We start from the raw sequence: 288,358 nt of genomic DNA on the forward strand, positions 1-288,358 counted from the left end.
ACATACTCTCTTATCAACTTTCAAATATGTAATACGATGTTATTAACTATAGGCATCATGTTGTCTACACCACCCATGATCTATTTATTTTATAACTGGAAGTTTGTACCTTTTGACCCCCATCACCCATTTTGCCCATCCATAACCCCCCTCCCCCACATCAGGCAACTACTAACTTGTTCTCTGTATCTCTGAGCTCATTTTTTTGTTTTCTGATTTTTTTAATTTTGTTTTGTTTTAGATTCTACATTTAAGTGAGATCATATGTATTAGCCTTTCTTTAATTTATTTCATTTAGCATAATGTCATCAAGGTCTGTTTCTGTTGTCACAAAGAGCAAGATTTTCTTCTTTTCTATAGCTGAATAATATTCCTCTGTGTGTGTGTGTGTGTGTGTGTGTGTGTGTGTGTATTTATTTACCACATTTTCTTTATCAATTCATCCATCAGTGGACACTTAGGTTACTTCTATGTCTTGGCTATTGTAAATAATGCTGCAACTAACATGGGGGTTCATATACCTTTCTAAGTTAGTGTTTTTGTTTTCTTTGGATAAATACTCAGATGTGGAACTGCTGGATCATATGGTAGTTCTAATTTTAATATTTTGATGAACATTCAAACTGTTTTCCATAGTGGTTGCACCAATTTATATTCCCCCCAATAGTGCACAAGGATTTCCTTTTCTCCACATCCTGGCCAACACTTGTTATTATTTGTTTTTTTGATCACAGACATTCTAACAGGTGTAAGGAGATAGTTCTTTGTGGTTTTGATTTTCATTTCCTTGATGATTAATGGTGTTGGGTGGACTTCCTTGGTGGCATAGTGGTTAAGAATCCACCTGCCAATGCAGGGGACACGGCTTCGAGCCCTTGCCCATGAAGATCCCACATGATGCAGAGCAACTAAGCCCGTGCGCCGCAACTACTGCCTGCGCTCTAGAGCCCACAAGCCACAACTACTGGAGTCTGCACACCAAGAGCCCGTACTCTGCAACAAGAGAAGCCACCACAGTGAGAAGCCCACATACCGCAATGAAGAGTAGCCCCCGCTTGCCACAACTAGAGAAAGCCCACGTGCAGCAACGAAGACCCAATGCAGCCAATAAGTAAATAAATAAATAAATTTATTAAACAAAATTTTAAAAAGTGGTGTTGGACAACTTTCCATGTATCTGTTGGCTATCTGTATATTCTCTTTGGAAAATGAGTATTAAATTATCCCCCCATTTTTTAACTGGATTTTTTTTTTTGTATTTAGTTGTATGAGTTGTACAAGTTGTATATATTTTAGATACTAAACTTTTATCAGATATATGATCTGCAAATTTTCATTAAGTAGGTTGCCTTTTCATTTTGTTGATGTTTCATTTCTGTTCAGAAACTTTTTAATTTGATGGAGTCCCGCTTGTTGATTTTTGCTTCAAATCCAAAAAGTCATCATCAAGACCAATGTCAAGGATCTTGCCACCTATATTTTTTTCTAGGAGTTTTATGGTTTCAGGTCTTATGTAAAAATCTTAAATTCATTTTGCGTTAGTTTTGGGGTATGGTGTAAGATTCTGCTCCACTTTCATTTCTTTTGCATATGGCTGTACGGTTTTCCCAACACCATTTATGGAAGAGGCTGTTTTCCCTCCCCATTGTATATTCTTGACTCCTTTCTCGTAAATTAATTGATTGTATATGTGTGGGTTTATTTCTGTTTTTATCTGTTCTGTTCCATTGATCTATGTGTCTGTTTTTAATGCCAATACCATATTGTTTTGATTACTATAGCTTTGTAGTAAAATTTGAAATCTGGGAGAATGATGCCACCAGCTTTGGTTTTCTTTCTCAAGATTGCTTTGGCTACTTGAGGTCTTTTGTGGTTCCATACAAATTTTAGGATTGTTCTATTTCTGTGAAAAACACTATTGGAATTTTTAATGGGAATTACACTGAATCCATAGATTACTTTGGGTAGTATGGACATTTTGACAGTAATAGTTCTTCTAATACATAAGCACAGTATATCTTTCCATTTATTTGTGTCTTCTTCATTCATTAATGTCTTAAAATTTTCAGTATAAAGACCTTTTACTTTCTTGGGTAAAGTTATTTCTAGGTTTTTTTGTTTTTTTTTTAATGCATTTGCAAATGAGTCTTTTTCTTAAATTCTCTGACAGTTTGTTATTAGTGTATAGAAACATGACATTTTTATATTGATTTTGTATCCTGAATCTTTAATGAATTTGTTTATAAGAGTTTTTGGTGATGTTTTTAGGGTTTTCTATATATAATATCATGCCAACTAAAAATAATGACCATTTTACTTCTTCCTTTCCAATTTGGATGATTTTAATTATTTTTCCTTGCCTAATTGCTCTACCTAGACTTCCAATACTGTGTTGAATAAAATTGGTGAGAGTGGGTGCTCTTGTTTAGTTCCTGATCATACAGGGAAGGCATTCAGCTTTTCACAATTAAGTATGATGTTAGCTGTTGTATGTATATAGCCTTTATTATGTTGAGATACATTCCCTCTACACCCACTTTGTTGAGACTTTTTGTCATAAATGGATGTTGAATTTTGTCCAGTGCTTTACTGCACCTATTAGAGATGATCATATAACTTTTATTCTTCATTTTGTTAATGTGGTGTACACATTGATTTGCAGATGTTGAAACATCCTTGTATCTCTGAGTAAACCCCACTTTATCATGGTGTGTGATTCTTTTAATGCATTGTTAAATTTTGAGTGCTAATATTTTATTGAATTTTTTCACATCTATGTTCATCAGATATACTGGCCTCTAATATTGTGTCCTTATGGTGACCTTGTCTTGTTTTGGTATCAGGGTAATGCCAGCCTTGTAAAATGAGTTTGAAAGTGTTCCCTTCTATTTTTTTGGAAGAGTTTCAGAAGAATTGGCTTTAATTCTTTGAATGGTTGGTAAAACTCACCAGAAAAGCCATCTGGTCCTGGGCTTTTTTTCTTTGGGAGGTTTTTGATTCCTGACTCAATCATGTTGCTAGTAATTAGTCTGTTCAGATTTTCTATTTCTTCATGATTCAGTTTTGGTAGGTTGTATGTTTCTAGATATTTATCCATTTCTTCTAGGTTATTCAGTTTGCTATTGTGTAATTGCTATAATAGTTTCTTATGATTCTTTATATTTCTGTGGTATCAGTTTTAATACCTCCTCTTTCATATCTAATCTTATTTCCTTGATTCTTCTCTTTTTTCTTGTTGAATCTAGCTAAAACTTGTCAATTTGTTTATCTTTTCAAAAACCCAGCTCTTAATGTCATTGATTATTTCTATAGTCATTTTAATCTCTATCAGTTTTTTCCACTCTGATTTTTGCTATTTCCTTCCTTTTATTAACTTTGGGATTTTCTTATTCTTTTTTTATTTGCTTGAGGTTTAAAAAAGGGTTGTTTGACATTTTTTTTGTTTCTCAACTTAGGCATTTATTGCTATGAAGTTGCCTCTTAGAACTGCTTTTGCTTTATCACTGCTTTGGGGATGTTGTAGTTCCATTTTGGTTTGTTTCAAGATAATTTTTTAATTTCTCTTTTGATTTTATCTTTGACCCACTGGTTGTTCAGTAGCATGTTGCTTAATTTCCACATACTTGTAAATTTTCCAATATTCTTCTTGTAAGTGATTTCTAGTTTACCAATGTGATCTGAAAAGATGCATGATATAATTTCAGTCTTCTTAAATTTTTAATTTGTTTTGTGGCTTGACATATGGACTGTCCTGTGGAGTATTCCAAGTGTACTTAGAGTGTGCATTCTGTTGTTTTTGGATGAAATATTCTGTATGTTTCTATTAAGTCCATCTTGTCCAACATATTGCTTAAGGCCAATATTTCCTGTTGACTTTCAGTCTGGATGATCTATCCATTGATGTAAGTGGGGTATTATAGTTCCCTACTATTGTTGTATTATGGTCTATTTCTCCCTTTAGATCTGTTAATATTTGCTTTATATATTTAGGTCTTCTATTTTGGGTAAATAAATATTTACAAATGTTGTATCCTCTTGTGTGTTGACCCCTTTATCATTATGTAATGCCCTTCTTTGTCTTTTGTTACAGTCTGTTTTAAAGTCTGTTTTGTCTGATATAAGTATAGCTACCCCAGCTTCCTTTTGGTTTCCATTTGCATGAAACATCTTTTTTTCCTTCTCTTCACTTTTGGTCTGTTTGTCCTTAATTATGAAGTGAGTCTTGTTGGCAGCATATATAGGGGTCTTGTTTTTTATCCATTCAGCCACTCTGTCTTCTGATTGGCGTATTTAGTCCATTTATATTTACAGTAATTATTGATAGATATGTACCTATCACCATTTTGTTAATTGTTTCCTGGCTTTTTTATGGTTCCTCTGTTCTTTTTTCTCTTGCTCTCTTCCTTTGCAGTTTGATGGCTTTCTTTAGTGGTATGCTTAAATTTCTTTCTGTTTCTCTTTTGTGTATCTCCTTTAGGTTTTTACTTTGTGGTTACCATGAGACTTACATAAAACAACTTATATTCATAACAGTCTACTTTAAGTTGATTAAAAAGTTTGAATGCATTCTAAAACTCTACATTTTTACCCATCCCACAATATTGCATGTTTTTGATGTCATAACTTACTACTTTTTATTTTCTCCATTCATTGACAAATTATTGTAATTATAGTTATTTTTACTAATTTTCTCTTTTACCTTTCATACTAGCTTTGGAAGTGATTAATATATCACCTTTACAAGATTAGATTATTCTGAATTTTACTATATGTTTACCTTTACTGGGAGATTTATTTGTTCATATTTTTTCCTGTTACTACTTGGTGCCCTTTAGTTTCAGCTTAAAGAAGTCTTTTACATTTCTTGTAAGCCAGTTTAGGGGTGATTAATGCTTTTACCTTTTGTTTGTCTAGAAAACACTTTATATCTCCAATTCTGAATGACAATTTTACTGGGTAGAGTATTCTTGGTTAGCAGTTGTTTTTTTCTTTCAGCAATTTGAATATATTGTGCCACTCTCTGCTGGCCTTCAAAGGTTCTGCTGGATAACCTGCTAATAGTCTTATGGGTGTAATAAGTTGTTTTTCTCTAGCTGCTTTCAAGGTTCTCTCCTTGTTTTTAACTTTTGACAGTCTAATTATAATGTGTTTGGTGTGGGTGCCTTTGGGTTCATCTTATTTGGAACTCTCTTGCCTTCCTGGATCTGGATGTCAGTTTTCTTCTCCAGGTTAAAAAAAGTTTTCAGCCATTATTTCTTCACATACATTTTCTGCCCTTTTCTCTCTCTTCTTCTTCGGGAACCCCTATATTACAAATGTTGCTCCACCTGATGTTGTGTCATAGTCCCTTAAGCTACCTTCACTTTTTTTCATTCTTTTTTCTTTTTGCTGGTCTGATAGGGTGAGGTCCACTGCCCTGTGTTCATGTACACTGATCTTTTCTTTTGCTTCATCTAGTCTGATAGTGCATATTTCAGTTCAGTTATTGTATTCTTCGTCTCCATGGGTTTTTTTGGTACATTCTCTTTGTTGAAGTTCTCATTTTGTTCATCCTTACTTTTCCTGAGCTCATTGAACATCTTTATGACTATTATTTGGAACTCTTTATCAGGTAAATCACATTACCAAATCTCCATTTCATTAAGAACTTTTTCTGGGGTTTTATCTTGTTTTTTCCTTTGGAACATATTCCTCTGTTCTTCATTTTGCTTGGCTCTCTGAGTTGGTTTCTATGGATTAGATAAAATAACCACCTCTCCCAGTCTTGATGGAGTGGCCTCATATAGGAGATGAATTTTGTTCAACCCTATCCTAGCATTTGGTTATTTCTCAAACTTCTATAATTGTCCAAGCAGACTTGTTTATTCTTAATGGCTCCTGGTAGTTCACTGTATGCCAAAACATGTCAGTGTCCCAAAGGAGAGGTTCTTACTTAGCACCTAGATTCAGGCTGATTGAAAGCCAGACCCTCAGGCAGCAGATTTTAAAGAATGCAAATATATACAGTCCTGTGGGATCTCAAATGTAAGTACCACTGGCTACCAGAGTCAGGCTATCTAGAGTTAAGCCCTGGGTGGCAGCTGCAAAAAATTGGAGTGCCACACATGGGTATAAGTCCCTTTCTGAGAGATACCAGTGAGTTGAGAGAGAGGCAAAGGTGACGTCCACTGGCTTTCATTCCCTGAGAACACCTCAGTAAGCCTCTAGGTGTGTGCTGAACCAGAAGCCTGCCCCTCAGACCAAAGATCCAAAAAGAGCAAATGGGCTTCTTTCGTAGAAGCATTGCAAGTATTTTTTAGTCTGCAGTCTGCACTTTGCCTGTTGGTGGTAGCTGACAAATAACTTTTTCTCCATGTTACAATCCTGTGGGACCCAGGAATGCAAGCTTCGCTGGCCACAGAGCCAGGTGATCAAGAGGCATCCCCTCAGCAGCAGCCACAAAAACTGGGATACCAGATGTAAAAACTGGGGTACCAGAGACATGTACACTCTCCCCTCCAGGAGATACTGGGTCTCTGGAGTGTAGCAGAGAGAGAGTGTGTGAAGATAGCACCCACCTTCCAAAGTATGGAGGGGATCATAGTTGGCCATTAGATGTGTGTTTAATTCTAGCCTGCCCCTCAGACCACAGCTTTGAAGATAAGCTAATAAGCCTCTTTATAGAGACTGGGCACCTCAATCTATTGCTTCTCTGCTTTACCCTGGGGGCAGGAAGGGGTTAAGAACTCTTTCTCTGTTTGTTACTGTCCTGTGGGATTCACAAGCATTAGTGCCACTGACCAACAGAGTCAAGTGATCTAGAGTTGTCCCATGGGTGGCAACCACAAAAATCAGGTCACCAGATGTTTGTACAAGCTCCTTTCTAGGATATACTGGCAATCTGGAACAAGGCAGAGGGAGATCACAAAGATGGTGCCAATCATCATCCATCCCCAGAGAGTAGTTCAGCAGGCCCCTACATGTGTGTTCAATTAGATGCCTGCCCCTCTGGTCAGTGCTTTAAGATAAGCACATAAGCCTCTTTCACAGAAAGTCTGGGTGCTTTTCAGTCAGCTCCCTCTGCAATGGGCTCTCCTTGTGCGCAAACTCTAAAAATTGTTTCTCAGCTCACTGTAACCTTGTGATTTCAAGCCCTGTTGCCTTTCAAAGATAGATGTTTTGGGGCTCATCTCTCAGGTGCAGATCTTAAAAGTTGGGGTACCTGATATGAGGTTCAAACCCTTCACTCTTCAGAGAGAAGCTTGGGTTTATGAGTTCCCTTCTGATTGTGAATCACTGAGCTGAAGGGGGGTTTATAGCAAGATTGTGTCTCAGCTTCCCTACCTGCTTTGATGTGGATTTTCTTCTTGTTCACCCAATGTGTAGGAGTCAGTTAGTTTTGGGTCTCTTTCAAAGGAAATTGTATATTCAGAGTGTGTGTGGGAGGAGGTGAGTTCAGGAGTTCCTACATCACCATCTTGACCTGAAACTTGAATGCTTATATTAATTTGCTGTGAATGCTTATATTAACACTGCTCCATTGTCTAAGTGTAAGTGAATTATACATGGGCATTCTTTCACTCTGTATATCTTTATCGAATGCTCACTTGGTGTCATTCTTTGTTCTCATTGAGGATGCATCAGTGAACAAAAAAACAATATTTCCATTGTCATGGATTGTACTGTGAGAAAGAAAACACACAGTAAACATAAAGACCATCACCTGATAGAGATTATCTGGCAGAAAATTATATAAAATGATGAAAGAGTGTGACAGCTTTAGACTGGATGGCTGGAGAGTATCTTTCTAACATATGAGTACTAAGAATGAACCAATATTGCAAATATTGGATACAATTTTCAAGGTAGATGGAGAAAGAACTTAATTCAAAAAATGAAAGAAAAAAATCAGCGTGGCTGGAACAGGTTGGGAGCAGCAGCATGGCTAAGTTAGCAGAGGGAGCCTAGACTTGGGCCAGTAGGGCTTCATGAGATAGACAAAATGTGAAAATTTTCCTCTATGTAAGATGTCAAGGGTTTTACGCAAGGGAATGATGTTGTGGCACGTATGTTTAAAAAAAACACCACTCTGGTTTCTAGGAGGAAAATGGATTATAGGCTAAGGATGTAAGGAGAAAGTGCACCTAAGAGGCTATTGCAGTGTCCAAAAACATTAATGCATTGCCATGAGCGGCCTCTTCCTGTCTACTCTAGCCAGGTCTCATCAATGCTGTAAGGATTCTGGGGAATAAATTTGTCTTTAGAAGATTTTCATTTATATACCACCATGCATAAATAGATTTTCAGATCACTTTCTGCTGTTATGGTTGTCAACAGCTGGGGCCTGGTACAGAGTGTGCATTACATATAGTTGGTGATCAAATGTGCCTATTGCCAGGCTACATGACAATGATCTCGTTGTTGTTGACAGTTGGAAATACTATCATTTCTTCTTCATCCTCCTCCTTCTCTTTCTTCTTCATATGACCATAGAAGAAAAAAAAATAATGAGTAAAATAGATATACCTCAAAGTCAGGACTTCTAAGTTTCAGGTTCAGTCCAGTTACAGAATAATGTGAATATAAATTGTAAAGAGCTATGATTGAGCTATATACAGCACAGCCAGATGGTCAGATTAAGGCCATATAGCAAAATAATTTAAATTCAGTTGAATTTAATTTATTTAAATAAAAATTTTAAATTATTTATAGTATTTATTTAAAATAATAATAAATAATATATTATTTGTTTAAAATTAAAAATACAGAGGTGTGACAGGCATCTAATATAACATGGAAAAGATAATGATCCAAAACTTTTAAAACTTTTACTTACATTTTGTTATAGACAAGCATTTGCTTTCTATGTAGTGGTGCTGACACTGAGGGAAATTTCTGGTGGAGGCATTTTAATTATCTTTATGGGTTTTTTTTTTTAAGTTAATAAAGAGAGCAGAAGCAAAGATATTCCTAGGAGACTTAAGTATCATAAATATGTCTATAATTGTTAATACTAGTTGATCCTCTGTTATATTAAAAGCAAAAAAGCAAAGACATCACAAATTAAAAGGTAATTAGGGTCATTTAGTCCATCCCTCTGATTGATAAGAAACAGCTCTTCATATAAATAATTTTCATCATGTATATTTTTCTCCTTTTCTTAATATTCACAGAAAATTCATTAAAGAATGACTGAATACCCACTCTAAAGCAAGGACCAAAAAAAATAAATGACTTCTGCCTTTGAAAAGCTGACAGTGAAGGAGTTAGAAGCTTCAACACATTATTTCAATATAATATGCTTAGAAACCTATTTCTATACTAAACCAACAAACAAAAAACAAAAAAACTTTGCCTTCTGTATTTTCTATAACCCATAGAAAACAGACCTCTGGTTCCCCTCTAATACCTTTACTCTTCTAAGGTCACTTAATTTCCTTTTGCAAAAGTTATTCATGACTTTCTACATGCTAGAAAAAAAAAGTTTTAAGTCTGTATTTTCCTTACTCCTTCAGTGCATATTATTGAGTTTTTTAACGTTTGTACATAATCCTTCCATGTTTTCTTCTTGGTTAGTTTTTGGTCTCCTTTTTCTCTCCCTACCTATCCTTGGGCTTTGAAATTGACCCTCTGCTCATTTTATTCTATTTTCTGTTCCTAGGTGATCTGGTTCATGAAGACCTGCCTGTGGAGGTCTCCAACGTCCTCATCTCCAGCCTCTCTTCAAATAAAATAGCCAATATAATATGAGTGAGTAAAATAAGAATTTTGTTTAAAGGTTTAATGTTTTCAAAGTATTTATCTTTAACTCAAAGGCATAATACAAAATATAAGAATTACTAGCATCAAGTATATTATTTTAACTTGCACTTTACTTTCCTAAGAGGCAGAAATTGAATTTGGTATATACTTAGTAGACTGCTCATAACATGATAAAAATTAATATTGAGTCTAATCCTATGAGAGGAGAGTGTTAGGAAAATATGCTCTATTAGAAGTAAACCTCTCATCTTAGTAAATTACCATCGTCTGGGACATTAAAAATGTTAAACTGCAGTCTGCCTTCCTGTATTCTGGAAGGAGTAATTTACTTTGAATGAACAAAAATTTACTTTCAAAATAGAACTTTGTTCTTCTGACAACTGTGCCTTATATCAGCTAGCAAAAGGGTAGTATCAATGGCATTCTCTTTGGGAAAATCCTGTGTATTTGCTTAAAAGGTAATGATAGTATATATATTTTTAAGTTAAGGAATTTAGGGAAAAGCCCTCAAAAGAAGATGGGGAAATAGAAAATTTGGTGATTATTATGTTTGTCTGTGTCTTCACCTGGACATCACTCCATATTCAGACCTAGATAAACCATTTAGAATGTGTAAGCGGGCTTCGTTTCACTTTGACTATTTCTCAGTTTATTCACTAAGTTTTCAAACATTTTTGGATACCTGTTATTAGCCATAATCAGAGTTCAACATCAAATACCATGACAAAGTGACAGAGGCCCAGCACTGGGAATGCTGACCGTTAGCACAGAGGCTGAATACTGGCGATCAGTGAGCAACATCTGACATGCAGATGTGTTTGTTTGGTCTGCTTAGGTCATTCCCACTGCTCTTTATTGTTTCTCATTCCTGTCTGGGCCGCGTACCATTGTGTTTACAATCTCTAATCATGTTTGTTCAGCTTTGTGGCTTGGCTGAAACATAACCAGCAGGAAAAAATGGGGAGAGAGAAATAAACTGTCATGAAATAGTTATCAGCCCAAATACTAATGTGGAAGGACATGATAAACTTGGATTTGATTTAATAGGGCATTCTTTATCCAATGACTTATCCAATGGGTAAACCTGAGAGAGAAGGTATGGGCTTTTCAGTTGTTGCATTTAAAGTGATGAAAATGAATGAAATCATCTAGGTGGTGGTAGACTTGTTTTTTTGTTTTGTTTCTAATCCACAAATCCTTTGTTTTAAATACATTTAGAGACTGTATATAATGTGATAAAAGTGGAGTTACCATGATTGAGGTGTATATGGGAGTATGTGCACTCTATATGTAGAGTCTGGAAACCACAGGAAGAGCAAACAGTCAAGAATGAAGCTCTAAAGGACACCTACATTTGAGTGTCAAAAATAAAGAAGAACCAGTGGGAGAAAGTCTGAAAGTGAATGGTCAGTGTAATAGAAGGAAAACCAGAAATTAGCATAGAGGGGAGTTTTGAAAAGAAGGCATTTGATTTGGCAAAGACATTTAGAATAGAAATTTAGACCTTTGCAATTAGTTATTTATACGCTAAATAAAAAGAGAAAACTAAGTGAGGTGGAAAGAAATCAGAGAGCAGTATTTCTAGGAGTAAAGGGAGTTGAGAAAGTAGAATTTTGTTGTAGAGAAGAATGTAACTGTAACAGCTTGAACTAAAAGTAGAGTCAAAGAAGTTTTTATTTGTTGTTTGATTTTAGCACATTTACAGTTTGAAGGAAAGGAAAAACATCTGGAGAATTAAAGCAACAGAAGAAAGGGTGACAATGGGCATAACAAGATCCTGGATTACATGAGAAGTTGAGGGATAAATAAACAAAAGGAGGGATTCACACTTTTAGAAAGGACAGATATTCATGCATTTATGAAAGGAGGAAATGATGGATAATTTGAAGATCAGAGAAGTTCACAATGGATAGCTTTTATTTTCCTTGTGATACAGAGCACAAGGAGTTTGTTAGAATGAAGTAAGTACAGATGAGTAGAAAAACTGAAAAGAATAGTTAAATTTTGAAAAAGCAGATGAGAAAAGCCCAAAAGCATATTAGCCAGGATCAAGTAAAACCAAAATTGCTGTACTGTGTTGAGGGTCTAGTTATTGTTATAAACCATGTCATTTTTACTGGTGTCTACTTGAACCATTAGCGTCATTCTCTTGATTATATATTTTCTCATTGGTAAAGTAGTAATAACAATTCTGATTTTTAAAGATATTTCAAGTGCCTTGGGGTGATATATCAATGCAGAAGTTATAATTCTATTCAGATCAAAATCATAGTCTGTAATTAAATGTTTTAAGATCAATTTTAGATCATTTTCACCAACAGTTCATATTTGGAATCCACAGATAAAATAGGATGAATCCAAAATGTAGTCATATTCTGGCTCAGCTGTGAAAACTTTGGATCAATTTCATTTGACATTTGGGATAGATCCACCTTGAAAAAATAGCTGTACAAAGATTTGGATTTATATGAAAAAACAACACTTTATCATGTCTTGATTTTACGGTCAATAGCTTCTTAATCTCTACCTGTTACACAATCCAAGATTGTCACTATTTTTAGACATTGAGTTTCAAAAAAAGTTAGTGTAATATATCTTTCCATTCATGATACTGACCATTCTGGGATTATTATTTAAAAGCCTATAAATACTCATTTTTAGGTCTCTTAGCAAATTATGATTATATACTGCAAGGTTAAAAATTATACATTTTACAATTATTCATCATAGTCATAAAAATGAGCTCAACTTCATATACAATGATGCTACTGCAGATCTACTAGAAGATTATTGGTGGTGTATGTACTATAAATTACTTTTCCAGGTCTATATATACATGGTCTGAGCTGATTCAGTCTCTTGCTGCTTCTAATGAGTCTGTAGCACATATTGGCAAAGGATCTAGATTATGAGTAGCATCCATTATCATGAGGAGGATTTTCTTTTTAATTCAAAACTAACTGGCCCTTATATGATCTATATGACCTTGGCATCACTAGAACAGTCTTTAACCATCTGAGCATATTGCTTTAGGCTACAATTTTTAATGTCTTTCTTACAGGAAATTCCTCAATCCTTATTTTAAATGCTCTAAATTTCATAAGGTTATTTTATAGGCTTTTCTGATTTACTCCTTTTTATGGTCCTCCAAACAGAATAGCTGAGATTATTTAACCTCTACATATATCCTAATTTCTACAGCAGCCAGCTTCTGGAACATATCAAAGGAGCAATTCAAAATATTCTGAGTCACCCCCTAAATCAGCCCTTTCCCCAAATCATACTTGAGTTTTCTGCCAGCCACCAATCTTATGGAGATGCCTAATCACCCCAAACTCCAGTCCTCTCAGAGGCTGAATTACTGGTCTGACTATATTCCCAATTTCACCATTACTAGTATAACAAAAGAAAGTAAAATAGGACATTAACTAACTAAAAACAAGGTTTTCCCAAGGTTTTAAGCCAGAGTTCTGAAGCTATGGACTGGTGGGTATTGATAGAAATAAAGGTGAGCATAAGTAAAATAAGAATGATAGAAGGAACAGAAGATCATAGAGTATGAAAGAGAATAGCAGTCCAATAAGAAGCTTGCTCTATTATAATAATGGAGTATGTCAAAGAATAAATAATGAGAGTACACTGAAAGAATGAATAATGGTCCAGCACCCAAAATTACCACATTATATTGGTTTGCTCTTGATCATCCTTGTATTGTCTAAAGATGCACATATATAAATTTAGTTTTTCCAGTTTTATTGAGATACGAAAAACAATACTATATAAATGTATGGTGTATAGCATAATGATTTAACTTATGTATATTGTGAAATGATTACCATAATAAGCTTAGTTAACATCCATCATTATCATATAAATACAAAAAAAAAAAGAAAATTGATTGTTTTCTTCCTTGTGATGAGAACTTTGAGGATTTTACTCTCTGCACTTTCAAATTTACCGTATAGCAGTGTTAACTATAGTCATCCTGTTGTACATTACATCCCTAGTATTTATTTATAACTCAAGTTTGTACTTTTTGATCACCTTCCTCCAATTCCCCTCCCCCAACTCCCCACCTTTGGTAAACACAAATCTGATATCTTTTTCTACGTATTTATTTGTCCTGGCAGGGGTTTTTGTTTGTTTCTTTAGATTCCACTTATAAGTGAGATCATACAGTATTTGTCTCTCTCTGACTTATTTTCTTTAGCATAATGCCCTCAAGGTCCATCCAGGTTGTTGTAAACAGCAGGATTTCCTTTTTTATGGCTGAATAATAAATTTATTATTAATAAATAATAAATTTATTATTATTAATTATTTATATACACACACATACACAATTTTGTGTATGTGTGTGTATATATAAATTTTACCTATATACCCCATCTTCTACTACTTTATCCATTCATCCATCAATGGACACTTAGCTTCTTTCCATGTCTTGGCTATTGTAAATAATGCTGCTATGAACATAGGGGCACAGGTATCTTTTCAAGTTAGTGTTTTCATTTCCTTTTGATAAATACCCAGAAGTGGAATTGCTGGGTCATATGGAAATTCTATTTTTAATTATTTGAGGAACTTCCATACTGTTTTCCTCAGTGGCTATACAAATATACATTCCCACCCACAGTGCACAAGGGTTCCCTTGTTTCCACATCCTCCCCAGTATTTGTTATCTCTTGTCTTTTTGATGCTACCCATTCTGACAGGTGTGAGGTGATATTGTGGTTTCGAAGATTAGTGATGTTGATCACATTTTAGTGTACCTGTTGACGATTTATCTTCTTTGGGAAAAAAGTGTATTCATGTCTTTTGCCCATTTTTCAATTGGATTATTTATTTTCTTGCTATTGAGTTGTATGAGTTTTTATATATTTTGGATAGTAACCTCTTCTCTGATATATGGTTTGCAAATATATTTTTACATTCTGAAGATTGTCTTTTTATTTTGTTGATCATTTCTCTTGCTATGTAGAAGCTTTTTAGTTTCATGTAGTCCCACTTGTTTTTTGTTTTTGTTTCTGGTTTTTTTTTTATTTAATTGTTTGTGCAATTAAATTAGGTGTCACATCCAAAGAACCATTGCCAACACTCATGTTAAAAAGCTCTTTTCCTCTTTTTTTCTAGGAATTTTATGGTGTCTGGTCTTACATTTAAGTCTTTAATTCATTTTGAGTTTATTTTTGTAAGTGGTGTAAAATAAGTGTCTAATTTCATTCTACTACATGTGCATATCCAATTTCCTCAGCACAATTTATTGAAAAGACTCTTTTTGTCTGTTGAGTAGTCTTGGCTTCCTTGTCAAATATTAGTTGACCATATATGCAGGGTTTATTTCTGGGCTCTCAATTCTGTTCCCTTAGTCTATGTGTCTGTGTTTATGCCAGTATGATACTGTTTTGATTATTATAGCTTTATAATATAGTTCAAAATCAGGAAGTATGATGCCTCTAACTTTGTTCTTCTTTCTCAGGATTGATTTGGCTATTTGGGTTCTTTTCTGGTTCCACACACATTTTAGGAATTTTTTTCTACTTCTGTAAAAAATGCCATTGGAATCTTGATCAAGATTGCATTGACTCTATAAACAGCTTTGCGTAGTATGGGCATTTTAACAATATTCATTCTACAAATTCATAAACACAGGATACCTCTCCATTTACTTGTATCTTTAATTTGTTTCATCAGTGTCTTGTAGTTTTCAGAGTAGAAAACTTTCACTTCCTTGGTTAAATTTATTCCTAAGGATTTTATTGTTTTTGATGTTATTGTAAATAGAGTTGCTTTCATTCTTTTTCAGATAAATTGTTGTTAGTTTATAGAAACTGTTGTGGTTTTGTATGTTAATTTCATATCCTGCAACTTTTCTAAATTTGTTGATTACATCTAATAGTTTTTTGGTGGAGTCTTTAGGATATTCTATACAAAATCAATCATCTTCAAATACAGCCAGTTCTACTTCCTTTCCAGTTCTGATGCCTTTCATTTCTTTTCCTTACCTGATTTTTCTGGTTGAACTACCGGCACTATGTTGAATAGGAGTGGTGAGAGTGGGCATCCTTGTCTTCTACCTGAACTTAATAAGGTTTTAAACTTTTACCACTGAATATAATGTTAGCTGTGAGCCTGTCACATATGGCCTTTATTATGTTGTGGTACATTCCTTCTATACCTAATTTGTTAAGAGTTTTTACAATGAACAAATGTTGAATTTTGTCAAATGCTTTTTCTGTGTCAACTGAGATGATCATATGATTTTTAAATTTCATTTTATTAATGTGATGTATGACATTGTATGATTTGCATATGTTGCACCATCCTTGCATCATAGGAATCAATCTTACTTTATCATGGTGAATGATCCTTTTAATATGTTGCTTAATTCTGTTTGCTAGTATTTTATTGAGAATTTCTGCATCTATATTCATCAAGGATATTGTTTTGCAGTTTTTTTTGTTTGTTTTTTTTTTCTTTTAGTATCCGTCTCTGACTTTGGTATCAGGGTAATAGTGGCCTTGTAAAGTGAGCTTGGGAGTGTTCCCTCCTTTTTGATTTTTTAGAAGGATTTGGTCCTGGACTTTCCTTTCTTGGATGATTTTTGATTACTGATTCAATATCCTTAAGAGTAATTAGTCTATTCACATTTTCTATATCTTTCTAATCAGTCTTGGTGGATTGTAAGTTTCTAAGAATTTTTCCACTTCATCTAGGTTGTTGAATTTGTTCACATATAGTTGTTCATAGTAGCCTCTTATAATCTTTTGTATTTCTGTGGTGTCAGTTGCAATGTCTCATTTTTCATACATAATTTTGTTGATTTGGGTCTTCCTTTTGCACCTGGTTAATCTAGCTAAGGGATGGTAAATCTTATTTACCTTATCCAAGAACCAATTGTTAGTTTGGTTAACCTTTTCTGTTGTCTTCTGCTATTTCATTTATTTATGCCCTAATCTTTATAACTTTCTTCTGTCTGCTAACTTTGGGCTTAATGTTTTTTCTTCTAGTTTCTTGAGGCTAGAAACTAGGGTTAGGTTATTTATTTGAGATCTTTCTTGTTTCTTAATGTAGGCTTTTATCATTATGAACTTCTCTCTTAGAACAGAATTTGCTACATCCCATTAGTTTTGGTATGTTGTGTTTCCATGTTTGTTTTTCCAAGATAAGTTTTTATTTACCCTTTAATTTCTTCTTTGACCTATTGGTTGTTAACAAAGGTGTTTTTAATTTCCATGTATTCATGATTTTTCCAGTTTTCCTTCTGTTATTGGTATCTAGTTTTATACCATTGTGGTCAGAGAAGATCCTTGGTATGATTTCAATCTTCTTGAATTTGACAAGACTTGTTTTGTGGCCTAATATACGGTCCATCCTAGAAAATGTTTCAAGTGTGCATCAGAAGAATGTGTATTCTGCTGTTGTCAGATATAATGTTTTATGTTTTTTTTGTTAGGTCCATTTTGGTGTATAGTGTGGTTAAAGTCTGCTGTTTCCTTATTGATTCCCTGTCTGGATAATCTATCCATTGTTGAGAGTGGGGTATTAAAGTCCCCAACTATTACTGTACTGCTATTTATTTCTTATTTTAGCTCTGTTAGGTTTTGCTTTTTTAGGTGCTCTAATATTGGGTGCATAACTATTTATAATTGTTATATCTTCTTGATGGTTCAGATTCTCTATCATTATATAATGACCTTCTTTTTCTCATTTTACCATTTTTAAAGTCTATTTTGTCTGATATAAGTACAGCTAGCCCTCCCCCCTTTTTTTGGTTACCATTTGCTTGAAATATCTTTTCATTCCTTTATTCTCAGTCTATATGTGTCTTCAAGGCTAAAGTGAATCTTTTGTACATAGCATAGTGTTGGATTTTTAAAAATCCATTTAGCTATTCTATGTTTTCTGATTGGATAATTTAATATATTTACATTTATAGTAGTTATTGATAGGTAAGTGCTTAATATTGTCATTTTGTTCATTGTTTCTGGCTATTTTGGAGATTCATTGTTCCTCATATCTTACTCTTTTTGTGTGTTTTAATGATTTTTGGTATCAACATGCTTTGACTTCTTTACCATGTTTGTGTATATACTACAGGCTTTTCCTTTGTGGTTACCATGAGGCATACATAAAATATCTTAAAATTATAATACCCTATTTCAACTGACAGCAACTTAAGTTGAATAGCATTTCTAAACTCTACACTTTTACTCCTCCCCCCATCACATTTTTGGTTATTGTTGTTAACAGTTTACGTATTTTATATTGTGTATCCAATACAGATTACTGTAGTTATCATTATTTTTTATTACTTTTGTTTTTTAAATTAAAACTAAAGTTGTAAATTAGTTACACACAACCATTACCATATTAAAAAATCTAATTTTGACTATATATTTGCCATTACCAGTGAGTTTTATGCTACATTCTTATGTTTTTATGATATTAATTAACATCCTTATGCTTCCATTTTGAAAATTCCCTTTAGCATTTTTTGTAGGGTTAGTCTAGTAGTGATAAACACACTCATCTTTTTTTGTTTGAAAAAGTCTTTATCTCTCCTTCATTTTTGAAGGACTGCTTTGCCAGTTATAGAATTTTTAATTGACAGATTTTTTTCCTTCAATATATCATTCCACTTTCTCCTGGTCTGAAAGTTTCTGATGAGAAATCCACCTATAGTCTGATTGGGTTCCCTCTTGCTGCTTTCAAAGTTCTTTCTTTGTCTTTGACTTTTAACAATTGCTTATAATGTGTTTTGGTCTAGCCCTAATCCGATTCAACCTATTTGGAATCCTTTGGGCTCCATGAATCTGGATGTCCACTCCTCTTTGGGAAGTTTTTAGCTATTATTGCTTTAAATATACTAGCTGTCCTTTTCTCATGCTCTTCTCCATCTGGAACTTCCATAATGCAGATATTGTTTCTTTTGATTGTGTCCCTTAAGTCTCATTGGCTTTCTTTACTCTTTTCTTTTTCTCTACTTTCTGGATAATTTCAAACTGTGTTGTCTTCTAAGTCATTAATCCTTCTGTATGGTGAAGTCTGCTTTTGAAGTTTTCTATTGAATTTCTCAGTTCAGCCATTATTTATTTTAGCTCTAGTATTTCTTTCTTTGGTGGGGGATGATTTATATTTTATTGTTGAACTTATTTTGTTCATGAATTCTTTCCCTAATTTCACTGAGTTATCTGTCTGTGTTCTTGTAGTTCACTACATTTCTTTAACAGAATTATTCAGAATTCTTTGTCTGATGGTTAATAGAGCTCTGTTTTTTTAGGGTTAGTTATTGAAGCTTTATTAGTTTACTTTTGTGGTGCCATGTTTATCTGACTTCCCTTGATCCTTAATTTCGTACATTGGTATCTGTGCACTTGAGTAAGTGGTTAAGTGGTCTCCTCTTCCAGACTTTACAGTTTTGCTTTAACAGAGACAGTTCTTCAACAGTCAACTCAGTTTGGGTTTCTAGGTGTGTCCACTGGTAATGTTCTTAGGCAGGTAAGCTTGATATTAGGGCCTATTTTGGGGTGAGGCCACCATCCAAGCTCTGAGGTCAGAGGTGAAGTGTGTGCCACTGGCTGAGAACAGTTAGGTGGGACTGCTGGAGTGGTTCCCCTCCTTAGCAAGGCTATAGGGTAGGATTCACAGTTGCTTGAGTTCTCTGGTCAGGCTTACTAGATGGTCAGACTAAATACTGTACTCATTAGTAGGTGGGGCTACATATTAGCTTTCCTGCCTTGTCAGGGCAGAACAGTCCCTAGGGCCTACATGGACCACTGTTTAGGGACACAAATCATGCAAGACTATGCACAAAATTCCCTGGCCAGATGGGGCTTTTGGTTTTGCTCTGCACACAGGGAAAGCCATGGGTTGTGCTGTTTACAGTGCCACTGTAAGCAGGACTGCTGGATGAGCTATACAGCTTCCCCTGTGCTCTGGTTAGGTTCCTTGGTTGAGTGAACTGAGTGCAGTATTCAGCAATGGACAGGGCTATAAATTAGTGTCCCTGCCCAGGTGGAGATGGAAAACCATCTCCAAGTTTGACAAGGCTCTTTGTCAGTGGTCTTGACTCAAGCTAATCAATGCTTCAAGTTCACTGGCTGAACAGTGCCACTAGCTTTGCTCTGTGGACAATCAGCTCTGCCTGTGGTACTCTCTGCTCAAATGTTACTGGGCTACACATCTTCCAGGTGTTGTTGCCAGCCTTCCTGGTTGGGTGGGGCCAGGAACTACAGTCAGCCATGGGCCTATCTATGATTCAGCTCCCTTGTGTTGGCAGGAGCAGACCAGGCTCCATGGTTAAAACAAGACTCTTCACTTAAGGACACAAATCAAGTACACCTGCACCCTGCTGAGTTCCCTGGTCAGACCATGTCATTGTCTTGACTCTACAGATGAGCAAATCAGCTGGCTGGTAATACTACTTGGGTGCTGCAAAGAGGAACTTTGTTTGCCTAGATCAAAAAGCTACTGGTTGCAAGACCCTCCCCACTTTTTTCTCACAATCCAATTCCCAGTGGTCAAGCACTGCAGATTCCCCTGCAATCTTCATGAAGTGAGACTGGAGTGGGGGCTCCCAAGAAGTGACCCACAATGCTAGGGGAGCTGGATGTCCACCTTGGGCTCCCTTTTCCCACTGGAGAAACCATTGTCTCAGAGGAGACCTCTCGGTGTGGTGCTGCACCATACTGGGTAAAGGGCAATGCAATCAGTGTATAGCTGCTCCTTTTACCCTTCTCATGCAGTCTGTTTTGGTCTCTATTGTGAAGCTGGGTGGGGGGCGGGGGTTCAGCTTCCTTCCATGTTCTAGGATTTTTTCAATAGTGTCTTGTCCATGAATTGTAGTTAGTTGTGATTCTTGTGAGAGAGCATGTCAGGAATGCCCTATGTTACCATCTTGGTGACACCACTCTCACACATTTAGAATAGGAGTTTTTGGACAGAATTTTGGTTTTGATACATAATCCACAAATATAGTATGTGTTATATTTTCTCCATTTTAATTAAATTAATCAGTCCTCTCCCAATAAATACATCAGAAGAACTTGTAAATCAGCACTTAGGAACTTGCTTGTTCTGTTCTGCTGTGTGTTCCATGGGTTAAGGGAAATTAATGTTCACTCTTCAACAACTTTTATTTAGTGTCTAGTATGAGCCCTTGTACTAGGTATAAGTGTGTAGTATTGAATAACACAAAATGACTGTCATGGGAATTATAGTCTGAACATTTATTAAGCATTCTATCTCATGTTAAGGATTAGAAGGGAAACAAAACAAAAGAAAAAATAATGTTTATAAATTTTAATGAGTTCCATGAAGACAGTAAAAATTCTTGGGAAAGAGAGTAAATTGAGTGGCAGGAATCAAAAATCTTTTGAAGAAAATTTGTAGAAATCTTCAAGGTGAAATCTTGGGGTTGGAGTGGGGAATGTATTCCTGTCAAAGGAAACAAAACATTGAGGCAGTTACCTGAAGTGGGAAAGGGCTTGTTACATTAAAGGAAGTTTAAAAAATTCAGGATGGTTTTAGGACACAGTTTCACGTCCAGATAGTTACATTAAAAAGCAGACAGTGACCTGAATTTTATGGGTCATGCCAGTGGGTTTGGGAAGCAATCAAAGAATAGAAAAAAAATTTTTTAAATGGCATAATGTAAACTACTTTCTATAAGATTACTAAAAGTGTTGTGTAAATCATGGAGTAGAATCTGTAAATCTCAGAAATAACCAGAAGTCAACAAATAGCATGATACGCTAACTGTAAAACTAAAATAAAAGGCATGATTAAACAAATTATTTTTAGGGATATACAATACATGAATAAAAACATTTTGAAAATCAAAGCAAATTAAGGATACATCTAATATTTAGAATAATGGTAACCTCTGAAAGGAGGCAGGATGTAGGATAAATACAACAGTTTTGGTAACATTCTAGCGCTTAATTTTAGTGCCAGTTCAAAGTGTTTATTATATTATTTTGATTTCTAAGTTTCTAAATTACTATTAGCTTTTAAATATGTCAAAGTTTATTTTTAAAATAGAGGTTAAGAAACTACTTAGGAGATCTGTTAATTTGGTCTTGACTAGATGGAGTAGGTGAGAGAGGGGAATGGGTCAAGGATGGCTTCTAGGTATGTGGCTCTATTAACAGGAAGAAGGGTGTTGCCTGTTCCTGAGATTGAGAAGATTAGAGGAGGTCTGGGAAAGACAAAATGTTTGGTTTTGAACATTTTGAACTTGAGAGACACATCTTAGAAGAGATGTGAAGCAGGCGGTTGGGCTTAGAAATTTTTCACTCAGAAAGAGATCTGAAGATATACATTTGGAAGCCATCAGTTTATAGAATGGATCTGAGGTCATAGGAATAGATGTAAGAGAGAGAGAGCAAGAGGAGGAAGAGGGAGAAAAGATGGAGAAAAGAACTCCAGCTTTAGAAATCCTTTGAGGAGCTGAATTTGAAAAAGGAGAGTAAAGGGGTGACCCTAAATGTTAGGGGGATTATCAAGAAGGTATCATTTCAAGTATTCCAAGGGAAAATATTGTCTTAAGAAGGAAGAACTGTTTAACTGTTGAATGTTCATGATAAATCTAATAATGTGATAAAAGAAATATTTCTACTTCATTTTGCAATACTGAAATAAAGACTCTACAATGAGCAGCTTTTTTTGGTACAAAAAGAACAGATTTCAGATTGGAATGAGTTGAAGAATAAATGGAACGTAAGAATATAGAAGCTGAACTATAAAAGGGTCTGGAGAGCTAGGATAGTAACTGGAATTATTTTGCTTTTATTGTAGTTTTTATTGTCTTAAGACCAGAGATTCTAAATATGTAATGAAACAGGTTGATAATGCCAATGAAAGATGGATAGTCAGTAGTTGTAGTTCCTGGGAAGCTAACAGAGGATATACATCTTATTGACCTTTGAAAGAAAGAGAAAAAGTTTATCCAGAGTACAAAGAAAAATGAAGGAGAATTGAGATTTATGTGAGTGTGACTAAATTTGTAGTCTTTGAAGCAAATTTTATCATTGTGGGGATATTTTCTTTTCAGTGAACTAAAGGTAAAATTTGCTGAGGGTAAGGGAAGAAAAGGAAAACAGAAGCTTTGAATCAGTAGGTAAGGCACTGTGGATTAGAGAGGAAGAATAAGCTAAATATAGAACTTGCAGCATTGCTGCATGACCTTAAGTAACTTCAGAGCTTTGTGGTTATTCTCAATCCATCTGGCTTTGATTCTTCTCCAGTAATCTCAAATAATAACATCACACATCACACCAAAATAATCTCCTCTTCCTCATCTATCAATTTCTATTAGCATTATCATCATTATCCAAGTCACCCAAATTCCAAACCCTAGAGACACTGCTATCTTCATTTACTGACAACAAACCAGTCCTCAAGTATAATTGTACCTCAGCAATATGCATGTCTTTTATCTATCTTTTTCCTTACACAGGTACCACACTAGCTTAGAATCTTATTACTTCTTACCTAGACTAATCTCCCAAATTCCATTTAATCCATCCAGATACTGTACTTATATTATACTGTCTAAAATGCAGACTGAGTAAATTTCATTTATTTACTAAAAGTCTTCAAAGATTCTCATGGTATTCTACATCACCTATAACCCCTCAATCTTATATACCTGGATCTTCGTGATATGATTCAACTCTGTTTTCCAGTCTCCTCTTATATTTTTTCAGTGTTTATACCCCATGATTCTGCCAAGTAAATGTATCTCTTATTACCTATCATTTCCTACATTGTTATTAAGTCATTTTTCATTAAGCTCCAGGTTTTATATCTGTAATACTCCTACCTTCTAAGCTAATTTTATTCATCTGTATTTTAAGCCAGTCTCAAATCCCATCTTCATTATTGTGTATTTTCTCTTCTACCCTTCTTCTCTTCCTTTCCCCCAGTTTCCTATGGTCTTCATTTATGCTTTTGCATATGTGTGGTAATTGTCAGAATCTGCTCAACAGAAGTAGATGACATGGATTCAAATGTATACTTTTTTATTTCTAAAAATTTGATCATGGGTGATAGCTTAAGACTGTGAACTTTAGTTTCTTTAAAAAAAAAAAGCATAGGTATTATATTACTCTGAAGATACAATGAAACAACATATGAAAACAATAGAATATTAGATCTCCTCAATCCTCATTTCCCTTCCATTTATTTTTAATATTCTTTCCATTTATTTTTAATATTCTATCACCTAAAACAGTAGCTTTCATAAAATATCTATTCTATTAATATTTGCCAACCTAACCTGAATATGTTAAAAGTTGTGTTTAATAATCAACTTTAATAATCTTTAAAAACGTTAATGCAGTTATATAGTAAGTCATGCACATATCACTGGGAATTGTTTTCAGGGAATTTTTTTCACAATAACCAACTGAAATCTAGATAATAAAGTAATGAATTGGTGTTTGTTTGTTTTCATTTTTTTGCTTGTTTTTTTTTGAGATAGGAAGTTGAGGCACTATCCACAAAAAAAATAACAAGTTGGAATGCCACTATGAGAATAAAGAAAAGGAATGTAATAAATGAAAGGAAGGTTGGAGGAGAGGGCAAAGTAAGACAGATTTTGTCTCAAAACTTTAGCCTTGGGCCAATCCTGAAGAAAATAAATTTGTAGAAGAAATACCATGGTTCAAGAACTGAAGTTACAGGATAAAACAACCTTTTATTAGGTCCCATTATTTCCCCTTAGGAGAAGTAATTGACTGAGATCAGCTAAGTACTAAAATATGTATATATTGAAAACAGAAACCACACATATGTGATACTCAACTCCTATTTCATAATTTTCACAAACATTTGAAATGTATTAAAGTATTTCCTAATTACCAATTACAAAATGAAAAGCTTTTTTTTTTTTTTTTTGGAAATCACATAGGCATATTTATGTCAGCAGGAACCTCTTGATGGCAACAAAGCTTTGTAATTCATAGACGCCTATTTTTATTCTACATTTTAGCTTGGTTACCAGAAATATTTCTAATTCCATATTAAGTACAAAACTATTATATAATCAATTTGTTACCTCAAGGTTGGATTATGGATTTGAATTTTTGTGAAGTTTTAAACTGATACTGCAAATGAAATATACATGCTTAGTGGAAATAATATTTGCTGCATTTGTTGTTTACCATTCCAAAATCATGCAAAAACACAGTGTTCCATCTGCCATGGAAAGTAAAGGCACCTTGCAAGAGATCCAAGATGCTGTAAATGTAGGAACAGGAAGAATAATAGCCTCTAAAAACCCAGGAAAAATCCTTGATATGCAATTTTATCATAGTGTCAGTAGTTGGTTTCTAAACTCAAGTTAATGCAGGCAGTATTCCATTTAGGTTCAGCAAGTCTCAAATGTTTGAAAATCACACATTAGAATATGGAGTAGATTTTTTCCTTATGAAACCATATTAGAAGTGGTAGTAAGTTTCTTTTGGCCCCCCTACTCCTGAGTTTAATGAAACCAAACACCCCTCCCTCCCTCCCTCCCTCCCTCTCTCTCTCTCTCTCCCTCTTTCTCTCTCTCTCTCTCTTTCTCCCTCTTTCTCCCTCTTTCTCCCTCTCCACAGAGGAAAGGTTGGAGGAAGATAGGCAGACAGACGGCAGGCAGGCAGGCAGACAGGCGACCCTTGAACAGCACAAGGTTTGAAATGCATGGGTCAACTTACACGCAGTTTTTTTTCAATAAATACGCAGTTGGCGCTCCATATGGGCACTTCCACATCCATAGATTCAACTAACCCAGGATCTCAAACTTTATACATCCAATCCACGGTTGGTAGAATACTTAGATGCAGGATCTGCAGATATAAAGGGCCAATTATGGGACATGAACATCCATAGATTTTGATATCCATGGCAGGTCTTGGAACCAATTCCCCTCTGATACCAAAGGATGACCTGTATATAGATAGATAGATAGATAGATAGATAGATAGATAGATAGATAGATACATAGATAGAGATAGATATATAGATATAGATTATATACATATTATCATTTCACATATGTATATACACACATATATAAACCATTATATATAATATATATATTATAAAATATTTTTATAAAATATAATGGTATAATAATAATTATAGTAATTTATAGCTCTCTTTATTTTTTATTTCACATATCTGTGTCTAGGATTAGCAGCATTTGTTGTTCAAAATTCCTGCCATGTTGCCCCTGTTTTTTGGTTAGGGGAGCTTGACACTGAGCCAGGGACTAGAAGTCCACTAAACTTGGCATTCAACGTACAAGGAATTAATTCTTTGCATGCCCAGATATTTATATTCAGTTACATGGCTAACATATATTGATATCCTTGAAACGGAACATCAGCTTAAGGAAGGACAAACAGAAGAAACATGTTAATTTCTCTGTTAGATCTTCATTAAGACGATGAAGGAGCTAATAATGATGTCTGTCCGTGAACCTGATCGTTAGGTCTCTTTAGCGTTCAGTATGGTCTATGGGCCTTTCCTCAGGATGGAGTGGGAAGGATGGTTCTGTGAGTTTGTGCATTTCCAAAATTTTGCCCTTTTCTTGGTTGCCTTAATCTTTTTTTTTTTTTTAATTAATTAATTAATTTATTTTTGGCTGTGTTGGGTCTTCGTTTCTGTGCGAGGGCTTTCTCTAGTTGCAGCAAGCGGGGGCCACTCTTCATCGCAGTGCACGGGCCTCTCACTATCGCGGCCTCTCTTGTTGCGGAGCACAGGCTCCAGACGCGCAGGCTCAGTAGTTGTGGCTCATGGGCCTAGTTGCTTCGCGGCATGTGGGATCTTCCCAGACAAGGGCTCGAACCCGTGTCCCCTGCATTAGCAGGCAGATTCTCAACCACTGAGCCACCAGGGAAGCCCGGTTGCCTTAATCTTTACTTCCTCATTCAGCATCTTACTTACTAAATCTTCCATTATCCCCAGATGCATCATGAGGGTTCAGAGATTGATGTTATACTTTTTTCTTTCTTCATATGCATTATCTTAGTGGAATCTTACTCATTTTAAGTAGCTCCCACATTATGCAGCAAATAGATAGATACATAGGCTTCTAGATTTTCACATCTGATGCCAAGGTTTTATGAAAGCTTGGACTTTTCATGTTGTAATTTTACACACTGGTGTTACCTCCCAGTTTTATAACCTCTGCTCCAGTGAAGGGTATAAAACTATTTGAACATAGTTACTTAGTTTTCCCTATATTCCTGTTGCCATAATTTCTATAAGGGTAGGGGCTCTGTGCTACTGGCCTTTGGATCTGTAACGTCTAATACCGTATCTGGCACCAAGTGATTGTTTAAAGTATAAACATGCATAAGGAAACATTTTTAAAAACAAAATATTTGTACTATAAATTAGTAAGCAAATGCAAGGTCTTTGGTAAAATCTGTGCTCTGTGTTTCTGATGAATTTGGATTTTGACTGAAATCAATAAGAAAAACCAATGAGATATTATAAGATTTAAAAATATTTTAAATTGCTACCCTGGAGTTGCATGTGGTAAAAGAAACTGACAAGAGTATCCTTTATGGTCCTTAAAAAGTGAAAACCAGAAATGAATTCACAAATGATGAAAATTAAATTAAAAAATTGCTACATAACCTATGTAGATATAATAGGCATAATTCACCTCCTTGCTCAAGTATTCTTACATGACCAGATTTTGCTCCGATACTTTACTTTTCTTAATAAGCCCACTGTTAACCTGTTTAGGGATCAGAGAAGAGGCGATGGGAATAAATAGTGAGTCTTCATTTTTGTAATACTGCCCAAAAGACCTTAATCAACAACTATTGATTTTAAGTCTAGAGGGAGGTCAGCCACAGTCGTGTACATTAATATTTATTAAAAGTGGTAGGTGAGGTATAATAAAAATTAGATTTTCTATTTATCTACATTTAGATGGCAAGGAAATTAAAGCTGTAACAGCCCCAATAATTGATTTCAGTTATTTTCTTTACTTTAGCTTGGCAGGCTTCAGGTGCTGACTTGTGAGTGAATTCAGAGGTGATGTTTACAAGAATCAGACCTGAGAACAGAGGGCTCCAATACTTTTCCACAAAATCAGAGTTAAGGGACAAGCAGTTATCTACATAGCAGTAGAAATGCAATCTTAGATTCTCTCTAATCTGGTCTTTTTTTTTCCCTTCTCCCATAGGGGATATGAAACTTACAGAAGACTAGTAAGGGTGATGAAAGGGAACTCAGTATGACCCCACACGTTTAGGAATCTTATATAACTTAAAGATGGAGAAATCAACTGAGAGCAATACATTCAAATCAACAAAGGCTGATTTTATATATTGAATTGGATGTTTGCAAAATTATATAAAGAGAGGGAAAGTAGGAAGGAAGAAAAGACAGATGAAGGCATTTTATGTATTTCACTTTTTATATTTAAATTATTCTCTCCTACATTTTTAACATCTCAGTATTGATGGGCTTGGTTATTGCTAGGATTAGGGAGGTAGAAGGTATAGTGAAAATGGTGGTATGGAGAAAGCTATAGGGTGTCATTTACTGGGCAATCCCATGGTGAGGTTCCATGGGTATTGTGGCAATACTGGGGCAACCTGCAAAGCCATGCATTTAAGAGTTTTGCTCATTCTTATATTCTAGAGATTAGGCAGAAATTCAACTTTGTCCCTGTCATTTGTAATTTTTACCCATAGAGATCACTGTAGGGGATTATTTTCCCAGAAAGCACAAGGCAGTAGAAACCTAGAGTGCATGGCAGCACAAGAAATTATAGCAGAAAGGAGATTAGCACTTACAGACAGGTCAAAGTAGACTCACGGTCCCATATAATTTGCCTTACTATTAATTTGCATTTATATAGTTACTTATGTTCTCTTAAAGCATTTTCACATGTCATTAGAAATACACAACAATTATCTTCAAGCTATAGGTTGCTGAATGATGTCATATCTCTTATGATAGCCTCCCTAACACAGTGACAGTCATATTTCAAGCAACCGCTGCCAGTGGCTATTCAGTGATCTTCAGGGAAACTGTAAATAAAAGAGAAAGAATTTCAAGATCAGGAGAGAATAAGGATAGGGGACCTGGCTTACCCTTGAGAAATCCTGATAGAGCAGACAGCAAATCCAGCTATAGGACATGACAAATTTGAAATGATCAAGATTATCACCAATCAGAAGAGGCGCAGCATGAATATTCAAACCCAGATATCCAGATGCCTCATCATCAGTCATGTGTCTTTAAACAAGAGTGTTTATGGTCGAAGCTGGCCAGCAGTTTAACCACATCCATTTTTCTTATTCCTAGGTACATAGCTAGACCACAATCTTTGATTCATTAGTAAATAGGTGACTGTAAAGCACACATACCATTTTTTTGTAGTAGTATGTGAACAAGAAATGTCAGTCATGTTTGAGCCACTATATACTTTCCATGGGTTTCCAAGAGCAGCTAGAATCATCTTGATTTATACCATAGCCCAACGGCATGAAGTCATCCAAAGGTCAACCAGTGGACCTCAGTCACTCTAGTCTCTTTTCTGAAAAATGATCTTATCATCTCCCCTTCCTGTTATTGGCTTCATTTCAATGGTTTCCGCCGCTTGGTCCCTTGAAGTTAACAGAAGAGTTTAGATTCCACAGTTTAACCCCTGGTGTACCCTAGGACAAGGCTTGCATAAAACTCTCCATTTCTGTGGCTGTCTGCTACTAGATACTGTATAGTGTCCTTGCTTAGCTCAGTTCTGGGGCCTGGACCCTACCAAGTACTGGCCCTTTCCCTACTGAGTGCCCTGGACAATTTTTTCTTCATGAAGATATTATAGATTCTGCCACTGAGAAGTTAGAACAGAAGATTTTACGGTTTCTCATTGATGAGTCACTATGCATGACACTGAGAGCTGAAAATCAAAAGCCAGAGCTATGCAAGTCAAAGTCCAACCCCTGCTAGGAAGAAAAAGAGGAGATGTACCAGCACATTTGTCAGCACCCAGGTCAAAAAACTTGGTGTTTAGAAGTTCAGAAAGTACTGATAATGCTCTGTATTTTCATATGCTTATATGAAAATATTATTTAAAATATTTTAAAGTTATAGTATGTGTGTACATGTTTTTGGGGTTATTTTGTTTCATTGAAGTATAGTTGATTTACAATATTGTGTTAATTTCAGGTATACAGCAAAGTGATTCAGTTATTTTTTCAGGTTATATTTCTTTATAGATAATAATAAGATATTGAATATAATTCCCTGTGCTATATAGTAAATCCTTGTTGCTTATCTATTTTATGTATACTAGTTTATATCTGTTAATCCCATACTCTTAATGTGTCCCATTCTCCCTCACTCCCCACTTTGGTAACCATAAGTTTATTTTCTATGTCTGTGAGTCTGTTTCTGCTTTGTATGTAGATTCATTTGTATTTTTTAGATTTCACCTAAAAGTACTATCGTGTAGTACTTGTCTTTCTCTGTCTGACTTATTTCACTAAATATAATATTCTCTAGGTCCATTCATATTGAGCATCTTTTTCATGTGCCTCTTGGCCTTCTGTACATCTTCTTTGGAAAAATGTCTGTTTAGGTCTTCTGTCCATTTTTTGATTGGGGTGTTTGTTTTTTCAGGATTGAGTTGTATGAGCTATTTATATACATTAATTAACCTCTTATCTGTAGCATTGTTTGCAAATATTTTCTCCCATTCCATAGGCTGTTTTTTTATTTTGTTGATGGTTTCCTTTGCTGTGCAAAAGCTTTTAAGTTTGATTAGGTTCCATTTGTTTATTTTTCCTTTTATTTCTTTTGCCTTGGAAGACTCACCTATGAAAATATTGCTATGATTTGTCACAGAATGTTTTGCCTGTGTTCTCTTCTAGGAGTTTTATGGTGCCATTTAGGTCTTTAAACCATTTTGAGTTTTTTTATATGGTGTGAGGGAGTGTTCTAATTTCACTGATTTACATGTAGCATCCAGCTTTCCCAACACCACTTGTTGAGGAGACTGTCCTTTCTCCATTGTATATTCTTGCTTCCTGTGTCATAGATTAATTGACCATAGGTGTTGGGGTTTTCTTCTGGGCTCTCTATTCTGTTCCACTGATCATTTGTTTATTTTGAGAAGTTACTGGCCCAGTTCAGACCAAAAGCTCCTGCTCACAGCTGCAAGACTAATTCCAGACTTTGTAACAAGTGGATATAAGTCTGTGAAAGCCTTGGTTAGTAATTATTCAGGAATTAAGAGGACGTGATCCCACAGATTGAGAGAGAAGCATCTACAGGTGAAAATGGGTGGAACAAGTAGGCTGACAATGATTTTGGATAAATAGCCAATTTAATAAATGCTGTTGTCTGGATGAATGACCCAATCTGTGGTTTGTAGTGCCTCAAGTTACATTTTCTGTAGGTGACGTGAAAAGAGGAGGAAAAATCCTGTTTAACAAATAGATAAATTTATCAATCTTCATTTCAACATTCACTGTGTATAGCCAAGCATTTTGGGTCTCTTCAGTACATTATACAGGTTCATGAAACTGAAGTACTCTTAGTTGATTTTTTTTTTTAAATTAACTGCAGGGGTCATGCTAAGTTCTCTCTTAACACTCTTTTCTCATTCAATAACGCTCCAGGGAAGAAGATTGCAAGACTTCAGACTTCATTTCTAACAGCACATAGACAACACTCATCTTCTCACTGTGTTTCATTCAAATACCAATTCCACAAGCTTTTAATTTTCTTGGTTCTGTTTAGTACATTTAAATGTAGATACAGCATAGTAGAATTATCATAGCCCAATTTGTATTACTCATTAACAAATAATATTTATTAAGCCTCTTTAAAATAGTTTATATCTATGGTAACCTTGGTCTTTCATGTTTTCTATTCTAAATTATTACTTTCAATTATTCCTCTTTATTGTTATAGCTTTAGAATTTTAAAAACGCCTTTTTAATGTTAAAAGTATTAACAACACTGCTCTAAATATATACGGTATATAACTAAGTAAAAGCATACAAAATGTGAAATGTATTTTGTTAACATCTCAAATGTGTTATGCTTTCATCTATTTTCAAGGGCACTTTTTAAATTGCCACTGGTAAAAATATAATAAGTAGGAAATGCTCAATTAAAACTATCAGAGCAAACTAGTTGAAACGTTGTATTAACACTTTAGAAAAAAATTGAACTTCTGCATGCAAACCATGTTATTTTACACTTCAGGTTACTAATGAGTGCACTGATATGCTCAAAGGAAACATTATTAAATAATTGATATTCAACAGCAACAACAAAAATTTGAGCAAAACTGGAAATTAAATTAGGTCATGATCATTAAAGCTAATACACAGCACTGTATAATCCCTGTTTATCAGTATTATGATCTATTTCCTTTAATTTCTCCCCAAAAAAAGGAAGACCTCTGCACATATAATTCTATTTTTTAAGTGTATTGCTTTCTTAAAAATTGCAAAATAAATACATTCTGATGGAATATATTTTTTAAAAATATTGAAGAGAGTAAATTTCTCTATCAGCCCCAAATTAACTCTTCAAAAAAAGAAAAACTAGTGTATATAGATTCTTATGTATTCTCCTAGATCTTTTCCTATACACGTATAGATAATAAATTCTTATACTTCTGTGTGTGCACATGTAATTTTATGTGATCACACTATAAATCTTGTTTTGTAATGTGATTTTTTCCACTAAATATATTACTAGTAAAATTATCTATATGAGTAGTATGTATTTTGTTATTCTGTATTTCAATATATAATTATTTATTCATTTTCCATTTAATTGCTATTTGAGTTTTCTCTAATGTTTCCCCATGCCCATCATACATGCTGCAATGAATATTCTTGACAAATTGTGTATTTTGAGACAAAATTCTTAAATATATCAATTAAATAATATACGCATTTTTATTAAATATACATAACATTGTGTAAATTTAAGGTGTTCAACATATTAATTTGATGACATTTATATATCGTATATGATTGCCACTGTGGTGATTATTAGCATGTTTGTCACATCACATAACCATATTTCTTTTTAATGGTCAGAAAAATTAAGTTCTAGTCTCTTAGAAAGTTTGGCAATTATAAAACAATATTGTTGTCTATATTCACTATACTGTGCACTAGAGCTCTAGGGCTTATTTACTATTTGTTGCAGATTTGTACCCTTAAAAAACATTTGTTCTATCCTCCCATCCCCTGGTTACTACCATTTTACTCTCCATTTTTACCAGTTTGGCTTGTTTATATTTCACATATAAGTGATACCATACATTTCTCTTCTCTGTCCCACTTATCTCACTTAAAATAATGTGATCAAGGTCCATCCATGTTGTCACAAATGAGGAATGTCCTTCTTTCCCATGGCTGATAATACTCGTTGTAGTTATATCACATCTTCTTTATGCATTCATCCTTTGATTAATAGGTATTTCCATATCTTGGCTATTGTGAATAATGCTGCAATAAAAACATGGGAATGCATATATCTCTTCAATATCCTGTTTTCACTTACTTTAGGTGTATACCAAACAAGCACAATTTGCTGGATCACATGGTGGATCAATTTTTTATTTTTCTAAGAACCTCCACAATTTTTTCCATAGTGGCTGAACTAATTTACATTCTCACCAACAGTGTACAGGTGTTCCCTTTTCTCCACATCCTCACCAATGATTGTTACTTCTTGTCTTTTTTATAATATTCATTCTGACAGGTGTGTGGTGATATCTTACTGTGGTTTTGATTTGTATTTCCCTGATGATTAGTAATATTGAACATCTTTTCACTTACCTGTTGGTTATTTGGATGTCACCTTTGGAGAAATCTCTCTTTAATTCTTCTGCCTATTTTTTAATCTGTTTAATTTTTGTTGTTGTTACTGAGTTGTATGAGTTCCTTATATATTTTGGATATTAACCCTTTATCTGATATACGGTTTGCAAATATTTTCTCCCATTCTGTAAGTTGCCTTTTCATTTTGTTAAGTGTTTCTTTTGCTGTGCAGAAGCTTTAAGTTTGATATAGTCCCATTTGTTGATTTTTGCTTTTATTGTTTGTGCTTTTGTGTCATATACAAAAAATCACTGCCTTGACCAATGTCAAGGAACTTAATGCCTATGTTTTCTTCTAGGAGTTTAATGGTATCTGGCCTCATGTGTAAGTCTTTGATCTATTTGGATTAAATTTTGTGAGTGGTGTAAGATAGGAGTTCAGTTTTATTGTTCTGCTTGTGTTTATCCAGTTTTCCCAATACCATTTGTTGAAGAGACTATTTTTCCTCTAATGGGTGTTCTTGTCTCCCTTGTCCAATATTAGTTGACCTTGTATACAGGGATCTAATTCTGGACCCTCTCTTCTGTTCCACTTGTCTGTGTCTATTTTTGCCAGTACCATACTGTTACTATTACTATAGATTTTTAGTATATTTTGAAATCAAGAAATATGATACCTCTGGTTTTGTTCTTCTTTCTCATGATTGCTTTAGCAATTTGAGTTCTTCTGTGGTTTTATAAAATTTTAAAATTGCTTTTTTCTATTTCTGTGAATAATGACGTTGAAATTTTGATGGGGTTTCTGTTGAATCTATACCTGACTTTGGGTTGTACGGATATGTTGACAGTATTCTTCCAATCCATGAACATGGGATGTCTTTCCATTTGTTTATGTCTTCTACAGTATCTTTCAACAAGTATTGTAGTTTTCATTGTACAGATCTTTCACTTCCTTGGTTAAATTTATCCCTAAGCATTTTATTGTTTTTGGTGCAAGTGTAAACAGGATAGTTTATTTCTGTTTCAGATGTTTCATTATTAGTGTACAGAAATGCAATTGATTTCTGTATATTGATCTTATATCCTGCAACTTTACTGAAATTGTTGATTAGCTCCGATAGTGTTTTGGTTTACTCTTTGGGATTTGTGTATACAAAATCATATCATCTGCAAATAGTGAGTTTTACTTCTTCCTTTCCAATTTGGATGATTTTATTTCTTATTCTTGCCTTACTGCTCTAGCTAGGATTTCCAAAACTATACTGAATAATAGTGGTGAGAGTGGGTATTCTTGTCTTGTTCCTAATCTTAGAGGAAAAGCTTTCAATTTTTCTCCACTGAGTGTAATGTTTGTTGTGGCTTTGTCATATATGTCCTTTATTATGCTGAGGTATCTTCCTTCTATGCCCAATCTGATGAGATTTTTTTATCATGAAAGGATGTTATATTTTGTCAAATGCTTTTTTGCATCTATTGTGATAATTGTGATTATTTGATTTTTATATCTCATTCTATAAATGTAATGTATTACATTAATTTATTTGAATATGTTGAAACATTCTTGCATCCCAGGGGTAAATTCCACTTGACCACATGTGTATAATCCTTTGAAAGTGTTTTTGAATTCAGTTTCTAACATTTTGTTGAGAATTTTTGCATCTGTATTCATCGGGGATATTGGTCTATAGTTTTCTTCTCTTATAATGTCCTTATCTGACATTGTTTTCAGGATAATGCTGGCCTTCTAGAATGAGTATGGAAGTGTTCCCTCCTCTTCAGTTTTTGGAAGAGTTTGAGAAAAATTCGTGTTAATTCTTAAATGTCTAGTAGAATTTACCAGTGAAGCCATGTGGTCCTGGGGCTTTCTGTGTTGGGAGTTTTTTGATTACCAATTCAGTCTCTTAACTTATTATGACCTGTTCAGATTTTTATTTCTTCCTGATTCAGTCTTTGTAGGTTGTGTGTTTCTAGGAGTTTATCTTTTTTCTAGATTATCTAATTTGTTGACATATAATTGTTCATAGTCATCTTTTGTGATCCTATGCATTTCTGTAGTATCAGTTGTAATGTCTCCTCTTTAATTTCTAATTTTAAGTAGTCTCTTTTTTTATTCTTAGTCTAAAGCTTGTAGACACTGCTTATCTTTAAAAAAGAAAACAGCTTTAGTTTCCCTGCTTCTTTCTAGTGTTTTTCTATTTTATTTATTTCCACTTTGATCTTTGTTATTTCCTTCTGCTAACTTTGGGCTGAATTTGTTCTTTTTTCTAGTTCCCTGCAGTGTAAAGTTGGGCTGTTTATTTGGGATCTTTCTAATATCTTAACATATACATTTATCACTATAAAGGTAGGGTTGTGGTTTTTTTTAGATCTTTATTACATAATATAGGCATTTATATTTTCCTCTATGAACTGCTTCTGCAGCATCCCATAGGATTTGATAATTTCCATTTTTTTTGTTTTCAGATAATTTTTCAGTTTCCTTTTGATTTCTTCTTTGACTCAATTGTTATTCAGAAGTATGTTGCTTAGATTCTACATATTTATATTATAGAGTTTCCAGCTTTCCTCTTGTTGATTTCTAGTTTCATACCGTAAGGTCAGAAAAGATAGTTGGTATGATTTCAATCTTCTTAATTTGCTAAGATTTGTTTTTGGTGTCCGTCATATGATCTATCCTGGAGAATGTTCCATGTGCACTTGAGAAGAATGTTTATTCTGGTGCTGATGGATGGAATATTCTATGTGTGTCTGTTAAGTCCATTTGGTCTAAAGTATGGTTCAATTCCAATGTTTCCTTGTTGATTTTTTGTGGGGATGATTTATCTGTTGCTGACAGTGGGGATTGAAGACCCCTACTATTATTGTGTTGTTTATTTCTCCTTTCAGATCTGTTAGTTTTGCTTAATATATTTAGATGCTCTGATATTGGGTGCATATATATTTATGATTGTTAAATCTTCTTGATTTCTTGGTCCCTTTATCATTGTATAATGCCATTTTTTGCCCTTGTTACCATTTTTGGCTTGATATCTATTTCATCCAATGTAAGTATGACTATCCCACTTTTTAAAAAATTTCTACTTGAATGAAATTTCTTCTTCCATCCCCTCATGTTGAGCCTATGTGTGTCTTTAAAACTGAAATGAGTGTCCTTAGGCAGCATATTATTGGGTCTTCCCTTTTTAATCCAGCCAGCTACTCTGTGCCTTGTGGTTGGTAAATTTAATCTATTTACATTTGGAGTGATTATTGATATGTAAGGACTTACAAATTAATCCAAGGCAAAAGATAAGATGGAATTAGTATCTCCATTGTTTCTTTTTCCCTCTGTTTCTGACAACGTTTATAAATTTGTGTTTTCCATGGTGCATGTCCAGTCTTCCCTTTTTTGATGTTTTGTGAATCTCTTCTAGATTTTTGCTTTGAGGTTACCATGAGGCTCTCTTAAAACATCTCACAGATAAAGCAGTCCATTTTATGCAGATAGCAACTTATCATTGTTTGCCTATAAAGGCTTCACACTTATACTCCTCCCCTTTTATATTTTTGATGTTACTATTTACCTCTTTTTATGCTGTGTATATGTTAACAAATTATAGTGGCTATAGTTACTTTGAATACTCCTTTCTTTTAAATGTTATACTACAGTTAAGTGGTTAAATCACTATTCTAATATGGAGTTACAGTTTTCGAATTTCTTTTTACCTGTACCAGAGTGTTGTGTAGTTTAAAATAATTGTGTGTTACCAATTAGCATATTTTCATTTCACCTTGAAGAACTCCTCTCAGCATTTCTTGCAAGGTAAGGTCTAGTGGTAAGCTCCCTCAAATTTTTATTTGTCTGACAAAGCCTTTACTTCCCCATCATATCTGAAGGATAACTCTGCCAGATAAAAATTGCCAGCCAAGAATACTTTATCTTTCCATACTTTGAATATGTCATTCTGCACTCTCCCAGCCTGCAGAGTTTCTACTGAGAAGTCTACTGTTAATGTAATGGTGGTTCCTTGGTGGCTCCTTTGTAAGTTACTCATTTTCCCCACCTGGCTGCCATTAAGTCTTTATTGATTTCTGACAGTTTTGTTATAGTGTGACTTGGAAAAGGTCGTTTTGCAATGAGATAATAGGGTGTTCTATTAGCTTCTTGGACTTGTATGTCAAATTCCTTTCCCAGGTTTGGGAAGTTCTCAACTATTATTTCCTTAAATAAACGTTATGCTGCCTTCTTCCTCTCTTCTCCTTCTAGTACACCAATTATTTTATATTTTCTTCTCTGATTGAATCTGATTGCTCTTGTAGGGTTTCTTTATTTTTTTAAAAAAAAGTAGTTCTCTCCCCTCTTGTAAATTAACTATTTCTATATTCCTATTCTCCAAGTCACTTTTTCTTTCTTTAATCTGCTCTGCCCAGTTACCAATGCTTTCTATTGTATTCTTCATCTTATTCATTGAATTGTTCAGCTCCAAAATTTGTTGGTTCTTTTTTATAATTTTGATGTCTTTGGTAAAGAAATCCTTATTTTCATTGACTTTATTCTTGAGTTCATTGAATTGCCTGAGTTTTCTTATAGCTTGTTGAATTTTTTCACAATAGCTATTTTTAATTCTTTATCAGTTAGATTACAATATTCCATTCCTTCCAGTTCCATTTCTGGAGAATATAATTTTCTTTTTGTGATACCATATTTCCTTGATTTTTTCCCCAAAGTATTTGAATATATCCATTTCTGCTTTCACATTTGAAGTAGAAGACTCCCTTTTAAGTTATCGTTTTATTTATTTTTTAATTGAAATATGGTTGATGTACAATAGTACATAAGTTACAGGTGTACAATATAGTGATTCACAATTTTTAAGGTTATACTCCATTTATAGTTATAAAATATTGGCTACATTCCCTGTGCTGTACAAAATATCCTTGTAGTTTATTTAATATATAATAGTTTGTACCTCTTAATCTCCAACCCCTATATTGCCCCTCCCTTTTTCTCTCTCCCTACACTTGTAACCACTAGTTTGTTCTGTATATCTGTGAGTCTGCTTTTTTGTTATACTCACTAGTTTGTTGTATTTTTTAGTCCACATAAAAATGATACAGTATTTGTCTTTCTCTGTCTGACTTATTTCTCTTAGCATAATACCCTCCAAATCCATCCATGCTACTGCAAATGGCAAAATTTCATTCTTTTTTATGACTGAGTAGTACTCTATTGTACATATATACCACATCTTCTTTACCCATTCATCTGCTGATGGACACTTAGGTTGCTTCCATATCTTGGTAACTGTAAATAATGCTACTGTGAACATTGGAGTGCATGTATCTTTTCAAATTAGTGTTTTAAGGTTTTCCAGATATATACTCAGGAGTGGAATTGCTGAGTCATATGGTAGTTCTATTTTTAGTTTTTTGAGAAGCCTCCATAATGTGTCCCACAGTGGCTGCACTAATTTACATTCCCAACAACAGTGTATGAGTGTCCCCTTTTCTCCACATCCTCTCCAACATTTGTTATTTGTGTTCTTTTTGATGATAGACATTCTGAGAGTTGAGGTGATATCTGTAGTTTTAATTTGCATTTCCCTGATGATTAGTGATATTGAGAATTTTTTTTATGTGCCTGTTGGCCATCTGCATTTCCTTTTTGGAAAAATGTCTATTCAGTTCTTTTGCCCATTTTTTGATTGGGTTGTTTGTTTTTTTGATGTTGAGTTATATGAGCTATTTATGTATGTTGGATATTAACCCCTTACTGCTAATATCATTTGCAAATATTTTTCCATTCAGTAGATTGTCTTTTCATTTTGTCGATGGTTTCCTTTGTTGTGAAAAGACTTTTAGGTACCATTTGTTTATTTTTGCTTTTATTTCCTTTGCTTTACTAGACAGATCCAAAACAAGTATCGCTACAATTTATGTCAAAGAATGTTCTGCCTATGTTTTCCTCTAGGAGTTTTATGTTATTCGGTCTTACATTTACTTCTTTAATCCATTTTGAACTTATTTTTGTATATGGCATTAAAGAATGTTCTAATTTCATTCTTTTACATGTAGTTGTCCAGTTTTCCCAGCCCCACTTATTGAAGAGACTGTGTTTCCTCCTTTGTATATTCTTGCCTCCATTGTTGTAGATTAATTGATCATAGGTGCGTGGGTTCATTTCTGGGCTTTCTATGCTGTTCCACTGATCTATATTTCTGTTTTTGTGCCAGTACCACACTCTTTTGATTGTTGTAGCTTTATAGTATAGTCTTAAGTCAGGGAGCATGATTCCTCCAGCTCTGTTCTTTTTTCTCAAGGTTATTTTTGTCAGGGTCTTTTGTGTTTCCGTACAAATTTTAAAATTATTTCTTCTAGTTCTGTGAAACATGACCTGGGTATTTTGATACGGGTTGCATTGAATATGTAGAATGCCTTGGGTAGTATGTTATTTTAACATTATTAATTCTTCCAATCCAAGAACATTGTATATCTACCTTTCCATTTATTTATGTCATCTTCAGTTTCTTTCTTCAATACCTTATAGCTTTCCAAATTCTAGTTTATTTTTAATTTGTATCTTACAATTCAATAGACTACTAGAAAAAATTTTTTTTATTTGTCTGACAAAGTATTTGAATATATCCATTTCTGCTTTCACATTTGAAGTAGAAGACTCCCTTTTAAGTTATGGTTTTATTTTTTAATTGAAATATGGTTGAAGTACAATATTACATAAGTTACAGGTGTACAATATAGTGACATGGGCTATAACAGTTAAGTTATACCGGGACATGGGCTTAGCAATTAAGGATTTGGTGGTACCCACAACCTGGTAGGGAAATCCTCAACTAGGGTACACCTGAAGGTCTGTGAGTGGACGTCCTGCTGAAGTCTTTTATTTCTTTCATTTCTTTTTTTAAAATTTGTATTTTATATTGGAGTATAGTTGATTAACAATGTTGTGGTAGTTTCAGGTATACAGCAAAGTGATTCAGTTATACATATACATGTATCTCTTCTTTTTCAAATTATTTTCCCCTTTAGGTTATTAGAGAATATTGAACAGAGTTTCCTGTGCTATACATTAGGTCCTTGTTGGTTACTTATTTTAAATATAGTAGTGTGACTATGTCAATCCAAACTCCCAATTTATCCCTCTCCACAACTTTTTCCCTTTGGTACCCACATATTTGTTTTCTATGTCTGAGTCCATTTCTGTTTTGTAAATAAGTTCATTTGTATCATTTTTTTGGATTCCACATATAAGTGATATCATATGATATTTGTCTTTCTCTGTCTGACTTCCTTCACTTAGTATGATAATCTCCAGGTCCATCCATGTTGCTACAATGGCATTCTTTATTCTTTTCAATGGCTGAGTAATATTTCATTGTATATATGTACCACATCTTCTTTATCCATTCCTCTATCATTGGACATTTAGGTTGCTTCCATGTCTTGGCTATGGTAAACAGCACTGCCATGAACATTGGGGTGCATGTATCCTTTTGAACCATGGTTTTCTCTGGATATATGCCCAAGAGTGGGAATGCTGGATCATATGGTAACTCTATTTTTAGTTTCTTAAGGAATTCCAGACTGTTTTCCATAGTGGCTATACCAATTTACATTCCCACCAACAGTGTAGGAGGGTTCCCTTTTCTCCACACCCTCTCCAGCATTTATTGTTTGTAGACTTTTTGATGATGGCCATTCTGACTGGTGTGAGATGATATCTCATTGTAGTTTTGATTTGCATTTCTCTAATTAGTGATGTTGAGTATCTTTTCATGTGCCTCTTGGCCATCTGTATGTCTTCTTTGGAGAAATGTCTATTTAGGTCTTCTGCCCATTTTCTGATTGGATTGTTTGTTTTTTTGATATTGAGCCACATGAGCTGTTTGTAGATTTTGGAGATTAATCCCTTGTCAGTGGCATTGTTTTCAAATATTTTCTCCCATTCTGTGGGTTGTCATTTTGTTTAAAGTTTCCTTTGCAGTGCAAAAGCTTTTGAGTTTAATTAGGACCCATTTTTTATTTTTGTTTTGATTTCCATTACTTTAGGAGATGGATTCAAAAAGATATTGCTGTAATTTATGTCAAAGAGTGTTCTGCCTATGTTTTCCTCTAAGAGTTTTATAGTATCCACTCTTACATTTAGGTCTTTAATCCATTTTGAATTTATTTTTGTGTATCGTATTAAAGAGTGTTCTAATTTCATTATTTTACATATAGCTGTCCAGTTTTCCTAGTAGCATTTATTCAAGAGACTGTCTTTTCTCCATTGTATAGTCTTGCCTCCTTTGTCATAGATTAATTGACCATAAGTGTGTGGGTTTATTTCTGGGCTTTCTATCCTGTTCCATTGATCTATATTTCTGTTTTTGTGCCAGTACCATACTGTCTTGATTACTGTAGCTTTGTAGTATAGTCTGAAGTCAAGGAGCCTGAGTCCTCCAGCTCTGTTTTTCTTTCGCAAGATTGCTTTGGCTATTCAGGGTCTTTCATGTCTGCATACAAATTGTAAAATTTTTTGTCCTAATTCTGTGAAAAATGCCATTGATAATTTGATAGGTAATACGATAGGGATTGCATTGAATCTGTAGATTGCCTTGGGCAGTATAGTCATTTTGACAATATTGGTTCTGCCAATCCAAGAGCATGGTATATCTCTCTGTTTCATCTTGAATTGCTTTCATCAGTGTGTTATAATTTTCTGAGTACAGGTATTTTGCCTCCTTCGGTAGGTTTATTCCTAAGTATTTTATTCTTTTTTGATGTGATGGTAAATGGGATTGTTTCTTTAATTTCTCTTTCTGATCTTTCATTGTTAGTGTAGAGAAATGCAACAGATTTCTCAGAACCTCCTGCTGATGTCTTAAAACTGACAGCAAGAATCTTATTCTTGACAGCCTGCTTCCCTTTTTGCTCCCTCCTCCTAGTCAGAGAGGTCCTGCCTCAGACTTCTGAGAACTGTGTCCCTCCATCTGCAACCTGCACAAATGGAACAGCCAAGCAGTCACTCGCCACCTTTGTTTTCCTCCTCCTCTGTGGGAGAGGTTTCTGCTTTCCACAACCTTTGCCAACGAGGTCACCACAGACGCCACCAAAAGCCTAGCACCTTGCAGTGTCACTCTATGCAGGGACTGCCTTGGTGAATTTTTGCCTCTCCTCTACCTCTAAACTTGATGTGTATGAAAGTAAGGGACAATCCTACCCAAGCCCCAACCTATGCTTTTTCAAGGTTCTTTTGAAGTCACAGAATTGTCTGTGGGGAACTGCATCTCAGGATTTGAAGAAGGCAAGATAATGAGTTGCCTATGGAAGACTAGAAAATAAACAGCAAGTCAAAACAAGACTGGTAACATGTCTGATTCAGGAATGATCACCTAGTCTCTCAAATATATGAGAAGGAGATGGCTTTAAGAATGAGTGTTCTAAACTACATTCAGTGTCAAAATATATTTATAGTTAAGTGTAATAGAAAGTAAATATTTATATTTCAATTTTTTGAAATATAATTATAATCAATTAAGTATATACCTACTACCCTATTTGCCTGGCACTGTTCTAGGGACTGCTGATATGGAATTTCCATTTCTTGGATCTTATACTTTAAAGGAGGAGAAATACATAAAAGTTACTAAACCAACTAACCCTCAAAATAATTTCAGAAAGTGATAAATAAGTGAGGAAAACAGATTGTACAAGGTGAGAAAAAGAGACAGCCAATGGAACAGGACTACTTTCTTTAGATTAGAGGATGATGAAAGATCTGAGAGAATAATATTTGATATGAGACATGAAAGGAGAAGGGAAACCAAAGGAGGATTGTTCCCTCTGCCTGAGACAAATACTCCAAGAGATTTAAGCTGGAATGAATTTGTTATGTTCAACCAAAAGAAGAGGAAATAAGGGAGGCTCTAATGTAGTGAAAAACAGAGAAGTATAAAATGAGGGCAAAAAATAGATTGGTAGTTAATTGATATTGTAAAGGACTGGTTATCAAACTTAAGCAAATATGGAGAATTTAAAACATAAACACACAACCAGATTGCTGTGGTACCATTCTAGATCTTCTAATTCAGTAGGTCTGGTGTGGGGCCCCAAATTTTCATTTTTTAAAATTTTTATTGAAATATAGTTGATTTACAATGTTGTATTAGTTTCAGGTGTACAGCAAAGTGATTCAGTTATATATTATATACATATATACACATGTAAATATATATCTTCTTTTTCAGATTCCTTTTCCTTATAGGTTATTACAAGATTTTGAGTATAGTTCCCTGTGCTATACAGTAAGTCCTTGCTGGTTATCTATTTTATATATAGTAGTGTGTATATTTTAATCCCAAACTCCTAATTTATCCCCACCTTCCCTTTTGGTAACCACACATTTGTTTTCTATGTCTGAGTCCATTTATGTTTTGTAAATAAGTTCATTTGTATCATTTTTTTCGGATTCCACATATAAGTGATATCATATGATATTTGTCTTTGTTTGACTTCCTTCACTTAGTATGATAATCTCCAGGTCCATCCATGTTGCTGCAATGGCATTCTTTTTTATGGCTGAGTAATATTTCATTGTATATATGTACCACATCTTCTTTATCTATTCATCTGTTGATGGACACAGGTTGCTGCTATGAACATTGGGGTGTATGTATCTTTTCAAATTAGAGTTTTCTTCAGTCTAGTAGGGGGATCACTGGATCATATGGTAACCCTATTTTTAGTTTCTTAAGGAATTCCATACTGTTCTCCATAGTGGCTGCACCAATTTACATTCCCACCAACAATGTAGGAGGGCTCCTTTTTCTCCATACTCTCTCCAGTATTTACTATTTGTAGACTTTTTGATGATGGCCATTCTGGTGAGTGGAAGTGATTCTCCATTGTAGTTTTGATTTGCATCTTTCTAACAGGGATGTTGAGCATCTTTTCATATGTCTGTTGCCCATCTGTATGTTTTTTGGAGAAATGTATATTTAGATCTTCTGCACATTTTTTGATTGATTGGGTTGATTTTTTTTTTTGATGTTGAACTGTATGAACTGTTTGTGTATTTTAGAAATTAATCCCTTGTTGGTTGCATTGTTTGCAGATATTGTCTCCCATTCCATACTTTTTTTTTGGGGGGGGGGTTTGTTTATGGTTTCCTTTGCTGTGCAAAAGCTTTTAAGTTTAATTATATCCAATTTGTTTGTTTTTATTTCCATTACTCTAGGAGATGGTGCTAAAAAATATTGCTACTATTTATGTCAAAGAATGTTCTGAATATGTTTTCCTCTAGGAGTTTGAGTATCCATTCTTACATGTAGGTCTTTAATCCATTTTGAGTTTATTTTTGTATATGGTGTTAGAGAGTGTTCTAATTTCATTCTTTTACATGAATCTGTCCAGTTTTCCCAAAACCACTTGTTGAAGAGACTGCCTTTCCTCCATTTTATATTCTTGCTTTCTTTCTTGTAGATTAATTGACAAGTGTGTGAGTTTATTCTGGGAAAATTCTGCAAATTTTCATTCCTAATGAGTTCCCAGGTAATGCTGATGCTTCTGGTCTGAAGACCCACCTGGTGGACTAATGGTTTAGATATTTGAACACAGGACAGGAAATTTGCATTTACCATATTGTTCCTAAGTAAGTGTAATGGAAAGCCAGTAGGTAACTTGGAGCAATAGCCCCTGAATGAAGAATAAATTGGAGGAAGGGATTAAAGAATGAATGTATATTATATGCTCAACCTATTTTTATCTTTGGCTCTAAAACCTGTCTCCTGTAGACAGCATAGAGTTAGATCCTGTGTTTTCTTCTTCTTTTTTTTTTTAATAGCAGTCTGACAATGTCTGTCTTTTGATTGGATTGTTTTATCCATTTATATTTAATGTTTTTATTGATATGGTTGGATTTAGGTCTGCCATTGTGCTTCTTTGTTCTATATGTCTCATTATTAATTTGTTCCTCTATTCTTCCTTTACTAATTTCTATTAAGTGGATATTTTCTAGTATAACATTTTAATTTCCTTAATAATTTTTAACTGTGTTTTTTGAGTTATTTTCTTAGGAGTTGCTTTAGGGTCTAGAAAGCATAGAATACTAAATTAGATTAGATGACAGAAACTGCTAATAGAAAATAATGCTCCAAAATATAAGTAGTTTAACACAATGGAAGTTATTTTTTGCTCCCATATCTCAATATGATTTTTATCTGGCAACTCAATGCAGTGATTCAGGGACATAGATTTCTTCCACCTCTTGGCTCTTCTATTTCTAGGTCTTCCTAATCCTTGATTTTAGCCAATGGATAGGAAAAGATAGGTTAAGCAAAGTCCACTTGCCTCTAAGCCACCTGAGCTCAGAAGTAATGTTGCTCATTTTAATACATAACCCACTGAAATAACTTATCACATTCCTTCCCATTCTGCTGATACAAGAAATTTTAAAATGTAGTACCTGATTGGGCAGCCAAAGCAACAACTCTGCATGGCAGAAGTGGTGCCTAAATCTTTCTGGTGGACTGCAAGTGGTTCCTGCTATGTGAGGAGACATGTTAGGAAACTACCTTTGATTATCTAGGCTAGAGATTTTAGACTAAGATTGTACTGGGAGAGGTAGAGAAAGGATAGATTCAGAATATGTTATGGAGATAGAATCAATAAATTTGCTAGTGTAAATAATAGTAACGTTATTTACAAATATGCAAAAAAGGTTTGAGAAAGAAAGAATGAATTAGTTTTGATACATTAATTCTGAGGTGCTAATTAGATATCCAAATGAAAGCATAAAGCAGGTATTAGGTTATATGTATTTTGAGTTCAATGAAGAGGTAGAGTCTAGATATATACACTTGGAAGTCACTGGCATAGAGATTATATATTTAAAGCCATAAGCAAGATTTTCTAGGGGAAATGTACATATTAAAAAGAGAAGTCAGGTCCAGATCTGAGTCCCAGTGGCTCACCAATATTTTTAGAGGACAGAGAAGGTTGAGCAGCAAGAGAGGCTAAGAGGCAGCTGACAGTGTAGTAAAGGGAACACCTTAAATATGTATTGTCATGAAACCCAAGAGAAGACAGCATTACTAGAAGAAGAGTGATGAACTGTGCCAAATATTTCTGACTTTTCAAATAAGAGAAACAAACGTTACCAAGGTCATTTGTGACTTTGAAAGCAATAGTTTCAAGTACTATCATTTCACTTGGTCCAGATGTTGTAATTGCTTTAACAAATAGAATGTGTGTGGGGGTGGGGGAGTGATGCTATATGTCTTCCAAAGATAAGTCACAAAAGAATACATGGTTTCTTCATGGCTATCTTTCTGTCAGGACACTCGTAATGTGAAGAATCCTAAACCATCCCACTTGCAAAGATTACTTAGAGAAGACCATGTGGAGAGAAACAAGACCCCCAGATGACAGTCATTATATTATAGTTGCCAGATATATAAGTGAACTAGCCTTCAGATGATTCCAGCCCCCAACCTTCATGCCTTCTACCTGAGAACCCATTCATTAGGGAGGAGTAACAGGCCATCCCTGCAGTACTTCTTCCAAAGTCATGACCCTACCTTGAGACCACTAATGGTTGCTCAGCCATTGGTCATTGCTGCAGTGGACCCCACTCCCAAGCAACAACTCAATGAGTAACTGTCAGTGGGCCCATCCAACCAACAGTAGGCAAAGTGGTCATCAGGTGGAGAGTGAGGTAAGAGGCAGATCCCAGCATGCTCCCAGGGGCCCTCCCTGCCTAGGGCCAGCACAGCAGGTGACCTGGGGAGGCCCAGGGAACAGGCTGGGGGCTGTGTCCTGCAGGGTTCCAGAGCCCTCGCCAAGGCCAGGCCCAGGCCTTGAGGCAGCGGTGAACCTCTCTCCCATCCCCATCTCTGTGACCTAATGGCAGTGGCAGTCTGCATAGGACGCAGGTTGTGAGACCTGGCCCCCTCCATTTGGGTGGCCTGAGGGTCAGTTGGGTCCTGGGTGACTGGCTCCCTCAGTGATGACAGCTGGGCAGGTCTGGGGACCTGGCCCTGAGGGAGCCACCAACTGAGATCTGCCTCTTCAGCCAGGCCTGGGCACAGGCAGGAGGACCCAGACTGGGTGTTGGACAAATGTTCCAGGGCAGGGTAACTGGTCCCCCTTCTCCTAGCCCGGCCTGGACCTTGGAGGGTGAGAGTTGTGCCTTGGGACCTTCCCCTTTCTTGTCAGAACAGAGAGTAACATTTGTCTGGTGGAGATTTATAGGAACATTGTTACCTGACCTCAAGAACAAAGGCTCTGACACCAAGAAGTTTGCAACAACTAACCATACCCCTCCCTCACCTTTCCTATAAGAAGGCACTGCTGAAAGCTTTCAGGGAGTTTGGGGTTTTTAAGGCACAAGCCATCCATCTCCTTGCATAGCCCTGCAATAAACTTTGCTCTGTTCCAAACGCCAATGTTTTGCCATTGTTTGGCCTCACGGACTTGTGCTTCAGTAACAGTTTTATCAATCTTCTTACCAACTTATTTTTTCAAAGATGAAAAAATGTAAAGTTGCCATAACTACAAATATTGACTACAATGATATTTTCTAGATTATGTGTTTCAGTTCTCTTATGAAACTTGTAAAATGAAAGATGGGACATCTACTATAATTAAAAGGTGAGCAAGTAAAACACATACTTTCCATAAGGTATAAAATATCCTTAATGAAGAGGGAAGATCTCAATACAACGTACTCTATGTATGATGCCTCAAAGTACTTAGACTTGCAAGACATTACATCAAATGTTTAACAAAAGTTCAATTCCAAGAGACTTTTTTCCCTTTTGATAACAAACTTATTATACTCTAAAAATCAAACTGCAAGATAAATAAGCACATTTTGAAGCACATGATTGATAGTATATTTGATTTGTGTTTAAACACCATCTATATTTTTAAATGGCCTAATTATTTTATTTTGATGCCTACTGTACTTAGTACAGCTAATAATAATATTGCTTCAAACAATTTTAATTCACAATAAAAATATGATTATTTTCATAATGCACTTCCATTACATATTTATATCAAAGGATAGAGTCATTAATAGATTTTTTTTTCCCACAGCTACAGAGTTAATCAACATAGTTCAGAAGTGAAGTCAAAACTCATGATTTCCATCTCTAAGTGATATCATGGAAACCCTACAAATTGTATCATTGGTCTCATCTTTACCATTGGTCTCATCTTTACCACCTATGAGCTTTGATTGTTACAGTTGTCATTTTAAACTAATATTACGGGAAATGTCAGATAATATATATAAATCAGGTCCTCCCATCATATGAAAAGCACCAGAGTAGGAAGCAAATTCTATTTTTTATTTCTCCTATGGGCATAGAGAATTTCATTGTCTAATATATATATATATATATTATATATATATATATATATATTATATATATATATATATATATATATATATATATATATTAATGTTTTCAGGTTGACCCTAGAAACTTCCAGTTGAAACCTGAATTTTGATATTTTTTTGCTATATTTTGCTAATAATGCTAACATTATTCAAATTCACCTTTGGGTAAGCTGGTCTGAGGTAATTATATTTTTCTATATGTAAGGACTACAGACTGTAATGAAATAATCCCTTGCAGCCAAAACCATTTCTTAATATGAGCAAAGTTAATTTCAGAAATGACCTCGAAGATCTAGACAAATTACAAAATATTGATTTATCAGAAAAAATTGGTATCAGACTAGCTGAGACAGATTTGCATCATTTAAAGATGTCACTCAGGATTTCCCTAAAAGTCAAATAATTGAGGAATAATATAGAGGACTTCCTCTACCATCAGACACATGGGTCTTTGGTTTTCTGCCTCCCACAGTTTATAAAGGAACTAAATTTGTTTAAAGTTAGTTATTAAAAACAACTTGTTATACAGTGGTTATTGACCTAGTTTTATGAAAACAACTGTTTTGTCTTCTTTCTCTCCAAAGGTGTTTTACTGAATTTTATTTATATATTTGGATTGTCTTCCAATCAGTGATTTTCTTTTCCTTTGTTGTAAACATCAATGCTGCAGGGAGAGAAACCCGGAAGTCAAATGGAATTAATGGAATTTGATGTTCATCTTTTCATTTATCAGTTGAATCTAGTTATCCATACTTTTAGAGCATATAGCTAATATTTTATATGTATAATGCATATACATCTATGTGTAAAATGTGTATTTTGTGTATAATTACACTTAAATACTCTAGGTAACAATACAGATATTACACAACTGCAAATGGAATTACATCTGATGATGTGAGCAGCAGAAGGGAGAAACTAAGTGCTACAATGAGAAGGATGGAAGAAAATTTGCACCAGAAATGAGAAAGATAGATAGTCATTGAAGAGAAACAGAACAATAAGGGGCAAAACATTTACTTAGTTACTGTGCTTAGTGAAGAATTGATTTTCTATTCTACCACTACATTTCCAGCATGAGCATTTTCCCTTGCATTAAGTGTAGTTCAATAAATTTTCTTTAAATGATTGATTTTCCTTTTCTAATTCCATTCCTGAAAAGTCATAGACCACAATAATAGCTTCAGGAAGGTTCTGAGCTTAATTTGATCAGATCTAAGTGGAACTTCAATGCATTATCTCATACTCTGAATCTACTTTACTTTATTGTAGTTTATACCTCCTTATTACTGTAGCTCTCCAAATTCAAATTTTCAGGATTTGGGGAGATTATTGCTGAGCATAGCATCTTTTACCCTAGATAAACGGATATTGGAAAATAATAAGCATCAAGAAATATCAAGACAGAGGGGAGCCAAAGGAGGATGGAGAGGAGGAAAAGATTGCTGTAGCTCTCAGTTGAAAGCAGTCATCAAAAAGTAGATAATTGCCAAGGAAAAGAGGAGAAGAGGAGAACCTAGTTATAGGTTTACTATGGGAAAATGATGAATATGGTAAGAGAAAGAGGAATAATAATAAAGCAGCATATTCTCCACCATAATGATTGGTTCAGGGGAAGGGTTTGCAAAGGCCAGAGGAGGATTTAGTTGAGAAAGAATGGAAGATAAGAGGAAAAGTGAAAAGAACAGAGAGGTGAGATAGAATTAAGGAAGCTATTTTTCATAATAACACCTTTAAGAATGTTCTAAGGTAATGTACAGAATGAATGAATATGTCTATCCATAATAATAGGAATGTTTAGATCTCTTATGGATTATAAACTCCTTGGTGGCAAAGACCTTAACAAACCTTTTAATCAGCATGAAGTACAATTATATGCACCTTGTGCATATAAGAGATCGGGTGGCATGAGATATCTGCAGTAACATAGATTATGTGCAAGCAGAAGAGGATTGATGGCTGTCAATATGTAAAGTGATTGATAAAGATGAATCCGTGACTTCTTTAGGAAGACAACAGGGTGCTGTAACCACAAACACCTCCTTTTGGTTTCCTAAAAATTGCACTCCATCACTGTTTCCTTTGCACTGTGCTTTTTGCATATGTAAACTCATATTCATATAGTCCGTGTGAAAGCCAAATCTCGTCACCATTCATTGAATTCAAATGTTTGTTAAAGGAAAAATTGTGGTGATTTAACATGAATTTAAATTTGGTCATGATTACAAGCAGAAAAAAAGCACTCTGCTTTAAAATCTAGAGATAACCGAAAGACATGGCAGCCAGGTCAACAGTAGTCATTTGATTGATAGACATCACAGGCTGGTAGATGTTAAGATCACCTCAGTCAGGAAGAAAAATAAGGGAACAGTGATGTTTAGGAAGGAAATGGTATCACTAATAAGTAGGTTTAAGCCAGGCAAAGCAGCATGGTGGCATGACAATGTGGAAGATATTTTGATACATGTACATGATAGAGAGAGTATGTGTTATTGTCAATTTGATATAGAATCCTAGAATCTATGCAAAGAAGAGACTCTTTCTCTAAGTCCTATTCCCTCCCGATAAAGAAAAATCTTCTGCAAAAATATCTATTATTGGACAGTTCCATTATTGGGGAGATTTTGTAACTTTAAGCTAAAAACACTGCATTTTTAAGATTTTACTTTAGTTATTCCTTTTAATGGTTCATGTAATAAAATTACTTTCTTCAAATAGCAGAAATGTATAATTTTGATAGAGTAATATTTCATTAATCCATCTCTTTTCCCAACACTGTATCCCTAGCTGTAAATCAATCACATTACATTGCTTTTCATCCTTCACCATAGGATTTGACATGCTTTAGTTTGAAATATTTTTTCTCAAGTTATATAGGATGAAATTCTTTCAAGGAAACACCCTTGCTTTACGCACTATGCAAACAAACAAACAAAAAACCCTTTAAATTTTACTTCCTGAGAAGGTTTAGGCATCTATCATTAATTAATGCTAAATAAAGAGCATAGTATTTAGTTTTTCACTGTGGGCTTTTGGTAGTTTCAATTTGAGTTTACAAGTATCAGACTCACCCAAACTTCAGTGTAAGTGCAAAATGTAAATAATCTTAGTATTTTCTGCTATATATGTTTTGTTGATATATATTTCACATAAATATACATATTTATATATTTTTATTTCCACATCAAGAATTAACTGTGCATCCATGTACAATGCTTGGTGTCAGTCTATTTATCTCTTGTAAAAATAAAATACAGTGTGTGTGTGTGTGAAAAAAAAAGAATTAACTGCATATATTCAATATCTTCACCTACTTCATTGTACCATAAAATAAAGGAAAATTAAATCTTTGAGTAAAATTAATTCATAAGTTTAGAAGGTTGCTTATATGGTATCCATATAGAATAAAGTGTTTATACTCCTATGACAAAGAAAATAACTTTAACATGTAAACCAGAGAAACTCTGACAAACCAGGATAAGGTTATAAGGTATAACCTTATAAGGTATAAGGTTTTCAAAGGAGAGTCAGCACAGATTAATTGTTTTGTAGCACTCCATTAAAAAATTACCTCGAATGACTTCACTTAATCATCATGTCACTTACAGTTGATTGACCTTGGGCAAGTCACATAGCCTCTTTGGATCTCAATCTCCTTGTCTCTAAAATTAAGAGGCTAAGTTTGACAGACTCCAGTGTCTTTCACTGTCCCCGAAGTGTCTACATTTTAGGGTCTGAAAATGTACTGATAAGTTTTATATGAAAAACTCAGCAAATGATAATAAATTTCATATATACTTAGTACTCCACAGACATGTGAATGCCTTTTTAACAATAATAAAAAATTTCAATGATAGATACTATTTTATAAAGCATTATTTCAAAAGACAGTAACAGTATAAGAGAAAGAATAAGATCCAGGATGAAATAAAAAGTTATATTAAGAAAATATTAGTAGACTTTGGCTAAAATATGTTCAGATATCTTCACCTTAACCTTGAACAGGTATTTTATTATTACTAAACTTTAATAAAAGCAAACTTCTTTGACTTCTTCAAGAATAGACATGCATTTACTTTATCTGGATTACTTCTTACAGTGACAATGCACAAAAGAAGCTCAATAATTTCTTTTTGAATGTATAATATACATTTTATTAGAACTCATATTGTGCACCCTTGCTACCCATTAGAAAGTAATATATAATATAGCATGGTGTTTAAGAGTATGAATTTTAGAGCCACAGTAACTGACTCTGAACCCCGGCTCGGATACTTGCAAGTTGTATGGCTTAGGGAAGTGACATGAGCTCTTTGTGACTCAGTTTCTTCACACAGCTTTTATGAAGGTAAATGTGGGGTGTATATGCAAAGAGCATAGAACAGTGCCTGGCACAGAGTAAGTACTATAAAAGTGCTAGCTGTTTTGACATTATGTCTTTTTTTTTTTTTTACTTTTTAAAAATTTTTCTTATTTTATAAATATAGAGGGATATATTCAGTTAGAATTTTTCATGCCTAATAACCTTACATATTTAGGCTGTGGACTTCACTAGTCATGCTAAGGCCTTTTTGTTTTAACAAGAATAGCTGGGATAAAAGCAAATTTACATTTAACCAAGCATATATCATAAAATGTGCCTATTACTTCATTTCAAATAAGAGAAGGAAGAGCAGAATATATTCCTCAAAACTCTGTTTACAATAAACGAAAACTTTATAACAAGATGTAAAGCCTCCATGTTTCAGATGTGGAATAAAGCATTTAATCCACCTATGGAACAAATATTCATTAAATGCCTATGTACATGACACTGAACATCCTTTTCTATAAATATGAAACTGTCCCTGCCCTTAAGGAGTTTACAGTCTATAGAAAAGATATGATTTATTAAATGCACTTATACTCCAAGGCAACAAGAAACTCAATAATATTTAAAGAGAGGTCATGGGGAGAGATCTCAAGAAAAGCACCATACAGCACATAAGAGAGGTGGCATTTGGAGTAGGGCAATGCAAGATGGATGAGAGAGAAGATGAACATTGCAGGCAAAAGGAATAGTCTAAGGCAAGGCAGAGAAAAAACAGGTGATGTGAAGGCAAAAACAATTAGATGGTATTGTATTCTCATGAGTGAGAGTGAAGTAAATTCACAAATATGTTTAAATAATTCTCTTACCAAGGAAAATTTAACTATAATTAATGAATTTCTACTTTTTTCTCTTATTGAAAATACTAACTCATATTACACTTTACTAGAATCAGTAAAGTAATAAGTGTTACTTAATACAGAGAGAAAAAAAAGACATGAAATAAAACCCTTTGGCTTAGACTCTTTCCAGTTTAAAAAGTATTGATGTCTTTGGAGTTAATTGTCTCATAAAAAAATAAATACATTCTCAGCAAGAGTAAAGAAAGCTCTATATTCAGGTTAAAGTAAAGGAAAGATCAAATACAGAGAAGAAAAGTTTAAATAAGTTTAGAAACCATTTTCTAACTATGTGATGCAGTACAGTTCTTTGCAGTAGTATGAAATTACTTTTAGAAAAGTAACTTAATCAGTTTTGTTTCATGTTTAAAACCTTCCATTACTAATAGTAGAATAAGAATCAATGTAAGAGCGTATGCCTTGAATTCAAAGGATATTTTTTTTCTTTTTAGGATATTCTCTTACTGCTAAGCAATCTAATAAAACATAGCATCTGAAAAAATATATCAAAGCATTTTTAATCTTTTGTAAGGAAGGAAAGAAGGGCTGAGAGGAGGCAGGGTGGAAGTGAGAGGAAGAAGAGAAAGGGAAAGAGAGTTAGGAAGTAAGAGGTGAAGGTGAGAGAAGAGAGAGTTTTCCTAATAATTTAACATTTTTATATCTGGAACAAAAATATTCTCCTTGAAAGATTACTTGCTCCAGTGGTTTTAATGGGCATTTTAGAGGTGGCCTTGTTCTCTTACTAAAATTCAAGGCCACTGAGAAAAACATATCTTTTCCCATGAAAATAAGCAATTTCATGAACCTTCTAGAGAGCATATGGTCACCACTAATCTCGTGACTTAATCCTCTCCTTTGGGCCTCTTATTCTGTTTCAGGTTATCTATCCTTGCCTCCAGGTAGGACTGCAACTAAGCCATGTAAGACAGATGGGTTTCTAGCTAGTCAAGATATGCAGAGAAGTCATTTTCACAGCCTCTTAACATTCATCAAAATAACCAGCCCCAGAATTTAGGAGAAATAGCATAATGTTCCAAGCAGGCAAAACTTACTAGTAAAGAAACACAAATTAAATACTTTGCATACTATGTAAGGCTCTTTACAGGTCCAGACCTAGGCTTTCTTTTGTTATGAATGTCTTTTTTATCATCTTTTTAAAGCCTTAAAGTCATAGTGGTGATTTCTTCTCCCCAATCATTTCGATCCTCAAAAGATTTGAAAATTGTATTTTCTAAATAACAATGTGAAATTTTCCAAAGGGAAAAGGCAGCTGTCACAAAATAAAATTTAAATAAAATGAAAAATCCAAGCTGCTTAACTGACTTTTAAGACTTCCCATCGTTTTGCCTTTTCGTGGCATCAGGGTTTACAGCTAATTTAATATTTTTATCCTTCACAATTTCCCATCAACATTCACAACTTCTCCCTGTGCACCAAACATAAAGACCCTCTCCCAGACTTTGTAGGCATACATGCTGCACATCACACAGTATACCCACCCATTCCTTATCAACATGCCTAAATCTAACGGCATCCATAAATGTCTCACTAAAAATGACTCCTACAAAATGATGCCTCCTTCTACAGACTGAAACAATGATAGCAGTATTTATTAAACTCTATCATTATTTATTATTTACTAGTTAACATAGTTCAAGAAGTGTGAGAATTATGATGCACAAACTCACCTGTTCCGAGAGACATTCAATGAGCTAAGTATTATTATCCTTAATTTAAAAATTGAAAAAATAAACCTAACATGAATAGTGATAATAACATTTACCAGCAATTTATTTGGCTTTTACTGTGTCTTAGGCACTGTTCTAAAATAATTCATTTTCCTCTTTCTATTATAGTAAGCTGTTATCTAATGAAATAAATTAGTGATGAACAAACATTTTCAAAGTAGTGTTTGATTTTTCATTGTTTGGTTTGACATTGTTAAAAATTCTCTATAATTTCAGGACACTTACCAGATCATGAGGACAATGAAATTTTCTCCTCAAACTTGGAACAGTTCTCTGTGAAAGAGGAACAGTATGGAGTACTGATTCATATTTAGAACTATGTACTGAATTATTAATAATTATTAATAGAATATTAATATAATATTGAAACTTCTAAACAATGAAAGAAGAATGCTGATCTTGGTGGTAAACAATGTCATGATTCAAGATAGTCACTGAGGAAAAAAAATAAATAAAAAGGGTGGGACATAATGGATATGTTTATGGCATAGATTGTGATGATGGTTTCATGGATATATCCTTCTCTTCTAACTCATCAGATTGTATACATTAAAAATATACAACTTTTTGTACATCAATCGTACTTCAAAGTTGCTTAAAAAAAGATAGCTGTCAAAGAGTCTCATAATCTCTGTACCTGACTAAATTACTATATTATTTCTGAACAATATATGTATATTTATTATACACACACAGTTCCCAATTTTCCACGTGGAGTTACTGTTTAAAATGTTTAATCTAGCTAAATGACAAATCAATCCAGTTTTTAAAGTTATACATTCATTATGGTAAATATGATTAAACTAATGGACCTGTAAGACACTGCCTGTCTCCTGTTCAATTTCAGAATAATATTAATTAGTTCATTACAGTTTAGTAAATTCTTATCAATTATATTAATGTTTTCAGTTTTTTTAAATTTAATTTTTAATACAGCAGGTTCTTATTAGTTATCGATTTTATACATATTAGTGTATACATGTCAATTCCAATCTCCCAATTCATCCCCCCCACCACTTTCCCCCCTTGGTGTCCATACGTTTGTCCTCTATATCTGTGTCTCTATTTCTGCCTTGCAAACCAGTTCATCTGTACCATTTTTCTAGATTCCACATATATGCGTTAATATTCGATATTTGTTTTTACTTTTTCTGACTTACTTCACTCTGTATGACAGTCTCTAGGTCCATCCACGTCTCTACAAATGACCCAATTTTGTTCCTTTTTATGGCTGAGTAATATTCCATTGTAGGTTTTCACAGTTCTATAGTAAAAACTGATGATTGATAATACAATAAAGAGAATAAGTAATTACCTCTATGGAGAGAAAAAGTCTATTGGTCTTTCTTGTCTTTGTTCAAAAGTTGATGTGTAATATTTTCAATCTTACTCCCTATTTCAATTAACACCTAAAATTAAATCTATAGGTCTATAATTTAAAAATATCAATAAAATCAGGGTAAATAACAACAAAAAGCTGACACTTAGTGACATCAGAATTTTTAACCATAGGTAAAAGGTTTATATTCCTGCCACTGCTATGAAATTTTCTACAGATTTCAGAATAAGTGGAATTTTAGATACAAAAATAAAAAATGTGTTCAAGTGTCGGTTTAACTTGATGTATATTTTGAAAAAAAGTACAAGAATTCTTCATGTCCTAGTTTGTTCAGATAGATTTTGAACAGATTCTTTTTCAAAACACTGGTACTATCTTCATAAAGGAAACAATACAGATTGTATAAAAATGTTTCTAACATTAAGGTTTTTACTTATGTAAGTAAAATGTTTTGCAATTTGAAAATGATTTTTTCTTCATACTTGCTATTATAATACTTAAATGGTGCATGATAACCAATTTTGCCTCATTACTAATTGCCTTCTTAATAAATTTGATTGAGACAATAAATAGAAATCTACCTCATTTGATTAGGAAATATTTTAAGAGTGATTTTATATAGGTATTTTTTCTCCCCCCAAAATATCTTACCAAATCAAAGAAGGACTCTTTCTTTTATCTAAGCATTGAGTAAATAATGTAAGCTAACATTATATTGAAGAAAAAGTTTTTCTCTCTTTTTAGTCCCTGCTAAGAATTCTATATTAAATAGAAATGCCTCACTCTAGGGATGGATGGATTTCTGCTGAATATGATGCATTTTCTTCCGTGGAAATTGTTTTGGGATTCTTTAAGATAAAAGATCTATATAAAAGTTATTATTATCGGTTACCTGTCTTGGTTCCTTGATTCCTATATTGGCTATTTCCCAAAGGTAATTTTCATTAAACCTTACACCGTAACACTTCTGGACCTTCACCTCTTTGTGTTTGCTTCAGTCGGTGCTCTCAGCCTCAGAAATGTACAGGGAAAGAGAGATCTTTCTTTGATTGATTCAGGGAAGCAGGTGCAAAATTTTGTGACCTGACTTTTTTCCTGCAAGTCTTCTCTTTCAAGTCCCTTAATCTGATATGAAGGACATGGTAGTCTCTAATCACACTCTAATCTCTATTGGTCTAAATCCAAATAATTTCCTTCCACACCCTGCCTGGTTGAGACTTAAATCCCTTATTATTCAACGATCCTATTTTTAAACTCTGCCTGGGAAAGCAGTGGTGGCTTTTGATGCTAATCCTATTCAGTCCACTGACTCTATCCCCTTCAGGGAAATGGCCAAGGATTTTAAGGGGGAAAATATATAGCCAGCCCCATAATAAGAGAAAGAGGAAAGCTAAGTTAGAATTTTCAAAATTACACAGGATAATAAAAATAGAGCCTTTATATTAAAACCCAAGTATATTTATTCTGATGAGCTATCTATTCATTCGATTGGAAATAACTAGTTAAATCCTTTAGCCACAGTTTTTCATGGCCTGGGAGTTCATAGCTACACAACTGTAGGATTAGCATTTGATTTTATACTTAAGGCAACAGCACTGGCAAGTCCTCAGTCAGACCCTTCAAATGAAAATTGAACCTGACCATATTCCATATTCAAATTCTAAATAAATATGTTAATTGATATGATAGATAACCCTTAAGTTGTTCTTTCTTGACTTTCTGTTTAGATTTTTTAAATGGCCCAAAAATAATAAATTAAAAAGAAAAACATACAGCAGAGAATGCTGTGGATTGGGTGTCAGACCTTTGATCTGAGTGTGGTCTGAATTGCAGAACTGCACAACAGGCAGAGAACTGAATCTCTTAGAGAACCCCTATATCTGTTCAGAAGACCAGGAAAAGGGGATTTTGAGATCCCAGGGGTGAGGGAAAAATCCTTTCTTTTCCTTTCTATTTTTCTTCTCTCACCTCTGCTCTCAGATCAGCCCTAGTTATGGAGCTGTACTGCTATGGTGCTGATGATGGCATAGGCTCCTACCCTAAAGAGAGAAAACACTTATCTTTAGCCAAAGGAACCCCTGTGTTCTGAATCACCACTATTTTATTCTCTTATTATTTGACACCTCACCCCAAGGAGGGACCCAGTCGTGTGGAACTGTGTGATAGCACAAGGGCTAAAATTCTGAGAGAAATTATTTTTCCACCCAGAGGAGCTGGGAAACGAGGACCCTGGGAACTGGAATTTGTGGAGGGAGCACTGAAGAAGAGAGAGCTGGAGAAGCAGGTTCCCTAATCCTGTGTATGATGGTCCAATACATGAGCCTGAGCCTACTTCCAAGGTCGACACCCAGTTAGACAGGGTAAGGGATTTGAGAATAGAGCTGTGATATAAACCACCAAATATTTTAGTCCCAGATGAACTCCTGCGTGGCTCATGCACTGGCAGGCATAAACCACATAGCAGAATTTATATGTACACTGACATTGGAGCTACTGCCCACAGAGGATGAAATAGAATTTGCTTCTGAACCTAATCATTTTAACTGTCTTTTAAATAACAACAAGGATTTGACTAGGGCTCATGATCCCCCAACATAATATTCCAAATGTCCATAGTACAATCCAAAATAATAACATGCCAAAGTTGGGGATGAGGGGACAAAGGAAAAATTGACTAATCATCAAGGAAAAAGACAAAATGTCAACCCAAGATTGCCATGACAATGAGATTATCACACAAAGATCTTATAAGAACTCTTAAGACATAAGCTATGAAGTAAACACTCCTGAATGGAAAGTAGAAGTTCATAGCGGAAAAACAGAAATAATAGAAAAGATCTAAATGAAAATTTTAGAAATTAAATATAAGATATCTGAATTTTTAAAAATGCTAGATGGCTTCAATAGCAGAATAAAGATGACAGAAAAATGAATCAGTGAAACTGAACATAGAGCAGTAGAAATTTTCTAATAGGAACAGTAGAGAGAAAAAGATTTAAAAATCAATGAATTAGCCCCTCCCTTCCTACTCAATATTGTGCTGGAAGTTCTAGACAGTACAGCAAGGAAATAAAGAAAATTAACAAAATAGAAGTTGGAAAAAGTAAAATAAAACTGTCTCTATTAACAAACAATTTATAATTGTCTATGAATTCTCATGGAATCTACACAAAACACTCCTATAACTGATAGGTGAGTTTAGCAAGCTGGCAGGATACAAGATTAATAGTACAAAAATCCGTTGTTTTTTCTAAATAGTAGCACTGAACACTTGGAAATCAAAATTTACAAGAGCACATACACAAAATCTAACACAATATGGCCTGAATCTGTTTGATAAAAACTCTAAAACATGGATGAAAGAAATCAAAGAAGACCAAATAAATAGAGAGATATACTAAGTTCATAATTGGAAGACTTAAGAGTATTATATCAATACTCCTCCTATAGATCAATGTAATCCAAATCAAAATTCCAGAATTTTTTGTATATATTAAAAAGATTTTTCTAAAATTTATATAAAGAAGAATAAAAGAGTTGAACTCACACTATACAATTTCAAGACTTATTATAAAGCTACAGTAATCAAGAAAGTGTGGTATTGCTGAAGAATGTACATATCAATAGAACAGAATGGTGAGTTCAGAAATAGACCCACCATATATGAATAATTGATTTTCAACAAAGGTAAAATGGTAATTTAAGGTGAAAGGATAGTCTTTTCAACAAATGGTACTAGAAAAATTGGATATCCATGGATAAATAATTGAATCTTTACCTGTATCTCATACTTTTTGCAGAAATTACCTCAAAATAAACCATAGATGTATATGTAAAACCTAAACTTTTAGGAGTAAACATAGGAGAAAATCATTGTGGCCACATTTTAGGCAAAATGTTCTTAGATATAAACCAAAGTAAACTTCATCAAATTGTACTTCATCAAAATAAGCAAATAAACAAATTTTAAAAATAAGCAACATCACCAAAGCTGAGAGTAAAAATATAGGTGAAGATGCAGAGCAACTAAAACTATCATACATTGCTGGGGGGAAGGCAAAATAGTACAGCCTCTTTAGAAAGGAGCTTAGTAATTTCTTATAAAGCTAAACATATACAAACTATATGGCCAGTAATCTTGACCATAGTTATCTACCCAAGAAAACTGAAAACCTACTTGTGAATGTTTATAGCAGTTTTATTTGTAATTGCAAAAAAGTGGATACAACCCAGTTTTTCTTCAACTGGTTAAAAAAACAAACAAAAAAAACTGTGGCACAACTATATGATGAAACACTACTCAACAATAAAAAAGGAATAAACTACTGATACGTGCAACAACATAGACAAACCACAAATGCACAATAAGTGAAATACGCTAGACTAAAAAGACTACAAACTGTATGATTCCATTTTTATGCTGTTCTGGAAAAGGCATGACTATGAGAATGGAGAACAGTTCTATGGTCATTAGGAATGAAGAACAGGGGGAGTGACCAACTTTAAAAAAGCAATACTAGGAAATATTTTGTGTTGATGGAACTGTTGATGGTATCTTTATTATAGTGGTGGTTAAATGATTCTATGCCTTTATCAAGACATACAACTGTACACAAAAATGAGTGAATTTTACAGTAGGTAAATATTAAAAAGTATATTTTCTTAACTGTAGTGTCTGTTCTTCCTAGTTTTCTAGCTGTGTCCTCTTTTCCATTTGTTTATTGAAAAAGTAAGTAATTTGCCAAATACTAGAAAATAGATAAACATTTAAAAAACAAAATATATGTTTGCCTTCATGAAGCTTACTTTCTAGTGGGAGGAAACTCACAATGGGCATGGTTATTAAGCAAAATATAGAATGTGTTATTTGATAAGAGTTAGGAGAAATATAAAGCAGGGTAAGGAATTAACAAGTGTTAAAATGGTTGTATCATTTCTTAGAATGGTAGGGAAGATATCACTGGCAAAAGAAAACCTCACTGAAAAAGTAATATTTTAATTAATATTGAATCATCATGAATTCTACATCAGTTGCATTTTGCAGACAACTGAGGAACGATGAGAAAAACAAATTATGTTTATATATATCATCCATGATAACAATGTAGAAAAATTAGAGAAAGGGTAGTGAAAACTACCTAAATTTTATCCATAAGACTTACTATGTCTTCAAGAATCAGCCTAAAAAAAACCTTTAATATTCATAGCCACACTTTGTGCTAAATTGCTCTGAAAATCCTCAGATGGTCACACCTCTTGTTATTAGGAAGCAGTGGTGTAGAAAGAAACAAGGTGTTTCAATAAAATATATGGACAGTTTAATTGCTGATACATTTACAAGTATGGGAAATAATGTGATATTTTTATATTATTGCATGATAATTCTGGAAGTTAGCACTAGTGATATTTGACAGTCGTACTAAATATATATGGGCAAGAAAAAGCATAAATTCAAAATGGCAGAATCAGGTCTTATTTTGAAGCAGCAGAAGTCTTATTTAAAGTGTTCCTGAAAAAATGGAAGGTATCAAGGTATAAAGGCATTGGAAACATGATTCCCAATTGAAATACCAATGTAAAAACACATAGAAAATAATCATTAATTTCTTTTAAATGAATATAATTCGATGGTGGTAATTTCAAGCAGTTATTTATTTAAGCTATAGATACTTAGTAATACTATTTTTAATACTCTATCATAATAATTTTCATTGTAAATAAGGTATGTTATTAAATGTTCATGCATTTTTTTGAAAGGCTTAAAATGGTCTTGATATTTGATTTTCAAATTATAAAACCCTTTTGGCTTGTGTATTATAGCATAACAGGAAACCTAGGCAGGATAGAGCTCTTTATAAACTATTTGTATCTCTTCTTATTTTCAATTTTATAAAATATACTTCCATTAAGTGTATATCTTATAAATTATGCTAAGATTAAAGTGTGAAAATATAGTTCACCCCACCCTTAAAAATATAGTGGCGTCTCTTTATAGAGAATCAATACTGCACTTAGTCTTGTATCATAATAGCAGTTAAGTGTAGGAACTTTACAGTTTAACTGCCTTAAGGATGTTTCTGGCTTTTCCATTTCTATTCTCTAAATTTTTCCTCATTTTAATTTTTTGTCTTTCTCTGTGGAGATAAATTTAATCTTTTATTATTTGTGCTTGTATGTGCTTGAATGGAGGCCCATAAACCCTTTGCTCTTTTGTACTGCTGTTTCTTTGAAAACTATTACTTACAATTCTAGGAATTTTTTGCCTTTTCCCCCATTCCTTTACTATTATAATCTAAAAAGGAAAAATGGTCTGAGAAGAAGCTTTGAATATTGGAACTTCTGTACTTGAATACAGGGTTTTTGTCCACCATGCCCCAGAATAATAGCCAGGCTTCATCTAGTGTAGAATAGAAGATCCCAGAGCCCAGTAGCTCTGATCCTCACAGGGCTAACCGTTTCTCAGTATCTACAGATGCAGACATAAGGCAAAGGATACATTAAGGTTAATGATGCCCTGTTTACATCTTACAGATTTGTAAATTATATTACAAATTCTAAATTGATTCTCATAAAAACCCAAGAAGTAAGTATTGCGGATAGTCATTTTCCTTATATTACCACTCAGGATGCTAAAGCTCAGAGAACTTAGGTAGCGTGCCAGAAATCACCCAGCAAGGAAGTTAGTGTCCTAGAACTGAAACCTGGACCTTTAATCTCCCTCACTTCAGCGCAGTGCTTTTTTGCAAAGCACTACATTTAAAATAAAATATACTGAATGAGATTCTATCAGACTCCACCATAACATAATTCTTGTTCTGATGTTCATGGCAAGGGCACTAAACTTGACTTTATTATTTTATTTATTATATATGAACTTACCAAATCATATGTATAATCTGATAATTAAAACAGGTGAAATAACTGGGCTACCAGTAGTTGTTTTGGGTCAAAATAACAAGCACATCAGATTAATCAATGTAAATTTAATATTCTATCATAAGGGTGTAGACCATAATACTTGTAAGTTTGACTGTATATATATATATATATATATATATATATATATATATATATCCCTTACTTAGTTAATTTAAAATACTATATTCACTTCCCTGACTCACACATCAACTTCGATATAAAGTTGTTTCAAAGGGCACAAAAATCACCCAGATATCAATTTAGCTTCATCATTTTTTGACTGCACTTTTTCTCAACATCTATAGTTTCATTTTCTTTCCTACACATTGAGCCATAATATATACTTGTATTACTGATCTCTAGGTATCAATATATTATGTTCCTAAACAAGTATTAAATTATTTAAGAAGAGAAACAATGTTTTACAATTTCTTTTACATACCTCAAATACATGCTAATTGATTGATTTAAAATAGACACAGCAGCATACACACACAGCTATATGCACAAATTTCATTTGCCTTAATTCACTATTCAGTTATTGAACACAACTTCTCTTATTTATGTTTATATATCTAAATGTTTTCTGCATTTATTTTTTAGATGTATTGTCATAACTTTAAATAACCAATCAATAGAAAAAGAAAACAAAATTAAGGCAACAAATTTCTCTATATTTAAATCAGGGTGCACTCATATTTGAGGATGTGTGGTAATATAACTAGTTGACTTTTTACATCCCCATTACAGTGAACTCCAATTTTAAAAGCTACTTCTCCACATAAAGTTCATGTTATAGACAAATACCAATTAAATTTTTCCTACATATGTTTCACATCTTTTTACTGTCATTTGCTTTATTACAGTCTGCACTCACTTTTTATGATTGCCATTATTCTGTTGTTACTCAATAAAGGTGTTGGTCTTATTAATTTTATGATATTCTTCATTGAGAGAATTAATTTACAAACACACAGAAATGCACACTGAAACATTCTGTTACCAGTATTGTGGCACTTAACATAAGAAAATTGAATGCCTTTAACAAAAAAATTATTTGTATCTCAAGAGTGGATAATAAAATAATTTTTACTATGCTAATAGAAATCACAGAAGAGTTAAGTAGTTAGAGGACTAAATTTTATATGGAGGTTTTAATTTAAGTCCCATGTTAATTATTAATCACCTGTAATATTAAGTAAGTCATACTCTGGCTGAGCTCCTTTATTGGTAAAATGAGTATAAGTTGGAAAAAGACAGATTAATTAAAATTAGTTTAGGGTAACTGCCTAATTATTTGTGAGAAAATAAACCTGAACACCAAACTTATTCCTTAAGCTAAAATAAATTCTATGTCCTTAAGGCTTTAAATGTACAATAAAAACCATTACAAAATACCAAAATTAAAAGTTATTTTATTTTAGTTGTTTATTTCAGAATTGGGGAAATTCTTTACAATCATAACAGAGAACTCAAAAGCCACATAGAAAAAAATGTAGTTGATAAATTTTAGACTATATAAATTTTAACAAAATATAAATAATTATAAAGGACAAGAATAAATTGGATAAAATATACAGAAAATAACATGAGAGCTAAATGTCTAATGTCCTTAATATGCCAAAACCTGTTAAAATCAATAAAATTTTTAAAACAATAAAAATGAATGCAAGATTAATAGAAGTCTAGAGAGAGAAAGAAAAGTATGTTTAAAAGATGCTTTTCTGATTTCTGGCTATGAATCATATGACAAAAATCTTGCCCACTAAAAGCATCTGGAAATTGAAGATAAAATTATTACAGAATTATACTTTAGTTCATAAGAAGAGGAGGAAGGAGAGGGAAGAGATGGGGGAGGTGGAAAGAGGAAATAGAAAAAGAAAACAGAAAAGTAGAATGTTAAGAATGTAAGCAGATATTGTCATTACCCAGGGAAATATAGGTCGACCTAGGTAAACTAGAGAATTAGCTTTTAACTTCACAGGGATAGAGGAATAAGCTGTAAGTCTGCAAAAGATGAAGAATTAGAAATGTGGCCAACCCTTGAAGAGCTTCCAAGTCAGTGAATGGTTGGATTAAAAAGAAAATATACCCAGAGGGGAAGGGAGATACCGAGGAACCCTGTTTCTTTTTGTTGGAAACTTAAAGACCTGTGATTTTGTCAATGCGACTCACAGAGAGGGGATAAAACCTTATAATAATTTGCATTGCCTGGAAATTCTCAAGCTAAGAAATCAGTGTAAAATTCTGTTCTAGTCAGGTGGTGATGATTAATTAATGTGTCACCTTGACTAGGCATCCAAATATCTTGGCACCCAGATATCTGAACAACTTTCACAGATGACTCTGTGAAGGTATTTTTTGAGTGAGGTTAACATTTAAATCTTTGAGTAAGGCAGATTGCCTGCCATGATGTGAGTGAGCCTTATCCATTCAGTTGAAGACCTCTAGAAAAAGACTGACATCCCTTAAAGAAGAAGGAAATCTGCCAGTAGACTGCCTTAGGTCTTGAACTGCAACTCTTCCCAGAGTCTCCAGCCTGCTGGCCTACCCTGCATATTTTGGACTTGCCAGTTTCCACAATCGCATGAGCCAATTCCTTAAAATAAAACTCTCTATATATGCACATCTTACTGGTTCTCTTTCTCTGGAGAACCCTGAGTAACAGAGCAGGTGATATATTCGGAAGTAGTACTACAAGAAACAATTACAACATCACTCTGAAGGGAAGAACCATAATCTAGGCCAGAGATACTCACAGGAAAACAAAACAACCAAAAACAAAACAAAAAAATGTCCTCTAAAAACTCAGCACAAACACATAAAAGAGAAAACACTAGTTTAAAAAAATCCACTATGAGACACAAAAAAATGTCACTTTCAGAGTAATATACTCTATGTAATATCATAGTAATTTGAAACAGAAATAAGATAGGTATACTTAATATTATTACAGTCATGAAAGAATAACCGAATGATTAGGAAGGTAAAAACTATCAGGCAGATTTGAGACAGACCAAAATACAATTAAAAATGAAAATATATAGACAGTGAAACTTTTTTAAAAAACTCATAACTTCTATAAATTAGAAGTAGTTGAAGACAGGATTGGAGAACTGGGTCATTGTACTCATTAGCTAGAATGCAACACAGAGAGATAAAAAGTATGACAGAGTAGTAAAAAGACATTGAGGCTAAAATGAGATAATCTAACATACACTTGAGTTCTCAAAGGAAAGTATGAAAGAGAAGTAAATTTGAAGATTCCACGTGGATACACACATCCCTTATATGCACCGTGTGTTCTTTGTCACCTCATAGCGAAACTACATAATAATAAAACAGAAAATAGTATTGAAGCCACTAGAGAGGAAGATGGCTTACTTGCAAAGGAACCTCACTTAGACTCAAACTTGAATTCTCAATCACAGCATTCAAAGAAGATGACAAAGGATAACATCTTCAACGTGTTGAATGAAAGCATATATAAATCCAGATGGCTATACTCTGGCAAATTACTACTCAAACCTGAAGTTGAAAGTTCTAATGGAAACTGAATAAAGTTTACTGTTTCTGGATCCTGACCTATTATTCAGCTGGTATTCATCAGAACAGCCACAAGAATTGTTAAAACATTGAAATAATTCCATCAGCTGGAAAACAGATGATGCTGTAAGTCTTGTGATTGCCTCGCTGAATGACAGAATGGAACATGAGAAACAATCATTAAGCATTTAGTTAAAAATAAGGCAAGAAGTACATAAAATAGGGATAATTATACCAACTAATATTTAGATTACAAAAAGAAGATGGAATTAAAATCCTGGGCAAAAGTAACCTGTGAGATGGAAGGAAATATATTTTAAGTAATAGAATTGGTCCATAATAAAATAATTGAAAATCTCAATAGTCACACACCATTAAGAAAATCAAATCATTAGCTAAAATTCTTCCACCTTCCTAACCCACATTTGAAAAATACATTTCAAAAATATCTAGGTCCATAAACAAGATGAAAAGACAACCCTCAGAACGGGAGAAACTATTTGCAAATGAAGCAACTGACAAAGGATTAATCTCCAAAATATACAAGCAACACATGCAGCTCAATATCAAAAAAACAAACAACCCAATCCAAAAGTGGGCAGAAGACCTAAATAGACATTTCTCCAAAGAAGATATACAGATTGCCAACAAACACATGAAAGGATGCTCAACATCACTAATCATTAGAGAAATGCAAATCAAAACTACAATGAGGTATCACCTCACACCAGTCAGAATGGCCATCATCAAAAAATCTACAAACAATAAATGCTGGAGAGGGTGTGGAGAAAAGGGAACACTCTTGCACTGTTGGTGGGAATGTAAATGGATACATCCACTATGGAGAACAGTATGGAGGTTCCTTAAAACACTAAAAATAGAACTACCATACGACCCAGCAATCCCACTACTGGGCTTATACCCTGAGAAAACCATAATTCAAAAAGAGTCATGTACCACAATGTTCATTGCAGCTCTATTTACAGTAGCCAGGACATGGAATCAACCTAAGTGTCCATCGACAGATGAATGGATAAAGAAGATGTGGCACATATATACAACGGAATATTACTCAGCCATAAAAAGAAACAAAATTGGGTTATTTGTAGTGAAGTGGATGGACCTAGAGACTGTCATACAGACTGAATTAAGTCAGAAAGAGGAAAACAAATACCGTATGCTAACATATATATGGAATCTAAAGAAAGAAAAAAGTAGCTCTGAAGAAACTAGGGGCCAGAAAGGAATAAAGATGCAGACGTAGAGAATGGACTTGAGGACACGGGTGGGGGCAAGGGTAAACTGGGACGAAGTGAGACAGTGGCATGAACTTATATATACTACCAAATGTAAAATAGACAGCTACTGGGAGGCTGCCGCATAGCACAGGGAGATCAGCTTGGTGCTTTGTGACTACCTGGAGGGGTGGGATGGAGATGGTGGGGGGAGACATAGGAAGAGGGAGGTATGGGGATGTGTGTGTATGTATAGTTGATTCACTTTGTTGTAAGGCAGAAACTAGCACACCATTGTAAAGCAATTATGCTCCAATAAAGATGTTAAATAAGTAAATACAAGGTTGTAAAAAATATATATATAGGTCCAGCTATTTTATAAGAAAGTATCTTAAAGTCTTTTAGAAATAGATATTTGTCTTATTCAAACTATTTGCATTAGGGGAAAAAGGAAAAATATGCCAAATAATTGTAACTTTGATATTAAACTAGATAAGGACATACGAGAAAAATTACAGGTGACTTTCTCTTAAAATATAAGTGTAAAAGTTATAAAAAATAATTTTAAATAAATAAAATATCAGCAAATCATCACTAAGTCAAAATTATTTAAGGAATATAAGATTTTACATTTAAAATCTTTAAGAGAAAAAGAACTAACATCTCAATAGATAAGATGTTCATCATCTTCATAATAATAAATATACTTAAATGAATTATCATTGTTTATATCTAGTGTTGATAAGAACTTGGAAGAGGAATAAATTGCTACATTCTTTGTGGCTATTATTTAGTAAAAACTATAAAATAGTGCATATTCTTCGACTAAGCAATCCTTCCTCTAATTGTCTATATTGAAGGAATAATTCAAGCACTAATCAGCTTCTGTGGATAAGGATGTTCACTTTGCATTATCCATAATAGCAAAAGCTGGAAACAACCTAAATCAAAAAAGTGGTTATTTAAATAAATTATGATTTAGTAATACAATAGCATATTATGTACTTGTGGAATGAGACAGATCTCTAAGGACCAGCATGGAGTATGCCCATGATATATTATTGAGTGAAAAAGTAAGTAACAGAACCATATGAATCGTGTAAAGCAGTATGTGGTTTTAAAAAATCTATCTGTTTATGTATTCATAGAAAAACATCTAGAAGGATAGACACAAATCTATTTATAGTGGCAATCTCTGGGACATGGAATTGAAGTAGTTTTAATGTGAATTTGTTTATTCTGCCTTACAGACCTTTGCATTGTGGCACTTTAACCACCAATATTACTTTTAAAATAATATTAGAATAAATGATCACTAAATGATTAACTTTTATACCTGGGAAATTGATCACCAACCTTGAACTCTGTTTCCCTCGTATTCGTTTATGAAAACCTCACCTCTACAAAACATAGGCAGAATGCTCTATGACATACATCACAGCAAGATCCTTTTCGACCCACCTCTTAGGGAAATGGAAATAAAAACAAAAATAAACAAATGGGACCTAATGAAACTTAAAAGCTTTTTCACAGCAAAGAAAACCATTAAAAAGACAAAAAGACAACCCTCAGAATGGGAAAAAATATTTGCAAACGAAGTAACAAAGGATTAATCTCCAAAATATACAAGCAGCTCATGCAGCTCAATATCAAAAAAACAAACAACCCAATCCAAAAATGGGCAGAAGACTTAGATAGACATTTCTCCAAAGAAAATATACAGATTGCCAACAAACACATGAAAAGATGCTCGACATCACTGATCACTGGAGAGATGCAAATCAAAGCTACAATGAGGTATCACCTCGCACGGGTCAGAATGGCCATCATCAAAAAATCTACAAACAATAAATGCTGGAGAGGGTGTGGAAAAAAGGGAGCCTTCTTGCACTGTTGGTGGGAATGCAAATGGATACAGCCACTATGGAGAACAGTATGGCAGTTCCTTAAAACACTAAAAATAGAACTACCATACGACCCAGCAATCCCACTACTGGGCATATACCCTGAGAAAACCATAATTCAAAAAGAGTCACGTACCACAATGTTCATTGCAGCTCTATTTACAATAGCCAGGACATTGAAGCAACTTAAGTGTCCATCAACAGATGAATGGATAAAGAAGATGTGGCACATATATACAATGGAATATTACTCAGCCGCAAAAAGAAACGAAATTGAGTTATTTGTAGTGAGGTGGATGGACCTAGAGTCTGTCATACAGAATGAAGCAAGTCAGAAAGAGAAAAACAAATACCGTATACTAACACATATATATGGAATCTAAAAAAAGAAAAAAAAATGGTTCTGAAGAACCTAGGGGCAGGACAGAAATAAAGATGCAGACGTAGAGAATGGACTTGAGGACACGGGTGGGGGAAGGGTAAGCTGGGACGAAGTGAGAGAGTAACACTGACATATACACACTACCAAATGTAAAATGGATAGCTAGTGGGAAGCAGCTGCATAGCACAGGGAGATCAGCTGGTGCTTTGTGACCACCTAGAGGGGTGCGATAGGGAGGGTGGGAGGGAGACGCAAGAGGGAGGGGATATGGGGATATACGTATGCATATAGCTGATTCACTTTGTTATACAGCAGAAACACAACATTGTAAAGCAATTATACTCCAATAAAAATGTTAAAAAAAAAAAAAAAAAACCTCACCTCTAGGTAATACAACTCCCTGCTTATTCCACACTTGTACCATATAGCTGAACATGGCTAGATAGAAACAGCCAATCATGGTGGCCAGTCTCTCTTCAAGTTCATAATCACAAACATCAAGCATGCTCTTTAGTGATGCCAAGTAATCAAAATGCATTTCCCTAAATTCAGTCAATACCCCATGCTCCCAGAAAGCTGTTTTCTTTCCTCTTTTTCTTCAGACCTTTAACTCTATCTCCCCAGTCCTTCCTCCTGGCTGATGACCTTGCTTTCTATTTGAACAAGAAAAAAGGAGCAATCAGGAAGGAATTTCCACCAACTGTAACCAAACTCCCTAACCCGTGTTCCTTCCCTTCTACTACTATGGATGACTTATGTGCTAAAAATCAATCTTCCTCATATGCATTGTGTTTTGTTCTTTCTCATCTACACAGGAACACAGCTTCAGCATTTCTCTTACTAAATTATTTCTAGTACCATATCAGTAGTAACTCCTCCCATCTTCAAAAAAAAAATCAAAATACAAATTTCTTGGATCCATATCCTCTCCTGACAATAGCTCATTTCCCTGCCCTATTTTACAGCAAACCTTTTAATGTTTTGGTCCCTGAGTGCTTCTCTATTTCCCTCCCTCCATTTTCCCTTGAGCTCACTCCCTCCATTCAGCCTGTTGCCACTAACACATTACTCAAGATTACTCTTATCAAAGTCAGCTATCAATGATGAATCCTCATTTCTCATCTGACTTGGCATATCTTGACATACTCTTGACTTTGCTTCCATATTATCCTCCTAGTATCATCCTACCGTACTGGCTAGTTCTTCCCACTAGCTTTCTTGATATCCTTTTCCATTCTCCTGTTTTGCTCATTCGAAGAGCCTTAGGGATTAGTCCTTGCTCCTCTTTTCTTCTCTGTCTTCGCTCATTTCCTTGGTTATCTCATTCAGTCCCACTAACTTAAGACCCATTTCCATGCTGACAATCCCAGATATACATTCCTAGTTCAGATCTCTCTTCTGAACTCCATATTAAATGCTCCAGTTATCAATATCTTTTTTAGAAGTCCCATAGTCTTCTCACACTTGCCCTTCCACATTCTCCTCCTCCACTCTTTAATTAAGTGATTAAGCTAGAACCCTGTGGTCACACCCCACAGCCAGTCTGTCAGAAAATACTATTCTCTACTTTTAAGCATGCTCAGAAACTGACCATTTCACAATGTCTCCACCATGACTACCCTAGCTCACACCATCATTATTATTTATCTGGATTTTTGCAATAGCTTCCAACTTATATTTCTGTTCCTCTTTTCTCCCCTACTGCTTATCTCAACACAGTTCAGAGTGTTCTTTAAAAATAAGTCAGATCATATTATTTCTTTGTCCCAAACCCTCCAATTGTTTCCCAATTCACTTATAGTAAAAGTGAAGGTTCTTACAATGACCTAGGGGGCCCTACATGATATGTTTTTCTTTTTATTACTTTTCTGACCTCATCACCTTCTATCCTCCCCCTCATTCAGTTCATGCCCTGATACTTATTGAACACACTAGACAAATTCCCTCCTGAGTGCCTTTGTGCTTGCTTTTTCTTCTGCCTGGAATATTTTTCCACTACATAGACACATAAATGCTTGCTTTCTTATCCATCCCAGCACTTTGTAAAAATTCTACAAAATTCTACCTTCTGATTGACAACTTCCTTGACAACCTTATTTAACATTGTAAATCTGTTCCTCACCCTAGTATTTCCTAGTTCCCTCCTCTGCTTTATCTTTCTCCAAAGCACTTATCACCATGAGAAATATATTAGATTTATTTATTTGCATACTTATTTACTATAATATGCCTTTCATAATATTATGAAATTTTAAAATTTATTATTATATGGTCCCCCATCTAGAACATGATTGGAAACAGGTTTTCAATAAATATTTCTTGAATGAATGGATGAATTGTCCAGTTCTATCCGACTCAAATTTTTTGAAATGCATTAAAGGACAGAAAACTAGGAGATTGAGAAAATCAACCTAAAGAAAAATACAAACCCATTTCCTAAAATATGCAATAAAATAATCTCAGTTATCATAAAAAGTTATGTTTACCTATTAAAATCAGTCATTTAAAGTCCAAAGCGTAAATATTCTCAGTCAATGGCAAATAGGCTAATTTTATCATTAAGACTAGATACTTTTGCTGAGGGCTTCTTAATTATATTTAGTTCACTATTTAATGATAGTTGCAACATGAATTTGTACAATATCTTATAAAACAAAATATAAGTATTTCAGTATAATCAATTTTAATCTAATTTATGTGTTTGTCATTGGCAGGAACACAAAAATGTGTAAAAACTGAAGAAAACCTCCTACCTGTGCAGTAAATATTCCTATCAGCATCTAACTGCAATGCTATAACTTAAAAAAATATTAGACATTTTCTTATTTTTAGTTAGTTATCTAGATATATGGTCCTGTAGAGAAGGTTGTAGCTTGGTCAGAAACCTTTTCATACCTCTGCAGGTATAGCTTTCTATCAGAAAGTCACAAAGCAAATTATTACGTGGTAGACAGGGAGAGAGTCGGTATTAAAGTAACCTATATAACTGGGTTTAACCCATGATTTTGTAAACTTATTTGAGTATCTAACCCTTTTTTCGTAAAACACAAATTAATATACTAAGGAATTAAAAGGCCATAAAGCACACATGGATATATTGTTGATTTGTTTGGTACACTGAGCCTTTGTAATCATTTTTTTTTTCCTCAACTGGGTACGGCTTTTGAGAAACAAATCTTTGAGAAAATTGTTTTGGTTGAATGTATAATCAGTATCATATTCAGAAAATGATCTTTGTAATATTTAGCATTTTATCATGGATATTGTGAATTTTTCAGTAACACGTTATTTAATAACATATGTAAGTTTCTAAATAACATCTAAAACCAAATAAGTTTAATATATCATTTCTGAATGGATGTATATCTAATTAAATTCATGCTCACACATACATGCAGAAAAAGAATATGTCAACTTACTCTTATTTAGCAAGTCAATATAAGAACTACTAATACAGTTTTCCAGACATCTTTTTTATAAACAAATAATATAAATATAATCAAATATAATTAGCTGACTAATATCACAGAGGGTGGAGCTGATAACAGACTTTTTAAATACTAGGTGAGATTCAGATATTTGAAAAAAGAGCTACTACTAAGTTATTACATACAAAAGCAGAAATGAAGAAAACTCAAACTATGGCTACCGAACTGTGTTAGCATAGAAAAAAACAAGTGCTCCTGGTCATGTATATTCAAGTGAACACTGTGAATATTTTTTTCTCAGGGTAGTACCCCAGGCAGGCCAAGGACCTATTCAAACTTCACTGCTCTGCTGAACATGCTCAGTGGTGGGGCAGTTTCATTTTTGAGGATAATTTAGTAATAAAATTTTGAGGATTATAACATAATGGAATTGATTTGCTTATACAACTCTAAGTCATTTTTAAGGCAATTCCAAAGAAGATATCAAAAAATGGTTTGAATAACAATATTTTAACTGTGTTTTCTTTCCCACAGTAAAGAAGGATATTTAAATTGTTATGTTTCTCAACCCAAAACCTCCTGAGTTTAGAATCATACTTCTTACACACACGTACAACATCTATCTACACTCACAGGAGCTTCTCTTTTTAAAACCTGAAGTTTACTTTGTAAATCCCTAGAGACTTTAAATGATTCCCTATTAACCTTTTAGATATCACAGTAACATTCTAATGTGGCAACAGCAACAATTCTCAAACAGGACCATCTGTAAACTAAATTCAGAGAATTCACAGGTTCTGTATCATGTTTAAAAACATGTCATTTTGACAGCACCTAAAACACTCAATATATCTGAACTATCTGAATAACCTGCCCTATAACCAAGAACTGACAAAGGAATTCATTGGTTGAGTTTGTTTTTAAAATCACATTGACACCACTTTAAACTATTTTAATTTTCAGGTCAACAAATTAAAGAATAATGGTGACTCCATATGATAAAGATCCACTTACCTGAAGAAAATGAAAACACTAATTCAAAAAGATACACGTCCCCATGTTCATTGCAGCAATATTTACAATAGCCAAGCTATGAAAACAACTTAAATGTTCATTGATGGATGAATGGATAAAGAAAATGTAGTGTGTGTGTGTGTGTGTGTGTGTGTGTATATATATATATATATATATATATATATATATATATATATATATATATATACACACACACACACCACAATGGAATATTATATTCAGCCATAAAAAAGAATGAAATCTTGCCATTTGTGACAACATGGATAGATCTGGAGGACACAATTATGCTAAGTGAAATAAGTCAGAGAAAGACAAATACCGTATGATCTCATTTATATGTGGAATCTAAAAAGAAAAAGATCCATTCTTGCCTTGAAATAACAAATATCATTATGCAGTACACTAGCAAAGGTTTTGTAGTAGTTTAAATTAGTGTAGAACATGTTGAACTTAAAAGAACATGCTCAGAGAAGCCAAGTTTTTATTTATGTTTGACACATTAATTAAGTAAATTATATTACTCATCGTATGAAATTTATGTTGATTATTAGCATTTAAGTTGCTTATATGAATTTACATCTGTGTGGATCTTATAAATGTATAAGAGCTATAAGCTTGAGAAATTTATCACTAGATTCATACTTGCATATATTTAAGTAGTAACATTACAATAAATATAAAATTAAACAGAAAAGAAGTGATTTGTCCACAATGTAAGACTCCTGAGAATGACCTTTCTTTTCAAATGAATCTCTACATTACTTAAGAACAACGTCATGCAACAATCAATCTAACTTTAGAGGTACACCGTCCAATAAAGTGATCACTCCACCATGCGTCTGATGGGCACAGAAATGTGACTTGTCTGCATTGAGATGTGCTGTAAATATAGATAACATTCTGAACTTTAATGACATTTTTTAATGCAAAATATTTCATTGATAATTTTACACTAATTCCATGTTGAAATGATAATATCTTTGAAATATCAGGTGAATAAAACATATTAGTAAAACTGATATTACCATTTCTTTTTACTTTTTGAATATGGCTTCTAGAAAACTTAACATTATATATGTGGCCTGCATTACATTTCTATTGGGTGATTTACAAGGTTACCTGCTGTCTTGTACCATGTGCACACTTACTCTGGACACTTCTAGGTTATCTTGAACATACCACTGCTTTTTATACCTCTGTATTTTTGCACATATTACTTCTTTTTGGATTGTCCTTCATACCTTTCTGTTCTTAAAGAATTCCTAATAATTGTTCACTACTTAATTCAAAGGCTAATACCTCTGAAACCTTCTCTGATTTTTCCAAGTTAGATTTTTTTCCTCTTCCGAGCTCCTCTAGCCCTTGAGTGTCTATGTTTTAGGAACCATCACACATTACAACTGTTTTTCATCATACTTGTTTCCCTGTGAGATCTTGATGGCCAGGGTATTGTTTTAACTAGCATTTTGTTCACAATCTTTAGGCCAGCGTCCAGTGAATGTTCAGTACACCATGAATGTTCAGTAGGTATTTGTTGAATGAATTATTAAATGAATGAAAGATGAATAATTATATTTGCAGCTGAAAGTGTATACTTTACATGCCTGTATAACTAATTCAGATGTCAATTGGCTTATCTTTGCCCTACTGATCTATGAAAGGTAGACTAAACCCGAAGAAGTTTAAAATACTCTTCATTAGAGCTGTGAATCTATCACTGAAGTTCCTGAGATCTTGCTTTGTATAATTTATTTCACTTATAGATTGCCTCTCCTTCCTATGGACGGTATTTGTACTCCTCACTTTATCCAACCACACATGGAATTAGGTCATTTTCTAAATTTCCAAACACACTCAAAGGTCACACAAAGAACTGTGTTTGTAATAGATCTTGTTTAGGACTTCCATTGGTAAAAGGAGTTTAGATTACAAAAATAAGGCAATTTCAAAAGCAATATCAGACATAACTACTTAAAAAGCCTTTCCTAGGTGCTCCAACACTAGAATATTTTTTGTCTTTTCACCACTAAGAATCCCAATCACACATCATTTTTTCGGCTTCTCCTATTTCTTCCCTCTAAAACTCTTTTCCTCTCCTTCTCCCTCTTGAATGTCCAAGAAGTCTTGTCCTTATACATTATTACAAACTCATTTCTCCAGACCTTACTTTCAGACTCATCTGCAGATGTATTCTGCAGCTATGAAGAGAATCAGAAGAATAAAAAGATCTTTTATTTACTCATAATCATCATTTATTATGTGTTTGTGTTGGAAAATATCATTTTATCCTCAACAACACATAAAACATATCATGGCAAATATCATTACCTTTCTTCTATTGGATTTAGAACCATTGAAATAAATCCAATATTTGTGAAGATAAACATCTAGAAAAATATTGTAATTTTTATATTATTTTTCTGGATTCTAAAACTAAATTGCTATATTCAGTTTAATATGTTTTGTGGGATAAATGTGAATTACCCCAGATTTGGATTTTTGCATTAGTCTGAAATATATTTAAAGGTTTTTTTTTACTAACTATCAAATATATTACTAAATGGTACGCAAGTTCTAGTATGTTAATCAGCAACAGGATAAAATAAGAACTATCTTCATAAAGTAATTGACATCAAAAATTCTAGAACCACAAAACATAAGTAAGTCTGCTGGTTTACCATAAAATAATCAAGAGCTTAAAAAAAAAAAAAAAAACAAACCCACAAATATTTTGATTAAATCCATCTAGTGCTAAGTACATATTTAGAACAGATAAATATAAAAAATGTATTCAGAGCAATTTCAGTATTTATTATTCTATTAAAAAGTAATTGTTTGAAAAAAGGCTCAGTTTTATTTTACTTTTGTATTTATTTATTTTTTGGCCACGCCCCCTGGCATGTGGGATCTTAGTTCCCCGACCAAGGATAGAACCCACAACCCCTGCATTGGAAGCATGGAGTCTTAGCCATTGGACTGCCGGGGAAGTCCCCAAAAGTACTGTTTTAAAGAGCAATTTGCCCTCCCACTCCAGGCATTCTGTTCAGCATCCGCATCACCTCAATTTTATTTTAAGGTGTGTGTTTCACTAATGCCATTCAATAGTGATGTGGGTCTAAACTAAGTCAAGAGCAGTAACCAAGGTGTTAAGAAGGAAAAAAAAAAGTTTCAAGATATATTTAGAAGGTAGAGTCAATAAGGTATAAAATGAATTGGATGTGTTAGCCAAAGGAGTAATATAGGATGAGTCTCAACTTTTGAAATTCATGCAAATAAAAGACATTGATAGACAAGAGGCAGGAAACTAGAGATTCTTCTTGGTGATCTCTATTTTATGTGAAAATTAGAAAGTAATTGAGAGCTAAAAATAATAGAACTTGAAGAAAAGAATGTGAAATCAGAGTTGATCTGCTAGATTGCAGAGAGAATGAAGGGATAAAGGTCCAGGATGTTTCCATATAGCTAAAGAAGAAGTGTGCATTAAGTTTTTATATCTAAATTTATTTATCCTGACAGAAAACACAAGTTTCCTGGATCAGAACACAGACTGATTATTTACTCACACGGCAATCTTAGCACTAATTTTCTATGCCTTAATTCCCCAAGGGGGAATGCAGTGAGAGTCAGATATATTCTTCTTGTCAATACCACAGGAGAGCATCTCTGAAATTACGAGTCCTGGAGATTATCGAGGACAGCTGGCACATTTACCTCTTCTCCTCTCTGAAGAGAGAATGACCTTTGGTTTGGAATGCAAAGGCACCCTGTCTGGGGAAAGGAGGTAAAGGTTCCTAGAGGTATTCTCACTTGATATGTAAATAAGTGGTCCAGGGGAGTTGTCTCTAAATCTCTCTGAAAGTCTTGTAGGGGAAGCAAAATTTTGTATCTATCCACTTAGGGTGTCTGGCTGAGCTTGAGAATTAAGTTGACATAAGACAGATTAATAGGAAAAAAGCATATGTATTTTATTTTTACATATACATGGAAGCCTTCACAGGAAAATGAATGCCCAAACAGTGCTTAGGTCTAAGTACTTAGATACTAGGTTGAACAAAGAGAAGTAATGGTGAAACAGCAAAATATTTGGGGAGGCTAAAGGAAGATAAGGGTTATCTTAACAAAGTGTGTTTTTACAGATTCTTCTCAGCCTCAACCCCCCTTTCCTGGTGATAAGCATGTTCTTTTCCTCCAGGTTCAGGAAGAGCATCTTTCACAGGGGAATTTCATCTCTCATTTCAAGAAGAAAAGTGGAGGTCAGATGCTTTTTTTGGGCACCTGCTGTTTTCTAAGTACCTTTAGCTCAAAAAAGTCAATATGCCAAATTGGCATATTTCGGGGTGGCATGTTCTGAACCCTTTCATTCTGTTCTTAATTTTCAAGATTTGTTTTCCTTTCAAATATTCCTCTAACCGTGGGTCCAGCAATCTTTGTTCCAAAAGCTCCGTTGATGCAGAAACACGAAAATATTCAAAATACTGTTTCAGTGCAGTGGTAATGTGGCCCCTATGTCAAGATGAATGATTCAGTTTCTGTACCAGGTTGTTCAAGCAGAGCACAATGACTGAGGATGCGGACTGAGGGAGCTAGATGGGTTAACCCCACAGACTCCCTAATATCTCTCAAGAACAGAAATCAAAGATTTTCAGTCCTTAAAGATGTGTTGGAATACCCTAGTATAAAGGAGATTAGCATATGCAGAGGGCATGAGTTACAAAGAAGGAGGGCACTTTATAAGCAGGCAAGAAATAATAGTTGAAAGCCCAAAGACTTTTGACTCCCCCCTCCACTTTTGAATCAATTTCACTGGAAGATAAGTAGCCTTCCTTTAAAAGGACCAAAATAAAGAATGCTATAGGGAGAGCTGGGTTTGAGTTGAAGCAAAATGAGGCTGCATATGTTCTGTGATGGGGCTGAGTAAATACTGTTCACCACAAAACCAGCATTTCAGAGACTTCAGGAGAAAGGAAAGAGAAGAACCATCTTTAGGACAAGAAGTCAAGGTAGATAAAGGGAAAAACTCATGTTTTCTGTACTCTACTACACTTCACTTCTGACACCAAATGCATGGTTTTCTCCACACCAAGCAATTCTCCAATTCTGGATGAACACTAACTGGGTGTCCCCAGTTCTGACACTGTTTGGAGCTGGTGAAGACTCCACGGGTTAAGGGCTCAGTACCATCAGACTGCCCCACCCCACCTTCAGACACTGATCACAATTTTCAGGTTGCTCTCTGTATTTCTGATCAAGCAGTTATAAATCGGAGGTTCCCACAACCCCCGCCTCAGGTTCTGTAGTTTGCTAGAATGGCTCACTGAACTCAGGAAAGCACTTTACTATTACTGATTTATAACCAAGAATATATTACAGGATAAAAATGAACAGGCAGATACAGAGATACACAGGATAAGGTATGTAGGAAGGGGTGGCATGCACTTATACCCTCCCTGGGCAAGCCACCCTTCCCACACCTCCATGTGCTTCCCAACCCAGAAGCTCTCTAAACCCCTGTGGTTAAGGTTTTTTACGGAGGCTTCATTACCTAGGCACGACTGATTAAATCATTGCCCATTAGTGATCAACTCAACCTCCAGCCACTCTCCTCGCTCTGGAGCTTGGGGGTTGGGCTGAAAGTTCCAACTCTGATAACACGAATTGGTTCCCCTGGCAATCCGCCCCTCAGACTTAGGGGCTTTCCAAGAGTCACCGCATTAACATAAACTGAGGTGCCCTTCATCTGAGTTGGCATTTGTTATGAATAACAGAAGATGCTCATTTCATTTCTATTGCTCTGGAGCTGTTTCAGGAACTGGGGATGAAAACCAAATATTATGACAAAATATACTCCTATTGCTCTTAGGAAATTAGGAAACTACACTTAGGAATCACTTAGGAAATTACAAGGCTTTTAGCAACTCTGGCCAGGAGCCTGGACAAAGAAGGAAACTATATATATTATATATATATATATATATATATATATATATATATATATATATATATATATATCTGTGATTATATAACAATTTTACAGTAGAGAAAGTTTCAAGCAATTCGATGATGAAGTTGAAGAAGGGTCAATGAATTAAAGATGTTTTTTAAAGAGATTGAAGACCATAGGAATATTTGATCTTAATTCCTTAGGATAAGGCTCTTTTAAAAAATTTATTTATCTTCTGAAATCAACATAGTACTTGAGTTAATTTTCATTAAGTAGTAATTGGCAATGCCTGTTATTTCTTCAACACCCTAATTCATTTGTAACTAAGTTTGAATTTTATTGTTCACAAAAGATGAAATAATGGTAGAAGTTTGGTTTGAAGACATTGTTGAAAGCATCTCCACGTAGTGATCTGTATGTGGCAGGGCACACATAAAGAAAGTTCTGAGGGAAGCCTTGCCCTGCATGCCTGTGACCTAGATTATGAGGAACAGGGAGGTCTCCTCAGATCAGCCTTAAATAGATATTAACAAAAAATAAAGGAAGCTAGAGAGAAACCACTACCACTTATTCCCTCTTCCTATTTCTCCCTCACTTATCTTCACTTGCTCTTTCTTCCCCTTTATTTTTTGCTTCTTACCCATTACTCTTCACCCTGCTTTTTTCCTCCTTATATCATCACACTTCCACCCTTTTTCCTCTCTTCTTCTGTCCCTCCTACTTTTCCTTTTTTTTTTTTTTTTGCTTTTTCCTTCTTAGTCTCTTTGTTTCCTCTGACCCAACTTTCTCCCTTCTCATTTTTCATTCATTAAACATTTTCTCTTTTCATTCTCCCTTCTAGGATACTGCTGGCCACTTTCCACAAAGGAAGACAGTGTCCTGTTTTTTCAGCTTGCCGTGTTCCAGTGAGTAATATGCCCCTTAGAGGTTGTCTATGTTCAACTTTTAAAATTAGGAGTTTGGGATTAACCTATACACACTACTATATATAAAATAGGTAATCAACAAGGACCTACTGTATAGCACAGGGAACTCTACTCAATATTCTGTAATAACCTTTATGGGAAAAGAATCTGATATTGTATATGTATAACTGAATCATTTGCTGTACAGCTGAAACTAAAACAACATTGTAAATCAACTGTATTCCAATAAAAATAAATAAATAAATAAATAAATAAATAAATAAATAAATAAATAAAATCTGTGTCTTCAACAACTGCTGATTGGCTTTAAATCATGCGACGCTAGTTTGAGATATTAGTCAGTAGGTAGAAGAACACTAAACTGTTATGACCTGGCTTATGATTTATTACTGAGACCCAGCTTAAGGGAAATGCAATGCAAGTGTCAGTGTTAGAACATTAATAGTGATATCTGCATTTTTCTGAGAAGGCAAGGACATTTGGGAGTTATGATTCCTCTAGAGTGCTTATCTGTGACTCATATTAGTTCTACTTTTGAGGACCCAATTTCTGACAATAATGTGCATCCTTGAAACACATCCTTTTTCATTAATAGCCTTACCTATACTTTAACACATACTGCAGAATGGACAGCTATATAAATTTATAAATGGACAGCTATAAATTTAAGTTTATTCAGAATATGACCCAACAAAACAGTGTAATAATAATCACTGAAACATGAAACACCACAAAGTATATATCAACATGCAATAAAATATTCAATACCCTTCCTCAAAAATCTTGTGGAAAATTAAACATTTATTGGTTTGTATTCTTTTAATGTTTACTTGAGAAAAAGAACCCAAGAGGGAATTCGCTTAAAAAATAAAATTTATTTTTACTCAATTTTGGGTTTTAAATTTGGGTTATTAAAATTTGGCACGTCTTGTTCTATACTTGTATATTTGGTTATTTTTATTTTAGAATTCCTTTCTTAAGTTAATCAAGAAATAGGATGCCCCCAATCTTTCGTTATAAAAACAGGACATGTGAAATTAGAGGGAAAAAAAAGAAGTTTGGCAAAGTATTTTAACTTCTTTCAGGGTCATTTCAGTTCAATCTTTGGGCAAAGATTCAGGCCAGTTCTTATTTTACCCAAACTAGTGCATTCCTAATCATAATGCCATCAACCAGCTGTGTTGATTCACTTGTATCTAGTACATGCTTTTATTGTGCTGCAGAGGAAAAGAAGATCATTTCATTTGTACTCAGGCAAGGGTATTTTTCATCAAAAACAACATAATACAGTCTCTTATTTTTGCCATGTTCCATACAGTATTTGTGAATGATCTCACAAAAAATTTATGTTTTTTTAAGCTAGTCTATGACTTATTTTAAAAACATTTTGCCTTTCATGGATATGAAAATAGAGGTACTTAATCTAGTATTTATTATATAATCATTTATAATACAGAGTTAGCAGCCTCTATATAAAGTCAATAGTTAATGGAATATGCTAAAAGATGCCCCAAACCACATTAGATGTTAATATAATGTTGTCTGTCCTGTTATTTTTATTAATGTACATTCAAGAAAAGTTAACATAAATGTGGGGATTGACAATGCCTCTATATATCATATTTGTTCACATATATAAATACACGCACACAGGGACATTATTCGGCATTAGTTTAGTATCAATTTGTTACCACATTATTATAAAGGGAAGTCACTTTTAAATTCACTTCAAAAATAAATTCAGCTGACTTTATGTCTTTATTTTTTAATGAATCAAAGTATAGTGAGCCTGATAACTGCTAATATCCTAGAATATTTTTCATCAGTATGTTATTTTAAGATACACCTTCTAAAATATGTATGGTCATGGACAAATTACCTGCTCAATTAAGTGTTCCATATAACTATCATGTAATCTTAGTTATTATTAAATTCTGATTAAATGTAATAAAGTTATATTTTTCAGGTACTCCAAGATTGAAAATTAGGTAAAACATATCTAAAAATAAATGCAAATATGTTTATACACAGAGGATTCTCTTGCTCTGATCTAAATGATCTGGAAAACCTATTAAGTTAGAACATATAATTTAAAGTAAATTCAAAAGTCTTCTCTATTATATTTGTAACAAGTTATTTTAATTACCTTGATGTTAAACTACACTCGACAAACTATTTCCTCTAGAATTGTTTTGCTTGAATACATTTCTGAAACATTGAGAACATACATCTTATTTTTATAACAAAAGCATGCATGCCTGGCTGGTAAGCAAATGATACATATTGGAATAATGTATAGTGCAGCATTTTAGTATCAAAATAACACTATTTCTACATGATGTGATTGGGACTCAGTAGCTGAGAAGAACATAAAATAATAAAGAGTAAAACAATGTATCCTGTTACTGAACAGTTTCAATTGATGGTCTAATAAAATTACCAGTCTCATTTTTGTAAGTATCATCCTATTAAATAAATCAATATGAAGAAAATGCTTTTGTTGGTGCTTGTATATAATTCCAATTCCCTTTCTCTTGTGTTTCTTCAAGTCTCTGTCCTAGAAATTTGTGGTCAGTGAAGGGCAATTCCAGTAGGTGGAGTAATAGTAAAGCAAATACTGTGTGTGAGGCTGTAAACTTCTGTTTCTATTGTCGTTTGGGGCAGAAATTAGCATAAATCAGATGAGGTTAATATAGAAGTAAAAAGCATAATTATAGATAAATGCATTATTTTACAGAGTAAATGTATTGCTGTAGAACAAAAATATATTCCCTCTAGTCTTCAAATTTCTCTATATTTTTCCTTTTCACTTTCAAAAGTTTCCTGGAGAACTTGCATTTAATACAAAAGACTGCTTATTATCAGTAGTACCAAATTTGACAGAGAGCTCCTGAGTAATGTATTGGGGGAAATCAGAGAAGACAGACTCAGGCAACTCCAACTTTGGTATTTGGGTATTTGAGATAATAGAGAATTTTCTAATAAGGCCATAACCTTGCCAACCCACACTTGTTTAGCCTGGTCAGAGCCTTCACTGTCCTGAGCAGAAGCATGACAAAGAGATCTTTGCCTAGTACGGGGTAGGGGAGGGAGGGAGGGAGAGACAGAGAGAGAGAGAGAGAGAGAGAGAGAGAGAGGGAGAGGGCAGGGAGGCAGGGAGGGATACTCTCCATGCATATTTCTCTATTTCTCCTAGGGATCATACTGAGCTTTCACCAGCAAAAGTCTATCTACCAAACATGAATATATTTATCTACCAAATATGAATATGTGAGGGAAAATAAATAAACTCAATTTATTATACCTCCATATCTATATTTATATCTGTATCTCTATCTATACAAAAAACTGGAGGAAAAAAATGAATGTTTGTACTTTATTACCATCTTTTATAATTTGCTATAGAAGTCTCTCTTCCCCCCCGAGACTCTAGTCATAATATCTTGGGAAAAGCTCCACTTTAACAGGTAAAAATGTGCCTGGTGTCCAAAAGAAGGCCCTGGGATTACTCTCTGAATGGACAGCAATTCATAGATGTCCCTTCTGAGTGTTCTTCATCTCATGTGGATTAATTTAGAGATTACTTCAGGATGCCAGGATAGTCTAGTTTAGAATCATGGCAAGCTGAAGTCTAGCTTGTCTTTATGCTTTCCCTTCGGCTTGTCAAGTTGAATATGTTAGCCGATGCCTTGAAATCTAGGTAACATATACTACAGCCGTGATATACAGAAACAAATAGCGTCTTCGATGTTTTTCTTATGTTCAAAGTAGTACAAATAAAGACTCAATTAGAAACAACTGAAATAAGACACATTTCCTTAGTCTAAAACTTGTTTTTGTCATATCTAACCTTGTCTTATCAACTGAATAAATAGATACAATTTTATCAAAATGCTGAATGAGAAAATATTAATACAAGCCATGAATTCCATATTCTGCTATATTACTTCCTATGAAATATTTCTCCTTAGGATAGTTTAACAACATTATAATTACATATCATCACAAAAATTTTAAAAATGAATACGACTACTAAAGTTACTCAAATAAAACACAAGTATTTAAATTCATTCTCTCATTTATATCCTCTTTATTTATATGTATTTAGCTTTGCTAATTTAGGGAAAATATATAGCATGTGATTTGCACACTTCTACATTCTATCCGAATTTACCTTAGTGAGAATCATTAGATAATTGAGCATAAAATTCCAATATTCTGAAAGTTCCCCATAATAGCAATTTTCATTAACAAAACTGAATAGTATGGAAGTTAATAAAAAAAAAAATTAAGACCTAAACAAAAGTGAATCTTTAATCAAGACTAATCTTGATTATTTGTATAAATGTTAAACATTAGAGACAAAAATCAGTACTCTCATGTAAATATTTTCCACCTAATAATCAACCCAATTTTTTGGTTATTTCTCTTGTCCATATAATTCCATGTCCCTTACAAGTAGATAACCATCTTTTTTTTTTTTTTTTTTCTTTTTCAGCAGAGCTACAGAATCCCAGAGGACACATTGACATTTTTGCTTCATTTTGAGGGGATAAAAAAATTAATGAGTCACTATTAGAGGGATCAAAGTATCTTATCAAGGAATAGTCAATCAACAAAGTGAAACACATTTTATTAGAATATGTTATGTTAGTGGGAACACTCCCTTTCTCTGATATCACATTTTCATATGAAGACACTTGTGTTAGAACATCTCTTCTTGCTATATTCCTCACCTTTTATTTCTCTTTTGACTGATTATTAGGCTGGATAAGAAGATACTGTCATTTACTATCTGGTTCATATTTCTTGACTTTGTACAAATAAAGCACTGAAAGGTTTAATTTCTAAGCATTTGCTTTATTTTTTCCCCACTTCAACCCGTGAGAGACAGCTACCTTGAAAACTCAAGTTGCTTTGTAAACAAAGCCTTTTCCTGGGATGGGTGGTTCCAAGGCATTTATAAGTATAGGAGAAGGGGGTGCTGTAGGAGAAGGAAAGAATAATAGTCAACCCCTTTTAGATACAAATCTAGACTAATTTTCTATACTTTTTTACAATAATGATTTTTATATCCACCTGCTGTCTCTTGTATTTTATTTTTCAATTTGTTTCTAATTCAGGAGGGAAAGGAGTGCTATATATTGAAACCCTTAATCCCTAAGATAGGTCTGACATTCTGAGAACCTCTCAGTTGAATATAATTAAATGCTAAATATGGTACCAACTTTGAAATACCTTACAACTTATATGAAAAGAGGACATCATATCAGAGCAATTTTATATGCTATCATATTATTTTATATAATTATTAATGTCTTCTAAAATTACCTATAACAAGAAGACAGTCAAAAAATAACAATACACTCTGCTGAGGATATGACAGCTTGTTCCTTGATGAAGGATATTCTTAAATGTTTGGGCCTTCAATTAGGCCTCGGTAACATTAACATAACATATTGGATCTTTCCTAATAAGTTTTAATTTCTGGATCATGAAATGTACCAGTTATATATAAGTGGAGACTATGTAAATAGAAGAGTTCATTTTGTCAATATATGTTGCCTTGAAGCTTTCTATATATGAAGCTTCAGTTTATTAAAATGTGTCAGTGAAAGCATAGATAACACAATATTATTTAAGATCATATCAACTGGTCATAAGTCAGGATGATACTTTCAACACAATTAAAAGCACTTTTTTTTAATAACTCAGTCAAACTTCTATAAAGTTTTTCACTTCAAACTGATATGAAATATAGATTATTGTATAATCACCTTGAGAGAAAAATATGTAGTTTCCATTAATCTTATAATCTTCATTTAAAGACAACATCAGTTATCTTGAATTTGAGGTAAAAATTAAAACAGGAAAAATAATTTGGCCATATGGCCCTATTAACATATTAGGCACAAAACCCAGAAGAATCAGCTTAACAATAAAGCAAAAAAATTTTAAAAAATGTCTGTATGTAGGTTATTGTTCAAGGACAGAAAGCAGACTTTTTCCATAAAAATGTAAAAGATTAATGGATTTGTGGATAGGAATGAATTTTTAGAAACTCATCTCCTAATCTCTCTGACATATGGACACAGACTTGTATGACTTTAAAGGCATAACATGATTTAGGGTAGAATATTATATATGGCACATTGTGACTTGAAAATGATGTTTCCAGTATGAATGTAATACTAGCACAAAGAAAGTACATCCCAGAGAAGGAAAAAATTATGCAGTAAGTTCCATCTTATCCAGATGGCAAAAGAGGTCATGTCAGTCATGAAGGACAATTCCAAACTATTGCAGCTGAGCAAAATTCCATTATAAATCATCTAAATATAACATCTCAATATACATAGATTCAATTTTACAAAGTCATCAAATCATGACCTCATTTTGATAGGGATATATAACGTAACTGTAGATATGGTTTCATTACTAACTAGTTGTGCAACTGAAAATCGACACTTCCCTTTTTTGAGGATTATTCTCTCCATCTATAAAATATGAGGATTAGAATAGATGATCTCTAAAGGCCCCTGGAGAGTGAATATTCTGTTTGTTTCCCTAAAAACACAGAGAATATAGCAAGAATACTATTCTTGCTTCTAAGTGTTAGGACTCTTTAATGAGATTATGTTACATTTTAAATGATGAATAAAAGAATTTCAGGTTCAGCTAAGCTAGATGCATCAAGTCCCCAGAAATGTGTGAATACTTCACTTGCTCAAGGAAGAGAAGGGTCACCCATCATTGCTTTACTTATTATAAAGGCAATGTTTCTTGATATTTGGGAGCCTTCCAATTCAGTTCTATATGAATGACTAGTTCTCATCACACACACACATTACATACTAAAAATATAGATATATAAGAAAGAGCCATTAACATTCCCAATAGTAATAATTCAACAACAGATAGTCTCAAACTATGAAATGTTTTAAATTAGAAAAGTAAGTTTTATGTTCATGAAATAGTCTACTGCAGGGTTTTCCAGCCTCAGCACTATTTATATTTTGGACTGGATAATTCTTTGGCATGAGGGCTGTTCCATGCAATGTAGGATATTTAGCAACATACTGGGTTCTAGATGCTAGTATCAACTTATCTCAACAAACTGCAAAAACCAACTGTGTCTCCTGGGAGAAAAGTGGTCCCTGATTGAGAACCACTGTTCTCAATATGGAGAGGTATACTATCAAAATACCAATATATGGAGGTATACTATCTGGAAAGATCTAATAGTTTTTGAAAAAGTTCTGATCTCAATGTTCCAGGATGAATTGTTTCATTTAGGTTTGAACATGTATTACTACATTTAGTGTGGCTTCTAGAAGAGTAAAAGTTAAGAAACAAAGACTATTTAGCCTAGCTTTTCCTAAAATAAAATTATAGTGAAGCTACATAGAAATACAAATAAGGTTCACAACAGCCAAGATACTGACAATTGAAACATACTCTGAGAGATGAATGGATAGAGAAAATGTGGTATACCTACACAATGGAATATTATTCAGCCACAAAAAAGGAAAATCCTGAGACAGCAGAAGAATTACAGTCCTGCAGCCTGTGGAACAAAAACCACATTCACAGAAAGACAGACAAAATGAAAACGCAGAGGACTATGTACTGGATGAAGGAACAAGATTAAACCCCAAAAAAACAACTAAATGAAGTGGAGATAGGCAACCTTCCAGAAAAAGAATTCAGAATAATGCTAGTGAAGATGATCTAGGACCTTGGGGAGGCAAACATCGAGAAGATGCAAGAAATGATTAACAAAGACCTAAAAAAATTAAAGAACAAACAGAGATGAACAATACAATAACTGAAATGAAAAATACACGAGACGGAATCAATAGCAGAGTAACTGAGGCAGAAGAATGAATAAGTGACCTGGAAGACAGAACAGTGGAATTCACTGTGGCAGAACAGAATAAAGAAAAAAGAATGAAAAGAAATGAAAAGCCTAAGAGACCTCTGGGACAACATTAACTACATCAATATTCACATAATAGGGGTCCTAAAAGGAGAAGAGAGAGAGAAAAGACTTGAGAAAATATTTGAAGAGATTATATTTGAAAACTTCCCTAACATGAGAAAGGAGATAGCCACCCAAGTCCAGGAAGCACAGAAAGTCCCAGGCAGGATAAACTCAAGAAGAAACACACCAAGACACAGAGTAATCAAATAGACAAAAATTAAAGACAAAGAAAAATTATTAAAAGCAACAAGGGAAAAACGACAAGTAACATACAAGGGAACTCCCATAAAGTTAACAGCTTTCTCAACAGAAACTCTACAAGTCAGCAAGGAGTGGCAGGATATACTTAAAGTGATGAAAGAGAAAAACCTACAACCAAGATTACTCTACCCAGCAAGGATCTCATTCAGATTCGACAGAGAAATCAAAAGCTTTACAGACAAGCAAAAGCTAAGAGAATTCAGCACCACCAAACCAGCTCTACAACAAATGCTAAAGGAACTTCTCTAGGCAGGAAACACAAGAGAAGAAAAGGACTACAACAACAAACCCAAAACAATTAAGAAAATAGTAATAGGAACATACATATCGATAATTACCTTAAACATGAATGGATTAAATGCTCCAACCAAAAGACACAGGCTCGCTGAATGGATACAAAAATAAGAGCCATATATAGGCTGTCTACAAGAGACCCACTTGAGACCTAGGGACACATACAGACTGAAAGTCAGGGGATGGAAAAAGATATTCCATGCAAGTGGAAATCAAAAGAAAGCTGGAGTAGCAATACTCATATCAGATAAAACAGATTTTAAAATAAAGAATGTTACAAGAGACAAGGAAAGACACTACATAATGATCAAGGGATCAATCTAAGAAGAATATATAACAATTATAAATATATATGCACCCAACATAGGAGCACCTCAGTACATAAGGCAAATGCTAACATCTATAAAAGAGGAAATCGACAGAGACACAATAATAGTGGGGAACTTTAATACCTCACTTACACCAGTGGACAGATCATCCAGACAGAAAATTAATAAGGAAAAACAAGCTTTAAAAGACACAATAGACCAGATAGATTTAACTGATATTCATAGGACATTCAATCTGAAAACAGCAGATTACACTTTCTTCTCAAATGCACATGGATCTTTCTCCAGGATAGGTCACATCTTGGGTCACAAATCAAGCCTCAGTAAATTTAAGAAAACTGAAATAATATCGAGCATCTCTTCCGACCACAATGCTATGAGATTAGAAATAAATTACAGGGGACAAAAATGTAAAAAACACAAAACATGGAAGCTAAATAGTACATTACTAAATAACCAAGAGATCACTGAAGAAATCAAAGAGGAAATAAAAAAAATACCAAGAGACAAATGACAATGAAAACACAATGATCCAAAACCTATGACATGCAGCAAAAGCAGTTCTAAGAGGGAAATTTATAGCAATACAATCTTACCTCAAGAAACAAGAAAAATCCCAAATAAACAATCTAACCTTACACCTAAAGGAACTAGAGAAAGAAGAACAAACAAAACACAAAGTTAGTAGAAGGAAAGAAATCATAAAGATCAGAGCAGAAATAAATGAAAGAGAAACAAAGAAAACAATAGCAAAGATCAATAAAACTAAAAGCTGGTTCTTTGAGAAGATAAACAAAATTGATAAACCTTTAGCCAGACTCATCAAGAAAAAGAGGGAGAGGACTCAAATCAATAAAATTAGAAATGAAAAAGGAGAAGTTACAATGGACACTGCAGCTATACAAAGCATCCTAAGAGACTACTACAAGCAACTCCATGCCAATAAAATGGACAACCTGGCAGAAATGAACAAATTCTTAAAAAGGTATAACATTCCAAGACTGAGCCATAAAGAAATAGAAAATATGAACAGACCAGTCACAAGTAATGAAATTGAAACTGTGATTAAAAATCTTCCAACAGGGCTTCCCTGGTGGCGCAGTGGTTGGGGGTCTGCCTGCCAATGCAGGGGACGCGGGTTCGAGCCCTGGTCTGGGAGGATCCCACATGCCGCGGAGCGACTCGGCCCGTGAGCCACAATTGCTGGGCCTGCGCGTCTGGAGCCTGTGCTCTGCAACGAGGGGCCGCGATAGTGAGAGGCCCGCGCTCCGCGATGAGGAGTGGCCCCCGCTTGCCGCAACTGGAGAGGGCCCTCGCACAGAAAACGAAGACCCAACAAAGCCATACATACATACATACATACATACATAAATAAAAAGAATATAAGCAGACAAGAATAGCATTAAAAATAATAATAATAAAAAAAATTTTAAAAAAAAAAAAAAAAAAAAAAAAAAAAAAAAAAAAAAAAAAAAATCTTCCAACAAACAAAAGTCCAGGACCAGATGGCTTCACAGGTGAATTCTATCAAACATTTAGAGAAGAGCTGACACTCATCTTTCTCAAACTCTTTCAAAAAATTCCAGAGGAAGGAACACTCCCAAACTCATTCTACAAGGCCACCATCACCCTGATACCAAAACCAGACAAAGATACTGCAAAAAAGAAAATTACAGACCAGTATCACTAATGCATATAGATGCAAAAATCCTCAACAAAATACTAGCAAACAGAATCCAACAACACATTAAAAGACTCATACAACATGATCAAGTGGGATTTATCCTAGGGAGGCAGGGATTCTTCAATATACGCAAATTAATCAATGTGATACACCATATTAACAAATTGAAGAATAAAAACCATATGATCATCTCAATAGATGCAGAAAAAGCTTTTGACAAAATTCAACACCCATTTATGATAAAAACTCTCCAGAAAGTGGGCATAGAGGGAACCTACCTCAACATAATAAACGTCATATACGACAAACCCACAGCAAATATCATTCTCAATGGTGAAAAACTGAAAGCATTTCCTCTAAGATCAGGAACAAGACAAGGATGTCCATTCTTGCCACTATAATTCAACATAGTTTTGGAAATCCTAGCCATGGCAATCAGAGAAGAAAAATAAATAAAAGGAATACACATTGGAAAAGAAGTAAAACTGTCACTGTTGGCAGATGACATGATACTATACATACTATACATACAGAATCCTAAAGATGCCACCAGAAAACTACTAGAGCTAATCAATGAATTTGGTAAAGTAGCAGGATACAAAATTAATGCACAGAAATCTCTTGCATTCCTATACACTAACAACAAAAGTTCAGAAAGAGAAATTAAGGAAACAATCCCATTTACCACTGCAACAAAAAGAATAAAATACCAAGGCATAAACCTACCTAAGGAGGTAAAAGACCTGTACTCAGAAAACTAAGATACTGATGAAAGAAATCAAAGATGACACAAACAGATGGAGAGATATACCATGTTCTAGGATTGGAAGCATCAATACTGTGAAAATGACTATACTACACAAAGCAATCTACAGATTCAGCGCAATCCCTATCAAATTACAAATGGCATAACTAGAACAAAAAATCTTAAAATTTGTATGGAGACACAGAAGACCCCGAATAGCCAAAGCAATCTTGAGGGGAAAAAACAGAGCTGGAGGAATCAGAGTCCCTGACTTCAGACTACACTACAAAGTTACAGTAATCAAGACAATATGGTCCTGGCACAAAAACAGATATATAGATCAATGGATCAGGAAAGAAAGCCCAGAGAGAAACCCACACACCTATGGTCAACTAATCTATGATAAAGGAGACAAGAATATACAATGGAGAAAAGACAGCCTACTCAATAAGTGGTGCTGGGAAAACAGGATGGCTACATGTAAAAGAATGAAATTAGGACATTTCCTAACACCATACACAAAAATAAACTCAAAATGGGTTAAAGACCTAAATGTAAGGTCAGACACTATAAAACTCTTAGAGGAAAACATAGGAAGAACACTCTTTGACATAAATCACAGCAAGATCTTTTTTGACCCCCTTCCTAGAGTGATGGAAATAAAAACAAAAATAAACAAATGGGACCTAATGAAATTTAAAAGCTTTTGCATAGCAAAGGAAACTATAAACAAGACAAAAAGACAACCCTCAGAATGCGAGAAAACATTTGCAAACGAATCATCAGACAAAAGATTAATCTCCAAAATATATAAACAGCTCATGCAGGTCAATATTAAAAAAAAAAACAATCCAATCAAAAACTGCGCAGAAGACCTAAATAGACATTTTTCCAAAGAAGACATACAGATGGCCAAGAGGCACATGAAAAGCTGCTCAACATCAATAATTACTAGAGAAATGCATATCAAAACTACAATGAGGCATCACCTCACACCAGTCAGAATGGCCATCATCAGGAAATCTACAAACAACAAATGCTGGAGAGGGTGTGGAGAAAAGAGAACCCTCTTGCTCTGTTGGTGCGAATGTAAATTGATACAGCCACTATGGAGAACAGTATGGAGGTTCCTTAAAAAACTAAAAATAGAATTACCATATGACCCAGCAATCCCACTACTGGGCATATACCCAGAGAAAACCATACTTCAAAAAGACACATGCATGCAATGTTCATTGCAGCACTATTTACAATAGCCAGGTCATGGAAGCAACCTAAAAGCCCATCGACAGACGAATGGCATGGATAAAGAAGATGTGGTACATATATACAATGGAATGTTACTCAGCCATAAAAAGGAACGAAATTGGGTCATTTGTAGGGACGTGGATGGACCTAAAGACTGTCATACAGAGTGAAGTAAGTCAGAAAGAGAAAAACAAATATTGTATATTAACACATATATGTATAATCTAGAAAAATGGTACAGATGAACCGGTTTGCAAGGCAGAAATAAAGACACAGATGTAGAGAACAAACATATGGACACCAAGGGGGGAAAACGGTGGGGGGCGGGTGGTGGTGGGATGAATTGGGAGATTGGGATTGACATATATACACTAATATGTATAAAATAGATAACTAATAAGAACCTGCTGTATAAAAATAAATAAATAAATAAATAAAATTCAAATAGAAAAAGAAAATATCACCTCGCCCCATGACTCATCAGGCCTGAGATTGTAGTGAAGATTAGAAGAATAGAAATCATATGATATCATTTACATTTGGAATCTAATAAAAATGATACAAATGAACTTATTTACAAAACAGAAACAGACTCACAGACTTTAAAATCAAACTTATGGTTACCAAAGGGGAAACATTGGGTGAGGGAGGGGTAAATTAGGAGACTGGGATTAACACATACACACTACCATATATAAAATAGATAGCTAATAAGGACCTAGTGTACAGCACAGGAAATTCCACTCAATATTCTGTAATAACATATATGGGAAAAGAATCTGAAAAAGAATAGATATATGTACATGTATAACTGATTCACTTTTCTGTACACCTGAAACTAACACATTGTAAGTCAACTATACTCCAATAAAAATTTTAAAAACAAAAGCAAAAACAAAAAACCAAAGGCTAGAACTAAGCCCAGCACAGATACTGGGGAGCACAGTGGGTCCATCGAGATAAAGGTACCAATAAAAAGAAAAGGAAAATCCTGTCATTTGTGACAATATGGATGAAACTGGAGGGCATTATGCTAAGTAAAATAAGCCAAGCAGGGAAAGACAAATACTGTATGGCATCACATACGTGAACAACAACAACAACAAAAAGCCAAGTAACAGAAACTGAGAATAGAATGATTGCCAGGGGGTAGGGAGAGGGAGAAATGGGGAGATGAAGGTTAACTGGCACAATCCTTCAGTTATAAGAAGAATAAGTTGTGAGGATCTAGTATACAGCATAGTGACTATAGTTAATAATATGGTATTGTATACTTGAGAGCTACTGAGAATAAACCTTAAGTATTCTCACCACAAAAAGAGAGAGAGAGAGATTTAACTGAGCTGATGGACATGTTAATTATCTTGGACTTGGTAATCACCCCACAATGTATATGTATGTCAAATCATCCCACTGTACACTTTAAACATACAAAATTACATTTGTCAATTATTCCTCAATAAAGTTGGGGGAAAAAACACAAATGAAGCTTCTGCCGAGAAAACTGAGTTCTACAAATGTGCTTCCTTTAGCGAAAAATCTCATTACTGGACAAACGCCCTTAAGTTTCTGTGTGCTCTATGACTAAGGAGTGCTGATTGAATGCTGTGTCCTGTTCCATGACCTCTATCCTCAAAACATTGTGTAATGCTAGCAAAATAAAAAATTATCCTTTTTATTAGTGGTCTTGAGCCAACAGGTTTGTTGGTTCCTAAGGAAAATTCTTTATCTACCAAGAGTTTTGCTTTCTTTTTCCCTCTTTGTTGATCTGTGACGATCCTATTATTATTCATTTGCATATATTGATAATTATTTCATATATTTAATATTTTAAGAGTAAGCATGATTCAAGCCACCATGTATCTATGCACTGGGGTGTTCTATTGAGGCAAAATCACAACTGGCATTAAAGCTAGAGAGAATTATGCATGGCCACAGAGAGAATGTTATTCACTTAGAGCATGGCCACATAGTGACTTCAATCAGGTTTACTTTTCAAGTGTTAAATGGACTGAGTGACTCTAAAGGTTTTTGGACACTCTCCAAAATTGGAGTAGTGCAGTTTTTGTTGTAAATTCAAGTTCTGTGGTTAAATTTGAAGAATCTTTAATATGAAGTAAATAAGTAGGATTCCAAAAAGAAAATGCATTCAGGAAAATGAGGTTGTAATTTATTGATATGCTAATTAGTAAAACATAATGCAAATCAGAAGGCGGCCATGGAGTTTTTTTCTTCTAAGCATAAAAAGAAAATCTAATGTTACATAAGCTGCAGTCAGTTACAGTAGTGTGAGACTCAATCACATAGGCCTATTTTCCTTAACAGCAATGATCATTTTTTCATCACTATTTTCTTATTACTAGTCTACAAAGTCTCCAAATAATATATTTTGTTATCAAATGCATAAAACTTCTAGTGCATAAACTTACTTGCCATATTTAGTCTTATAAGAAAAATCATCAAAATGTAAAGAATATATGTGTGTGTGTATGTGTATATATATACACATACACACACACACACACACATATATATGGGGTTTTTTTTGAGGAAAGATGTTCCATGTGGAGAAGCAGCCATATTAGTTCACCTAATACTGACAGTGAACACTTATGTTTGCAGACATATAAATTTTATGAGTTGAAAGTGACCTTAAAAATAATCTACTTAGTTTTTAAATAGGAATGAAGAAACCCAAGAGCACATGGTCAGTTACCAAAAGAGTGAGGACAGGAATACAGGCCTCCCTTCTCCTAGACTAATTTTTTTCTTTTTTCTTTTTTTTTTTTTTACAGAACTATCTCTGAGCTTCCAAAGCTATGTTCCTCTGAGCCACTGGGGTTTTCATTCAAACAGCCTGCTTCTCAGCAACACAGACACATTTCCTTAGTGTTACAGATAGATATATGGGCCATTTAAAATCTGTGCTAGTAATAACAGTGAGGTGTAAACACTCTATGTGTTTGGCTGGTTTAATTCTCTAATCTAGCATCCGTTAGCAAGTAAAAAACTTGCTAATAAAAGTGGTCAAGAGTGAGGGGTTTTTTGTTTTTGTTTTGTAGAGCTCTATCAGTAGCCAATCATTCGCAAATGCAGGGATTATATTTTGTGTATCCACCATGTTGATAAATAAGTTCACACTGTGTAAAAAATGATCCTATCAGAGCAAATGAACACAAGCTTTCATGGTCTTACCTTTGTTTTTTTTCTTGGCACCCCAGAACCAGATTCTTTATGACTTGCATCAGAGCTATTTGGGGTAAAATCGTTTTTTCCCATGGATATCACCTTGTTGTTGTTTTCAGGTTTTATAGATTATTTTTACAGAATTAAATTACCACTCTCTATACTTAATGTAAAGTATACAACAGAGGGGTTTTTATTGTTGTTGTTGTTGTTATTGTTGTTTAAACCAAGAGTTGACTAATTCTGGTAATTTGACTAAGGTTCTGGTTCAAGACAGTGATGTAGGGAGGTCCTGAACTCACATCCTCTCATGAATACACTGAGTCTACAGTTACATATAAAACAATTTCCTCTTAAAATAACCTAAAGCCTGGCTGAGTGAGGACTATTGAGCAAACGAGAAGAAAACCATATCAAGGTGGGTAGGAGAGGCTGGGACACAATCTCACCATAAATCCTATCCACAGCACAGTGACCCACAACTGGGAGAAAACTCAAAACCCAGAGCTTATCTCCAAGGAGCAAAGTGTTCAAACCCTACATGGGGCTTACACGTGAGAGACAAGACACCAGAACTTTGAAAACCAACAGGGCTCACATCATGAGACCCCCAAGATTGTGGCCATCTGGGAAACAGCTCTTAAAGGGCCCTTGTGATGCTCAGACTTACCCACCCCAGAACCTAACTGAGAGGCAGCCGATGGTACCCAGACTGAAAGTAAAGGAGCATTACCTGCTTATATTAAAGCATCGGCTCAAGGGCAGGCATTTAATTTAAAATACACATCTAGGATCCTGTTGGAACACTATCTAGGCATGGATACTAGCAGGTTCCATATTTATACTTTTCCTTTCCTGTGCTCCAGAGCACCAGTATCTCCTGAGAGGGAGCTGTCCCACGTGTCTGGTGCTCTGATCCCTGTGGCACCCACCCAGGGAATGCCTCTTGACTGCCTGACTCTGGAGGCCAGGAGAACTTTGGTTCCTGGTCCCAGGGGGACTGTAATAATTAGTGTCACTCAGAAAGAATCTTCTATGCCTGTCCGGCACCCCAATTTTAGTGACTTCTGTCAGGGGACACCTCTATATTGCCTGGCTCTGGAAGCTAGTGGGGCTTACTCTCATGAGTCCTACAGAACTATAACTAACAGAGAAAACGTTCTTAAATAGCAACCACCCCCAGGGCACAACAAGAGGCAACAGACCCAGGAGCTCAGTCTTTCTGTGAAGGAAGCCTGTTAGCTAATCATTATGGCTGTGGCCTGAGAGGCAGGATTCTGGGGGCTGACTGAAGTCCTTTCCAGATACCTATCTTTGTGCTCTCCCTCTGCTGTGATCCAGAGCTTAAGTATCTCCTGGAAGGGAGATTTACACATGGCTGGTAACTTGGCTTTTATGTCTGGTACCCTGGTTTGGGCAGCTGCCACCCAGGGGATGACTCTTGATCATCTGGCTCAGGTGGCCAGGGCACTTGCATTCTTAGGTTCCACCAGACTGCAGCTGTACCACCCTCCACAAGGTACTGCACAGACTAAGGCACACCCCTAGTCTTTCTGTGAAGGAGGCCTCTTTGCTCGTCCTGGAGCTTTGGCCTGAGGGAAAGACTTTCAGGTTTGACACACATCTAGTAGGCTATGGAGCTGCTCTCAAGGAGTGTATGCTGTGGGCACCATCTTGGCACTCTCCCTCTGTCTCACTCCAGTTTTCTCTTTTATCACAGAAAAAAGCTTATATACTCATCGAGAGCCCTGATTTTTGTGACTGCTGCCCAGGGGACATGGCAAGATCCTCTGGACAGTGAGGTTATGGTTGTAGTTCCACCTGACTATAAATACTGACATACTTTTAAAAGCTACTGCCTGAGAATCCAGTTTCCAAACCTGATTCTAGGTGCTGAGATCTCTTTTAGGGATACTGACAGGCTTGGCACTTCCTCAACTATTGAAAACTATTAAAAATATAATAGGCTGAGTGGACAAGCACAAAGGTTTGAGAGACAATAAGGAGCTGAAGCAGGGTTGAATGACAAGTTTCATCTTCTACACAAGGCCAGTCCTTTAAGACTGGGAGAGGTGATTGTATTATCTGCTGTATAGAAACTAACACAGAGAATCAAGCAAAATGAAGAAACAGAGGAATATCTTCCAATTCGAAGAACAAGATAAAGCCTCAGGAAAAAACCTGCATGAAATGGAGATAAGTAATTCATGTGATAAAGAGTTCAAAAAGTCATGGTCATAAAAATGCTCACTAAGCTGGGGAGAAGAATGGATGAACACAGTGAGAACTTCAACAAAGAGATGGAAAATATAAGAGTGCCAAATAGAAGAAAAATAAATGACAAAAAGTGAAGATAGCGTAAGAGACTTAGGGGACATCAAACAAATTAACATTTGCATTATAGGGTTCCCAGAAGGAGAAGAGGGAAGAGGCAAATATCTTATTTGAATACATAATGGCTAAAGCCTTCCCTAATCTGGGACAGGAGACAGACATCCAGACCAGGAAGCCCAGAGAGCCCCAAAAAAGCGTAACTCAAAGAGACACATCAAGACATGTTAATAATTAAAATGTCAAAACTTAAAGACAAGAAGAGAATATTAAAATCAGCAAGAGAAAAACAAGTTGTAATGTACAAGGGAATCCCCATAAAACTATCAGCAGATTTTTCAACAAAAACTTTGCAGGTCAAAAGGGAGTGGCATGATATAGTCAACGGTGGGGGGGGAACTCCAGCCAAGAACATTCTACTGGCAAAGTTATCATTCTGAATTAAAGGAGACATAAAGTTTTCTCCAGATAAGCAAAAGCTAAAGGAGTTCATCACAGCTAAACCAGCCTTACAAACAAATGTTTAAGGAACTTCTTTAAACTGAAAAGAAAGGATTCTAATTAGTAACGAGAAAATATATGAAAGTGTAAATCTCATTGGAAAGTTAAATATATAGTAAAAGGAATGGAATATTTCTTATAATGCTAATATGAAGGTTAAAGGCAAAAGTAGTAAAAATAACTATGATTACAATAATTAGTAAAGGGATACACACAATAATAAGATGTGAAATGTGACATCAAAAACATAAAATATGGAGGGTAGAGTAAAAATGTTGAACCTTAGACTGGGATCAAACTTAAGTTGTTATCAGTTTAAAATAGACTGATAGAGATGTAAGTTGCTTTTTATAAGCCTCATAGTAACCACAAAGCAAAAACCTATGTTAAATACACACAAGATCAGAGAAAGGAATCTAAGCATATCACTAAAGAAAGTCATCAAACCACAAAAAGGAAAAGAAAAAAAGAGGAGAGGAACAACATAAACAATAACAAAACAATTGAGAAAATGACAAGTACATACCTATTAATAATTACTTTAAATGTAACTAAATTCCCCAAAAGACACAGAGTGGCTGAATGGATTTTAAAAAAACAAACAAAACACATCTATATGCTGCCTAAAATAGACTCACTTCAGACTTTAGATATAAGGACATACAGACTAAAAGTGAAAAGATGGAAGAAAAGATACTCTATGAAAATGGAAACCAGGAGAAAGCAGGAGTAGCTATACTTAGACAAAATAGACTTTAAAACAAAGACTATAATAAGAGACAAAGATGGTTGTTACGTAATGATAAAGAAGTCAATCCAACAAGAAGATATAACAATTGACAATGTATTTGCACCCAACATAGGAGCATCTAAATATATAAAGCCAATATTAACAAACTGAATTTAACAATACATTTGATGAATTTATTCCAAGGATGCAAGAATGGTTCAATATCTGTAAATCAGTCAATGTGATACACATTAAGAAAATAAAGGATAAAAATCATATGATTATCTCAATAGGTGCATAAAAAGCATTAGACAAAATTCAACATCCACTTATGACAAAAACTCTCAACAACATTTTTATAGAAGGAACATACCTCAACATAAAAAAGGCCATATATAACAAGCCCACAGCTAATAGCCACTCAATAGTGAAAAGCTGAAAGCCTTTCCTCTAAGAAAAGAAACAGGGATGATCACTTGTGCCAATTTTATTAAACATCATTTTGGAAGTCCTGGCCAGAACAATTAGGCAAGAAAAAGAAAGAAATAAAAGGTATCCAAATTGGAAAAGAAGTACAACTGCCACTGTTTGTAAATGATGTGATATTTATATAAAAACCCTAAAGACTTCATTTAAAAAACTGCTACAACTAATAAGCAAATTCAGTAAAGTTACAGGATATAAAATCAATACACAAAATTTTTGCATTTCTACAACCAATAACTTATCAGAAAGAAAAATAAGACAATCTCACTTATAATTGCATGAAAAAGAATAAGACACCTAGGAATAAATTTAACCAAGTAGGCAAAAAACCTATACATTGAAAACTATAAAACATGGATGAAAGACATTGAAGACAACATAAATAAAGGGAGACATATGATGTGCTCATGGATTGGAAGAATCAATATTGTAAAAATGTTCATACTACCAAAAGCAATCTACAGATTTAATGTAATCCTTGTCAAAATTCCAATGGCATTTTTTCAAACAAATAAAACAAATAATCCTAAAATTTGTATGAAAACACAGAAAAAAAATACTGAATAGCCAAACCAATACTGAGAAAGAAAAAGTTGGAGGCATCACGTTTCCTGATTTCACAGTAAACTGTAAAGCTATAGTAATTAAAACAGTCTGGTGTTGGCATAAAAACAGACACATAGATCAATGAGACAGAATAGAGAGCCCAGAAATAAAACCACTCATATATTGTCAATTAATTTATGACAAAGGTGTGAATAGTATACAATGGGGAAAGAACAGTCTCTTTAATAAATGGTGTCAGGGAAACTGGACGACCACATGCAAAAGAATGAAACTTGACCACTCCTTATATCATACACCAAAATTAACTCAAAATGTAAAGAATATTAAAGAATATAATTGCCATACATCTAAATTAAGCTTATAAAAAGTAAACTGTAATGTCACTCTGCAGATTTAACTTTTATTCTTCTCAATGTCCAATCACATAGTGAGCTGAAATCAGAATTGGCAATTTATCTCAGCCACTATTTACATAAAATACCAAGAGTATTTTACAACATATTTTCCATTAGCCATTCAGATACACATTTAAAAATTATTCTAAAAATAAGGCAAAATAAATGTTTTAATATTTTTGGATTTAATACTGAAAATAATTAGTTTGAAGATCACTTCTATGTCCACATAATTTAAGGTATGTAAAACAGATGTTTACTCAATTATTTAGAATCATATAGAAAAACAGAAAATATATGTTTAAATGTTGAAGTTATCTAGTATATGGAGAATAATTCACTTTTTCTCAATCAATACTTTTAGTAGAGGGTAACAGTATTATAAAGGGATACTGGCTCTAAAGTCTACTGTTTACATTTATCTTCTCACATCTATTTTATGGTTCTTGATAATGGGCAATTTAAGTTCTCCATGCTTCAGTTTCTCTTTCTCTATATCTCTATACATAGGAGTATAATTTAAATTAAATTACACACTACATATAAAGCATTTTGAATAGGCAATCTAAGCATTCAATAAGCATTAGCCTTTATTATTATGTACTTCCCACTTGATACAAATTATAAAACTATTAATACATCTTCAAACATGGATAGTGAAATGATAAAATGTGTTACATAAGGAAGGATCATGCATAGTGTTGCGAATTTCATGTGTAAAATATGTATATTTTGTATATTTCAATAAAACTCTGATAGTAGTTTTCCTCTACAAAAAGTAAAAATTCTAAAAATAAAAATCAATGATTCTAGTTTGGCTTTTAAGTTGTTTATAAAATATGAAAATAAATTTTTAAGATCACTTCCATAAATAAGTATGATATCTCCACCCACTTCTAATTAATATGCACTAATAATTGTTGGCATCTCTTGCACTGTTTGCTTACTTGGCATTTTGTACATATTTTCTAACTTAATCCTCATAATGACCTTGTGATTTAGGTTTTACTACTATAATTTATCATGTGAAACAACAGAATCCACAGGTTCTAGGAGATCTGTGATTCCAAATCAAGTCCTGTGATTCCTAACATATTACCGCCTGAGTAAAATAAAAGACCTGAGCTTCTAGAAATTCTCTCACTTGAATGCAAATGTTTGCTTGAAGACTTGATTTTTGGAAAGAAGACAGAAAAAGATAAATCCTAATAAAAAAATGATAATTATCCCAAATCTTTCTGCCACATACAAGCAAAGTAAAATTAGCCCGAGATGAATTACTGACTTTTTTTCACCGATTTTTAACACACTACTCCATTTCTCAGCCACTAAATTATTCTAATCTCAAAGGAAAATGTGTGTGGGGGGGGTAGTACAATGAAATCTTCGGAAGTAGCTGAGGCATGTGACAGGGGCAGTGCTATAGGGATGATATTATAACCACGTATTACAAAAAGAAAACCTTGGGGGTGGGAGGAGGAGTGGGGGGAAGGGAGGTGGAGACTTAAAAAAAATGAGGAAATTTGCCCAAAGGCATTTCAAGTTGAGTCGTCTAACTCCAAAACACGTACTTGGAAGTAAGAATTTGTTCCTTTCATTAAACTAATTCAAGGATTTTCTTTTCTACAGAATATTTTTTGCCTAGTCCAATTTTGCTTAATTTAGTGTTAGTTACTTAGATGGTAAGCTTCAAGAAGGCATAGGATTTTTAAAAATTAACTTTCTGGCCCTGTAATATATACATCCTTATTTTAAAACAAAAATGACCAATGAGACTAATCGTGGTTATTCTTTGTAATTCACAGCCACATCCCTTCATTAAACATTAGTAGAGTAGATACATTAACTTCTGAGTTAAACTCTGGTATCCTCAATGAACACGAATATGTATTAAATATTTTTTACACTATCTGCCTAGTTAATGCATTTTATGTCATGAAATTTAACTTCAAAATATTAATACATAGGGATAGTAAATATATTCAACCATGATAGTTTATAAGTTTCAATGAAAAATGTAGATAATAAATCATTGCTTTGCTTACTGCAATCCTTCAAAAATATCAAAGATACCTCAAAAGATGAAGGGTTACTTTTAAAGAAGCTAAAATATTATCAATGAAACAGATTCTCAGTGAGAACAGCTTACAAAAAGAAACTGAGGATTAAAATTGTCCTCATTATAAAGGATTTGCAGTAGGAAGTTGGGTTATTTCTAAACTCAGTACAATACAAATACAGTGGGACATGAACCTATAGGCAATAGCCAAAATGACTACTGATAAGGGTTAACTTTGTTGCAGTAATTTACAACTACAAGATCAATATTTCAAGGATGGCATTGGATTCTATTTAACCTACTTCTTGCTTCTGAAAAGATCTAAATATATGAGAGTTTAAAAATAGAGTATACCATTATATATGGGTTTACAACTATTTCCCCCATTATACTTTTTAAAAATAATACTTTAAGAAAAAATTATCATTTCCTTTTCTCCCCCTTAATTTAAAGTGAGTCTCCATTACATTTTTGGTTCATTTATTCAGCAGGTGTCAAGAAAAATTCAAAAGAGCGGTAGATTAATAACCTGCATTATTAGCTTAATACATATTTGCAGAATAAATGAATGAGTGAACAAACTGGTACTAGAGCTTTAAGACAATAATTTTAAATGGAGGTGTTGTTATTTTCAATGTTAAATCTGAGCTGCAAATTTGTGAATATTTAATTTTAATATTGAAAAAATTTATTCCTGTAACATCAATATAACTTACTTTCCCACTTTCCCACATCTTATTTTTTTTTTTTAAGAGAAGAAAAAATCAAGTTAGAGTTAATAAGCCAGAAATAGTGAAGCACCCTCTGTATGCTCATGGAAAGAGAAACCATCTCTCTTTTTATTTTGTGACTTTTTTTCCTTTACCTGGCTGTCTACATAAGATGACTTAGCGCCTACTTAACCTTGGGAGAAAGTTCAGCAATTTTTAGTGTGGAAAAGAGGGAGAAAAAAAATTCTTACATAAAATCATCTTTGTTCTCCCCAAAATGATTTTTATTGTCTGGGATTCCATTTGAAGGATTTTTAAAGGCAGTAAGTTTTAGTCAGTACTATTTAAACCTTAATATTACCACAAATTTTCCAAATGGAGAGGATTTCTCCTCAAGAAGGATGAGGCCTACTGATTCTAGGTAAAAGAAAATCTGTGTGGCATTTAAAAATTCATAAATAGGAACATACATAAATGAATTTTTAAATGCCACACAGATTTTCTTTTACCTAGAATCAGTAGGCCTCATCCTTCTTGAGGAGAAATCCTCTCCATTTGGAAAATTTGTGGTAATATTAAGGTTTAAATAGTACTGACTAAAACTTACTGCCTTTAAAAATCCTTCAAATGGAATCCCAGAACTAATCAGAGATAAAGTCATAGAAATAGGATCCATAATATGTGTGAAACAATATAAATTATAATAAAATTACAAGAGACTATTGGTAAAAAGTAGCATATAAAAAGAACATAAAATAAGCACTAATAATGACATGATAGACCAATAGATTAACTGCAGACTTATCAACCACAATGGAAGCCAGAAGACTGAATGAAAAGAAAAAATTGCCATCAACCTAAATTTGCTTGTACAGCCAAACCATATATTAATAATGAGTAAAACAATTATATTTTCTAACAAACTAGAGTTAATTTTTTCCACAAATAATTCTTCCCCAGAGAAATATCTAAAAAGTATATTTCAGGAAGGAAAAAAAAAATTCCAGAAGGATGGTCTAAGCTGCAAGAAAGAATAGTGGGAAAAAAAAAAAAAGTGGTTTGGGGAAGATGATGTAAAAATACAGAAAAATACCAGGTGAAATGAAGACACCATCTGCAAGACAAGGAGAGAGGCCTAGAACAGATCTTTCCTTAATAGCTCTCAAAAGGATCCAACTCTAGTGACATTTTGATTTTGGGTTTCTTGTTTCCAAAACTATGAGACAACAAATTTTTGTTGTTTAAGCCCCGAAAATGCTATAAACTTATTAAAATCTAATTAAAATTTAAATCCCACATGCCGCAACTAAAGACCCCACATGCCACAACTAAAGATTCCACATGTTGCAACTAAAAAATCCCGCATGCCGCAACAAAGATCCAGCATGCTGCAATGAAGACCCAGCACAGCCAAATAAATAAATAAATATTTTTTGACAAATTTATCTGTATAATATCAAATATGTTTGGCTACAAAGAAGAAAGTAAAATCATGAACAGAATGATCTATAAAACAGATTAGAGTTGAAAAAGTGAAAGAGTCCTTAGGTGTTTGAATCATTCAGAGGCCAAACATCAATATTAAAGGATGCATGGAAAATGACAGCCAAAAGCCAAAACTTCCCAATTTTACAAGGTAAAAGTCAATGAAAAATAGGGAAAAAAATAAACATTTACAATTGTTATGAAAAAGAAAGGAGGAAAAATGGTCTTAAAAAGTGGGACAACCATAAAACACTAAGTAAGATGAATAAGTCAAAATATATCAATCATCAAAAGGACTAAACTTTTCAGTTAAACAAAAGCAGAGAAAGTCCAAACGGAAAATCAAATAAAATCCCACAATATGCTATTTACAAGAAACATACACAAAACAAAAACAGCCCAGAAGTTTCCTATGTATATAAATAGGAAAGTGAGGTTCACTACACAATGATCAATGTTCAATTAGCAGGATTATATAGCAAATGTATATTTGCTTACAACTAATAAAATTGTAGCCTGAGATTAGGTAGAGCTACATGTGTTACACAATTTAAAATAACAATGGTTGAAGTAGGTTTTTTTTTTCCCTTTTATACATTTAAACTTCCAGTGTTGGTATTAGAAATTTGCCTTCAAATGCCTCAAGGACCAGGCTTCTTCTACCTCATCTCTCAGTCACACTTAGATATAGTCCTCACGTTCCTGGTCCAAGAAGGTGACATTTGTGTCCCATGCTATAGGCTAGAAAAGGGACAAACAGGGCAAAAGTTCTCTGCCAACTATAGGGAAAAATTGACAACCACTATTATAGTGAGAGATTTCAACATTCCTCTCTCAAAATCTGAGAAGTTAAGACCATAAAAGGTATTTTTATCTCTGTAAATAAATATATATTTAAAAATTTGAGCAAAAGGCTTACCAAGCTAGATTAAAAGACATATATATCACCCTGAAACCAACAATTGAGGAATGTTCATTCTTAAGAACATAGAGTGCACTTACAGAAAACTGGCGACATACTAGGATATAAATAAGATACCGAAAAAATTTTTAAAAGTCAGTATCAATTGTATCATAAATAAAATGCAAATAAGCTACATAGTGATACATTTCTTAAATAATATATGCATATACTTATAAATTAATCTCTTTTAACTATCTAATGGAACAAATAAGAATCATTATAGAAATTGAAATGCTAAGAAATGATTGTGTGTGTATATGTGTATATGTAGATATAGTTATATCTCAGACTTTGATGAAAAAGTGAAAGCCGTTTATCTGCTATTTGGAAAAAAAAGGACACTTTCTTAGAAAATCTATGCTACCAGATCTGAATTAGAAAGAAATTAAGCTCGAACATTCCTTAAACAAATAAATAAACTAATTGAATCAGTTTTTTTTAAATGTTCCAAAAGGCAAATTCCAGGACAAAAATGTTTTATGAGTAATTTTAATGTAATTCTAAGAAGAGACAATTTAAATCTTACATAAACTAAAAGAATTAAAATGAAGAAATACTCTCCAACTCATTCTATGAGGTGGTGTATTTTCATTATCAACTTTAGACGAGGACATATTGGAAAGGTTAACTATAGGCCACTTCTCCTTATAAATATAGATGTAAAAATCCTGAACAAATATTAGTTAACTTAATCTAGCAGTGCATGAAAAGGTGATAAAGCATGACTATACTTGGTTTATTCTAGAATTGCCAAGGTTGGTCTATCACTGAAAAATCTGTAAATGTGATTACCAAATGATTAATTCAAAAAATGCAGGCATATCAAGTTATTAATTCAAATTTTATCCATGAAAAGAACTATTGGCAAACTAGAAGTATCCTTAATTTAATAGAGATAACCTTAAAAGTGTTCCAGTTAAAATCACATCAAATACAAGGATGACAACAGTTGTCTTTTCACATTGTATTGGAAAACATACCCAATGGAATAAGACAAAAATTAACTTCATAAGGATTAGAAGGAAAGAAATAAATTGCCATTATTCAAGGATGATATAATTGTGTAGGAACTAAAATATTCATAAAAATATTAAAACAGGTATTAAGAAAGTTGCTGAATGTAGTATAAATGTAAAAATATTAATTGCATTTTTGGAGAACTAAAATAAATATTGAGAGGACACATTCAAAAGGAATACATCAGACATCATTTGTGATGGTGATTAAAATATGTCATCTCTGAGTAATCTAAAATACAGTAAGATGTTTTTGCAGAAAATTACAAATTTCATTATGAGATATAAATAGAGAACACATACAGTGTTCTTGGGTTGTAAGAATCTACCCACTCATTTTTCTCAACATTGACCTATAGATTCAATGCAATTGCTATAACATTTTTAGCAGGATTTTTGTAAAATTTGTATGGAATTGTAAGTCCCAGGAGTAACTAAGAGGTTCCTGAAGAAGAGCAAGTTTGGAAGATCTTTATGAAATATCAAGATTTATTAGAAAACTGAAATATTTAATTTAATGTGGTCTTGAAACAGGAATAGTCAAAACAGATTTAAAACATCCATTAATTGAAGAACATGAAATATATGACAGAAGAATCATGGCAGTTATTAATAAATAATTGAAGAAAGAAGAGATTGTTTAATTAGTGTTACTGGGAGAATTATTCATATAGAAAAAAGAAAATGAAATTAGTTCATGAGATCCACAATAGTCAACTTCAAATAGATTAAAGACTTAAAGAAAACAAAAACTACAAAACCTTTAAAAGAAAAAATGAAAGAATCTCTTATTGGCCTTGGCATAGAAATACTATTCAAACGTAAGAGGAGTTTACTTAGAACATGAACCAAACAAGAAAAGCAAATGAAAGATGCTCTCTCCTCATTACTAATTAGGAATATGCAAAATTAGACTCTAATAAGAAACTTTTATATTCATAAGACTAGCAATGTCTGACAATACCAAAAATGGTGGGAATATAGAACATAGGGAACTATGTATACTGCTAGCAGAAAAAATTGATGTAATTATATTGGAAACAAATTTGGCATTATCTTATATAAAATGATATGTGCAAATACTAAAAACCAGCAACTCCACTTCTAGACTAGGCAAACTCCTGCAAATGTGCCCTAGAAAACAAGAATATTCAAAACAACATTGTATTAACAAGAAATGGAAACTGCCCCCAAAGTATAGGAAAATATACAAATAAATCATACTGTATTTATGTAGTAAATATTATAAAATAATGGCAACAAATGAAAAGAACTTCATAGGAATAACATGGATAAAATTTAGAAACATAATGTTGAATGATAAATAAAAATATCAAAAAATTCTTAAAGTATTAAAACTTTTAAAAGCTCAAAGTAAATAAAATTAATAATGCATTGTGTAAGAATGCATACATATAGTAATTACATACATATAGCATGTTAACAAAATTACAAATTTTAAAAAATTCAAAAGATTAATTTTTCACTACAATGAGAGGCATGACAATGGAATGGGGAAGAGTAATAAGGTAGCAGTAATGGTTGTGGTTTCATTGATATCTGTTTTTATTATGCTTTATAACTTACAAATTTGTTACATACATTTTTATGCATCAAATGATACATGATTGTTCCAAGATTTCCAAAAGCAAAAAAAACAAACAAACAAAACTGGTATCAATTACAGCTGCCTTTTTTTTTTTTTTAAATCACAGAGCTCTATTACCGAGGTATATTCAGAAAACAATGGCTAGGAAAATTATATTGTGCCATCAATAATAGGTGATAGTTCATTTATTTTGTAGGGATTAAAGATTTTATTAGTTAAGCTTAATAAAATGCACACATACATGGAGAGAAAGAGAGACAGCCAGACAGGCTGAGAGTGCTTTGTGATTAAATTTCGGCTTCAAATTATAATCCTCACATTAATATCCTATGTCACTTGATCAAAGTCACTGGTTCTGGTTACTGAGTTAGAAGCAAGAAAAATGCTCCTTTCCAAACAAAAATTTCCCAAGTGTCAGCAAAATGTCCAAATCATCTATTTCACATTGTTGTGCCTTTTAAAAATTTTTCCCTTCAAATCAAGGGCACTTCTTTGTTCCAGATTTAAGGAGCAGATGAAATATATTCTAATAGATTCATATCATAAATCTCTAGTGTCTAAGTAGACCTGAAGAAACATCTATCTGTCCTGACCAGTATCTCCAGAGGCTATTACATTCCCATTCAAAAAAAAAAAAGTGTCATCTGTGTAGAGCCCATCTCAGTCTCTAGCTTGTCAGTTCAAGAACATTAGAATGCCTCTTTAGTTTTGCTCATTAAGATGTATATCTCTTATGCCCCATGATAACCATTAATATTCAAAAAGTACAGGGAAAAGCATAAGGCAAGTGCTTAAACTAAAGAATACAGCTATGCCAAACATTTGGAGCTTCCCAATTACTACTGGACCCTATTTCCGTGTGGCAACTGAGGGTTATATCACAACATAATGTCATTTTGAAGATCAAGTAAGCAGCGTCAATCTAACTGCTAGTTGCAGGATGACTTTGTAGTCCTAGAGGATTGCAAGATGCAGATGATTGCTGCTTAGAGAAATAACTGTTGACAGGACTGGTGAAACAACTCACAAACGATGAACTGAGAAAGTGCCCAGCTGTCCATGCAGACCTGTAAATGTTCCACACCACAACCTTAGGAAGGATTACAGCAATTTCCCCACGTCCTATTATTTGCCTCTGACCAAAAATGACAGAGATGCACAGCATCACTAGGCACAGTCTATATGTACATTTCACACATCCTGATCTTTTAACATCATTGAGTTAAGAAATGTCATCATACAGAGTTAAATCTTGAAGCTCTCTATTACACCTTGAACACATATCAATTTCCTTTGTTACAAAATTAATGACTAAAAACAACTCTAATAATGTTTAAAATGAAGGAAGAACTTGTCAAGAGTTCACCATTGTACATCTGTTTAGCCTTCTATTCCCAAGGCTAACAGCATGCACAAGGACTTTGATTAGGACTCACAACATAACAATTAAAAAAAAAATCAGTCTGACCATCTATGTGAATTTATGTAATTATAAGCATATAATAGGCATGTCTTGAGTTGCTTTAATCATGGAAAAACATTTACATAGTAATCTAAAAATAATATACTGTTTAAAAAGAACATAATTTATTCTTCTGCAGGTAATACTCTCCCTGGTAACAATAGTGATAGCATTTAAAAAAGGGAAAATATGATGCAATTGAGAAAAAGAATACATACACAAGAATGGGGTCATTTACTATTTAACAGAGCAATCCCTTTCTACTATGTCTTTGATACATCTACCACTATAAACTGTTCATCACATTTGCTCAAATACCACACCATATACTTTAGTAGTTTAAAATTTGGCAGTTAAATAACACAATCAGTATATGAGCAAACTTATAATTCCCTCCTTCTCTTATGTATTGTGCCATCTGTCTCATTTATTTTTCATTTGCTGGTGATTGCTTTGTTAGCCGTTAATGGGTTACTTTATTCATCCATGTGTATCATTCATTGCCTTCTACTTTTATTATTATTATCATTATCGTTGTTGTTGTTAAGAGCACTTAACATGATATCTATTCTCTTAACACATTAAGGGCACAGTACAGTATGTTAACTATGGACACAATGTTGTACAGCAGATCTCTAGAACACATTCATCTTGTATATTAAAACTTTAATACCTGTCAAACAGCAACTCTCCATTTCTCTTCTACTTCCCACTTTGCCTTCACTGTTTCCCAAATCACTCTGGTGTCCCTGTGTTTTACCACTTTCTTTGTTCTTTTCTCCATTTTATCTACCTGACTTCTTAGAAAATACGTTGATTTTTTTCTTACTTTTATTCTCAAATTCCAGATAAAGGGATTTAAATTCTACATGTGAATAATGTGTGAATAGCTAAGTCTCACACTTTAAGAAGAAAATCATTATCTAGTACATAGGTTTTATTTTATGCACATTAGATAAACACATCACAGTATCAATATTTTAGGAGGACCTCTCTGCTAAGGAGGAAAGATTATGCTATCTAATACATTTCTTGTCATCCAGCCTGTTAAATTAAGGTTTTTATCTAAATTAAGTTTCTGGTTGTTGTCTTTGTTGATTTTTAATATCATCTTAGTCCCTCCCGTTACTTCAGTCTTTTAAACAAAATGAAACAACGATGTTTAATAACCAGTAAGACCCTAATAAAAGTTAGCATTTGGATGAAGAAGACCTAGTTTCCAGCAGGATGAGGTAACTGAACAAGAATTGCCACAGCTGCTTCTCATCAGGAGGAATTTAAATGCTCTGCTTTTATTTTGTCTTGATTCATTTTTTTCAAATATGATTAATTATTTTTTAATTTTTATTTTATTTTGCTGCACCACACAGCATGCGGGATCTTAGTTCCCTGACCAGGGATATGCATGCCCCCTGCAGTGGAAGCGTGGAGCCCTAACCACTGGACAGCTAGGGGAGACCTTTTTGTCTTGATTTTTAACCAGAGTTTAAAATGACAGTGAAGCCCAGTTCTGCCTTATTGGTTTGTTGATGACGGTTTTGGTAAATATAATTTATTAAAATTCATTTTAAATTTGTTTTAAAACTCACTTTTTCAGCAGGTTTTATGTGAGAATACATATTCAGTTATATTTATGTAACTGCATTTGAAAAATTTTTAAAAAGCATATAGCTTAAAAGTATGGAACATTCGAGAACTTAATATAGAAATTATTTTCACTTATTTTCAAAAGGAACTATAATCCTTATTACTACATAATCCTTTGGGTAAAAAAATTAAAATGTACCACAAATACCCTTCTGTTCCAATTGCCATTTTGAGAAAAAGATTGAATCACACACATTTGAAAATAAAAGGCCTTACTAAAGATAGAAAACATTATTTCCTTAAAAATATTTCTTAAGAGGTAACCTAAAAGATTACATTTAAGAAATGTCCTCTTTTCAATATCTTATTTTGATATGATTTTCTAAGAAAACAGGGTATTAAGATGAAATAACTTATTTGGAACATGATTTATAATGAAAATATATTGGTCCCCATGTACTTATATATATAGATTATGTTCTAACATCATTTAGAAATCCATGTTCATCAACATTTATTAAATATTTCTCAATGGATTATAATTTTATGATATATTATTAATAGTGACAAGACAGACTTTGCCTAATCATTCTCAAGTATTCAATTGGTAAATTGAATATACTACACATTTACAAAAACAAGGCATTTACCAGAAATGCTTTCCTCTATAACTTTGTATGTTTGGGGTTACTGTATATGCTTCTAGCAAACATAAAGGGACAAATTATAGTAACTTATCTTGCAGTATTCTTATGTCTGTTATAATAACAATCATCTTTAAAATATACAACTAAATACATTTAAGTATGTATATGTTATAATTTAACATGCGATAAATTTTCTATAATTACTAGGTACATACAACGGAAATAAAACTATCATAAACAAACTGTGATCATCTTTTTTTCTTGTGAAAATTTAGTTGGTCATGATAGCACTAATTTATTATGCAAAATTAAAATTAAGTAGACAAAACACTTTTATTGTTGAATGTAGGAAAATACATCCCCTTAAGGTTGTCAGAATTATACTCAGAAAGACTGAATTTTGTGGCCAGAGAGGCAGCCTTTTAAATCTTGTACCTGCTACTTACATGTAATGTAATTTTAAGTTAAAGTGAGAATTTCAACATCTTTGAAATCAAAGTATGTAGTATAGATTATTATGAAAATTATATGAAAAAAAATCTACATAAAGGACCCAGAAAGTATCCGGCCAACAATGATATTGCCACAAATATTAGCGAAATTTCTTCCCTTCTTTATCATAACTGCAAGTAATCAATGGTGTAGATATTTTCCCCTATACTTAAAAAAATGTGGTAAATATGCATAACATAAAATTTACCAATTTAACCATTTTTAAGTGTACAATTCAGTAGCATTAAGTACATTCACATTTTTGTGCAACCATCATCACTATAAATCTGCATAAGTTTTCATCATCCCTAACTGAAACTGTATCCATTAAACGATAACTTCCTATTCTGCCTCCTGTCACTTGTTACCACCATTCTATGTCTCTGTGGATTATTCTATTTACCTTATATAAGTAGAATCATACAACATTTATTCTTTTATGTCTGGCCTATTTCAGTCAGCATAACGTTTTGAAGGTTCATCCATACTGTAGCATGTAACAGAATTTCATTCTTTACAAAGACTGAATTATATTCCATTGTATGTATATGCCACATTTTGTTTATCCATTCAACCTTCAATGGACATTTGGGTTATTTTCACCTTTTGAGTATTGTGGAAAATGCTGCTATGAACATGGTGTACAAAGATCTGTTTGACAACTTGCATTCAACTCTTTCGAAAACTTTGGGGTATATACCTAGACGTTGAATTGCTGGGTCATATGGTCATTCTGTTTAATTTTTTTTGAAGAAATACCATACCATTTTCCTCAGGAACTTCATCATTTTAAATTCCCACCAGCAATGCACAAGTGTTCCTATTTCTCCACATCCTTTCAAACAGTATTGTTTTCTGGGGTTTGTTTTAATAATAGCCATTATAATAAATATGAAGTGGTGTCTCATTTTGGTTGAGATTTAGCATTCTGATAATGCTGATAATGATTAGTGATGTTCATCTTTTCTTGTGCATATTGGTTATTTGTAAATCTTCTTTGGAGAAATGTCTGTTCAAGTCCTTTGCCCATTTTTTAAAATTAGATTATTTTTGTTTGTTGAGTTTTAGAAGTTTTTTAAAAAATATTTTCTGGATATTAATCCTTCGTCAGATACATTATTTGCAAATATTTTCTCCCATTTTGTGGGTTGCCTTTTCACTCTGTTGATGCCCTTTGATGCAAAAGTTTTTCATTTTGATGAAGTTCATTGAATCCCTTTTTTTCTTTTGTTGCCAATACTTTTAATGTCACATCCAATAAATCACTACCATATTTAACAAATCTTTTACCCTGTGTTTTCTTTTTATGTTTAGTTCTTATGTTTAGGTCTTTGACCTGTTTTGATTTAATTTTTATATATGGCGTGAGGTGAGAGTCCAACACTATTCTTTTGCATAGGGATATCCAGTTTTCCCAGCATCATTTGTTGAAAGTTTTCTCTTTCCCCGTTGAATGGTCTTGGCTACTCTGTTGGAGATCATTTGATCATAATTGTAAGTTTATTTCTCAGCTCTCCATTCTATCCCATCCTCTATATGTTTACCTTTATGACAGTACCACATTCTTCTGAGTATTGCAGATTCTAAGTAAGTTTTAAAATCAGATAAAGAAGATGTGGCACATATATACAATGGAATATTACTCAGCCATAAAAAGAAATGAAATGGAGGTATTTGTAGTGAGGTGGATGGAGTTAGAGTCTGTCATACAGAGTGAAGTAAGTCAGAAAGAGAAAAACAAATACAGTATGCTAACACATATATATGAAATCTAAGGGAAAATAAAGGTCATGAGGAACCTAGTGGCAAGACGGGAATAAAGACACAGACCTACTAGAGAATGGACTTGAGGATATGGGGAGGGGGAGGGGTAAGATGTGACAGGGTGAGAGAGTGGCATAGACATATATACACTACCAAACGTAAAACAGATAGCTAGTGGGAAGCAGCCGCATAGCACAGGGAGATCAGCTCGGTGCTGTGTGACCACCTAGTGGGGTGGGATAGGGAGGGTGGGAGGGAGGGAGATGCAAGAGGGAAGAGATATGGAAACATATGTATATGTATAACTGATTCACTTTGTTATAAAGCAGAAACTAACACACCATTGTAAAGCAATTATACTCCAATAAAGATGTTTAAAAATAAATAAATAAATAAAATAAAATCAGATCATATGAAACCTCCAACTTTGTCCTTCTTTTTCAAAATTATCTTCATATATATCTAATAAGTAATTCTATAAAGAAAGGATTATACATTCAAATATAAAGAGTATGATTTTAAATTTTAGCTGATTTTTACCCTTCAATATATTTTTTCATAGACATGAAAACACATGCATTTTTTTTAAGGTTGCATGTTCCTTGAATAGCTAAATATGTAAATTAAGACAAAACATATTTATAGCCAAATATGTAAATTAATACATATTAAACACATATTTAATAGCTAGATGTGTAATTAATACATATTAAATACATATTTAATAGCTAAATATGTAAATTAATACATATTTTCCTTTATAAGAGAAAACCAAAAAAATAAGCATTTAAAATATTTCCATAAAGTTCACTTAGAAATACTCAACTATATGAATTCAGTGAAATTTCTTTCATCATTACACTCATGTTTTAATTTGTTTCTAGCTCAGGATAAATCCAGAATGCTGAAGAATAAGTTAATTTTAGCTATTTGGTCTTTTAATCCACTTTGCAATTGCGTTTAAACTCAAATCTTAGAACAGAGGACAGTTTATGAGAGAGCACTTTCTTCTTCAGAGCAAAAGGGAGCAAAGTTGTATTTAAAGAACATACAGAACATATTCAGGTTATGAAACTGTCTGAGAGGCTAAATGTAAATAAACCACATCATTATAAGGAAAGGATAAGTTTACTAAGTATAAAGTATTGCTATTAAATTGAAAAAAATGGCAGAAATTGAGGTTACATTAAAAGGCTCAAATAGATTTTTATTTTTTGTTTATTTTATTTATTTATTTATTTATTTGGGCTGCACTGTGCAGCATGTGGGATCTCAGTTCCCCGACCAGGGATAGAACCCACGCCCCCTGCAGTGGAAGGACAGAGTCTTAACCACTGGACTGCCAGGGAAGTCCCAGAATAGTTTTTTAGATAAATTTAATATTTTTAAATGCTGGTGACAAGAATGAAGGTGTTACAAGGGACATTTGAAATGTTATTCAAGACAGTGAATAGAATTTACTGTCACAACAAATGCTGAAATTATGTAGAGCAATACTTTAGCTGCTATTTTTATTTTCTTTCTGTGTTCTTGACATATTCCTATAAACTTGTTCTCAAAATAGGGGATATTCAGGTACTTCCTGGTCATCAATACAAAGGCGACCCAGCTATGAGATTGATTAATTATATTTTCAGATCATGCAAGCATCCATTCTTGTGAACAGCATCAAGCTCCATCGTTTAAATATTGTCTTCAAAAGTGAAATTCATTGTTATGGAAGGTGCTTTTAGAATAAGGGAGAGAGTAAACAAAGTCTTGAGTAGCAGAATATATCAGCCTTGTTGTATATTTGTTAGTTGCTTATTATAAACATATATACATCTGATATAAATGGTTATGGATATCTTCTATAAAATATGTTTTATTTATATAATATATATCATAAAATAATTTATTTCAGGTCTGCAAGGCTAAGATTATTAAATAGCAAGGTTACACACATTTTCTTATAATGTAACTCTGAAGTTAACCACCCTACATCCAATGCCCTTACAAACATTTACAAATTCCAAGGATCATATATATTTCTTCTATTCACCTACGGTCTGATTCCCACCTTTGGCTAGACTTTCATTTTTCACTTTCTCTTTTGTAGCTGCTTTAGTCTTTTCCCTCTCTCTGCACGACACATTTTAGATGTCTGTGAAACATTTCATACTCTATTCATTAGACATGTATCTATTTAGGTTCAAAAAGATATTTGATTCATATATTACACAAGTAGTATTCTATTTAGATCTCTCTCTCTAGAGAGAGAGAGAGAGAGACTAAAACAAAGGCTAAAATAATGCCTTGCTCTCCCATTTTTCTTCCTCTTAAAAAGCTCCCAGAATATGGTAAACGTATAATAAGAAAAATAAGATATTTATCCTAAATAATTGTAGTAGTACGAGGCGCAAGATTCCTCTATTTTAGAATTTACAAATCTAGTTAATAAAATCTTGAACATGGCTTCTAATTTATTAAATATTTTAATACTTTAGTAAATATTTATTGAATATTCAAAAATAAATAGTAAAAATGTGTTTCTCTATGGGCTGTACAATCAGATTTCCTTAGCATTAATTTATTTTTTCCAGGAACTTACAAAATTCTAATGGTATTGGTTCATCTTGGTGGCTACTACGACTATTCTCAGAGGGAGTATATCCAAAACTTAATTCTCATAAATGTGTCATGATTTATATGCATAATTGTCTATGTACATGCTGTCGTCCTCACTGGAATGCACTACCTCACTGTCGTTTCTTAGTTTCTATTTGTCCTTTGGGTTTTACCTGAAATGTCTCTTCTTCTACAACATTTCCCCTGATATTCCCCTAGCTGTAATTGTCTATTGTCATCATTAGATGGTGATCATTGGTTGCAGGGATTGTGTCTTTTATTTCTTTACCCCGATGCTTAGTTTAGTACCTAGTACACAGTAGACACTCAATAAAGTTGGAGAATGAAGTAATTTTTCAAATCTTATACATTTCCCTTTTTCTTGTCTTTGATTTATTTACACAGTAATTAATTTACTGAGCTCACTGCTGAAGCGGATTCAAAATTTTACCTAAATATAGTTCTTGCTACTCATAAACTGTAAATAGATATTAAAAGGGAAAGAAAAATCAGGTGGAAGATTTGGCTAGGAGGAAGATGATGGCTTTCCTTAGTTTTTGGCACTGTCAATGTTATGTGCTGATTTTAGGCATAGAGATAGAAAACTTGCTTCCTGAGTTTCCTAAAAAGTCAGATTTTTGAGGCAACACCATATTATTTCTTTCTCTTTTTTAAAAAAACTGAACCTCATTCATGGAATTTAGCTTTCAGTGTTTCAGCTGTAAGTATTTTAAATTGAACATTTGAGGGCTTTCAAGAAATAAATATATACATCTACAGTTTGTCCCCATACTTTCCATGTATTTGGTTTGGCTATGACCATAGCCACATCCTCAGAATAATCCTTCTTGACATTCTGAAAACCCTATGTAGCTAAGATAAACTATACATTTCACCACCTCTATCACATTTCAGCATCTCTATCACATAATGTCTATGAAAACACATGCATTTAATAAATAATGTTACAATTAATAAGACTAGATTCTATGCCCCACAGCTCTATGTGAACAAATAAGGCATTAATTTCCCTAGGAGAAAGCTAAACTCCCAAGACATATTTCAAAGCCTCTTTCAATTATCATAGTTTGTGGGATTCCTTTAGTCATGAGTGAATAATAATGTCCCTTCCATCTTCAATGCCACCTTTGGATGTTTTCAATTCCACCACACCACCTTTCAAAAATATTTGGGGAATATCTAATCAATGAAATGTGTAAAATTTAAAAGCTCTAAACTTTACTACAAACTTTATGTTTCATCTATGAAAGATTAGTCTTCATACATATTTAAGGGTTTTTTTTGTGTGAGACTCATATATTTTGAAATATTTCTTTACTGAGCAAATATCTACTGATCATTAATTACCACCTGTGATTTAACAATGCTTCCTGTTCTTAGTGATACTACTTGTAATATCTAGAGGTATCATAAATCCTAATGCATCTCTATTATGCCAGGCACATAGAACACACAATATTCAGCTCCTTTACTGAACGAATTATGATTTATTTACCTTAAACTAAGAGTCTCCTTGTCATAAGACCTGTTGAATTTCAGCTTGCATTGGGTGGTATCTGCATACCCATTTGGGGCTTGAATTATTATCCTGTTATGCCAGCCTGTGAAATATACCTCATTACTCAATTTTTCTTCTATAGAGATCTCTAAAAACCAAAAAATTCAAATCATACTTCAAATGATCATTCTCTTCTCATTTATTCCTCTATGTGTGAAGTTTTTAGAGCTCTTGGAATCACAGGTTCTCAAACTACAGTGTGCATTAAAATAGCTGTAGTTTCCATACCCAGAGATTCCAAATCAGTAGGCCAATAATGAGACCCCAGATATGACATTGTCAGCAAGTTCACTGGATGATTCTGGTGCTGTTAAACCTTGGATCACACTCTGAGACTCACTATTTTAGAGTATGAAACTCTAGGTTCAGAATTCATGGAAAACAGAGAAATTTCTGAGAGACAATACTTTCACCCCCCGCCCCCCACTGTGTTTCAGTGTTTCATAACATTTTGTATGAAGACAATTCATGATAAATTGATTGTGATCCTTAATTTGAATTAATAAAAATGGTGCTATTCCAAATAAGTGTTATGTAAAAGGATAACTGGCAAAACTAAGTGGGTTACACATTTTAATAATGAAAATGCTTCTAAGTGATGAAGAAGGAAGAGGAAGAGGATTATTAGATGCAAATGTAGCTGTAGAAATCACCATTAGGGACAATTACATCAAATAGATCTTAAAATTAAGCAAAAGAAAAAAGGGGAAATAAAAAGTCAGTATAACTAAAAATAACTTTTTGAGTCAATAGTGAATATGGGTGTAATATGAATATTAACTCAAATACTCCACAAATTGTGATTAAAAATTAATTTTATAATGAAAAACTAGAAAATTCTTTTAAACCCTGAATCCTACCAGGAGCTTATCTTGAGCAAGCCTATAAAAACTATTTGTTGTGATTAATTGTATTGTTTTCAAATCTAAACTGAGCAAATACGTTCATTGAAAAGGTAGATGCTGGTAAATTGTCTTTTGACAAGATGATGATATATTCTTAATGGCTACAGTTTAGATGATCCGACCAGAGCAATACACAGTGACAGCCCTATGACAGGGATGAAAGACATCATGGCATCCTGATCAATCACTTTGTGTTCTCACAGAGTCAAGTACAATGTGGACACGGACCACAATGATAATTAATACATCTGTGTTCCTCTTGGTATTTTGATATGCTTTAATGCCATATTGTTTCTGCTAATGTTCTTGATTCCTGCTGTAGATTATAACATACCAATAGGAAAAGATCTTGGTTGTTTAAATATTGAAATTTTCCTGCTATATTCTACCATCTTGAGCTATTTCATATACTGCTTTAATCCATCCCTGAGGTGAGGTTGGTAGACTGCTACCCAGATAGGTGCCAGATACGTTAATTTGAAATGTGGATTCCATCACCAGGTGAGCTGACTTCAAAACGGGGTATCACCAACAGATATACATGTTCTGCGCTTAGCAAGTTGTGATGTGATATTTGGATATTAGCACCTAGATCTTTTTTTTTCCATAGCAAAAGCTTCTCACTTGCTTCTTTTATTTTTTTAATTTTTAAAGCATTTTATTTTTTAGAGCAGTTTTAAGTTTACAATAAATGAGAAGACGGTACAGAGATTACCCACATACCCCCAGCCCCACATATACATAGCCTCTCATTATCAACATCACTCACCAGAATGGTACATTTTTAACCAGGGATGAACCTACATTGACACATCATAATCACCAAAAGTCCATAGTTTACCTTAGGGTTTACTCCTTGTGTTGTACCTTTTATGGTTTGGACAAATGTATAATGACACATATCCAACATTATTAAGTCATACAAAGTATTTTCACTGCCCTGAAAATCTTCCGTGCTTCTTTTGACTATTCTCAGCTCTCAATGTGATATGGGGACACATACTTGATGACTAATACTTGAAAATGGCCAATAAAAAGCCAATTTCATTTTATATCTAATTTATGTAATTTTCTAGTTCCTTTTTGTGCTTATCCTCCAAATCTTGCCACTTTCTGGTTACCAAATAATATACAATAGATCACATATAGGAAAACAGAGATAGCTACAAGTTTTCAGTATTATCGTGTTTGTTTGTTTGCTTATCTTGTTCTTTGATTCAAACAATTCTAAAACTCATGTTTATATAGGTGGGCAATATTGGTCATATTTATTGTATAATTATGCTCAAACTTTCATTCAATAATTTCAACAAATATTTATTGAGTGCATAATGGATGCCAGGCACAGTTTCTGGATTCTGAATAGATAGCAACATACAAGACCAGCCATAACACTGATGTATGAAGCTTGTATTTTAATGAGGGAAGAGAGATAACAAATATACAAATGTGTAGTTTGTCAGGGGGAGATAAATGACAAAGCAGAAAAATAACACATCGTGGATGGTAGAGAATGAGATGAGGCAGCTCTGCATTGCTGTATAGAGCAGGCAGGAGAATCCCCTCTGAGAAGGTGGTTTCTGGGCAGATGCACATCTTACTCTACTAAGTATGGGTCAGTGTTCTCACTGTACCCTGAGGGGTACTCTTTCCTAGGATAGTCCCTTCACATTGTGTACCAGTGCTCTTGTGGTTTAAAACAAAGAAAAAAATAAAAATAGAAATAAAGCTTAAAAAAACACTAAAAACTCCTTCCACATGGATGAGTTATGAAGCCTTCCTATCTGACCAAAAGAATCTCAGCCCAGCTGAACAGGTATTGTGAAACTGGGACTCACTTTTTCAAATGGCCATAGCTTGGGTCCAATTTTTCTCATACGTACAATTTAACCAGCAGTTGGAAGTTTCAGCGAATATGCATTGCTTTCCAAGCTGCTGGCTTTATTAAGTTAAACCAGATACAGCTCTGCCATACCAGGGCTTAAAATCACAACTCTGAATCCCTCAAGTACATTAACACCCCAGGCTCTCAGGTCTGTACCAGCCCTAGTACCTCAGTAAGTCATATACCTTCAACTTCCACTTTACTGCCACAGCTAGGAAGTCCCTTTAAGTACCTGAAGATTTCTCTTTTTTTCTCTCTTTTCATCTATGTTTTTTCATTGACAATAATATATCTTTACTGTTATGTATTTGAGGCTTAAGGTACGAAGCTTGGTAGAGGAGAGAGTGTGTCCAGAATTTACTCAGTCCCCTATCAGAAGTCCTCTCAATTAGAAGTTGAAGAGTCTACAGTGTTTTCTGTGTGCTAAACCTCAATCTTAAAACCATTCATAAGAAGAACTACATGTATTTTATTTGATGTATTTTAACAACTCATTCTATCCATTTAATTTATGGTGACAAGCATTACTTTATTAGTTGGAAATTACCTGACTACCCATCAAGTAAGACAGTAGCCAAGTTGGTATTGTTGCAGAGAATGAGAAAAGTAAGCCTGAAGGATCAAAGTTTGGACAAGTTAGTGTTCATCTTTAGGCTTCCGCTTTCCCTGTTAACTCTAGGAGATTTGATTGGAGTGATATAAAACACTATTTTATTGTCCATCAAGGTCACATTGGACCACTGAAAAAATGCACTTCAAATGGCTGAGCAAAACAAAGTCACAGTGTTTGGCTTCAGACAAAGACCTCAAGAGATTTAAGTTATGCTTCAAGTTATGCAACCCTCAACTACAAACATTTATACATGATGGTTATAGAATCCTCTTCCACTATAGATCTTATGAAGCCTGTGGAAATGCTTCCTCAAGAGATAGACACACATCGATTTATAAGACGTTCTTTCTTTCACTGATTAGGTAGCAAGAAAAGTTGTCTTCTATAGGAAATAAACAGATTTTTACTTTTAAGGATAAAGAAAGACTCTAAATGCTACATTTAAAATCCCATATCAAATTGGGCATGTATCCAGAAAAGACAAAAACTCTAATTTGAAAAGATACATGCACACCAATGTTAATAGCAGCATTCTTTACAATAGCCAATACATGGAAGCAACCTAAATATCCATCAACAGATGAATGGATAAAGAAGTGTGATACATATATACAATAGAATATTATTGAGCCATAAAAAAAGATTGAAATATTGCCACTTGCAGCAACATGACGGACCTAGAGATTATCATACTAAATGAAGTAAATCAGGCAGAGAAAGACAAATATTATATGATATCACTTATATATGGAGTCTAAAAAAAGATACAAATGAACTTATTTACAAAATAGAAATAGACACACAGGCATAGAAAACAAACTTACGGTTACCAAAGGGGAGAGGGAAAAGGGGAGGGAGAGGGATAAATTAGGAGTATGGGATTACAGATACACGCTACCATATATAAAATAGATAAACAACAAGGATTTACTGTATAGCACAGGGAACTATATTCAATATAATAACTTATAATGGAAGAGAGTCTGACGCTGTATACCTAAAACTAACACAATATTGTAAATCAACTATAGTTAAAATAAAACAAATTCCATATCAAATTGGCAATTAGTATGAACCAAGAATGTGGACTATGTTCAAACTGAGTTATTAAATCCATAAAAATCTCACACTACATATTTGTTTCACATTTTCCAAATGAAATAGAAATCTGTTCAAAGTTATATCATCAATTTTATTGATATTTCATTAAAATGTGTTACAATTCTATAAAGCCTTGAAATAGATCTTATTGTACTGTGTTAATTTTTTTTTAAACATCTTTATTGAAGTATAATTGCCTTACAATGGTGTGTTAGCTTCTGCTTTATAACAAAGTGAATCAGTTATACATATACAATATGTTCCCATTTCTCTTCCCTCTTGCATCTCCCTCCCTCCCACCCTCCCCATCCCACCCCTCTAGGTGGTCACAAAGCACCGAGCTGATCTCCCTGTGCTATGCGGCTGCTTCCCACTAGTTAGCTATTTTACATTTGGTAGTGTATATATGTCCATGACACTCTCTCACTTTGCCCCAGCTTACCCTTCCCCCTTCCCATATCCTCAAGTCCATTCTTTAGTAGGTCTGTGTCTTTATTCCCATCTTGCCACTAGGTTCTTCATGACCTTTTTTTTTTTTTTTTTTCCCTTAGATTCCATATATATGTGTTAGCATACTGTATTTGTTTTTCTCTTTCTGACTTACTTCACTCTGTATGACAGACTCTAGGTCCATCCACCTCACTACAAATACCTCCATTTCATTTCTTTTTATGGCTGAGTAATATTCCATTGTATATATGTGCCACATCTTCTTTATCCATTCATCTGTCGATGGGCACTGTCGATAGGTTGCTTTCATGTCCTGGCTATTGTAAATAGAGCTGCAATGAACATTGTGGTACATGACTCTTTTTGAATTATGGTTTTCTCAGGGTATATGCCCAGTAGTGGGATTGCTGGGTCATATGGTAATTCTATTTTTAGTTTTTTAAGGAACATCCATACTGTTCTCCGTAGTGGCTGTATCAATTTACATTCCCACTAACAGTGCAAGAGGGTTCCCTTTTCTCCACACCCTCTCCAGCATTTATTGTTTGTAGATATTCTACCAAATGTAAAAGAGATAGCTAGTAGGAAGCAGCTGCATAGCACAGGGAGATCAGCTCGGTGCTTTGTGACCACCTAGAGCGGTGGGATGGGGAGGGTGGGAGGGAGGGAGATGCAAGAGGGAAGAGATATGGGAACATATGTATATGTATAACTGATTCACTTTGTTATAAAGCAGAAACTAACACACCATTGTAAAGCAATTATACTTCAATAAAGATGTTTAAAAAAAAAAAGTAGATACTTTCCAACCATTGTCTCTCATCCCTTTTCTTTAAAAATCAGTATCCCTCTTTTCCTTTGTGGAACAATTCTCACATTCCCTGTGTTCTTCATGGAAATGTCTATCAAAGATCTATCACTCTGCATGTTCTTCCCCTCATCCCTTGCAGAGTGCACCTGACCCAGGTGGACCACTCACACTCTCCCTTCCAGAAATTAGAATCTTAAGAACAACAAATGAACAAAAGGCAGATGAAACACTGAAAAGAGGCTGTTTTAAAACTCCTGGAAAACATCAGGGAGATTCATGGATCCCATGATTCTTATGCTTGTTTTCCAAGATTTTTCTTTATTTCTGTGAGATTCCCAATATTATTCCAATATATCTGTCTTAGTCCGTTGGGATTGCTATAACAGAATTCCATGGGCAGGGTGGCTTAAATGACAGAAACGTATTTCTCACAGATCTTGGTGTGTCCTCGGATGGTGGAGAGAGATCATCTCTTTGTGTCTCTTCTAATAAGGCACTAATTCCATTCATAAGTGCTCCACCCTCATGAACTAATTACCCCCTAAAAAGTCCCACCTCCAAATGCAATCATATTTGGGATCAGGGTTTCATCATAGGAATTTGGGGGGACACAGATATTCAGTCCATAACACTATTCATTTTCTTCAGTTATCTTATTGATTCATACAATAATGAAACCTTATTGATAAATTAATATTGGTTATAAACAGACATATGTCTTGGGCACTATGTTAATAGTTTCACATGCTTTCTCATATTTAATGCTTACTATAATGAATGAAGTAAACATTATTATAATTTTAAAGATGAGGAAATGAAGATTTTAGAGAATCAAAGTAACTTGAGTAAAGTATCCGACTAGAAACTAGCAGACACAGGACCCAAGGCTACAGTTCTCTGACTTTAAAATTGTGCTCTTAAATAAAAACATTACTGTATAGAGAGAGGAGAAGAGAGGAGAGGAAAGAGGAATTTATTATTGTTAGTTAAAATACTATTAACCATTCTGTAGAACAAATGCTGCATCTTTATGCCTGATATTTTTCTACCCAGAATCTGGGAGGATATAAAATACTGGACCAGAACTAGTATTGAGTCTTTAGTTATATAGAGAAAAAAAGACAATGTAAAAAGAAAATTTATACCTTCTAGTTTGAATATCTGCAGTTTTTGGCTGATAGGAAAAGATGAGCCTGACATGTTAAATGATTTTCTTAGTAGACACATTGGTATTCAGAAAAAGTAAACACACACACACACACACACACATATACACGCACGTAAAATATATCTTATGACACACTAAGGTTTTCTATTGAGGTTTCGACTCCTTAGCAGCAACTTGTGCTCTGAGTAAAAGCTGCAGGAACAGGAACGTATTGATTCCCAAGTGATGATATGAGAATTCCATGCCATGTATAACATGTCCTAAGGATGTTACCGACCCTCATCTGGATACAACTCTTCTAAACAAATATCTATTCCATTGGGCAACATTAACACTCTGTGACCTACAGTGACCAGATAAGGCAAGTTTTGAGTATTAAACAGTCATTCCCCAAGCCATCTACACATCACAATCAGAGATGAGCTTGTCATTCCTCAGACCTACTGAAATAGAATGCAGGATACGGGTGGCCTGACATTTGTATTTTGAAAAATGACATGAGCTTCTGATGGGCAATTGGTCTTGATATGTAATACGTGAGACGGCCAAGTGAAGAGTCAGATTTGCTATTGATCCTGGCCGTGCTCCGAGAAAACTGTGTGGCCCAAATAAAATTATTAAAATTATGTAAGCTTTTACTTCTGCATCAGTGAAGTTGGATATTCACATTTTAAAGGGTATATTTTAAAAGGTACATTTTACATTTATAATAAATTATTGAATTATAATAAGCCTGCTATGGCACTAGTATATAAACAGTGATTTGTTTAAGTTGCCATAGAGATGACATCATCTAGGTTTACTCTGAAAGCAAGGTTTCTTGATTTTTGTTTTTTAATGCACCTAAATATTTCCTTCTTAATTCATAGGAGTAAATTTCTCTGTCTTCATAAATGTGAGAAAAATAATTGATTCTAAAATGTACCATCTACATGGCATCATTGAGTTTAAGGGGGAAACTATGAGTAAGGTGCCAAAATATTAATGTAGACATGTTTTGGCCTTATGTTGGTCATTTAGAAGTTACAGATATCATAGAATTGGACCTTATCTGAACCTTAGTTTTATTTCTTTTCTTTGCTATAGCAAAGCACAAATGCCAAAATCATCATTTGGGAAACACAGCAGTTGTCAGGAAAAGTAGACGGCTGCATTGTCTTCCTTTTCTCATACTGACAAACTTATATTTGAAATGCTGATGGAAAATTCAAATTGCAGTTTGCCAAAAAAAATTTAAACTGTATTTTCACAAAAGTCTCTGTTCCTCACAGGGGAAAATAATTTTTGTTATGAAAGTCATAATTAGGGATAAATTCTTTAATTGAACATATGGTTAACTTTGTAGTTAAATTTTTATGTGAAAACTAAAATGGCATTTTTTATAGTATTCTAGATATAGGAAGTTAGAGGTTTATACACAATGAAATATTAAATATATATATGATTTAATTAAAAAGAGAATATGTTCTCATGTGGTTTTATTTGAATTAATTCATTTTGATACACCTATGATGTTTACCTAGACAGAATGTCAACTTATTTGCAGAAAATTAAAATCTATGTGGAAAATATAACATCTGTTAGTTATTTTTCTGTTGAAGACAAATAATAAGTGAGTAGATTTCTAATAATTAAATTAAAAAGCTTGCTGGAAGGTTGGATAATTGTTTATCTATGCCCATATTTCACAACTAAAAATGCAAATTACTCACAGTGGCTGTAAGTAAAATGCCGTCTTCAAATATTCACATGGAATTGGGGAAATTGAAGGATGTTAAGAGAGTTTGTAAAACCTGCTTATTTTACAGGTAAGTAACTTCTTCAAAGGGACACATTTAGATCATATTAAAACTGAGTTCGGAGTCTTATTTCCAGGTTTATTTCAATTCAGTGTCAGTTCCTGGATGATTTCCATTACTCGGTCTATTATTAAAAAATAAAAAAGAGGAAACAGATGTTGGGAAACAAAGACCAATAAATTCAACCAAAGAAAAGAATTCAGATGAAAATATACATCCAAGGCTGAATTTGCTTCCACCATATGGAGCTTAAATAAAATGGCCAGACTTTCTCCTGAAGGAGGGATGCAGAACATTTATAGGAATCATGCCAATAACCTTGTCACCACGAACACATTGATCTTTGCTTTGCTCAATTTTTCTTTACATGTAAAATTTTAGTCCTAACTTTTCCATTCTCCCTTCAATTCACTTCAGTCTGGCTTTAGCCCCCATTTCACAGGAATTTCTTTCATTAACAATGATTATGACTTTAAAGTGAATGGTCAATTTCCTCTCAGTTTATCTGGCTTCCTAACTTTGGATATATCTTGCCGCTACTTGCTTCTTGAAATATTATTTCCCCTAGCTTCTATTTATGACTTTCCTCTAATGTTTCCGGCCTCTCTTCAGTCTCCTTTGTTGACAACTATCCCTCCTCCAGACCTTTAAATAATAGAGTGCATCAGATTTTGGCCCTAATCTATTTTTGCTTTCCCAACACTCCTTAGGACATCTCACTCATTCCACGGCTTAAGTTCCATTCCCAACACAAAACACACAAACATTTATCATTATCTCAAACCATTTTTCTGTGTATGAGAAACAATATCTGACCATTATTTGTTGTATATGTGAAGATGTCTTGAAGGCCCTTTGACTCTCACATGCCCTAAAGTAAACTCATGATCTTCCTCAGAAATGAATTGCAAAATGATGTCCAAGTTGGTATTTCTTTAGTATTACTTAAAAGAAATGGTACCCAACACAAAGAGAATTCCTATAAGCCCCATAGAGGATGTATTTCAGACAATATCTCTCTCTATAAAGTTCCCTTTAACATATCTCTATGACAGGCCACCACCAGTCTTATGGTGGCCTCTCAAACAGCCTCATCCTCTGCAAGAAAGAAATCGTGCTCTGAGTTGTAAGTATAATATCACCAAGGCCAATATTCTTACAGTTCATTCATTCATTCACTCATTAATTATGCATTTAACAAACCCTGAACTTATAGCAATGAAATAGAGAAGACAAGGTCCCTATAAGTTCATGGAACTGACAGCCTAATAGGAGGAAAACAAGTAATAAATATGTATATGAAGATGATTTCAGATAGCAATTAAATATTAGAAAATTAAATGAAAATATGTACAGGTTGTCTTGGAGTTGGGTACTACTTTAGCTTGAATAAAAAGACAGCTCTTTAAGGAGGCAATGTTTTTGGTGAGACTAGAAGGATGGAAAGATCCAGAAGAACAAAGAGAAAAGAGAAGAACAATCGAGGCAAGGATGTAGAAGTTCTGATGGCCAGGGGGGTGGAAGAGGTCTGAGTGAGTGTGCATGTTTGAGGACAGAAGGACAAGGGGGGACAGAAGAAAATAATCAGGGGAGAGTTTGTGGGGTGGGGGAAAACAATAAAAAAGACGAAGTGGGGGGTAAGAGAAGCAATATCCCTTTCATGTAAGGTCCCTGTCTGTGGAAAAAAAATTTTTTCCTTTTTTAAATTTTAAATGTAATGGGAAGCCACTGGGAGTGAGGGGTTTAAGAGGGTCAAGGATATGATTTGGTTTACATACCCAAATTCATTTTCTCACTAGTCAGAGAGAGAGAGAGTCAGTTCTTCTCTGATGGCAAAAGCTCTGAGACATAAAACCTAAAAGTAATTAGAGGCCATGTCCCCACCTTGCAGAGAAAGTCATCATAATACACATCAAGCTAACAATCAGAGAGAAGCAAAAATAGAATACAGCAAAGGTTCTGCATTATTTATCTATTGATACATGACAATAGATAAGTTACCTGAAGTATTAGAAACTTAGAACAGCACATACATTTTGTTATCTCTTAGTGGTTGTGGGTCTCGAATCTTATACAACTTATCCTGGACCTCTACTTCAGGGTCTCTCACAGGCTATAACAAGATGCCCACTGAGCTTTTGTCATGTCAAATCTCAACTGGGTGAAGTTTTGCTTCCAAGATCATGTGACTGATGGCAGGATTCCATTCCTGGAAGGTTGTGAAGAAATTGACAGGCTCAGTTACTCACTGACTATTGGCCATAGGCTGCCCTCAGTTCCTTGCCACATGGGCTTCCCCAGCCAGGCAGCTTGCTTCATAAAAACACACATGCTGAGAAGGCAACAGAGAGTCTACTAGAAGGACAGAAGTCATCATCTTTGAAAACCTATTTGTGGAAGTGGCATTCCATAATTTTTGCCTTATTCTATCTTTTATAAACAAACCATTAGATCCAGCCCATACTCAAAGAGAGATTACACAGGGCAGGAATACTAAGATGCAGGAATCATCGGAAGTGATATTAAATGATTCCCTACCATAGTTTATCCTCTGGCCTCTAACGATTTATGTCCCTCTAAAATACTCTCTCAAGGTCCTCAGAAGTCTCATCCCATTATATCATCAGCTCAAAGTCCAGAATCTTCATCACTAAAATCAGTTCTAGTGATGATTGTTCAGGACTTCTCTGTTACCTGTAACTCTTCAGGTTAACCCTTGTTCAGGACCTCTCTGTTACCTGTAACTCTCCAGGTTAACCCTGTGACACCTATTGATGCCACGTGGAGCAAAAGAATCACCTAGCCAAGATTTTCCAGATTCCTTAACCACTTATTTGCAGGATTTAATAAAATGGTTATTATTTTAAACAACTGGATTTTTGCTATATAGCAATTGAGAACCAGAAAAATTTACTGGGAATCCCAGTCCTTAGAACAACATAAGTGCAGGACCACAAAATATACCCTGCAATAGGAGCATGTCAAAAGTCTTGAAGCAAAGAATCCTTGTTTCATGATCAGATGTTCAGAACACATTCCTTTGGGAGAATAGACGCTGAAGGCCAAACAGCTACAGTACAGCACACTAGGTAGGTGTTACCACCAACCTTGATGCTTACAGAAGGCTTTCTATGTTCCTCTATGGGGCACACAGGTAAAGCCATTCAGAGGCTGCAGATAAGAGGGTAACTCTGATAACCACTAAAGAGTAGCAGGACATGCCACCCCAAAATATGCTGCTTTGGTATATTGATTTCTTTGAGCTGTAGGCACCTGATAAACAACGAATGCAGAGAGAAGCTTTCTCTAAATTCCCCTTATCTGCCAAAAGATATATCCTCCAAAAGGAACTCGGTTGTCATAAATCCCCTCTCTGGGAGTTTCATTGACCAGGGAAGATATACTCTTACCACAGGAGAGAAAACTATACTACATCCAGACAAACTTTGTCACAAACGGTCGTATCTTCCATCTTTTCTTCTAAAGCCCCATTCATCTTTCCTAAAATTCATTGATTCTACCTTCAAAAAGTATTTTCCTGGGGCTTCCCTGGTGGCGCAGTGGTTGAGAGTCTGCCTGCCAATGCAGGAGACAAGGGTTCCGGCCCTGGTCTGGGAAGATCTCACATGCCACGGAGCAAATGGGCCCGTGAGCCACAATTGCTGAGCCTGCGCGTCTGGAGCCTGTGCTCCGCAACGGGAGAGGCCGCGACAGTGAGAGGCCCGCGCACCGTGATGAAGAGCGGCGCCCGCTTGCCACAACTGGAGAAAGCCCTCGCACAGAAACAAGGATCCAACGCAGCCATTAATAAATAAATAAAGCACACCTAGTATAGTGTAATTGAAAAAAAAATTGAAGGAAAAAAAAAGGAATTTTCCTATTAATATGGCATTTAGCCCTAAATTCTAAACCACCTCGAAGAGTTACTCAGTTTTCCCTGGTATCTTTCATGTATACATGTGGTATACATGTTAAACTTCTGTTTATTTCTCTTTTACTAATCATTTTTTTATAGGGGTCTCAGCCATGAACTCAGAAGGGTAGAAGGAACATTACTTTCCTTCCCCTACACCACTCATATGGTATGCATTATTTCTGCAAACATCAAGATGTGATGGAAGACACAGTGTTTCTCAGGTCCCCATTCCTCCCCAACCTTCTCAGGAAGAGCTGGGAACAAGAAAATAACATCAAGCAGTTCCTATCCCATTTCATTGTGTAGAAGAGACATAAACTGTCTAGAGGTGGGTGAATTTGTTCAACATGGGTCTCAGTAGGCACATGGCTGGACTCCCAAGTCTTTAAACCAATGAACAGTTGACTTCTGCTTATGAGGCTTTACCTGAGCAAAAGCTGGCTGATTTTTAAAGAAAGCTTTGAACAGCCTGTTGAATAGAATTTTATTCAGTTAAGAAAAAGAAGACCCATCTTTGATGGTTAGGGGATAGGAGGAATAGGACCATCAGCCTGGCACTAGGGAAATGTAGAAATCAGTCTTCCTGGTTGTGGCAGAGACTTTCATGGCAGGGTTTTGACACACAGGGTAAAGTATTTACCACAAACTTTCTCTATGCCAGAAGGCTTATCCTGGAACTGCCCTCATTATCTATACTCACTTCTGTTGTTATACAGGCTCATGACTTTAAATATCTTCCTACTGATGGCACTCAAATGTCACTCTGGTCTCTACCTATCACCCGGATACCACGTTCATATTTCTACCTGCTCACATCTCCTCCTGGATATCTAATTAGCATCTCAAACTTGACGTATCAGAAATCAAATATTTGTTTTCTTTCCCTCAATCTACGTCTCCTCCGATCGTCTAAAATCCCACATACGATTCTTCCATTCACCCATTGCTCAGATTAAAAATAAAATTTGGAGTCACCTTTGCCCCCTCTCTTTCCCTCATATCACACTGTGATCCATCAGCTAAGTATACCTTTAAATTAACCCTAAATCTATGCATTTGACTCCATCTCCATGGCAACCCTTCTGACTCATGACACCACATCTTTCAAGTGGATAGTGCAGTAGCCTCCTGACTGGACTTCCTGATTCTATTCTTACACTCCTATAGTCTAAAGCTATTGTGATCCTGTAAATGTAAGTAGGATTACGTTAAATTTATGAATTCCGAAAAGGGTCTTTCTATTCCTAATAAACTAGGTCAAGGACTTGTCACCTGGAGATGTCATCTCTGCCCTCCCTTCCTACTTGAGCCCCATTGCTGGTATCCACTAGCAGCCAAACCACTTCAGTAAGTCTTATCGTCACCATAATGACAGTAAGTGTCGTTGAAAACAGGCGTGTTACCAAAGAAGCTTTCTAGCCATTCCTAACATTATCAATAGTTGAAGGGCCGGAGTATCTCTGAAAATGGCCTCCTTCCCAACCCTGTGATAATATGTCTGTTACCTCCAGAAGTAGATTTGTTTCTGCCTATACTGATTACTCCTATTATCTCCAAAGAGAAAAGTGAAGACTTCCTTAAATACCAGCAGAAATAAACAATCACAGGAATGGTATAATATGTTGGACTGAGTAATTGGACCCCAATATGTCCTATTAGATTTATTATTTGCTCATGAAGGCAGTATTAACTTATGAATGAGATAAACCATGTCCTTGGTCATAGCTTTCATTTAGTTCCTACATATTTCCCTTTATTGCAATTCCCACCCCCCAAACCCGTGGGCATGCTGCACCTGGGCTTGAGGTTTCTTAAAAAAGGCTTTTGGTAATAACAGAAGGTGAGTGTAGTTCAATAAATTGTCATGGGAATTGGTGCTATATTTTATTAACAATATACTCGGACTGGGAATGTTCACCCACTTTGAAGAGAAATATGAAAGGTAACGTGATGAAGTGACTTCCTATCGTAGAGTTTACAAAGCTCCTTTTGTTTGTAACTTATTGTTACTTTCAGTCTTTATGTTTCAAAGGTTTTAGATTGCTCCTCAGAGTTTGGAATTTATCTGTCCAGAACATTACAATGTCATAAAAAAGGGGAAAATATCCCCAAGTTCAAACTTCTGTTTTCTACAATAAAGGTATAAAAATCCCACAGAACTCATTCTTCGTGGTAGAATTGTGTGACCCATAAGCTGAGACTCAGGACAAAGAACTGCATACATCTCCTCTCCTTCAGTTCCCAGCAGTTTTCATTTTCAAGCAACCACTACAAAGTTCTTTTTCTAGTTACTAAGATGAATACAAAAAGATTTAATGCTCCAGGGCATTTCTGTGTAAAAAAAAAAAAAAAAAAAAAAAAAAAAATCCTATCACCTGAATAACTAATGCAAGCCCTAATGTGATATTCAACTTTATGATTCCAGTTTAGACAGAAAGAAAACAGATGAATTACACTTGAATATATACCAAAATATATTTGATGCTTCAACTTATAATGTAATCTTTCAAATGAAAACAAAAAAGGTAGATGCCTTTCATATGCCAGAGGTACCCAGTTTTTGACAATATCTGCATTTATCAGTACCAAAATGACACTAACAGAAAATAGACCACAAAATGCAAAGATATCAACTCCTCTCACATGTTCCATGTGGGAATTTGACTAATGCAAAGGTGCTTTACAGAGTCATGATTATCAGAAAACTCCCTTTGGGGAAGAATACCAATCTTTTGAAAGAATTAGCATATGCAGTCCTTTGAAAACAAAATAGTAGAAACTCTCTTTAACTAATTACATTTAAAAAACAAGCAGTAATTACTTTTATTATTCTTATATACTTCCAAGATGTTAAAATCCAACAATCCTTAAAGATGAGGAAAAAATCTGAATCCATGTATGTAAAAAAGCCAATATATATAGTCATTTTATTTTAAGCTTTTCATCACAAAATTAGATCATGCTTTTTCAATTGCAAGAGGTAAAATTATCCATAGATACATGTTTTCACTTTCCTGTCTTTATCAATGACAACAGCAGTGTAATGGAAAGACTACTAATTGGAAAAACTGGATTCAAATTCCGCTTTGCAGCTCTCTGCTCCAATTATGGTAGGCCATCCAGTTAGCTTGTTTGGGTCCTGGTTGCAGTGCAAAAAAGTTTCTTTCTATCCCCCTGGAAGGGTAATTAAACTTGTTTCTTTGGATCTCTGTAGTTATAATAGGACTAACAAGTACAAGCATCAAATTCAAGTTAAAATTTCTGCAAGTTAGAGGTACACAAAGATGGCATGGGACGCAGGAGGGATACATATTCAAACTTAAACTTATACTGGATAATTACACGGCAAGAATCTGGGAGAGGAGACCCAAGCCTTGAAAGGGACACAGGACTAGAATTTCTACTAACCCCGAGATTTTATAATTTTCTGGCTTCCATATTTCTAATCTTCCTCAAATACTGCTTTCATCAGGGCACTTCCTTTTGAAAAGCATCATTAGTTTAAACCATATTGTATCCAGTTCCTCTGAATAATTGTCATGTTCTATGATCTCTATTTAAATATATTTATCCCTCAAAAGTATCTTCTACTCTAGCTGGAATAGTCTTCACCTTGTGCCACAAATACACCATGGCCATGCCCATCTCCATTTTTTTTTTTTTTTAAGTCAGAATGCCATCTTAATTTTCCTTTTCTGTTTAGGTTAATGTCTTCATTATTCATAGGCTAATTCCTCAATATCTGGTTTAGTGTTTTAAACACCTCCTATCACCCCATTAATGAAGGACTTTTCTTTTCCTAAGGTTGTGGGAATGGCTGAACACACAACAACCAACTCTGGACAAATGAGATCAAGGGCAGTTTATTAGTCACAAATACTCACAGCCCGGAGGGGAGGAGGACCCTACATGCCATTCAGGGCCCCACAGGGGTTGCACTTAGGAACAGAGTAAACAAGAGTTTTGTAGTATCAAGAGGGTGAGTGCCACCAGTACCAAAGGAAGGATATGATTGGCTTGTTTGAATAATTCCATGGGCTGACAGGGAACTGAAACCTGCTACTCAGGTAGAAGCAAGAAATTTATCTGGTCCCTTTAATGAGAAGGGTTGTTTTAGAGAACCATATTTGTGCAGGAGCTTCCTGGGGAGGGGAACTTGCAGAAAGGCCATTTGAGGCCCTCCAGATTTCAAGGCAGCACATGATACTAGACTTTTAAATTTAGGCCTTACACCACAATTATATCTTATCTTCCCCATAAAACCTTCTGATCAAATTAGATAGTGTACACAGATATGATTTTCAAATGACTATACTCATCTGTTATTTTCTCCTATCTACTATAGCTTTTATTTATGTCCAACTGAATAGCTAGAATGTAAAACATTAACTGACATATGCATTCTTATTACTAGTTTGTTATTTTTGTCTCATTGTCTAGATTTCACATCCCTTAAGTGTACTGAATTTATAAAAGCCAAACTTTTACTTCACTTGCTTTACTGAACAACACTGAATACATAGTAATCATTTGACCGATTTAATCATTCTGTAATGGGGCAGGAGGAAGTGAACACATAATTTGTAAAATACCCATTGCATTCTAATAACTTTGTTCGTTCATCTTCACTTAACAGAATAGATGCATTTCAGGAAAACTAATTATGATATGTATTCCCTTTCCTATATGATTTCCATTATAAAATTGGAGATTTCTTTCTGTGTAAAACTAGGCCTTAATAGACTGTGTTAAACATCTCTAATGTGGAAGTGATTAAACTAATAGTCACATGAAATGCCGGGAAAGGGAAGAATTATTCAACAAGAAGTTTATGGACATTTTAAAAATAAAATTAAAATAATTGGAAATCAGGAAGGATTAAGAAAGAATTACACAAAAATTGACTTAGGTTTTAGCAGTCTTACTGATATTATTGATTTGGAAACTACCACATAGTATATTTTAATTTTGTTAATCTATTTTGACATGACTTTCTTAATATTCTTGAGGATTAGAAATAAATTTTAACTGGTGGAGGAGTACATAGAGCATATCGATTAATGTCAACCTGACTAGAATTTTCTTCTAGTTTGATGAAAGATTCTGTCTTTGGTTTTGTCCTGTACAAAAAATTTAATGACAAGGATAGGACACAGGAAGTATGCTTATCAAATTTTGAATGGCGTACAGTTGAGAGAGATGATAAATGAAAGAATCAGATGCAAAATTGTCTCAACAAGCTAGAATGTTCAGTCCAAAAAACAAGATTAAGTTTAATAGGAATACTGAAAATCAAGTCTTACATTTAGTTTAAAAATTGGTTGTGAAAGTTACAGGACAGGTGTATCTGGAAATACAGTTGGCCACATGGTTAATAATGAACTGGTAGTGCTACAAAGTTAAAGTGATCAATGGCTGGTGAAGCACAGAGTCTAGATTGATGGGGTGCACCACTGCACACCGCTGCTCTGCCCACACCCAGTGCCCTCCTCTGTTGTGAATGTACAGAGAAGAACATGCCAGATGCATGAGATGACCAAGTAAAAGATCCAATGGCTATAAGGTGAGGGAAGGTAGAAGAGAGAATAGGCACAGTATAATTTTTGAGGAAAATACTAGGCTGTGATTTGCAAATACAAGTTTAAGGTTTCTGTGCTTTGATTTTACACTTAATTCTAAATTGAAGAATGAAGACATCATTACAAGAGGTTGTAGTGGAATAATATACTTATATACTTGGATATACATCTAAAGTGACTCTGACAAAAATGACTACCGACCCAAAGTTGATCCATATTCACTAACCAGGTCTTCAAGCCCACGTCTCAGATCACCAGACTAAGAAAACAAAAGTATATCCCTGAAGCCAAAAACCACTCAGAGGTCACCCACAAACACAGCTTCCCGTAGATATCTAACAAAAGGGTAACAAAAAGAAGCTTCAGGAAAAGATGAGAGATAGGATAACAATAGCACATTTCAAAGCTGTGTACTTCAAAGGGAGAAAAGTTGAAAGGGAGAAAAGAAAGCAAAGAAAGAGGTTGATAGGGGTAGGAGGGGATCAGAAGCAAAAAGAACTTATTACAATGACTTTAAATTCACTGCTTCTCTTTTTTCTTTTTTTTTTTAAAGCTCACCCTAATTTATAATGCAACTTTGGCGAAGGAGATTTTCCAATTTGCATATTTACTTTAAGATATTCCAAAGTGTCAGGCAAATTGGATTTTTATTTATATTTAGCAAACTAATCATTTGCCTTGAGAAACAGAAAACTCTGAATGTTCTGAGACTTCTTTTTCAACAATTGAAGAGGCTGATATTCTCGCAGAATTTCCTGAGCTATTGGAAAACTGAAAATTGACAGAAAAATGAGTTTGTTATGCCAAAGAGCCTGACAGGTGGGCAAAGTATTTAAGGGGAATTGCAGTGACTTTCAATTATCTATCCTTAGACACTTATCTGTTCCTCATGGCGTCCTACCTAATGAATAACTCTTCTGCAGATGGTGAGAAAACCAGGATTATTAATTGCCACCAGGCTAAAATTAACAACAATCATGAGCAATGTTAGGGGAAGAACCTGGTATAACATAGTTCATCTATCAAAAAAAGGAAGCTGAATATTCACCTTGATGATGTGTACTGTACAATAGGTGGTAAGGATCATTTTAGCATTATGAAACCTCATCAAATTCTATTGCTACTAAGAGCAAGTATTAATAAAAGTAAAGTAACTGTAAAACTATTTTCACTGGATTAATGTTTCTTGAACATGCTTTGATATTTATATTACCCAATCCTCAAAACTACCTTGAAAGCAAATATAATTCTGCTTACCCATACCTCAACATTAACCTCTGCAATGTGCTCAAGAAACTTAAGTTGATGTTACAACTCAAACTGATATTTAATGTTTAAACTGTATACGCCTTCTTCTCCCAAGATCATAGTTCATAGTCTAACAAGTGCTACCATTGTTTCTCATATGAGCTTGTAATTATGAAGCAAATATATATGCAAATAAATGTCAAAATATGGTGACAGAGTATATGGTGATAGAGTATATAGTATGATGTTTATCCATATTTAATATCACTTATTTTATTGTAAGTCATTCTATGCAAGTAATTTAATAATTCGGGTAGTAATAGAAAATTGCAAGGAAAGAACAAAAAAAGTTAAAAGTAGTGATTGAGTAAACAGAGGCATTTTAACATAATTAATTTTCAAATAATTGTATAGATTTCTGTGTTTCAGCTGCTGGATTCCTGCAACCAAACATTGACTAGTTCAAAGTCTTGCATACTGCCTCTTTCTAATCTCATTTCTTAATCATAACTTAAAAATAAGGAAATGGGACAAAAACAAGGTAGCAATTGCCCAAATAGCCTTTTAATTATAGTTTTCTGTGTAACTTTTGTTTTAGGGCTCCAACTTCCAAATAATCTAATGGTTTGGGGAACTGGGAAGAGACAGTGAAAGTTCTCCATTCCAAATCTCTTCTTTCATTTCAAGGTCTATGAGATTAAAAGCTTGGCTGCAGGTTACTGGTGTATGTAGAGACTTGAGTCTATGCCAAATCAACTTAGAATGTAGTACATGCTGGAATGTTTGAAATGATTTAAAGTGCACCCTAAAGCATCACTGAGCAGTAAGCAGGGCAAACATACCTAGATATGTCCTGCTGGACCACTTCTATCTTAGAGTTTTCTAGAAGGAATTTTTCTTTAAGCAATTTCTAGGCCAACCATTGAACAATATCACAAAATTGGTCCAGAGTCAAGTGGCTCATACATAAGGAAGGAACTCATGATTTGCATCATATTCTCTTTAGTGTTGGAATTATCAAATATTAAATATTTTTCTCTTCTATCAAAAGATCTCAGAGGAGAAATATTCTATCAGCTAAACCCATTCCTAAGAACAAGTAGATAGACAAATGTAGGGACTTGTGATTATATTTTGTTTTTGTTTTTTACTGTGTTTGTCTTTTGAAAGACTAACTTTTCTAGTTCTTCAGGTTGAATTTGAAGCTAGGTGAATTTTGCAATATTGAAAACCTTTATATAATGGAAATCAAAAATGTAAAAGACTGATTTTTTTTCATCCTGCAACCGTGTTTCTTGATCACATCTCTTTGTGTTACCTATTGGATGACTTTGGAAAGCTGTTACGGTAAAAAAAAAAAAAAAAAAAAAAATACAAAGAGTGAAATTAAATGGCTCTTTTCCAAGCCTTCTTTGGCCTTGTAGGGCAAATAAACAAGCTATTAAGTGCCATGACAACCTCCAACTTAAGCCCTCTCTATGAGCTGCAGAGTTAAGAACTACATGAAAAGGATAAGAAATTAGAAGCTCTTAGATTATCAGCCTCCAAGATGAAGTTATCATACTTCCTTAAACCATGCAGTATTTATATCATTGTATATTGATATTGATTATCTCCTAAGATAGGAGAGATGTTTATTTCCATATGGAAGGAACATAGGAGTTTTCATTGTTGTTTATTTTTGGTTTTGCTTCTCATATTGTCCAGGGGATTTAAATAAAGCTACTTTGGAAATGATAAAGAGTTGGCTAAGTGACATGATGCTTTAGCAAAAATCTCTGTGTGGCTTTTTAAAATTTAATTATGTCTTCAAGCATCTGGATACTATTCAGTTGCTGCCCTGGGTGTCGTCCATGTCCATACTTGCTAGAAGTTGAAAGAGACAGTGCCTGTGATGCTCTCCTGCAGTTTAGTGTTCCAGATCTTACTCATTATTGATTCTTGCAAATGCCAATATGCCCAAATCAAAAACTTTACCCCAAAACACAAATAAAATTTCCCAGAGCTTGTGTTTTTGTTTTGCACATTCCACTATCTTAGATAACTTGTCTATTCCATCACAATGGAGAAATGTTTTCCTTCCTACTTGGCATTAGATACATACATTTTACTTTGTAATATATTTATCATCAATTCATTTTTAGGAGCTGAGTCTATTACTAACATAAAACAGTGGAATGCTATCTCAATGATAGAAAACAGAGAATGTCAGAGCCACGAAGACAGTAACTTGGGTAGACAGAAAGGCTAACACTTAAATGCAATTTCTGATTTTTTGGAAAGGAATTATTGGACCTTCTTTAGTCCTCTTCACTTATTCTGTTGCCCCACAGGTCTTTCCTTTTCCGCTTTTAATATTGGATTTCAGGAGACTCAACTGACTGCCATGCCCTCCTGCCTAATCAGTCAGTAAAAAAAGCACCAAAGTCAAGAAAAATATTTTAGGAGATGTCAGTTCCATAAAAGTCAACAGAGATAAAGAGATTTATTGCTTCTATCCTCATTGCTGACCTGATTCTGTTGGAGTCGGAAATCAAGAAAATCGGATTGTTTGTGTGTGGGTATGAAAGCAAGCAAGCAAGCATGAGAAATAGATTTAGTTTGCAGGGGGAAAGGGATAATATTTATAAGTTGTAGAAGTCCCCAGAAGTTGATATTTTACTGTGCTACCTCAATTTCTGGAACTTTTTTTTTCTTCTGTTGGTAGAAGAGAAGAAAACAAGATAAATTAAGGTGTAATATTCTCTTACTAGGCTTATTTGTTAATTCATGTACTCATTTGATCAATATTTATTATGCTCCTATTGTATGCTGAAAATTGTTATCTCATATAACTCACCAGAGTTATGAGTGAACCACCTTAATTTGGCTCTAATTTTATATTATATAGCCTAAGGGAAAATACATTAATCTGTCATTTCACATAAGGAAAGATGAAAGGGATTGGAATAGAGCAAGAATGAGAGAAGAAACTACTCAAGATGTAGACCAATCAACTCCAGCGATTTCTGTAATTATAAAGTACCTTGCAGGTCAAAGCTAAGTTAGAAGAGACTGTGGGTCCAAACTGAATCCCTGCATGGTCGGAGGGCATCTAAGACAGTGATATCTAGACTTCCTGGGAGAGAAGGAATTTAGAGATAATTTTAGCATCCTTCCTTTTACAGATGACAAAAAATATGCAGCTCAGAGGGGTTGATTTGTTCACATGGCTCATTATGATAGTGTGAAAACTAAAAATGCAGTTTCTTGTGCTCTATTTCATGGCAAATTCTGCCAGAATGTTTTAATGGCCCCTTATCTAAACAGCTTCTTTCAAAAGCCATTCTTGTTGTAAGGGTAACAGGAGTAGGTGCTATAGACTGTATAATGTGAGTTATACTTCAGTTCATATATGAGACACATATGAAACATATAATAATACCAAACATTTTAGGCCTATTTACTGCCATACCCACAGTCACATTCAATAATTTAAATATTCCAATAATTAATTGATTAATTCAACAAGGAGGAAGTACTCATGCACTTCAAGCTAGGAATTCTGTAACGTGAACACCCTGTTATATCATCTAAGCTCTCAAAATGTACTGGGTCAACACAATCCACAGTCTCTTAACTTTATAATCATGTCCCTCCATTTAACATTATCTGCGAGAGGAGATAAAAAGGAAGGAGTTTAAAAATTACAGAGATTTATTTTCGTCAAAAACATACATGCTCAAGCATTATGGGCCTGGTTAAAACACATTAACTCCAGTATGCCCTAAAAATTTTTCCTCATCGCTTACGCTGAGTCCAATTAGCTGTTTTTTTTAAAAAATAGATACACTTAAGTCATTTTGTAAATTCTTTATAGATGTAAGAAGATATAGTGAAAAAACAGCTTTATTAGAAATTTTAATAAGATTTTAAACATAACACACCATAATTTTCATCCTTTATTTTTTTCTGAAAACACGTAGCCAAAATGGACAACATTCTTTGAATGCATCTAACTGCTCAGCAACTATTATGCATGGACCTGAAACATACCCATCTTGTAAATACTGATTCCAAATTTCAAATGCATTTCTTATGGGTTCCAGTTTATCACTGTCCTTGTTTTTCTTCTTGCATTTATATCATCAAAACATAATACCTTTGAATATTTTGACTGCCCTAATTTTTTAAAATAGAGGATGTCCATCATCTATGCTCCATAACTGTAAAGCATTTTACTTTTAGATTTATGAACACCAATTAGAGTAAAGAAGCCAATGAATTATTTTTCATTTCAATTTCATCAATATCCTTTCGATAATCTTTGCATGCATACTAGCCTTCAGCTTTTGTCCACTTGTGAAATATATCAAGTACAATTTGGTAAACAAACATAATAAAAAACACAAAATACTTTCACACATTTTTTTAAAAGAAAAAAGCATGCCTCGTGCCCTTATCATGAAACATACATGATGAAATGCCTTCTATTGTATGAAGTACTGCACAAGAAACTCATAGTTCCTTTTTTGTCTTTAGAAATGATGGTTCACTTATTCAATATTGCTCACTAATTCTTGAGAAAAATCATGTAATTTATGGTCATCTGAAGACATTTCTGAGATTTCTATTCAACTTCATCATCATTAGAATCTTGAGCGGTGCCATCTGACTCTGCATTTATTTCCTCATTTGCCTAATAATTTTGAAATGTCTTTTTTGCCCAATGTTTTACTCATTGCCACTATAGAAGAAGTTTTTTTTTAATTTAATTCTTAATTGTTTAATGAAAACTTAAAACAAGCAAACAAAAAAGCTACAAAGAAGGTGGCACCACACTTCTCTTAAACCTTTTTGAAGAATGATACAGTATTTTAAGTGATGTAATAAGAAAAATTGACAAATGATTAAAAGTTGATTATTCATTTCATTATTTTATCACCCTACCAGGTGATTCCACCATCCTTCCATTTCCTTATTATTATAATCTTTATTAGAATAACTTGGCAATGTCCAGTCCAAGACGGCAACATAGGAGGCTCCGGAACTCACCCTCTCCCATGGACATACTAATTCTAAGCTACATATGGAACAACGCCCTCTGAAACAAATCCAGAAACTAGCTGAGTGACTCCTACATGTCCGGTGAAGGAGAAAAGTCATATCAAAATTGGTAGGAGAGACGGAGACACAATGTCACCATAAACCCCACCCTCATTGTGGCAACATTCAACTGCAAGGAACTCAACTCCTAACTTCTCCTTGAGGAGTGAAGGGTTTGGACTTAACAACTTGTAAGATTTCCACCTAAGAGATAGGCCCCCAAGACACCTAGCTCTACTAGCCCTGAATGCCAAAGATCGTGTGTCCACAGGACTATAAGGAACAAAGAAATAGTTTTTAAAGGGCTCTAGAGCAGCGGTCCCCAACCTTTTTGGCACCAGGGACCGGTTTCGTGTAAGACAATTTTTCCACGGACGGGGGGTGGGGGGATGGTTTTGGGATGATTCAAGCACATTACATGTATTGTGCACTTTATTTCTATTATTATTACATTGTAATATATAGAGAAATAATTATACAACTCACCATAATGCAGAATCAGTGGGAGCCCTGAGCTTGTTTTCACTTGCCACTCACTGATAGGGTTTTGATACGAGTCTGCAAGCAATTGATTTATTATGGTCTCTGTGCAGTGAAACCTCTCTGCTAATGATAATCTGTATTTGCAGCCCCTCCTCAGCGCTAGCGTCACCGCCTCAGCTCCACCTCAGATCATCAGGCATTAGATTCTTACAAGGAGCGTGCAACCAAGATCGCTCACATGCGCAGTTCACAGTAGGGTTCGAGCTCCTATGAGAATCTAATGCCATCACTGATGGGACAGGGGGCGGAGCTCAGGCTGTATTGCGAGCTATGGGCAGCAGCTGTAAATACAGATGAAGCTTCGCTCGCTTGCCAGCTGCTCACCTCCTGCAGTGCAGCCCGGTCCGTGACCCCGAGGTTGGGGACCCCTGCTCTAGAGGGCTCACCTGGCTATCGTCTCAGGGGTTAGAGCAGAGGCAGCAGACTGAAATTCCCATCCAAAAGTCTCTCCCAGAAAGGAGGCTTCTTTGCCTATCTTAAAAGCTGCAGCCTGAGGTTCAGGCTCCTAACTTAACACAAATCTAGGAGCCAACTTCAACCCTCTCCAGAGACCAGCGAGACCAGTGGGCGCCATCTTTGTGCTCTCCCTCTGTCCCTTTCCAGGTCACCCATATATCCCTGAAAGGAACTTGCGCATAGAATATATGCGGAAAGTAGATCATCGAGTTTCCATAATAAACCTTATACTTATAAAAGACCCTAATGAACCCTTAAGGAATAGCAAGATAAAATGAGTTTTATTCTATTAAAAATGTAAATTTTCTCTTTATAGAGGAATCTTTTAAAAAGAATAAAAGTCATGTAACATCAATTCTCAAAGTAGATAGAACTTCTTGAAAAGAAACCCCAAAAGTTTGAGTTCAAAGGACCCTGATAGTATTCCCAGGGTTAAATTTAAATACCTTATATTGATAAAAGTTGAATATCTTCCTTACAGGTACTCTTAAGGGCGGTAATAGGCACACTTATCAAAAACTGTCTCATCCAAATCTGCATCCTTAAACTCATGAAAGATATCTGAGATTTGAACCTAATGCCCAGATTTTTAATTACTGAATTCCTAGTTAGTAAAATTTACTTCCTTAGGCTTTTCAGATTAAAAAGGTTTACTGAAACATTTGTGTTAATATATTTTCCTGAAACCTCATGGTTTTAAAAATATATTTAGAATAAGTTTTCAAATATTAGAGATTAATATAATTCAGTTTCCTAATTTTCTTCTATGATTTCAGATTAAGATCATAGGAAAAACCTTGATTTTAATTAAATTTTTGTTGACATTATATAACCTGCAAAGGTAAAATTTTGAGCGCCTGACCAAAGATCCAGCACTTGGCTCTAGAATTCTGCTGGGCTTCACACTATTCAGGGAGAAAGTTCTGCTCATCCAAGGAAATCAAACCTTGGAAAATAAACATCAGCTCTGCATAAGAAAGCAAGGCCGTGACATCACTGTGGCTGAAGATAACTAAAATTTATTGATAGGGGCTAGGAAGCCTGCACTGAAGTGGTTATGTCAGAGGCAGAGACCATTCAGGCAGCAGAAGACAGGTATTGTGTGAATAAGCTCCAGAGCATAAGCCATAGTTTATCAAAAATATCTAATAGTGGTCACTGTTCTTGCTTTTGATATGCCATGATTAATATAATCACTAGTGAGAAAGTCATGTTTGCTTCAGGGTATTTCTCTCTACAGCAAAGATTTCTCAGGTATTTGGATAAAGAATACAGTTACTAAAATTGCAAAATAAAGAGTCCTTCCTGCTATGTATATGTTTACATACGAGTGACCTAATAACATCCTAACAGATGGGGACATTTGAGTAGGTGAATTAACAACAGATTAACAATACATTGCATATGTGAAGGATCTTTGTCTTACACTGCCCACTTGGCAAGCCTTTGCTTTTATAAGTTCTGGATATTTATCGTTTCACTTACTCCATTACCCACTGATTTTAGATTGAACAATATCAGCACGATGGTTAAGTACAGTGATCTGTATGAGGTTGTCAAAAATACTTAGCCAGGGGCTTCCCTGGTGGCGCAGTGGTTGAGAATCTGCCTGCCAATGCAGGGGACACGGGTTCGAGCCCTGGTCTGGGAAGATCCCACATGCCACGGAGCAACTAGGTCCGTGAGCCACAACTACTGAGCCTGCGCGTCTGGAGCCTGTGCTCTGCAACAAGAGAGGCCGCGATAGTGAGAGGCCCGCGCACCGCGATGAAGAGTGGCCCCCGCTTGCCGCAACTGGAGAAAACCCTAGCACAGAAACGAAGACACAACACAGCCAAAAAATAATAAATAAATAAATAAATACTTAGCCAGGTGGCTCAAAAACATATCGCCTACAAGTCAGGTCCACATATATCCTAGTTTACCTATGGCAATCCTGGCTTATGACTAGTTTTTAAAAGTTAATATTGTCTGCCTTCACTCTCAAGAAGTTCTGGTTTCTGAGAGAAATTATGTAGTCACTCTACCTATAAGAATCTAAAAGGACTCATCCCTCATCCCTTAGTTTTCAATAGTTAATTTTGATTGTAATTAAAAATGACTCAGGATAGAGGTGAGGAAAACCCAGACCTTGCCACCACGCTACCACCAGGAAAACTTTCTATTAGTGGAGGGTACTGGGTTGAAGGATCCAGCAAATAGAGACTTGTGATTCATTCAAAGGCCAGAGTTAAGTCTGATTTCTTTGTTGGTTCTTCTACTGTATCTAGTTCAGGGTTGGGTAGGTAGAAACAATAAGCACTAGCAGATAGATTAGATAAATTCTTCATTCAACAAATAGACAGGAGAACGACCATTCAATATTAGAATAATATATATTTGTGGCGATTTTAGAGAAAGCCTCTCTGAAACAAACACCCACACACAAATAGGTCACTGAAACTTCATTTTGAATAAACTTTTCTTTTTAGTGAATGCAGCAAAGAATGAATAAACTTGTCTCTGATGTTCTTTGAAGCCAAGTATGCCCTAGGGTCATCAACCACTGATTTGGGAATAAAAAAAGTGTAAAAATGTATTTATACTGAAAAAAAATTTCTTGTTCTTACAACCAGATTAACTGTAGAACATGTCCTGAAAATGAAGCTTCAGATTCTAGTTAACACTATTTTTCATCAGGAAATTTTGTATTTCTCTAATTACAGTGGTTTTAATATTGAACAGACTTTTCCAGCCCATGCCAAGCATTTATTTGTAATTTCCATACCTGAATAAAAAAATTATGATGTAGAACTGCCAAAAAGTATTATTAAATCAGTGAATTCTAAACTAGGAGACTGTGATGTCCTGGTGTGATGGAAGCAGCAACCACAGTGCTAGGGAAGCGCAGGGGCTTTGGCAAGATCTGCTTCACTATCAACACCTCACCCTGAAAAGGAAATAGGACAAATCCCAGCAGAAACAGGGTGTTTAAGACAGAGCAGCAATAAACAAACACAAGATATTTTAAAAGGACATTTAAAATAAAATCCGAATTGTCATAGAAATCAGAATACTTGACAATGATTAGTTATTAAAAGGTAAGAAATGGTCAGTCACCTTCCCTGGTAGTCAGCTCCTTCCTTAATCCTGCCCTTCTTTATCTAGTCCCTATCACAGTAAAAAAAAAAAACTCCATCATCCATCTGACAGCCTAAACCAATCCCTGGATTCAATTTTATCCCTTTCACTAGCCTCCTACTCATATCCCCAGAGCCTTGCCCAAGATCAATGAAAGTGTCACACTCATGCCACTTTCCTGTTAATATATGTTAATACTAGAATGGGCTTGGCCATTTTTTTGGACAACCTATTCGGGATGTTTGAGAGTTACCAGTTAATAATATGTCCCTTCTCTGGGCTGGAATCTGCTTTTTTTTCCTCAATGAGTTCCAGACCCTAAGAGATAGAAGCTATCAAATGCAATGCCTAGACAATATCACATATTACTGCATGCTTCCCTAAACGTGAACATATTCAGTCATATGAACAGTACTAGGCTCCTGAAGATGGATGGCAGAATGGTCTTGCTCTCACCTTATAACCCAAACTCAGTAGAGGTTGAACTTCTAGGAAAGCATGTTCTGAGAATTGAGATTTCTCTCAAGACAGATTGTTGGCCATGGTAAAATCCAAGTAAAACTTCCTTTTTTTTTTTTTTTTTTATATACAAAGGTAGTTTCTTCTTAAATTTTTAAGAAGCCAGGCCTATCAAAAAATAAGTAAGAAAGATTCCTAAAAGGGTTGCTTATTGCAGGTGATACTGAAAAATCATTTACATGTTCCAGGCACTGAACTAAATTTAGTGAATATGACAACAAGCAAAAGAAACAAAAGTCCCTCTCCTCAAGAAAAACTACATGTTTTTTTCTTTAGTTTAAACACTTAACTCATTGTTACAGAAAAGAGCAAAGTTACCATGGCCCACCTAAGAACTATTCATCTTGTTTTGTTTCTGTGAAAAATAAAAGTTTTTATGTGACAGAATGTCAGAGACCTCAATCTCCATTTGGAGACTGATGACACTGAAACTTACCACTCTTACTTCAAATGACTACCCTATGTCCCTACAGAGAGGACATTTATTATGTTTATTTTCCAACATCTACTTCCTGTTCTCTCTGTAACCATTCCAATATTGTACTGGGAACGACATTTTCCCTACTGGATACAGTCTGATGATATGGCCAATCAAGATTGGAAAAAGACTGGAAAAGCTGCTCACAGATTCATTCCCACAATGGTGACCTAAAGAAACTACCCATTACGTCTTGCGACCTGGAATCCAGGTTCTGCCCTAGTTCCTGCCCTGCTTTCTCAGCATCCAGTTATCCCTGTGAGGCTCCATAAATCACCACATGAAATTTAACTTTGCTTAGTTAGCTTCAGTTTCCCTTGTTTGCAGTCCAAGATTCCTAACAGATACACCATGGATTATTCCAGAGGCATTGATTGCATTCCCTGGGATCAGAGCATGCCTTATAGTGCCTGGCAACAAGCACTGAGACAAGTATATTTTACTTAAAATGAAAATGAAAATAGCACAAAACGATGGTGTTGACTCATCCTCTAATTTATTCTTATAAATTATTCCTTGTGATTAATGTAGCTAGTAGCTAAAACTGTTGCTTGGACACAACACAAAAATGCCAGAAAATTATTTTCCTGGATAGTAAAAAGCTACTGACTTTTATACCAGATTATTATTACAGCAATTACGCAGCTGACATGCAGAAGCCTCAAAGATATGTGGCCCTTGGGATAGCAAATAAGAAGTTTGAAATAAATGAAACTCAAATACTGGAGTCGTGTGGATGGTCCTCTTGGCAAGAAAGCAGTTTCTTCTCTTCCAAGAAAGAATTTGCATGACACTTGCCGTAGATATTACTTTTCCTCCCGGTCACACATTAATTGACTACCCAGGTGCTCAGAGTAAGGAGAATAACACCAAGTGCTTATTTAGAAAAAAAAACCTTTCAAGAAAGCACAATGTAATCACAAACATGGTTGCCTTGATAATAATTAATACCTTGGGCTAGCTTCTAGCCTAAGTCAATAATGGTTATTTTGCCCATCTATAAAATTCCAGACGTGATCCTTTCTACACACCCCTTGCCATAAGAGCTAAAAGCAAAGCCTGTGTCAAATTCTTGATTCCATATCTATTGCAGCCACAATGCAAGAAATAAAACCTAATGAGTTTCTACCAACACAACCAGTTTGTTAGCATTGACTGGTCACTTCAGTGAAAGAACCAGTCAATTTAATCAAATTGGCCAAACTGGCCTTAAGCTGAAGTGACAGATGGATGCAGTCAAAATAATCAAACTATGTAAATAGACTGGGTGTGTTCACTTCAATATCCTTATTATGGTTCTGAATCTTAATATTTTTGCTAATAAGCACTAGTCTCTGCTGAGTGGGAAAATGTTAATACTGGGGAATCACAAAGCGAGACGGCTGCTTACCCCAGTGGTCATAACCAATCATCTGAATGAGCAAAACCTGTAGGCAAATGGAATAAACCTTCCCCCAACCTCTTGACTGAGGGCATGCCCAGGAGTCCTACACCAGGTTTTCTAATCATTGGTATGTGAAGAAGCCAGAAGAGACATTGCCCCTAGCCACAGTGTAATTGGTTACATACATACAGTATAAACATACATTTACTGGACAGGGGACACAGGAATACTGAATTAGAAAACATACCCAAGTGACTCTACCAGGAATCTAAGAAGAATAGACAGCAGAGAGGGCTTTCTAAAGCCCCAAACAATCATGGTAATTCACTTCCAACTGTTGCCCTGCTGGCACTTTTCCTAAGCAGACAGCGGAGAACTGCTGCATCTCTCAGATAACAAGGTAATTAATGTTAAAAAGGAAGACCATATTGAGGAGGGTCAGCTGTAGCTTCAGAATTATAAAAAGGTAGAATTAAAGAGCTTATTTCCATTTGGCTCTTTTTTTTTCTAAGGCTTATTTTAAAAAGACTTGAAAAGGCAGGGGTAGAATAAACAAAAGCTATTATAGGAAGATGAAATTCCTTTCCTCTTGGCCTCTTTCTATTACAGAACTTTTCTGAAGCCCCAGTGGCATTTCATAACCCAACCTTCCAAACTTATTCATCTACTTAAAAAAATCATATCACAGAATTTGCTCATAAACACTTTTAGGGGTGATGCCATCCTTTCAATGTGCCCCAACTTTCCGCCCTTATTCTCTGTAAATACATGATCACTGTTAATAACTTAAACTACAATTATTGTCACATAACATCTGGAGAAATTTTACCATCAGAAGATGGTGATGGGCTTACAGAAACCTATATGGGAGAATTACATAAGATTTAAATGAATGGAATATTACTTTCAAATCCATGACATTGATTTCATAATAAATAACAACAGTAAAGTTTGTCTTTAAATATCAAACAGAAGAAAATATTCAGCCTTATGCAGCAGCTAAGAGAAATAAATGAGACCTTGAGAAATAGTATTAGGCTTACTTAGAGAAGCTGTAATCGTAAACATGATAATCGTTAACATGTACTAAACACTTACTCTCTGCTAAATACTAGACTTAGTGTTCTAATATGTTAAAATATTTAACACATTTAAATTGCATAACAACCCTAAGGGGTAGTTATGACTTTTATCCTCATTGTTTTAAAGTAGTAAGAAAACTGAGGCACAGAGTAGTTGAGCAACTTGACAAAGGTAACACAGCTAATAAGTGGATGAGTGAGGATTGGAACCCTGAAAATAGAGCTCTGAGATCCATACCCTTAATCTATACATACAGAAGCCCTTAAAATAAAACATCTGGATATCTGTGTAAATGAAATATTATATATAATTTAGTTTTGAGTATAATGTTCGATATACAGGACAACCTCTCTAGGAATGCTAATGTTAATGGTAGAAGAAAATAATTATGGTAAATAGTATATAACTTCTATACTGCATTCTAAAAAATATTAGGACACATTTTTGATACTATTTACTTATGTATATGTATATATCACACTCACACACTTAATTACTTAGTGGTGAAATCTATGTCCAGAAACAACACCCATTACACAAAGTTTTTAAAAGAGTTTTAATTTCTTCTATTTACCTATAGAGTTTGTTTTTTGAATGAGTATTCATGCATTAATTTTTGATCATTAATATAATTGGTCAGTTTGGATTTGGGGCAAACTATCTTGAATAAAATGACTTTATTAAGTCTTAACAAGCTTCTAGAGACTGTGTATATAACAACTATTATCCTATGTCCACAGTCATGAGAGGACAGGTTTAATGGTTTCATTAAAAGCCTGGCAGATAGAGGAGAAGTCAGAATTTGGAACATTTGGATTTCAAACTCAAGTAAACAGTTGGCTAAAATCTATGATACTAGCTATTTCTTAAAATATGTCTTAACACACGTTAAATCACTATGATATGGAGCAACTATAGCCTCTGGTCATCCTTCCAACCTCTTAGCTCTCCTGCCTACCCAAACACACACGGCCCCCCACCAATTCCATTACAGTAAAGCGGCAAAAAGAAATAAGAGGAGGGAGTCACAAAAGATCTCTGAATATATTAGAATTTCCCAAGTCTAACTGTATCATTTTGATCAGTATCAGTAAAGAAAAACCTAAACCGCTCACAACTCCTGAAATTGAAGTATGCCATAAACACAGGAAAAGGACGGTCATGATTCCCAAGAGATAGGAAGTCCACACAGAGCATTTTCACCCAGAAGAAGGTCTGCCTCATTAACCTTTAGGTGATGGCAACTCAGGGAGACAGCAGAAGAAAGGGGAAGGGACGGCTCAAGGAAAGATGACAACGAGTCAGAAGTAAGATAGGTTGTGACAGGGGTGATTTCTAAAGGAAAGAAAAAACATGGACATCGGCGACACAAATGGGAAGTGACAGGAAGAAACTGTCTGGGACTGTAAACGAGCTCAGTGGGAAAAGAAGTGGAACACGCATTGGCGTGAAACCACTGAATTATGGGATTATGCCCCCAGAACTCTTAGCATAGCAATATTGTCTCCTAGCCCACAGAGCAGGCCCAGGTTTATTACACAACCTCCCGCCTTTCTCATTCCGTTCTCAGAGAAGCAGCAAAGTCAATTGCGACTGGAAAATGAACCAACTTTTTTCTTTTTTGCCTCTTCTTTGCTTCTCAAATTAGTGAGAAAACATAAATGTAAATTTCCTCTCTGTGGCTGTATTCTGAGTGGTGACACTTCAGAAAATCCTGGTGAGAAAATTTAATTCCGTGTTTTCTTGTTTCCATCGGGACTGATGTCCCTTTGAAGGTGCTAATGGATTCTCTTCTTTTCAGAGTCTAGTACATTTACCTCTAACTCTTTTCTATAAAAGATCTTTTAAAATGAAGAAATCTGGGATGTAAATGTCTCAACGTATCCCCTGTGTTTGAACCTCAGGCATATCTCGGTTGTATCCCCCCCTGTAGGCATTGTTAATAGATTGTATTTAGTAAGGAGGCCCCCAACTCTGAAATCTAGGTCACAAACTGATTGCTCCTTGCTCAGCATCCACTTTGTTGATAGGGATAGCTTCACTCCACTTGAAATGAAAGATACTTAGCACCTCTCCTATCCTGTGAAATGTTGCAGACTTATGTAATCGAGTCCAGTGGGGGCACATCAGCTCACACTTCCTGAATGTTGGATGGCAAGAGCTGTAGCCACTCTACACTCAACCCCATGCAGTCCGGCTTTCACCTGAGTACCCAAATGAAAGCTTAACATGCTGTGTGTTCAGTGCCTCTCTGCATGCTTTAGTTGCTTGAGAACAGACGCTTTAAGATGAAGAACAATAGTAGTCAGGAGGTAGGTTTCTTTGAGTAAAGCTTTTGAAACACAAAAATTTTTATTTGATGCAGGTTTTTAATAGAACACACACACTCACTCACATAAATAGAGACTAATTATAAATCAGAGATTGAAAGCAAACAAAACTCAGATCTTGTGAAACCTTAAAGTTTATATATAATGGCTGTTTTACAACAAAGCACAGGGTGATGGGGGTATAAGAGGGCATGGCAAACGAGTCTCTTTAATTCGTTCCCACTTCAAGCCCCTGAACTAGATGGAATTCTCCCTCCCTGGAAAAAATCAGCGATTTGCAGGGTTTGGAGAGATATATTAATTAATTAGAAAAGTTTGGGGGAAAAGATAGCATGAGAATGGGCTGGAGGTCCATCACCGCATCATCCACTACACATTGGATGGGGTGGGGGAAAGGGTGCAACAGCTGGGGTTGCCAAAATACAAGCATGTACAGAAGATTGAGCTACTTTCTCTAGGTCACTCCCAGCTCCCTCAAGAGAGAAGGAAGCATGACGATCCGAGACTCAAGGTCCACACTCCTCATGTGAAGGGAAGCCTTGGCACAGAGAGGAGTAACTATTGACCTCCGTCAGGTTTCACTTCAAGGTGTCACACTATGGGATCAATTCTGCAATTTTCTTGTCTGTGAGATGCAAGAGAAAACATCAGGCAGCCTATACGAGCTTTCACAAATTGTAGGGAGAATTTTCCAGGTAAGTGAGAAGGGTAACCTGAAGGAGGAGGAGCTTCACATCATCACGGCCAGCAGGAGCAAGAAACAGAGTGAGGAGACAGAGCAAAGGATGGAGTGTATTTCAGTGCCTCAGAGAGCCTGGCTGGAGGTGACGCAGAGGACACCAGGTGACGTTCGTAGATATTACTAGTATTGTCCACAGGAGGAACTGACAATCCCAGAGCTTGGAAGTGACCACAGTAGGGACCCTGCTGCCTGCGGTTGTTCAAGGGGAAATACAAAGTCTTTGAAGAAGATACAAGAATCAGAGAGGATGATGTTTTCAAAGAAGAAGGAATACATTTCTTTCCATTCCTTTTCCATTTAAGATCTAGGAACTGGTCTAAAAGGGGGAACCAAAATGCCTTAGAAACAAAATATTGGGACTAACTGTTGAGTATTTTTATAAAGATGCTGGCACAGTTGGCTTGGCCCCAATGTGAAGAATATAATTTCCGATGAAAATAAGACTTTTAATCTGGAGAAAATAATTATTGAGATATATAAAGATATTCAAATGTGTCCTCATTATATTGTCTCATTATTGGATTATTTTTAATATTGCATTTGTTGTCCATTTGAGCAGGAAAATAAATATTTGTAAAACTTGGAAAATATTTGAAAATAATAGATCTTACAGCTTCAAAACGTTGACTTCTTAAAAAACACACACAAAACAGAAATAGAGATGATCTGTATTCTTATAAATGCTTTAAAGCAAGTTGTACAAAAATTTTTTCAAAATAAGCATGAGATAAAAAACAAAGTATTGAAATTATATTTTGAATGTAATTTAATTAAAATTCTGAAAGGACAAAATATGAGTCAATTTCAGCAAATTAGTTATATTCATTTTTTTAAAAAATAAACGTAGTTTAGAATTTTAAAAAGGAATTTATTATTCTGTGTCATCAGGAATCAAATCAGTCAACCAGTAAAAGTACCAAGATCAACAACCTCAGTTTGTATTTCACAAGAATTCATAGCAGATAATAACACTTAGTATATATACCTTTTAGGGTAGATGAAAAATAGGGAAATCATGAAGAAAGTAAATCAAGAGAGAAACAAAATACAGGTCTACAATCCCTTATCTGAAACCCGTGGAGTCAATGGATTTTGCATATATATTTCGTAACATCTCCATCCACACTCTAACACATTGTTTCTCAATATTCACACAAAGTGGGATAGATAAGACTGTCAATGCTAATATTAGTGTAGGTCAAGTTTTGTCACCAAATGGGATTTGGTGCCAAACCTAAAGGAAAAAAAAGATTGTTTTCATAGTTTGTGGTGTTGTAGAATTGCAGAAATGGGGTTATGTACCTGTAGTTTATAGGCACACACAACTCTAAGAACTTCATTGAGGATACATTCTTGCATCCTTTAGGGGCAATTCGATTAGCTGTAATAATTCAATGGGAATGTAAAAGGGAAGGGTCTGTTTTGTACTAACTTGCAGAGGACTCTGCAGCCTCTGGTGCTATGCAGAAATTCGTATATGCCAAAATGATAATGACTGAATTTGGGATGTTAACAGAAAGAGATTTATGAACAGTGCTCAAATATAATTTCAAGTGATGTAAATGTTTGAATGGTTGTTAAATAACTAGTTTTAAAATTTTAATCAGTTCTTCACTAAGTTGTTAAGAAATACATGGAGTATATCCACTGTAGGGCTTTTCGTCCTTGAAATGCTATATCCTGCAGGCAGGAAACACGGGGCATGGCCCATACTTTGAAAGGGCTCCTTGATTTCAATAGGGATCTTGGGACGGTGGACCTGGTTACTCTACGGCAGCAGGGACTGAACAGTGATTATAATGATATGACCATCAGACATCTCTTGTAGTAGCTTATTGATTTTGATATCCCTAGAACTGAACTGGACAGGCAATTGACTCAAAACCCTGCTTAAAATGTGTAAGTAAACAAAAAACAAACGAAAATCATACGTCTGGTGAACAAAAGCCTAATAAAAATCACCACAATAGGGCTTCCCTGGTGGCACAGTGGTTGAGAATCTGCCTGCCAATGCAGGGGACACGGGTTCGAGCCCTGGTCTGGGAAGATCCCACATGCCACGGAGCAACTAGGCCCGTGAGCCACAACTACTGAGCCTGCGCGTCTGGAGCCTGTGCTCCGCAACAAGAGAGGCCGCGATAGTGAGAGGCCCACGCACCGCGATGAAGAGTGGCCCCCGCTTGCCACAACTAGAGAAAGCCCTCGCACAGAAATGAAGACCCAACACAGCCAAAAATTAATTAATTAATTAATTTTTTTTAAAAAAATCACCACAATAGTCACAGCCTTTCACCCAGTGCTCAGACCTGAGTCAATCTATACACTAGGAGTCCCTTTTTAAAAGGGACTGTGTGACCTTGAGAAGACTCCGTAACAATCCTAACAAGTACGTATTTCCATATACTTTTCTTAAGAGACCTGAAGTCATTTACCGTGTAACTGAATTAGAGAAAATAAATGGGCTTACTGGATACTGGGTCTGAAGTTAGGATAATCTCTGGGCACCCAGAACACACTGTGATTTGGATGTCAGGTGATAAATGGAATTTGGGGCTGGGTCTGTCTGTTTTCCCACTTCCAGAATGCAAAAGTTGAAATGGACATGCTTAGCAACCAATATAATTAAACAATTAGGTACATTTATTCAAATGATCATCATATTCCTAATTCTGTAACTTATCAAATAGAACAATTTTAAGTTACTATTTAAGAAGTTAGCCTTGGTTTGTATGGAGTTAATCTTTACATATGAAGAGTTATCATATTATCATACAGTTGATCAAAAAACTTTGTAAAAGTTTGCTTTATGAGGTATTACAAATTTTCTTTATCAGCAAAAACATATGTAAAGGCCTATCAAATATAATCAAATATATCCTATCAAATATAATTTTATTTAAAGAACAGCTTCCCAACAAACGTGCTGCAGAAAGAGTTACAGTTTTAATTTGATAATTATAAACCTTTAGTGTGATTAAAAATTCTCTTCACCAGTTTGGAAATTTTCTCATCTTAGAGTAGAAAATAGAATATGAATATAGATATATAATTAAGTTCATTTTTGATAAACTTACAAGTGCAAGTAGTATATTTTATAAATAACATATAGATGGCATATAATATAGCATAATAATTGAGAATGTGGGTTCTTTATTCAAATACCTGTATGTAAGTCCACTTTCACTACCTACCACCTAAGTGACCCTGGTCCAGTTTATTAACTTCTTTGTGCCTCAGTTTCCTCCAGTTTCTCTAATATGAATTGAAGTTTCAAAAATTTTTTTTCTCTTCTCCTTCATGTTATTTCAAAATGAAGAACATATTCTACTGTATTAGATTAAGAATCATAAGATCTCTGAAGTAAAATGTATGTATGCTACCAAAGATGCAGCAATAATAATGGTAATAAGAATAGTAAAATCCAAATAATCACATGGAATAAATGCCTTTAAAATTCTGAGATAAAAGTAACTTTTAAACTCAACCTCTATACCCTACCAAACTGTTAATAAAACAGGGAGGTAAAATAAAGGCAATTTCAGAAATGTAATGTCTATAAAATTTGCATTCCATGAATCCTAAGAAGATTAATGGAATATTTGCTCCATCAAAATGAGGAAGAAAACGGATACATTCAAGAGGATTCTAAAGAGACATGACAACAAAAATGCCACGTGGTAACCTCAATGAGATCCTGGAACTGCAAAATGATACTAGGTAAATACTAAGGATACTAGGTAAATACTAAGGAAATCCAAATAAAGTATCGACTTTAGTTAGCGATGACATGACAATATTGGGTTATTTATTGTAACAAGTACACTGTAAGATGCATATAATAGGGGAAACAGTGTGGGGTATATGGGAACTCTCTGTTCTATGGTCTTAGTTTTCCTATAACTCTAAAACTGTTCTAGAAAAAATAAAGTTCATTTGAAAAAATCAGTATGATTTAGGTCCTCTTATTCTCCCCTTCTTAGAAATGAGAAAAGTGAAGCACAAAATAATTTAGTAATTTCCCCCAAGATCACACAGCTTGTAATTGGTAGGGCCAATATGCTAGCCTCACAATTTCGCCCCAGCATCCATGCTCTTAATTGCTCTGCTACATAAAGACCTGGGGCTAAGAGAAATATGTTGTCATGAGTCCTTTGCTGCCATACCGAATTGTCCTGATCAGCATAATAAAGAGGAGGTGGTTTCATAACCAACTAGCAGAAATAGGATAAGGAAGAAGAATTTCACCTACAAGTGAGAGTAGCCAAGAATACTGTGTAAGCTCTACTCCTGATTGTTCTGGTTATAAGGACCTTACCTAGCATTACCAAGATTATAATACAAAAATCCATATGCAAATGAAGTAAATAGTAGTAAGAGGTGGGGTAATCTGTGTTTTAGCTAACTCCATCTTAAGGGGAGCTCTGAGAGGGAACCTGGCAGTAGACAATAGATACATGTTCAGACTTGGACTGTAAATAGAAAGCATTGTGATGAGACTACCTGCCCATGAACTTTGGTGGCCCATACATTTTGCCCATTGATTTTTATATCTTGCATAAACAAGGAATTATTGTGAATCCACATTTTCCCACCTATTTTATCTGTTGGTTCCATTACTTGGAAGAAGCTCTAGTGTAGACTATAAAATAGTGGATCTTTTTCTTCTTGTGACCTGGTGCTACCTGGCTGAGAAACATGGCAATTGTAAAGTATAGTTCTAAATATAGGACTCTTTTTTATTTCAAGGGACAAAACCAGTTTAAACTACGTTAATGTCAGTACAGTGGTAATTTTTGAGAATTCAGAAATGTCTATATACAGGTTTCTATTTATGTCATCAGGATCCTCTCTTCCATTTATACTGTCCTCTGTGTGGTCCATTCTTAAGGACAACACGGTGCACAGATCAAAATCAGGAGCTCTAGACTTAGTATGAAGAGGAAATACCTTTTCTCCCCTCGGATTGTACAAATCTGTGAAAAACAAACACAGCTGAGAGTAGCTCTGTTTGTCCAACTCTTTCATCCTTGGACCTGAACCAATTATTTGATCAGAGGAAGGTGGTAGAATAATTGATTTTGCAAACTTGGGTTACATTCCTATATCTGGTACTAGGGCTTGGGGACAGCCCCAGTCAGCAATGTTGAGAGAGGGGGAGGAGTGTTTCCGTAAAGAAACCCTGGGCTCACATACCTACAAATGCAAAATTGTGTTTCCTTTTCTTTCTCTTCAAGTATTCTCATTTTTATTGCCTTTCCAATGTCCCCATGCTTACTACTTATTTCCAAGGTTACAGCATTTGGATATATGAATAAAAATGATAGATTTAAATAAATAATAACCTGAACTCCTTCAATTATAGGCATTAGAAAAATTAAGATTACATTTAATAAGAAACACTAATATTTTCCTTTTAGATGGCCTGTTTAAATAAAGTACAGCATTATAAAAATTCCAACAAAATTAACATCATTAAGTTAGCTTAAAAGACATGTTTTCTAAGGGAATTTCTGTAAAACTGCAATAGCTATGCTCTCCTAACAAAAGCTCTTGCAAGACTTGAAGGGTAGTGTAGAAGCTGAATTTTGCCACTGTTACCTCTGTTCATTTTTTCCTTTGAGGAGAATGATATTCAAACTGGAAATATAGTCATCTGGTCCCTGTCAACTGAATTTCAGTATTTGCTTTCTATTGTACTTGCCAAGCACCCTTCACTAAAGTCATAATTATTGACATACAGATTCAAAATTCACCTCTAAAATATCTGAATAATTACTTCCAATTTCTCACACTCTCTAAAATTTTAGAGGAAAACATGAGATTACATCTAAATTTAATAACTTGAGATGAATAATTTGTTTAATGTAATTTACTGTCTAAAGAGTTTCTCTCTCACCTTGTACTTCCATTTTCTAATATTAAAGTTATTTCTGATTATAAAAAGTTATACATGTCATTTGATAGTTATAAAGGCATAGGAAGACAAAAAAATTCCCATATCTAGAAATGATATCTGATATTTTGATATTTTTCTCCCAATAACCATGCAATTTAAATAGCCAAAACCATATTGATAAACTTTTTAATTTTGCTTTTTTGACAAACGTGTGATAAGCACTCCCTCATGTAAATAATAATCTTTGTTTCAACGATTTCAATTCAACATACGAGTATATAGTATTTTTCCCTTTGCTTAAATATATATATTCATGGGTCTATTTCTAGACTCTATTCTTTTCCATTGATTTGTTAGTCAATTCTTGCAGTAATACCACCCATTCCAGCTTTACAATAAGCCTTGATCCATTATAAAGTAAGTCCTGCTCATTGTGTTTTAGAATGCCTTGGCAATTACATTTCCCTATGAATTTTAGAATCAGCTGTCAACTTCCACACACACACCCACACAAACCTGTGGGGATATGCATTGGGATTTTAGTGAATCTATCAATCAACTTGAGGATAATATCTTTACCAAGTTTTCTCCCTTCCCTTTGTCTCTTTCTATCTCTCAATATGTTCCAATCCATGATCATTATGCATTCCTACATTTATTTAGGTCCTCTTTAGTTTCGCTCAATATTGTTTCATTGCCTTGAATATCTTTCATTCAGTTTGGTTCTATTTGATTTAATATGTTATTGTATATAGCATTTCTTAAGTGTATTTTATGTTTAGTGCTGCTGAAATAATTTTCTTATTCATTCTTGTACTATTGAGCACTTTATTTTTAGCTGAAAGTGTGTGTGTGTGTGCGTGTGTGCATGTATGCGTGATTTCTCTGCGTTCTTTAGCACTTCATTGTTGCAGTTAAAAATGTTAATTTTATAGGTGATAATCAAATTTTATTATCTTAATTCTCATTTCTTTAATTATTAGTAAGGGTGAATATTTTAAAATGTTCATTAGCCACTGTAACTGAATAATTGATGATTTTGCAAGCTACAGAGAAACTCAGAAATATTAGCTGAATTCTGATCATACGCTTTTTATGCAAAAGCATGTTTGTACATCAGCCTTTTTAAGCATTGTTTTATTCTGTATAATACTGTTTTCCTATGACTATGCTTTATAGTAATATCTGAATTTTCAAAGTCCTTTAGTTATGTCCTTGTTACTAATTGGATTCACTTACACCATTATTGGGATGCTGAAAGTTTAACAAAGCCAACTTTTTACTTATGACAAAAGGTTTTAATATATTGAATCCTGACTTACATACAAGATTTTATGTCATATGCTCTGAGTAAAACAAATGACTGTGATTCATTCCGTACTTTCAAGTAGTTGACCGTCTAGTAGTGTAGAAAACCACGTGTGCAGTCAAATATAATCAAGCCTGGGAACGGAATCTGAAATTAGCCAACCATCAAGTTGCAAATAGAACATAAAATTTACTTTGTAGTTTAATTTATTTTGCCATGTTGCTTTCTTAGATGTTAATAAATATTCCTACCTGGCCACCTGTGGTGAAACGAGTATGTTGATGAAAAGACTGAATTCGAAATTGTGGAAAAGTCTATTGAGAAGGATAGGTGAAAATAAAAATTCATTTGTTACCACAAGAATAGACGTGGGAATGGAATTCACTATTAGAATGGAATTTGCATTCCCTTTATCACGTATTTTATGTTAATTTATAGACTTGTTCAATGAAACCTGGGATGTGTTCTGCCAGCCCCCACTTCCCCGTAAAGCAGCAGATTCTGGATCTTCTCACCCTGCAGGTGTTACAGTTAATTAAACCAGTCTATTTTGCAAGTATTAGGATTGTGATAGCTAATGGTGATTAGTCTAGATAATATTGTTAGGCTCTCACTTTCCAGCTTAGGGGTATTGCTTTCATTCTAAAGTGTTGATTGTTTCTTATCTAACTTTGAAAATAAGATTAGATGATTTTTAAACTGATGTCTCCTATATTGTCTAACTACAGAAATTTATATGGTAATTTAAAATCTGATAAGCTATGAGTGGCATAACCCTGCATAATAAAGCAATCATAAGCATTGACACATTGGGCAGAATTCAATTCAGTTTGCCTTTGCAAGGGAAAAAAATCTCCATCACATGCTGAAGAGTTAGAGGGGACATTGGAAATACTATTCAACAAACAGAATTCTATTTATTTTATCCATTTTCTGCACATGTCTGGAAAAGTTTATTTTGGAATTTCAACAAGATTAATGAAGAAAATAAAGGATAATATCCCTCTCGTTAGCATTTTGTTCACTTTCTTCATTCAACAACTATTTTTTGAATGCTAACTTTGTAAAACAAGCCACTCTGCAAAGCACAAGAAAGGATCAGATGCGATTTTTGACATCTAATAGAAGTCAGATCATTCATAGTCTATTTGCATCATTACAATCTGGGCACAGATTTGCTACTTAGTAGCAATGTGACCATGTAAAATCGTTTAGTCAAAACTGTCCTTTTGACAGACGTAAAAAGAGAAAAATATCTATCAAAGTTGTTCTGTGTATTACATTGTATGTTATTAGCCCAATTTCTGACAGAGTAGACACCAAAAAAAAAAAAAAACCTTTGTTTTCTGCCCTAGGCAGCTCTGACATGGCTCATGATGATCCCAGTCTCCTGGTATTTATACCCTTGTATCAACCCCTCCCATTGAGAGTGGGCTGAACCCAGAGGCTTGCTTTTTAAAAACAGAATACAGTAAAAATGACAGATGTTATTTCATTGAGTAGGTTAGAAAAGACCATGATTTCTCTCTTGCCAGTACTTTTTTACTGGCACTCTGGCCCTCTCCTTTGTGTCCTCGTTTGCTCCCTTAGATGAGAAAAGATGTAATGTTGGAGAGACCCATGTAACAAGGAACTGAGGCCTTCAGTCTACCAAACTATGAGGGACAAAATCCTGTCAACAGCCACTGAGTGAACTTGGAAGTGAACCGTGCCCCATTTGGAACTTGAGATGTCTATGGCCCCTAAAAGTACTGTAACTATACCCTTATAAGAGAGCTGGGCCAACATCCTGATTTCAGTCTTGTGAAAGACCATGAATCAGAGAACCCAGTAAAACGAGGCTCTGATTCTTGATTCACAGAAGTTATGAGATAATAAACCTGAGGTGTTTTAAGCTGCTATGCTTAGGAGTAGTTTGTTATCCAGCAGTAGCTAACTAATACAGTTTATGTCCCATATACCTTCTCTGAATCTGCATTTCCTGATCTGTAAAAGATAATAATGCATGACCTAATGACCTCAGAAAATCTTCATAAAGTTCAATTATGATAATGTGTATAGAATAACTTAAACTCTCAAGCACTCTAAAAATATAATTTTAAGGAATAAACAAGGTTAACACAAATGATTAGTGTCACAAGGCAAGTAATTACCACTTACTGAGCGCCTAGGGATGTTCCAAGCACTTTCCAAGATATTTTAGAAATGCATCTAATTGCTATTGACATCTTATAATTGAGGAAACAGATTCAGCAAAGTTTAGTTTGAATTCCAAAGTGATGGTTTTGGAATTTATCACTCAGGTGTGGGTAAAAAGCCCATGTCCTTTCCTCTATGAAATTCTGTTTTCCTGTTGTTTAATAAAACAAAAAGTTAGGTTGTTCAAATATGTCTTATAGTGAGTAGTGTTGGTGGCCCACCAATATCTCCTTAATTGAACAGGTACACTAAGCCTCCAACTGTTGAGTATTGGCTGCCAAAGGCTCCAGCTGTCCCCTGATCTGAAGAAATCTCTTGCAGAAGGGGGACAGCCTGAGGCTTAGGACTGACTGACACAGGTTATCACATGAATGCTTCAAGTTAAGATGAACTCTGTTGTAATTCATTCTTCAAAGTCTCCTATAGGATGAAGCAGAAGCTAGTCTCCAGGTAAGAACACATCTTTGCCATGCTATTATTTCTCTGCCCTGTCTTGTTCCACCACTCCTTCTTTCCTGAGAGTACTTCTCCCCTCAATAAATCTCCCTCACCCACATCTTTGTCTCAGCCTCTGCCTCCAGGGAACTCAAGCTAAGATAGTCCTTTGCCTCCCTTATTTTCTACTTTATCCTTTACACATTTCTATCCCCCAACCCCACGTACACTTACACAGCAATATATTTAGTCAAACCTTCGGGTTATACTTCCACAGGTTATTGAGCTGATAACAGAAGAACTAGCTCAGGTACAAGGAGTAGCAGCCCAAAGCCTGTGTTGTACTTTGCTGACAGACTCCTGAAAAAGTTTTTTTCATGGGTCTATGATATAAAATCTAGGTATACTGCATATGTGTTCATTGCACAAGAAAAATTCTATGTTATATTAACAGATACTTTATACGTAATTTATAAACTGTGTTCATTTTATTTGTAAAGTAATACAGTTGTGGTAGAAAAATTTGAAAATACAGGAAAAGTTTTTGAAGAAAAACATATGCATACTCTTAATTCAACTATCAAAACTAATTTTAAAAATTAGTCTAATTCTAAAGGAACTTTTTAAAAATCCTAGTCCAAACTGGTATTTTACTAGTCCAGAATATCAGTTCTTGATGGAAATTCTTGTTCTTTTACCAGTCATTACCCTTTGGGTACACAAGGCACCTTATAAATGTAATTTTTACTCTTTCAATGGAACTATTACTACAGTAGGAAAGTTCTAGTCTTTCTATTAGAAGTGCCTTTGGATAGGCAGTGGGTTAAATTACTATTGATACATCCTTTACTTTTATTAACTTTCTAGGGTGGATTCCTCAGAACACAGATATATTGACATTCTCCACTTGTGGCTCAACATAGATACGAGCTCAGTACTCACTGCCCTCACCTTAAATCCTACACATTGAGGTAATTTATCATTCAAGTAAATTATCATATTATAGTTTTTATTAATATCACTGAAAGAACATAATCATCAGTAATTATAATCCTACTCATTATGATTATACCCCACAAAATTTTAGAGTTATATAATCCAGATACCGTGTGACCTGAAATTAACAATGTACGTGGGGCTGAAGATTGTACCCCACAAAGCTCTATCTATCCTTTTTCTCCCCTGTGCAGCCTTCATTTAAACACACATTGGCAGGCAACATCCCCCTCAAGAATACTGGAATGCTACACAACACTTAACACACGTTCAATAAATATTAAAAGGCTTAGTTCCTCGATGGATGATTCCATTGTTTAAAATCACGCAAATGGCAGAGTGCAGAGATCACATACTGTCTTCCCTGTTTGGCCTTGATCACTGATCCCTGAGATTACTCTGGAAATGTGTCTCAAGCAGATGTTAATCTTTGTCACTAGGTCTGTGATCAAAATGCTTTATTTAAACAGACAAGTCTATTAAGTTATATATTTTTCTAGGAAGTATAAAATAATGAAAAGGCAACATAAAAACTTCCCCTTTGAGTACAAGTCAGTCATTATTGGGTAAGGGAAGCCTTGTTCCAGACTGTGCCAGCTGTCATAACTAGAGTGGTTACATAGCATTACCCCCATACGGTATATTTCTGTTTATTCTGCAGCTATTTCTTAGAGTATTTTGACTATATATATCTAAATGAAATATATAAAAATAAATGTTTTATAGTCTGATAAACATGTATTTGCCTATCTTTCAACATTTTTGCTTTACATATCACAAAGTTTGAGTCCATTTGGACATCAATTTGGCAATAACATGCATGGTTGTTTGTTATAATGTAAGATGCTATTTTAAGCCCTACCATGGCACTCTGGCTATGGTGTTCAGGTTCTTACCAACAATATACTACTACCTCTCATTCCAAACACTTTGGAAGGTTATGAGCTCAGAACCCTGGTTGAGTTTCATAATGTTTAATTGTTTATATTCTTCTCTTTATCCCAAAACATGTTGCAATTGCCCTTGGGCAACAGCAGCTCAATATTCACTTTGCTTTCCCACTTTTCAAAAAAATACTTTAAAAAGTTTTTAAACTTTTTTTTTTTTTTACAAGTTTTTTTTTCCAAGAATGCATTTCCTTCCCAGAAAAATAAATAAATAAACTTCTCTAGCTAGGACAGAATACATAGATTGTAAACACAACATTATAGTACAAAATAGAATTTTGACTGGTTGCCCAGTAAATAAACTAGATGGAAGAATGGTATGCAATTTTTATCTACCAACAAAAATGTATACCATGAAATTATGACTATTATATAAAAAACACAAATAGATACACACCTTGGTTTCATTTACATCCACCTTCAAATAACTTGAAAAGAATCACAGAATTTGAAAAATTCTCACTGCTTTAGAAGAGATAGTGTGTGTGAAAAATAAATCAATGACAGATTCCAAGGAGTGGTAACTTATCTACAACTACAGAAGTTTCCCTAAGTACCATTTGAGTTTTAAATGCTAGAAAATTAGAAGTAAAATATCTTGCTATTTACAGTGAAAATCTTCTCCTGATTAGAAGTGAGTGATATGACAGCCTATCACAGAGTCGGAAAGTCAAATCTTTTCATATGAATGAAAAATCATAATCCATACTCTTTGAGAGAAAGGTCAGATCAGAAATTTGATTTTCGAAATGTGGGAATCATGGCCCTGAAAGCTGAGTGATTTGCTTAAGTCTTTCTGTAACTCAGCGGTTGAAACTGAGTATCTCACTACGAGTTAGTCTCATTCATAATGGCATGTAGTCTCTAGTTACTAAAATAGGCATGGTCTCTGGCATTTCAATCACATTTTGGTTCATATTAATTACCTCAAAATAAAGAACCCAGTGCTTTATGTCTTAAGTATCCCATATCAATGTCACACAATCTACCTACATGCTTAATTTAGGTTTTATATACTTGCACCTGGTTCAAACAAGAATTTGAGTAATAAGTCTCTATTTCTTACTTTAAAGTGTGCCTGTTTTGAACCAGCCATCTAATTAGGAAAGGTGGTGTCTTTATGAAATATTGAAGATGTCTTCACAAACAAAACTTTTAAAAAAGAAAGGCTAGCATAATACCATGTGCACACATGTGTATGTTTTGTCTTTACTGAAGTTAGCTATTTCTAGGTACTGAGGCTGCATTATGTGACTTGAAAACAAAGATCTCTGCATATGATGTAAACTCTACTATAATAGTATATAAAAAATGTGTGTCCTGCAAACGCAGGACTTAACTTCATAGTGACAAATTCTAAACAAGCTATAATATCTGAAATAGCTTAATCTAAAATCAAAACTTCTCTACAGTATAATGAAAGGGTACTATAGACCATGAAATTTTGATTTTGAATTGCATACATATGTATATATATACAATTCTGATCAATAATTTTTATGAGTGGGGGTTTTTCTCCACACTACCAAGAAATTCTTGGATACTAGCTGGGTGTCCTACAAATCAACTCAATTCTGATACTCTCCACCTGGAGATAGCATCAGATCCCATAAGTTAAGGGTTCAGACCTGTAAGACTGCCCCTCCATCACTTCAGGTGCCAAGTGCAAGTCTAGGTTGTCACCTGTGCTTTTGACCAACCACCTAGAGAATGGAGGTTCCAAAGACACCCTTCTTGGGTTTGTTTAATTTGCTAAAACACTCACAGAACTCAGAGAAACATTTCACTTATTAGATTACCAGTTTATTATAAAAGGATATAACTCAGAACAGCCAGATGGAAGAGGTGCATAGAGAAAGGTAGGGGGAAAGAGCACAGAGCTGTCATGCCCTCTCCCAGTAAACCACTCTCCCCAAATCTCCACATGATCACCAACCTAGAAGTTCTCCAAATCCCGTTCTTTTATGTTTTCATGGAGGCTTCATTACATAAGCATAATTGACTAAATCATTCACCACTGTCAACTGATTTAACCTCCAGGCCCTCTCCCCGCCCTGAAGGTGGGGAAGAGGGGACTGTAAGTTTTAACCCTGTAATTATGTGGTTGGTTCCCCTGGCAACCAACCCACAACCTTAGGTTACCTAGGCACTTTCCAAATGTCACCTCATTAACAAAAGATATCTTTATTTATCATCATTTAGGAAATTCCAATGGTTTTATGAGTTCTGTGCCAGATAGACATTTCTTATTATAAGTTATAATATCAAAATATGCAGGTATATGAATATTCATCCATAAATATTCATAGTTACAAACATTTAAAGTACAAAATACAACAAACACTCATATATTTACCACCCAGATTTACGGTAAAACATTACCAGTACACATAGGCATCCTCTCTGCTCACCCCCCTGTTCTCCCTCACAGACATAACCATAATACTGAATCATTTACCATTCTGTGGTATATTACCTCCAAAATGGCCACACATTTTCCCATTCCTATATGGTGTACTCTTTTGCAATGTGACTTTTAATTCTTCTCATGAAAAGGAAGAATCTGCCCTTTGCTATATCTGATTTTCTGGCCAATTTGACTGTGAGAGTGAACTTTCTGTGTCATCCTTGGCTAAGACATGGTGCCCAGATATGTGGTCAAACATTATTCTGGATGTTTCTATGAGAGTGGTTTCGGATGAGAGTGACATTTAAATACGTGGTTTTTGAGTAAACAGATTGTCCTCCATAACGTAAGTCGACCTCATCCAATGAGTTGAAAATCTGAAGAGAATGAAAGATTGACCTCCCCTGAACAAGAGAGAATTCTGCAGTAGGGAGACATCAAACCTGAACTTCAATATGAGTTTTCCCCTGGGTCACCAGCCTGCTGGCCCACTCTGCAGATTTGCACTTGCCAGCCTCCATAACTGTATGAACCAATTTAAATCAATCAGTCTATTGATACACACACACACACACCCCATTGGTGCTGTTTCTCTGGAGAGCCCCAATACATTGCTCCTTTAAAAACATGAAGCAAACAGAAGCTTGCAAAATGCTTGCATGATAAGTCTTGACTTCTCTTTGTGTAGGTACTACTCCTTGGAAACTTGTGACCACCACCATATGAACAAACCAAGGCTAGCCAGCTAAATGATAAGAGGCACAGTTAATTTCATCATTCATGTCAATAGCAAGTCTACTTCCAGACATGGAAATGAGAAACTCAACTACCAGTTGCCCACAAATCCATGATCCAGCCCAGCTAACACATCTCACAATTTAGCTTCTTAAAGCAACAAATATTATTATTATCTCATATGGTTTCTGAAGATCAGGAATCAAGAGTGGCTTAGCTGGTGTTTCTGACTCAGAGCCTCTTACTAGGTTGCAGTTGAGCTATCAGAAAGAACAGAAGCTATCTCAAAACTTGACTGTAGCTAGAAAATTTGCTTCCGGGATCACTTATGTGGTTGATGGTAGGCCTCAGTTCTTAGCTGGCTGTTAGCTAGACATTTTATTTCCTTATGTATCCAGAGGGCTACTCACAAATGTCTCAGCTGGCTTCCTCCAGAATAAGTGATCCAAGAGGGAAAACAAGAGATCACCCAAGACAGAAGCCAAGGTCTTTTATAATCTAAACTTGGAGGAAACATACTAGCATGTCTACCATATGCACTGGTCACATAGACCTTCACTGGGAAATGAGGGATGGGATTACAACACATATGTTTATCAAGAGGAGGGGCTCATTGAGTTATTTTTCAGAGGCTGGTTACAACAGGATTTATGTCTTTCAGTGAAGACTTAATAATAATTTTATTTTAATATAGCTTCTGTTGGATTTAGTCTTACTTTATTTTATGAGTAGTTACTTTAAATGGCATTTTTTTAATTTACATTTTTAACATTTTCCTGAGGATACGTAAAAATGAATACAACTGACTTGTCTATATTGAGTTTTTCTACAGAACTCTCCTAAGCTCTTTTCATTAATTTTGAAAATAAATCTGCACTTCACGTTTTTGATATAAATCTAGCCATGTAATTAACAACTAATGAGAGCTCTACTTCATACTTTCTAATTTCTCTCTCTTATTTAGTGATAGTTTCAGATTAGCTAAATAATACCTGCTAAGTCTTTTAACCTTCATTATTTAAGTATGATGCTTGTTCTACATTGTGGAATTTAACAATTAGAAGTCTCCTTCTATGAAAAAAGAGAAGTTGCAGCAAACACCGTAGAAATACAAAGCATCCTAAGAGACTACTACAAGCAACTCTATGCCGATAAAATGGACAACATGGAAAAAATGGACAAGTTCTTAGAAAGGTATAACCTTCCAAGACTGAACCAGGAAGAAACAGAAAATATGAACAAACCAATCACAAGTAATGAAATTGAAACTGTGATTTAAAATCTTCCAACAAACAAAAGTCCAGGACCAGATGGCTTCACAGGTGAATTCTATCAAATATTTAGAGAACAGCTAACACCCATCCTTCTCAAACTCTTCCAAAAAATTGCAGAGGAAGGAACACTCCCAAACTCATTCTATGAGGCCACCATCACCACCCTGATACCAAAACCAGAAAAAGATACTACAAAAAAAGAAAATTACAGACCAATATCACTGATGAATATAGATGCAAAAATCCTCAACAAAATACTAGCAAACAGAATCCAACAACACATTAAAAGGATCAAAAACCATGATCAAGTGGGATTTATCCCAGGGATGCAAGGATTCTTCAATATACGCAAATCAATCAATGTGATACATCGTATTGACAAATCGAAGAATAAAAACCATATGATCATCTCAATAGATGCAGAAAAAGCTTTTGACAAAATTCAACACCCATTTATGATAAAAACTCTCCAGAAAGTGGGCATAGAGGGAACCTACCTCAAAATAATAAACGTCATATACGACAAACCCACAGCAAACGTCATTCTCAATGGTGCAAAACTGAAAGCATTTCCTCTAAGATCAGGAACAAGACAAGGATGTCCACTCTCGCCACTATTATTCAACATAGTTTTGGAAGTCCCAGCCACAGGAATCAGAGAAGAAAAAGAAACAAAAGGAATACAAATTGGAAAAGAAGAAGTAAAACTGTCACTGTTTGCAGATGACATGATACTATGCGTAGAGAATACTAAAGATGCCACCAGAAAACTACTAGAGCTAATCAATGAATTTGGTAAAGTTGAAGGACACAAAATTAATACACATAAATCTCTTGCATTCCTTTACACTAATGATGAAAAATCTGAAAGAGAAATTATGGAAACACTCCCATCTATCACTGCAGTAAAAAGAATAAAATACCTAGGAATAAACCTACCTAGGGAGACAAAAGACCTGTATGCAGAAAACTATAAGACACTGATGAAAGAAATTAAAGATGATACCAACAGATGGAGAGATATACCATGTTCTTGAATTGGAAGAATCAATACTGTGAAAATGACTATACTATCCAAAGCAATCTACAGATTCAACCCCTATCAAATTTGCAATCCCTATCAAATTACCAATGGCATTTTTTATGGAAATAGATCTAAAAATCTTAAAATTTGTATGGAGACACAAAAGACCCCGAATAGCCAAAGCAGTTTTGAGGGAAAACAACAGAGCTGGAGGAATCAGACTCCCTGACTTCGGACTATACTACAAAGCTGCAGTAATCAAGACAATATGGTAGTGGCACAAAAACAGAAATATAGATCAATGGAACAGGAAAGAAAGCCCAGAGATAAACCCACGCACCTATGATCAACTAATCTATGAAAAAGGAGACAAGGATATACAATGGAGAAAAGACAGTCTCTTCAATAAGTGGTGCTGGGAAAACTGGACAGCTACATGTAAAAGAATGAAATTAGAACACTCCATAACACCATACACAAAAATAAACTCAAAATGGATTAGAGACCTAAATGTAAGACTGGACACTATAAAACACTTAGAGTAAAACATAGGAAGAACACTCTTTGACAAAAATCACAGAAAGATCTTTTTTGATCCACCTCCTTGAGTAATGGAAATAAAAAGAAAAATAAATAAATGGAACCTAATGAAACTAAAAAGCTTTTGCAAAGCAAAGGAAACTACAAACAAGACGAAAAGACAACCTTCAGAATGGGAGAAAATTTTTACAAATGAATCAATGGACAAAGGATTAATCTCCAAAATATATAAACTGCTCATGTAGCTCAATAATAGAAAAAAAACAACCCAATCAAAAAATGGGCAGAAGACCTAAATAGACATTTCTCCAAAGAAGACATACAGATGGCCAAGAAGCACATAAAAAGCTACTCAACATCACTAATTATTAGAGAAATGCATATCAAAACTATAATGAGGTATCACCTCACACCAGTCAGAATGTCCATCATCAGAAAATGTACAAACAACAAATGCTAGAGAGGGTGTGGAGAAAAGGGAACCCTCTTGCACTGTTGGTGGGAATGTAAATTGATACAGCCACTATGGAGAACAGTATGGAGGTTCCTTAAAAAACTACAAATAGAATTACCATATGACCCAGCAATCCCACTACTGCGCATATACCCAGAGAAAACCATAATTCCAAAAGACACATGCACCCCCCAATGTTCATTGCAGCACTATTTACAATAGCCAGGTCATGGAAGCAACCTAAATGCCCATCGACAGATGAATGGATAAAGAAGATGTGGTACATATATACAATGGAATATTACTCAGCCATAAAAAGAAACAAAATTGGGTCATTTGTAGAGACATGGATGGATCTAGAGACTGTCATACAGAGTAAGTCAGAAAGAGAAAAACAAATATCATATATTAATGCATATATGTGGAACCTAGAAAAATGGTACACATGAACTGGTTTGCAGAGCAGAAATAGAGACACAGATGTAGAGAACAAACCTATGGGCACCAAGTGGGGGAAGTGTTGGGGGGGGGTGGTGTGATGAATTGGGAGATTGGGATTGACGTATTAGTGTATATATGTATAAAATGGATAACTAATAAGAACATGCTGTATAAAGAAAGAAAGAAATTCAAAAATTCAAAAAAGAAGTCTCCTTCTATTCTGATTAAGCTATGAACTTATTAAGGATGGATGCTGAATTTTATTTAATGATTTTACTACAACCATTGAAATGATCATCACTTTTTGCTCATTTTATGTATTAACGTGGCTAATTACAATGTCGATTTTCTTAAATTTAAACCAATCTGGCACTAGCAGAGAAATCCAACTTGGTCATGCTATGTTTTATTTTAATACATGCTGTATTTTACTTTGTATTATTATAAATGTTTTTGCATCTGTATTCAATGAGAGTAGGCTGTAATTTTCCTGCCTTCTATTATCTTTGTCAGTTTTGATATTAAAGTTATATTGACTACATAAAATTTGGAAGAGTTCTTTTCCCTTTTTTCTTAAATTGAAAAAGTTTGAAATTATATTTTCTGGTTTTTGGTAGAAATCTATAAAATCATCTAGGCCTGGTATTCTTTTAAAATATTTTTCAGTAAAAATATCTTTTACCTACAATTCAATAGCTTTAATGGTTGTATTTTTATAGAGATTTCCTATTTCTTTTTGAGCAAAGGTTGACTTTTTAAGGAATAATTCTATTTCATCTAAGTTTCAAATTTTAAATGTAATTTTTAATAAACTACTAACTGCATAATCTCTGTTGAATACATATACATATATATATATACATATTTATGTCAACTTCTAATAGTTTATTTCTGAACTCTTTTTTTTTTTTTTAACATCTTTATTGGAGTATAATTGCTTTACAATGGTGTGTTAGTTTCTGCTGTATAACAAAGTGAATCAGCTATACATATACTTATATCCCCATATCTCCTCCCTCTTGCATCTCCCTTCCACCCTCCCTATCCCACCCCTCTAGGTGGTCACAAAGCACCAGCTGATCTCCTTGTGCTATGAGGCTGCTTCCCACCAGCTATTTTACATTTGGTAGTGTATATATGTTCATGCCACTCTCTCACTTAGTCCCAGCTTACCGTTCCTCCTCCCTGTGTCCTCATGTCCATTCTCTACATCTGCGTCTTTATTCCTGTCCTGCCCTTAGTTTCTTCAGAACCATTTTTTTAGATTCCATATATATGTGTTAGCATACAGTATTTTTTCTCTTTCTGACTTACTTCACTCTGTATGACTGTCTCTAGGTCCATCCACCTCACTACAAATGACCCAATTTTGTTTCTTTTTATGGCTGAGTAATATTCCATTGTATATATGAGCCACATCTTCTTTATCCATTCATCTATTGATGGGCACTTAGGTTGCTTCCATGTCCCAGCTACTGTAAATAGAGCTGCAATGAACATTGTGGTACATGACTCTTTTTGAATTATGGTTTTCTCAGGGTATATGCCCAGTTGAACTCTCTATTTTTTATAAGATGTTCAAGGTTTTTAATTGCATGTGTTTCAGAACCAACTTTTAGATTTGTGATTTTTCTTTGCTTTATATTACTTTCATATCTCATTAACTTTCAGTATTCATTCATGTTTACATTTCATAGTATTGAAGTTTACTCTATGACTACTTTTGTACCTATATAATTCAGTGCTTAGCTTACTAATTGTCAGACTTTTTCTCATCTAAGTTTTGCTAACATTGGCATAAAATTATGATATGTGATAATTTCATTATTAATTCCATAGTTATTTGGAATTTTTTTTAATTCCATAGTTTGGAGAATTCTTTTTGGAGAATTGGAGAATTTTTTAAATTCCATAGTTATTTTCTAAGTGGTTGATTTAGTATGTTTTTTAAATTTCTAAATATTTGGATTATTTAACCATTTCAAAATTTCCCCTTGAAAACTTAAAGAAAAAAAAATACAAGGCCAAAATCTTTACCCACATTTGTTCATAATATGTATTCCCTAATAGCTTTCTTTATATGTTCGCCAGGACTATCTTAGTTTTTTGAAAAAATCTAATTCTACTTTATGGTGTGTTGCTGATTTCTCCCACTACGAATGTCTATTTATTTAGTTCTGCCAATATGTAATTTATGTATTTTGTAACTATTTCACGGATACATACATGTTTAATAGTGTACATATTTCTCAGGAAATACATTATTTTTTACCCCTTTTTTCCTTAAACTATATAGTATATTTATATAACAGTAGTTACATAAGAATTCTTTCAATATTTCTTTTCATGAAATACTGTTTGCTTTTCTTGCCCTTTCAATATTTCTGTGCCTCTAGTTTTATGTATTTTTTTGTAAACAGCATACAGTTTCACTGTGTGTATATGTGCATTTTCATCTAGTCTAGTCATTGTCATATTTTAACTGAAGATATTATTCCATTTACATGGATTGTGATTATTGCTATATTTGTGTTTACTTCTAACATCTTATGCTTTCTATTTTACTCATGTTCTTGTTGCCTTTCCTCCTTTCTTGTGTTTATTTTCTCTTCTCATTTCATTTTTTAAATCAGTTTGAAAACCTTACATTTTTCTTAAGTGGTTTCAATGAGTATTAACCTGCGTTCATAACAAAGTATAAAGTTAATTATCATTCCTCCTTTGCTTGATACTACAAGGATGGAAACACATGTTACTTTTGACTTTTATTTTAGGTGTCTTTTTTTTTTTTCTTAAATGACACAAATTATTAGTATTGTTTAGACACCATTTCTTGAGAAGACCAAAAGGCCAAATTGTGGTAAATTGACTCTTCCATCCTGGAAGGCCCTGATACTATTGTGACCTGAATAGACATGCAATTCAGGTAGGGGTTTGCCTACTGCCTGGAAGGCATCTGTCAACATTCTCAAGGGATTAAAGGGTGCTTGTTCCAATGGTATGGATTCCATATAACATCAGAGACACCAGTGATCCACCTCATAGCAAAGGAGGTCCTAGAAATGGCTCATGAACACAGGCTCCACTGTTTTGCCACGTACCATACCATCCAGAAGATGCTGGTCTGACAGAACAATAAAATGACCAGCTGACAGCACAGCTAAAGAGTCAGCATGAAGGCAGTACTCTATGAGGATGGGGTACTCTTCTCCCAGATGCTGTGTACTCATTGCTTCAAAGTCCTTTAAATGGCACTAGGTTCCCAACAGGAGGGCTACTCCAGTCTGGAATCAAGCAGTGAAGCAGGAATTGCCTCACTTATCATTCCCAGTGCCTCCCTATGAGATTACATGTTTCATGTCCCCACAACTCTGGGGTCAGGTGTTAGAGGTCCTGGTCCCCCAAAGAGGCACAATTTTTCCAGGGGACACAGTGATTTATTTGAAATAAAACTACTACTGCTATATAGGTACTTCACATTTCCTGTTTTCAGAGACCAGGAAGTAAAAAGAGGATCACCATCTTTGCAGAGTAATTGACCTTGATCTTCGGCAGGAGACAGGGCTGCTCCTACACAACGGAAGCAGCAAGAAACACGTGTGAGCACTTTGGGTACTCTTGCCTAAAACGACTCTGAATGAACAGGTAGAGCAACCTATCTTGAGAAAGTCATGGCGACTAGGGGCTCAGACGGCTCAGGGATGAGAATTACCAAGGAAGCCACTAAAGCAGACAGAGGTGGTAGCTGTGGGTAAGGGGGAATCTAGAATGCACAATGGGGAAGGGACACAAAGAAAATCCATCTCGCTGCCAAATCCAACTGCAGCAGTGAGAACCGTATTGTCTTAATGACCTCCCTCTTTTAAGTTTCCTTTCAGGATGAAAGATCCATTGGAATCCTGATGGAACTGTCCCCTGAACTTGTGGGGAGTAGCACATCTGGGCAGTACATGGAGTGGGCTGTGATAGATGGAGATGTGCTGCCCAGATCCTCCTCCAAGTAAGGACCTGCAGCCCACCTGTAAGAAGCGTAGCCAGGAAACCACTGTGACCCATTAGGTCTTCAAGGTCTGCCTCAGCTACAGACCTAGCCCAAGGTCATGAACTTCCCCAGGCAGCACACATTTTGTGACTGAGCAAAACCAGGGTAAGAAAGCGGGTAACTTTGACAGAAAATACTTATTCCTAACCTCCCCACCAGTTTGACTGAGTTTTATTGCGCCTGTATACAAAAATTTGACATCTTCCCCTGGCTAATCCTTCTTCTTCTCCCTTCCTTTCATGAGAATTGAACTCTCATAAACATCTTGCACCCCAAACTCCTTGTAAACATTTGCTTTCAGAGATGGTAACGCACCAGATACTCATTTCATGTCTTCAGAAATAAAGAACAGTTTCAAAGTGGCCAGTTTTATACTTGTGTTACATGCTGTTGGTAGGTTCATTGAGCAAATAACTAAGAGAGTCCAGTTTGGAAATAACTGAATTGCTCTACAGAATCTTTATTTTCCTTTAACATGGTATTTAAAAAAAAAAAAAATCACACTTATGTATTTGCGCAATATAATTCCCTGGTCTCTCATTACTTGTGGTTTGAGGGGCACTCTGAACTTATACCCCCAGCATAGACACTCCTAAGCATTTGTATTCAATAGCTTATTAATATTTGCTTTTCACCACCTAATTTAGTGCTATATTGAAAATATTCTAATTATATTGAGAAGAGTATAGCTAATAAAAATTGTACAGACAAATGTGATAAAATGAATAGTTTTAAGATGGCTTCAGAAAAAAAAAAAAAAAAACCACCATAGCCCTATCTACCCTCTGCACCACCAAAACTAAAACTAAAATAAAAACTAACAAAGTTATACCTGTGATTCTATTCATTCTCCTTGATGGAATTTTGATATTATGATGTAGTGCCTTGATTCCTTATATAGAAGCTTCTAATCCAGGAATTATTACGATAAGCTGATAACACACCCAGGGCATAATTTAAAAAGAAATAATAGAGACCTTTCAGAGACCCACTTACTCTTGAATGTGGATTTACAAATACATACATTGGCTATGAAGTAGTTTTCTCTCTAAACATCAATAATCATAATCAAATCACATAGACTGAAGTTGTTGTCTTTGTCCTTTTGTCAAAAAGAAAATTTGTCAGTTACTCCATATATCTTTGGAAGACCTCTGTCAGTATTCATTAGAATTGCTCACTCAGCTCCATAAATACAACACTCATTTGGTACTCTTTTGCTTGTTCCACATGGCTCAAGCAGGGAAACTTTTGCCTGGAAATTGTCTTATTTCCTAGTATTTTTCACAAGGAAATTGTTTATGTGTCATTCATCAGTTTTACGGCCTTTCCCCCCAGATTTTAGAAAGTGGAAGCAAGCTCAGGATTCAGTCACACACAGAGCCGGCTCATTACAGGATTGTCAATGGGCAATTTACCAAGCAGAAAGTCAAATTAGCTTTACTGGAAAGTTGACTATGGTGTGTTACCCTCAGTGCAAGCAGCGAGTAAAATTTTACCCACAACTGGTTACATAGGGGTAATTAAAACCATTAATCTTTTTATTGATCTTTGACTCCATTGCCTACTATATTTAGCAGATAAGATTCATGAGCTACTGGAGTGTGTCCATTGTCACAGACCTCCATCGATAGATAGCCCCTGAAGAGGGCCCCAGGGTAAAAGAGCATTTATCTGATTTATGCCTCTTATGTGGTTCCTTTAGACCTGAAACAAATAATTGTTATGCTTTATTAAGAAGCAATATTTGCAAACTGCAAATCCTGTGAAAATTGTAACTTTTCTCATGCTACGGAAAAGTACCACAGTAAATGCCTTTTGAGTCATATCTGTTCCACTTATTTTTTTACATTTGAAGGAGATATGGTTCTACTCAATAACATCCTAAAATGCTATAGGGCAATGCATAATTTTATATACTTAGGTGCTCTTTAAAGAAAGTGTCTGAACTTATACTCCTTAATTACGCCACTGAAGTGGTAACAGTCCATCACAAAAGCATGGCTTGGTTCACAGATCATTGATACAGTTAGTTTCAGCAGATGCTTAGGTGCCATTATAATTTTTCCTATCCATTTGACCGTCATAAAAGCTAGAGCCATGTGTCCGACTTAGGCTATTATTTCTACAGAGCCTTTGCTCTCTTATACTATGAACAATTAGTAATTTACAAGACTGGAACATCGACCAGTGACCTTCATCAATTAGGGAGTTTTTTAAATTAGGCATGTGGTAGCTACTCTGAATATTTATTGAGGAAAGTATAAGATTAGCAGATCTTTCACTGTGGGTTCCCATGGGGAGGAAAAGTCAATACAAGCCTGAGGATTTGGTATCTTGATAGCTGCAGTTTTGGAAACTTAATGGTGAGGGTCCAAGCCCAGTAAATACTGGCTACAATTTTCCGTGCTCTCGTGAAACTAATCTGTGCAAATGCAAATAAGCTACTCAGGCATTACAATTTTACTGATCAAAAAATGCAGAAATAGTATTATAATATATGCAGCGAACAGTTCTCATTTGAAGATTGCCAGTGTCTGCACTCTTTCTATTTGCAGGGTAAGCACGCATTGTGTTGTGGCCTTGATGAGAGTCAAGAACGCCTTTCCTTGACCTAAACAGTTAAAAGGGAAGCAAGTAAGTCTTGAAAAGAAGAACCAGCTTGAGACCAAATTTAGCAAAAGTGGACAAAACCAAGCAGAGGTATTCCCAGGGGACTGGAGGTGGAAGCTAAGCCCAGGGAGAGGCAGCAGGTGAGTGTGCAGAAGTCAGCCCACCAGCGGGGACAGCCTGCTATCCGACTTGTGACCCTCGCTAATTCTCAAGGTTTTAGGAAACCGAAGACTCGAATAAACCTAAGCCAGGTTCTCCAGATTTCTAATCATTTTGGATAGCCATTCAATAACCTTGCAACCACTTAGTTTCTTCTGAAGTTAACCAGAGCTCACCTTCGTTGTTTTCATCAATAATCATGACTGATAATACCTTGTTACTAGGTACACATGCAGCTATGTACGTATGTAATGTCATAACTCATTTTGTTTGATGGACTCTCCTGGTTAATGAATATTTGTTGTCATAAGATTTTATCACTTCTCTGTATGCAGATTAATATCAGTGATTTTATCCATTTCTGGACTTCAGCTTTCAAATCTCAAAACTATAAATCCAGGATGAGATATCTAAACTTATTTCTGATGAGTATTTTTAATATTTCTTGGGCTCGGTATCTCACAAAAATTATGTTCTAAGAGACAGAGGCTCTAAATGTATTCATTAACATGCTTTACACACTGTCAGGGAGGGTTTAATAAATATTCTAACAAATTTAGTAAATAAGCACATGAATAAACATATATTTCTATTTCTAGTCCATTTATAGTAGTAACCAAGTCTTATCAAATAGTCCTTCATAGTTTTGTTCTGTTTTTGCTTCCATTACATGTAGTACTGCCTCATTTTGAGAACTCTTTCACTCCCTAAATCACCGCCTACCCAGACGACTGAATTCGCTCAATCATTCAGTAACCATTTATTAAGTACCAGGTCTGTGACACGAGGCATTTGTTAATTAATGAAACATACATGGATTCTGCCTTTTGCCAGCTTACTCCTCTACGGGAAGTAGACAATAAACGTATCACATAACAAATGTGCATGTGTGTGCACATGAGGGAGAGAGAGTTATGAAGAAAACACACTGAAAGCAGAGGTAGAGAATAACCCAATAACTGACTGAAGGAATAGCAAGCAAAGACCTCTCAAATAATGCTACATATAGAAAAAAGGACTCAAAAGTATGCAAAGGAATTAGACATGAATAGAATGAGGACCGGCATGTGTACGTGTGTTGGAGAGAGGAAGGAACAGAGAGGAAAAGTAAAATGTGTGACAATTTCTGTACTGTGGAGAGTGTGGAATACATTAAAAGCTGACAGGAAGTCCATGCGACTGAATTGTTGGAGGCTACGGAGAAATGGCAAGAAATGACACTGGAGAAGTGGGCAGACGTTTCATGGAATACTTTACTGTCCATGGTAGAGTTTAAATTTATCCTGAGGAGAGTGGGAAGCAGTAGATGGGTTTAAGTCTAAGACCTGACAGAATCTGATGCGTTTCTATTAAGCTGCCTAATATGTGGAGAATAAATTGAAGTTAAAATTGGAGTCAGGAAGAGCAGTAAGGATGCAGGTGATGACGCTGGTTAGATCAGAGTGGTGGCAGGTGAGAGCTGGAGAGAAGCTCACTGAATATATTTTTGAGATAGAAAATACAGGACTTGATTGACAGTCTGGAGTTAAAGTGAGAAAAAAATCAAGGGGGACTTCATGTCCCAAATATATAGTGATTTTAAGAACTGTGAATAAAATGCAGTTAGTTCTACTCTTTGGTACTATCTCCATAAAGAAACTCCATCTCCCTGTCCCTCCCTCCCTCCTTCCCCCGCCCCCATCTCTCCCCTTTTCTCCCTCTCTACTTCAGAAAACTTCTGAAACTAAGGCTATCTAGGTGTCCTAAAAACCTCTCAATACAAAATACAAGAAGTACTGAGTAAAGTATAATATTACAGCACAATTGGGATCACAGTTATTTAAGGTAATTCAAGGAAGAAAACAATCATTCTTTTTGTCTTTGTGTTCAAGATACTCCTGACTCACTCCTGAAGGCCTTGCTTTCCCTGCGAGCCTGTCAAGCAGTGGCTGTATCTTCTCTGCATAACCCTGTTCCTCTGTAGCTCTCCCTCATACCCCTTTAAAGACTTTTAGAACTTTCTTTCTTGTCTCTAAGGACAACACATTCATCTTTGAATCTCATGTTATCATATTATGTTACCAACTACTCCACAAATTTTTATCTGTCTAACCCCTAGATCATCTCTTCTGATTTCTTCATGAGTTTAGCTCTATCATAATGATCTATCATAAGTGATTTCAAGACAAGTATAGACAAACCTCTCATTCTCTAGTCTATCAGTTCTACTGATTACTCTCCTTCAGTACTCTTGTCTTCTTTACTTCAGCTGCTAACTCCAATGTTGAACCAATTATCTAATAACCGCAACCTCTCCATAATCTCAGTTTCATGTATCCTTCTGAGTATCAATAGTTGTACTGTGTAAATGTTAATTTCCTGAATGTGATGGTTATTTTGTGATTACATAAGGCAATATTCTTGCTTGTAGGAAATATAAAGTATTTGTAATTGATGGAGCTTGATTTTGACACCCTACCCTCAGATGGGGAAAATGAAGAGTTTTATTTGTGCCATAGTTCCAACATTTTTCTAAGTTTGATATCACTTCAAAATTTTTTAAAAAGTATCCACAGATTAAGTCCCACCAATAAGGAATTCACAGCCTATAATCACCAAAGATACAGTACAACGACTCACTGTAAATGAAGTCAAGATTGCTAGAAAGGAAACATGCAATTTGCCAACACACAATGATGAAACATTTTGATTCGAGGAACCCTACGAAACAAACTTTCAACCTAAGTCTAGATGCAACCCTGCAAACACATCCTATTGCATGAAAATTAATGTTTGAATTTCCAACGCAGACTTAAAATGCATGGCCTGACAACCTCTCAATCCTTGTCTTCAATATTGCCCTTGGACGCTCCTGCAAGTGATGTACTTCACAAACATCAAAACACAAGGGTTTTTTTCTTTTTATCTCTTTAGAACATTTTTTGAAAGTTCAGTTAACTGTCAGAGAGGACATGCCAGATGACGAGGTAAGACAGAGGGAAAAAATGCTTACCTGTTTAAAGCTGAGGATCTCCCAAGTCATCCAAGACGGCAGGGACTTCAGATAACTTACTACCTGCTCTGAAGTAAGGCACTTTGGGAAGGCTTTTAAAGCAGCCTAGAAATGCCACGTCAGTAAAATTAAGCTTGGTGAGGAAAACCTGCCCCATTTTGGCTTTCTGGGGAGTTGCACCAGGTCAGCTCCTGCTTGAGTTCAGGTGAGTCTAATCACCATCCAGGAGCCCTGGGTGCGGCCCCCGCTTCTCCCCAGCCCAGCCTCAAACCATTAGCGCTCTCAGTGAGGCTTGTGGACGCCAGGCCTGGCCGAAGAGGCAGGAAAAGTCACCTTTGGCCTCCAGGTGGGGATGTTGGCCAGGCCACGAGTATAGCTTGGGGTGTAACTTTCAAATATTTAGACATACTTAGACATTTGATTTGGAACCCTCATTTGCACTCCAGCTCCAGTCCTGAAGAGTGTTGGGCTGGGCCTGTTCTTCTCTTAGCCTTCTATCACCTTCCCCGCCCAGCTACTCTGGCTGCTTGTTCCTTTATGCCTCCAAGCTCCCTCCCACCTCAGGACTGTCACCTGCTGACCTTCTGCCCCTGAAGCTCTTCCCCACGCTTTTCTCCTGACTCAGGTGTCTGCAGCGTTCAGATCTCCTCCACCCCCCTTCCCAGCCTCCTCTGTAAAACAGCACACCAGTCCCCCTTGGTTCTCTCACTGTTTACTCTGCTTTATTTTGTCCATAGCAATTAAACTCTCTGAAACCGAAAGAATTTTTTATCTGTTTGTTATTTCTCTCCTCATTAGAATGTACGTACATGTTATGAAGGCAGGAATTTCATCGTTTTCATTTTGTGGCCCCAACACAACATAGTTGCCCAATATATACCAGAAAAATGGATGAATGAACTAGAAAAGGATGCGAAGTAATGCGATTTTCATTTTTAAAGAAAAAATAAAAATTGCAGACCATTTGCATATATGTTTGTAATATCTAAAATAAGTTAGGTGTTATATAAGAGCTAAAAGTGTTTAAAAATACTGGAAAGATCATGATCACAATTAATTTTTTTTAAAAGATGCAGATAAAATAAACATAGCTACATAGAAAAGCTCATACACCACTTTCTAGTAAAAAAATTAAAACAATCTTGGAATTTCAAGAAAAAGAAACATTTGATAAACTTTGCATTAATAAGACTTTTTTTTGGTCTTTGTGTTAAAATCATGGGTAGCTGAAGTAAAACATTAAATTTATCACTTTAGCAGGTTACATAGCTAGTCACAAGGTCACTTGTAGAGGTTTTAATTGATCATTGTCAGATTTAGTCTCATTCAGTGCTGAACATTTTATTAACCTTGATGACTGAAAAAATATATTTATATTCACTAAGTTTGAACAGTATCCAAGCCAGGGAAAGAGGTAACTATAAGCAAATAAGATAATAATATTAGAAATCTTAAAAAACTCTCCAAAGATAAGACTAACCCAATAATTCTGTGAGCAGGTGAATATTAAATAAAAAATTACATTTTCTGTGTTAGTGACATGTGATCTACAACAAGAAATATTTTGGTATATAAATAAATATAAGAATTGGCTTCTAAATAGAAATCATTTGACCTTGAACAAATCATTTAACATTTTGAGGTTTAGCATGAATTCAGGTGAAATAATCAGTAAGTACAGTGAAAGCTACATAAGGAATTTCTGTGACTTTCTCAAACTGGACAAAGTTCAAAGTTGATGTATGTGTTTGTCAAGTTAGTGGAGTGAACCAAAAAAGGGACTTTATACCTGCTTGCCTAAATACTATTTTCAGGAGGTAGAATCAGGAAAATATATTATTTTCTTACAAACACCTGGGCTCAAATGGGATTTCACTGTTTATAAAGGCCATGATTTTCAAATATTGACAAGGTAAGTTTCAGGAATGATTAGTCCTTCATGGAAAAAAGACATTCATAATCAGCTTATGTTGAAGTTGTTTGTTTTTTAAGTGTATCAGCACGATGAATTAAGTGGTGCTATTTAAATTATATCTTAAATTTAGTTCTAAAAATCACCAGATAAATGATAAATGACTGTGGCAGGGAAAATTACAAAAAGGTTTCTATAAGATTCCCTGGTTATTTCAGCAAACACTAATCTTGGTACTGTACTGCTGAGAAGGCACTTTGCTGATGGAAAGAGGTTACTAATCAACTGACTTTAAAATAGGGAGAGCAGCCTGGCTTGTCCACGTGGGCCCAATCTAATCACTTGAACCTTAAAAGCAGAAAAATTTCTCAGCTGGAAGCAGAGAGATGTGGCAGAAGAGACAGGCAGAGGGGAGGTGAGTCAGAAGGCGAGAAAGATTCAACTCTCCTTTACTGGCTTGAAGATGGAGGAAGGGGGCCATGAACCAAGGAACGTGTGAAGCCTCTAGAAGATAAGAATGACCCCTGACAGCCAATAAGGAAACTGGGGCCTCAGTCCTAAAACTGCATGCAACTGAGTTCTGCCAACAAACTGAATGAGCTTAGATGCACCCCCATGGCCTCCAAAAGAGACACAACACTGCCAAAACCTTGATTTCAGCCCTGTGAAACCCAAAGTCTCACACCGAAAAGGTGAAATAATGAATTTGTGTTGTTTTAAGCCACTGATTTTGTGGTAATCTATTTTTACAGCAATAAGATACTAATTACAATGGCAGAAACCAAAATGGCATATTCAGTCATTCTGTCGATTACAAGTATGTTTAAACCATGTATTCTTAGAGGTGGGAAAATAAAGAAATGACTTTTGGTGCTTACAGAACTCGATTTCATTTTTAGACAAATTTTCTTTAAACAGCATCCACTAAACTACTACATATGCAACTACATATGCAACTAAAGGAAAGATAACTTTCCTTTCCCTGTAAAGGATCATTTACAGGGAAAGGAAAGATAACTTTCCTTTCCCTGTAAATGATCTGCTTGACCAGAAACGCAGTCTATCCAGTAAGCTAATCCCCTAACACTAAGTCAACTCTGGGCTGTATACTAATTTCCTTGTTCCTTCTCACCTCAAACAAGGTTGACTGTTTGACCCTAGCCAATCAGGGTTGTTTTTTTTCTCTTTCTTGTTCTTTATTCTTTGTCCTATAAAAGCTTCCTGTCTTTTGCCCCATTCTGCAGTTCTCAGAATGAAGACTATCTATTTCCTGAAGTATTAAAATTTGTATAACCTAAATTGTCTTCTTTAATTATTCTTTAACAGTACACACACACACACACACACACACACACACACACACATACATATACATACATTCCTGAGCACAATCTATGTGATATTAAACTAAGTAAAGGAAACATATTAGGGAGAGTAACTGATTATACAACAAAGACGGTATGTCACAAAGAGCCTTTGTTTTTACCTTATACTAATGAGCATGTTTTCAAACAATGGAAATTTGTCTCCATAATTTTCAGTTTGATACCTGCGTGCCAAGGTGCAACTTTTTAAAGTAGCAGGTGCTTTGTAATGCCTCCACGCATCACTGTCTGGCAAAATACCGCTGCACTGCATTAGAGGATGTGCTTTTTATGTAAACATTAGAGTTGTCAGAGACTGGGCATCGACTGATAATTGCTCTTTTCTCATCTGATATTTTCTGTCTTGTTAGGAGACTGAGATTTTAATTTCTGTAAGGTCAAATTGGTCCTGGTGCAAAACTGAATCATCCTAATAATCATGTTGCTGAAATGCCTTAATAATCAGTTTTGCTTCCCTAACCTTGAACAACTGAGTTTTCATTTCATTAATTTTTTCCCCTATTACTGAAAATATTTATTCTGGCTATAATGGTAATTTAATTTACCAATTTAGATGTTTTGCATCACAGTTATTTTTACCCATAGCTTAGCCTCCCTAATAAATGTAAATCCTTTTTGTGGTCACTGAGATTGTGTGTGTCATCTTTTTATAGCCTCCAGCACAGAATATTTCACCAAGTTCACAGTGAATACAAAACAGTTGTTTTGACTACATAGTGCAATATCTCCTGCAAACTTCCATGGGTTTTCCCATTAACTCGTTTGGCTGGAGTTATACACATGTTATATTCCTCTCTCCAAGATACCTTACAACTCTCTGAAATAAATGAGCTATGTTCTCTGTTTTATTAAGAAGGTTAAAACAAACAAACAAACAAAAAAAACAACATTAAGCATGTGGACTGAGAATTTCTGTAAATGTGAAACCTGAAAAACTCATAATTTCCAGATTGACTGGTTTAACTGCAGTCCCTAAAACTCCACTAAATGTTTTCCTGCTATCTATGAAACCATCACCTACTTCCATTTGAAGCAGCCAGTCTCCTAGCACTTGCTCTATTAGTTACTTTTATCAACTTCCAAAATTCATGGACCACACTATCATGAGTTTCTCATCTGACTTCTTCCAACCCACAGGCCACAGACCACAAACATTTCCTGATTAAGTGGAGACTTGAATGGGTTTCAGTGGAAGGGGGAGTGGTGTCCCCTCTCCCTCTTCCCTGGCATGGCCTCTCCCCCCTTTAAAGTCATTTTCACTTAGGGGAGTTGCTATAGCTGATACCTGCATTGCAGAACAATTGAGATCACAGACTCTAAAAACAAGACAAGGGCTTCCCTGGTGGCGCAGTGGTTGAGAATCTGCCTGCCAGTGCAGGGGACACGGGTTCGAGCCCTGGTCTCGGAAGGTCCCACATGCCGCGGAGCAACTAGGCCCGTGAGCCACAACTACTGAGCCTGCGCATCTGGAGCCTGTGCTCCGCAACAAGAGAGGCCGCGACAGTGAGAGGCCCGCGCACCGCGATGAAGAGTGGCCCCCGCTTGCTGCAGCTAGAGAAAGCCCTCGCACAGAAACGAAGACACAACAAACCGAAAAATAAATAAATAAATTAATTAATTAATTAAAAAAAAATTCCTATTAAAACCAGACAAGAGTTCTAATCCCAGCTCCACTGTCTGCCAAACTGTATAATCTCATAGCCCTTGCTTAACCGTGCTAAGGTGAGATTGCTATTTGGCTGATTTTGTTAAAGAAGCACATGAACTGGAAGGAGTTATGTTGATCAATGACTTAAATATAATAGAGGCAATTTTTCATCACATTCAGCCGCAAACATTAATAAAGCTTGGAAAGAAAAAAAAAAAAAAAGCTTTTAGAAAGGAGAAATCTATTGGCTGCTCCGGAGCCTGCTGAGGCAGGAGCCACAGACAATGCCATCTGCTGCTGTGTGTGATTGGCTGCTGGCACCACGGCAAGGAGGTTCTCCTACAGTGGAAGCTCGTGGGAGCTCCATGGTATTGAGTTCTGTTCAGGGCAGTCACGTAGAAAACGAATAGTGTAAAAAGCCCTTTTCACAATGCATATGTTTCTAGTTTTTCTATTATATCAGATTGTATAAGTAATGATAGTTTCCTATCGGAACTACTCTTTCTGGTGGTGGAACGCGTGTTCATTCATTCATTCACTTATCCGACCATGAAAACCTTGGTGTGCATAGCCTGATTCACTTCCCTTCCTGGCACTGTATGCTATGTATAGTGTATCAAACATACATAAGTCAGCACTTAGGGGAGAAAATGTATTATCAAACTGCCAACTAAAGAATGTCACTTGCCATCCAGCTCTAGAAGGATCGAGTCATTAGCCTCTTCAGTGGCTGACCTTCAAACACCCTGAAAGGAATTCAGGGCAGAGATCAGGAATGAGGCATTCTGTGCTCTGAGAAAACTGATAAATAGAACTTCGGACAGATATTTGCAGGAGAAAATTTTATGAACCCAATTTCTTGCATCTTCCCATACTTAGAAAAGCACTAAAATCATTAACTAAGGTATCTGTGCCTCTTGACTAGTAGTAACCTTCTACCAAGATGTGTTTGATTGCCTGTACCCCTTCTCCAACATCAGGTATATGTTGACCTCCCCCCTTGCCTCTTCGGAGCTGTTCCCCAGAGCTCTCTGGAAGGCTGTCTCCTGGGCTGCAGTCCTCAGTAAGTCCCCAAATAAAACTGAAACAGTTCTCACATTGGCCATTTTTATTTCAGTTGACGAAATCACCAATGTACAATATGCAAGAGGATTTCCTATTGCAATATGTTAAAAAGCACATAAAGGTGCTGGCTCAAATGAAGGGAAAATGTCCCTCTAAAAGAGTTAAGGGCCTCACTGAGGAGAGCACAAGAGAAATGTCTCTGACATTAACCCTACCTCTAATAATGACACTTTTGGTATTCAGATATATCTACTTTTTAAAAGTAAGGTATCCTAATATTTTACACCGAAAATAGTCAATAGTCTCTTAGTGAAAACTCTAAAATGGACTCTGTAATAGAAGGTTTAACATTGAAATTCACAACCCCTTGTCCCTTTATGCACAGGAAGATTATTAAAGTAGTTATGTATTGATCAACTTTTGAAATGCCAAGTTTATACCTACAATATATGAATGTGTCTCTAGATAGTAAGCCTCCATGGAAGTTGATCTATGTATGATTACCTTATTTGAAAAATAATTTTTAGAAATTCTATTGAGGTGTTTTTTTTCATATCATCTATGTATATAGATAATTTACTGAAACCTTGGATATTACTTAAAACTAGAGGCTATCCAAATCAAAAAAAATCCAGACTTACACTTTTTATTTACTCATATGGTATTTCTAAAGCCCCTCATCCCTGTTGTTTAAATCTTCTTTGCTTCTGTAATGTCTCACCAATATTAGGTATCGTATTCTCCAATCTTATAACTACCTGCAGGCTGATTTTATTTAAGCCCCACCTAAAACCCTCAGGCCTCACACTGATGAGAATTTTTTATGTTAATTTTATTTCTGTGGTCTTCTTTTCCTAGCTAGAGTATTAACTATATTACAAGAGGGTTACTAATATTATCAAAAGCTCCCTCTAAGACAACTTTGGTAATTACTTCCATCAACTAGAAAGAACGCATGTGGTTCACTATTTTTTTTTTTTTTTAACATCTGTATTGGAGTATAATTGTTTTACAATGGTGTGTTAGTTTCTGCTGTGGCACATACATACAATGGAATATTACTCAGCCATAAAAAGAAATGAAATTGAGTTATTTGTAGTGAGGTGGATGGACCTAGAGACTGTCATACAGAGTGAAGTAAGTCAGAAAGAGAAAAACAGATACCGTATGCTAACACATATATGTGGTTCACTCTCGATTCATTATTGTTTTAACCTGAATTCAACCTCATTTAATATGAAAACTCAAAAATTCAAAATAACCAAAGTCAAATTCTGATGATCTCTTCAAAATAACAGAGCAATGCACTATTAGAGAAATTTCTGCAGAGCACCTAAGCTTAAAATAAGCTGTTTGTATTTTGTAAAGCATGTTGGAGGTAGTGCTACCCAAGCAATGCTAACCCAATTCCTATAGGGGAGTAAGAAGTTATTAATTCACTGGTTAATAATTAAATAAAGAATCCTCAGATAATTCAGCAGGAAAAAAAAAAAAAGTCCTCTTCCCAGAAATATGCAATTAAGAAAAAAAAAAAAAAATAGAGAATCCATCTTCCCAGTCTTGCTTATTTCTGTTGGAGAAACACATTCTCTGATAAAGTGTTGCCCTTTCCCTGAGAGCTCTAACCACTCACTGCTCACTTATCAGCCAGCACTGACCACTCCACACTATGGTGTCTCAGCAGCCTTTTTATATTCCAGGATTCTGCAGAGTCGAAGGGACCAGGAAAGGACACTTAGCAGTGGAGTTACTCAGATTGTCTGCATATGGATGGACTAAATACCAGACTTGACAGCTATGGAATGAGGTGTGCATGTGTGGAGGGGAGCAGGGTGGGGGAAAGTTGGGGTGGGATTGGGGAGGGCACATCTTCTGCCATATTCATGGAGAAGTGGGGAAAATTGGGCTAACAAACTGAAATAGGCACTCAGAGGCAGGACACCATATGAGTCTGGAAAGTGGGAAATTGAGAGCTGCATCACTCCCTGATTCCATCTAGTTCCTCGTTCTACTAGACCCTCAAAAGCCAGGCTCTCACTTACTGACCTGCTATGGAGATGGCATTTCTAAATAAGGTCTACAGTTTTGTTTACACTGCTTTGAAGTTGACTTCTACCATGTGAAACCTCAGAATCTTAAAGTACTCATGGACTCTATCCCACCAAAATACATTCAGCATTTTATAATTTATTACATTTGTAGCACTTTCCTTCTCAAATTTAGAATGCTAATTTATGACTCATCCTCTGACCCTCTTTAAAATATTAGGAAATATTAAATAAAGCTTGCTATATAATTTTTTGAATATATGCCACTACCTAAGGTAATCTGGTGGGAAATTCAGAGTTCAAATCCTCATTAAGTTTGGCAAATTTATTACCTTCAAGTATATATATAGATATATATAGATATTTTTATGAGAACCACATGATTCCAATTTAAAGAGGCTTTAAAGTTCCCATCCATTTTAGATCAGTAATTTATAAGCTATAGTCTGAGAAATCTAATATTATAAAGAGTTTTTTTTTAATATTCTGTATTTTTTGGTATGATTTCACTTTCATAAAAATATTTTTAAAACACTCAAATGTGAATAATGTCACAATTTAGCAGATTGTACACCACTAATACATTGTCTTATCCTGTCTGGTTTATCCTTTGAAGGGTCTTTATCAGGATAAACTTTTTCTTACTATCTCTGGAATTAAATTTGAAATTTTGTAAATGTGTCATTTCCTTCTTTGTATTAATATATCTGTATATATCCTCATAAAATTTGACCACTAGGCATACCATAGAGCACATGTTCCACATGCAACTAAATGTGTAGGTGAAAGCAGAGCTCAACCATTACCTACCCATTATGTGTGATAGTCAAGTGTGTATGAATATGTGAATATATAGCAGATAGCATAATGATATCATCTTATGTGCAATTCTTAAGCATGTTTTGTGTTATCCTTATAGGGTTTTTCTATTTTGGGAATAGAATTTAAGAAATTGTTATGTATCATTTGTAATTCATTTTGTAACAGTTTCCCTACTACTTTCATTTAACTTGCAATGAATGGAATTTTTGTTAAATGTTCTTAAAATGATAACGTACATGTTTAAAAATGTACTGCTTCTGGGACTTCCCTGGTGGTGCAGTAGTTAAGAATCCGCCTGCCAAGGCAGGGGACACGGGTTCAATCCCTGGTCTGGGAAGATCTCACATGCCGCAGAGCAACTAAGCCTGTGCACCACAACTACTGAGCCCGCACGTCGCAACTACTAAAGCCCGTGCGCCTAGAGCCTGTGCTCCACAACAAGAGAAGCCACTGCAAATGAGAAGCCCGCTCACTGCAACGAAGAGTAACCCCAGCTCACCACAACTAGAGAAACAACGCATGCAGCAACGAAGACCCAATGCAGCCAAAAAAACCTGTTTTAATTAAAAATAAATAAAATAAAATATACTGATTTAAAAAAAGTACTGCTTCCAGCAACTTAAATATGAGAGTCAGAATTTCAAGAAACTGTAAATTTTTTTTAAAAATTTGATACTCATACTGATATGTGAGTTTAACTTGTCAGATATAACCTGTAATTTCAGATTGTTTTATTCATCAAAACAACTTCTGTTCTCATTGATTGACTCTGTATTTATCGATTTACAGAAAACAATAGCAGATCTATTAATTTCCTATCTTGAGATCAAAACAAGATGATAAAAACAAATTAAATAATACAATAATAATGATGAGAATAAGGAAGGAAATATTAGAAAATCACTAGAGAAGGTGACATTTCAATAAAAGTCTGACTGTGCAAGAGTAGAAATTAATAGGATGGACAGAAAAAGCTGCATCGTAATGTACTTTCAGAGGCGGGTATCAAGAAGGAGCTCTTTTGCCCAGTGCAACTCAGAGTTAGGACTTAGCAATGTTGGGAATGGCAGATTGTAGAAGAATCATGACTGGGGTTTGGCAACAAGGAATTATTTACAAGTCTTACAAGGAAGATTTTCCACATTCTGTATGCATTATAACATATTTCTACCAGGCAAAGGATCAGAAGATTCTAGAGTCAATTAACTTAACAGTAATGCGAAAATCTCCACATTGGTCAACAGTTCCACTCAGTTCTTTGCATGATCTCCCTAAAGCAAAACCCACAAGTTGACTCAATCCTCCCACCTACACCAAGTACCAAACCAGCCATTATGTTTCTTTCTGAAATATGGACAGATGATCAAGGCTAACAAACTTTTGTAAAATGTATCAGCATGAAAGAAAAATATCTATATTGAAGACTAAGACGATGCAGAAACCTAAGTCATTAACACTCTAAACCACAAATGTATATATGGGACAGAGTCATCAGCATTCTTTGGAAGACTTTCATAAATTAAAATTATGATGGAAGAAATTAAAAATTTAGTAAAAGAGAGAGAAGATGAAGTCAATGAAATATCTCAGAATGTGCGACAAATGGGCACATTTGGAGGAGAGAAAATACAAAGAATGAATTCAAGAGCTCCATCATCTGAAAAGCTGAAATTCCAGAAAGAACAAAAAGAGAATTAGAGAAGATAATACTTGAGAACAGAAAGATAGTAGCATTTACATTTAAAGACACACAAATGAAAAAGCTTAGGCATTTCTATGTATGGTAAACTGGTAAGGGATATAGGGAATTGTGTATTATCTTTGCAATTTAAAAATTTTCCAAAATACAAAGCTTATTTAAGATAATATTTTTCTATCATTTCCCTATATGGTTTCAGATCCATCCCCTACCCTTCCTTTGCAATTGACCATATGAATAAAAATGAATCTTGGTTCTTACATCGCATCATATTCAATAATTAGCTCTATGTTTATCACAATCCCAAATGTAAGATATAAATTTATTAAACTTCCAGAAGAAAGCACAGGAGAAAAAACAATTTTACCTTGGGTTAGGCAAATAATTCTTAGAAAGGATAACAATAAACATGAAACATAAAAGGAAAATCTTATAAATTGGACTTCAACAAAATTAAAAACTTGCGTTTCAAAAGACACTTAATAAAATGAAAATGCAAGCCCAAACTGAGAATCATATTTGGGAAAATATTTTAATAAAGAACCTGTATCCATAATATGTAAAGGATTATTTCAACTCAATAAAAAAAGACAAATACCACAATGAAAAATGGGCAAAAAAGGGACGTGTGGCCAAGATGACAGAGTAGGAAGACCCTGAGCTCACCTAGTCCATAGGCACATGAAAATAACTATTTACAGAGCAATCCTCTATGAGAATGACCTGAAAACTAGCAGAAAATATTTTTCACAACTGAAAATATAAAGAAGAAACCACAATGAACATGTAGGTAGGGCAGAGATGCAGTATAGTCAAGACCAACACCCACAGGGGAGGTGACCCATAAATGGTAGGATAATCACAATTGCAGAGGTCCAACCAAGAAGTGAGGGTTCTGAGCCCCATGTTAAATTCCCTAGCCCAGGAGTCCTGTGCCAGGAACATGAGCCCCCAGAACATTTGGCTTTAAAGGCCAGCAGGACTTGCATACAGGAGAGCCAGAGGGCTGTAGGAAAGAGAGACTCTGCTCCTAAGGGGCACTGTGAAAATCTCACATGCTCTGAGTTCCAGCTCAGAGGCAGTTGTTTGAAAGGAGCCTGAGTCAGACCCACTTGCTGACATTGGAGAGCTTCCTGGAGAGGCAAGAGGCCTCTGGAACTCCCCTTGGGGACATAGACACTAGTGGCAGCCATTTTTGAGAGCTCCTTTCACTGTGAGGACACTGGTACTAGCACAAACCATTCTGGAATTCTCCTTCTAGCCTATTAGATCAGGGTCTTACATGCCCATGAGCAGGCTAGCACCAGCCCCTAGACCCCCTGAGCCATACAGCCAGCCACATTGGGGCTCAGTCCCACCCACCAGCAAGTTGGCAGCCACTGCACAAGGCAGGACCAGGCAGCCAACCAGGCTGAGGGCCAACCCTGTCTATCAGTGTGCCCATAGTAGTCAGCCCACCCCAAGAGAAGGACCTATGCAGCCCACACAGAGGGCACCCTAGAGCATATGGCTCTGGTGACCAGAAGGGTGTGTGCTGCTGGGCCCCATAGGACATCTACTACATAAAGCTACTTCTCAAAGACCAGAAAATGTAACTGAGCTACCTAATACGTAGAGATAAACACAGAGAATTAGGCAAAATGAGGAGACAGAGAAATATGTTCCAAACAAAGTTACAAGACAAAACCTCAGAAAAAGAACTAAACAAAGTGGAGATAAGCAATCTTAACCAATAAAGAGTTCAAGGTAATGATCATAAAGATGCTCAGAGAATCCAGGAGAACAATGGATGAACACAGTAAGAAGTTAGACGTTTCTAACAAAGAGAAAAAATAAAGAAAAAAGTCCATATATAACAAACCTATAGCTGACATCATATTCAATGGTGAAAAGCTGAAAGCATTTCTTTTAAGATCAGGATCAAGACAAGGAAGCCCTGTCTTGCCACGTTTATTTAACATATTATTGAAAGTTGTAACCATAGCAATCAAACAAGAAAAAATAAATAAATAAAAGGAATTCATATTAGAAAGGAAAAAGTAAAATTGTCACTGTTTGCAGATGACATGATACTATATATAGAAAATCCTGAAGACACCACCAAAATACTATTAAAACAAATAAATTCAGCAAAGTTGCAAAATTAATATACAGAAATGCTTTGTTCATGCACATTAACAATGAAATATCAGATAAAGAAATTAAGAAAACAACCCCCTTTTGATTGCAACAAAATGATGAAATACCTAGGAATAAATCTAGCTGAGGAGGTAACAGACTTGTACTCAGAAAACTGTAAGACACTAATGAAAGAAATTGAAGATGACACAAACAAATGAAAAGATATACCATGCTCACAGATTAGAGGAGTTAATATTGTTAAAATGGCCATACTACCCAAGGCAACTTGCAGATTCAATGCAATCTTTATCAAAATACCAATGGCAATTTTTATAGAACAAGAACAAATAAATCTAAAATTTGTATGGAAATGCAAAAGATCCTAAATAGCAAAAGCAAACTTGAGAGAGAAGAACAAAGCTGGAGAGATCATGATTTCTGATTTCAAACTGTACTACAAAGCTACAGTAATCCAAATAGTATGGCACTGACACAAAAAAACAGATGCATAGATCAATGGAACAGACTAGAGAGCCCAGAAATAAACCCACACTTATATGGCCAATTAATCTATGACAAAAGAGGCAAGAATATATAATCAGGAAAAACACCCTTTTAAATATACAGTATTGGGAAAACTAGACAGCTACATGCAAAAGAATGAAATTGGACTATTTTCTCACACTATATATAAAAATGAATTCAAAATGGATCAAAACCTTAAATGTAAAACCTGAAGCCATAAAACTCCTAGAAGAAAACATAGACAGTATGCTCACTGACATCAGTCTTAGCAATATTTTTTTGGATTTGTATCCTCAGGCAAGAGAAACAAAAGCAAAATTAAGCAAATGGGACTACACCAAACTAATAAAGTTTTGCAAAGCAAAGGAAACTATCAATAAAATAAAGTCACCTTACTGAAGGGGAGAAGATATTTGCAAATGATATATCCAAGAAGAGGTTAATATTCAAAATATAGAAAGCACTTGTACAACTCAACATCAAAAAAAAAAAAAAAGCCTACTTAAAAATGGACAGAGAATCTGAATAGACATTTTTCCAAAGAAGACAGGCAGATGGATAACATACACATGGAAAGATTCTCAACATCATTAATCAGCAAGGAAATGCAAATCAAAACCACAATGAGATATCACCTTACACCTGTCAGAATGGATATCATCAAAAAGACAAAAAATAACAAGTGTTGGCAAAGATGTGGAGAAAAAGGAACCCTCGTGGACTGTTGATGGGAACGTAAATTGGTGCAGTCACTATGGAAAACAGTATGGAGATTCCTCAAAAATTACAAATAGAACTGCCATATGATCCAGCAATTTCACTTCTGGGTATTTACCCAAAGAAAACAAAAACACCAATTCAAAAAGATATATGCACCCACCACAATGTTCATTGCAGCATTATTTTTAATCACTAATATATGGAATCTAAGTGTCCATTGATAGATAAATGGATAAACAAGGTATGGTGTGTGTATATATATAAATATATAAAATAGAATATTACTCAACCAAAAAAAAAAGAATAAGATCTTCCCATTTAGGATAGCATGGATGGATCTAGTTTATATTATGCTAAGTGAAAGAAGTCAGAGAAAGACAAATACCATATGATCTCACACATGGAATCTAAAAAATAAAACAAACTAAAAACAGATTCAAAGATACAGAAAACAAATGGATGGTTGCCAGAGGAAGGGGCTGGGGGCAGGTGAAATAGATGTAGGGGATTAAGAGGTACAAACCTCCAGTTATATGATAAATAAGTCAGGGGATATAATATACAGCATAAGGAATATGGTCAATAATATTGTAATAACTGTATGGGAACAAATGTTTACTAGACTTACTGTGGTGATCATTTTATAATGTATGCAAATATAAAATCATTATGTATACCAGCTACTAATATAATATTGGAAGTCAACTATATTTCATTAAAAAGGGCAAAAAAATGGAAAAAAACGATTTATCAATTGCAAATAGGCACACAAGAAGATCATCAGTCATTACTGGAATATAAAAAACACAATGACATTCCACTGCATACAATTTAGAATGGTTAAAAACAAATAAACAATACTAACAACTGTTGGAAAGAGAGATCAATTGAATCACACATTGCTGAAAATGCAAAATAGCACAAGCATATTGGAGAATAGTTTAACGGCTCCTTATGAAGTTAAACGTACTTTTACCATATTACAGACATCCTATGAACACCTATGTTTTTAACCAAGAGAAAGAAAACACATTTCAAAACAGTACTAATAATCAAATATCCATAGCAGTTTTATTCATAATAGTCAAAACCTAGGAAAAACCCAAAAGACCACCATCTGGTTAGTGAATAAACAAACTGTTATATACTCATGCAATGATAACTATTTCACAATAAAAAGATAAAAACGTCTGTTAACCTCAACTATATGGATGAATCTCAAAAACATCATGCCAAGTAAAAGAAGCCAGAAACAAAAGACTGCTAGATGCTGTATGATCCCATTTATATGACTTTCTAAAAAGGGAAAACTTAGTGATAAAAAGCAGATCAGTAATTTCCAGGGCCAAGGGTTCAGGCAAGGCATGAAATCAAAAGAAGTGCATGTGGTAAAGCTCAATAATGCCCCTTACCCCATGTGGTAAGAGGGACTTTGCAGATGTGATTAACTTAAAGACCTTGAGATGGGAATATTATCCTGGATTATCCAGGTGGGTCTTTTGTAATCACAATGAGCAGATGCAGAAGTCACAAGGACGGTCACAGGAGGAGTTACAGGAAGAGGAGAACCAATGTAACCATGAAAGATTGGGGTGATGTGGCCACAAGCCAAGGAATATGGACATCTAGAAACTGCAAGAGGCAAGAAAGGCAATGGCTTGCTCTGGGAGCCTTCACAAGGAGCTAGCTCTGTCAATACCTTATTTGCATAAGACTCATTTTGAACTTCTAATATCTAGAAGTGTAAAAGAATACATTTGTGTTGATTTAAGCCACTACTTCTGTGGTGGTTTGTTTCAGTGGCAATAGGATACTAATACAGAACATGAGAGAATTTACCTACAAGTGATAGAAATGTGGTTGTGGTTATAAGACTACATAAATGTATTAAACTTCATAGAACTATAGACTTTTATGAATTATATGTAAATTATATAAAGCTAACAAAAAAGAAAATTATGTTATGTACATTCCATCCTCATTCTTTCAAGTAAATTTACCTGTAATTTAGGAATTTCTCATCCTCATCTTCTCCTATTAATATCTTAGTATCCTTCCAAATGCAACTGAATTCACAAAGCCTTCCAAGATGACTCTAGCTTTTTCTATGTTTCAGCAGCTCTCAAATTTTATCTCTCACATAGCTCTTATGATTTTCTGCCTTGTGGTATAAATATTTGTAATAATTCATCTTCCCTGGCAATTTGTAGCTTTCTTGAGGTCTAACACCATGAAGACTTGTGTTCTGAAAGCAATGCAGCACAAATCCTTGCAAATAGTACTCATTCCATAAAGATGTGCTAAAAAAATTCATTAATTCATTCATGCCTTTATTTAATCAGCAAACATTGCCCGGATCACTACTATGTGCCTGGTTCTATATTAGATACTAGGCATTAAAATGTCTTTTCTGGTTATCACAAAGTTCTTTTTCTTTTTTTACCTCTATAGCCAGAGAGTCAGTACATTTATTGTGCTAAGAACTCCTATTTGTCCATAAAAAGGAGCAAGATAAACACAGTACAGACATCTCCTAAGGTGATTAAAACGCACTCAAACAGCCCTGTGTATCTGGGCTCCATTTGCTCTCTTAGGTATAGAGATCCACACAGCCTGGATGACCTGTGATGTCAGTGTGTTACTGCCTACAGTCCTGATTCCTGCTTTGTTAAACAGCATGATGAACCAGCTATTTGATTTCTTCCTCTCAACTCCAAAAGCACTACATTGTGCTTCCAATTATGTAATAGATTCTGCTGTGGTGGTGACTGCTGTCACATTTTTACCATGTAGAGCCAGGCTTTGTATCATGCAATCACATTAAATAACAACTTAGCAATTCTGCAAAAGACAGGCAAATAATCTAGTCTGGATGACAAGACATTATACTTTATGTTAAATTTTAAACTATGGGCTAATAAAGTTTCTGGGAAAATGAGGGTAGTCCCAGTATACACTGACTGGATTGCATTTTTATGGTGGCATGTACAGTTTTCACCTCACAGGATTCCTATGAACCAATTTTATTTTTAAGAGCTTTGAACTAAACCATTGTGTTCACTGGTCTCATAAAAGTTTGATATCTGATTCATCTACTACTCTTATTTTTATAGGAATTGTACTGAAAAATGGAAAGTAGTGTTTCATGTTTTTATTCTATTACAGAAAAAACCTCTAAAGTGTCACCTATATAGAGCTGTAAATGATACTAATTTCTCTCCTCACAGTTTAGGAGAGATGTAAATTTTTTTTTAAAAATTTTCTCAGATCCCGGAGGATTTTAGCTATACCCCTTCAGCAAGAACTGACTTTTATCTTTTTAGATTTCTATCAATGTTTCCAAAATTTCTTAACTCTGGAAAAATATTAGTCATTTATATTGGGACACTATTAGACAAAGTATGTTTCAAACCTATTACCTATCTCCACTTTAAGTGTTTACCCTAACATTTTACTATATTTTTTTCAAAATTAAAGCAAATTTGAGAGATTTTTACAGTGAACACCTGTTTCACTAAACTTACTTTTTCACATGCCTATCAATTCCTCTCTCTATCTATGAATCCATCTTATTTTGGACACTTTTCAAGTAAATTAACTGCAGACATCAGTAAATTTTCCTCTAGATACTTTAGAACTCGCAGCATTATTAGAATTCAATATTTACTTAGTTTTTTCTTTTTAATAAAACTTACATACAATAAAATGCAGATAATAAATGTCCATTCATTGATTTTTTTTGATGTAGCCTACAGTTGTGTAACCAAAAACTCTGTCAAGGTATATATAATTTCACTCTCAGGCATCTCTCTCAGTCCTCGTTTCCAGCCAATATGCCCTACTCCATGCTCAGGGTCAATCTCAACTCTCTTTTTTTCCACTTTATATTTTAGTAGCTATTTACCTATATTCTTGAGCCAAGAAATTTAGTGAACTTTGAAACAGAAATTACAAAAACAGAAGAATGGTCCAAAATGACAGAGTAAAGGCCTCTGAAAATCTGCTTCTCCACAAATGCAAAAAGAACACTAGCAAAAACTGTCAAAATCAACTTTTTCAGAACTCTGGAAATTACTAAAGACTTAACTATCTCAGAGGCATTTATTTAAAAATAGAAAGAAATCAAACAGCTGAATCTCAGTAAAAAAAAAGTGCACTTTCTCTCATTTTAATTTGCCCTAATCCCACTCCTCTCTCTCCAACTCTTCAGTTGGTTTGAAAACCAATAGCCTTGCAACTATGGTAGCTGTGAAAACCAGTGTGCTAAAAGCTATTAGAGAAGGAAGAACAGATTTGGAGCTCCACAAAAACATTATCCCCAAGAATTGTACTAGTTTACCTGTCTGGCAGCTTGCTGAAAACTCCATTATCAGGGTCTGTCTCAAACTGACTCTATAAACGTCTTCTGTGGGAGCAGTCCCATCCCCAAGGCATTTGTGGCAAATTATCAGGGCTAATTGTTTAACACTGAAGCTGCCTGAGGTGGAACTAACAAGAGTCTGACAAAAAGTCTTAATCCTGGGAATCTAGAAGGCCATGCATATAAGAAGTGCTCTGTGCATGTCCAGGGAAGACATGAGAAGACTCTAATTTCTCTCTTCTGACTGACCTTAAGGCTCTGTTCAAGCAAGCAAAGACTAAAGAAGAGTTGTAAACTACCGTCAGACCATTAAACACATACCTCAATACACACATGGAACTCCTTGGCAAAGGCTGGCAGAATTAATGTTTCAAAACATCTAAGGAAATCTCTGTCCAATCATTAGTTGTCTGACAACTGAAATAACCAGAGATGTCAATGGCCTCATGTGAAATAGAATACAGACTTCAGAGAATCAGTCCAGGAAAGTCACTAAACAAACAGAAGCAACATCAAACAGTGAAAACAACATATCCTGGAGGGACGTGGTATTTGATTTCCTGAGTTTCCACAATATATTATTTTTAAAAATCAAGTTGTTATTTTTAAAAATAAAATGTCAACTGTAATCCACAGGAGAGGCATTAACAAAATAACTAGAATATATACATCAAAAGAAGCAACAAGAGAATTAAATTGGTGTACAAGAAAATATCTTTTTAATACAAAAGAAGAAAAAATAGAGGAACAAATGAAATGAAAAATAGAGGAACAAAAATTAAATAAGACATATACAAAGAAAATAACAAAATGGAAGACATAAATCATACTTTATTAATTACATTAAATGTAAATGAGCTAAACACACCAACTCAAAGGCAGAAATAAACAGAGTGAATTTTAAAAATGATTAATCATATACTATCATATGAGACACACTTAAAATGAAAGACACAAATAGGTTGAAAGTATAAAGATGTAAGAAGTTAAACAGTGCAAACAGTACCAAAAACAGAGCTGTAGTGGCTATATCATACATAAAATAGACTTCAAAACAAAAAATTTGGTAGACACAAAGAAGGATATTTTAAAGTAAAACACAGTCAGTCCATTAGAAAGATGTGAAAATTATAAACATATATGTATGTAAAAACAGAGCCCCAAAATACATAAAGCAAAAAGTGATAGAACTGAAGTTAGAAATAGACAATTCAACAATAATAGCTGGAGAATTTAATACCTGATTTTCAGTAATGCATGAAACAACAAGACATAGATTAAGAAAAAAATAGAAGACTCAAATAACAGTAGAAATCAACTAGACCTAACAGATAACTATCAATCATTCTACCCAACAATAGCAGATAACACATTTTTCTCAAGTGCACATGGAACATTCTCCAATATAGACCATTTTTTATACTGTAAAACAAGTTTAAATAAATTCAAAAGGATTGAAATTATACAAAGTATTTTCTCTAGCCATGTGGAATAAAATTAAGAATCAATAGAGAAGAAAATTTGGGAAATTCAGAAATATGTGGAAATTAAACAACTCAATTTTAGAAAATGAATGTTTCAAAAAGAAATAACAAGATAAATTATAAAATACATTACGATGAATGAAATGAAAATGAAACATCCCAAAACATAGTGAGTGCAGCCAAAGCAGTGCTTAAAGGGAAGTTTATATCTGCAAACACCTATATTAAAAAAGAAAATAATTTCAAATTAATAGTCTAAACTTCCATCTTAAGAATCTAGAAAAAATAGAGGGAAACTTTCTCAACTTGACAGACTATCTACAAACAATCTGCAACTAACATCATACTTAATGGTGAGAAACTCAAAGCTTTCTCAGTACGATCAGGTATAAGGCAAGGATGTCACCTCTCATCACTCCTTTTCAACATTGTACTGGAAATCCTTGCTTATGTAATAAAGCAAAAAAGGACATTAAAGTTACACAGACTGGGAAGGAAGACATAAAACTATCTTTGTTCACAGATTACATGATCATCTATGTAGAAAATCCAAAAGAATCAACAGAAAACTGCTGGAGTGAATAAAAAATTTATAACAAGGTTATAGGATACAAAGTTAACATACAAAAGTCAACAGTTTTCTTAAAAATCAACAATGAACAACTGGAATTGTAAATTAAAAACACAATATTGCTTACATTGGCACCTCCAAAAATAAAATATTTAGGTATAAATCTAACAAAATATGTATGATATCTATATGAGAAAAACTACAATATTTTGATAAACATAATAAAAAAAACTAAATAGATGAGGAGAATTCCGTGTTTATGGGTAGGAAGACTCAATATTTTCAAGATGTCAGTTCTTTCCAACTTGATCTATAGATTCAGAGCATTATCAATCAAAATCCCAGCAAGTCATTTTATGGATGGCAACAAACTTATTCTAAAGTTTATATGGAGAGACAAAAGACCCAGAATAGCCAACACAATATTGAAGAACAAAGTTGGAGGACTGATACTACTTGACTTCAAGTCTTACTATAAAGCTACAGTAATCAAGGCAGTGTGGTATTGGTGAAAAAACAAATAAATAGGTCAATGGAATAGAATAAAAAGCTCAGAAATAGACTCATAAAACTATACTCAACAAACCAATGATAAAGGAGCAAAAGCAATGCATACATTGGAGCAAAGGTAGTCTTTTGAACAAATGATGCTGGAACAACTAACATCCACATGCAAAAAAAAAGAAAAATTAGATACAGACCTTACATCTGTCACAAAAATTAACTCAGAATGTATCATAGACCTAAGCATAAAACACAAAACTATTAAACTCTTAAAAGATAACATAAGAGAAAACCTAGATGACTTTGGGTATGAGGATGATTTTTTAGATGCAACACCAAACACACAATCATGAAAGAAATAAGCTGGACCTCATTAAAATTAAAAGTTGCTGCTCTGTGAAAGATAATATCAAGAGAATTAGAAAATAAGCCACACAGTGGAAGAAAACATTTGCAAAACATACATTTGATAAAGGACTGTTGTCCGAAATACACAAAGAACACTTAAAACTTGACAATAAGAAAATAAACAGCCTGATTAAAAAATGGGTAAAGGCCTTAACAGAAACCTCACCAAAAAAGATATACAGACAGAAAATAAGCATATGAAAAGATTCTCCACATCATATGTCATCAGGGAAATGAAATTTAAAACAACACTGAGATACCACTACACACCTATTAGAATGGCCAAAATCCAGAACACTGACAACACCAAATACTGGTATGAATGTGAAGGAATAGGAGCTCCCATACATTGCAGGTGATAACGCAAAATGGTACAGCCACTCTAGAAGAGAATTTGGCGGTTTCTTACAAAACTAACCATACTCTTATACAATCCAGCAATCATGCTCTTCGGTATTTACCCAAAGGTGTTGAAAACTTATCTCCACACAAAACCTTGCACAAAGATATTTATATCCGCTTTATTCATAATTGCCAAAACTTGGAAGCAACCACAATGTGAGTGGAGAAACTAAAGCACATCTAGATAATGGAATATTATTCAGCACCAAAAAAAAAAGAAGGAAAAAAAAGAGCCACCAAGCCATGAAAAGACCTTGACGATCCTTAAGTGCATAGTACTAAGTGAAAGAAGCCAATCTTTACATACTGTATGATTCCAAATATATGATATTCTGGAAAAGGCAAAATAAGGAGTCAGTAAAAATCAGTGGCCGCCAGAGCTGAAGAGGGAGAGAAATGAACAGGCAGAACACAGGATTCTTAGAGCAGTTAAATACTCTGTACAATATTATAAGTATGGTTATATGTCATTATATGTTTGTCCAAACTCATAGACTATACAACACCAAAAGTGAACGCTAAGGTAAACTATAGACTTTGGGTGATATTGATGTGTCAATGCAAGCTCATCCTTGGTAAAAAAAAAAAAAAAAAAAAATTATATAATTTTGGTAAGTGATATTGATTATGGGGAGGCTATGCATGTTGTATGAATGGGGAGGTATATGAAAAATCTCTGTACCTTCCTCTCAATTTTGTCATAAACCCCAAAAACTGCTCTAAAAAGATAAAGACATCTAAATCTAAAAAATTAAAATATAATTAAAAAATTAATCTAGGGGGAAAAAAAACTAAACCCAAATCAAGCAGAAGAAAATCAATTATAAAAACTAGAGTGGAAAAAAATGAAATAAAGAAGAGAAAAACAATAGGGAAAAATCAATGAAACCAAAAGTTGGTTATTTGAAAAGAGCAACAAAACTGGCATGTCTTTAGCTATACTGACCATGAGAAAACAAAAAGAATCACATGTTTAAAATAAAAATTAGGGCTTCCCTGGTGGCGCAGTGGTTGAGAATCTGCCTGCCAATGCAGGGGACACGGGTTCGAGCCCTGGTCTGGGAAGATCCCACATGCCGCGGAGCAACTAGGCCCGTGAGCCACAGCTACTGAGCCTGCGCGTCTGGAGCCTGTGCTCCGCAACAAGAGAGGCCGCGATAGTGAGAGGCCCACGCACCGCGATGAGGAGTGGCCCCCGCTTGCCGCAACTGGAGAAGGCCCTCTCACAGAAATGAAGACCCAACACAGCCATAAATAAATAAATAAATAAATAAATAAAATTTAAAAAAAAAAAGTAATGAGTATGATATACTTTTAAAAAAATAAAAATTAAAGACGGGACATAATTACTACTCTTGCAAAAATGAAAAGGATGATAAAATTATATGGTAACAAATTAGATAACTAGATGGCATAAACAAGTTTCTGAAGACACAAATTATTGACACTGACCCAAGAAGAAACAGAAAATCTAAGTGGACTTATAATAACTAAACGGGTTGAATTAATATTTACACAAACTACCTACAAAGAAAAGTTCAATCCATATGACTTCACTGATCAATTCCAAATACCAAATGTTTATAGAGGGGTTAGCAACAGTCCTTCACAAACTTTTAAACAACAGAAGAGGAGGGAACACTTCTCAATTCACCCTGTGAGGCCAGTAGTTTTTTGATACTAAAACCAGAAAAATACATCCCAAGGGCGGGGGGGAACAATTAGAGGTCAATAACCCTTATGAAATAGACCCCAAAAAATCCTCAAAAAAATACTGGCAATCCAAATCCAGTAGCACTTAAAAGAATAATAACACTATAACCAAATGGGATTTATTTCAAGAATGCAACTTTGGTTTAAAATAAGAAAACTAATAATTGTGATACACCATATTAATAGAATAAATGACAAAACAAAACCCACATGATCATCTCAGTAAACACAGAAAGAGCACTTAGCAAAATCCAATACCCTTTCATCGTAAAAACACTCACAAAGTGTTCTCACTCTGATAAAGGGCATCAAAACACACAACTCTCATCAATAGTGAAAGTCTGAATGTTTTCCCCTTAAGATAAGGAACAAAAAAGATATCCAACACTTGTATGCAACACTGTACTGAAAAATTTTGCCAGAGCTATTAAGCAAGTAAAATAAATAAAAACATTCAGATTGGAAAGTCAGACAGAAAACTATCTCTATTCACAGGTAACATGACCTTGTATTAGAAAATCACAGAAATCCAAAAATTCCATTAGAATTAAGAAAGTTCAACAAGGTTTCAGGATAAAAAAATCAATGTTCAAACATCATTTGTATTTTTATATACTAGCAATGAAGAATCCAAAAACAAAATTTAGAAAAAAATATTTTACAATAAGATTGCCAAAAACGATTTAAACATTAGGAATAAATTAACAAAGAAGTACAAGACTTATACATTAAAGTTTTTAAAAAATATCACTGAAAAAAGTAAAGACAGCCTCAATAAAAGGCAAGACAGAAAAATCAACTCATAGTCTTATAGGGGTTCCTTTTTATATGACACTTCATTCTTCTCTTGCTGCCTTTAGAATTTTCTCTGTCTTTAACTGTTCCATTTTAATTATTATACATCTTGGTGTGGGTCTGTTTGGGTTCATCTGGTTTGGGATCCTCTTTGCTTCCCTTTGCAGGACAGAAGGGAGTGACATGATGTATTCTCTTTCAGAAGGGCTGAAAGAGAAAATCTGCAACCTCAGATACTCTACTCAGCAAGGTTATCTTTTATAATTGAAGGAGAGATAAGGAACTTCTTAGATGAGCAAAAACTAAAAGAGTGCATCAGTACTAAAGCTACCATAAAATAAATATTACAGGGTCTTCTCTAAGAGGAAAAGAAAAGGCTATAACAAGAAGTATCAGTTTAGGGCTTCCCTGGTGGCGCAGTGGTTGAGAATCTGCTTGCCAATGCAGGGGACACAGGCTCGAGCCCTGGTCTGGGAAGATCCTACATGCTGCGGAGCAACTAGGCCCGTGAGCCACAACTACTGAGCCTGCGCGTCTGGAGCCTGTGCTCCGCAACGAGAGGCCATGATAGTGAGAGGCCCGTGCACTGCGATGAAGAGTGGCCCCCACTCGCCGCAACTAGAGAAAGCCCTTGCACAGAAATGAAGACCCAACACAGCCAAAAATAAATAAATAAATTAATTAATTTAAAAAAAAAAGAAGTATCAGTTTAAAACAAGTAGATATAGTTATAGATCAACAATATGAACCCCATGGTAACAACAATTCAAAAACCAATGACAGATCCACAAAAACAAGAGAGAAAGGAGCACAAGCATACCACTAAAGAAAATCATCAAACCATAAGGGAAAAAACTAAAAGAAGAAAAAGTCAACCAGAAAACAAGTAACAAAATGGCAACAAGTACATACTTATCAATAATCATTTTAAATGTCACTGGACTAAATGCTCCAATTAAAAGACATAGGGTGGATGACTGGATAGGAAAAAAAAAAAAGACCCAACTATATGCTGCTTACAAGAGACTCACTTCAGAGCTAAAGGTACACAAAGACTGAGTGAGAGGGTGGAAAAGGGTATTTCACACAAATGGAAAAGACAAGAGAGTGGGGGTGGCAATACTCATATCAGACAAAATAGACTTTAAAACAAAATCAATAACAAAATACAAAGGGAATTTTATATATATATAATTATAAAGGGATCAACACATGAAGTGAATGTTATACTAGTTAACATATATGCACCTAATACAAGAGCACCAAAATATATAAAGCAAATATTAACAGACATAAAGGAAGAAATTGATAATAATATTGTATAATAATAGTAGGAACTTTAATACCCTATGTATTGTCTGTCCCTAGGGACAGAAAATCAATAAGGAAAGAGTGGTCCTAAATGACACAGTAGACCATTTGGACTTAATAGTAATCTACAGGACATTCCATCCAATCACAGCAGAATATATATTCTTTTCAAGTGTACATGGAATTTTCTCCAGGAAAGATCGCATCCTAGGCCACAAAACAAATCTTAACAAGTTTAAGATGACAGAAATTATATCAAATTTTTTTCTAGCCACAACAGTATGAAACTGCAAACCAATTACAGAAAGAAAAATGAAAAAAAACTCAAACACATGGAGACTAAATAACATGCTAGTAAAAAACCCAATTGGCCAATGAAGAAATCAAAGAGGAAATCAGAAAATACCTTGAGATAAATGAAAATAGAAACACAGCTTTCTAAAATCTACAGGAGGCAGCAAATGCAGTTCTAAGAGGGAAGTTTATAGTGATATAGGCCTACTTTCAGAAACAAGAAAATTCTCAAATAAACAACCTAACCTTCTATCTAAAGGAATTAGGAAAAGAAGAACAAATAAAGCCCAAAGTGAGCAGAAGGAAGGGAATAATGAAGATCAGAGAGGAAATAAATAAAATAGACACCAAAAACACAATAGAAAAAAATCAATAAAACCAACAGCTGGTTTTCTGAAAAGATAAACCAAATTGATAAACTTTTAGCCAGGTATATCAAGAAGAAAAGAAAAAGAACACAAATAGACAAAATAAGAAATTGAAGAGGAGAAATAACAACCAATACCATAGAGATACAAAAAAATCATAAGAGAATACTACAAACAGTTCTGTGCCAACATATGGGACAACAGAGAAGAAATGGACAAATCTCTAGAAACAATAAAACCTTCCACAATTGAATCAGGAAGAAATATATGATCTGAACAGACTGATCACTAGAAGTAAAATTGAATTTGTAATTAAAAAAAACTCCCAACAAAAGTTCAGGAACAGGTGGCTTCACAGGGGAATTCTATCAAACATATAAAGAAGAGCTAATACCTATTCTTCTCAAAATATTCCAAAAAATTGAAGACGATGGAACACTCCCAAATTCATTCTACGAGGTTACCATTACCCTGATACCAACATCACACAAAAACACTACAAGAAAAAGAAAATTACAGCTCAATATCTCTGATGAATATAGACATAAAAATCCTCAACAAAATATTAGCAAACCAAATTAAACAATATGTAAAATGTATCATACACCATGATCAAGTGGGATTTATTCCAGGGATGCAAGGATGGTTCACTAGTTGCAAATCAATCAATGTGATATACCACATTAACAAAAGGAAAGATTAAAAACCACATGATTATCTCAATAGGTGCAGAAAAGGTATTTGATAAAATTCAACATCCATTTATGATAAAAAAAACTCTCATCAAATTTGGTATAGAGGGACCATGTCTCAACATAATAAAGGCCATTTATGACAAACCCACAGCTAACATCATACTTCACAGTGAAAAACTGAAAGGCTTTTCCTTTAAAGTTAGAAACAAGACAATGATGTCCACTCTCACCACTTCCATTTCACATAGTATTGGAAGTTCCAGCCACAGCAATCAGATAAGAAAAAGTAATAAAAAGACATCCAAATCAGAAGGGAAGAAGTATAATTGTTACTATCTGTAGATGACATGATACTATATATAGAAAACTCTATAAAGTCTCCACCAAAAAACTAATAGAACTAAAAAATGAATTCAGTAAAGTTGCAGGACACAAGATTAATATACAGAAATCTGTTACTTTTCTGTATTCTAATAATGAACTATCAGAAAGAGAAATTAGGAAGACAATCTCATTTACGATTTCATCAAAAATTAAAATACGTAGGATACTTAACCATGGAGGTTAAAGACCTATACTCTGAAATCTATAAAATATTGATGAAGGAATCTGAAAATGATACAAGGAAATGGAAAGGTATCCCATGTTCTTGGATTGGAAAAATTAATACTGTTAAAATATCCATACTACCCAATGCAATCTACAGATTTAATGCAATCCCTTTCAAAATACCTATGACAGTTTTCACAGAACTAGAATAAATGATGCTAAAATTTATATGGAACCACAGAAGACTCCGAATTTCCAAAGCAATCTTGAAGAAAAAGAATGAAGCTGGATGTATCATGCTCCCTGACTTCAGAGCCTACTCAAAAGCTACAGTAATCAAAACAGCATGGCACTGGCACAAAAACAGACACATAGATAAATGGAATAGCATAAAGAGCCCAGAAATAAATCCACATACCTATAGTCAATTAATCTATGGCAAAGGAGGCAAGAATATACAATGGACAAAAGACAGTCTTCAATAAGTGGTGCTGGGAAAACTGGACAGACACATATAAAATAATGAGATTAGAACACTTCCTCACACCATATAGAAAAATAAACTCAAAATGGATTAAAGACCTAATCAGGTATCATAAAACTCCTGAAAGACAACATAGCAGAACACTCTTTGACATAATCGTAGCAATATTTTCTTGAATCAGTCTCCCAAGGCAAAAGAAATAAAAGCAAAAATAAACAAACTGGATCTATTTAAATTTCAAAGCTTTTGCAGAGCAAAGGAAACAACTGACAAAATGAAAAGATAATCTACTGAAAGGGAGAAAATATTTGCAAATGATATGACCAATAAGGGATTAATATGCAAAATAAATAGAGAGCTCATACAATTCAATATCAAAAAAAAAGAACCTGATTGAAAAATGGGTAGAAGACACAAATAGACATTTTTCCATAGAAGATATACAGATGGCTTACTGTCACATGAAAAAATGCTCAATATTGCTAATTATCAGAGAAGTGCAAATCAAAACCACAATGAGGTACCACCTCATACCTGTCAAAGTGGCTATCATCAAAAAGTTGACAAATATAAAAGGGAAAAGGGAACCCTAGTACACTGTTGGTGGGATTGTAAATTGGTACAGCCACTATGGAAAACAGTATGGGATTTCCTCAAAAAACTAAAAAATAGAATTACCATATGATCCAGTAATTCCACTGCTGGGTATATACCTGAAGAAAATGAAAGCACTAATTCAAAAAGATAAATGCACCCCAATGTTCATAGCAGCATTATTTAGAATAGCCAAGATATGGAAGCAACCCAACTGTCCATCAACAAATGAATGGGTAAAGATATGGAATATATATATACAGTGGAATATTACTCAGCCATAAAAGGAATTATGCCATTGCAACAATATGGATGGACCTAGAGAATATTATGCTTAGTGAAATAAGTCAGAGAAATACAAATACTCTATGTCATCACTCGTATGTGGGATCTAAAAAATAAAATAAATATATATAAAAAACTAGAAACAGACTCACAGATATAGAGAACACATGAGTGGTTACTAGTGGGCAAAGGGAAGAGAGGAGAGGCAAGATAGTAGAATGGTATTAAGAGATACAGACTACTATGTATCAAATAAATAAGCAACAAAGATATATTGTACAGCAAGGTAAATGTAACCATTATTCTGTAATAACTTTAAACAGAGCATAATCTATAAAAATATTGAATCACTATGTTGTACACCTGAAACTAATATTGTAAATCAAGGAAAGGAATTTATGAAAGGATACTAGGGATTTCATAGGGTTTCCAACAAGGCTAGTCTCTGAATAACAATATCAAATCACATGGTAAGTGCTTCTCTGAGGACTACAAAGCCAGGGGGGAAATAATAACCACAAATGGGATTCTGCTGGCCAAACAATCTGGTCCCTGACTATAATCCAGGAAAGCCAGGAAAGACACAGCATGGCCTGGCCTTTGGAAGATCACTCTAACTTGCAGGTTAGCCAAGAAGAGGCAACTGAACCAACAAAACTTCACCTACCTCTTGACCCTACACTAAAACTCCAGGCCCTCAGAGCAAATGGATTGCAATCTCTTTTCTAGAGCTTTCAGATATTACTAAAATTTTCCAAGCTTTCCTAGCTGATAAGTAGCTAAACCAGGACTGCATCTCAGGGTCTAGGTCCTTGATGCTCAAAGTGTGGTTTGTGAACAATCAGTGTCAGCATGACCAGAGGTTGTTACTACATCACGTTCTTAGCCCAAATTTCTTGACAGGTAAGAGGAGAATAATACCTGTTTTGTCTACTTTAGAGGCTGGTTGTGAAAGTCTTTGACGAAGTTTTTACTGCCCTGCAGAAGAATGAGAAAATTCAGGATAGTATAGTGAATTTTCCAAAAAGTCCATTTTAGGCTTTATTCAGGGACTTTTTACATAAAATTACCTCCTTGCTCTTTTGCTATGATCATGTCCTTTCATGAGTAATGGTGATGTTATATGATAACATTTTTCTCTCTCAAATATCCTTATTTGACAAAATACAAAGTTAGACACTCCTTTGATATTGTTTTTTTTTTTTCTTCTTCTTTTTGGAAGTTTACTAGTCTTTGAAACCCCCAAATCTGTGATCCACCATGTGAAAATGCTTGGAAAGCTACAAAAGTGTAATAAAACATGAAGTGTTACTATCTTATTTAAGAACAGAATACTTGCTGAGAAAAAATCCTGTTTAAAAGGAAGAAGGTTATGCTCAGTGTCCAGAAATGTAAATGTCTTTAACTGTCTCCTGGATTCCTTGGCTCATGGGAAGGAAGAGAAAGACCCAACTAGGTGATTTTCTCCTTGCTCCCCTGGAATACCACTAGATGTTAGGACCCTTTTCAAGTCCCATGCCTCAGGCCCCTGAGTTTCCCATTTGAGAAGTGAACGTTGAAGGTGAAATTTACCTTTTTGCCATACTTTTACTTTTATTTCACTGGGCATGTGCCTTAGCCTACAAGGTGAAGGAGAAAGATTTGTTGCTCAGTTGATTGCTATCAGTGATTTTATTGTAGGAACAGAATACCTGTTGTAAGTGAAAATAAATGTTACCCTTTCTTATACAAATATTTAGAAAGGCAATGAATCCTTTTAAGCATTGTTAAAAAAAAAATGTCAAGACAGCCTGTTAATGGGTTAGAAGACAATATTATTAAGACAGCAATACTCTCCAAGCTGATCTACAGAGTCAATGCATTCCCTTTCAAAATACTAGCTAACACTTTTTGCATAAATTAACAAGATAATCCTAAAAACCCTATGAAAATGCAAGAAAACCTAAATAACCAAAACAATCTTTAAAAAGAAGAATAAATTTGGAAGACACACACTTCCCATTTTTTGCATCATCAAGCAAAAACAACACATATTTATTTCCAAAATCTGAAATTCCTGCTCTTTTTCATCCTTAATCCATCACACTTTCTATTTTAATGCAAATGTATATACATATTTGCCAGGCATACATTAACATACGTTTTTAGAATTACAAAAAAATTATTTTATGAAATACTTATTTTATGTTAAAATTTTGAATGGAAAAGGAACTGGCCACTTATCTCTCACTCTTTCTTCCACGTTAGCTAACCACAATTACTAAAAATTGCAACCCAAATTTAATATGAGACCCTGGAAGAGAGATACATATTATTTAATGCTATAAATCTTTAAAACATTCCTCTGAATTTTTAAAGGTAACAATGCCTTATAATCAAACAGAATTTTAGCATTTGCAAATAACATTAGGTCAGCTCATGTAAAAATGTGTTTAATGAAATGATGACCTATTAACATATATTAAGTCAACATATAATTGTTCTATATTTTATAGACTGTATACTTGTTTTCTTTCAAGAATAAACTTTGTTGGCCATATAATAATTTGAAATTCAGCAGTCTAAGTAAGGAAATTCAAAGACCGACATTTCTGTATTAAGTCTTACATACTGAAAGACAATTAAAGTTCTGGAGCTACCAGAGATATTGATATCGTCTTTCCAAAGCTCTCATTTCTAGTGACATAGGTCACTCAGCCATTTTCAACTCAGTGTTCTTTTCTCTGTGAAATGAACACACACAATTAATGATTAACAGTATAGGACTAAAGAACAAATGAAGTACACCTTTTCACAAAGCTTCCCTTCTCTCTCTCTTACTTCTTTTCTCCCAATTTCAGTTTTATATAATTTTTCTCATCTTATTTTCTGATAATGATTCTAAACTTTAAGCACAGTTAATGCTCAAAAATATCATGCATTATTTAAGGAAAGAAGTGTGTTAAATCCATTCCTGTAGATATTAGCCCCCAGGGAGATCTCACTGAAGATACGGCTTAATGGTTAAGTCTAGACAATATATTCTTAGATACAACTGTATATCTTTACCTACCTCATATATAGTTAACTGCTAGTACACAGTTTGTGTTCTACTGCCACTGACTGAAAATTCAAATAGAACTAAGGTTTACATCTCATAACTTTTTAAGCATTTCAAGGAAATTAGACATTGTGACTGACAGATTAACTTGGTGGATTTTCTCCCTTAATGAAATTAATCATTGCCTCTAGGAGTTAAATCAAACTTGCTCTGAATTCAATTTGACCATGCCGATTTTACAACTCCCTTGAACTATTTTGCTGCTGGCAAAGAATTTCTCCATCAGCCACTGCTGTAAACTTTGCATTTGGCATCTTTTGAACCATGAAGACAAACATAATAATAAAAGGATATGACTAAAAAGCTAACAGGTTTTGCATCTGTGTTTCTCACATCAGTGGTAGTTCAGCAGATTCTGTGTAATTTTTACTTGGGTGTGGAGCTAAGTTAAGAATATGTCTTTTGAAGTTAAAGATAAAAGGTCATCATTTCCTGGACAGGTATAGATGAAAGGAAAAATTTTGAGATACCACTAGAGCTGAGAATGGCATAGTGCCTCCAGGCATTTTGTTGGAAAAAAGTTGGACAAGCATAATAACTGGTACACACATCATTGTTTTTCACATTCTTCTACAGTCCCACACCTGCCGAGGAAAATAGTTCTGATTTAGCTATGAAACCATTTTATTTTGATTCAGTTATTTAATAGATCTGACCCTATGGTAGAAGGGTAGGGGAATTAGATGAAAGACACAATAGGAGATTGGGTTAAAAATGGGGTGTATTAGGCTAGGTTCTCCAGAGAAACAGAACCAATAGTGTATACGTGTGTGTGTATGTATACATATGTGTGTGTATACACATATTTATTATAAAGAATTGCCTCATGTGCTATGGAGCCTAGGAAGGCCCAAGATCTGCGGTCGGCAAAATGGACATGCAGGAGAGCCGATGGTGTATGTTCTAGTCCAAAAGCCAACAGGGTCAAGACCCAAGAAGAACCAGCATTGCAGTCTGAATCCAAAGGCTGGAAGAGACCAATGTCCCAGCTTATTCAGTCAGGCAAGAGGAGTTCCTTCTTACTTAGCCTTTTTGTTTTATTCAGATCTTCAACTGATAGGATGAGAACCCCCCTACATCAGGCTGGCAATCTGTTTTAGTCAATTCAAATGTTAGTCTCATCCAGAGACTCCCCCACAGACACATCCAGAATGACGTTTTGCCAAATATCTGGGCAGCCTGTAGCCCAGTCAAATTGCCACATAAAATTAACTACCACATAGGCAAAACAGGAGTCGACCATTGAAAGGAGAATAATCAACCATCAACTGCAATATTTTCATTTGAATTCAAGCAAATGAATTCCGGTTGTACTCAATGGAGGGTTATCCTTTACTTATCTTGTGCCTACTCTACCATGAATATGGCATGCTACTGCAGCTCCTGTGTATATGATTATACCATCCACTGCTTTGTGAGTCCCTTAAAGCACAGCCTGTTTGTATCATCCTTGAGTATCCAACACAAAGCCTAGAATTTCTTATACATTCAATATATATTTGTTGAATGAATTAGTAAATGACCAATTATCATCTCAATTTACTTTAATAATAACTGACATTATTTATATCATTTTAGAGTTGTCACAGCACTTTTACATGCTTTATATCATCTAAGCATTATGATTCCAATTCAACAAATAAAAAATAAAGTTCAGAAATAGTATTGACACCCAGCCAGAAGTCATCAGAATAATACTTGAAACCAGAGCTCCTGAACCCCATCTGTACAGCACAACAAGTGTAAGGAAATGATTAGAAAATGATGGAAGAAAAAAATTAATATAAACTGACCTTCTTTAGAAGTTAATATAATTATAGATACTATTTAAGAATATAAGAGAAAAATTTTGGGTGTTTAACATACATTACCTTGTTTAATAGTTTCAATAACCATATGAGATAAAGATTATTATCACTATTTCACACTGTGGAAACTGAAGTGTTCAGAAGTTGTATAACCTACACAAGATTATACAGATGGTAGCTATTAGAACCAGGTTTTCTACTGAGGTCTGACTAATCCTCAAAGTCTGTGCTACTAACCAATGTAAAATAGCATCATTTATTCTTTAACATACCCACAAAGTATGTATAATTACAACATTTTTTGGTTAAAGAAATGTAATCTCAGAAAGTTTAAATTACTTAACTAGGCTACAAAGACAATTAGTAGAGCACAGATTTTTAAGTCAAGTCCAAAACACGTTCTCTTTTTCCACTGACCTCAGCCTCCATGGCATTTTAGGCCCTTTGATGTGTAAGACAGGCACTGTACGTGCACTTAAAAGCATATACTTTAAAAAATAGAAAAATGTACAGAAATACAGTTACTGGACCTGAATTTACTTCTAATTTGGAGCCATTAAAGAAACCAAAATTTCTCTATGGATTGCATGTCAACCCGAAAAAAGATATGATAAGTCCAACTATATCAACATAGATGATGTAAAGGTAGCATTTAGCAAGATGAGTGAACATGGAAACAATAGTGCAATAATTAAAGGACCTGTACCACAAATAGTGTATAGAGATTACATTTATAATTTTTGGCAAATACTTCCACCAACTCCTCAAAAAGGATATTATAAGAATATTGGCATGTTCCGGTATTTCTTAATAGATGTAGAGATAGTTTGAGAAAGACAGATAAATAGCCATAGAAATTCAGGTACGTGTAATTCACATGCACTTGAGGCAGCTAATTGGCATTCCCTACGTAGTTCATTCTGTAGAGTGATTTTAGTTCAACTAACCCTTTCCTATGTTATTATCATGTTCAGACCTCATCAGATATTCCTAAGAACCACTTTGGTAGATTAGAACTAAATTGGCATTTGACTGCTAGGATTTGGGTAATCATGGAAGCTATATGGTAATTGTTTTCTATCCTGCCTTCACATTTTAAGGTGCTAAAAAGATTAAATTGATTAACAACTGTAAGGAATTTATAATTACTGAGAAATAAAACATGACATTTTGCCTAAAAGCCAAAGGAGAAGAAAAAAACCTAGTTTGGGAAGGAATGCTCTGAGTTCAGTTTGAACCCTTTGACCTTGAGGGTGTCCAGGATGGGATGCTCATCAAACTAGAAAAAGATAAAAGAGATATCAAGAGATAAATGTAGGGTTTCCCTGGTGGCACAGTGGTTAAGAATTTGCCTGCCAATGCAGGAGACACGTGTTCGAGCCCTGCTGTGGGAAGATTCCCACATGTCATGGAGCAACTAAGCCCACCCGCCACAACTACTGAGCCTGTGCTCTAGAGCCCGCGAGCCACAACTACTGAAGCCCACGCACCTAGAGCCCGTGCTCCGCAACAAGAGAAGCCATCGCAATGAGAAGCCTGCGCACCGCAACGAAGAGTAGCCCCCGCTCTCTGCAACTAGAGAAAGCCTGAGGGCAACAACAAAGACCCAGCACAGCCAAAAATAAATAAATTAATTAATTTAAAAGAAAAAAAAGAATTAAAAAAAATTTTTTTTAAGAGATAAATGTAGGACAGAAATAAAAATTTGGAAGTCAGGCCCTTCAAAGTAATTATTCAAGTTTTAAGGATGAATGTAATTTTATCAAGGAATAGAATAAAAATGATGGCAAATCCAGAATACTGGAGTGTTCCTACCATTGGCATTGGAAAGAAGAGAATAAGGAGATGAGGACAAAGAAGCATAGTTTCAAGAGAAGGTAGAGAAGTCCCACAACTACCATAAAAGACTCAGGAAAGAAAACTTTAAAAGAAATGTTGGCCAACATTGAAGCACATTGAAAAAAGGCTGGAAAAAGAGGTGACCTGTGGAAAAGCTGTTTGATTACTAGGGAATTTTTGGTTACCTTCCTCAAAGCAACCTCAATATTGGGTGAGACATAAATCAAGCAAGAAGTTATAAAAAGAAAATAGCTGATGATGATTAGATATTGGTAATGCTTTTTGAACTTTAATGTGCATATGATCATGACCCTAAAATGCAAATTAGAAGAGAGGAAATACAGATTAGAGTACCATTTTTATTCAACCTAGTATTAGAAATCCTATCCAGAGCAATTAGGCAAGAAAAATAAAAGAAACCCAAATTGGAAAGGAAAAAGTACAATTGTCACTATTTGCAGATGGCATGACATTATATAGAGAGAACCTTAAAGACTCCACTAAAAAAAAATTAGAATAAGTGAATTCTGTAAAGTTATAGAATATAAAATCAATGTACAAAAATACATTGAGTTTCTATACACCAATAACACAATATCAGAAAGAGAAACAAAGAAAACAATCCCATTTAAAATTACATCCAAACAACAAAAAAAAACTTAGTAATAAATTTAACCAGGAGGTAAAAGACCTGTATATTTAAAACAATAAGACATTAATTAAAGAAACTGAAGAAGACACAAATTAATGGAAAGATATTTCATGCTCATGGATTGTATGAATTAACATTGTTAAAATGTCCATACTACTCAAAGTAAACCACAGATTCAGTGTAATCTCCATCAACTTTGTATGGAACCACCAAAACCCTGAATAGTCAAAGCAATCTTGAGAAAGAACAACAAAGCTGGACGGATCACATGCCCTGATTTCAAACTATATTACAACACTATAGTAATTAAAACAGTATGGCACTGGCATAAAAACAGACACACAGATCAATAGGACAGAATACACAGCCCAGAAATAAACCCATGCATACATGTTCAATTAAATTCACGTGACTCACTTTATTGAAATATTTGCTTTATTGTGGTGGCCTGGAAATGAACCTGCAATATCTTTGAGGTAGGCCTGTATATTTTGGATATTAGTCCCTTATCAGACATATGATTTGCAAATATTTTCTCCCATTCAGTAGGTTGCTGTTTCATTCCATGGTTTCCTTTCCTGATGCATATAAAAGTTATGTTTGTACTATACTGTAGTTTATTAAGTGTGCAATAGCATTATGTATAAAAAAGCAATGCAAATATCTTAATTAAAAAATACTTTATTGGGCTTCCCTGGTGGTGCAGCGGTTAAGAATCTGCCTGCCAATGCAGGGGACATGGGTTCAAGCCCTGGTCTGGGAAGATTCCACATGCCGCGGAGCAACTAAGCCCGTGAGCCACAACTACTGAGCCTGCGCATCTGGAGCCTGTGCTCTGCAACAGGAGAGGCCGCAATAGTGAGAGGCCCAAGCACCGCGATGAAGAGTGGCCCCCGCTTGCCGCAACTGGAGAAAGCCCTCGCACAGAAACGAAGACCCAACACAGCCAAAAATAAATAAATAAAAATTAAAAAAAAAAAAAAATACTTTATTGGTAAAAAATTCTAACCATCATCTGACAATGCAAGGTTGCCACAAACCTTCAATTTGTAAAAAATACAATATCTGCAAAGCACAGTAAAGCAACATGCAATAAACAAGGTTTGTCTGTAAAAGGAACTCTTACAACTCAACAGCAAAAAACCAAACAATTCAATTAAAAAATGGGCATAATCCACGCACCGCGATGAAGAGTGGCCCCTGCTTGCCGCAACTAGAGAAAGCCCTCGCACAGAAACGAAGACCCAACACAGCCAAAAATTAATTAATTAATTAATTAATTATTTTTAAAAAATGGGCATAATATCTGAAGATGTTTTTCCAAAGAAGACAAACAGATGGTCAATAAGTTATGAAAAGATGCTCAACATCATTAATTATCAGGGAAATGCAAATCAAAACTACAATATCAATTCACACCAGTTAAAACAGCTACTATCAAAAAGTCAAGAAGTATGTATTGGCAAGGATGTGGAGAAAAGGAAACCCTGGTGCACTGTTGGTGGGAATATAAATTGATGCAGCCACTATGAAAAAAGTATGGCGGCTCCTCAAACAACTAAAATTAGAACTATTATACCATATGATTCAGCAATTCCACTCCTGGGTATTTATCTGAGGAAAACAAAAACACTAACTCAAAAAGATATATGCTTCCCTGTGTTCATTGTAGCATTATTTACAATAGCTAAGATATGGAAACAACCTAAGTGTCCATCAATGGATGAATAGATAAAGAAATTGTGGTATATATATATAGACAATGTAGTATTATTCAGCCATAAAAAAATCAAATCCTGCTATTTGTGACAACATGGATGGACCTCATGGGCATTTTACTAAGTGAAATAAGTCAGATAAAGACAAATACCCTATCATTTCTTTTACATGTGGAATCTTAAAAAAACAAAACAAAACAAGCTCATAGATACAGAGAACAGATTGGTAGACTCCAGAGACAGAGGGTGGGGATGGGAGAAATTTAAAAAAATAATAATAATCCAATGCCAGGGGTACTCTCTTGACACCTACCAGTATATGCTCCAATGCAAGTAGCTCTTCTGGTGGAGTGTCTTTCCTCCATAATCAGGCCCAGCACGTCCCCATTCAGGTTGCGCTGGGACTTAACCCTCGCTGCTGCGCTGGCACCCAGGGCAGGTGGTGGGTTTTAAAAGGAAAAAAAAGGATACCCATAGCAGTATTGCATAAATGCAACAATGTGTGTTTTAAGAAAATGAGACAGAAGGAAAAATATAAAGCAGAAAAATACAAAGGGCCATTAAACATTTGAAAAATTATTCAAGTTTATATGTAATCTAAAATGCAATTTAATACTCAATCAGCAAATATTTATAAATAAAAAATAGTCAAGGAAAAACAATAATGAGATACCACCACACACTTCTTAGGATGGCCAAAAATAAATAAATACATGTGTATTTTGACTCAGTTAAGTCTGATATGTAGACTTAAATTCTGCATGTTTAGGCGGTCCAGTAGTTAAGACTTCAGCTTCCAATGCAGGGGGTGTGGGGTCGATCCCTGGTTGGGGAGCTAAGATCCCACATGCCTTGCGGCCAAAAAACCAGAACATAAAACAGAAGCAATATTGTAATAAATTCAATAAAGACTTTAAAAATGGTCCACATCAAAAAAATCTTTAGAAAAATAAAAACTCCTAGGTAATACCACTGCAATTGGTCCATACACCAAATTATATGCAGCAATACTGTAAAGTGTTTCAATTGATTTAGTAACAACCAACCAAAAGAGGAGCATTTGCTTATAATTCAAGGGATTTGGAGGATGGAGGGAGGATGGGATTCTTCAAGCTCACAAAGGTCAAGCTAACAGGAACTAAAAATAATGCCAGACTATATTTTAGTAAACCTTCCTTTTTAGTGTTTTTACAGGCCCAGGTTGGAATAAAAAATAACCAAAAATATTGGGTAACAGTTTTGTACTGGTAGACCATAGGTTTTGCTTATTCCATCCTGATATAGATGGATTATGATAAAGAATTAGCTTTGACAAACAGTTGATTTGAAAGGGACTCTGAGACCAATTTAGGCTTTTAGAGATGCAAAGGAAATTTGTTTCTATATAACTATTTCTCCAAAGCTTAGATTTTATATTTTTCTTACATTTTAAGATTTTTTTCCCTTTTATATAAAGCATATCTAGTTGCTAAAACAGTAGAAGATATAAACAGACATAAGTAGATGTAATTTATATTTCTTATATAATAATTGTGATATTTGAATAAGGTTTTAGTACATTTGCCTCCCACTCATCACACAAATACAGAGTAACAGATCTTAATTGACAACTTGTTAGAAACCACGTCGTGTTTCATAGTGTACTGTTCCCTCAGTTGGAGGTAGTTTTGGATGGAGAACTAAATCTCTAACAAGGCAACATTCTTTCCTAGTTCTGTTAAAGAAAAACAAAAGTAATAAAATATTTACATTCAGTAGTGTTCAGTTAAACGGAGGACATGTAAGTGGGTTCAAACATGACATGAAATTAAACAATTAAACATGCTTTTGCAAATTTTGTCTATTTTTAAACATCTGGAAGCTAGCCAAAAACATCTGAAGAATTCATGCCAAATTAATTGTTTCCCTGGGGAGGAAAAGACATAAATAAGTTGACAAAACCAATATTTATAAACATTGATTGTCTGAATACCTTTCCTGGATTAACTTTGGGTAAGGTATGAACATGAATATAAGTTCATCATGAACCAATCCTGGAAGAGAGACACCCGCATCTGAAGTGCAAACTTGGAAATAATAACATACACCTGCTAGGAATGTGGATTAATTTCCATTAGATACAGTACAGATGGGACCAGATAGAAGGAAGACAGCAAGACCACATTCATAGTTGCCCTCATGGGGTAAGCAGAATTATAGGAAGGAAGCAGGGATTGCGGCCTGTGAAAAAGGGAGAAAAGGTCAGACTAGGCACAGATGTAGAAATGACAGCCATTATTTGAGAATCAGTGGTTTTCCAAAGCAGCCTTTCTGGGAGGCACCAGGCAAGAATAGTCACAGCAAACTGAAAGCTGGCAGGTAGCAGGCCTATCTCCTGGATGTCAATTTGCATTTAACAGTCCTTCACTAAAAAAAAAAAAAAAAAAAAAAAAGAGAGAGAAGAGGATTATGACACACACTTTAATAAAAAGTGCAAAGAACATGAAGATGCTCTTTACCTACAAATATATATCACTAATACATATACATTAGGATATATTTACATTAGGTACAAATTATGAATCATATACCATGTACCAGCAACCTTACATGCAATATATCAATGAGACTCTAAAAATACAGCAAGGCACTGTAATTTTCCTATTTTCACTGATGAAGAAACTTGAGTCTCAGTAACGTTAACTTGCATATAAGCACATTGCCAGAAATTGGCAAGTGTGGGATTTGAATGTAAAAGATTCTAGTTCTCAACTCTTATGCCTTAACACACATTTTATATGGTCTCAAAATTAACATATGATATGCAAAATTGAGTAATGATTCAACTTAAACACTAATGCTGATATTGGTTGTTGGCAGAGGTATAGACAGAAACTCTCGGTGTTAAGGTAAACAAAAGTTACTATAACTTTTATGAATAATATTTTTAAAATAATTATCAACAATCAAATAATCCCTTTGAGACAATTCTACTTCTAAGAATTTATTCAAAAGAAGTAAGAATGGACTTAAGATTCCATTACAAGGTTCTTTTTCTTTAAAACGACAAATAAAGACTGAAGGTCTCAAAACAGGGTCTTGGTAAAATAAAGTATAGTACATCCAGGAGAACGTTATATGACCCTGAATGATACACTGAACATTGTAAATGGGTTGGAAGGAGGGCTTTCAAGGTAACACAGGGCAAAGATCTCTGTATCATTAAACCAGAATGCCTTTATACATACATGCAGTTTAAGAAAGAATTACTGTAGGCACTTCCCTTATTCCAAATTGGGGAATAGTATATTCATATTGTTGGGGGACTTTAAGTTTATTTCCCTTTCAAAGACTCCAAGAGGGGGGCTTCCCTGGTGGCGCAGTGGTTGAGAATCTGCCTGCCAATGCAGGGGACACGGGTTCGAGCCCTGGTCTGGGAGGATCCCGCATGCCGCGGAGTAACTGGGCCCGTGAGCCACAAATTACTGAGCCTGCGTGTCTGGAGCCTGTGCTCCACAACGAGAGAGGCCGCGATGGTGAGACGCCCACGCAACGCGATGAAGAGTGGTCCCCACTTGCCACAACTAGAGAAAGCCCTCGCACAGAAACAAAGACCCAACACAGCAATCAATCAATAAATAAGAACGTGAATTTCTAAAAAAAATTAAAAAAAAAAAAAAAGACTCCAAGAGGGTAAGAGAAGATCAAATTGAAATTTTAGACTCTCTTTCTAAAGAACTGGACTTCGACCTCAGATTTGAACCTGGACAGTCTTAAAGATTGAACTCTTAAGCATCATCCTGTATTTTTAGTTAAAGGCTACTTTCCCAGGGGATAAAATGTGCCAAGCACTGATCTAAGTACTCTGCAAATACTGACTCATCTTAATCTAATGCTGCTATGACTGTATGTGGTTGAAACCCTGTGACACAACTTCATGCAGATGTGAAGCAGCAGCATGGGGCTCAAACCACGGTCACACAGCTGACAAGAAGCAGAGCCAAGGCTTTCAGCATGAAAAAGTCTGACACCAGAACTATGCTTAACCACTGTGTTAAGATGCCTGCATATTCTCTGTGTTCCCTCTACCTCCTCCACAGCCTCTAGGCCCTCATTCCATTATCCCTAAAACTTCTGGATTGCTTTGGTTTGTACTATTATTTACATATCACCACTATGTTTCACAATTTTCTCCTTCCACATTCTGTCACCTTAATTTCCAGTGTAGTTAAATTGGTTTTTACAAAGATTTTAAAATTCACTAATTTTATCAAGTGCCCCACTCATCTCTTTGCTAAAGCTTGTGTCTAAACTGGCTTATTAGCATCATGTTTGCTGAATTTACAAATTTCTCTGTTGCCTTCACGCTTGATTAAGATTGTACTTGATCTAAAATTCTTGAATTACACTTCACTTTCCTGATGATTTTGAAACAATGCTACTTCCCTTTCTGATTTTTATGTTGTTACAACTGGGTCCTGAAGCCAGCCTTATTTATTCCAGCTTATAGACAAATTGAATTTTCCCCCTGAATGCCTTAGGATTATTTATTGTTTTCTTGAAGTACAATTGTGTTAACTGACCTGGTTTTAGCTTGTAGCGTCAAGTTTTCAGTTATTTTATGCAAGTTTTCTTAAATTGTCTCTTTGCAAAACTTTTCCATTAGTTTCTGCTTTTGTATATCGTATTCCACTTGTTTGGCTTTCTTTATAAGGGTCAGCAATAATGTGTACATTAGACCATTTTTTCCATCATGCAGTTATTATTTTCTTTCAAAACTTTACACATTTTTACATTTCACTTGGCTTAATTTTCTTAATTCTCTCCTCCGTCTCCCTATTTTAAGAGGATATATTTTTATTTGCTTCCAATGTAACTTTTATTTCTGTAATGACATTTTTCTCCTTTATAGGTAAATATATAAATACATTAATTCTGCCACATAACTTTTCATTTCTTTGCATTGTCTCCCTTTTCCTCTAATTCTTGTATTTCACTGTGCTATCTTGTTTCACTGAGATGTTTCATTGGTATTTACTTCAATTTACTTGATATAACAGTAAAATGTGCACTCCAAATCTCACCTACTTCAGGCTATAATCTTTTTATCATGTTTCTATATGTTCACAAATTTCTCACATTTTATTTTCAGTTATCTTTTGCCAAGGCCCATTATATTTCTTTTTATGAATCCAAAACCTTCTACCTAGACAAGTTCTTTGCAAAAGTTTAATGTTTAGTGTAAAGAAGGAAGTGGAGTATTGAGTTAGGGTGATGGACAGATTAAGAATTAGGCACCTTAAACTTTAACTCTTGTCATTTTCTCATGAGCATCTCCACTGTGGCAGGATGCAACTCTGGGATACCTAGAAGACTCACAGTGGGTCTGCTTGGTGTGTTTGGACCTTTTCAATTTCAAGGAAACAGATGCATACATAAGCTGAAACTGTATTAAGGGATTATCTGAATTCCTCTTATCTAGAGTCTGAAAATTCCAAGGCAGAGCTGGCCAGCACACAGGAGTCAGAATTTCAAACAGAGGCATCAGAACTTGGTTGGAGTTGGAAGACTTTTGGCTACCCTGTTTTCTTCTGGGTTTCATCCATTTCCAGGAGTTCTAGACTTTAATACTCTTCTCAACAAATTTGGCAGACAATGCAGTAACTATTCAATATCTATTTTCTCTTTCTTCTTTACTAATAGAAGCATAGTTTGGTTTAGAACTGCAGTGTGTCCAGTTACGTGATATCCATCTTCCCAGGCTGTGTAACAGTGAGGGGTGACCATCAGCCTGTCTTTGAAATGAAAGATCTCTATTGCATGTAATCCAGGAATGATACTATTTTCCTGAAACAATTAAATAGTTTGAGCTGACCCAAGTCTTGGTTCCTTGCCCTTTCCATTCTGTGAACATAAGAGCCACATAATGGGGAGAACAGAGAATGGGCCTGGACACAGCCCGAGTCTCTGATGTCTCTTTTTTAAACTGAGGTATAATGGACTTATAATATTATATTCGTTTCAGGTGTACAACACAATGACTTGATATTTGTATACATGGTGAAATGATCACTGCAATAAATCCATCACCATATGTAATCGCATTTTTTTCCCATAATGAGAACTTTTAAGATTTACTCTCTTAGCAACTTCCAAATATGCACTACAGTATTAATATAGTTACAGTACTGTGCCTTATATCCCCATGACTTATTTATTTTATAACTGGAGGTTTGTATTTGTTGACCCCCTTCATCCATTCTGCCCCTCCCCTCCACCCCACCCCTCCCTCTGGCAACCAGTATATTCTCTGTATCTATGAGCTTTTTTGTTTTAGATTTCACATATAAGTGAGATCATACAGCATTTGTCTGTCTAACTTATTTCACGTTGACATAATGCCATCAAGGTCCATCTGTGTTGTCACAAATGGCAAGATTTCATTCTTTGTTATGGTTGAACCATTCTCTCTCTCTCTCTCCATATATACATATTTTCACATTCTCTTTATCCACTCATCCATCAATGGACACTTAAGTTGTTTCCATGTCTTGGCTATTGTAAACAATGACGCAATGAACATGGGGGTGCATGTATCTTTTTGAGTTAGTGTTTTCGTTTTCTTCAGATAAATACCCAGAAGTAAAATTGCTGGATCATATGGTAGTTCTGTTTTCATTTTTTTCTGGAACCTCCATACTGTTTTCCATAGTGGCTGTAACAATTTGCATTCCTATCCACAGTGCAAAAGTGTTCCCTTTTCTCCACATCCTCACCAACACTTATTTCTTGTCTTTTTGATAATAGCCATTCTAACAAGTGTGAGGTGATATCTCATTGGGATTTTGATTTGAATTTCCCTGATGATTAATGATGTTGAACATCTTTTCATGTGTCTGTTGATCATCTGTATGTCTTCACTGGAAAAACTTCTTTTCAGATCTTCTTCCCATTGTTTAATCATATTGTTTGGCTTTTTGCTATTGAGTTGTATGAGTTCTTTATATATTTTGATATTAATCATTTATCAGATGTTTTATGATGGTTTTTAATTATGGCACTAGCACTGAACTTGCTTTGTCTTATGCTCTAGAAATTATAAGAGAAAAAGAGACCTTATTTTTTTAAGAGACTAAAGTTGAATACCTGATACAGAGAAATCACAAAATCCTAAATGACATGGGAAACTCACACAAAATTAAAAAACGAAAGCTTTCACTTCTGGAAGTTTGAAGTTCAGTCTAATTCATTTTGTTGGTTGATAGGCTCATTCCTAAACAAATAACAATATCTGGGAGATAGGGGTGGTGGGGGGAGGCTAGACTTTCATTCTCAGCTATAAAGTCAAGGATGGAATTAGCTTTACCTGGACCAAGGAGACTACAAATGAAACATACACACACACACACACCAGGGCATCGCTATGATGAGAACAGTGAATATAGGCTAGAGAGTTAAAAACACTCTCCAGGATAAGGGTGTGTGTGTATGTATGTAAGATAATTAAATTTTATTTAACTTCAGCTGACAAATTTCGGCAGCAGCAAGTTGCAATCCATAGTTTCTCATCTAACTTGTCTCACTAAAGGCAAGCTTTTGCAGAGATGGAATGCTTGCATAATTTCCAGCTTCTACTCTAACCTAAGTATTGTCAAAGTTCAGGAGGTTTCTACAACCAACTCCTACACTGTGATCTGTTTGTTCAAAATATTTGGTTTTACTCCTCAGTTTATGCATCGTCGTTTCAAAAATCTAGTTCCCTGCTGAATCTGGCCAAAGTCTGGCACTTTCATTCATGTACTGAGGTTGCAGGTTTTGGCTCTTCTCAATTTTGGTTAAAATGGAGTTTGTTCACTTGTTTGTTTTGTTTTGTTTGGTTTTTTTTTTTAAACATTATTTCTGCTTATTGTTCTTCTTATTGTTACTGGTTCTAATTAGGAGATGACAAGAAATCTTTACCATCTTAAACCAGAAGTATACCATATATTACTTACATCCACAAAAAACACGTATCTTACTCCTGAATTTATGTTCTAGATTTCAGATTGATTTATTCTTAATATAAAGGTATAAGTTGCTGAAATACAGTTTTTGTCATGCCAATTCTATCCTCAGACCATCAAAAGCAATTTTATCAGAAGATAAAATCCAATAGTCTTACCTTGGAATGTACGTACTTACGAAAAGCAAGTTCAACTACACAGTGTCTCCAGTTCTGCTCTGTGCTTCTTCAAGTTTATGAGTGCACACAGGCTATATTTAAAATGTTCTATCTAAAAGGTTTACTCTTTTCAAAATGTTCTCTTGGTTAATGAACAGTGTGTCAATATTGATAAGCCAATACCATGGAAAAGCCTCCTGCATTGACTCTACAACCAGATATGATCACTTTGAATTTCTATGTTACTGTGACACTTAGCATACTCTGTTCCACATTTTATTTATTTAAATATGTGTGTTTTTCAATGTTGAAATGTCTTACCTTCCCTAGTAGATATTTATATCCTTTAGGGCAGCATCTTTCTAGTCTTCATGAATACTTGAACTTTCATGGTGACGCTTAATTTAGGAGGTCTTCAGCAATTACTCGTTGGACTACATTTTTTAAATTATATTTTAAAAAAGAGTTGTATTAAACAACTTCCATTTCTGTACAAGTAAAAAAAGAATCAGTTTAGTCACTTCAAGTTCCAGTTTAACCTTTAACTTATAATCACCCTGAAGTTACAGAGACTAAATAAAATTGACAGAAAAAATAGGAATTGATGTTGATAGCATGAACTTGAATAAGTAGGTATATGTTAATGCGAAATTAAAACAACAACAATAAAAAACACAAAACACCATGAGAATTCTGTTTGATTTCCTACCCCAGATACCCTGAATCAGGAGTGATCAGACTCTTGGAAACACGAAGGTGCTGCATATATACCTCCATCAGAGACATCACTTTTGAGCTAACGTCTTCCAAACCTACAACCCCTTCAGATCTTTTTTCTAAGCTGCTGTTCTGCCTTCTAGATATTGTCTGAAGACACAGACGTGAAATGTCCACTCCTTCATGAAAGTCATATTAAAAACAAACTTACTGTCTTTCCCCACTTGATAACTGTGTTTCCTTTTATATTTTCTATCCACCTTACATTTTTAGACAAATGTTCTGCATATCTAATGCTGCATACAAAACCCTTAAACTTAGTGGTGTAAAACAACAATTATTTTGTTCACAGATCTGGTGTCTGGGCTGGTGCTTCAGCAGGACCAACTTGATTCTAGTCCACTTTGTATGAGCTGGGGAAGCTTGAAGCCTGTATGCCAGTGCCTTGGCTGGGATGCTTCTGCTAGGAAGTCTTGGCCTAGCACCAGAATGGCCAGGAGTCCTTGGGCATCTCTCTTTATTTCTATGTGATTTTCCAACATAGTATTTTCAAGGTAGTTGGACTTGTCACATGGACACTCAGGCTTCAAAGCATGTGTTCCAAGAGTGGCCAAGGGAAAGCTGTGTCCTTGATACGACTTTGCCTTCAAATTTACATAGTTGGGCTTCCATGATACTCTTTGGTTTGGCGCAGTCTCAAGCCCCTTCCCAGATTCAAAAGGAGGGACCATAGATACCATTTGTCCATGAAAGAAAGTGTGATGTCTTACTGCAAATATTGTTCTGGCCACTGATAAAAAATACAATTTGTCCTAGCAAATTTATTTTGCCTCAGATATCTGCTGAAAACTGTAGTTACTTGTAGCAGGATAGGACTCCATAAATATTTATTGTGGTTCAAGAAGGATTAATCTTCTAGAATAAATTACTAATAATTATTTTTGGCTGTGGATGTTCCTATGCTTAACAATTATTACTGTTGTTTTCAAAATTTCTACCTGCTTGCACTTTTGCCTCTTTTTATTCCATTTTAAAATTCTTATTATGTAGATTTATTATGCATTTTAAAATAACTAATGTGTAAGATATAATATGCATCTATTTAATCGACACTAATAATGACTGATGTATTTTTCATATTTTCTTTTTTTTTATAAATGTATTTATTTTATTTATTTATTTTTAGCTGCATTGGGTCTTTGTTGCCATACGTGGGCTTTCTCTAGTTGCGGTGCACGGGCTTCTCACTGTAGTGGCTTCTTTTCTTGCAGAGCACAGGCTCTAGGTGCACGGGCTTCAGTAGTTGTGGCTTGCAGGCGCTAGAGTGCAGGCTCAGTAGTTGTGGCACACGGCCTTAGTTGCTCCACAGCACGTGGGATCTTCCCGGACCAGGGCTCAAACCCGTGTCCCCTGCATTGGCAGGCAGATTCTTAACCACTGTGCCACCAGGGAAGCCCTTCATATTTTCTTCATATCGTTTATCATCACATTTCTTTCACTCTCACTTTCACTTTGCTCTCCAATTCTTTCATTAAAACTTTAGGCATGAAATAAAAGTTTTCTGGATTATTTTCCCCAATGTATTTATCCCTTCCTCTTTAATCTACCTAAAATTCATTTTTGAATATGGTATGATATAGGAAAATTGTACTTTTCCACATGGATAAAAATCATCCCATCATGACTTATCATATATTCTATCCTGTCACTAATATTTTTAATTAGCTTGAGATTATAACTTATACATAATAAAGTTCACCAATTTTACATGTATGATTTGAAAGTATTGACAGATGCATGCAGTCATGTAATTATAACAATAGCTATAATATAGAATACTTCTATAACCCAAAAATTTACCTCCCCAACCTCATCCCTGAGAAAGCATTGATTAGCTGTCTGTCACTATGGTTTTATCTCTTTTACAAATTCATATAAATGGAATCATAAAGTATATACCATGTACGTCTGGCTTCGTAAACTTAAATGTAATGTTTGATATTCACACATCCATGTTGTTGATCTAGATCAATAGTTCATTCCTCTAATTATTGAGTACTGTAGACTATATGGATATATCTTTTTTTTTTTTAAGTTATTTGCCAGTTGATGGATGTTTGGGTTCTTTCCAGTTTTTAACTATTATGAATCAAGCTGCTATTATGAATATTCACACATGTTTATATAGATATATATTTTCTGTTTGAGTAGATACATTTCTCTTGGGTTTCCAGATTCATATCATAAATGCATGCTCAAATTTATAAGAAATTATCAAACCATTTTTTAAAGTGGTCCACCAGAAATAGGTGGGGCTGCAGTTTATCTGTATCCTCACCAACATGTGTAGTGTCTGTTATTTTTAATATAGCCATTCTAGTGGATGTGCAGTAGTATCTCATTATGATTTTATTGTGCATTTATCTCATGATTGATGATTTTGAGCATCTTTTCTTGTGCTTCTTTACTATTTGTATATCTTTCCCAGTGAAGAGTCTGTTCATCTTTTGTCTATTTTTAATCAGGTGATGTGTCTTAATTGCAAGGAAAAGAAAAGTCTTTGTCAGTAGTTGTGCAATCATTTTCCCATATTGTAGCATTCATTTTCGTTTTATTGACAGTGTCTTTAAAAGAGCAAAAGGTTTTAATTTTGGTGCAGTTTTTATGTAAAAATATGAAATTTGAAGTAGTCAGGCTTTACTCAGCCCACGTTAAATAAAGGTTTGCAGAAAACATTTTTAGAAGTCAATAGATCATATCAAAAATGATAAATCAAAAAATCACATTATAAACATTTTGCTTAAAAATATAGAAGAGACTTACACCAAGACACATTATAATTAGAGTGCCAAAAGTTAAAGACAAAGAGAGAATCTTAAAAGCAACAAGAAAAACAGCTTGTTATGTACGCTGTACAAGGGAACCTCCATAAGACAATTAGCAGAATTTTCAGCAGAAACTTTGCAGGTCAGAAGGGAGGGGCACAACATATTCAAAGTGCTGACAGAAAAGAAAAACAAACAAACTGCCAACCAAGGATACTCTACCAAACAAACTGCCAACCAAGGATACTCTACCCAGCAAAGTTGCCATTCAGAATTGAAGGAGAGATAGAGTTTTCAACAGAAGTAAAACTTAAAGGAGTTTATCACCACTAGACCAGGCTTAGAAGAAATGTTAAAGGGAGTTTTTTAAAACTAAAACAAAAGAGTATTAATTAGTAACAGGAAAACCTATAAAGGTATGATTCTCACTGGAAAAGGTAAATATATAGTAAAATTCAGAATGATCTAATGTTGTAAAGGTGCTAGGTTAATCAGTAAAAAAGTTAGTGTGAAAATTAAAAGAAAAATGTAGTAAAAATAACTATAACTATGATAATTTTTAATGGATACATAAGATAAAAATATGTAAATTGTGTCATCAAAAACATAAAATTACAAAATTACAAGAGGGGAGTGAAAATGTAGACCTATGGAATGTGCTCAAAATTAAGTTGTTATCAACTTAAAATAGCTGTTATAAATATAAGTTGTTTCATGTAAGCCTCATGGTAACCACAAAGCAAAAATCTATAGTATATACACAAAAAATAAAGAGAAAGGAATCTAAGAATACCATGACAGAAAATCATCAAATCAAAAAGGAAGGGAGTAAGAGAAGAAAGAAATAAAGGAACTATGAAAGAGCCAGAAAACAAAATGGCAATGACTACATATCGATACCTGTGAGTAATTATCTTAAATGTAAATGGACTAGTTCTCCAATGAAAGGATATAAAGTAGCTGAATGATTTTTTTTTAAAAAGACCCATCTATATGCTGTCTACAAGAGACTCACTTCAGAAGTAAGGACACAGACGGACTGAAAGTGAAGGAATGGAAAAAGATATTCCATGCAAATGGAAACCAAAAAATAGCTGGGGTAGCTATACATATATCAGACAAAATAGAATTTAACACAAAGACTGTGATAAGAGACAAAGAAGGTCATTATGTAATGATAAAGGGGTCAGTCCAAGAGAATATAAAATTTGTAAATATTTATGAATTCAACACAGGAGCACCTATATATATAAAGCAAATATTAACAGACCTAAAGAGAGAAATACTAAAGAGAAAGCAATACTATAATAGTACAGGACTTTAATAATCAACTTTCATCAATGGATAAATTATCCAGACAGAAACCAATAAAGAAACATTGGCCTTACAGGACACATTAGGTCAGATAGACTTAACAGACACACAGAACATTCATCTAAAAGCAATAGAATACACATTCTTTTCAAGTGTACATGGAACATTCTCCAGGTCATTTCATATATTTTAGGCCAGAAAACAAGTTTTAATAAATTTAAGAAGGCCAAAATCATATCAAGTTATTTTTTGACCTCAATGATATTTAACTAGAAATTAATTACAAGAAAACTGAAGAATTGACAAATATGTGGAGATTAAATAACATAGTAGTGAACAATCAACGGGTCAAAGAAGAAATCAAAAGAGGTATCAAAATATACCTTGAGACAAATTAAAATAAAAATACAACATACCAAAACTAATTAGGACCAGGACAGGACAGGGGAATTCTACCAAACATATAAAGAAGAGATAATACCTATCCTTCTCAAACTATTCCAAAAAATTGAAGAGGATGGAACACTCCCAAATTTGTTCAACAAGGCCACCATTTCTGTGATACCAAAACCAGACAAAGACACTACAAAAAAGAAAATTACAGGCCAGTATCTCTGATGAATATAGATGCAGAATTTCTCAACAAAATATTAGCAAACCAAATTCAACAATACATTAAAAGGATGATACAACATGATCAAGTGGGATTATTCCAGAAACTCACATTAACAAAATTGAGGGCAAAAATCATATGAACACCTCAATAGATGCAGAAAAAGCAATGGAGAAAATTCAACATCCATTTATGATAAAAACTCTCAACAAAGTGGGTATAGAAGGAATGTACCTCAGCATAATAAAGACCATATATGACAAGCCCACAGCTAACCATCATACTCGGCAGTGAAAAGCTGAAGCCCTCTAAAATCAGGAAGAAGACAAGGAAGCCTACTCTCACCATTTTTATGCAACATAGTATTGGAATTCCTAGCCAGAGAAATTTGGTAAAGAAAGAAATAAAAGACATCCAATAAAAAAGGAAAAAGTAAAATTGTCACTATTTGCAGATGGCATGATATTATATATAATAAACCCTAAAGACTCCATTAAAAAACTGTTAGAATAATCAAATTCATTAAAGTTGTAGGGTATAAAATCATTACAGAGAAATATGTTGTATTTCTATACACTAATAACAAAAAAATCTGAAAAATAAATTAAGAAAACAATCTCATTTACAATTTTATCAAAAAGAATAAAAATATGGAAAAATATTTTAACCAAGGAAGTGAAAACCCTATACACAGAAAATTATAAGACACTAATGAAAGAAACTGAAAATGACATAAATTTAAAAAAAAAGATATTCCTTGTTTATGGATTAGAAGAGTTAATATCATTAAAATGTCCATAGTACCCAAAGCAATCTATAGATTCAATGCAATCCCTATCAAAATCCCACTGGCATTTTCCAAAGAAATAGAACAAACAATTTAAAAAATTGTACAAAACTACAAAAGACCCCAAATAGTCAAACAATCTCAAGAAAGAAAAAAAAAAATAGCTAAAGGAATCACAACTTGATTTAAAAATATATGATAAAGCTGTAGTAATCAAAACAGTATAGTATTAGCATAGAAACAGAAACAAATCAATGTTATAGTATAGAGCCCAGAAATGAGCCCACAAATATATGACCAATTAATTTATGACAAAGGAGTTATGAATATACAATGGGGAAAGTTACAGTCTCTTCAATTAATGGTGCTGGGAAACAGGACAGCCACATCCAAAATGACGAAAATGGACCGTTATCCATACACAAAAGTTAACTCAAAAGAGATTAAAGTCTTGACTATAAGACCTAAAACCACAAAACTCCTAGAAGGAAACACAGGTGGCAACCTCCTCGATATAGGACTTAGTCATCATTTCTGGATTTGACATCAAAAGCAAAAGCAACAAAAGCAAAAATAAACAAGTGGAACTACATCAAATTAAAAAGCTTCTACACAGCAAAAGAAACCATCAACAAAATAAGAAGGCAACCTACAAAATGGAAGAAAATATTTGCAAATCATGTATATGATAAGGGACTAATATGCAAAATATATAATGAATTCATACAACTCAGTAACAAAAAAGCAAACAATATGATTAAAAAATGGGCTGAAGAGCTGAGTACACATTTTTCCAAAGAAGACAGACAGATGGCCAACAGGTACATGAAAAAATGTTCAACATCACTAATCATCAGGGAAGTGCAAATCAAAACTACAATGAGCTAACACCTCAACATCTGCCAAAATGGCTATCATCAAAAAGACGAGAAATGACAAGTATTGGGTAGGATGTGGAGTAAAGGTAACTATTATGCCCTGTTGGTGGGAATGAAAATTAACACAGCCGCTGTGGAAAACGGTGTGAAAGTTTCTCAAAAAATGAAAAACAGAACTACCATATGGGGGGCTTCCCTGGTGGCGCAGTGGTTAAGAATCTGCTTGCCAATGCAGGGGACACGGGTTCGAGCCCTGGTCTGGGAAGATCCCACATGCCGCGGAGCAGCTGGGCCCGTGAGCCACAACTACTGAGCCTGCGCGTCTGGAGCCTGTGCTCCGCAACAAGAGAGGCCACGATAGTGAGAGGCCCGCGCACTGCGATGAAGAGTGGCCCCCACTTGCCACAACTAGAGAAAGCCCTCACACAGAAACGAAGACCCAACACAGCCATAAATAAATAAATAAATGATTTAAAAAGAAAAAAAAAAAAAGAACTACCATATGATCCAGCAATTCCACTTCTGGCTATTTACCCAAAGAAACTAAAAACACTAACTTGAAAAGATATATGTACCCCTGTATTCATTGCAGCATTATTTACAATAGCCAAGACATGGAAGGAAGATGTCAAAATATAAGATACAGAAAATTTGAAATTTATACAGTATACCCCCATTAGCATGGGCCAAAAGGGGGTTGGGGTGCTCTTGGAATATAAATGTTCCTTCTCTATTCTCCCCACTTTCAAAAGGAGAAGTCAAGAGAATTCCAGAACTTTGCCCTCTCCTGGAAAAACGCCCACTCTCCTTACTTCTTAACAGTCAGTCTACATTGAATCCACCAGGATCAATGTACTTTTGTTTTTATCCAGTTTATGTCTGGCACCACAAAAATTCAAAGAACCCCAGGTCTTCATCTTCAGAATTACCATGCACAACTGCTGGATGCTGTCTCTCACAGCCTTCACAGAACCAGCCTGGGGGAGTGGGGGTGAATGAAGTAGGTAATCCCCATCTTTCTCATTGCCGTTTCTAGATCATTCTCACATCATTTTCTCTAATCCTATTTTGTATTTTATTTCATCAGATTACAGCACCTCTTCTTATTTCTCTCATATACTAACCCTCAAAACAAGCATTCTTCAGTACTCCGGCTCCTATTTTACCACCACTCATTACAACAGTTGTGTCACAATCCCAGGTGATTTCGATATTTACACAGATGATCATCAAGCCCAGCATGTCCTGTACCCCATCTTTAGTGATTTTACCCTCTACCTTACCTCAAGCACCCACTCTCAGGACCCTACTGCAGATTTTATCATTACCAACAGCTGCAAGCTCCCGTAATTCAGAAATTCAAACACCCAACTTTCTTTTCCGTCTCACTCCCTCTACTTCCTAACCCAGCAACTGTAACCCACAGATATCACCACATTTTAACGTCTCCTCCTCTCGTGTTCCCGTTCTTCTTTGTACAATTTGTATACCATAGTTCCGCATTACAATCACTTTAAAGCCTGTATCTGTCAATTTCCTAGCCTCTTTCTGGTTTCTTCGTACTCACTAGTCAAAAAACTAATATCGGTCAACGCGGAGCGCAGAGAGCAGGCGCGGGCTGGGACGCTCGGTCCGTGGGGATCCCGGGGGAAGGGGCGCCGGCGCCCCGGGAAGCCAAGGGTCACCCACTCCTCCAGGCGCGCGCGAAGCGTGGACCGGCCGCGCGTTGCTGGAGCGGAGGGGGCGGGGCGAGGGAGGGAGGTGCGGCTCTGAGTCCCGAGGGGCTGTGCTCTCCCTCCGCGTTCCGGGGGCGGGAGCGGAAGTCGGTGCGCTGGTGGGTGGTGCACGAAGTCATTGCCTCCCTGGCCTGACCCCTCCTCACCCGGGTCCCTACTATACCAGATCCTCAGCGCCCGTCTAGTCCAGAGCACCCTCCCTGAACTCTCCAAGCCTCTCTACGACCCCTCACCACCTGAGAACATCCAGATCTGCATCTGGCCCCTAGCTATGCTCTGGACCCCCAAAGAGTACCCGACAGATGCCCTATCCTCCAGGCAGGGCTCCCGGCCCCCGGGCAGCCCACCCTGTCTCAGCGTCCCCAGCTCGGACCCTCACGCCTCTAATGTCATTATTTTGTTGGTCCTACAACGTTTCTCTATAAATGGGTTTGCAAATTACATAATGAACACACACAAAATAAACAAAAATCGGATTTAAATATAACCCTATATATAAGTATATGATCAGTGCCTAGAAGAGTGTCTGGCATACAGGAAGCACTTAATAAACTCTTGTTAAATGAGTGAATGAAGGTACCATCCTTCAGAAATACAGAAAATAATTTGGATGGACCATTCATTCATTCAACAAATATTTCTTGAGTACATACTGGATTTTTAGATATCCAGCATCTCTGCTATTCAATAGGAACCTCAGTATATGCTACACTCCTAGACTTTAACACACCCCATTGCATGTAAATCTTTAGCACTTTCTGAAATTTTCAGTTGCGTCAACAAAGAACAGAGAAGTGCATTAAGGATTAATAAGAATATTATCAGCTTTGAGCAAAGATAACAAAAGTTCCTTTAAAGATGATTTTTGGTTTTTGACAAAGAAAGAAGAGAGGACCTAAATAAGTACAAGTGATCAAAGTAAATGGGCTAATAGTATGAAGGTAAAGCTATCTCCATGAATGGTTAGGCAAATAGAATTGGAGAGACGAAGAATGGGAGTGTATAACCACATTTCTCCATCTGTACTTTGGGTGGAGCTAGTTTCAGCTTAGATTGTCTCCTATGACTTGGTGATGTGTAAAAACGAAATTTTAGGGAACTCAAATATTATTACTTGTAAAATGTTGGAATCCCTCAGCAGATGTGGAAGGCCCTGTTGTTAGTAGACTAACTACTCTTGCTGTCTCCGAACACTTGAAATACTTTGATGACAAAGGATTTATCCAAGGGTAAAGTACATAATCTTTAATGAGACTTACAAAAATTCTTGATCTGACTTTTGCTTACTTTTCCGAATTCATCTCTCCAAACTTCTTGTAATCTGTATACTCTTAGTGAACAGCAGTTCCCCCAAATCTCCGTGGTTTTTTAATGCCTTGTATTTCCGTCCTTGAATATGCTGCTCAATCAACCTGAAATGTTCTCCCTCCTTTGACCCCTCTCTCTGTATCAGGGGAATTCCTACTCACCCTCTTGATCTCCATCTAGATGTCACTTTCCCCAGAGGTCTCCCTGATTTCTCAAGATGCAGTAAGATTCCCACTTCACACTGAACTTAGTTCAAACACAGACTCTCGTACCATAAACTGTGACTGTCTGTTTACATTTGTCTCCTTCACTAATATATTGAAAGGAGAAACTGGATCTTGGTCACTTGGTGTTCCCCCTGCCCAGCACTTAGCAAAAGGCTGGGGCTCAGTAAACATTATTGTACAAGTTAATGAATGGATCTCTTCCTCTTTTCTTTTTTCCTCTTTGCTGCCATAAGAGTTTTCTTTGTTAAAAAAAAAAAAAAAAAGTCATTTATCTACTTAAATACATTTGTTAACTCTCTAATATCTAGCAATAATTTTTAAAAGATCCCATGATTGAAGGGTTTAGTGAGTTCTGGTTGGCAAAGAAAAGATTAGTGAAAAAGGAGGATAGACTTCTCCAAATGCATTCACAAAAGTAGTTACAATTTCATTATTCTGCACATTAGATTTCAACATTTGACTTTGTTAAGAAAAATAAAATTTTCTGCAATTTAAAAAAATGAAGACAAAAATAAAGGCTTACAAAATGTCCTACAGAATTAAATGCACCCTCCTTCACAGGCAAATAAAACCAAACCTCTCTCCTAAGTTTCATTTTTTACAACTACTGCAGAAAAATCCCATAAAGACCACACTCAAACTGATCTGTTGCTAAAACATTCAAGGTCTCACTGGCCTCTCTGTTTGCCAGTACTACTCCCTGAGCTTGGGAAGGATTTTACCATCCTCTCGTCCTTGTGAACTTTTACTGTTTCTCTAAGGGCCAGCTAGTATTTTACCTCCTCCTCTGGAACATCACCCAATCATAGGGATTCTTTTCATTATCACACTGCAGTATTTTCATTGTAGTGTCCAATAATAGTATACTGTGAATATCTTTAAGGGTGCCTCTTCCACTACTTCTCCTTCTCAAGAACATAGATTAGATTTTGTCATCTTTATATGTGTAGTACATGGAAAAATCCACAGCACGTAGTAGGTGCTCAGTAAAATTTGTTGCTTAAATAAAGTGATTGGGAAAATCTTCAAATATATAAAAATGGTTTAACATATATGAATAGTTGGAGTACTCAAAAAAATGAAATAAGTTAAAAACCACAGCGATCGAATATTTATAATATTGAACCTCAAGCATCTGACAGTTTATAATTTATGAGCTAATGTTTCCCTATAATGTAGATGTTGATTCAAATCTACTGTGCACTAACACAAGCGTTGTCGGACTAAAAATTATTTCCGTCTTTGGTATATCTAATCATCACTATCAAAGAATGACCTTCCTTGACTAGGTGGCAAAATTTATAAATATAGAAAACATTTGGTGTTGGTAAACTTACTCTTTGTTCTTAGAAAACCTCAGCTATGTAGCCCCCCAAATTCTAATTTCCAAGCCTCCTTGCCCTCTGGCTTGCAGATTTCACCTGGAAGGGTCAAATGAAAGTCTAGAAGACAGAGAAGGGGAGAAAATATGCTACTCCCACTCCTTTTCTGGGACACCTGCGTTTCTTCCTTGAATCGAGAACCCGCCAGACAGACTCCTCTCCTACTCACAGTTACCAGATCCTGTGTGGGGGCCTCACAATGGCCGTAGAGCTCCTGGTGGAAGGTCCTGGCTTTTGGGCTTTTCAGTCTCTCTCCAGCCAGAGCATGGTAGCAGCTTCCTAATACTGCTAATCCTGGGTTCTCTTCCACCCTTGTTTGCCTTCTCACCTGTGTAACTAACACACTTTAAAAATATAGAGTGGGGCTTCCCTGGTGGCGCAGGGGTTGAGAATCTGCCTGCCAATGCAGGGGACACGGGTTCGAGCCCTGGTCTGGGAAGATCCCACATGCCGCGGAGCAACTAGGCCCGTGAGCCACGTGAGCCACAATTACTGAGCCTGCGCATGTGGAGCCTGTGCTCCGCAACAAGAGAGGCCGCGATAGTGAGACGCCCTCGCACCGCGATGAAGAGTGGCCCCCGCTTGCCGCAACTTAGAGAAAGCCCTCACACAGAAACGAAGACCCAACACAGGCATAAAAAATATATATATAGAGAGAGAGAGAGTGATTTCTGTTTCTGTGATTGGACCCTGTCTTTTATATTTCTTTTTATATATTTTGCACACATTATACAATAAAATGCATTGCATATAGTTGGTGGTGATTAAACATGTAATGCTGATTGTGCAAGAAATCATGCCATGCGATAGATACAAATAGAGATAAAAAGTCAAGTAATTCTATTCTGGCATTTTAAAAAATGTTTTCCCAAAAAAAGCCTGTCTCAGCTCCTAACATTTGTTACTTTCTTTGCCTCGATTATGTCTTCGTCTTATGCCTACCTGGTTAACACCTCTCAATTCATCCAAATATCATCTCAAGCATTTCTTCCTCAGATCGTGACACCCCACCGGGTGAAGCATTCTATTTTTATCCTCTATAGCATTTTACATATAACATTTATCAGAGTTAGCAATTATATATTAATTTGTGTGAATATTTGGATAATATCTGTTTTCCTTCCTAGAGTATATATTCTATAAAGGAAGGGTGAGTGTCTGGTTTACTCAGCATTGTACCTCCAGCTCAGAGGAACGGCCTGGTATCTTCTAGTGATTAAAACTTCTTTTTGAATAAATGAGGGAAAAACTGAAGGACATGAGGTATTCATGGAATGCAAGATTTTTAAGAAAACTGCATAATGAGATAGAATTAGAGGGAAAGGAAGGAGTCTAAATGGGCTCTAACGGCAGGATTAAATTAGAAAGATTCGCGTACATAATTTTATCTGAAAATAGTAGGAATTATTGAAGTGTTGTAATCAGGGGGAATAAGTGAAATCCAATTTGCATTTCAACAAGATCAATGATAATGGTTTGCATTACTCATTACTGGGAATCTCATTAGAACACAGGGATCATGATTTGGAGTCAAAGCTCCATCTGGTTCTCAACTTTAATCATAAAGGAGAAATACATTATTACTGTATTTGCTATTTATTATTTAATCTAGTATTATGCTATCTTGTTGACTTTTTTTTTTTTTTTTTTTTGCCACTCCAATTGCCACATTAAGGTGATGTCTTGGAAAATAATCGGAAATAATCAGCCAAGTCCCTTCCCAGGGTTATATACATAGCACTGGGCCATGTATTTTATGTGTGTGGTTTGGATCATTTATTTTCAAGAGTATTCCATCTTTCATTTTTGTTGTTGTTTTATTGTCCACATAGTGGTTAAGAACATAGAAAGAAAACATTAATTTCCTGAGTAACTTTTGCCCTAGGATTTCGAACCAGTAACATTAACTGTGTGTCTCTCCTGAAATAGAAACATGAAAAAATTTGTAGCATGTTTAACCAAGAAAGAGAAGAAATCATAATTCCATATCCTACCACACACCCATTATCACGGCATCTGAAAATAGTCAAGGGTCATCCTAAAGACACTTTTGAAAACGATGTATTATTCTGTATTATTGAAATGGTAAGCAGGTACATAATTTGCAGGGCCCTCTGCAAAATGAAAATGTCACATGCTTTGTTCAAAAATCAGAAAAAAAAAATGCTTTTCCTGTCTTGCACTGTCTTTCTCTTAACCTGTAATACTGGTCTTTATTTGCCATTTAATGTCATACTCCCTTGGGCACAGGGACATTCACAGGGCGAGTGCAGACCCTCACAGCCAGTCCTGCAACTCCGCGTGTGGGGCAAGGACATGCTGACCCAAATCTCCCCATGCCCGTGCCTGGGCCCCTGCCTGGTGTGGGCTGTAGTGGTCACTGAGCATGACCGGAGCAGTGGGCAGCTGAGAAATTGTCAGGGGAGGCAAAGAGGTGGTGAGAAGCAGAGTCACACATGAGCCGAAGCTCCAGGCCCCAGCATGTGCTCCATTACACCATTGGACCTCACTTAAAAAACACAAATTCTGAGATAAAATTATCAAGTACTTCAAGGTGGCCACTACAGGGCATTAAACCTCGAGCATGGAGCCCCATTCAGAGTTTGAAGTCCTGGGCAACTCCACTGGTCACCCACCCATGAAACCAGCCCTGAAGGTAAGCATTGGATTATAGCTTCAACGAACAAGTCCTTCCACATGAGAAATGGTATTGCCCGAGATTATAAATGTAAGCAGACCCCTAACTATATAAATCTGTATTTAAACCGATTCATATTTATATATTTGACAAACTGTGACTATTTTTTCAATAAATGGAGTTTGCTGCTTTTGTAATGTTGGGCTTTGATTGTCTATGATATGATCATTTCCAGTGGTATTTTAGTAACTTTGCCTCCAGAGCTCCAAATCAATTAGTACAATAAACAGGGAAGATGTACTTATCTTCACCATGCACTTCCCAACACCTTTGTGCTTCCCTGGAGTATCCAAAGCCTCCCTTAGTAGAAAGTCGTTGGGTTCTTAGCTCCATGAATTACCATGTCCCTTTCTCCTCTATACACCACCATTTACAAAGAAGAAAAGCTCTGGTTTGGTTCCTACTTACTGTCAGCAACCTCATTAAATACAATTTACATCACATTGTATTTTAATCATTCATTTGTGAGGACACTAAGAGAAGCTCAGAATCTTACAAGTTTAACAATGGTGCCTCTGACTTAGATCCCTGCAGTATAGGTGATGCCTCTGACAGATGAATACTGCTGGTAATGTTCTACAAACAATGCTGGGGAAAGGAGAATCTATGTTCCCAGTGGCAAAAAAATTACCTAATAGAGGGGCAATGGAGTTCAGTAGTTAAATTTATGCTCTGAATCTGGCTTTTCCACTAAATAGGTATGTATGTGACTTATTATGCCTGCGTCTCCTCTTTTGTAAAATGTGGTGCTAGCTTGGAGATTTTTTTCAGAATTATCTTCTGGTGGGAAAATGATATTCCTTCTATGTCTCTGGGGAAGCATAAGGTATTTGGATTTAGAGAATCACATGTGGGTGAAGGGAAAAGCAACGTTACTCTCACTAAATACTTCTGTAATCCAAATCTGGGGTAGGGCTGGGAGCGGCGATTCCTACACCAATCAATTCTCTGACACCAGCTGCATATCCTACAGTTTAACTCAGTTCTGACACTAACTGCCTGGAGTTAGTGCAAGACCCCGCAGGTTAAAAGCTCAGTCTCACAAGGCTGCCCCTGACTTCAGATGCCAATCGCAAATGGCAGCTTACCTACAGCTTCTGAATGACTTGGCTATAAATCAGAGGTCCCCACAAGCCCCTCCTCAGTTTGGATCATGTGCTAGAATGACTCACAGAACTCAGGAAAACAGTTTACTTACCAGATTACCAGTTTATTATGAAAGGAAATACTTCAGGAACAGCCACATGGAAGAGATGCATAGGGGAAGGTATGGGGAAAGGGGCACGGAGTTTGCATGACTTCTCCAAGCTCTCCACCTTCCCAGCCCCTCCATGTGTTTGCCAACCTGAAAACTCTCTGAATTCCATACTTCAGGGAACTTTTTATGGAGGCCTCATTACACAGGCATAGTAGATTAGATTATTGGTCATTGATGATTGACTCAACCTCCAGCGCCTCTCCCATCTCTGGAGTTCAGGGGTTGGGACTAAAAGTTCCAACACTCTAATCCCTGGTTGGTTCCCCTGGCAACCAGCTTCCATGCCGAGGCTATTGGGGAGCCCTCAACCACCAGTCATTTCTTCTGGAGATTCCAAGTTATTTTTGCCAGAAACAGGAGTGTGTGTGGGTAGGGGGTGGGAGTATTGGCAGAGGAACAAAAATATATATTTCTTATTCTGTTACGGGAGAACATGCCAATGCCTTAGCACCAAGATCACAGGTAGTGGCTGGGTGCAAGAAAGACAAACATGAATGAGAAGTGTTTCTACAGCTGTGGACATGACTTTTGGTACAAGATTATAGCAGAGAATCTTAGTCTGGAGTTCATGGTTAGACTTAAAATGTGCCTCAATCTCTATGAAAAATATTGTGTGTGCACTCAATTTTACATGACTCCATCAGATTAGCAGGAAAATCTGTAAGCAAAATATGATTAAAAGTACTAATGCCTTCTATGCTACTTACAGGCCATAGAAAGGACTTCAGTGTCACATGATACAATATATGTATTATTTGGTGCTTAAGAGCAGGAAATAGCTTGAAGCACAGGAATGAATAATTTATATCAAGAGGTGCAACTTTGATAGCTTTATGTTTTCATGAAAACAAATCTAATTTAAAGTTATTTTTTGAAGCAAATGAACACGTCATTGGTAGATTATGTGGTTAAAATAGGAGTCCTTAGATCCCCAAATCCCCCTACCATGGAGCTGAGGAGTTTGTGAGACTGCTGACCCTCTGTGATCCCATTTCACAAAGCTTCTCTGATCTCTGGCAGAAGGGTATTAGGACATGTTCCCGTTTGGTAAAATTGACAAACAGACAAACCTTACCTTCAGGAATTTTCCAGTTCACTTCTAATTATTTTTTCTCCCAACACATTGAAAAAAAAAATTCATTTCCTGATATTCTCTCATATATTCATGATATACCAATTTTACTAGTTAAGTATGTTTTCAAATCTTAGAGCAAATGATTACCACATCCAGGAATATTATGTTGCTTGCCAGAAATATTGTATTAGTTTAAAAGTTCTACACTACGTTATTGTTGTATACCAACTCTAATCTACCTGAATATGTATTCCTTAAATTTGCTATGTGTTCATATTATATGCACCCTCCATCTGTGTAAGGATCCAGTTTAGTAAAAACAAAATGAATTAAAGTTTCCGTAAGTATGTGTGGGACACATGTTTTTAGGACTTTTATGTACTGACTCTGGTCATTGTTACAGCCACTCTTCAGAAGATGAGTTAATTTCCTAAATTTTCTAGCATAATAAAATATTAACTTATTAAACAGACCTATTTTTAAAAAATCAGAATAGAATATCTTCATAGAAATATCCATTGAATTTGAGACTATGAACAATGGTTGAAAAATAGGCTATTTTTCAGTTTAAGTCATAAGACCTTTCATAATTACAGTTTTTTAAAAAATTAGTATTTCCCCACTTCTTTCTCCAGCATAGCAATGCCAAAAATACAGAAAATGGTCATTACTTGGAAGGATAATTTAATTATTAACAGGTTTTGAAGGGGTAGGCATAAAATGCTAGATTCAAGTTCTTGGTGGAGTTCATCAAGTAAGGGATTTACTATATAGTGGGTATTCAATAGTTACATTTTGATTAAATAATATGCAATGTAGCATAACACTAAGGGGCATTTAAAATGCAACTAGGAAACTGCATTTTCCTCTTTCATTTCTTTTCTATACATTTTTTTTATTTGCTAGGTTTCAAAACAGAAAAAAACTATCTTTAAATTTCACAAAACAAAGTATGGTTTGAAAAACTTTTAAAACTATCTACTTCTTGGAACTTCTTGTTTTAAAGGAGTGTAGTTATTTTTAGCATCATCCCAGGATTGTCATATTATGAAGATCCCTCTCATAGGCTAAAACTCCTATGCAATTATTAAAGTTTATCAGCATGCTTCTTTGATTAAAAAAATGCCAAAGAATATTTTGACAGAAATAACACTTGCCATTATGAAAACATGGAATTGATTTATCTAGGAAACATGGGTGTCATATACGTATATAGTGGTAGGCTGAGTAAGAGTGGGCATTTTGTGTAACTTTAAAAGAAATAAAGAATCGTGTCTATGAATGTGTTACTTCAGATGTCATTTTCTTTCAGTGCTGAAATTGCTTTTCCACACAATATCATATTTGCTAACATGTATCGCAGGGCTTCTTTTGCTAGGAAAAATGAATTAAAATAAATAAATGTTATTTCATAAAATAAACCAGATACAAAATCTCACCTTGTATTTACAGGTAAATTTTAATGGAATATTTCATGGTCTAACACAAATATCAGACCCAAACACTAATTCTTGTACAGCCTTTGGCTTACCCTGTATAACAAAATCTGTTATTTAAAGTAGACTATAAAATACCTTATGGTAAGTGAACTTCCAAAGACACAAAGAAAATCCTCCATAAATTTAAAAGCTTATCTCAAATTCTTATTGGCATAAACTTAGGATGGATATATTATTAATTGCATTATCTTAGGTAGTTGAAATATATAATACTGGTTAGAGTGTGAAAATTTAAAAAAAAAAAAAGGTTTAGGTATTTTTGCGTCTGTTCCTAGTCAACATTAGTAAACACACAGAAGAGATTGTAAAATTATCTTTACAGAGTTTTGGAATTTTGGCAATCTCAAGCAAATTTCCTTAAGTCAGCAACATTTGTTTTTAACCCTTATTCAGCATATTACAAGGTTCATATATTCCAAGGAGCAATGATTAAATGTTGTACAAATCACATAACATTTATTTTACTACTGATTAATTTTTAAAACTTCCATTTAGAAACTTACAAAGAAAATGGGCATCATTGAGGAAATCTAAAATGAATGGATAATGTATGCAGTTGAAAAAAGATATGCAAAATAATGTTTGGCATAAAGGAATATGTTTTGTAACATCTTTCATAATCTGTCAGTGGGAAAAAATAAATTCCACTTTTCAATGTCTGTTAACAACCCTAAGAAAATGAACTAAATGAATAGACAATTCAGTAATGTCCAACAGATAACTAAAATTCAAATTTTATTTTCCCATATGTATCAGACAATTTTTTTCCGACAAGACTTTACTGAAAGATGAAGTGCAAATGGGAACCCTGTAAGAATGTTTATGAGTTGTACATGACATATCTTAAGCGCCACTAAGTACACATTGAATACTTTGTAAGTATATAGGCATATCAACATGCAAGTGTCATGTACCTATTACAATATGCATTTTGGTTTTTGAAAATGTTAATGATAACAGTAGATTCAATAATTGTGTTTATCTTCTGTGCAGTATGTGTGATTTCGGTGCATCTTCTTTTCAGCACAGAATTTATTGTTATGCTGTCATAAATATACCCTTCCAAAAGTTATGAATTTCATGTCATATGAATAGAACATTTTATTTTTGAAGCTACATTACTGGGAACACCTGCATTTCTGGGTACCATTTTCAGAGATAAGTCTTTAAATTCTTTTTAACATGGCAGACTTGTTCCAATGTTGGTTATGTTGAAATATTTATGATAAAAATGGAGCTTTCTTGACGGAATATTTTTTGGTTGAATAAAAAGCTAAACAACCAATTTGCAAATATTGATGTGAACTGAATATGAAGAAAATAGGTCAGTAATCCAAACTCATAAATCCTTGGGTTACTACTTAACTGCATCATTGAATCTACAATAAGTACAGCAGGTACAGTTAAATAAATATGTAAAGAGATTAATTTCATACATTTGTAAGGAGAAAGAGTACTAGTTTTGAAATTTTTCTAAATTATTTTCCTTTCTATTTATGAGACTCAATCAATACGTTAGAAACACAAAGAAAAGCAAAAAGGATAAAGAGATAACAATTCAGTTTACATTTCACAGTTTGTTTTTTTTTTAACCAACTGACCACTGCTTTCAACCATCAAATATTTTATTGCATATAACTTTCACTATCAGCAAATATAAAGAGAAAAGTGTCTACTAGTATCATGTAAAAGGAAAAGCATCTGAAGAAAGAAAACATTTGAGGTTTGACAGTACTGTGTGTAAGAGAAGTCTAATGTGGCATTTCATACTGCACTTAAAAGTCCGTGTAGGAATCACCGCTCTTCTGACCCTGGATGTGGGAAAAGTGCTTAAGTGCTGAGCCCTGGTAGGTTTCTCTTTTGCCCCTGCAATCTACAAATATCTTTTAAGTTTCTTCTTTTGAAATATACAGTATATTTCATAGGGGAAAATAGTGTTTTTTCTTTACATCTTTTTCACATTTGGGCCCATTCTCTCCAAAATAACCATACATTTATATATATATATATATATATATATATATATGGAAAAGATGGTAAAGATTACACCAAATATTATTTGTAACATAACCACATAACATAGATATATTTTACTTTAAGCATATTTTATAGATTCAGCATCATAATTTGAGATAATTTTTGTATCCTTTTTTCCTAAAGGAAAATCTGCTTTCAAAATGTCATTTCCTTTTAGAATAATTAAATTACATCATTTGAAAAATTCATATTATGTCTATTTAGCCAAAATAAAGTGGGTATTTGTGGCAATACTTTGCATTCATTATTCAGGGATTATTTGTTAATGAGGAGGCAGTTTTAAATGCTTAAATATTTGTCTTACATAGATAACACTTCTTGGAAAAATAAATCACATGTATTATTTTTACTTAAAAGCACAGCATTAATTTATAAGAAATTGTTTATTTTAAATATTAAATGAAATGTCAGATTGGATTGCAAAGTGTTGCCATTTAAATTATTTTTAAAATCAACACAATTATATCACATTGAAATAGTAAATAGTCATGCGAGGAACTATCCTTACAAAGTTACTGTATTTTGCTTATAGGAAAAGTTAATGACAGAAAAGGAAAAACAAACGCAGATCCATACACCGTTGAGTACACTGAAAGTAAAGTTGGCTTTTGAGATTTCCCAGGGGGTGGGGAGCGGACTGTTAGGATAGTTGCAAAAGAGTGCTTCCTGGGATATCTTGTAAATAATTATTTCTTCTATTTATTTCGAAGTATCATAGCCCATGTTAAAAGTGAGAGGTAGAAGGATTATTGTAAGTATGCATGGCAGAAAATTTACCAGCTCTATCCAATAACTATTGCATTCAATATTAATATCTCAATACATAAAAATGCTGATGAGTTTAGAACCCATTTTTACATGTTGTCCCCTTTAGCTCTCTTTATAATCTTGCTACTTTCAATCCATTGCCTTTGGAAGGGTATAAGTGCAAAGGGCATGTTTGGGGTGAAATAGAGAGAGAAAGGGAAGAATGAGTAGAAAAAGAAAATACATTAAAAATTTCCATTAAGTTATAGTGACTCTAACTATTAAAGGTAACCTATGTTCTCTGATTGAATAAATTTGTACTTGTAATAAAAGTACCACAATCCATTAAAACATACACACATTTCAAAGAAAGTTTAAGAACCCCAAATTCAATTAGATATGCATCAAAGTTGAAAACTCAGGTTATCTCTTTCTCTCCAGTAACTCTAAAAACAAGGTCAGATAATTTTATTGTGTCACGTTAATGATTAAGAAAAACTTAACATGTTATGTCACTTGTATTTTTAATTAATGCTTTAATATGCAGGAGGTGGAGATTAGCAACCTTTTAGATCTTGTTGAAGAATTTTTTAAAATCCCTTTGCATTAAGTATCCAGCAATAGAATAGCAGATATTGCACTGAGTGTATTTCAATATTGCCAGTGTATATTTCAAAACAAGTACTACTATCTACACTAAGATTTCCTCTTTCCCAATATTCAAAATGCATATTATAATTCCATGGGTTTCCAACATCCATACACAGCAAGTACAAGATACTTACATGTACGTACACTGTAGTTACCTATATTTTGCATAGTTTTTAGTGTGTACTTTGTGCCACTTAATAAAAAGCATTACTCAGTAATTCTCATTACGTTTTTCATTTATTTCTGCTGTGGTTGCCATTGTTTTTTTCATTTTTTTTTTTTGTTTGTTTGTTTTGTATTGTATATTCTTCACAGATGACCATTTGCAAAGGGGGATTATAGTGGGCATTTTTAGAGGGCTCTCAGTAATTAGCAATGTGATGGGGAATTTGCAGTAAGATATGAGGTTTTGCATTTTCTCCACAATTAAAAAATGTAACATGAAATTTCATATTTATCATTCATTCAATTATCCTTATATCCAAAGAAAAAGTATTTTAATTGTTCCCCTTGGTAACACTTTGCAATAAGTGGCACTAAATTACACGATAACTGTTATGTTACATGGAAGAACCATCACCGTCAAACAGCTGCTGTACATGGGCCTATATGGAATCTCAACGCTGTTACAATCATGAGTACATAATTACAAGTGAGCCTGTCCCTTTAATTGAGATATTTATACTTTTACAAAGAAATAAAAATAAATGAGGTGTTAGCTTCTTTTGCCATATTTAGGAAAGTTAGTTTTCTTTCTCTATTTGTTATTTTAATTGTGGGGTTTCAATGCCAGATTAAGCATCTTGAATCAATATGAGATCATCCAGTTTCTAGATTAAACTCCAATATCAGGTTCCTTAAACTGCTTCTTGGATTCTCTGGTAAAAGAAAACAAGTTGGAATCTCTCTCTCTCTCTCTCTCACACACACACACACACACACACACACACACACTACTGTGCTCATGCTATCTTTGCCCTTGCACTCACAAACTTTCCTTTTTCTTCCTAATTTTGATAATCGTTCTATCTAGGACACTCAAAAATGGAAACAAGAAAAAAAGAATGCTGTTTACACTTTTTTGATGGAGGACAATTTACACTGTAAACAGTACACTGGCAGAGAATAGCTACTTTTGGTAAAGAATAATGTTCCATATTCTACTGGGGGTGTGTGTGTGTGTGCACACTCCTTCCATTGTGTTCTGTGGCTATGGCTCTCTGGGCATATAAGTGTGCATATTTCAGTCATGGCAATTCACATGGTCCATTTAGAAATTTATTTCATATTTTTTCTGATTTTTATAGAAATGAACAGAATTTTTACAATTTATCTCGTTTGGTGAAAATCAAAAAAAATTTTTAAGATAGGAAAATATAATACCACTGCTGTTTTCTTTCAGTAACTGAAATGATATCTAATTCAAATCTATGTATTTTAACTGTCAAAATGTTTGATTAGAGCTCACACATCATAATATACCAGTTAGTTTCATTTACAGAGTTCCAATGAGTTTTTATACTACTGTAAAGGGTTAAAAGAGTCAAAAGTCTTGAAGTGCAACCAATTTTGGATTTCTAATTTTGCAGTGCTATAAATAATGATTGAGTTATTTAGGCAACAGTTTAGCAGTTGGAGCCAAGTAGAATACAGATGAAATGAAGAGGGATGTAAATACAACATCGATGAAGAGTAGCAATTTTGTAAATGCATCCTGAAATTAGGCTCTAAATAGTAATTGATGATGCAGTTTATACAACTTACTTCTGTAATAAGAACCTTTCCATTTTGTAATAACAGGATGAATTTTGCTTTGTGGAATCTTTCTAAAGATTATGCATTGAAAGGTATGAACAGTTTATAAACCTATTCTAGTTTCAATGTGTCTAGTAGCACCTACCTGATTCTCTCAAACTACCATACTATATTAACATATTATTGCATTTTTCCACAGATGGTATGGAATGAACTGTAAAAACAAGCATGCAATCACATCAATGCAGACTTATTTCCTTAAAATGTCATACTGTATATGATTTATTATGTTAACACTCAACCACATCATATTATTTATGTTCTGTATATTCTGAAAAAGTGCTGCTTGACTGACATCGTCCTTTTTCTCTTGTAAGAAATCAACAAGATATATGCTTCAACGATCAAAAAAAATTAAAAATTCTAACGTTGTCCTTAAAAGATTTATACTTTTCTGATAAATAATCTAAGATACAGCACCCTTGTCTTTCATTTGATATTAATACATGATGTCATACTCAACCATTCTCATTTCCCAAAATAAATTCCAAGATAATATTTTTAAAACCAGAGGCCATCATGCTTTCAGACATCGCAAGTATAGCTACCATATTGTCATATGTGTTTTCTTCTTAAAGGTGCAGTGCTTGTCAATGGGAAAATAATTTTTATCTAACTGGATTTTTAATCTTTAGCATATAGTAAATCTAATGAGCACTAATCTAGTAGTATCGTATTTTACTAGGAGAAATAATATGACTTTAGATTGACTCTGTGTCATATTTAAGAATACAGCATTTCTTAATGGTTAAATAAACCAAAATTTCAGAAATAATCCAGAGAAAGAGACTTTCACCTTGGAGTTAAAAGCATGGCAGAAATTCTCTATCACTCACTGTTTCATAAGTTTGTACCTCACAAAATGCATAGACAGGAATTTAATATAAAGAATTAGTTCATTTATACAGAAAACATATCTTAAACACTTCTTTTTGGCAAACCAACATAGGTAAGCAGCTCTGGAACTGCCAAATTAAAATTTGAAAATTTTTAGCAAACTAAGAGTTTATTTTTAGATTATTATTCAACTGTGGTTGTAATTTAAAACCTGAGGCTGTGCACTGGTTGTTAGCTTAAAATTACCTTTCCTTATAACATTGTGCTTCCATTGTATAACAAATAAAAATTAACAAGAACTAGAAAAATTTGTTGTTGAACAGTGCTAGGACATACAGACAAAAATACTAATACATGTTACCTACTTATAATATTGGTTTAAGTAATATCTAAAGGGATATAATGGACATTAGAAAATGCTTACTCATGACTGAATTACCTACAGCCAAAAAAGTTAAATATGTATCAAATAATGTTTAATTGGATTTATTATATGCACTATATACAGATACTAAAATGTCTCAAAATTGTGCCCTATGGATATTTCAATTTTGTTTAGGCAGGTGAGTCTTTGTGGAGCAAATAAATCACAGAATCAAATTAGAGAAATGAATGAAATCTTTGTGATTCCCAAAACAGTAAAATGTTTGTAACAATTTATTGGTATATGAAGCTAAAATAACCTAATGGTAAGATCTATATAATTATATAAGATAGCATGTCCTGATTGCAATCCATATACATGGCTCCTGTATCAAATACTAAATTTTTAAATAGCAAATTGATACAGCTTTACCAGTACAATCTCAAACACTCCAGAATCTATACTACAGTAGTTTTTTTCAGTTTGTGTTTTTTAGGGCATATGCTTCCAAAACATGTCTTTGAATATAGACATGTAGAAAACATCATAAACCTCTAACATCTGATTGAACTTAAGCACATTAGGTCTTTACCTAATCCTGTTACTTGTGAAAGCTGTCCAATGGTAAACTGACAAGGTCTTTGATTTAAAGGGGACAAAAAATGAGGGGGAAAAAACCTCTGCATACATTTTTTTCAATGTATAAAAACAATTCAATATCATGATCCAAGGAGATGATTAACATTGTTAAGGCTGTATATTCAAGCACTGTATGTTAAAAGAGCAATGATGTAGAATTTAGGCAGTAAGAAATGTCCTGCATTATGGATGGTACAGTAATTAAAGAATGATGCTTTCGACAGCTGATTGTTGGTATACACTGGCTACTGATAGCAGTACGGTATGGAAGTTAATAAAGGTAGCAGAAGATGATAGAAATGAATTCTGAAAGATGATAGCCAGTTTTCTCCAGCAGCCAGCCTGGTAAGTAAAATTCAGAATCTCGGCCTGCATCTTAAATGAAATATTCTTTTTTCTCTTCAGCATTGACTTGGCTGCCCTCAGCATTGATAATGGCTGTGTCAGCATCTGGTGCATCTTCAGCTCCTTTAGCTTCATTTGTTAAATATGTTCCTGTGGGTATTGGAAGAAAAATATGTTAGTTCTGTCAGACTGGTAAAATAGCCAGTATTAAAGGTATATTCATTTAGGAAGAAACTTATGCCAGATTTCTTATATGTTGAAACATATTCTGAGGAGTGAGAAACCACACAATTCACCCTTCTAAAGTTGCACACTTTCTTTCAGTTTTCTAGTATATGTTGTAGATGAAGCTGTGGTCAGGTTAACTAGTGGCAACAGCCAAACTGGAATGGGTAATGAGTACTTTGATTTCTTTAATGATGGCTTCAGACCATGTGATCCATGCAGCTGTAGCAATCAGGGCCCTTTGTTAAGATGTTGATAATGATCACATCAAACGTGTCACCATTTATTTTGGTAACTCCATTTAAAAGTAGATTATATCAATAGTTTGCTACCTAGCCCATTGTGAAAAATCACATATTTTCCTCACTAATATGTCCACATGTGTGTCCATAAACTTACAAATAGAAACATTACCAAATGATTAATGTTAGAGTTGAATTTCAGTCCTAGAGATAAATTACAAACTTGCTTCCATTTTTTTTTTTTTTTCTGAGCCAATGATTTACTCTGTGACTTTTGGCTACTGGTTAAGTATTATTTTGATAGCCAATCCAGCTTTAACGTTGAGTAAAATAATCAAGAATTCTCTGAAATAACTTAGTATTTAGATCTCTCTCTTTCACCCCTCATCTCTCTCTCTCTCTCTCTCTCACACACACACACACACACACACGCACTCACATAATATTTCATGAAGCTAGTCTTTAGAATTTTTTTGCCAAACTTAAGAATGCTTTATTAAATATAACCTACCTTTATGTCTTGCCAGATACCGTCCAAGCAAAAATATAGAACACAGAGTGACAAATACAACTACAGCCACAATTCCTCCTATAAGAGCATGATCAGGGCCAGTCTGGCCAGCCAGAGCATTGGGATCTAGAAAACAGAGAAAAATATTGTCCTAGTTAGTGTGTTATTTAGACATAGAATACATATCTGCATTAGAATGAGTTATGTTGAAAACTAGCACATTAAAATAAAATTTTATTAATGTGTATTATACCAATCATCTAGTCAACAAATATTTATTATGTGCCTATAATGTACAAAATGTTGGAGAATATAACATTTGACATATAAATTACTGTTGCCACTGAGTTTACATTTTAAGGGGGAAACAGGATAAACAAATACACATATATGATTTTGTATAGTTACATGCCTTTTCTTTCTCCTCTTCTCCACCTGAAAATATGTGTGTGTGTATTTTTAATGTGACAAATACAACTATACCATTTAAAAAATACAATTATGTCATAGGAAACGCTGGGGTTAGAGATTATAACTTGGTATTTACCATTATATAAATATTATTTAAAGCTAAGGAAACTGATGAACTCCCCAAGGAAGAGAGTCTAGATAGAGAGAAGAAGTCTGAAAATTGAAACCTGAGAAGCTCCCATATTTAAAGTCTGAAAGAAGTGTGTCCAGCAGAGTAGACTGAGAAGGAGAGAAAAGTGGGGTAGGAAGAGATCCTGCAGAGTACACATTAGTTGATCAAAGGGAAGATCATACTTCAAGGAGAAGGGGGTTTACAAACTGTGTTGTGTTATTGATAGAAGGATGAAGATGAATACTCAACATTGAGGATTAAGTGCCTGTTGCACTTGTAACTTTGAAGGAAGTGGTTGGAAAGATTAGATTAATAGTATACTTTTACATTCTGCCTTTAGTAAGATATTATAGGAAAGAGCTGAGACCAGTAGAGGATGGCCAGTTTTCAAGCAGAAATGAAAAGATCAAAGAAAGCCCCACATTTTGAGTACTCAAAAGTTTGGAAAATCAACTATTTATAAAAGTTGCACAATAAGAGATAAAACTGAGGTTCTGAGCAACAAAATGCACTAAGGCTCAGCCCTATGGCAAAAGTCAGGTTAAGTGTACCGCCTATCCTCCAAAGTCCATTGCGTGCATAACTTCATGGGAGCTGCTTATAGCCTACAAGAGAGATTTAGAGAGAGAAAGTAAAGAAATAAATTAGGCCTGGCAATTCCACTTTCAGAAAGTCTTAAAGTGTGGTTACAGGCACAAGAATCTGACAAATAGATTAGGAGTCTACTGTGTTTTTAATGGAACTATTGTGCCAAAGAAGCATATACCTAGTTAGAAAAGAAAAGAAAAAGAAAGAAAAGTCTGACAATTGAAACATCAAACCAACCTCTGGACTCCCAAACTTGGTGAAAGCAAGAAGTGGCCTATAAAAACTGTGTAGTCCCCATAGAGGGCATATTACCAAACACCCACTTCTGATGTGGCCACAGAGTATGACTGACAAGGTTGAACTTCCTGTAAGGCAGAATTGGAGGAAGCAAAAAAGAATGAACAGAAGAGAATCTAGTTTCTTCATAGAACTATAACTATTGCCAAGGCAGAGGGAACTTTTCATGCCGCTCTGGCATATTTTCATAATTATTATGGATCAGTGACTGCTCAAGTGTTTCGCATTTTTCCTCTATTTCCAAAAGACAGCCTTTATCTAAAGGAGTGCTTTTCCTGAATCTGTTCTATCATTGTGTTTTGTGTATGGGATGGAGAAGAGCATTGAAACTTGTGTTTTGGTTCATTTGTCCCTGGACTAACATATCCAGAGATGATGAAGAGAACTGTGCATATTTAAGGATCTTGGTCTTTGAGTTGGATACAGTGGCTTGATGGGACTTGAGGTTATCTCTTTGGACAGGGTTTAGCAATGGTTGATGGGAGAAAAAGAAGGTGTAAAAATATTTGGTGATCAGAAGGCTATATTGGGGCAGAGATTTCTAGCTAATAACAAATTTGTTTCCTATTCTTTCAGTGAACAGAACTAGACATTTACCAGCTTCACTGGCAGTTGAATGTTAACCATGTGATTTGTGTTCTAGACAACTGAAAGAAAGCCCAGCCAGTAAATGTCTCCCACATGTAACCTTCCCGAGTGATCTCAGGAGATGCAAGTTGAAAATAAGAGAACCACAAGAATGGGTCAGGCCATCTCAAAAAAAAAAAAAGGAGCAAAAAATAAATCTGCCATGCCTCTGAATTCCCTATTCCTATTCCTAGCTTAGATAATTTAGAATCAGTTTCAAATTCCACCTCCTGCTCAAGTTCCCAAATACAGATAGTCATAAATTATATCCATTTTATTTGCTGATTATCTCTCAGAACTGAGCACTCTTTTTGGGAGCTGAAAAATCACTCTTGTTTGTACATCTGTACCTGTCATTTCCTGAAGGTAAATTCTGAGAAGTAGTATTGCTGGATCAGAGGATACAAACATTTTTACAATACTTTTGATAAATATTGCTAAATTATATTGCACTGTACAAATTCATCCTCCACCAACTGCCCCTGAGTTCCCATATAGTATTACCAGCAGATACTATAATTAAAAGAAAAATTGTCAATCTAATATTGAAGAGCGTTAAATATTTTGTGTTAGTAAATTATAAGTTAACATAAATGTGTCTAAATACTATTTCCCATATTAATGCATCAATTTTGGAATGCCTATTTACGCAGCCTGACCATTTTTCCATTCAAAATTTCTGTTTTAACAGCTCTCTCCATAAAAAGATGAACATTTTTTAGCAATTTCTTTTTATATATCCTTCATTTCTGGTCTTTTCAGCCATAGATAAGTCTTACTATTTTATGTAATCAAATCTATCAAAGTTTTGTGTTATGATGTCTGACTTGTGGATCCTGATTTGAAATGCTTTTGTTATCATAAGATTATACACATATAGATTTCTGTTGTCATCTAACACTTTTATTATTTTATTTTAATCTATCTAAAATGTATTTTGGTCTATGATTTGAGGCTAAAGCATAAAGTATGACTTTAATTCTTCTGTGACAGACCGTTGTCTCCCACATTGTTTCTTTCATCAATATTTTTGTCACCATAAACTAAATGTCTACCCATTTTATGTGTTTCTGCATATTCTAGTCTATTCCATGTGAGGGGTCTATATATGCAATCCTAGGCTAATATTTTAGTTTTAAAGATCATTTTACTGCATTGGTAGAGAAGTCTTAGATCAGGTTCAGAATATTTTTTGCAAGAAACAAAAATACAACAGATTGCTTATTGGAATTGTACTAATTTACAGATAGCTTTCTTTTATATAGCGCATTTTCCAGGATAATGGTATGACACTTCAATTATTTAAATCTTTAGTGTCTTTTAGTAAATTGTGTAGTTTTCTGATATAGGACCTACATATTTTCATTAATCCTATTTCCCATTAAAATAATCTTTTTAATATTTAATATTTTGAAACATTTTAATATTTTAAAATATTCTTACTTTTTCATTAAACTTTATGACTCATTTTTCTTTATTCCATTCATATTTTGTACTCTGTTTTATAAAGCATTATATCTAGTACTTGTCAAGATCATATTTTTCATTTTTATTTCCTGACTGTCAAACTTCCTTAGTTTTATATTTTCTTTTTTCTACTGCTCTAGTTAGTGCTTTGTTAACAATAATGACAATTTTGTCCTGATTTTGATGATCTCAGAAATGCATCAAAAATTTAAATGGACTAGCCACCATCCTCCTTTTGACATTGTTTGGTCTCTTTACTCATCTCAATATCTAGAGTTCCTTTTACAGCTTCTCCTTATCTAAAATTAGATAGTAAAGATATTCATATCATCATCCTTTGATCATATGAAGCACACATCTTGTCAAAAGAAAATTTCATGATAACAACATCCTTGAACCTTGAATATCTGAGTATTATTTTATTGTGAATAAACACTCAACTGGCTAAAGAATTCCGGGTTTTTATCTTTTTGAATTAATAATAATACAAGACAATTTGTCAGTGTTTTGACAATTTGTTTTGCCTCCCTTTCCTACCAAATATATCTGAAATCGTTTGGATTTGTTTGCCTCCTTCTACTTCAAGATAAATCTGAAATAATTCAATTTTCTAAATGACCTACATTTTCTGCATGATTGCTATCAGAATATTCGTTCTTTTCCTCCATTATATTTTGATATTTTAGCTGAATATATTTTGTAGTTTGTCTCTAGTCAGAATTTGACTTCATTTGCAAACCTACTTTTTTATTAAATTCAGATTAAGTTCGTTTGTTTTTTGGCTTAAGAATTCTTTTTTCCTGCTCTACTTTTGATTAACAACTGTTCTTCTTTCCATTTTCTTTCTTAGAAAATCCAATTATGCACTGGTAGCAACTCCATATTTCATGTTGCATATATGTCATTCTTTCTTTCCTATTTTTATAATCATTTTACTAAATTACATTTTGTTTTAGTTATATTTCCCAAGTTTACCTACCATCTGTTTAGATGATTTGATTTTCTATCATAGATTTTCCTTTTTATTTCTTCCTAAAGGGTTTTGTTACTGATTGTGACTTTGGTTTAACTACACTCTCTGTTTAATCTCACTCTGTTCTTACTTAGTAGATATTTTAAACAGTTTTATATGATTGACAATAAAAAGTGATAGTTTGATAATATTTTCCTCATTTTAGTATAATAATTCCATTTAAATATCCAGAAAAAATGGTTTTTCTTGGTGAGTATATATTATTTCTCTTCTTTTATTGCAAACCTTTTTCCATTGGATGCAAATTGAATTTTTAAATTCTATTTATACATCCTTACATTTTCTTTTCTTATTTTCACTCTTAATGTTGAGATGTTTTGAAGACAGATTCTCTTTTCTGAGGCTGGTGTTCATTCCTGCTCAGTTATAATGCTGCAGACCAATGTAGCTACAGAAACTATTTTTGTAACTGATATATGAATCATAGGATATCTGTACATAGTGGATGGATTGGAGAAAGACACTTGAGATGTAGATCACTCTTGGTGAAAGATTTCATTGATTTCGTATACTTTGACTAAAATCTTCACTTTCATAGTACAGTCTCACATAATATGCAGTCCGTCCTCCTTTTTTGTACAACTTATACAAAGACAAATTGATCTGTTAAAATTTGTTTTAGATAAATTAAATTTATCATGTTCATTATTGAATATATTTTCACTGGTTTCAAATGCATTTATATATATACATACTACTTTCAAGAAAACAATCCGTAACATTTATATTTATTTGACCCTAATCATGAATGTTCTGCATACACTTTTATAATTTATAAAGGAAAGATTTCAACCTTTAGCCTTCATCTCATCAGAAAAATAAGTCAACATATAGTCCTAGGATTTTTAAGATTTCAAAGATAATATGGTTTTAGAGGATGCTCCTTTGCATGCCTACTTGTAAATGTATTTTTTTAAACTAACATTTTTGGTTACACATTTTATTTTTCCCCCATAACTTTTAGAACTAAAACCTGTCCTTAATTAATTTCTATTCTTAGCATCTAAAACAAGTGACTGAGATTGAGGATCAGATAAGGATCACTTGAACAATGAAGAGATAATATTATACATAATTTAAATGACTAAGTCCCAGTGGGGGTCCCTCATACACCCTTTCTCTCATCCCTTTCCTACTGTCATAGCAATAAAAAGATGAAGTGCATTCCATATATATGAGTTAGCATACGGTATTTGTTTTTCACGGGGAGGGGGAAGGGTAAGCTGGGACAAAGTGAGAGAGTAGCATGGACATATATACACTACCAAATGTAAAACCGATAGCTAGTGGGAAGCAGCCGCATAGCACAGGGAGATCAGCTCGGTGCTTTGTGACCACCTAGCGGGGTGGGATAGGGAGGGTGGGAGGGAGGGAGACGCAAGAGGGAAGAGATATGGGGATATATGTGTATGTATAGCTGATTCACTTTGTTATAAAGCAGAAACTAACACACCATTGTAAAGCAATTATACTCCAATAAAGATGTTAAAAAAAAAAAAGCTAAAAAAAAAAAAAATGAAGTGCAGCCTTCCGAAGTTTCTTTACATATGGCTGAGTCTGCATTATCATTCAGATAAATACATCATGTGTCTTTCAAGGCCATTATTCATCATCAAGCATTAGCCCAAGTCTTGCTGGAGTTAGCCTGTTAATACGGGAGTGAGTAAATTCCAATAGATTTGGCAATATATTAGAAATCTTTTGTACTTGACAATGCATAAAACATGAATATTGTGGAATTAAAGCTTTCTGAGGGGGAATTCCCTGGCAGTCCAGTGGTTAGGACTCTACGCTTCCACTGCAGGGTTCGATCCCTGATTGGGGAACTAAGATCCCACAAACCGTGCAGTGCAGCCAAGAAAAAACAAAGAAACAAACAAAAAAACAAAAAAAGTCTTTCTGAGCATAACATCTTTCAGTTAGGGTTACTGGACTTTCAATAAAGGACTCTGAAGAAAAAATCATGTTACATAAAAATATATAGGATTAGTAATTTCTGATATTTAGAAGAGTAGAAAATAACCTTAAAGTATAGTTTTATTTAAAAATCTTAACATGGAGAAGTACTAAATTATATAATTCTATCTCTGAAATCATCACTGGGGATTTCTACCATCAAGTGTCTAGTCTATCATGTTTTGTCCCCATAAATGAGAAGTGAAAACTCTAAAGAAAGAATATCTAACTTTCTAGGGTCAAAGCAGGGAGAAATCAAAAACACTGCACAGTTTTTAATCCAAGTTTAAAATTATTTTACAATAAATATTTTATTATATATGATTTCTCATTTTAATAAAATGTTTGGTAAGAACTGGAATGAAAATCATTTTATGTAAATATTTTAAAATTAGTTTCTGAGATCATTTTTAAAAGAAAATGATTGTCCTTAAATATTAAAATAAATGTTTTCAAAGCCAAATTTGGATTATTAATTATAATTTTTAAAAATGATAAATCTCTAAGGACATGCACTATAACAAACATGTTAATTCACCTATTTGTGAGGTTAAGAAATTTTTACTTTTTTTTTTTTTACTAAAATCTAATAAAAACTATCTACAAAACAATTTAAATAGCAGAGTTCAGGAGTAGAATTAAATTAAATATTGAAAAATAGAAGAGTTGGAAAAGCTGGAATGAATAGAAAAAGATGAATTACTGAAGAGAAGCAAGTGCTTCTTATGCAAAAGACACCAAGTGTAGTTCCCTAGTAACAACCATCAGAGTCATGGAATGTCAAGACAAATAATCAAGAGCAGAGTAGAATAAATTTAAACAAAATATAATACTGGAGTACATGATAACAGACACTTAAACAATAAAGCCACTTATACTGATATTCTGCATTCATTTTGGAGTTTATATTAATACATATATATATTTTAGAAGTGATTTAAAACTCGTGGAGAAATTTCAGTTTAGCAATAAAATGTTTCAAAAATTATGAAATTAAACTCACAAAAGTAAGTGTAAAACTGCAATTATCACCTTTAGAGAGCATAGATAGTTTTTCAAGTTTAGTTTTCCTAAAAGTTATTCTGCATCACAATCAAGTGATATTTAGCAATTCTAGTTAATTTCCTATCTCTTTGCTGGGAATGTACTAATATAGGATATTTAAGACTTTGGAAATAGGATTTTTTTTTAAAAAAAGAAAAAGAAAAGCAGTAGGAAACTGCTCTGGACTGAATTTTGTCTCCCTCAAAATTCATATGTTGAAGCTCTAACCCCAAATGTGATGGTATTTGGAGATGGGGCCTTTGGGAGAAAACTAGGTTTAAATGAGGTCATGATGGTGGGGGCCCTCATGATGAGATTAGTGCCCTTATAAGAAAAGATACCAGAGAGCTAGCTGCTTCTCCCTCTCTCTCTCTCTCAATCTCTCTATCTGCCATTTTGAGGACACAGTTTGAAGGCAGCTGTCTGCAAACCAGGAAGAGAGCTTTTACCAGAATCTGACCATGCTGACACCCTGATCTTGGTCTTCCAGACTCCAGAACTGTGAAAACTAAATTTTTGTTATTTAAGTAACTTGGTCTATGGCATTTTGTTACAGCCTGAACTGACATACAGAAACTAGAGTATGATCTTTTTCATGTATTATCTCACTTGAAATATGTGAAAATTTAAGGCAATGGAAAATAGATTTGGGGAAGTCTGGATAATACATGCTTATCCCCAGCCAATGGCCTGCATACAAACAGAACACCCAAGACTGCACAGATCAATTCCTTTACATGAGTTACCTTCAGTTGAGTTGTGTGTTGTATAGCTGCTGCAGTGAGTTACACTGCAAACACCTGCCCTCTCTCTGCTCACACACCAGTGTTTCACAGTTGTTAAGATGCAGTGAATGATGTCATGAACACCAGATGAAATCAGTATTGGGGTGAAACTATGTTGTATTATGTTGTACATAAATAGAAGGAAAGTGGTAGAATGAAGCAGAGAAGTCAGTGAAAGTTTTTCAAGTAGAAGAAATTGCTCACAAAATCCTGGACTTACAAATTGTTTATACTAAACCTTAAACAACTTACTACTATCAGGTTGACTTTGGGCAAGTTTCTTAACCCTCTCACCTTTAGAATGTGAATACTTCTTATTTTCCAGGATTGTCAAAGACTAAATGTGCTACCGTACATAAAGGGCTTTGAAGAATGTCTGACACACTGTAATGTAAGCACTATCTAAATGTTAGTTATATGAGGGAAAAGAAGTTGGAAAGTATAAACTTCTATGTAGAAAGATATCGGTTTTCTTTTTCAATTTTTAAAAAGACTCCTTTAGGAATTTTACTCTGTGTAATAACAATGGTGAAGCATTCTAAGTGTCTGAATATTTGAAAGTTGGGGGGATATGAATAGCAGAAGATTTGCATAACATGAGATGGGATCAAATGAATCTTGTGGGAGTCTGATGATGGGTGAGGATTAAATGAGAGAATAATTTATTAAGTAATCTATGCTAGTTTCTGTATTACAAATGGCTTATTTTATTCAGTGCCTATAAAGTGTTGACTTAAAAAATCATAGTTATTACTAATAAAAAGATTGATAAACTCTGGAACAGCTTGCCTAAGCAACTTTTGGGATTAATTTTTGAAAAGCTTTAAAAATATTCATGAAAATCAGTTTTAAGTATGTGTCAGATGATTCCTATTTTGAGAACAAGAATTTGTTGAGGTAATTTTTTCTAGCGTTTTATCTTTTCACATAATTGTATTCTCTTTTCTTCTGTCATGAAGAGGAATTCAATGCCCCTCCATGGTAAATGACCTCCCTGCTGGTGCTGTTTCTTCTTCCAGTAAGACATTCTTCCTTCTCTCTGGGTATGCGAAACCCAAATAACAGTGAGCAGTCTCTCCATGTCAATCAACCATGAATTATTTCATTCAGAAGTTTTTTCTCTTGAATTAATTCACCTGCCTTAGTTTTATCTTCCCCCAAAGATATGTCTTCTTGAAGATGAAAGTTGTGTCTTACACTTGTAATATAGCTGGAACAGCACTTTTACACAGTTCTTAGAACCAAGCAAGTTGAGTGAGTGAATGGATAATATTCAATTCTTATACTGAATTCCAGCCAGAACTGGGTTCTTTAGATACCAGTTTGCTCTGCTGAGCAATGGATGGCTACTCCTTCATGGTATTAAATTATTTGTTTAAATATAATAATACTGTTAATATCTAAATATTTTAGAAATTATTGCTAAGTAAAAATGACTCATCCAGATTTGTACCTAATGTTTTAGATAATTTGATTCTAACATGAAATTAGAATATTTTTGTGTACTTAAGATTCTACTTTTCCCTCTTTAAATAGAGTAATGCTTCAGAAAGAGGGTCACTATGGTTAAAACATTAGAAATAGTTATACATAATTTATGGAGAAAAATAAACTGTTCTTTGACAGTATATGACATTGGCAAAGTCCCTGGAGAGAAATGTCACCATATTCACTCAAAGGTCATCTGTTATCTTTTAATTTTACGTACAATTACTGTTTCTGACAAAAACACGTAAGACCAATCTCTAAAGGTTAGAAAACATGAAAATATATTGTTCTTTGTGTACGTATAGTGATTTACACATACTTTTTTACTATAAACAATGTGTACTCAGACTCTAAATCCAAGGGTTCTAAATTAATGCTACATCATACAATAGGTTTTCAATAATAAGAAAAAATCCCACCAAGCTTAACACTTATCCTTTCCTCTCAAAAATGCATTTATTGTACCATAAATTTCTTCGCATACCAAGCACATAAACAACAAATGCCACGACACATTTCTGTGTATTAATAGCACATAGACTTCCTACTCAGAAAGATTTTGACAATAATTATAAAGTCACTGTTTTGTTTGCTTCGTTTTAAATTTGGCGTTTCAAGGTTTTTTAGCTTAGAGATATAATCAATTTATAAAATGTTTCATCAAGCAAAGTATGACTGTCAGATGTACAGAAGTGAGGTGTTGCTACATCCTACACTAATTTCATGCATTGAGCTACAGATTTCCTCTTCTGAGAATTACCCCCTCAAGATCTGCTCATCATTTGTTATGACTTATATGTGTCCCAATTACATAACAACTGACTTTATTAACTTGTATTTATAAATAGTTAATAATGTGCTAAGCCCAAACAAAATATATTCTTGAATAAGATACTTCATTTGTCCTTTAGAACAAAAATTTAAGTAGAAACTTTCTCCACAAGTGTTCATACTTTTGGATGAAGTAGGTTCTAGCATAATCTCTTCACTTCATTGATCTTTCTTTCTCTGGTGAACCCAGGATAGTATTTCCTTGACTACCTCAAATGAGGAAATTTTTCAGCTCTTAAGAATTTTAAGAATCCAGAGAGGACTCTCAACCAGCAGAGTAATATAGCTATTAGGACCAGGGCCTTTCACAAAATGTTTCACTTCTTTCAGCACTGATACCCAAAAGGGGAGAGAACCTGCCAGAAGATTACCTGTGTGAGAACATGAGGGACGTGAAGGAGAGGAATGGTTTTTAAGGTTATCTAAGTGATCAAAGTGAGAATAACGTAAGTTTTGGGGTATATGTGGGGTTATTTGCTGCTTGGAAAACTCTGCTATATTATCCATCAGGCATGTGACACACAGTGTAACTTACTTGCATTAAACAGTAGTTTCTCTTAAGATCAAAGAAGATCCGAAATAGTATGAGACTCAGAACTGTAAGTTTGACCTAAGAGTTTGTTTTTACATCTATAAATAAGTATATATATGTGCTCTGCCTTCCTCAAAGAGTTATTGTTAAAATCAGTTAATATGGAATCTGTGCATATAAGTCATTTCTCATAGGTGCTCAGTAAATAGGATGTGAGGAAAATAATAGCTTTATAAGGTTAGAGACTGTTTAAAAAAAACCTCGTATTCTGTACTTTTATGTTGGTTTTTTTCGGGAAAAAATATACTCAAATTCATTCTACAGTGTCCAATTTCTTTTATATTTATGTGATCTGTAAAAGCTGCTATTTTTTATTCTGTTGCCTACATCTTTCTAACTTGGAACTGTTTTGCCATCAATGTCAACAATACCTAACTCTTTGCACATCACTGGTCTCAGCCTACACACAAAAAATAAATAAATGGGAGCAACCATTAAGAAGGAAGACAAATGACTAGTATATGACATTTCCATATGTCTATTTTGGCAATGTACTCTGTAAATTTAAGAGGATGAATTAAAGTATTTTTAAGCAGACTAGAGGTTAAATAAATTATACACAATGATTTCTGCAGAAGAGTAAAATCTTGACTAAAGCACATATCTTCTTAAACTAAACTGCAAAAAAAAAAAGGCAGCTGACCTGATAATAATTACATTAAATACACTTCCAGAGGAAACAACACTAACATGAAAGATTTACTTTTTAAATACTTAGAAAATATAAAGAATAAATGTTTGATAGTGGGACTATAATGCTCAACATTATTCTAAAAAGTTTATTCTGTACCAATTGTTTATGATGTCTATCCATATGCATGAATAATTGGGATGGAAGAATAAACATTTAAAATGGTGGGGAAGGATTAAACATGTATAAACATGTTTATTTTTTTATGAGCCAATACACTAGAAACATAATACCATTGCTGCTAAACAATTTCCCTTCTAAACCAGTCAGCTCTAAAGTGTGTACTATCAATATCAATAGTCAATTCTGTCAAAATGCCTTGTGTTATTGTTTTTGAATTGATTATTCTGGTGATAATTATAATAGTCATATTGACTGCATTCATATAAGTTTTTAAAACCACTATGAATAGTCATTGAACCAGTTCCCCAGTTATAATAATGAATATATTCAGAAAAATATGATGTACATGTCCTCTATATTCACCATTTAGGAGAGACCATCACATACCATTGGGAAAGGCTTGTGCATATTTTAAATATTAAAATCTTAAGCTTACTGGAATCTTACCTTATTTTTTTAATATAGAAAGTCATGTTCAAGTAGAAAGTAAACCTCTCATATTTTTCCCTTATTGGTCCTTTATACACTAGTTGTGTGACCAATATGTTATTAAACCTCTCTGCTTCATATATAACATACATAACACAGGATAATAGTAATATGAGTCACACAGAACTTTTGTGTGAATCATATGAGGTAACACATACAAAGGTCACATACAACACATACAATACCTCATTAATATTTATTAAAAGCATTATTACTTTAAATTTATTAAATAAATATTAACTAATTTTATCCATAAGTCAATCTTACCACATAGTTACTAGTCTTATACCAAATTTAGTAGATTTTATAGCAAATGTTTAATAAATGCTTTTTTCATTATAACTTAGGGATCAAGCTCCAAACTGAAAACAGAACCTAAGGCAAGCTGAATTAGACTGGTATGAAAGTATTTTCACAAGAGGAGAAGTGCTATCAAGAGGATATATCATGACTAATATGTATTGAAAATTAGCTGCCTGACTTATGGATGCCTAAACAGAAATGCTGTAGTGAACAACTTTCCCAAGTTTCAAAGGGATTCCTTTCTCGAGATTCTTCGCTCTGTGTTGTGTTCTCTTCTGAGATCACTCCATGAGGAAATTGGAAGAGAAGTGTCAAAGACCAAGAATCACTGAGTTTCCTCCTCACCCCATAATACAGAATTTATTTTCCAAAATGGCAAAAGTTGTAAATGGTGGCTAGATTTGGCAAGATCACAAATAGATCTACTTAGACCCAAAAGGTAGTGTAGAGAAGTGTGTTTAGAGTTTAAATTATTGACTTAGAAGAAAAATTCAGTCTCTTAATTGGTGAGTTATAGTAAAAAATGTACTCAGATATCTCAAATGCTATATTATAGAAAGCAATTCAGAATGTCACTTATTATTCTTAGATCTATTGAGTAGATTTACTTACCCAAATATAGGGAGAACTTTGCAAGAAGGCTGTATCAAATTTAGTAATTTCTTCTAACATGAATTCTGAGAAAAATATTACTGTAAAACCTCAGTGTAGTTAACTCTTAGAGAACTGGTTCCATTGTACGTAATTTATATATTTAATACCTGTCAGGAGTTGCTATATCCTCACCATCATTAATAATTTGATAATCAGATTGTTAGCCTGCAGATCTGGACACTGATATAATGACAGAAATAGTTGTTTTCATGTTTGTGAGTATGAAATAAGCTCCATTGTTCCCAAAATAAATGAAAAGAAAGTTTGTACAAAACGTAGCATGCTTAAGTTATGATAATGCTTTCAGTTTAAGCATACATGACATTTGCATATTTTATGAATTCATGGACTGATTTTTTTTATTTTAAGAAATAAGTATGCAAAATGCAACTAACTAAACCTGTAACAAATTCTTTAGAGAAAATTGACTTAAATATTAATGAGTAGCAGATATGCCTATAAAATAATTCTGCCCTTACAAGTTAATATGAAGTATGATTGTATGTAAAATTTTGTCCTACATCATTGTTAAAAAGCAGTGGGCCTAAATTCCTGTTATGCATAAAAGGTAATTATTCATTTTAACAATTATTACACAGCACTTTGTAGTCCAAGCATACAAATGAAAAGACCTAACTGAAAACTCTGAGATGCATTCATTAAGGTCATTTAAATGAAACTGATGAAAAATTTAAATGGTGACATTAAAATAACTGTACTCTATATTCTAAATTATGTCTTATGGTCCTAAGAGTAGGTTTCTAAAATGGTTTTAAAGTGGTACCTAATACCTAATAATGTCTTAGAATTTTAATGACAGAGACTTACATCTTTCCTCTACTAAAGCAATACACATGCAATTGAGAGGAAGAGATTAAGTCCCTCATAAATATCATTAAATATATAACCTAAGATAAGTCATATTCTAATGTGACTAGAAACCTAATGTAGTCATAATCATTTTTCCAAATTCAGCATAATTGTTTCTGTTTCTATTAATAAATGGAGTGTTGTTTCATTCCCTTCTTCCCCCTTTCTCTTACCTCCATATAATATCACTTTTTCTGCATTCTTTACTACAATCTGTCATTCACCAAGAGTTCAAACTGCCTTGCAAGATAACACATCAAGAAAACAACAGCAATGTATACAGATTGCCAACAAACACATGAAAGAATGCTCAACATCATTAATCATTAGAGAAATGCAAATCAAAACTACAGTGAGATATCATCTCACACCAGTCAGAATGGCCATCATCAAAAAATCTAGAAACAATAAATGCTGGAGAGGGTGTGGAGAAAAGGGAACACTCTTGCACTGTTGGTGGGAATGTAAATTGATACAGCCACTATGGAGAGCAGTATGGAGGTTCCTTAAAAAACTAAAAATAGAACTACCATATGACCCAGCAATCCCACTATTGGGCATATACCCTGAGAAAACCATAATTCAAAAAGAGTCATGTACCAAAATGTTCATTGCATCTCTATTTACAATAGCCAGGACATGGAAGCAACCTAAGTGTCCATCATTGGATGAATGGATAAAGAAGATGTGACACATATATACAATGGAATATTACTCAGCCATAAAAAGAAATGAAATTGAGTTATTTGTAGTGAGGTGGATGGAGTTAGAGTCTGTCATACAGAGTGAAGTAAGTCAGAAAGAGAAAAACAAATACAGTATGCTAACACATATATATGGAATCTAAGGAAAAAAAAAAAAAAAAAGGTCATGAAGAACCTAGTGGCAAGACGAGAATAAAGACACAGATCTACTAGAGAATGGACTTGAGGATATGGGGAGGGGGAAGGGTAAGCTGTGACAAAGTGAGAGAGTGGCATGGACATATATACACTACCAAACGTAAAACAGATAGCTAGTGGGAAGCAGCCGCATAGCACAGAGAGATCAGCTCGGTGCTTTGTGACCACCTAGAGGGGTGGGATAGGGAGGGTGGGAGGGAGGGAGATGCAAGAGGGAAGAGATATGGGAACATACGTATATGTATAACTGATTCACTTTGTTATAAAGCAGAAACTAACACACCATTGTAAAGCAATTATACTCCAATAAAGATGTTGAAAAAAAAAAAAAAGAAAACAACAAAGAACTAGGTTATTTTCTCAAGGTCATCTTGTACGGCTACATACATCTCAGCACCAGAAATGTTAATATCCGCTTCTGCATTTTGTTCACTGACTCATCAGTGTTTGTTTTTTAACTTTACATATGAAAAGAAATTTAAGTATATATTACCTGTAAGATTCTCTGTTGTTGTAAGTATAAAAGAGGAAAAAAAACCCAAAATTAGTCTTAAAACAGTTCTTTACCAAAAATACGATAAAAAGGTGACACTAAGTGAATCACAGTTTCAATTAAATCTTCTCCTGTAGTCCGAAAGGCTCAAACTGGACTCTATCAAGTATGGATTGAATGACCCTGAACAATTTACTTTACACTCACTGAACCTTGGTTTACTATTCTGTAAAATGTTATCTTTACTGATCACCTGTCTTATAGAATTGTCATGAAGGTGAAATGGGATTTGACTGGAAAGTTGTTAGCATGGTGCCCAGCACAGAGTAGATAGTCAATATGTGTTATTCTTGTTTATATAATTGATACTTTTCAAAATCTACTCTAATTTGAGATGATAGTAGTGATTTCAATAGAAAGAAATCACCAAACTTAGACATTCTCAATTGAGATGTGAGAGAGTCGCAAAATAGCTATGGTGTATATTGTATTGGCTGAAAGTGAAAAAAAAAGATAAATTATTGACAGGATGATTTTATGTTTTTTAATTAGCATTTTAATTAGAATTTTAAAAATCCTATGCAAGTTTATTAGGACAACAGTAATAGCCATTAATAGTTTTGATCAAGCAATAAAATTTTTCAAGTCATTTCAGAATGTGCATATGATTTAATTAACTATTTCTCATTAGTTATATCATCCTACATTAATAGAAACCTATTTTTTAGTAATCATCTGCTTTATGAATTTCAGTCTTAATTACATTTTCCCTTGAAAAACATAAAAAAATGTTAGAAAATGCCATATTTTCTGTGAAGACTTTGGAAGGCTGTGTGTGTGTGTGTGTGTGTGTGAATTCTTTTTAAAAATTCCTTTTTCTGACTTTCAAAATAAAATAACATAATCATAATACAAATTTCAAAATATAAAGAAAAATGTAGTGTTAATTTGAAGTCTTCCATTAACCCCACCCTCCAGATGTAACCTCCATCTACTTTTAACAGGTATATTAATTCAATGGTTTTTTACACATAGTAACATGGTTCAGCTTTGTTTATTCACGCTTTAGTGCTAAGTAAAAATACTAAATTAGAATAGTCAGGATTAACTCATTCAATATTAAAGTTTTTCTATCTAGCATTTTCCTAGCTAGAAAATTCTGAGAAATGTGTTTTGGGATATCTTCTTTTTCTACCACCAATACAAGGAAAACCTCATATATATTTACACCCACTAAGTTTCAGTGTCACAGATGTTCAGGATCCTGGGTTTGGGACTAGAAATGTGGGAGTATTTTGCTTCAATGTGCCTTTGTTTGTGCTTTGTGTAATTTTTTTTGGTGAGACATTGGCCATATAATTTATATTGCATTTTATTCACTCACCACTCATTGGAGGGAGACCAACTGGAGTAACATAAGTGAACAGGTGAATAAGTGATATTCTGGACTAATCAGGAGCTGATTTCTCATCTTACATAGGTTAACGAAGCTCTTACTTATCTTACTTCCTTGAGGTACAATGTGATTTGTAGCAATACTCTAGTCTAGGCAGTGATAGATGTAAATTCTACCAGGGTCAGGACTACATCAGTTTGCAACTGACAAACTCATTTCCTGACTTCTCTTGAGACACTAATAGGGCCTTGAATCAAAGGTCCAGTGTAATTACCATGTGTATTTCAGATTAAATAAATGTGATAAAAGCTTCCATCTGGCTGTTGACCAAACATGTGGGGAGATGCTGATTTCCAGTGACATATTGCAATATGTCTATTGTAACAGTCCCTGATGCCTTCCTGTAAATTACTTACATTTGGGATTACTTGATTTAGTCAGACAGAAATGTTACTCACTTCTTAAGTGCTGCCCAATGGGAGTTTGTGAGATGTAGTCTAATCTTATACTTGTTAAGGAAGACATTAAGAAATAACAGAGCCATGTTTATTTTACTAAAGGACAATTGTGCTCAAACTATTTGAAAAAAGCAACTCAATTTCATAGCAGCCAGAAACTTGTTCTTGATGACAGAAGACTATATCTAAAGGGATTGGAAATTAAGATACTAGACAAATGTGTTTGCATTATAAGATGCTGAAATTTTGATAAATGAGTGAAGTCTGGATATGTACTTTAGCAAATAACATCAATAGCATAGTAAAAGCACTGAGCTAAGCAAATTTTTGGTTGAAAATTTCACAGATATTGTGTCAGTCACTGCTATCATCAATATATTTATGGTTTAAAGGAAGAAAACCTAACATACTGGCTTCTAATTAAAATATTGGTAAACAGTAGAAATCGTGAGAGGATTTGGGGGGTGGATATTTTGGAGTAGGGCATAAATAAAGTCAATCAAACCACTGACAATTGCCTAAGAGAAAAAAACAAAAACAAAAAAACATAGCCTATTCCTAGTTTTTATGCTAATGTAAAAGGCCCCAGGGATAGTCTAGGACTCAGGATTTTTCAGTCTTGGCACGACTGACATTTATTTATTTATTATTTATTTATTTTTTTACAACTGACATTTTTTGAGGTGGTTATATTTTTGTTGTGGAGTGATATTCTGTGCATCATAGAATGGCTGGCAGCATCCCTGGCCTCTACCCAATAGATACCTGTATTCCCCAAGTGGTTATAATAAAAAAATCTCCCCAGACATTGCCACATATTCCCTAGAGGGCCAAATCTCTGCTAGCCCAGAACCAATTATCTATGTAAATTTGCTTAATAGAGGCAGAAGGTCTATGAAGGATAAGAAAAATAATACAATAACTTATCAACTACTAAGGTCCTTGATGCTTAATTTATGTAGATGGCATAGATGTTACATATTTAAAAAATAAATGATCACAATTGAAAATGCTTCTAAATTTGAGAAAAATATGCTTATAAAGATCAGATATAAACAATATATTAATCAGGGTGTGTACAGGAAAGCTAAAGGAGGAAAGAAAAACTACATAATCTAGGTTAACTAGGTATACAAAACATAGAATACTATTATATTAAACTGGATTTAAAATTTTTTAATATAAACAGTCTTGATACGAATTTACTGAACTGAATTACATTCTTAGCATTAAGTTGAACTTTGAGCAAGAAAATGAGGCTGGGAAGAAAATCATAATGGTTGAGACTGTGGGTTCTAGCCTCAAACTTTCTGAGTTAGAATCTGACTTTGTCACTTTCAAGCTGTGATTTAGGACAAATACGAGCTTCTCTGCTCCTGAGACTCCTTAAGTGTAAAATGAGGACAAAAATAGTATTTACTGTATACAGTTACTGAAAGAATTTAGCAGACTTAACAGTGCCAAGCACAGTAAAATAAGTTTTAATTTATTAAGTTATTAATTAACTTATTTTTGAGAAAATACAAGAAAATGTCTTGGCCTGAAAAAATAAATCTTTGTAATATGGAGAGAAGAATTCCAGTTACAAGAAAGGAAGTCCAAGAAAACATTTCATTTCTGATAGATGGAAAGGTACAACAAAGAAAATTTCTATTGAAACAAAGTGGGAAGGACAGTTTCAAGGAAAACCTGCTTATGTTGTCCAATTTAGTAGCACATGGTGATATATTCCAGGGTAGTTGAGAACTGGATTTGAGTGCATTATCAACTGTTTTCAATAAGTAAGAATTCCTGGAAACTAGAAAGGAGCCATTGGAATATCTGCCTTTATAAAGGAAAAAGGAAAGGGGTGATTCTAGAGATTAAAGACCAATATAATTATCTTCAAGTTCCAGGAAGATTGGTAGAACAAATTAGCCAATCAATTTAAATCACCAAGAAGGACACCAGAAGCTTATTAGCTATCCTCCCCCCTCCCAATAATGACTTCCTATGGAAATAATAAGTACATTTGCTTCATATACATGCACGCTTACATTATCTTCAAACACTGATAGAAAGAGACTAACAGGGGCTTATGGAAGCACTGACAATTATGGAGGAGAGTAAAGAACAATTTCCATATTGCTGTTCTACCTTCCAGATTCTCCTTCTAAATGTTTATTCTAACACTAATTTCCAAATATCTGTCACTAGAGGCAGGAAAGTATGATGGAAATCTCACATAGGCATGGATCGAATGTCACCTAGGCAATTTACTAACTGCAAACCCTTAGGTAAATTGCTCAACAATGCTGTGTTCAGGTTCCCTCAAGTGTAAATGAAGAGAGTAACATCTACTTCATGAAACTAGGCAGGGGTTGGGGGCGGGAGGCAGGCACCAATTAAATTATGTTAATTAACTTGAAATATGAAAAAGCGCTTACTCATGTTGGTCTACTTTCTTACTCCAACTCAGAAAGAAGTCACAGAATTTAGAATTGTAAGAAATTTATTATTGAGAACACGGTTTGGAGAACCAGGCCACGGATATGCTGGGGAGGTGGGGAAACAACTATAATTGAAATCAGGCTATAGCCAAGTGGGACAAGTTTCAAAGGAGGTAGCTCACATGAGGATTAATTAGTTCAGAAGGCAAGGTCCAAAGAAGCCAGGTTTAGGTAGATTCTGAGTCAGAAGACTGTCATTGGGTCAGCAAGAGCTTCAGAGACAAGCAAAAAAAAAAATACCCTATATCTTCTTGGGCATGGAATTTCTCTGATAACAGAATTCTAAGAGGCAACTGAAGCTCCTTATTCTCAGAGTTCCAGGCTCACTTGCTTGTCTTAATTTTCCAGAAGTCTCTGGTGACTAAAAGACCTCACTCAGTGGATTTAACACATGTTAAGAAGTTGAGAAAACAACGTAGGGCTTACTTTTCCTAAAATGAACTTTTTATTCACAAGAGGAAAAAAGTCTACAACCTAATAAAAATCTTAGCCCTAAGTTATTACTTTCTAGTAGTCTCTGGAAGTGTATTTTTGGAATATGGTATATTTTACTTTAGTTTCTGGCTAAAGGTATTCCAAAAAAGATGTAATTTTTTAAATCTTAAAAATAAATAAATAAAATACATTTATAAAAACTTCACAATAATTTATTGTTCATTTAAAATCTAGCCTCTTGAGGTGTGCTTATATGTTATGGATGTCTTTTTACAGAATCAAACTACAGAAATTCCATCTCTCTTAATGCTTTATTCGATACATTTTTGGTAACTTTGTTTTTCCCAAGAAGAGGTGTCCCTAATCATATTTCCACTTTCCTCTCGTTATAGTGTGTGCTCTCTCTCTGTCTAAAAGGCATTGCTGTCATCTCTAAAGTGTTAAATTGCACATGGAGAAAAACCACGATTAAATTTTCCTGTTACACACTCATGACAGTCCATGCTTAATATGGGCTGCAATAAACATAGCCTGTAATAAATATTACCAACCTTTCTACTTATGTTTTCATGTTTTGTGCTGTCATTATGGTTACATGTTTGTGCTTAACAAAAGTAGGAAGGGTGGGTGTGGGGAGCTGAAGTTACACCATTAAATTAACTACTTGGCAGAGAAAATGGAAAGCAACAAATAGTTAATTGTACCAAAAATGTATAGGCAATGTTATTGAAAGAAAACAACTCTCATCAACTTAAAGCTCGTCTATTAAATATATAAGGAACTTGAAAGGATAAGCTAGACAGTTCTTGTAGAAAAGTGTAGTAGCTAAAAGCATAGAGATAAGTTAAGAACATAAATAATAAAAATAGTAAAGAAGTGGAGAATAGAAGAACAAGAACTAGGACGTTAGCAAAGAGAATAGAATGGTGAAGACTGAGGTTAGAAAGAACTGAATATTGCATATTTGAACCACTGGCAAAAAAAGCAAAAGGTAATTTGTTAAACATAACTAACATGCATATAGTGCCTTCTCTAATATGTTCATAACTGCTCCATGCACATCACATGCAGTGACTCCTTTAATCCTTACAGTAGTTTATGAGATAGGTACTATTCTATTCCCATTTTACAGATAAGGATATAGACATATTACAGGGTTAAGTAACTTTCCCATGATCATAAAACCAGAAAAAGGATTTATAAATTGGATCTAACTGATAGAGGAATAATTTGACATCAATTTTGGCCATGCTTGGCGTTCTGGAGATTGTTTAACCAGAGATGTGGCAGCTGAATGTAAACGTTGGAGAGAGATTTAAACCAACGAAAAGGATGTCTCATTGTCATGATGTTGAAACTAAAGGAGAGCTAGTAGAGAGGGAAGCAGAAGAGATTTAGCAAGAGGGAGTAGGAAGAGATGTTAATATAGTGATCGAACCTTAGTAAGAAACTCAGGAAGATGCTTAGAACACTATGCAGAAGAATGGTACAAAATAAAAGTGCTTGTCAAAAGTTATCAAATAATACTGAATGGTCAAGGATATTAACTATAAAAAGACAAGTGGAGTCTGTAGAGAACTGGGGATGAGAAATAATGATGCAAAGTTGATTACAAGGAGGTTAAAATGAGTGGGTGAGAATTTTTCAGTGGATATAGACTGAATGTATGAAGGGTTTTCAAGGGCATGGAAAATACAGAATGGTAGCTAGGAAGATTGGTTGACTTAGGACATTTTGGAATAGGAGAAACCAGAAGATAATTTAAGGATAAAACCAAAGGAGCAGGTTATTATGGACCACTGGAAGATGTGAGCTGTAAAGGGGATGACTAAGAGATCGGTGTCAGAAACAAACTTTAATGGGACTCCATCAGGAGAAGAGATCTTGGATTTAATGATAGGAAAAAAATATCTTGTGGTTGTTGTTTCTCCTCAGATGAATACTGATTCATTTATTTACTGTTATTCACTCTTACAATATTTACAGAGAACCTTCCCTGTATCATGTAACATGTTTGGCCCAGTAATACACAAGATATAGCCCCTGCAATTAATAATAATGTTAACAAGATTTCAACTATTTGAGTACTTAACATCTGCCAAACACTTTGCAAAATACACTACATATATTTTCTCTTTTAAAACATTTGTGTGAGGTAGGTTTTATTGTCCTTGTTTTGCAGATTAAAAACCTGAACTCAGAGCAGCTAAGCGAGGAGAGACGATATAGGAGGTAGAGCAAGTGTGGGGCAGGATAAAAGAGTTTGATTTAGGACATACTGAGTGTGACATATTATCTCTCAATAGAATAGTGTAGATTTCTATTGGACAATTTAACATACTAAGCTGGAGCTCAACAGAAAGCTCTACGTTGGAGAGAGAAAGTGAAAAGTAATCCATATAGAGATTCTCACTGAAACTACTAAACTAGACAAGATCCATCCAGAAGTCAAAAGACAAGAAGGACAAGAAGATAAACTTGAAAATATGAAGTAGATCAGAAGGCCACAAGGAAGACTAAGAGAGATGCTAGAGAGGTTGGAAGGAAAAAAAAAAAAGTGTTAGTTTGCTTGTTTGTTTGCTTGTCACATAACACAAGTATAGTATACTCAAGAATATTCAAGAATGTCACTGAGAGATCAGCTAAAACAAAACTTCCCAAACTTATGTAATATATTCATCAACTGTCAGTACAGCAAATGCCAGAAAAAAAAAAGTCTTCCTGGATCATCAGCTGATCAATCCAACAATTAATAAGAAAGAATGTTGTGTTATATATAAAATTACAATCAAAACCAAGTGCTCAAGAAATGTTTTGTCTTACAACAGGACTTGTTAGTCTATATCCAAAGAGCAACCTGAAACATGTGTTCATACTTAGAAAATTTTTTACATACTTAGATACTTAGAAAATTTTGACAAGTACTGTAAGATAAGTACCATGAAATATAGGACCAGAGGAGTCCTTGATGACTTTGATGAGAGAGTTGATTTTGTGGAATTGTGCCTAAGTCTGTCATGTACCACTGAGTGGAGGGGTGAGTAGAAGGTGAGGATCTGTTTGCACTGTGAGAGTGCAAAAGAAGAGATGGATGCAGGATTTAAGGAACAAAGGAGTTGTCGAAAGAGGGATTTTGCGGGGGGAGGAGGTTTTTATTTTTAAAGGAGAGATAAATAAAAAGATGTTTAAATAAAAGATATAATAAAAATATAAATAAAAGATGTATGAATAAAAAATATATAAATATATATATATCTTAAATAAAAGATATATAAATAAAAAGATATAATATGATCTTAAATGCAGAGAAAATAAATCTTTTGTCAAGGAACCTCAGTATTTTCAGGAAAATAAGAGATGAGGTAATCTGCAGATAATGAGATATGAGGGTTGGTTTTAAGGGGATTTTTGGGAAAAAAAATCTCTTTCATATAAATTATAAAAAAATTAGCTCTGAACAAATGGTTCACAAAATATTTGAATAAATTTAATTGCCCAGTTAGTGTTCCTACAAATTTTAAGTTCTAAATGTAAAATCAACTGCATGTAAGCTTCATATCAATGTGTAGCTCCAAACTAGCAATTGATCATAATATCTTTTGGTTACATCTGAATTGTCATATGAATTATCTGATAACAAATTCTTATCATTTATAGTTACAAGTAAAGAGTTAAAGCAATTTCATCTTATGCTTTTACTACAAGGTTTTATATATAGAGAGAGTTCACTGATGTTAATTTCTTCAAAGCTATTAATACACTTGATAGCTACATAAGAAAAGGCACATCTGAAATGCATTAAAAAGTTTCCTTTTAGTTATTGCTGTCTGCTACATTTTATTATAAAAGTTGTTAAGACAAGGAAGAACCTTTTATCCTTTAATAGCCTAGTTTATATTTTATAGCATTGTTTACTAAATGCTTAATGTCTATTCTAGCCATAACACAGATGTCCTTTTTGAAATACTAGCTGCTTTTAAACTTTATGTACCTGTTTGATAACTGGCAGACAAATTACCAACAGTTTTATTTAGGAAAAAAGTGGCCTTCTATATCTCAAATTAGATGAAAGGCACATTTGAGCTTTCTTTGTGAAATGTCACAGTGTCTATACGTTGCTCACTTGGTTTGTGAATTTTAATCAACGTTCACCCCAAAATTATAAATTTAGTCAAAACCAATAACAATAAATAATTATTCATTCACATATAGAAAAGAGAAAATATCTAAGTTAATAAATTGTTTAAGTTTACTCTTCTTATCAATGACTCCACTACCCCCACCACACACACACACACACACACACACACACACACACACACACACGTCTCATCTATCATTACGATTTCCTTGTCTTCTCATTTGAGAAACTGTCCACAACAAGCTCTCTGTTATGATTCAGGGTAATTAAGAACTTTTCTAGTTCAGTTATGTATATCTTTGCTCTATTTTTTTCCTAAAATGTTCATTCAATATGCCTAGAAGGAGATTTATATTAATACCATAACTTCTACTTTACTAACCACATCACTGGTTTTGAATGTATTTTCTAAAGATTTGAAATCCGAAATATTAGTTTGTTCACGTGATTTTTTTGAAATAAATTATTATCTTGTGCATTAGGTCATAGGTCAACATACATTCTATGCCTTCATTCATTCATTCATTCATTTGTTCATTCATGAACTCCTGTTGTTTGTAGGACTCTGTGCTAGGTTTAGAGTCAAAGAAGACATGATCTAACACTTACAGTGTTTACCTCGTATAGTCAGTTTTATCAACTGTGAACAATGTGATAAAATTGAGTTTCTGGGCTTATAAAGCAAGAACTCAGCGACTGAACTCTTGCTCACCTGTGTGACCAAATCTGAAAGCCAGTCAACCAATTTCTTTGACATTGGTATTTAATTACCACATCATGTGATATGGAAAAATGATCTGAGAAACAGTAAATAGGAAAGTCTTTGGTAGAAAAGCCCAGTAAATCATAAATATTACAATTTGAAAGACAGTTCACATGGAATTTCAGGGCTAGAAATGTTGTTAAGAGACCCAAATGTTTATCCAGAAAAAAGTAAAAACAAAATTGGTTATTTTTGTTAGTGGTTCCAAGATCTCAACAGGGACATTTTTCTTTATTCTATAAGACCTCTCAAGTCTTCTCTCTTACAGTGACTACAAAGAACAACTCTAAATTCAAATAGGTATCACTGTAACTCAGCACAGGTATTCTCTGTTTCCAGGTTTCAGGCCATTACAATAGAACCTTAATTTTGTTTTCATCTCCCATTAGTAAAATAAAAACATCCTCTTAAACATCTTGGAATAGCTTGCCCAAAATAAGTGGTATTTCCTAACCCTTATCCACTAAACCTCTCTATATTACCTTTATTTTCTTTTTTAAAGTTTTCTCCTTCCTTAACCTACAGATATCTGCCTTATGTTAAATTACCTCTTATCAACCAGATTGAATTCTTTTGTCTCTTTTTCCTCTACCTACTTTCTAAAAATTCATATTCCTCAAATATTTAACTTCAAATTGCTTCTCCCTTAGTAGTTATTCTCTTGGCAATGTTATCCCTATGATTGTAGATTCTGTGTTGGTGACTCATGTAATAATTTGCCCTCTCCAATGTCCAAATAGGAGTCTCAAATATTAGTATAATGCTGGGCATTTTCTCTTGACATGTCCCCTGGAATGTTAATATCCAATCCAGAGTAGTGAATATAGTTGTGGTCTAGGCGCCAGAAATTTAAAATCTTTTTATTAGGTGAAGGAACAAGGGCAAGTCACTTATCCTCTTAACCTTTATTTACTCATTAATGAGCTGATAAATTGAGACAAAGAACCTTTTCCCTGATCCCATTATCCTTTGCCCAGGAAAAGAGATGAAAGTGCTCAGAAAAAAATGTCAATTGCTATTTAAAATTTTTCCAAATTAAGTCCTATTATCTTATAACAAAAACTCTCTCCTGCTTCTTGTTACCTTTAAAAAAAAAAATCCTTTTCCTTTGTTCTCCACAGATAATAACTTATTAAATTCTTCCAATTCATTCCCACATTATCAACTTCCTCCTTTCCATTATGTTCCCAGTCTATGCCACAACCTCATTTTCTTTGACTTGAACAATCATCTCTTAAATTGCCTCTCAGCCTCTAGACTTTCCCCACTCTCTTTTGTTCAAAGGCCAACTACAATTTTAATGTGCTTAAAGCACAATTATGATCATGTCATTTCGCCATCCAAAAAAATTCAGTAGTTCTCCATTGCCTTGGAAGTTAAGTATCTCTTCTTGGCATGGCATTTAAGACCTATCATAAGAATGTTCCTGAACTCATCCTCTCCAGGCTTATTTTCCTCTACTCAACATCAAAGCTTTTATTTTCCAGTGGAGCTGGCATAGGGCGGGGGGATTTCACCTTCTGGCTCTTTTCTCATGTTTTTCACCATGGCTCCCACAATTCATTGTATCCTTATCTATCTATAGTCAGTCCCCATTGCAGCTGTAAGTATTCTATCAATCCTTTCTTCATGTCCCTGGAGTAGAAATCATGCTATGAAAGAGCAGCCATTAATGTACTGGAACAGTTGTCTAGGTACTACAGGTGCAGTCTATACTTTAATCCAGGGTAAATGAGGTATTATTACCCCAATTTACAGATGAGAATTCTGACGGTTAACAAAATTACATAACTTGCTCACTCAGCTACAACCTAAAAGTAAAGATTTTAATCCAGCTGTGTTAGGCTTCAAAGCTCATGTTCTTTCCTTTATAGCAGTTGTTATCAAACTGTTTAATAGATTTGAAAGTACCAGGAGGTAGTTTAAGATACACAAAGGAATAGGAAGAAGTAAAATATGCAGGTTGTAAGCCTCACTACCTTGGCTCCAAAGAGCTTTTTTTCATAAGAAAAGAAGGATAAATGAAGAAAATATATTTGCAGAAACAATTTTTGAAAAACATCTGAACCTCTTTTGTACGACCTACCATGCATTTTGCAAACACTTTTGTCTTATGGCTCTTGATATTTTCAAACTCTTTTTTATAGTAATTGCTAGCCACAGGTTTCTTTATTAGATTGGAAACTATTTGAAAGTAATTAACAGTGTCTTACTCATTTTGTGTTGTTCATAATGTTGGCAACTCAAATATTTGTTAAATGAATACATGAATCTACCTTTGTATGTGAGTATATAATTTTACACAAAGGGATTATGTTAACTCAAATAATATCATCGCCCTTAACTCTTCACATGTAGTTCTGTAGGTTGCTTCTCCACAATAATTTATAAGTCAATCATAAAATGTTATTTTGCTGCTGAAAACAGAATGCAAAATACACACTTTTATATGAAGTTAATGAAATTCAACTGTGAACTACTCAATATCTCTAGGAAAGAAATTCATTGGATTATAACTTGGCAGCTAGATGTTAACTTTTCAAAATGGATTGTGAGTTCTTTGCTCAAAGAACAGAGGTATCAGAATTTTCTAAAGTAAGTTAGATAGGATGATCCGTATCCCAGGTTTTTTGAACCTCTGGGCAATAATATGATGATGATATGGATATTTACTGAACTGCTTTGGTATGCTCCTGAGAGAACAAGTCAACTTTCATTTTCTTGTATATTCCTAAAGCCTAGCCTAGTATTCAGTTCATGCAGACCTTCCCATTGATGTTTTTGAAACTGACTACTCATATTCTTATAAAGAGCAGTAATTTAAAAATTGAAAAACAAAACCAAAATTAAAAGCTGTATAGTAAAAACTATTTAAAAATCATTTTTAAACAACTATGTTTCTATTCTACATTTAATATGCTAGTATCATTCAAAGATAAATTTTATCATCAAGATATTCCCATAAACATGATGAGTCATTTCAATATGCTATGCCTCATGGAGCATTTTAAATAAACTTGAAAATCAGTTATAAGGAAATGGATGTTTTGTTGCTGGTGGCAACACTCAAAAAGAAAATCATACTTCCTATGACAATACAGATCTAATTAAGAGCAGCTTTGCATTGAACAGGTGCGTCCTAAAATGATTTATGATAAACACACAGAAAAGATGGATGAAATATTATCATATCCTCTCTACTGTGGGTGTTAGGCTTTTTTTTTTTTCCTCATTTTACCTTGGATTATAAATAATATTACATCATGGGGATATATTCTTGCCTTCTGCTGTGTGATATACATTGCTGGGAAGACACTTTAAACTCAACAGAAAGAAGTATAGTGTGTATAAATATTTCTGTGTTATTCAAAAATATCTAAGAGCATAAACTAATGCTTTAGAAAGAAGAGTGAAATGTGAGGAGCAAGGTGAGTGAACTACACTGGACAATTCAATTGAAAAATTTCTTAACACATTTAGAAATGAATGATCAATCCTTTTATTTATTATTAATTCACTCTTTTTTTCAGAGCAGAGTCAGAATTCTATTCTTTCTTCTGGTTTGTTTTTTTGAGTATTACAAATGTAATATTCTGTTGAGAAGAGTCAATTAGAGGCCGTTTTCTCCTCTTGCAAGATATTCTCATTGTTTACAAGTTGTAAGACAAGGTCCTCACTTAACCAAGTTAACCATAAAAATGCATATATTTGGACTAGTGTTTATGATTTTAATATCCTGATTTCATATCAACACAAATTTATGGAGCATCTATTTTTTTTCCAATCACTAAGGATACAATAAATCACTGAGAATATGTAATCTAGTGGCAGAATCTGGTAGACCAAGAGGAATCACAGCAACACAGTGGCGAAGTACTCTAATTCTCTCTTTTACCCAATGCTGTGAGCACACAGAAGATGAGGACAGAAGAGGTATATCAGAGAAACTGACACCTTCAGGAGGTTTTGAAGCATAAGTAGAAACGTTCCAGATGACAAGGCAGGGAAAAGACATACCAAATAGCATAATTTAACAAAGCATGGAATGGCCAATAAAATGCCAATGAAATATGTCTGTAAGAGAGTGATAGTAGCTGAGGTTGTGGAAGACCTTAATTTCTATAGGACTTTATTGTTTACAACATGGTTTCTATTGTTCGCACAAAAAAAACCATGAGACAGTTGTACAGGTATGATTATCTCTAATTTATCAAGTGTGGTGAAAAGCAGGACTTAACCTAAAGTCATACAGCAAACAAACAATATAATTGTGGCTAAAACCTCAGGTGTCCTTACTTTCAGTATGGCTTTCTTTCTACAACAAAGTTCTGCTCTAGTTCTCATTCTTACATGTTTTAAATTCAGACACAAAAATACAATGTAATAAAAGGCAAGGAAATTCTGGAATCAGGCAGACCTGGATTTGAATCACAGACTTGTTCTTGTTGAAAGACCTTGAATGTATTATTTAACTTCTTGGTAACTGTTTCTAATCTTATAAAACAGCACATCCACTACTACAAGATAAATATCCAATTAATGGTAGCTATTGTTATTTGATTATCACTATCAGTATTATTTTATTTTACATGACATACGCATATCTTTCAAAAATAATCATTATCTCTTTTGGGTTGCTAAGAAATAATTTCAAACTTCTTTCATGGCACATTATATTGCATTTATCTGTTTAAATTATCTTGTCTCCTTTATTATTAGTCTTTAAAGTCCTTATGAGTAAGTATACATTTATTTCTGTACTCCTGATGTTTAGTTCCACAGTTATTGCAAGGTTGAGATAAAATAAATGAGAGAAATAAACAAAATCTTGTCATATAACAATTGTGCAATATAAATCATATTTGTTATTTTTATGTTTTAATTTAGATGATAAATTACTTTATGAACTTAAAATCTAACATCTACCTGCCTTTCCCCAAATAAGCAAATTAGTTTACTATATTCCCCATCATTATCCCAAAATTTGCCCATAAAAATGAAGGAAATGTTTATCAGATAAAGACTGAAAGGAAGATACAGTACAATCATTTGTATAAATATCTTAAAAATAAATATAACCTGAACTTTAGGTGACTATGAGCCTGGAATAATTTTTTTTTAAGTTCCTAGGAAATATTTTTTTCATAGGCTTATAACAAAAGATTACTT

At 34.6% G+C, this 288,358-nt stretch overlaps 1 protein-coding gene and 2 long non-coding RNA genes across 8 annotated transcripts in view; all 3 read right to left on the reverse strand.

Moving 5' to 3' along the window:
• Positions 1 to 2,883: 2,883 nt before the first annotated feature.
• LOC309660159 lies at positions 2,884 to 239,835 on the reverse strand. 2 transcript variants are annotated; one of them, XR_014263219.1, is made up of 2 exons: positions 239,608 to 239,835; positions 2,884 to 21,180 (listed from the first exon to the last, which is right to left on the reverse strand). It is a non-coding gene; the product is annotated as an uncharacterized lncRNA (long non-coding RNA). The 2 variants fall into 2 exon arrangements; XR_014263220.1 differs by lacking the exon at positions 239,608 to 239,835 and adding an exon at positions 25,446 to 25,673.
• LOC309660206 lies at positions 92,856 to 173,756 on the reverse strand. The gene is made up of 2 exons (XR_014263269.1): positions 172,762 to 173,756; positions 92,856 to 92,962 (listed from the first exon to the last, which is right to left on the reverse strand). It is a non-coding gene; the product is annotated as an uncharacterized lncRNA (long non-coding RNA).
• A 10,152-nt stretch (positions 239,836 to 249,987) lies between the features above and the next one.
• The window catches only part of CADM2 (cell adhesion molecule 2), a 1,048,372-nt gene continuing 1,010,001 nt past the window's right edge, over positions 249,988 to 288,358 (reverse strand). For all 5 annotated transcript variants that reach the window (XM_082460494.1, XM_082460492.1, XM_082460493.1 and 2 more), the window contains 2 exons: positions 257,692 to 257,817; positions 249,988 to 256,863 (listed from right to left, as the gene is read on the reverse strand). In XM_082460494.1, the coding sequence (XP_082316620.1) occupies positions 256,745 to 256,863; positions 257,692 to 257,817 (245 nt within the window). In that variant the 3' untranslated portion in view covers positions 249,988 to 256,744. The remainder of the gene's footprint in view (positions 256,864 to 257,691; positions 257,818 to 288,358) is intronic.

This window comes from Balaenoptera physalus (assembly GCF_965194825.1).
Source record: "Balaenoptera physalus genome assembly, chromosome: 4".
Lineage (NCBI taxonomy): Eukaryota > Metazoa > Chordata > Mammalia > Artiodactyla > Balaenopteridae > Balaenoptera > Balaenoptera physalus.